Here is a 288,358-nt window from a genome sequence, read left to right as displayed (position 1 = left end):
AGCACCACAAAATATATTGCCTTGAATAACCACCATTCTTTTGCTCACTATCCTCATGTTAGGCGTCTGCACTGGATGAAAGAGCAAAGCTCTGGTCCCAGCCAGCTCATTTACACATATGTGAATGGCAAAGGGGTTTGGCTTGCTGTGGATTTCTAGGCTCAGCTGAAACATTTCACTTCAGCTCTTGTGGTTCCCCATCACACAGCAAAGTACATGCAGCTTGTTTTGCACATTGGCCAGTGTGGTCCCAAGAGAAAACATAAAAGTGGAAAAGATGCCCTGGCGCCCAGACTAGGGACTAGCACAATATTGCCTCTGTAATATTTTTATCAGTAATTTATTTATTGGCTAAAGGAAGGCCAAGTTAAAGCCAACTGGTAGAGAAATAAACTTTACTTTCTGATATAAACAACAGCTAAGTTACTTTGCAAAGGGTAGTGGAAAACTAGGAGTAGAAAACTGAAACCTGAAACCTGTATATATTAATATAATACAATGGCTAACCTACATGTGAGGGTCATTAAGATTAATTGTTACTCATAGTAAGTAAAGCAAGCAGATAGCCCTCAGAATGGGAAAAAAATATTTTCAGGTTATACCTCCGATAAAGGTTTAATAACCAAAATCCACAGAGAACTCAAATGCATTAGCAGGAAAGAACAAGTGATCCCATCTCAGGGTGAGCAAGGGACTTGAAGAGAAACTTCAAAAAACTTCTAAAGAAGACAGATGCAGGATCTACAAACACATGAAAAAAAGCTCGTCATCCTTAATCATCAGAGAAATGCAAATCAAAACTACTTTGAGATATCACCTAACCCCAGTAAGAGTAGCCCACATAACAAAATCCCAAAACCAGAGATGTTGGCGTGGATGCGGAGGAAAGGGCACACTTCTACACTGCTGGTGGGAATGCACACTAATACGGTCCTCTGGAAGGATATTTGGAGAATACTTAGGGACCTAAAAATAGACCTGCCATTCCATCCTATAATTCCTTTACTAGGTTTATACCCAGAAGACCAAAAATCACAATATAACAAAGACATCTGTACCATAATGTTAATCGCAGCCCAATTCACAATTGCTAAGTCATGGAAGAAGCCCAAGTGCCCATCCACCCACGAATGGACTAGCAAATTGTGGTACATGTATACCATGGAATATTATAGAAATATTATAGCCTTAAAGAAAGATGGAGACTTTACCTCTTTCATGTTTACATGGATGGAGATGGAACATATTCTTCTTAGCAAAGTATCTCAGGAATGGAAGAAAAATTATCCAATATACTCAGCTCTATTATGAAGCTAAATTATAGCTTTCACATGAAGGCTATAACCCAACTATAGCACAAGAATATGGAGAAAGGGCCAAGGAAGGGGAAGGGAGGGGGGAGGTTAGGGTGGAGGGAGGGTAATGGTTGGGGCCACACCTATAGTGCATCTTAGAATGGGTGTAGGTGAAACTTAACGACAGGCAGAATACAAATGTCTACGTACAATAACTAAGAAAATGCCATGAAGGCTACGTTGAACAGTTTGATGAGAATATTTCAGATTGTATATGAAGCCAGCACATTGTACCTCTTGATTGATTGCACTAATGTACAAGCTATGATTAATAAAAAAAAAAAGATTAATTGTTACTCCATTGATATCCTAAGTAGTGGACTGATTTTTCAATCACAGGTTTCCCCTATCCTAATCTACATTTTTTTCTATGTAGAACATAATTCTAATCGTAGTCCTGATCTTTTCCCTTCTTCTGTGGTAGAAAACTTATGTGTCTGTATGTATGTGTATATAAATAGATAGATTCAGAAATTCAAAAAGGTTTAATGGCTCAAATAATTTAAAACTTTATTTTCTGTTGGTTTCCTTCATTCAGTTAGTATTCATGTGAATTACATTATGAGAAAATATGAAATGTCAAACTGTATTAAAACACTCCATTATATAACATATAGCATGTGATTTTGTAATTTTGTATTTTATAGCATACCAAGAAACAAAGCTAAAAAAAAAAAACCTTATAATTTTTCACACACACAAAAAAACACAAAAGCTAAAAAAAAAAAAAAAAAAAACGTATAATTTGTCACACACACACAAAACAATATGAGAAAAGAGTCTAAAGACCGTTTGGGGGAGATTGACTGAATATAAGGGCACGTTACTTAATTTTTAATGGAAGCAGGAAAAGCATGTGTTTCAGTAATACACTTACCTGAATCTTTCCCAGGAACAAAAAATAACCTCAGTACAAGGGTAACTAAAATTGTCCCCCTTATTTTTAGATTTCCTAGGCTTCCTACCTCTCTCTGGTTTTTATACATCCCAGCTGTGCTCCAGCAATTTCTTTTTGAGAACGTGATAGGATTCTCTGTGGTATTTCAATCCTATCACTTGAGTGTTTTGCTGTCAATTTTCTTCTGCTTCTTTTACCTGGCTTTGTTTCTGTTTTTGCTTTGCTTTTCATTTCTGAGATACTATGTAGAATTTTTTTTTTATTTTGCCTTTTTTTTTTGCTATTAAAATTAGCTCATTCCAAAAAGGTGCACACAAATCTTTACATCAAAATAAACCTCTTTTTTAATGAAAAAGTCAATAATGGTATTGTAGATATTTGTGCATGGGTTGTAAAGGAGTTAAACTTATACAACACATACTTTGAGAACTCTCAGGACTAGTGAGAATGGACAACAGTACTCATTTTTATGAGGTATGGACAGGGCAGTGATAAAGTTCGCAATGTTTGAAAAAGGAGTTAGGAAATATCAGTTCAAATTTTTGAAACAAAATAAATACCTCTACAGACCTTGCAAGCTAAGTCTTAATTTGTTCATTGTTCAGTTGGTATTTCCTTTGGAATGACCATGACTTCCCTATAGGTCAATTCACAATAAGGCCTTGGCAGGAACTTGAGGAATATGGTCTGGTTTTCTGGGGAAGGAGCTGGAAATAGCCAAGCTGTGTAGTAAGAATTCAGCTATACAGGTTTAAATATGAGGTGTCCAGCATCAGGGAGAAAATTTGAAGCAGGAAATAAAATAAAAATTTACTGCATGTCAAGAGCAGTAGCCACTTTTACAATGTTACATTTGACCCTAAAACAGTAAAATCAGTAGCTCTAATGGAAAGGCTTGTATCAGATCAGCACTCTTAAAAGGAAGTCCAGAAAAGGTTGATAAAATGGAAAATACAGCAACTAGTACTTGAAAGTCAAGACCCTAGAGAGAACGGAAATATATGAGGTTAGTCTGATATCCTTTGCCCTCATATAGCCTTGATAAATTTGCTTCTTCATAAGTAGTAAATAGCTTAAATAGTGAGGAGAAAGCACTGGTTTGGAAACTTTGGAAGTCTCAGAGGCAGGAAGATATGTGAGAGTTTGAGGGCTACCAAAGCAGTGAGACCTCAAAAGATCCTGGATCCCCAGAACAGCTGGGAAATGAGCCTTGCATTCTTCTTCACTAATTTTATCTTGATGGATTTTCTAGCTCTAGAATATAGCCAGAGCATAAGAAGTCAAGAAGAAATATTAGATAAGATACTGAGAATCAGAGGAGTGATTTTTGTGATCTCATAATGCTAAAGAGACAATGGTATTCGAGGTTCATTACCGACTAGAGGCTCTAATAAGTACATTGGTTGGAATTATCGTAATTCCTTTTTAATAAAGGTTATATGCTCCAGTTATGTCCAGTTCATTGGAAGAAGAAAACAAAGCGTCTCTGGGGAAAAAATTGTAAAAGTCTTGGAATGCTAAAATATATAACCAAATGGCCTAAAACCAGTAAAGACAAATTGTGGAAACAAGGTTGTAGGTACTCTAAACACTGGAAATGTAAGGTATATCTTTTAAAATATATATACAAAATATGTATAATCAAGTCACAATAGTCAATAATAAGTTAGGATATGCTTTCAAATATCTAAAAGATTGGAATTGGAATGTTCCTAATGCAAAGAAATGGTCAATGCCCTGGGTGGTGGATACTCAATGACCCTAATCTGATTATTACACATTGTATGCCTGTATCAAAATAACTCATGTAGCCTATAAATAAATACAACTATTATGTACCCATCATAACTTAAAATAAAAAGCAAAAATAATGTACAATTAACATTATCAAACATGACAAGATAGATAATCGTACTAGAGAAGATAAATTTATTTCCTGAATAATAAGGTGGAATCAGTAGAGCTAAAAAATAACTCAAATTAAAAACACAATAGATTGAATTAGCATCATTTTAGATACATTGCAAAAAATTAACTAGATAATAGGCCTGTATAAAATATCCAGACTGGAGCACAGAAAGAGATCTAATAAAATTATAGTTTGTATCCCAGGAGAAGCAGACAAGTTCAGAAACAATATTTGAAGAGGTAGTTGTAGAAAAACTTATGAAAGACATTGAAATATTCATACCTGCTTCAAGATTTCAAAACAAAGCCAAGCAAAACCAAACCTCCCCAGACCCTAATTGAAATAAACACAAAGACATTTACATGTAAACATGCTATAGTAAAGATCACACACACACACACAAAGAACCAAACACTAACAAAAATTTGAAAACTACCAAAAGACTGAGGACATTTTGCCTAAAAAGGAACAAGAAGAATAGAGGCCTCACAGCAAATTTCTCTAGAAAACAATGAAATTAAAAAGTAGGTAGCATCATAGTTGAAGATCAGAATGGAAAGAACTGCCAACATAAAACGCAGTACCCAACACCTTAGTTCATGTTTCTATAACTAAATTCCATGGACTGCATGATTTATAATTTTAATTTTTTGATTTATGATTCTAGAAGCTTGGAAATCTAACAGCAAGTGCTGACATCTGGCAGAAAGACTTCTTACTTCTTCATAACATGGCAGAGGTATCACGTGGGTGAGTGAGAACAAGACAGGCTAAACTCATGATTTTACAAAGAAATCCTCTCAGGAAAATGGCACTAATCCATTTATACAGGGTGGGAAATGCCTTTATGATCCAAATGCCTCCCATAAGCACCACGTCCCAATGCTTTGGCATTGGAGATCAAGTTCCCAAAACATAAATTTGGAGGGGTTTATTTAAACCATAGCATTTAGAAAAAACAAATTCTTCATAATTAGAGGTACACTTCTTTTTTAGATACATAAAAGCTGAGAGAATTTTCTACCAACAGAAGAACAATTTAAAAAAAAATTCTAAATAGAAGTTTTCTGGGTAATTTTCTTTTTTTTCTAAGGGGAACTTTAAAAATACAGAAAGGAAATATGAACAGAAAAAAAGAAAAATAAACATGAGTAAAACTACTTTATTTATGACTCTATCAAGTGAGAATATACCTTAGTTTCAAAAATAATTAGAATTAAAAGTATGTCAACAATGATACAAAAGCATTAAGGAAATAAATGACCCAAAGTTTTCCCTTTGTCTATGAAGCAATAAAGGTTCCAAATAAGAGTAGTTTGTAACAGGAGGAGGATGGGTGCTGCTGCTTCAAAGTCATTCACTAAAATATTAAAAATTAACCATGTATATATAAAGGGAATTTTTAAAAATAAAATGGATAATTCCAAAGAAGGCAATAAAAACCAAAAGTAAGAAAAAAATGTTGAGAAGCAGAAAGAAAACAATAAGATGGTTTATTTAAACTTATCTATAGCCATGAATATATTCAAAGTAAATGACGTGAATATTCCACATAAGGTCAAGATTGTCACACTAAAAATTAAGATCCATCTTTATGTTGCTTAGGTCATGATTTAGTAACTAAATACATACAAAATGAAAGGAGTAAGTCAAGAAAGACTCCCAGGTATCTACCCTGTTTCCCCGAAAATAAGACAGTGTCTTATTTTAAGGTGTGCTCCTAAAGATGCGCTAGGTCTTATTTTCAGGGGACGTCTTATCTTTCCTGTAAGTAGGTCTTATTTTCGGAGGATGTTTTATTTTCGGGAAAACAGGGTAACTTATGACTAGAGAACATTGGTTACTGGGATTAGGCAGTAAAACTAATTCCAGTCTTCAAACTAATGTACAGTGTTTATAAAAAAAAAAAATCTTCACTGGTTAGGAAATTATTGAAAAGCTTAGTGCTTGATATCTTACCTTTATCACTGAGTTGTGCAAACTGAAGTTAACAACATATATGAAATAACTTATGGATGCTACTTCACCCCCATATGCAAGGCATTATTAATAGGAAATAATTGGACAAGGAGAGTGGAATGGGGATCTGTTTCATTTGGATCAAACACCTTCTAGTAAGTGGAAATATAAAGACCAAGTTTCCTACCCAAAAGGAGAGAACTGAAAATTGGTTTAGGATTTTGATTCCAGTTCCACATAAGAACGTGTTATGAACTTGAGATAGCTATAGCCGGTCGATTTGGGGGTGAGGGAATATTAAGAATGTTCATATGAGCCCTAATAGGTATTGATTTATGGGTAGCAAAATCAATTTGAGACACCAGTGGCCAGTGGGACAGGGCATGCTCAGGAATAACTTACATGCCACCTGAGGCTGATCCTACAGGCAGAACATCTGATGTTTCTTCAGGACATTAGAGCTGAGAAGGATGACAAACAAGGTCACACAAATCAATTATGGTCCCAGTGAAGGGAGAGTAGATAGAACACACAGAGAATAAAATAGTCTGGAAATTTGGTAATGATCACTAACATGCCAGGAAAAGCTACAAGCTTCGAAACTGAGGCTAGAGGCTCTTCAGGGAAATTACAATGTCAAATTCAAATTTAAGAGCAGTAAAACAGCCTTTACCAATGAAGATAAGGTGCAGAAAATACATAGGAATTTTGTCACAAAAGTTTTGGGGGTTGATTTTATAAGCTGCATAGAAGTATCACGATTCAAAGTACCATTGTGTTTATAGAGAAGGCAATTTGTCGTCTCTCGGGATGGGAAGATGGGAAATGTGAAAACAAAGTGCAATAATAAAAAACATCAGTACTTAAAGGGAGGGGAGGGAGGGGGGAGGTGGGCAGAGGGAGGGTGATTGGTGGGATTACACCTGTGGTACATCTTACAAGGGTATATGTGAAACTTAGTAAATGTAGAATGTAAATGTCTTAACACAATAACTAATAAAATGCCAGGAAGGCTATGTTAACCAGTGTGATGAAAATGTGTGAAATTGTCTATAAAACCAGTGTATGGTGCTCCATGATCTCATTAATGTACACAGCTATGATTTAATAAAAAAAAAAACATTGGTACTGGGGAGATGTCCATTTTCCAAGTACAACCTCCTTGGATGTTCAAATTTTTTAAAAGCGTGTGCATTCTAATTCAATAAATTTTTAAAGCTTACTCTATGTTGGCAGCCAGGACAGCATGATAAAGAGGAAACAGCGTCTGTCCTGAAAGAGCTCAGAATTCTGTTGTGAACAATTAGAACTCAATGAGAGGAGTCAGTGAGAATAAAATGAATAAAATCTCCCAGCACCCAGAGGAGAGGTGCCTCACTCTGGGATGGGGATATTGAAACGGACTCCTCTAGGATGTCAAGAAGTAAAGCCATACAGGGATGAGGAATAGCTCACTAGGTGAAAGAGAAAAGAAATGGTGTTCTGAGTTTATGTAATGTTATGTAAAGACTGTGAGGGGTAGAGAAGAGCAGCATGTTCAGAAAAGAGCAAGGAATTTGGTGTTTAGGAGACAGAGCTTGGGGGCCTATTATAAGGAAGCTTTTATGTCTTGATAAGGAGTTCCAGCTCTGCACTAAAGAACAGGAGGTGCAGTTAGTGGGACATGACAGCAAAATGACCAGTGTTTCCTGGTAAGAAGCTGAGATGATGTGAGGTGTGATCTGAGGGTGGGAAACACAGTAGTTAGTAGATAAGGGTTAGAAAAGTCCGGCTTAGAGAGGGTAGGTATCTAAACTCAGGCAAAAACAGGAACGTGGAGAGAACTTAAGCCAGAAGGTTATTATTACTGCTACTGAATTATATTATCAGTACAGATACATGACTTATAAATGCATGCTTAGCCCACAAATCTATAATAATGGATTCAGTAACTTGAAGGGGAAGATCAGATTTCGAACCAGAACTTGAACATGATTTGATTAAGGAGGCCAAACTTTTTTGGTCTGGGATCTTGTTTAGAAATTTTGCCGACCTCTTTTTTCCTCTTTTTTGTTATTCTCACTTTTACACTCTCTCTCTCTCTCTCTCTCTCTCTCTCTATATATATATATATATATATATATATTTGTCTTTTGTCTGTAGTGCTTTTAAAGAATGAAATCTTACAGATTAAAGCAAAAATTGATGGAGTTATTTCATACAATAGTTGAATAATTCAGAACTAAAAGATAGAGGCTTACAGAGCCAGAGCAGCAGGAGTTTATAAATGAAAATTCATGGTAGACAAGCTGACTTCCTTCCTTTGATAAATTCTCAGAATTAATGGATAGAAGGGAAGATGTGATATATTTAGGCATTAGCAAAACATCTGATACTGTGTGTGATGATATTTTACTTGCAAATCTGTTTCAAATGAGTTTAGATGACAAGAAAATCAGTCAGATTAGAATTGAGGAAAAGGCAAATAAATAAAAAGTAACAAATGCTAAGTCTGGTCTTCCTTAACATTTTATTAAAAATCTGGAATAGGGGAGTAAAGGCCATATTAGTGACACTAATGCCAAGTGACACTAGATTTACAGCATTACAAAGTATGCAGATTGCAAACTGCATTGAAAGGGAAAATTGACCCAAATATAATAAAGATTTAAACATAAGCAGAAAACAATTAGACACAATTTTTATTTCAGTTGTCAGTCACAAAATATTTAAGGTAGGGAAAATAGTGAGGACAGTAAATGAAGTATCAGAAAAGATGAGTTCTAGTCCCAATTCACATAACGCCTAGGTAGATGACCTTTGCATAACTCATCTGTAACACCTGTTTTCAGAAGTTTAATGTTAAAAGGTTGTAAAGGTAACTGTCTATACTGTTTTACATCCCTAAAAGTATTTGTTCAATTTCTTTGGCCTTTACTGCTTCCATGAAAGTCATTTAGGCTATTCCTATACTGAAGATACTGCTTTATAAAAATCTTCTAAGGCTGGGCGGAGCCTGGGGCTCAGTGGGTAGGGTGCTGGCCCAATATACCGAGGGTGGTGGGTTTGAACTCAGCCCTGGCCAAACTGCAACAACAACAACAAAAAAAAATAGCTGGGTGTTGTAGTCCCAGGTACTTGGGAGGCTGAGGCAAGAGAATTGCCTAAGCCCAGGAGTTAGAGGTTGCTGTGAGCTGTGATGCTATAGCAGTCTATGGAGGGCACTACAGTTAGACTCTGTCGAAAGAAAAGAAAAGAAAAGAAAGAAAGGAGGGAGGGAGGGAGGGAGGGAGGGAGGGAGGGAGGGAGGGAGGGAGGGAGGGAGGGAGGGAGGGAGGGAGGGAAGGAAGGAAGGAAGGAAGGAAGGAAGGAAGGAAGGAAGGAAGGAAGGAAGGAAGGAAGGAAGGAAGGAAGGAAGGAAGGAAGGAAGGAAGAAAGAAAGAAAGAAAGAAAGAAAGAAAGAAAGAAAGAAAGAAAGAAAGAAAGAAAGAAAGAAAGAGAAAGAAAGAAAGAAAAGAAAGAAAGAGAAAGAAAGCTTCTAAGACTTCTTCATCTTCGTCCAACTAGGTTCATAATGTTTAAGATGATTAGCTTGTCTCTGCGGAGTGATGTATTGTCATACTCATTAACACAACAGTTATTACCCCAAATCAGGAAGTGACTCACTGACAGGCCTCCATCAGTTTATCACTCATTGATTTCATCATGACAAACACCAGTAGGTAGAATCCGAAATGAACATAGTTTACTCTTCCAAAAGGGGAGAGAGTGGCTTCTAGTTATACTGGGGAGAGGATGACAATTGAGAAGTCGTTCATAAGATGGCACTCTATAGTTCAGGGAGCTGTTAATCATGTAAGAATAAAATTTATGAAACACTACTTTGAATGAGCTTTTTTTTTTTTTTTTGTAGAGACAGAGTCTCACCCCATGGCCCTCGGTAGAGTGCCGTGGCGTCACACAGCTCACAGCAACCTCCAACTCCCGGGCCCAGGCGATTCTCCTGCCTCAGCCTCCCAAGCAGGAGCTTTTGTTTTTTTTAATTCACTTGTCGAAGGTTGTTCAATGAATCAGTATATGAACAGTAGGCCCCTAGCAATACTAGTGGTAAGATGCTGAGAGTGATGTTTTTCACTTATTTTCCAACTTGTTTCAGTATATCATAAATAACAATCCAAATAATATGTTTCTTAAACTATTGAAAAAGTTCTTAACCTTTGTTCTTCTGTTATCTTATTGTAAAATTAGTGTAAATAATTCTGAACTGCTGTAGATTTCAAAGCTTCTTAAGGGCTATTAATGTATTTTGAAGATGGGGCATCTTTACGGTATATTTGAAGAGTGTGTAACTAATTTTGTTTTGAAGATATCTCTTTTCCATGGTCTTTGCTTTGATCCTTTTTGTTTGTCTTTTGACCACAAATATCTTAGAATTGTAATCTGCAAGTGACAGTTTTTATTGGACTAGTATAGAGAGATGGTATAAAAATGAAACATTGAAACTCCGGGGGCTGGGTGCACTGGCTCACGCTTGTACTCCTAGCACTCGGAAGGCCGAAGAAGGTGGATTGCCTAAGCTTACAGGTTTGAGACTAGCCTGAGCAAGAGCGAGACTCTGTCTCTAAAAATAGCCAGGAGTTGTGGTGGGCACCTGTAGTCCCAGCTGCTCAGGAGGCTGAGGTAAGGGAATCACTTTAGCCTAACAGTAAGAGGTTGCTATGAGTTCTGATGCCATGGCACTCTACCAATGATGACAAAGTAAGACTATATCTCAAAAATAAAAAAAATAAATAAAAATAAAAAATAAAATAACTCCTTCTGGTAAAAAATCTTCTACTGTAATTTCTCTATGATTTTTTAGAATTTTTTTAACACTATTAAATTTTACTTGTATTAGGATGATTACTGCTAACATGACATTGGTATTTATAAATGTATCTCTTCGAAGCCTTCAGCTTCAAGATTTTCCTTTTGGTTTTGGAAGCCTACGAACATTACCAGGTTGACCCCCCAATTCTTGGACCTACTATTCCATTTCCCATCAGTGGCACTTGAGAATCTCAGATCAGAACAATTCATAATGCTGAGGGATTAAACTGCAATGCAATTTAGCTTTTTCTGGCAATAGCTATTAAAGACCTCCTAGGATAATTTGATAATCTTTAGAAACCAGCTAACCAGAGCAAGAACTCAGCAAACAAATCACAACAGAAGGGTTGGAAGATGGAAAATGGCATATATTCTCACTTTTAAAAGCCTGAGCTAGAGCAAGTCCCCATCTGTTAAAAAAAAGAAAAAGGAACAAAGAAACTGCTGGCCATTGTGGTGGGCAACTGTATTCCCAGCTACTTGGGAGGCTGAGGCAAGAGAATTGCCTGAGCCCAAGAGTTTGAGGATGCTGTGAGCTATGATGCCAGAACACTCTACTGAGGGTGACAAAAAGAGACTCTGTCTCAAGATAAATAAATAAATAATAAATACATAAATAAATAGATAACTGTCATCAAATGAAGGAAGGAGTATATGCTCTTTTTTATTTTTAATATTAAATAATAGCTGTGTACATTAATGTAATCATGGGGCATGATACACTGGTTTTATAAATAGTTTGACACAGTTTCATCACACTGGTTAACATAGCCTTCCTGGCAATTTCTTAGTTATTGTATTAAGACGATCATATTCTACATTTACTAAGTTTCACATGTACCCTTGTAAGATGCACTGTGGGTGTGATCCCACCAATCACCCTCCCTCTGCTCATCCTCCCCCCTCCCTCCCCTCCCTGTCCCCCTTCCCCCTATTCTTAGGTTATAACTGGGTTATAGCTTTCATATGAAAGCCATAAATTAGTTTCATAGTAGGGCTGAGTACATTGGATGCTTTTTCTTTCATTCTTGAGATACTTTACTAAGAAGAATATGTTCCAGCTCCATCCATGTAAACATGAAAGAGATAAAGTCTCCATCTTTCTTTAAGGCTGCATAGTATTCCATGGTGTACAAATACCACAATTTATTAATCCATTCGTGGATCGATGAGCACTTGGGCTTTTTCCATGACTTAGCAATTATGAATTGGGCTGCAATAAACATTCTGGTACAAATAGCTTTGTTATAATGTGATTTTTGGTCTTCTGAGTATATACCTAGTAGAGGAATTACAGGATTGAATGGCAGATCTATTTTTAGATCTCTAAGTGTTCTCCAAACATCTTTCCAAAAGGAATGTATTAATTTGCATTCCCACCAGGAGTGTAGAATTGTTCCCTTTTCTCCACATCCATGCCAGCATCTCTGGTCTTGGGATTTTGTGATATGGGCTAATCTTACTGGAGTTAGATGGTATCTCAAGGTAGTTTTGATTTGCGTGTCTCTGATGATTAAAGATGATGAGCATTTTTTCGTATGTCTGTAGGCTGTGTGCCTGTCTTCTTCAGAGAAGTTTTATTTTCAAGTCCCTTGCCCAGCCTGTGATGGAATCACTTGTTCTTTTCTTGCTTATACGTTTGAGTTCTCTGTGGACTCTGGTTATTAATCCTTTGTCGGAGACATAACCTGCAAATATCTTCTCCCATTCTGATGGCTGTCTGCTCGCTTTACTTACTGTGTTCTTGGCAGTGCAGAAGCTTTTTAGTTTGATCAGGTCCCAGTAGTGTATTTTTGAAGCTGCTTCAATTGCCCAGGGGGTCCTCCTCACAAAATACTCACCCAGAATGATTTCTCCAAGGGTTTTCCCTGTACTCTCCTCTAGTATTTTTATAGTTTAATGTCTTAAGTTTAAATCTTTAATCCAGTGAGAGTCTTAGTTAATGGTGAAAGATGTGGGTCCAGTTTCAGTCTTCTGTAGGTTGCCAGCCAGTTCACCCAGCACCATTTGTTAAATAGGGAATCTTTCCCCACTGGATGTTTTTAATTGGCTTGTCAAAGATCAAATAATGGTAAGTAGCTGGGTTCATCTCTTGGTTCTCTATTTTGTTCCAGATATCTACTTCTCTGTTTTTGTGCCAGTACCATGCTGTTTTGATCACTATCGATTTATAGTATAGACTGAGGTCTGGTAGCATGATTTCTCCTCCTTTGTTTTTATTTATGAGTAAGGTTTTGGCTATTTGAGGTTTTCTCTGATTCCATATAAAATGAAGTATTATTTTTTTCAAGATCTTTAAAGTATGACAGTGGCTCTTTAATAGGAATTGCATTACAATTGTATATTGCTTTGGGTAGTATGGATATTTTAACAATGTTGATTCTTCCCATCCATGAGCATGGTATGTTTTTCCATTTGTTAACATTTTCAGCTATTTCTTTTCTTAGAGTTTCATAGTTCTCTTTACAGAGATCTTTCATGTCCTTTATTAGATAAACTCCCAAATATTTCATCTTCTTTGGCACTACTGTTCATGGAATAGAGTCTTTAACTGTTTTTTTCAGCTTGAATATTGTTGATATATATAAAGACTACCAATTTATGAATGTTGATTTTGTAACATGTGATGCTGCTGTATTCCTTGATCACTTCTAAGAGTCTTTTAGTAGAATCCCTGGTGTTTTCCAGATATGCAATCATATCATCTGTGAAGAGTGAAAGTTTGATCTTTTCTGACCCTATATGGATACCCTTGATTACCTTTTCTTCCCTAATTGAAATGGCTAAAACTTCCATTACAATGTTAAAGAGCAGTGGAGACAATGGGCAGCCTTGTCTGGTTCCTGATCTAAGTGGAAATGATTTCAATTTAACTCCATTCAATACAATATTGGCTGTGGGTTTGCTGTAGATGGCCTCTATCAGTTTAAGAAATGTCCCTTCTATACAAATTTTCTTAAGTGTTCTGATCATGAAGGGATGCTGGATATTATCAAAAGCTTTTTCTGCATCAATTGTGATAATCATATGGTCTTTTTTTTTTAATTTGTTTATGTGTTGAATTATGCTTATATATTTATGGATATTGAACTAGCCTTGAGACCCTGGGATAAAACCAACTTGGTCATGATGTATAATTTGTTTGATGTGTTGCTGGAGTCTGTTTGTTAGGATCTTGTTGAATATTTTTGAATCTATATTCATTAGTGATATTGATCTATAATTTTCTTTTCTTGTTGGGTATTTTCCTGGTTTGGGGATCAGGGTGATTTTTGCTTTATAGAACATGTTGGGTAGTCTTCCTTCCTTTTCTACATTTTGGAACAGGTTGAATAATATAGGTACTAATTCCTCTTTAAAGGTTTGGTAGAATTCTGACGTGAAACCATCTGGTCCCGGGCTTTTCTTTTTAGGGAGATTTGTATGGTTGATGCTATTTCAGACTTGATATGATATGGGCCTGTTCAACATTTCCACTTGATTCTGGCTAAGTCTTGGAAAGTGACGTGCTTCCAAGTATTGGTCAATTTCCTTCAGATTTTCATAGCTCTGAGAATAAAGTTTCTTGTAATATTCATTAAGGATTTTTTGAATTTCTGAGAAGTCTGTTGTTATTTCATCTTTGTCATTTCTGATTGATGAGATTAGAGATTTTACTCTTTTTTTCCTGGTTAGGTTAGCCAAAGGTTTATCTATTTTATTGACCTTTTCAAAAAACCAACTTTTTGATTTATTGATCTGTTGTATAATTCTTTTGTTTTCAATTTCATTTAATTCTCCTCTAATTTTGGTTATTTCTTTTCTTCTACTGGGTTTGGGGTTGGAATGTTCTTCCTTTTCCAGTTGCTTGAGATGTCCCATTAAGTTGTTAACTTCCTCCCTTTCCATTCCCTTGAGGAAGGCTTGCAGTGCTATAAATTTCCCTCTTAGGACTGCCTTTGCGGTATTCCAGAGGTTTTGATAATTCGTATCTTCATTGTCATTTTGTTCCCAAAATGTGGCAATTTCCTTCTTGATCTCATCTCTGACCCAGCTATCATTCAGCATAAGGTTATTTAACTTCCATGTTTTTGTATGAGTATGCATGTTCCTGTTGTTAATGAGTTCAACTTTTATTCCATGGTGGTCCAAGAGGATGCAAAGTATAATTTCTATTGCTTTAAATTTAGTGAGGTTAGACTTGTGACTTAAGATGTGATCGATTTTGGAGTATGTTCCATGGGCTGATGAGAAATATGTGTAATCAATTTTGTTGGGATGAAATGTCCTGTAGATGTCTGCTAAATCCAAATGTTAGATGGCTAGGTTTAAATCTAAAATTTCTTTGCTCAGCGTCTCATTGGAGGATCTATCCAACACTGCAAAAGGAGTGTTGAAATCTCTATTATGGAGCTGGAGGAAATCAAGTTGCTCATGTTTGTTAGAGTTTCTCTTATAATTTGAGGCACATTATGGTTTGGTGAATAAATATTCCTAATTGAAATCTCATCAAATTTAATATTACCCTTAACACATATGAAGTGACCATTCTTGTCCTTCCTTACTTTTGTTGGTTTAAAGACTATTGTGTCTGCAAATAGAATTGCAATGCCTGCTTTTTTCTGGCTACCATTTGCCTGAAATATGGATGACCATCTTTTCACCCTGAGTCTATATTTATCTTTTAAGGTAATATGACTCTTGTATGCAGCGAATATCAGGCCTAAGTTTTTGTATCCAGTCAGCTTACCTGTGCCTCTTTAAAGGACAGTTTAAGCCATTCACATTAATGGAGAATATTGATAAGTCTGGTAGAATTTTGGGTATCAAGTTTTTGGAAAGTGCAGTTGATATTTTTAGTCCTTTCACCATTGTGGAAGTTGGAGTTTGATCAAAAGTTTCTGAGTGAATTTACTTTTGTGGTAAAGGATTGGGCTGTTCATTGTGGAAGATAGGTCTGAGAATATCCTGAAGAGCTGGTTTGATTATGGTAAATTTTTTCAACATATGAATGTCATTAAAGTATTTAATTTCTCCATCATAAATGAAACTCAGTGTAGCTGGATACAGCATCTGGGATGAAAGTTATTTTGTTTTAGGAGATTAAAAGTCAATGACCATCCACTTCTGGCTTGAAAAGTTTCAGCATAGAGATCTGCAGTCATTCTAGTATTCTTCCCTTTGTAGGTAATTAATTTCTTACATCTGGCTGCTTTCAGAAATTTCTCTTTCATATAAACACTAGTGAAGTTAATTATGATATGCCTGGGGGATGTCTTATTCGGATTGAGTCATGCTGGGGTTCTGAAACTGTCTGCTATCTGAATTTCAGAATCTCTTGGCATGTCTGGAAAATTATCTTTCATAATTTCATAGAGAAGGGCCTCTGTGCCTTGCAAAGCCACATCATCACTTTCAGGGATTCCAATGAGGCAGATATTAGCCTTCTTGAAATTATTTCAGAGCTCTCTGTGAGAATGATCCATTTTTGCTCTCCATTTCTCTTCCTCTTTTAGAGTTTGGGAGCATTCAAAAGCTTTGTCTTCGATGTCAGAAATCCTTTCTTCTGCTTGCTCCACTCTGTTACTGAGGGATTCTACTGTATTTTTCAGATCTTTGAGGGCTGCAAATTCTTGCTTCAGTGCATCAAAATCTTTGGTGGTTTTGTCTTTAAATTCATTAAAGTCTTGAGACAACTTTTGAATTTCTCCTCAAATTTCTAATTCTGACTTTTGAATTGCTCTTCGAATTTCTACTTACAATTTTTCCTCCATTCTATTAATCTTGTTTGCAATCCAAATTCTGAATTCAATTTCTGACATCTCAGCCATCTGTTTATGAATAGGATCTTCAGTTACATTTGCCATATCTTTTTTTGGGGGGGTTGATCTATTCTGGTTATTCATGTTACCAGAGTTTTTCCACTGATTCCTCCCCATGATTATTTTACACCATTTGACTTTTCCCCTGGAGATTTGTTGAGGACCTACACAGTGTCTGAGAAACTGAACACCTATTTGGTGTGGTGGGGTAAGTGGTTCTGTCTTGTGTTCAGCTGGTCTCTGTGTGACCCTAGTGAAACAGTTACTGTGGGTTGAAGTCTCAGCTGTGGAGAAATACAATTGGGAGCAATTAAGTCACCCACCCCCCACAGGCAACAATTGGAAAAGGAAAATCAAATCTTCCTATAACCACACACCCAGGGCACCACTTGAATAGTCCTCAGGCAATTGGCTCAGTTCAAAAGGTTCAAATCAATTGCCTCAGTCAGCACCTGTTTAGGTGTGAGAGTTTCAAACCACACACCCAGGGCACCACTTGCATAATCCTTAGGCGATTGACTCAATTCAAATGGTCTAAATCAATTGTCTCAGTCAGCACCTGTTCAGGTGTGTGTGTCTCTGGGAATTGGATCGCTGGGGTCTGGTGACAACTCAAATATGACTTGCTCTGGTGCTCCGTGAAGTCAGGAGGGCCCACCCAGCAAATAGAATAGTCTGGGAAGTTTGATGCCTCCTTCCCCACCTTGCACCTCTGTCACACCCAGTCACTGATAGCCCTGCAGGGCTGTGACTTAGTTACCTCTCGTGAGCAGATACTCCAGGGGTTTGCACCTGCCTGAATCACAAGGAAATCTGTATCTGTTTATCCAGGCCACTGATCTCTGCCTCTATTCAGCAGGGTTGGTGAGGCCTGACAACCTGGGGCACATGATGGAGGCTGGCGTGGGGGGGTGTTCATTCAGTTTCAGCCCCACCCCAGATTGATGTTACTGACAGAACAGAACAACTTTGTGGGTATTTGTTTCTGCCCCTGCTAAATTCCTCTGCAGAAGAGAAGCTGTTTTGCGTTTCCAGAACCTGTGCCTCAGGCCCTTATTTTACTCCTGCAGGTTTGTATTCATAGCACAGTCAGCTCTAGCCTCCTGCCTTCCTTTGTCTATAGGCTGATGGTCCCCTGAGGGCTGAGTGCATCTTAGGCTCAGTAAAGTGGTCCTCTGGGTCAGTCCCACCCTGGGAATTTCCTGCCCTGCACATGCATTTTCTAGTCTCTGTGCTCCACTCAGGCCGCTACCGGCACTTGCAACCCTTTACTCATGGAGCCTGTGTTTCAGTTCCAGATCTGTTCCGCAGTGGTTGCCATCTGAGAAGATGCCCGTCTTCCTCTGGTTGCCCAGGGAGACAGGGGTTATGGCTTCAGAATATCCGGGGGTGGGCCCTATAGTTGCCCAAAACAGCTGCTGCTCTGCACTTCAGGGCACTGTCGCTCTGGTGTGGTTCCCTCTCTGCTGACTGTCTTCTCCCTACTCCCATGCTGCAGAATCTGCACTGAGCAGCTGCAGTCCAGGCCCTGTCCACACCCCTCAAGAAATCACCAAAGAATCTGGACTTCTGGGGGACAGGCCTCCAGACCTCAGAGTGAGAGTGGAGGGGAGTGCTGGGAGCTCAGAATTGCAGGTCGAAACACCAAACTCATTGAGACCAAATTAGCAAATAAACAGATAAAAAGGCCACTAGAGACACAAGCCCACAGATGCACAAACAATCAGAAACACATAGACATACAGACAACAACAACAACAAAACAACTACAATAAAAATAATGATAATCATAAAATAATTGAGAAAAAAGAAAAAAGGGTAAAAAACATACAAACAAAATGAACAAACAAACAAAAAACCCTCTAGAAATCTGATGTTAGCACTCTCAGAAACGATAGGAAGGGAAGAAGAGGAAGAGAGAAGGGAAAAAAATGTTAATAGAAAAAATAAAAATAAAAAATATATTAAAAAATAATAAAAATTAAGGATAGTTACTTCAAGAAATGATGAGAATAAAAATAGGCACCAACCACAAAAATATTATTCTTATATATATGTAGAAATATACATCTATATGTTTAAGGTAGGGATCAACTTTTGTAGGAATATATTTATAATGCAATATACTTTCTGGACACCAAGTGACGCTGTGAGTGGTTCCCAGGCTTATACCTGATTCACAGTTTATACTGTTACCACGGTAACCACCCTACCTGGCTGATTGCCATTTTGGAGTTTCTGTAAAAGTTTTTTTACCTAATTGTTGTGCAACCTCAGCTGCTCTGTTCCAGACAACACTCCTATCTGACCTCCCAACTCAGTGCAGGAGTCCACACTTCGCAAATCTTTCCACTCTGCTCCCACTTTCTCCTGCAATCTGGCAACTGCAATCATCTGTGGGGGAGGGTGCTGGCTGCCGCCAGGTCTCTCTGCCGTGGCTGCTGCGGCACACAGAAACCTTATACTCAGTTTTTGTGGCTCAGAGTCTCACTTTTGAATCTGGAATTTTGAGTCCAGCCACCCGCCAGTTTGCAGCGCAGCCTGAACTGCCAGCCCGCACCAATATTCCCCACCAGGAATGGTCCCGTCTATTTAATCACTCCTGTTGTTCTGGGGGAAGGTTTTTCAGACAATTCAAAATGTCTGTTTCGCGGGCGGGATCCCTTCCTTTCAATTTTCCATCGGGTTGCTTAGTTCCTTGTGATTCTAAGTGGCTCCCCTTTTAGGTGCCAAACTCTGCTCAGGAATAAATTTTCAACAGTTGGGTTTTGCCAGGAATTGCAAGCTGCTGTCCTCCGTGAGGGAGGGGCCTGTCAGCCAGCTCAGCCAAGCCAGATAAATCTCTACAACAGAGTCCGTAGTTTTAAATTACACCTCATATACAGCAATCTGCCAATTCACTGCACATCTCCAGATGTCTGTCCACACCAATAATCCACGTGGGGAAAAGGTCCAGACCCTCCTTCCTCTCACCTGATGACTTGGGAGAGGTGGGCTACACGTCTGTCCTGTCTGCCATCATGCTCCGCCTTTCATCAGTATATGCTCTTGAAACACATCATTAGTACTCTTTCTGTTCAGTCTTATCTTTCTCAGTAACACGTTTTTCCACTGCCCACCACATCTATCTATCTCTTATTCTCCACTTTATTCAGAAATACTCAATGCACCCAAACTGCTGACAGGATGTATACTCAGTTTCTGGGTTAATGTTGAAACATGACAGGAAGAGTGATAGTCACAAAACAATGAGTGTAGTTGGCAGTTAATCATACCCAACACCATCTGCTTTCTTTGATACAAATGGTTGATGTTTTCTCCTTTTTAAATGAAGTTTTATTTAAGTGTTTCAGGTCAGCCTTACCATAATTGGTATCCCTAAACCATCAATGTGCTTGAGACGTTCTCTAAGACTTGTCATTTCTCCACCCCCATTGAAAATTTGTTTGGTTTACCATACTTCTATAATTATTTTTAGCTTAGTATCTAACCTCCCAATGTCCATTTATCTTCTGGAATGATAAGTTTTTGACTCTGTGCACATGTGGATTTGTTTCTCCTTTAGGTTTGTCCCTGGGTACATGTTCTGTTTTTATAGGAAAGAGATTTCTCAAACTATAGTTCCATCTCAGTCCCATAGACTAAGTGGTCAGGCTTACCCCTAGAATAATTTAAAGAAATCACACCCAACATAAAATTATCTTTTGTCTAGTTGTATTTTTCTTTCACGGTAATTATTTTGTTCTTATTTTTCTAATGATACATGAAAAGAAATTATGGGTAGGCTTTCAGTAGCTAGAGGAATAAGATTTTTCTTTCTAGACATTTGCATAGTATATTCTCCTGAATATTTCTGTTGATAATATTTTAATATACATTTTATTTTTCATTTATCCAAGTCTATATTTATTATATGCCAGTATGTTATTATATATAATCAACTGTGAAATGTGTTGATTATAGCCAGAAAGGAGGAAAAAGAGAAATATCCATTAATTGACATTAGCTTTGGTATCTGCCAGAGGTATCACCTGGGGTAGGTGCCCTTCCACTGCCCACCACCTTCAGAAAAGAGCTCTCATAACTATATTTAGATACAGCTCTGATTCTAATCAGCAGATTCTGTAATAGGCCTTTAAGTTAAAAAAAAAAAAGTGAGAGAGTTAAAAAAAATGCTGATGAAGGCCATAAAAATAAATGAGGCTTCTTGCTTCTTGACATCTTTAGCACTTTCTGTGGCTTCCCGAGTGAGCAGCAGTGGCAGACAATAGCTAAAAGATTATGTGTAAGATAATGAGAAAAATAAATGCATGCTCAGATGCAGTCAACAGGAACTGCTGTTAACATTCATTATCCAAGGTCTTGAGTGCTCCCAATATGATGTTATTAATTTGGAGAATGAGATAAGAGGTGTGAAAGAAAGCTGATGTTTGCTTATAACCTTCTTGACCATCACTTTGAATATTAACCAAGGAGGTCAAATGTATTTTTACTTTGATACTGTATTTTTTAACGTGTTAGTAGGCAGCATTATATCGGCATGTAAGCTTATAACCATTGGAAAAACAAGAATGAAAAAATGCATGGACATACACTTATGTCCAACTTAAGCCAGAAATTTTGGCCAATGTCCAACTTGTAATTTATTTATGTCTTACAGATTCTAGCAACATACTGTGTTTTACTGGTTCTTAACTATGAAAAGATACACAGTATTCTTTTTTTGAGAACTTTAGAAAAATGTTTAGATTGTGCTGGTTGTCACATGAATGGGCTAAAACATGAAAAACATCTGAATCAAGACCAAAAACAGTTTTTACAAAAGTTTCCCTGGATTTTGATGTAGAATAAGTTTCCAAAATCTATCCTTTCCAGTCTCCATGATATCCTACAGTCCCTTCAAAATGAGACCATGTTTGTTTTATTAAAGCTTCTTTCTCATGTAACACTAAATAATTCAAATTTCTGAAACCTCTAGTAGTCCCATTTTGCATTTCTGAATTGCTTAGACTACATTCCACATCCCAGATATGGAATAATGAAATCCTATCATAGGAGAGTTAAAACTATTTATCACCGTAAAACAGAATGATAAGGATAGTCTATTGATTACAATTTTTTTTTTTTTCAAAGTGTGGTCTGCGGATAGATCCTTCTAACCTTTTCAGAGGATCCATGAGCTCCAAACTATTGTCACAATAATGAGATAGTGTTTGCCTTTCACTTCATTCTCTCGTGAGTATACAGTGGAAGTTTTCCAGGGACATGGTATGTGGTAGAAGGAGATGACATGCAGAAGGAGATAGGAGAACTCAGCTGTCTTCTTTTGAAGCCAGATGTTAAAGAAATTTGTAGAAAGGCAATCCAGTGCCACTCATCATAGTAAATTAATGTTGAAATATTACATTATTTTTATGAAATATGCTGTTTATGTAAACACTTTTTGAGAATACTACTGCTATTTTAAATGATTTAAAAATAATTATTTTGTGAATCTATCCCTTTTAAATTATATTATGGTAAATATAAATGTAACAATATCAGTAGAAGATCTTAGATATTTTCAATAATTTTAAATTTATTAAAGTATACCGAGATCCAAAGTTGTGAGAATAATTTGTTTAAATACAGACAACCACCACAAAGGCCATCATACAGTTGTGGTCTTTCAGCATTGGGGAAATACAGCTTTTCAAGCAGATTCTGGTGTAAACATTAAAAAAAGAAGAATGTTTTGTAATTCAAGATAAATTCCAGGACTCTTTATTCTATTTCTGATAAAAAATACCTCTAGGTATCATTATGAAAATGATGAAATACTTGGGCATGAATGTAAAGATATGAGACATGGGATGTATGTAAATATTACTATAAAATAATGTATATAAAAGTCAATAGATTTATTTATGTCAACAATAGTGGTATTTACTTAAAGAATATTTAAATATAATGTACCATATGGAAAATTCCATAAAATTCTTGGCAGTGAATGAAAATAAAATGAATAGGAGATATATAAAGAAAACAATAAACTATAGAAGAACATACAACAACGAAATTTGATTAAGTGGATATACAAGGTTATGTTCCTCAACAGGAATATTTGATATCATACAATGTGTTAATTTTTTTTATAATTTGTTGTGATTTAAGAGCCCCCACAGGACTCTGAGGGAACTAAACAAAATTATTTTAACTTTGTGTGGAAAAAAATTACTTGAGTAGCACTAAAACCAATGAAAAGTAAAGTGACAAGTTGGGGTAACAATATAATTTTAAGAAAACAGAATCCTCATCTTCAGGTCCTTTGTCTCAGGGCATTTGATATAGATGGTCTCTTACTTCTTGTGAAAGCAGTTTCTTCACTTCTCTTCTGGGAAACAGTGTCCACTTGGTCTCTTTCTAGTGTTGGCCATTTCGGTCTCTTTGGCTTGCTGCTCCTCTTCTCTTCCTTGAAATGTTAGAATGTTCCAGAACCCTGTCCCTAGACTCCTTTTGTTTCTTTTTACCCTCATCATCTGTGATCTCATCTCATCTTATGTATTTATATACCATCTACTCAGCGACAACTCCCAAATGTGCATTTCCAGTTTGAATTTTTTTCTTCAACTCAAGACTCACATACACAACTTCTCGGTTGACTTTTCCACCTGGATCTTTAGTGCACATCTCACTTCAACTTTAACATGCCCCACACCAGACCCTGCCACTCCTTCAAAAATCTCTTTCTATGGAATCAGCAAGTAGCACCCCTTCCTCCCAGATGCTTGGATTACAAAACTTGATACCACTATTGACTATTGTCTTTTTTAAAAAAATTATATATCTGGGCAGCACCTGTGGCTCAAAGGAGTAGAGTGCTGGCCCTCTATGCTGGAGGTGGCAGGTTCAAACCCAGCCCTGGCCAAAAACTGAAAAAAATAAAAAAAAAAAAAAGTTCACCTGGACTAGAAACATGTGACAAAACCAAAGACAGTGTTGGTCCCAGAATTAGAATGGCTTTGAATTCTAAGCTCAGCTGTACCACCTGGCAGATGCCGGGGACTACATAATTACACATGTATACACAACACACACACATACGCACATACATACACACTCCAAGCACTCGTTATCAGCTAAATAACTCACTGGATTAGGTATTATTTCCCCTATTTTACAGATGTACAAGATGGGACTTAGAAATATTAAGCAACTTGTTCTAGGTTCCCCATCAAGCAAGTAGGTAGTATAGCTGTATCAAAATCCAAATAGTGTTGACTCCCAACACTTATTTGTTTTTAAAGTATTCATATTAGGTTATTAAGTATGAAATGTCCAATTTCCTTAGCTACTGAGTTTGACAGTTGATAACTCTGACATTTTTCTCCTTGTTTTATTTTTATCATAACAGGGCATCCTCATTCTTTCAAATGTATGTTGTAGATTATGATTATCTTTCAAATCTTTTCTTTTTTAAAAAGCAATTTTTGTGAAACCATGGATAAATCAAACATTTGTGTTACTTTCAAATATGAATTCTATTGTGCATCCAATGCAGTGCAGACAGCTCAGAATATCAAAAAAAGCGTTTGGAAAGGATATGACTAATGAACACACAGTACATTGATAGTTTGAAACTTGTTATTTTAATCTTAAAAATGAGCCACATGGGTGGCCTGAGACCAGGGTAGATAATGATGAGCTGAAAGCTGTAGTGGAAGTGAATCCACCTCAATCTTTGTGTGAATTATCAGCAAGATTTGATGTTACTCTTCCAACAATATTGGATGAGGCTGGCCTTTCCATGTCATGACATAAGTTGAACCATTTCTACACTGTATTCTTATGTGTGAGGAAAAAAATGGATTCTTTTTGACAATCACAAGCATTAAGAACATTTTCAAATAATAGGACTCAAACTACTAGTTCAGGAAAAAAAATTGAGCCACAGATCTCAGGACCTTTATTCATTTGAATACATTTGAATTTATAATCTTTGGATCAGATGGTCTTTAAAAAGCCTTTCAGTACTAGCCCATCCCTATATTTTATGACAAAGTCACACACATTTCACAGAACTGGGAATTTTATCTGAGAAGAGAGTGAATCTGGGAAAAGCTCTAAGGCTAGGATTTGTGCCTCATTATCTGAGTTTGTCTTCAAATTTTGCATTGCATGAGAGAAACAGCTCTTACTCTCCTATATCCTTTATTATTAGTCATCCAATTAAAAAATCCAAAGATATACCTGGTACTTTTCTAAATCCCCCTCAAATTGTCCAAACTATTATATTTACTGGAAGATTTCCCTAAGTCCTCACACCAAACTGCTTGGTTCATTATGTCCAACAGAGGATATAATTTGTTCTTTTGGTTTTAATAGCAATCTACAAATTCCCATTTGAAGCATAGTTTTCCAAAGGGCCCATCCGAAAACTTCTCATTCTTTGAAATGGTTGGAAAGGCTTTTTGAATGCCCACATTAGCAGCTGTGGTTTTGGTTTGGGTTTTTCAGGAAACAGAAGAGCTTCACTTTCTGGTGGAGGAAATCGTTCCTGGTAGACTTCAGGATAGGATTTCTGAAACTAAAAGAAAGGTAATAAAGGTTTCTGATCATCAAAAAAAAAAAAAACAAAAAAAAAAACAGACATTACACAGAATTTCTACATTTTTGCCAGATAGAGAAAAATAAAAAAGATTATTTCCTTAGTCTGAGCCCTTTATTTTGCAAGTAGCTTCCCCTGATGAAGAAAAATAGAATTAACTCCCACATATATTATGGACTATCTGGGTACATATAAGTCTCTGGGTGGACCTAATTATTCACAATACTGTTCATGTGGAGCAATGCTAGAGTCAGGTCCACTTTTGCTATTGAATTTGTTTAGATTTAGTACTTGTGAATGGCTGAGTTCAGGTCCTGTGAAGTTCTACGAAGGAAAAAATACTAAAGCCCAAGAAGTCTCAGTCTTTCTCCCTCCTTCCCTCTCCCTTTCCTCCCCTCCTTCCCTCTTTATTTCTCTCTCTCTTTTTCCATAAAAGTCAAGAGGCTTTTGCTTAGTATTTAATTTTCAATCAAGTATTAATTAATTCCACTAATTAATATGACCTGGGATTTTATAAGGATGTTTCTAGAATTCTGTTCATCTCCAGAGAATAACTGTTAAGCAAACAACACAGATATGAATAAAACTAAAGAAAAAAAATTCAAATCAAAATACATGCCTCCTAGCATCTATAGAGACCCCAGGCAAATTAGTACTCAGTTCCCTGCAGCAGTAGTGCATTCTTTGATTTAATTTCCCTCTTTTTTTAATGTCCAAATATTAAGGGAGGACAAATGTTTTTGTTATATGAATAGCGATTCAATGCTTAAGTCAGGCTATTAGTGTGTATTCATTGTACCTGACAGGTAGTTCTTTACCCCTCCTCCACCCTCCTTCTTGTTTTCCAATGACCTCTATTCTTTCTGTGCTCATGTGTGCCCACCAATTTGTTCCCAGTTATTGAAGAGAACATTCAGTGTTTGTCTTTCTGTTCCTAAGGTACTTTGCTTAGAATAATGGTCTCCAGTTGCATCCAAATCACTGCAAAGAGATCATTCCTTTTTGTGGCTTAATAGTACTCCATGGTAAACATACCACATTTTGTTAATTCTCCACTCATGAATTAGGGGCACTTAGGTTCCATATCTTTGTAATTGTGAATTGTGCTGCAACGAGAATTTAAATGCAACTGTCTTTTTGATAAAATGTCATATTTTCCTTTGAGTAGACCTACCCAGTGGTGGGATTGCTGGGGAAAGAAGTCTGTATTTCTTTCTTTGAGGAATCCCGTACTGTTTTCTATAGTAGTTTTACTAATTTGCAACATCAACACCATGTAAGCGTTCCTTTCTCTCTGCACCCGTAAGAGAGGTTTTTAATAATGACTGTTCTGACAGGGGTGAGGTGATATCTCATTGTGGTTATAATTTGCATTTCCGTCATGATTAGTGACATTCAGCATTTTTTTCATGTGTTTTTTGGCCATTTGTCTATCTTCTTTTGAAAAACTGTTCATGTCTTTTGCCCACTTTTTAAAAGTTCCTCAGTAGTAATGGGGTACAAATTTGGGGTTACACAGCTTACCTTTGTCATGTTTGAGCCATGGCTGTAGGTGTGCACAACACGTGGTTCATGGTACCCATTAACAAGGTTGTTGACTCTTCTTTTCTGTCCTACCTCTCATTTGATTTTTGCTAAGCTTTACTCCCCTCATATGTGTTTGTGCTTATCAGTAAGTTTCAATTGAATAACAAATACATGTGGTGTTTTCTGTTCTTGAGATACTTCACTTAGGACGATGGTCTCCAGTTTTATCTAAATTGTTCCAAAAAGCATTAATTCATAATTTTTATGGCTGAGTAGTAAGTACTCCATCATGTACATACACCACATTTCATTAATCACTCATGAATTGATGGGTACTTGGATTGAGTCCATATATTTACATTTGTGACCTGTGCTGAGATAAACATTCTCATGAAGGTGTGCTTTGGTACAAAGATTTCCTTTTCTTGGGTAGATACCAGTAGTGAGATTGCTGGATAGAATAGTACAGGGGTGTTCAACCTGCAGCCACCAGCCCGCATGTGGCACAAAGTGGCTATGAATGAACCCAACACAAAATTATAAACTTACTCCAAACACTCTGAGATTTTTTTGTGATTGCTTCTGGTGGAACTTGATCGTGTGGTTCTCAAGTGTGAACTTTGTAGAGAAACACATCCTGTCAGTGTCACATAAAATTAACATAAGTACATATGTATGTGCACACATATGGCTTGGGTTTTATGACCATGCACAGCTTCCAGTGTGTTATCTAAGTACGGACAGTTGAATGGACTTAATCAAATATTACTTGTATTCATGGTAACTTGGCGAGGCAGCAATTATCAATAACATTTCAACCTACCATTGCAGTGTTATGCATTTAATGTTATTTAGAAGTCAGGTAAGCATTCTTATTTGATTATTAAGAGTACTTACTTACACACCTCTGTGGTGCCTCACACGTTGACCACCATGCTTTACAATCTGCCCCTGCCGCCCACACCCTGCATTAGCAGCCAAGATGTGGAAACACCCAAACCTTGCTTTCTGTTTTTCTGTCAATTAATTTTCATAATAAAAGCAAATATCATCCATTCTCTATTATTATTATTTTTAACTCAGCGTGACTTTTACAATTTATCAACAGTAAACAGAACCCCCAAAAGAAAAATGATGAAGGAAGGTTGCTTGATGAAATGTAGACAAATGACTACTTTTTTGTGACCTGTGCTGAAATAAACATTTTTTTGTCAAGGCAAATTGTAAGGCACTCTGCCTAATTTGTAGAAAGTTTGTGCAAGTTTTCAAAGACTATAATTTGAAAAGGCATTGTGGGGAGACATATAATGGAAGTGGACACTCCAGAAGACTCAAGTGGGAATGGCCCCAGGCCTCAGCCCCCTGATGCTCAGCATGTTTATTGTGGTGAGGGGGGGTCAGAATGTTCACTAGCATAGATAGAAAACTAGTTTGGGGACATCTGAATAAAATTTAGCACCGAAGGGGAAAAAGGACAGCAGAGTTAGAAGGGGACTAAAAATTATCTTTGATATGAATATTCTACACTTATTAAATTTGAGTGTACCCTTGTAAAAGGCACCATAGGTGTGGTTCAACCTATTACTCTCCCTCTACGCATTCTTCCCCTCCTCCCCTTTCCTCCCCTCCATTTTGGGCTGTAGTTGGGTTATAGCTTTCACAGGAAAGTGTGGGTGCTTATATATTGGTTTCATAGTACAGCTGAGTACATTAGATACTTTTTCTTCCATTCTCGAGATACTTTTCTAAAAAGAATATGTTCCATCCATGTAAACATAAAAGAGGTAAAGTCTCCATCTTTCTTAAGGCTGCATAATAGTCCATGGTGTACATATACCACAACTTATTAATCCATTTGTGGGTCAATGGGCACTTGGGCTGCTTCCATGACTTAGCAATTATGAATTTGGCTGCAATAAACATTCTGGTACAAATATCTTTGTTATAAAGTGATTTTTTTTGTCTTCTGGATATATACCTAGTAGAGGAATTGCAGGATTGAATGGAAGGCTATGTTAACCAGTTTGATGTAAGTATTTCAAATTGTATATATAACCAGCACATTATACCTCATGAATGCATTAATGTACACATCTATTATTTAATAAAAATAAATAAATACATAAAATATCCACTATTAAAAAAACTAAAAAAAAGTTGTCTTTGAGCAGAGTCAATCTAGCCTGGGAAGGTTGTAACCAGTCCTCTCCCATTTCCTAAGGCAACTTAGTTTGTTATCTACTTAGTTCTGCTCTTCAAAATTGTTCTATGATGGTATGAGTCTATGTTTCCACTCTGATGACATTTTTCTAAATCAAAAGACCACGGGCATGATTGAGTCATAAGACCATGAACTCTTTACTTCTTCATGCTGTAAACACATGCCAGAAAATCTTAATAAAATCTCCTGAGATTACAAATTGGGGCGGCACCTATCTGCCACATTACAGGCTGATACAGTGTCATTCTCTACAGGTCTCAGCAATTTTCTTTTTTTTTTTTTTTTTTTGTAGAGACAGTCTCGCTTTATGGCCCTCTGTAGAGGGCCATGGCCTCACACAGCTCACAGCAACCTCCAACTCCTGGGCTTAAGTGATTCTCTTGTCTCAGCCTCCCAAGTAGCTACAGGCGCCCGCCAGAACACCCGGCTATTTTTTGGTTGCAGTATGGCCGGGGCAGGTCCGAACCCACCACCCTTGGTATATGGGGCTGGCGTCCTACCGACTGAGCCACAGGTGCCGCCCCTCAGCAAATTTTTTTCATGGAAACTCTGCATGTGGATTTCTTGCACTGTTTCTCCCCCTCCACTCTGCCAGGCAGTTGGGAAAGTCCCCTCCACCTTGGGTAAATCTGAATTGGCTGTGCTGTATCTCCCTGCTGTACCACATTAAGGCATTTATACAGCAGCATGCTACCAAATTCTATGAGTACAAAGGACAAAATAACTGGAAAAAAGTCTGACTTCTCAACAAAAATCTTTTTTTAAAGGTGCAACTCGGATTCATTGTAAAAGCTAGGTGTGGGGCAGCGCCTGTGGCTCAGTAGGTGGGGCGCTGGCCCCATATACCGAGGCTGGCGGGTTCAAACCCGGCCCGGCCAAACTGCAACCAGGGAATGGCCGGGCATTGTGGCGGGCGCCTGGAGTCCCAGCCACTCGGGAGGCTGAGGCAAGAGAATCGCTTAAGCCCAGGAGTTGGAGGTTGCTGTGAGCTGTGTGAGGCCACGGCACTCTACCGAGGGCCATAAAGTGAGACTCTGTCTCTACAAAAAAAAAAAAAAGCTAGGTGTGTGTTAGCATATTTAAATAGTAAAGAATTTACAACCATTTACTAATAATGAGTTAGGGGTGTACAGGAAACATTGCAGATATATTTTTTCCTGAAATAAAGGGGGATATTTCTAAAATCAGTTTGTCTCACCAGACTATTATATCCAGGTGAATCAAAGAAATTGGAAAATCTATAGAAAGAAGTTGAAAAACAACTTTACATTTTATGCTTTGGCAATGGATGATAGTACTGATTCTACAAATATGGCTCGACTTGCCATTTTTATTAGAGGTATTGATGATGAATATAATGTCACTGATAAAATGGCTTCTTTAGTGCCATTAATAAATGAAACTAAATCAAAAAAATTATAGTAAGCAGATATAAATATGTTAAGATGATTTTCTTTTTCTGTTGTCAACAAATCTAGTATAGTTATTGATTGTGCCCAAGGATGGAAAGTGAAAAAGAAGGACTTGTAAATTAATAGAAGACAATCCAATTACCACCCCAAACTCATGTAGTACATCAAGAAAATGTATGTGCAAAAGCTCTAAAAATGGATAACATCATGTCAGTCATCATCAATGCTGTCAGTTTCACAAAGGGCCAAGGGATTGAATCATTGCCAATGCCAGGAATCTTTAAAAGTATTTATCCTAATGCCATTTACTTTTTGAAAGTAAATGGCTAAATTGAGACTAAACGTTGAAAAGAAGTTATGATTTGCAACATGTTATCAAGTCGTATTATGGTATCAAAAACTAAATTGTGCCAGAACCTCATGACAATAACTGGCTTACAGATTTAGCATTTTAATGGATTTAACTGCTCTTTTAAACATGCATCTTCAAGGTGAAAACTCACTTACCAATACAATGTTTCAAACCTTAGCAGTGTTTGAAGTGAAACTGAAATTATAGCACAATCATGTAAAGGCAAACGATTTTATGAATTTCGACATGTTGGTTTAACACAGTCCTGTGAACAGTGACAAATATGCAGCCTTGCTTTTTGATTTGATGCAAAAAATTTAAAACATTTCAAAATTGCTGGGAAAATAATATTTTGGCATAACTTTGACTTCATTTTCAGTTGACATAAATATGTTAGCTTTTTAAATGGAATGTATAGAGCTGCCATCTGACATTTGACTTAAGAAATATTTGCTCATGTATCTTTACTAGACTTTTATAGGTCCTTTTTCCCCAGAGACAAATATGCCTTGCTTCACAATTACACCATTTTTATATAATTGTTTTTTGGCATCACCAACATACATTTGTGAGGAACTATTTTCCAGAATGAAGCACATTAAGAGTAATATTAGAACTAAAATACCTGATGAGCACCTTCAGAACTCACTCAGAATTGCAACTAATCTTTTCATACCCAATATTTATCCATTAGTTTCTCTAATACAATGTCAAATAGCCCACCAGTTTTATGTTGCCCAATTATCTTTTATTTTTATAATAAGAAAATCAAAAAAGGTATTTTATTACTTAGATATTTACATTTTATGTATTAGTGATAGCAAACTTAGGGCCTGCTTGATAGTTTTAAAGGAGTCTCTGAACAGGCCGCTGCATAATGAGGATTGTTACACCAAGATTTTTTTTGCTTATCTGTGGCATTAGATACCATGAAAATTATGCACAGACCTTTATTTTGCTTATCAGTTTTTGTTAGTGTTTCTTTTTTTCTTTATAACTTTTATTTTATTACAAACATTCATTATAAAACATTTAGAAGATACAGGTCAGTGAAAACCAAATAATTATCTTATAATTCACTATCCAGGGACAACCGCTGTTGGCAATAATATCATTTGAGCCTTTTTGATGCATATTTTATTTTTTTTTTTTTTGCAGTTTTTGGCCAGGGCTGGGTTTGAACCCACCACCTCTGGCATATGGGGCTGGTGCCCTACTCCTTTGAGCCACAGGTGCCACCCTTGATGCATAATTTTTGTTAGTGTTTCTTAATGAGTGGCCTGACACAATTCTACTTCCAGTGTGGCCCAGAAAAATCAAAAGCTTGGACACCCCTGGAATAGTAGGTGTACTTTATTAATACTTTATTCTGAATCTCCATGCTTTTTTCCATAAAAGTACTAATTCATAGTCCTGCCAACGAAGTATAAGTATTCTTTTATCTCTTTATCCATGTTAGCATCTATTGCTTTTGGACTTTGTAATAAGACATTCTAACTTGTGTTTTTAATTTGCATTTCTCTGATGATTAGTAACACTAAGCATTTTTTTCATGTTCATTTGCTATTTGTTTATCTTCTATTGAAAAGTTTTTGTTCATAGCTTTTGCCTACTCTGTGTGTGTGTGTGTGTGTGTGTGTGTGAGAGAGAGAGAGAGAGAGAGAGAGAGAGAGAGACTGACTCACTCTGTTGGCCCAGGCTAGAGTGCTAATACATCCTAGCTCACAGTAACTTCAGACTCCTGAATTCAAGCAAACCTCATGCCTCAGCCTTCTGAGTAGCTGGAACTACAGGTATCCATCAGAATGCCTGGCTGATTTTTTTTTTTTTTTTTTTTTCAGTAGTGATGAAGTCTCACTCTTTCTCAGGGTGGTCTTGAACTCTTGAGTACAAGGGATCATCCTATGTTGGCTTCCCAGAGTGCTAGGTTACAGGTGTGAGACACTGCACATGGCCCTTTTGGCCCACTTTTTAATAGGGCTTTTTTTTTTTTTCTTGCTTATTTTCCTGAAGTACTTGCAGATTCTGGTTATTAGTCCTTTATCCTGTGTATAATTTACAGATATTCTCTCCTTTTTCTCCTTGTACTGGTGTTGCATTTGGCTTGCTCTTCCTATTCCAGTTCCTTGAGATGTGACAGTAAGGTTTTTTTTATGTGTGATCTGTCTTTTTTTATGGAAGCGTTTCAGAGAATGACTGTTCGAAGTTTCTTTCAATAGCCCATAGATTTTGATAGCTTGTGTTCCAGCTGTCATTCAGGTCAAGGAATCCTTTGATTTCCACTTCAATTTTATCCTTGGCCCAAGGATTATTGAGCAGCAGGTTGTTTACTTTCTGTGACTTTTTGGAGATTTGAGTGTTTCTCTTAGAATTGATTTCTCATTTTATTTAACTATTGTCTGAGGAGATACATGTATGGTAGTATATTGATATGTTTTATTTTTTTAGGACATATTTTTGGCCTAGGATATTAGCGATCTTGGAGAATGTTTCATGTACTAATGAGAAGAATGTATATGCTGTGGTTTGGAGGCAGAATTTTCTATGAATGTTTGTTAGGTCCATCATTTTCCTTTTTCTTCTTTCACACGGTCACTCCTTTTGGGGTCACTTCCTAAAATAAATACCCACACACGAGGTATAGTCTTAAGGAAGATCTACATTTGGAAACACCAAGACTAAGAGATGAATTTAGATCTATCAGTTTCTAAAGCGTTTTCTCTTGACCATTGGCGTGGAATGTCCTGCCGGGAGAAGGAAGACGCTAAGCTCACCTCAGAGCTGTTCTCTACTCCCACATAGTGCAAAAGTCATAACTGTTTGAAAGCAGAGACCCACTTTACCCTTTGGGTAACTTGCAGAGACTTTCAATCTTGGATTTAGTCTTCTGTCCTAAATTCCAGCTTTTTTTATGCCTTGAGAGTATTAAATAGTACACTTCAAAATGACTGCGCTGTGCTCTTGGATACATCTCCTTGTATTCATCTTTTGGTTTAGTGAAACAGATCCACTAAAAGAACAAGGCAAATATACCACATTACAATGCAAATTCTGTTGTCCCTCTGCATATGTGGCTATGTGGGGGATTTGTTCCAGAACTCCATTCTACAGAAATATACCAATATCTGCACATGCTCAAGTCTTGCAGTTGCACCTGCTGAACCTGCAAATACAAAAATGTCAGCTCTCTGTAAACAGGGGCTGCTCATCCCACAAATACAGTATTTTTCAATTCATGTTTGGTCGAAAAACTCTGAGTATAAGTAGACCCACCAGTTCAAACTCATGTTTAAGAGTCAACTGTATATTATCAGGGAAGCCAAAGAAATTTTATTTGAGGTATTTCATTAGGTTAAGTTTTATTTTCAATGTCAATTGTATTTGAGTTTCTCATGGTTATTGCCATGAGAACATACTCATGTAATGACTGGCAGCAAAGAATGAGCCAGTGATGTATAATATTAAATGTGCTATATGAAGTTGCTGACATCTCTGGAGATTCCTGGGGGACTAACCCAAATCTGCAAGGGCAGGGGAAATGGATCACTGCATGCAAGAATAGGTCCATTTTCAATAGTCTCATATATCAAGATTATTTAAAAGATTTATTGTGAGAGAAAAAGGGTTATACTGCTTAAAACATTAGAAAACTTTGAAATAGTTGAAAACTCAACAATCTTTAGAATCAAGTAGTGCTACTGTGTGAACTTTCTTGGGGAAATTGCTTACCTTCCTTGAATATCAGTTCCCTTGCTCATAAAATGGGAACATATAATAGTAACTGCATTTCTGGGATGTTGCAAAGACAACATTAAGTCAATCAAGTATATATATTAAGTGAAACCAAGCACTGTACTAAGTGCTGAATAAAACACTACATGCATTGCCAGGACACATGTTTTTGGCTCAATGAACAGTAGTTATTATGATTATTGTTGACATAATCTATTCTTTTGTTTATAAGACTCAAAACTTTTAACAACAAACATAATTTACAAAAGCATATCCCCCTTTTCTTTTGTTCATTACTTATTCAGTTTACAGATTCATTATTGTTTTTTCTACACATTCTATTTATGCATATATATTTAGAAGCTCTTAGTAGCCAGGCAATGTAAGGAGTCTTGGAAATTTAAGAGTGAACAAGATACTTATTATGTTCATAAGCCTCACAGAGTGTTCAGCTTAATAGGGGTAATATAATCATGTAAAAATTAAATTATAACTCAATGTGATAAAGAGAAAATACAGTGTACCGAGAAAGGGGTGTTTAACATGGAGAGTCAGAGTTGGTTACTGGAAGACTGAGGGCTGAGGGTAAGTAGTGTGAAGGAAATGATTTTCCGGTAGATCACAGGCAAAGGTTTAAGGTGAGGGACAGAGAAGTCTATATAGAGGAGATGCTGGAAGAAACAAAGGGTTATAAAGGATCAAAAATCAGTTCAGAAATTGTGAGTATGTTAGGAAAGTATTAGGAAAGTACTGAAGATTTTCTGAGCAGTGAGGTGAAATGTAAAGTTTGTGTTTTGCAAATATTATAAGTTGTGGTATAGAGAGAGAACCAGAAATAAGACAGAAGGGCTATAGGAAGCAAGTTTACGTATCCAGTTATGACAAGACACCAGGAAACTGGTATGTGATGGAAAAAATGGAAGGATTCAAAATACACTATAGTTGAGAAAAATAGAAGAAATAGTAAGATGAGGCAACTTAGAGGAGACTGATTATCAAAACTGGACAATAAATCAAAAACTTTAATCCTATTATTCCTTAGCTTAAATTTTTAATGGTCATTCCTTAAACACACACACACAGACACACACACACACACACACACAAATGCTTTGTTTCCACCCATTGTATGTCCCCAAACTTCACATACGGCTCTGTGGTCCACATCATATTCCCTTATAATGTTCTCAAAAATTCCTGATTTTGGTGACGCTTTTGTTTATATTGTATGACTTAGTTCTTTTTTTTTAAATTTATTCTGCCATTATTTCCAAACTCCTCTTGTGCCTATCAAAATTTCTCCTACTTTTCAAGAAACACAGTAGATGTTACTTCTTAAGAGAAATATTATTTTCATCTGTTCACATTCTTCTTAGAGCAAGGTATATGCTTTTCATTACATATTTAATTTATTTCCAAAACTTCTGAAACTATACAAAATCTATCTGGATAGGTGTTTGGTTTTAGAAACTAGGTGAATAATATAGAAGCACCTTAATTCTTTGCTGGTGATCAACAACAACAAAAAAAAAAGTATCAGATGATGAACCTAAAAGGAAAGATAATCATGAATCCATCCAAAGAAAAATTTTGAAGGAGGAAAAAGAGATGTGATTTAGATTTAAATGTCAATAAAAACTCAAAGTAAAAATGAAAACTAACACACAGAAAATGCAACATTTTAATTTCATGTGCAGTTTTATAGCTCACTATGTTCTGTGCTACAGATATTAAAATTAAGCCTGTTTTAATATTTTTACTTTCAGTTAAGAACATTTTTTAAAACACTATTTTTATACTAACTCATCTTCTAAGCTTCTGTTTTTATAATTTATTATTCTGTGAGATCAAACAATTAAGTTCATGAACTCTTCCCAGTAAAGGTGCTGCTTATCTCACTGCCGATCATCACTGTGGTTACCAGATGTCCCAGGGGAGTACTCAGAAGGTGTCCATAGTGGTGATATTCAGCAATGAAGTATGTAGCACTTTTTCTAGGATGAGTTTGTGAATTCATTGTCCAACCTCATATACATAGGCCTTATTCACTTGAAAATTGCTTTCAAAAATGAAATGCTTTGGTGTACAAAAGCAGTATTGTAAATTGGACTTCTGATAAGACTTTTTCCCTTTTGATACAAAACTGAAAATAAATGCTGTATATATTTGGATTTTATCTGTAATAATTGTTAGGTATAGAATTGAGTAATTATAACCACTGTATATAGGATTATATAACAGATTGTGACATGTTCCCCGATAAATCCATTTTTCTCTCCTGAATACACACCCCTATTCTGATGAGAACTTAGAGGAAGTATTATGTTTGTGCATACAGCAAATTAAATAACTTTATTGCAATATTTAGACATCCTATCATTAATTAAAGTTAATTTAGCACACTTGAAAACGTGTATTTACTATGTTCAATTTAAGATTGATTCTATTTTACTCACTATTTATGTGATGACCTACTGATCTAAGACTACTCCCAAGTTCACTAGTAGCTGGGGGAAGGGGTACAGAATTAAGTATAGAGCTTCTGTGTTCAGAATGATGGATTATTACTCAGCAAAAGTTAAGTAAGTTGACTTGTTCATGGCCAGATTTTAGGCCTTTACTTCACCTTATGTTTGTATGTCAAAGCTATACATACTTCAGAAATTTTATTACTAATCTAAAAGTAGTATCGATACAAATGTTTAACTGCTGATAATTTTAGATCAAAGGTGTTGTTTAAATTTACAAGCAATGGCATTTTAAAATAGGAGTTAACATTTTGGTGTTTTGAGATTCATGATGATAGTGACCAACATTTATCTTCATTTACTTCTTAAAGAGATAGTTTCTGAGTATTGCTATATCCCAGTTCCAGCTGCAATATTTGCAGCCCAAACTCAGTAGAGAAGGTAAGTCCTTGCCCTCAAGTTGCCTACAGTCTTCTAAAAAGAAAATGTTCAATGAGCCAAGAACTTCACATACTAACAAGAATTCAGATAGTGAAGAGTATCTAAAAGATTAAAATTGTACACAGCTATGATTTAATAAAATAATAAAAATAAATAAAAATAAATAAAATTGTATGTATGATCCAAAGGTACTGAATTGGTAAAGGTGCAGTTGGAGAGAAAAAAATCAAAATTAATGATGAGAAAGTCCTCTCTGAAGAGAAGGAATTTGAGCTGGGACCTAAATGAGTCTCTCTTTTTGTGTTGATACCATGCTGTTTGATTATTATAGCTTTGTAGTATAGCTTAAAGTCTGGTAAAGTGAGGTCTCCCACATTCCTGTTGTTATGTAAAATTGCATCCTTTCTGGTTCCATAGGAAGTATAGAACTATTTTTTCTAGATCTGTAAAAAATGGCATTGGTATTTTAATAGGAATTGCATGAAATCTGTGAATCACTTTGGGTAGTATATCCATTTTAACAAACTACAGTGAATCTAGTTTTTTTTTTTTTTGTGTGTGTGTGTGTGTGTGTGTGTGTTTTTTTGGCCAGGGCTGGGTTTGAACCCGCCACCTCCGGCATATGGGACCAGCACCCTACTCCTTGAGCCACAGGCGCCGCCCAGTGAATCTAGTTTTTTGACAATTAGGATGGAACTGAAAATCATTCTTCTAAATGAAACATCGCAAGAATGAAGAAACAAACATGTACTCAATATAAAATTGGAACTAATTGATCAACAGTTAAGTTCACATATGGAAATATATCTCAATGAAAACAAAGCTGGAGGAAGGGAAGTGGAAGGGATGGGTAAATTCACACCTAATGGGTACAGCGCATTACAGTGTTCCTAGGTGAAAGGAACACTTATAATGTTGACTCACTCTGTACAAAAACACAGTATGTAATCAAAATGTGTACCTGTAATATTCTGAAATTTAAAAAAAAAAATTAAAAGAAGAAATGTTCAAACTTGGGCTTTACATTGGGCCTACTGAAATCAGAGTCTGCATTCTGATTCAAGGGTAGCAAGGATAAAATCATAGACTTGACCACACAGACAGTACTAAGTCAGGAAAGCCTTTGAAGGAATAAAGTCAGCCAGCCTTGCAGAAGATGACCGTAATTCACATTTAGTAAGAGCCTATTGCTACGTGAGTACTGATCTAATTATATATATGTATGTTTTAATACATTTTATCCTGGCCATATTCTCATAAGACTTTGATATTATTACCACATTTTTGATAGTATATATAAAAAAGCTGAGACCATAGAAGTTAAGTAACTTTCTTGAGGTCTCACAGTAGGCAGATAAGAGATCTGGATTGAAAACTAAGTAGATTTCAAAGCTCAAGTTTTTAATCATGATCTTGTGCTGCCTCTTTTAGAATAACCTGTTTGACCTTCACTGACTGGCACTGTTCCTCGCCCTTTATACACATTCAATAATTGAAAATGAATGAAGCCCTGAAGTCAGACAAATCCTTGCATAGTCTTCACAGACACAAATATATCACCCTTCTCCCTTCCAGCTGGTCAGGAGACTCAACCAGGCCTATGTTTTTGCCATTCCTCACAACCCACCCTTCACCCCCACAGTTGGCAAACTACATTTATTTCTGCAAAATACTGAAAAAAAATCCAGCTGTCTATGAAATATTTGAGATATGTTTAATAAATACTGAGATAGACATTATCTCCATTTCACAGACAACAAGGTCATGTTCAGAAAGGTTATGTAAAATCAAACAGGATTAAATGAGTTATGTTTTATTTTTGATTCTTTTAATTTTAGAAGTAGAATTTTTTCAATTACCTAATGCTGGTCTCAAATACCTTTTTTTTTTACTGTTATTTGATATAATCAGTCTTGAAATCCTTATTGCTGTGAGATGAATTGTTCTTTTCTTAATTTGCTTTGTTTTGAATATTTCTTCACCTCAATCCACTGCTCTGATGGTTTCAAACTTTAAGCATTCAGAAACACTTGAAGCCTTGTTGAAACACTGATTACTGAATGCCATCTCAAGGGTTTCTGAGTTAGCAGGTCTGGTTGTAGGGCCTAATTAATTCATTTCAACAAGTTTCAGGAGAGGCTAATGCTGTTGACTTGGGGACCACACTTTGAGAACCATTGCAGGAAATAATCTTTAATCTTTAATAGTTCTTTGTATGTTCTTATATATTTCTGATCCCCACTCTGTCTGAAGTTTATTCCAATGTAGTGTCCATGGTCAGAAGCACTAGACTGAGGTGTATCTGGATTCAGTTTTGTACTTAGGCATAACGTGGTCAGATAGGGCTACAGGAGGTGACATGGTGTACATAACGCATGGAGCCTGGGTCTAAAGAGGTCCTGTTGTTTTAATTGTTTCTACTTGAGGAAATAAACAGACTTAGCATTCACATTATATATAACTAAATTACTGTGATTTTTACAATTCCATCCAATTTCTAACTTTGACATTTCCTTCATCTGAAATGTTTTAGGGTCAAATTGTCATTTGTGTATAGTTTAAGAAAAGAAAAAAAAAACAGCAAAAGGCCAGATATTGCTTAGTTCTTTGACTGCTAATAAGCATGACTTCTTCCTCAGAGTGTATGGAGGTGACACACAGCATTGCCTATCTAGGCATCTGGCTATTAACACAAGGAACTCAGGCCTTCTCCAAGGCATGGAGAACAGGACACAACCTTCCTGCCATCAGCTGCTCCCTCAACTTGTCCTGTGCTTCAGTGGGGCAAGTGTGTGTGCAGGCAGGGCTAGGCATTGTGCACTGCCTTATAAAATATTAATAACTTGCTCAGTTATAGGTGCAAAGGAAATGTTTAGTTAATTTCCCCAGAGTGTTTACTAGTTGTATAAAATAAAAGAGCCTTTCTGGGAAAAGTAACCCTTAACATATTAATTAAATCACTAAAACAATAGGTTGCAACTATTCCTTCTGTGGTGAAAGAGAAAGTCATTTCATGAACCTAAACCAACAGGCTACTTCTTCTCTTGTCTGATAGTAATAGTAACATTTAATATTATTGAATAAAGGAAAATCCTGTGCTTCTGGAGATCTTAATAAGTGATGCTTATGTTTTATTTTATGTCCTCTTTGTATGCATCCATAGAGCGGATGTTATGTCAATTTTTCAAAGAGATAATTGTTAATTGAGGCTCAAAATGTTTCATAGCTTAATCAGGTGTCATAAATAATAAATATTTTGAGCTCAAATATTTCTTATTTCAAATAACTTTATCTTAACCATGATCCATTACTGAGAAATCTAGCTCAGCTACTTCTCAGGAAATAGTCCACAAAATGAAGATTCATGGGGTGCAGGTGGTAAGAAATTGGATATATACAGAATATATTATCCTCAGTGCATAGAAATTCATAGGCCCTTAGGGTATACAAAAGTATTTTTCCTTATCCTCAGAATTCCTTTGACAGGTATTATGTCCAAATATCTATATCTTTGAATATTTTTTTTAATAATTACCCCCAAACTCAGTAGCTTAAAATAATAACAACAGCCCTTCATTTTCTCTCATGAGTAGGGTTAACTGAACTGGGGTGGAAATTCTGCTCAATGTGGTGCTGGCATGAGCTACAGTCATTTGGAAGGCTCCAATGGCAGGAACCTCCAAGGTGGCTCACTCATGTGGCTGGCAATCAGTACTGTCAGGTGAGACAGATAACCAGAGCTCCTCCATTCTCCTTCAGGTGACTTCCCTAGACTGCCTGTGCTTTTTATAGCATGGAAGCTGGATTGAAAGAGAGAGAGAAAAATTAAAGTTGCAGATTTCTTAAAAGTCCATTTAAAGTACACTGTTAGAAGTTACAAAGAGTCACTTTTGCCTCATTCTATCAGTCATCAGTCATAACAAGTTACAGGTCAGCCCCAGTAAAACAGAAGGAATATCAGCAAATTTGGGTCAACTTCAGCCTACCACAGTTTGCCATCTGGTCATATGATATTCACATAAAAAATACTAATCTCTTTGGAAACCGACAAAAGTCTTCTCTCACTACAGCATTCAAGTACAAGTTATCAAAGTCCAAACCATGTACAGGTGTGGAAGAAGGTTCTTAGGTTTGGCTTCACAGGTGTCTTTATTCAAATTAAGACATTTGTGGACTAGAAAGACAAGTTATCTGTCCCCTACAAATAAAAATCAATCAGGAAATTGTGATAGCATTACCCTGAGAAAGATTCTCATTCAAACTGAGGGGGATGGGGGGGCGGGGGGAAGGTGGGAAACAAGTACCACAAATCCTGCTGTTCTGAGGGCTGGGAATGTATGTTTGGTAGAAGCTCGATTTGCCCACCAGAGTGGTTGTGTGGGGCTCCCTGCTCTGCCCTTGGTTCATCCTTCCCTTTCTATAAAAACGTTCCATATTTGCAGCTGCCCATAGACATTGTAGGCTTGGAGTTATCTTTTCTTTGTGAACTTCTGGGCTACATAATACACAAAAATTAACTCAAAATGGATTGAAGTCTTAAATATAAAAGTGGAAACTATAAAACTACTAGAAGAAAATGTAGGAGAAAATTTTCTTGGCATTAGCCATAAAAATGATTTAATGGATACGACTTCATTTCATACCTGAAATCCATTACTAGAAGATCAAAAATAATTTTATCACAAAGGACATTTGCATCAAAATGTTTATTGCAGCCTAATTCATAATTACCAAGTTGTGAAAACAACCTAAACACCCATCAACCCATGAATGGATCAACAAATTGTGGCATATGTATACCATGGAATACTATTCAGCCACAAAAAGGATGGAGACTTTACATCTTTTATGTTTACCTGGATGGAGTTGAAACACATTTTTCCTAGTAAAGTATCTCAAAAGTGAAAAAAGTATCCAATATACTCAATATTATTATGAAACCAATATATAAACACTTACTCAAATGGATGATAAAACACAGAGTCTGTATCGGGTGAGCAGTGAAGAAAGAGAGGGGAGGGGGAGGGTGATTGGTGAGAGGAGGGAGGGAATTCGGTGTGATCTCACCTAGTGTGCGTAATGCAAGGGTATATTTCAAAAAACTAAGAGTAAATTTTAAATGTCGTACCACAAAAAAATAAGTGAGGCGATGGTTATATTAATCGGTGCTTGATTTAAATGCTTGATTTAAGCATTTCACATTGTATATCAAAGCATCACATTATACCCTATAAATGTATACGGTAATGATTTTAATTAAAAATTAATAGAAAATATTTTCAAAAAATCAAAGGCAAGAAAAATAAAAATAGACAAATGGGATTATATAAAACTAGAAGGCTGAATTTCTGATTATTGAGTCATAAACAGGACACTTTTAATTGAATAATGCATGGTTTATAAAAAGTAGTATAAGTTCTTTATAATAAAGTTCAGTACCAGATTCACACACAAAATATATTTATATATTAAGTCCCCCTCAGTTTTGTTTGGTAGGTAGGAGGAGAAAGAAGTTGAAAATATGTATATAATAAGAATGTGGGCTTAGGAATTAATTAATTCAAAGATCAAATTTTAAATACATAATTTATTAGCCATGTCATATGAGCAAAGTAATATTTTTGATCCTCTAATTCCTCATTTTTAAAATAGAATAATGACACTTTATAGATGGAGTGTTGTCAATTTTCAGTAAAAAAATAAGAATAGCCTACTATAGTATGTATCATAAATTTTGATTATTACTGCTACAGTAACCACTTATTGAGCGCTTATGGCACACTGCTTACAGCATTATAGATGTAATGTATTTTATTTTATTTAACATTTGTAACAACCCTACAAAGAAACTATTATATTAATAAATTAACATTCTGTTAAATTAGACTTACAAATGCAGTAACCTGGAACGTAAGTAGTGACAGAGTGGGAAGGCAGCCCGAAGATGTGATTTTGGAGACAGTACTTCATTCTTTAATTTATATTGTCATCCAGAAGACCGCCAGGATGGCTAAATAATGTAGAGATTTATTGACAATCTCAGTTTGCAAACTGGGGAGAGACAATCTCTGTCATGAACAGAAGCTGCTTTTTCTTCTAGGAGGGAAAGAAGAGGTTGAGTTTTATGCCTCATAGGGTCTATATTTTGGTCTCATACACGTCAGCAGGGTTGGAGGGCAATCTATGCATATTTCTGAGGGACTCAAGCACACAAGCAGTCAATAAACAGACATTTCATGTTCACTTTGGGGTGAGGTTTTAGCATTAATATGAGGTGGAATTCTGCTCTTTAAGGCAAAAGATGAACTCTAGGACACAAAGGCAGTTTTTGTGCAGTCTCTGTAGACTGAAACTAGCTTGAGGTCTATAGTTGCTTATCAGGAAAGAATGTGAGGCCTTCCTCTGTTCAATCAGAGTTATAGTGTTCTGGGCCATAAATCATCCACAGGGTCTGACAATTTGCCTGATAACTCCTATTGTTAGGATGTTTAACAAGAATGTGTTTTTCTCAGAGGTGTAGGGCGTCATCTCACCAAGCCCTGAGTCCTCAGCCCATAGGGAACTTTTTTCTAAGGTTTGCTTAACTTTAGAGTCTTCCTTAGTTGATAAAGAGGTGTCTCTTCTAGTCTCTCAGATAGTAATATTTTTTTTACTATGGGATTTAAAATCACTAGATTCCTTCCTCTTTTGTTCTAAAGTAAGTGGAGCCTTTCCCACGGCCATCTCTACTTTCTCTTTAGGAAAATATAATCGCACAATAAGGATCCTTCAGTTTAAACAGATAGAAGCTCTGGTATCAACTATATACTGATTTTCTACAATGTTATAACTACACGATTCACGCAAGAGAGATATTGGGGAATTGGGAGAGAAAGTGAGGCCTTTGCAAGTGGCAGAACAGGGTATGTACTCTGGTATGGGCACCTGTGTAATGACTGGCTGTGGTCGCCTTATGTATAAAATTTATATACTTATATCACAGAGTTGTAGAATTACAATTAAATATAAGGCTTAGCATTTACATGTTATCCATAAATTAATACTTTGGAGACATGCCTACTTCTAGGACAGTTTTTAAGCATAAAGAGTTACTATTCCAACTTTAGGAAAGTGTGTCACAGAATCTGTGAGTCAAGTAGACAATACTTGACTCAATAAATCACAGTGTGCTGCTGCATATATGATTTTTGAAGGATAGAAAGATAGTGAAGTGATTTGGTTCAAGTCCAAGTTTCATTACATACAAGTTATAAAACTTTGGGTGAAATGATTAACTACTTGTGCCTTAGTTTCTGTGTGTATGAAGTTGGGTAGTGTTGTTTATTATGACTTTTACCGTGATCATGAAATGCCGTGATGTAAACCACTTAGCACTACCTTCTATGTAAGAAGGATATAATGGTAATTTCGTTCTTATTATCATTAAAATTTCTGTGCATAACAGTATTTTAATTCAGTTTCTAATACTATGTCTCTAACTTAATGGACATAGCCAACTCATTAACTTTTCTAAACTCACTGAAAAATGGTATTTAAGGCTGGTAACACTTGCCTGGGAGATGGTGGGTGCTATCTTCTTTTTGAGTCACACTTTTTGGTTTTCCCCAAGAAGGCTGTGTTTCAGGTGTTTAAAAATGAAGTAGCAAAATGAACTGAGCAGTGTGAGAAGACATACTAGAATAAGCAAGATATGAACTAGGTTTCCAAGGTTAGACAGATCTACGGCAAATGAAGACGGGCAAAATTCACAGTTAGAATAAGTGTCAAGGAAAAAAAACTGGAAGGAACAGAGCATAGTATTTGTTTAGGCAGAAGGCTGTGGTATTGGCCTGCAAGCACTTAAGGCTACTAGACAGAGACAGGCGGCAGAGTGAGGGCTCACGAGGACAGGCTGGTGAAGGAGTGGGAAGAAGGACTGATGTGCTGAGTCCTCAGGATAATCCAAGAGTGGGGTGGAGAATAAGGTCAAAAAAGAAAGCTGTGTAAAAATTAAGAATTTCAGGAGTATACAGTCAGAGAAAAACAACTAAATTGTGTATTGTTTTGTTTTTTTGTTAATGAAACAAATAGTTTAAATTTTTAATTTTATCATTATTCTTGACATTTCATCAGTAGAATCTAAAAAATATTAGATGTCATAGCAATACAAGTATGCTAGACAATATTAACACATAATGTTCACAGTATGCCTTTAATCTGTATTGTTTCAAAATTTTAGGAGCTAAGTGTTATTGGAGCATTGCATTGGGCCAGAAGATAAGACCTGCGTTTACTTCCCAGTGTTGCCAGTTTCTAGGAGTATGGCTTTAGATGAATCACTGAAGTTTTTAGAGGCTTAGGTTCCTCATTTATCTTTTATTTAGGAGTTTTCCAAAAAATATATCTCTTAAGTTCACTGCCCTAGATGTTCAAAGAATATTTACTGACCTGAAAATTGGCAATAATGTTGCCTAATTGATTAATGAGTTACTGAATGTGGAGCTGAACTGTTAGCAGATATGAAAGTGCTTTGAAAAATAGCAGTTGCTGTATAAATATAAGTCTCAATTATTATAAATTATCAAAAATTTACTGGCTATGGCTCCATACTATAGGTGGAAAGGAGTGAAGTTGTTAATAAAGCAGAAACAGGAGTGGATACCTTCCTCGTGGAGGATAAGCCAGAATTTATGTTGTGTAACTCTGTGGTTAATTGATTGCGGTTGGATTAAGTGAGTAATTAAGTTTAGTAGCAGTCTGTCTGCCAATACAGTTTTTCTATTCCTGTCACATTAAATCACTTAAAATGAACTCAGATGCAGGGAGAACATAAACTATTGTTGGACCTACAGGTACAGGAATAAAAAATACATTAAGGTTGTTGGGAATAGCTGAGCGATGTAATGCTGAAATATGGCCAAAAAGGGAAAGTTTGGAACATAGTACTTAAAGCCAAGGTGTCCATTTCAAAACTAATGATCTTTCTTTACTCACTGTGTAAAAGGAGCCTGGTCACAATTTCCCACATGCAAAACACAAAACAGCTACCAATCACTCTGCCCTCCCCTTGGAGTGTGTGTCAATCTTTATAGTTATAATTATTTTAGAACAATTTTATTCTGATTTTCTTTTTTTTTAATTAAATCATAGCTGTGTACGTTAATGCAATCTTGGGGTACAATGTGCTCGTTTTATATACAATTTGAAATATTTTCATAAAACTGGTTAACATAGCCTTCACAGTATTTTCTTAGTTATTGTGTTAACACGTTTATATTCTACATTTAGTAAATTTCACATGTTCCCTTGTAAGATGCACCATAGGTGTGGTCCCACCAATTACCTTCCCTCCACCCATCCTTTCCCCTCCTTTCCCCTCCCTCTCCCCTATCCCCATATTCTTGGGCTATAATTGGGTTATAGCTTTCATATGAAACCCATAAATTACTTTCATAGTAGGGCAGAGTACATTGGATACTTTTTCTTCCATTCTTGAGATACTTTACTAAGAAGAATATGTTCCAGCTCCATCCATGTAGACATGAAAGAGGTAAAGTTTCCATCTTTCGTTAAGGCTGAATAATATTCCATGGTATACATATATCACAATTTATTTATTTATTTATTTATTTTATTTATTTTTTTTTTATTGTTGGGGATTCATTGAGGGTACAATAAGCCAGGTTACACTGATTGCAATTGTTAGGTAAAGTCCCTCTTGCAATCATGTCTTGCCCCCATAAAGTGTGACACACACCAAGGCCCCACCCACCTCCCTCCTTCCCTCTGTTTCCCCTCCATAACCATAATTGTCATTAATTGTCCTCATATCAAAATTGAGTACATAGGATTCATGCTTCTCCATTCTTCTGATGCTTTACTAAGAATAATGTCTTCCACGACCATCCAGGTTAATACAAAGGATGTAAAGTCTCCATTTTTTTTAATGGCTGAATAGTATTCCATGGTATACATATACCACAGCTTGTTAATCCATTCCTGGGTTGGTGGGCATTTAGGCTGTTTCCACATTTTGGCGATTGTAAATTGAGCTGCAATAAACAGTCTAGTACAAGTGTCCTTATGATAAAAGGATTTCTTTCCTTCTGGGTAGATGCCCAGTAATGGGATTGCAGGATCAAATGGGAGGTCTAGCTTGAGTGCTTTGAGGTTTCTCCATACTTCCTTCCAGAAAGGTTGTACTAGTTTGCAGTCCCACCAGCAGTGTAAAAGTGTTCCCTTCTCTCCACATCCACGCCAGCATCTGTAGTTTTGAGATTGTGTGATGTGGGCCATTCTCACTGGGGTTAGATGATATCTCAGGGTTGTTTTGATTTGCATTTCTCTAATATATAGAGATGATGAACACTTTTTCATGTGTTTGTTAGCCATTCGGCTGTCGTCTTTAGAGAAAGTTCCATTCATGTCTCTTGCCCATTGATATATGGGATTGTTGGCTTTTTTCATGTGGATTAATTTGAGTTCTCTATAGATCCTAGTTATCAAGCTTTTGTCTGATTGAAAATATGCAAATATCCTTTCCCATTGTGTAGGTTGTCTCTTTGCTTTGGTTATTGTCTCCTTAGCTGTACAGAAGCTTTTCAGTTTAATGAAGTCCCATTTGTTTATTTTTGTTGTTGTTGCAATTGCCATGTCAGTCTTCTTCATGAAGTCTTTCCCCAGGCCAATATCTTCCAGTGTTTTTCCTCTGCTTTCTTGGAGGATTTTTATTGTTTCATGCCTTAAATTAAGTCCTTTATCCATCTTGAATCAATTTTTGTGAGTGAGGAAAGGTGTGGGTCCAGTTTCAGTCTTTTACACGTAGACATCCAGTTCTCCCAACACCATTTATTGAATAGGGAGTCTTTCCCCCAAGGTATGTTCTTGTTTGGTTTATCAAAGATTAGGTGGTTGTAAAATGTTAGTTTCATTTCTTGGTGTTCAATTCGATTCCAAGTGTCTATGTCTCTGTTTTTGTGCCAGTACCATGCTGTCTTGAGCACTATGGCTTTGTAGTACAGACCAAAATCTGGTAGGCTGATGCCCCCAGCTTTATTTTTGTTAAAGAGAACTGCCTTAGCTATACGGGTTTTTTTCCAGTTCCATACAAAACGCAGAATCATTTTTTCCAAATCTTGAAAGTACGCTGTTGGTATTTTGATAGGAATGGCATTGAATAGGTAGATTGCTTTGGGAAGTATAGACATTTTAACAATGTTGATTCTTCCCATCCATGAGCATGGTATGTTCTTTCATTTGTTAATATCCTCTGCTATTTCCTTTCTGAGGATTTCATAGTTTTCTTTATAGAGGTCCTTCACCTCCTTCGTTAGGTATATTCCTAGGTATTTCATTTTCTTTGAAACTATGGCGAAGGGACTTGTGTCCTTAATTAGCTTCTCATCTTGACTGTTATTGGTGTATACAAAGGCTACTGACTTGTGGACATTGATTTTATATCCTGAAACATTACTGTATTTTTTGATGACTTCTAGGAGTCTTGTGGTTGAGTCTTTGGGGTTCTCTAAGTATAAGATCATGTCGTCAGCAAAGAGAGAGAGTTTGACCTCCTCTGCTCCCATTTGGATTCCCTTTATTTCCTTGTCTTGCCTAATTGTATTGGCTAGAACTTCCAGAACTATGTTGAATAGTAAAGGTGACAGAGGACAACCTTTTCTGGTTCCAGTTCTAAGAGGAAAAGCTTTGAGTTTTACTCCATTCAGTAAAATATTGGCTGTGGGTTTGTCATAGATAGCTTCAATCAGTTTTAGAAATGTGCCAATTATGCCTATACTCTTCAGTGTTCTAATTAGAAAAGGATGCTGGATTTTCTCAAATGCTTTTTCTGCATCTATTAAGAGGATCATGTGATCTTTATTTTTGCCTCTGTTAATATGGTGGATAACGTTTATAGACTTGCGTATGTTAAACCAGCCTTGCATCCCTGGGATGAAGCCTACTTGATCATGATGAATGACTTTTTTGATGATAAGCTGTAATCTATTGGCTAGGATTTTGTTGAGAATTTTTGCGTCTATATTCATGAGTGAGATTGGTCTGAAATTCTCCTTTTTGTTTGGGTCTTTTCCTGGTTTTGCTATCAGGGTGATGTTTGCTTCATAGAATGTGTTGGGGAAGATACCTTCTTCCTCAATTTTTTGGAATAATTTCTGCAGTACAGGAATAAGCTCTTCCTTGAAGAGCTTGTTAGAATTCTGGAGTGAAGCCATCTAGACCAGGGCATTTTTTGGTTGGAAGATTTTTTATTGTTTCTTTGATCTCAGTGCTTGAAATTGGTCTGTTCAGGAGCTCTATTTCTTCCTGGCTGAGTCTAGGGAGAGGGTGTGACTCCAAATATTGATCCATTTCTTTCACATTGTCAAATTTCTGGGCATAGAGTTTCTGGTAGTATTCAGAAATGATTTCTTGTATCTCTGTGGGATCAGTTGTTATTTCCCCTTTATCATTTCTGATTGAGGTTACTAGAGATTTTATTTTTCTATTCCTCGTTAGTCTGGCCAATGGTTTATCTATTTTATTTATTTTTTCAAAAAACCAACTCCTTGTTTCATTAATTTTGTGAATGATTCTTTTGTTTTCAATTTCATTGATCTCTGATTTGATTTTGGATATTTCTTTTCTTCTACTGAGTTTAGGCTTAGATTGTTCTTCTTTTTCCAATTCCATAAGATGGCTTGTGAGATTGTTGATGCGCTCTCTTTCTGTTTTTCGAATGTAGGCATATAAAGCGATGAATTTTCCTCTCAAAACTGCTTTTGCAGTATCCCACAGGTTTTGGTAGCTTGTGTCTTCATTGTTGTTATGCTAAAGGAAGTTAATGATTTCCTGTTTTATTTCTTCCTGCACCCATCTGTTATTCAACAGAAGATTATTTAATTTCCATGCCTTTGGGTGGGGTCGAGCATTTTTGTTAGAGTTGAGTTCCACCTTTAGTGCCTTATGGTCTGAGAAGATACATGGTAAAATTTCAATTCTTTTGATTCTGTTGATATTTGTTTTGTGTCCCAGGATATGGTCAATTTTGGAGAATGTTCCATGGGGTGATGAGAAGAATGTATATTCTTTATCTTTGGGATGGAGTGTTCTATATGCGTCTAACAAGCAGAGTTGTTCTAGGGTCTCATTTAAATCTCTTATATCCTTGTTTAATTTCTGTTTAGAGGATCTGTCCAGCTCTGTAAGAGGAGTGTTAAGGTCCCCTGTTATGATGGTATTATCAGATATCATATTGCTCAGACTGAGTAAGGTCTGTTTCAAGAATCTGGGAGCATTTAAATTGGGTGCATAAATATTTAGAATTGAAATGTCTTCTTGTTGTATTTTTCCCTTGACCAATATAAAGTGACCATCTTTGTCCTTTTTGACTTTAGTTGCTTTAAATCCACATGTATCTTAAAATAAGATTGCAACTCCTCTTTTCTTCTGAATTCCATTTGCCTGAAAAATTGTCTTCCAACCCTTGACTTGGAGCTTTAATTTGTCTTTTGAAGCCAGGTGTGTTTCTTGCAGACAGCAAATGGATGGCTTGTGTTTTTTAATCCAGTCAACCAATCTATGTCTCTTCAGTGGGGAATTCAAGCCATTAACATTTATTGAGATAATTGATAAGTGTGGTAGTATTCTATTCATCTTATTTTGTGAGAGTCCATTGCTTAGTTTTATCTTTTGCATCGGTGTGGAGGTTAGGTTCTGTCCTTTAATTTCTGAGTTCTTACTTTGCTGCTGATCCATTGTGGTGGTCAGTGTGCAGAACAGGTTGAAGTATTTCCTGTAGAGCTGGTCTTGTTGTGGCGAATTTCCTCAATGTTTGTATATCCGTAAATGATTTGATTTCTCTGTCAATTTTGAAGCTTAGCTTAGCAGGGTACAGAATTCTGGGCTGGAAATTGTTCTGTTTAAGTAGATTAAAGGTAGATGACCGTTGTCTTCTTGATTGGAAAGTTTCATTAGAGAAGTCTGTGGTCACTCTGATGGATTTGCCCCTGTAGGTCAACTGGCGCTTACTCCTGGCAGCTTGCAGAATCTTTTCTTTTGTCTTGACTTTGGACAGGTTCATCACAATGTGTCTTGGAGAAGCTCGGTTAGAGTCGAGGCGACCTGGGGTCCGATAGCCCTCTGAAAGCAGTGTGTCAGAATCTTTGGTGATATTTGGGAAATTTTCTTTTATAATATTCTCTAGTATGGCTTCCATTCCTCTGGGACATTCTTCTTCCCCTTCTGGAATTCCTATAACTCATATGTTGGAACGCTTCATAAAGTCCCATAATTCTGACAGTGAACGTTCTGCTTTCTCTCTCTTCTTTTCTGCCTCTTTTACTATCTGAGTTATCTCAAAAACTTTGTCTTCTACCTCTGAAATTCTTTCTTCTGCATGGTCTAACCTGTTGCTGATACTTTCCATTGCATCTTTAAGTTCCCTGATTGACTGTTTCAGTTCCTTCAGCTCTGCTATATCCTTTTTATATTCTTCATATCGTTCATCTCTTATTTCATTCTGTTTTTGAATTTCCTTTTGGTTATTTTCCACTTTATTAGCAGTTTCCTTCATTGTTTCCATCATTTCTTTCATTGTTTTCATCATGTGTATTCTAAATTCCCTTTCTGTCATTCCTCACATTTCTTTATAGGTGGAATCCTCTGCAGTAGCTACCTCATGGTCCCTTGGCGGGGTTGTTCTGGACTGGTTCTTCATGTTGCCTGGAGTTTTCTGCTGATTCTTCCTCATGAGTGATTTTTTTTATCTGTTTCCTTGCCCTAATTTTCCTTTCACTTCCTCTTGCTCTTTAAGTTCTCCTGCCTGTGGAAGTTGCGGGCAGGTTTAGACGGATTGAACACACGCGACCACTTGCCGGTTTTCCACTGTTTTAGTCCTCCTCTTGGGGTCCAGAAGTCTCTCGCTGACTCCCTGTATCCTCTCAGGGGTGATGATAGGCAGATCCCAACAGCCAGAGATGCCTGGAGTCCTATATCCCCATACTCACGGTGCCCAGATGCAAGGAAGCTGTTACTCGGCTGCCATCTTGCTCCGCCTCTCATATCACAATTTATTAATCCATTCATGGATCGATGGGCACTTGGGCTTTTTCCATGACTTAGCAATTATGAATTGGGCTGCAATAAACATTCTGGTACAAATATCTTTGTTATAATGTGATTTTTGGTCTTATGAATATATACCTAGTTTTTCTGATTTTCATCAGATCTGCATGTTTGGTAAGAATGATTATGTTACTGTGAAAAGAATCTCAGGTATAGAAAGAGATATACTTTAAGTTTAAATTCTCCCTGCATTATTAACTAGATGAGTTCTCTTTCTGAGCCCACATTTTCTCCTCTGTACAACTATAACATCTTAAAATATCTAGGTATGAAATCACCTGGAAGTGTCTAAATTTTTATAATGGGTCATTAAAATATTTTTCTGCCATCTTTTTCCTTCTTCAAGGCATGGTTCATATCTTATTTGCTAAATTGTATATATTAATATATGCTCCATATATTTGGCTCTTTTCATTAAATGTTGTCACTTTAGTGAGTCAGGCTTAGTGGCATATACCTGTACTCTTAGCCATAGAGAGGCTGAGGAAGGAGGATTGCTTGAGCCTAGGAGTACGATGTTGCAGTGAGTTATGATCCCACTCACCACTGCATTCTAGCGTAGGAAGACAGAATGAGAATCTGTCTCAAAAAACAAACCAACAAATAAAACCTATATCCAGTGGCCTAGGATGCTTACTTTAGAAGACACATAGTAATATTGGGTCAATAATTATAAAATTAGCATGGCTATTTTAAAATTATTTATTAGCATTACTCATTGTTCTTGAAAAATGATAACTAAATTTATCACGTAATACAATTTAAATAGAAAGATATTTAGCCAGTTTTATAATGAAATAAGTGCTAGGTAAAATAATGAGACACATTTACTTCTATTGACAACTTGGCCAATATTAACCCATTTGAGAAAAGGCAATCGTAACAAGGCCGTGGCAAAATAAGCACTTGGGTTCATTGTTGGCAGGATCGTAACTTGGTTCAACACACTCAGACCACTGGGATAAATTGTGACAATCTGATTGGAAGAAGGGCCAGAGATCATGCATGGAGGTCATGTCTGCCTGGACAGATGTGTTACTTTTGCTTAGATTCTATGTTTATTGGAAGACGTGGTGACACTAGTGAAAAAGAATTTGTCTAATTCTTTTGAATAATATATTATTTAAATAATATATTTTTTATATAAACTGATATTCTAGGTTTACCTGGAGTAACTCTGGAGATAGGGTGGATAGGAATTTTGGATTTTGAATGGACTATTAGCAATCTAGTTATGCTTAAAAACTGTCACTGATTTGGAGGACAATTTCTCACTTTCTACCAATATTTTAAAATATGCATACCTTTCAACCCAGCCACTTCACTTTGTGTATTCTGTCTTAAAGATACACATACAATAATGCCCTCCTATAAATGCACATAACAGACACAGGTAGTAATAATTGTAACAATAAAAAATCAGGCTTAGTGCCTGTAGCACAGTGGTTAGGGCACTGGCCACATACACCAAGACTGGCAGATTTGAACCTGGCCCAGGCCAGCTTAAACAACAATGATAACTGCAACAAAAAAACAACCAGGCATTGTGGCGGGCACCTGTAGTCCCAGCTACTCTGGAAGCTGAGGCAAGAGAATCGCTTAAGCCCAAGAGTTGGGGGTTGCTGTGAGCTGTGACGCCACAGCACTTTACCAAGGGTGGCATAGTGAGACTCCGACTCAAAAAAAAAAAAAAATCAGAAACTGTCTAAATGCTCAATCATTGAATCTGATTAAACAATATAATAACTGTGGAATGCTCTGAATTAGTATAAGTGGACCTATACTACGCACACAGTGGCAGTAACTCCATGATAACATGAATGTAAATAAGCACCCACACACAACAAAAACAAAATATGACCAGCACGGATTATACAATACCAGCTATTTTAAAATATCATAAGTGCCTACATATGCATTTATTTGTATGTTTAGTTAAATATTGTCTGCTGGGTGCTATGGATGATAAAAGGACAGGAATAGAAGATACTTGTGAAGGACACTAAACTCTCTTAATCTAAAATGAAAACAGCAGACCCAAGAATGCAAGCTGGAGGAGAGATTTTATCTTTACTGCATAGATTTTGAAATTTATTTTTGTATCATGTACATTTTAAAATATTATTTAAAAATATGACTTAAAAACATTTAATTTAGAGAACAAAAAAATTAAGAAAATGAAAGCAGGATTCAACAAATACAAATGTTTTTGTTTCAAGCGTGGATACTCATCCTGCCATTGATCAATTTAACAGAAACACGTATTAAAATTATGCTAGGCATCAGTTTCTGTATCAGGCTTAATTCCATATTTAAAAATTAAAAAGATGCATCTGTTTATAACCCACCAGTTTTCAAAGTGGCCTATGAAGACAGATTGAAAGCCAGTAAAACACACAAAACAAATTTGGGGTTGAATGAAACTAAAATTATTTAGTTCAAGAATTATTTAATCCTCTTTTTTGAATCATCAAGCTAGGCTATATGCACATTTTAGATTCAGTATTATCACTCTGTATGAGCAGTGGAAGAATCATAAGAGCCCAGTGGTTTATAAATAATAAAAATACAGATGGAGAATATAGCTATCTAATTACTTCTGAAATCTGGTTGCCCCTAAAAGAGGAGCAACATGCTTATAGAAGTTCTCATATTCCCATTTCAATATGAAGATTTGCTTTTAGTCAAAAATATTTATTTCACCAGGAAATGCCCATAGTTGCTTAGTTATAGCTTGGTTCTCTTCCAGCAATTATTTTTCCAGGGCAGCTGTTGTTTTCATGTAAACTGACTATAAGTAGGACACATGGTACTCTGGTGTTTAAATGCAGATAATTAAGGAAGATTAGTTTTTTTACTGTAAATCTTTATTTATAAGTTAATATGTACTTATAATTAGCTTATAAATAATCATTTTTAAAGACTTAAAGAACTAAATTAAGAAGGAAAAACATAAGGAATCAAGGATAATATATTTTCAGGGCCAATACATGATACATTTATTGATATATGATTTCTTGCTCTAAGAGTGTTTATGTGTGTTGCTTTAACATTTTATTTCCATATGTAGTTTTAAAAAAAACATAATACCGTCTGTTGAGGAATTTAGAATCACATCCCACAGGGTTGATTAGATGTGCCGCTTCTGATTTATTGTGGCATCCTGAGTAAGTCTGAAAAATTAAATAACCTTTTCAAGGTTACACTTTGAAGTGTGTAAATATGAGAGTTCCTTAGAGTTAATATTAGTTCAAAAAATAGATTAAAAATAGTTCAAAAACTTTCCAAATGCAAAAATAATATGGGATGGCCAGTATGTAAGAGTCAGCTCTGCATCATGTAAATATTTTTAAAAGTACTATTGTGCCCAGGTCGTGGGGTACCCCTCATAAATCACCTGAAGACCACGTCTGATGCAAAAACAAGAGGTAGTTTATTCACAAGCTCAGGCTTGGGCTTCTCCTTTCCTGATGCAGCAGGAGAGCAGAGAAGCCCCGACCACAGAGGGAAGAGCAGTTTTCAGGATACAGAAAGGAAAAAGGGAGGGGGGATAAGAGGCTTAGGGAACTGGGCAATGTTTGATCTGAGCTGAGTAGCCTGGGGAAGGATTTACTACTACTGGGGCAAAAGGGTGAGTGCCATATCACTCAGGGCAGACATACTGGAGCAGGGGGTGGGGGAGGAAGCAGGTTGCCTATCACCTTTGGTATGCAGCTGCAAATTAAAGGCTGTGGGGGCAAAATGGGGTCAGTGAAGGCTGTGAGACAAAATGGAGTTAGTTTTAACAAAATGGAGTTAGCTTGGTCCTTTCATTCCCCCCTTTTCTAGTGCATAGAAGATCTAATCATGGGTCTTCATCAGGTTTTACAGGCCCTAGCTCTATGTCATCGCCAGTGAATCCAGAGCTGAGGGGAGTATGCTGTGCCCGTAAAACCATTATTTGAACCACGTTGATCCTGGTTCGGATGAGGGCTAGCAACTTGTTAATTATTCAGGGATGGAAAGTCAACAGTAATAATAGGATTACAAGTCGGCCTGCTATAGTTGAAATTAAGGTTGTGAGCCAGGGGGATTTGCTGAACACAGATTCATACCAGCTCTGGGACTGTTCCCGTTCGAGTTTCCTTTTACACAGACTTTTGCTTACTAATTCCATTGACTGCTTAACTACTCCCGAGTGATCAGAGTAAAAACAACATTCTTCTTTTAAGGCTGCACACAATCCACCTTGCTGAAGGAACAGTAAGTCCAGCCCCCACCTGTTTTGGAGCACTACTTCAGAGAGGGAAGTTAGAGATTCTTGAAGGTGGGAGATGGAATTTTCAATTCTTTGTATATCTTAGTCTATTGCAGCACGCAAGGCACCATAGTTTTTATCTTGGAGAACTAAGGATGAGATTTCTGTATCTGCCCCTGCTATGCTAAGTCCCATGAGCATGGCTAGAGTTATTGCAGTGACCGGTTCTCTTTTAATTCTATTAATTGTTCTCATAAGCAGCTCACATGCTCGGTACAGATCTTCTTCCGAGTGATAGAGCAGCTTGGGGATGAGCTGTACTAATACACAAAAATCTAGGGTTAGGTTAAGAACTGTCCCATTTAAGCACAGGGTGACTCCTGTAGAGCAAGCCCACCAGGAATTGTTGGCAAGAATCACATACCTTGTTTCATCCCAGGAGAAAGTTTGATTGCATAAATGCTGGTATGGGGGGTGGGGGTGGTGTTTGACCTCTACAGGTTCCTTGTCCTAGAATGGACTATAAGGTGACCCACGGCCCAGACTGCTGCCAGCGGCAGTCACTAGCTTGGGAGCTGAATTTAGGTTTACTTATTAGGGCAATTCCCTCATAATAGGGGGGTTTAGCTTCTACACACAACCAACAAGACTTAGTAGGGTCTGGTCTGGAAGTGTTTAAAACCTGATATATAGTAGCAACCAATTTCCAAAGTGGATCAGGATCCAAGGTAGGCACAAATGTGTGGTTTAGAATCAAACCTTGAGTGCTGAGTGCTTGGCCTGGGGAGCTAGGGGAGTCGGGGACTTAGGTGTGGCTACAGGGAGAGGTTTAAGCAACATGTTGGGGCCTACCACAGTGGGCCTGTCATTAACTTGGGTGTATATGACTGAGTTGGAAAACAGCACCTGGATCTGTTTGAGCGGAGTCATACAATTGTATACCCCACAATTTGCCACGTTTCCATTCCACTGACTGTTTTCCTCTTTCAGTGAAGTTAATGCTAAGCTTATCACATCTGGGGTTTTCTTCTGGGTTACAGGTCTCTGACTTCTTGGGAGGACATTTATGTTTTCGCTTTACTTCAATCAAGTCTCCTTTTCTAGTGGGGGCCCCACCATATTTGCCCAGTGGAGAAACAGTCCCATGACTTACAGAAATGGTAATATGCTCCTCCACACTTATCAGGAAGGTGCCCAGGGCAGATACAAATCCACTTGGTCATTCTAGGGCTACACCAAAGTTTGGTGATGCCTAGTAAATCATGGAGATCTACCATGAGCTCCGGGAACCAAGTACCTTTAGGGTGAATTCCAGAGGTTTGGTAGAGCACGGTTCCTATGACAATAAGGCAGAGCAAGTCAGTAAGTAATACACATACGGTAATCTCAGGGGTCCTGGCATTTCTCCAGCTTGAGTTTCAGTGGATTGTCAGTGTCCTGGCAGAGTTTCCACTGGGGAGTGGAATCCTCTTTGGTGGCGAACGGGTCGGCTAGGCAAGCATGCATGTAATGTATCCAGGAGGTGATGCCATCAACCTTGAGTGCTGTGGGGGTGATAAGGACCACGGTGTACGGGCCCTTCCACCAGGGCTCCAGTGCCTCTTTCTGGTGACATTTCACATACACCCAGTCTCCAGGTCGGAAAGCATGTGGTTCAGGGACAGGTCCTGAGTGGTAGAGGGCTATGAGTCTCTCCCAATCAGCTCATTGTGCCTTTTGGTAAAAATGCAAAGTTACTGCATAATCTTTCCAAGTTTTAAGGTCAGGATCATCTGAGGTAAGGGCCTTGCAGTATACCTTAGGGATTATAGGGGGTTGCCTTCCAAAGAGAATTTCGTAGGGAGTTTTCCCTGTCAAGTAGGGTGAGTTTCGCACCTGGTACAGGGCAAAGGGGAGGAGAGACACCCAGTCACCACCAGTCTCTATGATTAATTTGGTCAGGGTCTCTTTTAGAGTGCAGTTCATCCGCTCTACCTGCCCTGAACTTTGGGGCCGATAAGCACAATGCAATTTCCAATTAGTCCCCAAGCTTCTGCCAAACTCTGCACTATCTGAGAAGCAAAGGCTGGGCCATCATCTGACCTTATCTGATTAGGGATTCTAATCCTAGGAATCTTCTATTATCTTCTAATATCTTCTTTACTACTACCTGTGCAGTCTCATTTTTGGTAGGAAATGCTCTACCCATCCTGAGAAAGTGTCTACGAAAAGAAGAAGATATTTATATTCATATTTACCTGGCTTAACTTCAGTAAAGACCACTTCCCAGTATGCACCTGGCTCTGTTCCATGCTCCCTGGACCCTGGATTGTGGGGGCTAAATACACTGGTAGTCATAATACATACTTTGCATGAAGCTATAACTTCATCAATTTTGGCATTCTAGTTTTGTATCTTGATTTTGGCATGGTGCAGCAAGTCTTTCATTTTGCGAGACCCCAGGTGGGTGGAGGAGTGGATTCTATTGAGGATTTTCTGTCCCAGTTTTGCTGGCACAAGCACTTTGTCATCACAGGTGACATACCATCCGTTGTACTTTTCAGGGGAGTGGGCCTGTGGGATCTGCTTTATCCATTGTAAGTCCTCTGGGGTATACTCTGGAAATAGTGGGAGTGTTGGGGGCCCAGTGTCTGGCAACATGGTAGTAGGAAGCTCTTGGGTAATTGAAGTGGCTATAGTTTTGGCAACCTGGTCAGCCTGCCGGTTGCCTCTGGCCACAGGGGAATCGCCCCGCTGATGGCCAGGGCAGTGGATGATAGCTAGCTTCTGGGGAAGCCATAAGGCTTTTAGGAGATTAAGTATTTCTTCTTTAGTTTTAATAGTCTTTCCTTCTGCTGTGAGGAGCCCTCTCTCCTGATAGATTGCCCCATGTATGTGGGCAGTGGTAAAAGCATATTGGCTATGAGTAAAGATGTTAAGTCTCAGGCCTTTTACCAAGGTCATAGCTTGTGTTAGGGCTATAAGTTCAGCCTTTTGAGCTGACATTCCAGCTGGGAGGGGCTCTGCTCAAACAGTCTCAGTCTCAGACACCACTGCTGCCCCTGTATACCTGCATCCATCCTGTATGAAGCTGCTCCCATCTGTGTACCAAGTGGCTTCTGCATCAGGGAGAGGCTGGTCCACGAGGTCCTGGCATATGCTGTGGACCTGGGCCAGGATGTCAACACAGTCATGCAGGGGGGCATCTAGGTCCAGGTCTGGCAGTAGGGTCGCTGGATTGAGAGAAGTCTTTGGCAGAAATCGGATTTGTGGAGGATTTGGTAAAAGGCCCTGGTAGTGAGTGAGCCAGGCATTGCTAAGCCATCGATCTGGTGACTGTTTGAGGACTCCCTCAATGGCATGAGGGTTTGTGATCAACAGCTCCTGACCTAAAGTCAATTTATCTGCATCCTTAACCAGCAACGCAGTGGCTGCAATGATGCGTAGGCATGGGGGCCAGCCTGCTGCTACAGGGTCTAGTTTCTTTGACAGGTAGGCGACCAGCTGGGTCCAGGGACCAAGCCACTGAGCAAGCACTCCTTTTGCTATGCCTTTGTGCTCATCTACATACAGATGAAAGGGCTTGGTAATATCTGGGAGTCCTAGGGCCAGGGTCGAGAACAAGGCTCGTTTCAGGGCCTAGAAGGCTCTTTCTTGTTCTGCGCTCCACTGGAAAGGCAGGCTGTCCATGGTGGCCTCATAGAGGGGCTTTGCTATCTCTGTGAACCCCGGAATCCACAGATGGCAGAACCCAGCTGACACAAGGAACTACTGCACTCCACGCTGTGTGGTTGGGGGGTGGGGGTGGATTTTCAGAACTGTTTCTTTTCTTGCCTGGGACAGCCACCACTGCCCATCTTTAAGGATGTGCCCCAGATAACTCACAGTTTCTTGACAAATCTGAGCCTTCTTGGCAGAGGCCCAGTACCCCAGAGCTTCTAATGCAGTCAGCAAGTCCTGGGTGCCTTGGTGGCATTCTGCTTCTGCTTCTGCTGGGATCAGAATGTCATCTACATACTGTAAAAGAGTCAGGTGAGGGTGTTGCTGCCGGTATTCACTCAGGTCTCCATGTAAAGCTTCATTGAAGATGGTGGGGGGGGTTCTTGAACCCTTGTGGCAGCTGGGTCCAGGTAAGTTGACCATGGATCTCTTGATCTTCATAGTTCCACTCAAAGGTAAACATTGCCTGGCTCTGGGGGGCTAGAGGGAGGCTGAAGAAGGCGTCTTTTAAATCAAGAACAGTGTACCATACTCGATCAGGGGTGAGAGCACTTAATAGTGTATAAGGGTTTGGGACGGTGGGGTGGATGTCTAGTACCCGCTTGTTGACCTCTTTTAGGTCCTGGACTGGTCTACAGTCATTAGTCAGTGGCTTTTTTACAGGCAATAGGGGAGTGTTCCATGCAGATTGACAGGTAACTAGTATCCCGCTCTTAAAAAATCTCCGGATGTGAGGTGTGATACCCTGCCGGGCTTCTTGAGACATGGGATACTGCCGTACTCGTACAGGTTCAGCCATTGACTTGAGCTCTACAATGACCGGTGGTCAGTGGGCAGCTAGCCCCACTCCTCCCGTCTCAGCCCAGGCAAGCAGGTAGGTTTTCAGCCATACAGTGGTATCTGTTGGCTGATTGCTCTTAGGCTGCTGCTGGTGCAGTCTGTACTCATCTTCAAGTTGTAAGGTGAGTATTTGTATGGGACTCCCATACTGATCTGTGACAAGGGGTACTTCATCTTTGAAGATGATATGAGTACCTACTTTAGTAAGGAGGTCTCGTGCAAGGAGGGGGCGGTAGTCTGGGATAACCATGAACGTGTGGAATACCCAGCCCATGCCTAAGTCCACAGTTCTTCGGGTAGTCCATGAATATTGTTTGATGCCTGTGGCTCCTGGACCCATGATTTCCGGGTATCCATAGGGCCATGGTCCTGGGTCAGGACCAGTGTTGGGCCCTGGTATCCACTAGGAAATTTGTTGGGGTCCCCTCCACACTGAGAGTTACCTGGGGCTTGGGGAGGGGTGACAAGCCCTGACCTCCCTATCCTTTGAGCCTGCTTAGCTCCAAGACTGGCACTGAGTGGGGGCATGAAGGCTGAGGGTCTGTTTCTTGGGGCACTCATGGGCCCAGTGTCCATGTTCCTTACAATAGGTGCACTGGTCCTTCTGGAGGCGGAGTCTTTCCCCGCCTGGGAAGCCCTCCAGTCGGTGCAGTCGCTTTTCTTTTTCGTCCAGAGTCACGGCTGTGGAGACTAGGAGGATCCTGGCCAATTCCTGGGTCTGTCTTCTAGCCACTTTAGTTTGCTTTTCCTCAGGGGTCTACTGGTTGTTATAGACTTTTTCAGCAACTTCTAAGAGGTCCTGTAAGGACTTCTCGCCCAGTCTATCTATTCTCTGCAACTTACATTTAATGTCTGGAGCTGACTGGTTAACGAAGAACATGACAACTGCTGTTCTATTCTCTACAGCTTCAGGATCTAGGGGAGTGTGCATGCAGAATGCCTCCATGAATCTTTCTAAGAAAGCCGCGGGGAGTTCTGTCTTTTCCTGCTGCATATTACCTACCTTGGCCAAATTAGTCGGTTTTCTAGCCGCTTTACGGAGACCCCTCATTAGAGTCTGGTGGTAGGCTTGGAATCTCACCTGACCTGTTCCCGTTTAAAATTCCACTCAGGATGCGTGAGGGGGAAGGTTGCATCCATGAGAGCCTGATTGGTAGTGGGCTTCCCATCGGGACCCTCAGTGGCCTTCCTGACCTCAGCCACTATGCAGTTCTGCTCCTCGGTGGTGAAAGGACCTGTAAGAGCTGCTGACAATCATCCTAAGTGGGCTGATGAGTAAAAAGAATTGATTCTAAGAGGTCAATTAAAGCAGTAGGTTTTTCAGAGAATTTAGGATTCTGCATCTTCCAGTTATAAAGATCACTTGTGGCAAAGGGCCAAGCGTGAAATTCTTGGTTCAGGGGGTTTGCTCTATGGGGGGGGGGGGGCGGGAGGGGCATCCCAGTATGCGAAGGGGCAGCACTGTGGAGTCTACCGCCAGATTGTGCAGGGCTATACGGCAGATGGTGGGCTCTGGAGATCACTCCCTGGACCTGGGGCTGGAGTGGCCTCATTGCCTGGTGGACTCGGAGGGACAGGTGCCCCCCAAGGTGAGGGTTGATAAGGAGGGGGAAAAGCACTTCTGGATCTGTTCCTCCTTGGAGGACTGGAGAAGGGTCAGCGGGTGCAGGAGACTTTTCCTTTTTCTCCTTCAAGGCTAGGAGCTTGTCCACTTTTTGTCTGGTGGGGAAAGAAAAGATTTTAATCATGATGGCGGGTCCACCATGAGGTCCTGCCAAGCAGTTATATACGGGATTTGATCCAGGTGCCTGGTCCCAGATTGGTAGACTATATCTTGGACCTGAAAGATAATGGGGAGATGAAAAGTGCCAGGGGGTGGCCATCCGGCGTGTAATGCCGGCCATTCATTTCTGCAAAGAGTCACAAGTTTATTTCTAGACACGTTGAAACCGAACTCTTGGGCTTTGTCTTTGAAATCCTGGAAATGAGCCAAAGTTAGGGAAAGGGGTGTCGTCTGCATCTGTTCCATATCGCCCTCTAAATATAACAAGACCCACACAAAACAAATAGCACACAAGATACTTCTAGAAAGCAAGAGCCTGCCCTTGTGGGTTTCCAGGCAAAACTGAAAATGAGACAATGATGTAATTTCACCCGGCAGTCGTGACCCGCCTTGTCTCTCAACAAGAGGAATCCCCTGGTCTTCTTGACCAGGGACTGGAGGTTCCACGTCCCAGTCTCGCATCCACGGGGCGTTTCCTCTCTTACTCTGTCAGAGGTTCCACATCCCGACTATCAGAGGTTCTGTGTTCCGACTGTAGACCTAACAAATGAAACCAACACAGAATAGGACAAGACAAATAGACAATGCCAGAACACACACACTCACCTCTGGAGTAGGTTCAATGTTGTGACCCGGTCAAGGGGTACCTCTCATAAATCACCCAAAGACCAAGTCCGATGCAAAAGCAAGACGTAGTTTATTCCCAAGCTCGGGCTTGGGCTTCTCCGTTCCTGATGCAGCGGGAGAGCAGAGAAGCCCCGACTGCAGAGGGAAGAGCAGTTTTAAAGATACAGAAAGGAAAAAGGGAGGGGGGATAGGGGCTTAGGGAACTGGACAATGTTTGATCTGGGCTGAGTAGCCTGGGGAAGTATTTACTACTACTGGGGCCAAGGGTGACTGTCGTTATCACTCAGGGCAGACATACTGGAGCCAGGGGTTGGGGAGGGGAAGCAGGTTGCCTATCACCTTTGGTATGCAGCTGCAAATTGAAGGCGGGGCAAAGTGGGGTCAGTGAAGGCTGAGACAAAATGGAGTTAGTTTTAACAAAATGTAGTTAGCTTGGTCCTTTCAGTACAATAATCACATGCCAGAAAATGGTGTAGATATTTTCCTGTGCAGAGTAAGGATGAGAGTGAAATAGTTAGCCTAGAGTAAACCTGAATACTTTCCACATGGAGTGGACCGTGATCTAACTTACACACATATGATTTCTTGTGAGACAAGATATAGAGCAATATTCTGATAATACATTTAGTATCAGAATGGCTGGGGCACAAACCTAGGTTCTGATTCAGTGGATCTGAGACCAGTTTCAAGAACTGGCATTTCTGGCACAGCACCTGTATCAAAGTGGTTATGGTGCCAGCCACATGCACGGAGGCAGGCATATTTGAGCCCAGCTGGGCCAGCTAAACAATGACAACTGCAACAAGAAAATAGCTGGGTGTTGTGGTTGGTGTGTGTAGTCCCAGCTACATGGGAGGCCGAGGTAAGAGAATCACTTAAGACCAAGAGGTTTAGGTTGCTGTGACTGTGACGCCATGGCACTCTACCCAGGGTGACATAGTGAGACTCTGTCTCAAAAAATAATAATAATAAAATAAAATAAAAAGGAATTGGCATTTCTAACCAGTCCCCAGGTGGTACAGATGTTCTGGGTTCAAACCACTGTACTCAGATATGACATGGGAATTTTAGAGCAAAGGGCACAGAATGACTTAAATGTAATTATGTAAATTAATTTTCTTCATTATGTCTATCTTGTTTTCATTTTTAAATATTAATCATTGTAAATAAAAGCAAATATTTGAATACCTTTACTTAGGGCATGTGTGTTCCACTCCATTCCATTTCAACACGCACACTGGTGTCTTACTCCTAAGAAGTGCTCATTTGCCTTACTTGCCTTTTCTACTAGGCTTTAGTTTCCCATTCTAACCAAGATCTCCATTAGTAATTATATCTGTACCTATTGTTTGAATTGCCATGCATAATTTAATAACCTCCAAGTCATCCTTTCTGTTCCATAGATCTTTCATTCAATACAAAGAAATTAAGGGACGTCTACGTGCCAGACATTGTGCTATATATCAGGGGCCTCTTAATTACTGATACTCCAGGAAAATATTATGATTGTGCAAACTTATCACAGCTTGTGCTCCCTTAGCCTTGATCAGTATTCAGGATGACGGTCTGTAGTTATCTGTCCTTTGTTGCAAGCTCATCTCTATATTTCTCTCTAGTTCCCATGTCCTGTTCTAAATTCTTTCTCTTCCCATAGCTAACTGACCTCCTATCTCTCTATTATAATGTGTGCTAACCACCACAATATCCTACATAGTCAAATTTTCCACAGAATACTCTTCATACCTCACAATAAACATTTTCCTTCACCTGTGAATCCAATTAAACTGACAACACTTTGAAATGGAATTTCCATATGTTTTTATATCTTAAATACCACAACATTCAGAGTGAGTGCAAGTGTACTTCATACAACCTACTGCTATTCCAAATAACCACACCTTCACTGGTCTAGAGAAAATCTGGCTTCATTGAGATTGGCTATACCTCTATCTATCACATCCTTCTTAGTTCCTGAGAACACCCATTATTTACTGATGAGGTTAAGACCTTGACATCATTTCTCAATTCATGCTATTATTTGTGTCTTCATTCTCCTTGTGTATGACCTTTTGAATATTGTGACATGACATTTACCACCCTAATTTTTTAATTACGTTTTTTTATTTTTCCATACTCCTCCCTCCCCCTCACTCCCTTTCCCCATATTCTTAGGTTACAGTTGGGTTATAATTACTTTCCTAGTTGGGCTGAGTACATTGGATATTTTGTCTTCCATTCTTGAGATACTTTGCTAAGAAAAATAGGTTCCAGCTCCATTCATGTAAACATAAAAAAAGGTAAAGTCTCTATCTTTCTTTAAGGCTGCAAAATATTCCATGGTATACATATACCACAATTTGTTAATCCATTTGTGGGTCGATGGGCACTTGGGCTTTTTTCATGACTTAGCAATTATGAATTGGGCTGCAATAAACATTCTGGTACAAATATCTTTGCTATAATATGATTTTTGGTCTTCTGGATATATACATAGTAGAGGAAATGTGGGATCAAATGGCAGGTCTATTTTTTGATCTCTAAGTGTTCTCCGAACATCTTTCCAAAAGGAATGTATTAGTTTGCATTCCCACCAGCAGTGTAGAAGTGTTCCCTTTTCTCCACATCCACGCCAACATCTCTGGTCTTGGGATTTTGTGATATGGACTAATCTTACTGGAGTTAGATGATATCTCAAAGTAGTTTTGATTTGCATTTCTCTGATGATTAAGGATGATGAGCATTTTTTCATATGTTAGTAGGCCGTGCACCTGTCTTCTTCAGAGAAGTTTCTCTTCAAGTTCCTTGCCCAGCCCGAAATGGGATCACTTGCTCTTTTCTTGCTAATATGTTTGAGTCCTCCATGGATTCTGGTTATTAAACCTTTGTTGGAGACATAACCTGCAAATATCTTCTCCCATTTTGATGGCTGTCTGCTAGCTTTCCTTACTGTGTTCTTGGCTGTGCAGAAGCTTTTCAGTTTGATCTTGTCCCAGTAGTGTATTTTTGATGCCACTTCAATTGCTTGGGGGGTCCCCCTCATAAAATATTCGCCCAGGCCGATTTCTTCAAGAGTTTTCCCTGCACATTTTTCTAGTATTTTTATAGTTTCATGTCTTAAGTTTAAATCTTTAACCCAGTGAGAGTCTATCTTAGTTAATGGTGAAAGGTGTGGGTCCAGTTTCAGTCTTCTACAGGTCACCAGCCAGTTCACCCAGCACCATTTGTTAAATAGGGAATCATTTCCCCACTGAGTATTTTTAATTGGCTTGTCAAAGATCAAATAATGGTAAGTAGCTGGATTCATCTCTTGGTTATCTATTCTGTTTCATACATCTATCTCTCTGTTTTTGTGCCAGTACCATGTTGTTTTGATCACTATCGACCTATAGTATATTCTGAGGTCTGGTAGCATGATTCCTCTTGCTTTGTTTTTATGTCTGACTAATGTTTTGGATATTCAAGGTTTTTCTGATTTCATATAAAACTAAGTATTATTTTTTTGAGATCTTTAAAGTATGACAGTGGAGCTTTAATAGGGATTTCATTAAAATTGTATATTGCTTTGGGTAGTATGTACATTTTAACAATGTTGATTCTTCCCAGCCATGAGCATGGTATGTTTTTCCATTTGTTAACATTTTCAGCTATTTATTTTCTTAGAGTTTCATAGTTCTCTTTATAGAGATCTTTCCCATCCTTTGTTAGATAAATTCCCAAATATTTCTCCTTCTTTGGCACTGTGAACAGAATAGAGTCCTTGACTATTTTTTCAGCTTGACTATTGTTGGTATATATAGAGGCTACTGATTTATGAATGTTGATTTTGTAACCTGAGACGCTGCTGTATTCCTCGATCACTTCTAAGAATTTTGTAGTAGAATCCCTGGTGCTTTCTGGATATAAAATCATTATCATCTGTGAAGAGTGGAAATTTGATCTCTTCTGACCCTATATGGATACCCTTGATCACCTTTTCTTCCCTAATTGCCGTGGCTAAAACTTCCTTTACAAGGTTAAAGAGCAATGGAGATAATGGGCAACCTTGCCTGGTTCCTGATCTGAGTGAAAATGATTTCAATTTAACTCTATTCAATACAATATTGGCTGTGGGTTTGCTGAAGATGGCCTCTATCAGTTTAAGAAATGTCCCTTTTATATCAATTTTCTTAAGTGTTCTGATCATGAAGAGATCCTTGATGTTATCAAAAGGTTTTTCTGCATCAATTGAGAGAATCATATGGTCTTTGTTTTTTAATTTTTTTATGTGCTGAATTAAATTTGTAGATTTATGTATATTGAACCAGCTTTGAGACCCTGGGATAAAACCCACTTGGTCATAATGTATAATTTTATGATGTTTTGCTGGATTCGGATTGTTAGGATCTTGTTGAATATATTTGCATCCATATTCATTAGTGATATTTGTCTATTATTTTCTTTTCTTATTGGGTCTTTTCCTGGTTTGGGGATCAGGGTGATATTTGATTCATAGAATGTGTTGGGTGGTATTCCTTCTTTTTTTTTATTTTGAAAAATGTTGAGTAGTAAAGGTACTCCTTCCTCTTTAAATGTTTGGTAGAATTCTGATGTGAAGCCATCCAGTCCCAGGCTTTTCTTCATAGGGAGATTTTATATGGTTGATGCTATTTCACAACTTGATAGAGGCCTGTTTTACATTTCCACTTCTTTCTGGCTAATTCTTGGAAGGTGGTGTGTTTCCAAGTACTGGTCAATTTCCTTCAGATTTTCATATTTCTGACAAAATTTCTTGTAATATTCATTAAGGATTTTTTCAATTTCTGAGGAGTCTGTTGTTATTTTGTCTTTGTCATTTCTGCTTGATGAAATGAGAGATTTTACTCTTTTTTTCCTGGTTAGGCTATCCAAAGTTTTATCTATTGTATTGACCTTTTCATAAAACCAACTTTTGGATATATTGATCTGTTGTATATTCCTTTTGTTTTCAATTTCATGTATTCTTCTCTAATTTTGGTTATTTATTTTCTTCTACTGGGTTTGGGGTTGGAATGTTCTTCCTTTTCCAGTTGCTTAAGATGTCTTATGTTGTTAACTTCATTCTCTTGAGGAAAGCTTGCAGTGCTATAAATTTCCTTCTTAAGGCTGCCTATGTGGTATCCCAGAGGTTCTGATAATTTGTGTCTTCATTGTCTTTTTGTTCCAAAAATTTGGTAATTTCCTTCTTAATCTTGTCTATGACGGAGCTATCATTCAGCATAAGGTTATTTAACTTCCATGTTTTTGTATGAGTATGCAGATTTCTGTTGTTACTGAGTACAAATTTTATTCCATGGTTTTCTGAGAAGATGCAAGGAATAATTTCTATTCTTTTAAATTTAGTGAGGTTAGATTTGTGACCTATGATGTGATTGATTTTGGAGTAAGTTCCCTGGGCTGATGAGAAGAATGTATATTCCTTTTTTGGTGGATGAAATATTCTGTAGATGTCTGTTAAATCCAAATGTTGGATGGTTAGGTTTAAATCCAAAATTTCTTTGCTCAGTTTCTTATTGAAGTATCTATCCAATACTTCCAAAGGAGTGTTAAAACCTCTGACTATTATGGAGCTGGAGGAAATCAAGTTGCTCATGTCTGTTAGAGTTTCTCTTATAAATTGAGGCACATTCTGGTTGGGTGAATAAATATTAATAATTGAAATCTCATCATATTGAGTATTACCCTTAACAAATATGAAGTGACCATTCTTATCCTGCCTCATTTTGTTGTTTTAAAGCCTATTGTATCTACAAATGGAATTGCAACACCTGCTTTTTTCTGATTTCCATTTGTCTGAAATATGGACAACCACCCCTTCAGACTGAGTTTATATTTATCTTTTAAGGCAAGATGAGATTCTTGTATTCAGCAGATATCTGGCCTGAGTTTTTGTATCCAGTCAGCCAACCTGTGCCTCTTAGAGGACAGTTTAAGCCATTCACATTAATGGAGAATATTGGTAAGCCTGGTAAAATTATGGATGTGGAATTTTTCGAAAGTCCAGAGGACATTTTTCATCCTTTTGCCACTGTGGGAGTTGGAGTTTGATCAAAAGTTTCTGCGTGAGTTTACTTTTGTGATAGAGGATTGTGCTGGTCATTATGGAAGATAGGTCTGAGAATATCCTGAAGAGCTGGTTTAGTTATGGCAAATTTCTTCAACATGTGAATGTCATTAAAGTATTTAATTTCTCCATCATAAATGAAACTCACTTTAGCTGGATACAGGATCCTGTGTTTAAAGTTATTTTGTTTTAGGAGATTAAAAGTCGATGACCACCCTCATCTGGCTTGAAAGGTTTCAGCAGAGAGATCTGTAGTCATTCTAATTCTTCCCTTTGTAGGTTATGGTTTTCTTATGTCTGGCTGCTTTCATAATTTTCTCCTTCACATTAACTTTAGTGAAATTAATTATGCGCCTGGGGGATGTCTTATTCAGATTGATTCATGCTGGAGTTCTGAAACTGTGTGCTATCTGAATTTCAGAATATCTTGGCATATCTAGAAAATTATCTGTCATAATTTTATGAAGAACAGCTTCTGTGCCTTGCGAAGCTTCTTCATTGCTTTCAGGGATTCCTAGGAAGCAGATATTAGCCTTCATCAAATTATCCCAGAGCTCTCTGAGAGGATGATCCATTTTTGCTCTCCATTTCTGTTCCTTTTTGAGAATTGGGAACAATCAAAAGCTTTGTCTACAATGTCCGAAATCCTTTCTTCTGCTTCCTCCACTCTGTTACTGAGGGATTCTACTGTATTTTTCAGATTTTTGAGGGCTGCAAATTCTTGCCTCAATGTGTCAAAATCTTTGGTGATTTTGTCTTTAAATTTGTTGAATTCTTGACACAACTTTTGAATTGCTCCTCGAATTTCTAATTCCAACTTCTTTCCCTCCATTCTATTAATCTTGTTTGAAATTCAAATTCTGAATTTGATTTCAGACATCTCAGCCACCTGTTTATGAATGGGATCTTCAGTTATGTCTGCCGTATCTTTTCTTGGGGGGAGTTTATCTACTCTCGTTATTCATGTTACCGGAGTTTTTCTGCTGATTCTGCCCCATGATTGTTTTACACCATTTGACTAGAAGAGTGGATATAGAAAAGTTGGGTTTGGGGCTCCAAGAGTAGTGATTAACCAGCCCTTGGCCTAAAATCTGGGACTGGTGTCTATACCTTTTTCCTTGGAGCTTTGCCAAGGACCTGTACAGTGCTATGGCCTGAGAAACTGAGGACCTGCTTGGTGTGGTGGGGCTAAGTGGCTCTGTCTTGTTTTCAGCTATCTCTGTCCAATCCTAGTGAATCAGTTACTCTGGGTTGAAGTCTCAGCTATTAAGTCATCCTGCCCCTCACAGGCAACAATTGGAAAAGGAAAATCAAACCTTCCTGAACCACACACCCAAGGTACCACTTGGACAGGCCTCAGGCAATTGGCCCAGTTCAAGAGATCCAAATAAATTGTCTCAGTCAGCACCTGTCTCAAATTGGAGAGTTTAAAAGGTCTGTGGCAACTAGATCGCAGGGGTCTGCTGACAACTCAAATATGACTTGCTCCAGTGCTCCGTGATGTCAGGAGGACCCACCCAGCAAACAGATTAGTTTGGAATGGTTGATTCCTCCTTCCCCACCTCGCACCTCTGTCACACCCAGTCACTGATAATCCCACATGGCTGTGACCCAGTTGCCTCCAGTGAGCAGATACTCCAGGGGTTTGCACCTGCCTGAATCACAGAAGAATATATGTCTCCTCAGCCAGGCTGCTGCTCTGTGCCACTATCTGGCAGGAGGAAGTGAGGCTTAATGGAGGCTGGGGCTGTTCACTCAGTTCCAGCCCCACCTTTGTTTGATGTTACTGACAGAACAGAACAACTTTGAGGAATTAGTTTCTGTCCCAGCTAAATTCCCCTGCAGAAGAGAAGTTTTGAGTTCACAGAATCTGCGCCTCAGGCCCTGTTTGTGCTGCTGCCTGGTCTCAGCTGTAGTTTGTATTTGTTGCATGGTTAGCTGTCAGTTCCAGCCTCTTCCTGCCCTCCTTTGTCTTGGCTAATGATTCCCTGAGGGCCAGTACATCCTAGACTCAGTATACGGGCCTCTGTGTCATCTCCACCCTTGGAATCTGCAAGCTGTGCACATGCATATTCTAGTCCCCATGCTCCACTCAGGCCAGTACTGCCTCAGGCAAACCCTTTACTCATGAGGCCTGTGTTTCCATCCAAGATATGTTCCACCAGTGGCTGCCACCAGAGAAGATGCCCAGCCTCCTTTGGTTGCCCAGAGAGACAGGGGCTGTGATCTGGGATATCCAGGGGTTCACCCTATTGTTGCCAAAAATGGATGCTGGTCTGTGCCTCAGGGCACCCCTGCTCCTGTATGGTTCCCTCTCAGCCAACCATCCTATCCTCACTCCCATGCTGCAGAATCAGGGCTGACCAGCAATAGTCCACACCCTCTCCACACCTCTCAAGAAAATATTCAAGAATCTGGACTCCAGGGGGACAGGCTTCCAGACCTCAGAGTGAGAGTGGAGGGGAGGGTTTGGAGTTCAAAATTGCAGGTAGAGAATATGTACAGTTTTATACAGTTTTATGCCTGGCAGGAGAGCGCCATGGCACCCTAGTAGGGGAAGTAAGTCCAGTTTTTAGAGGGATATAATGAGAGAACTTTTGAACTCTGCTCATTTGTTTATGGAGTACTCTGAGTCATTCTCATGGGGGAGTGGTGTCCTGTCCGCTTGGCGTTGCCGCTCCCGTCGCAGCTCACTTCAGCAGGGTTGATGTGCATTCTTGAACCTTCTGTCTTGGTGCAACTCTAATCCACCAGGTTACTTGCTAAATTTCTGTACTTTAACTCTCCTGGGTGGGAGCCCTCATGGAAAGCTGACTTTAGTCAGCCATCTTGACTCCGGCCCCCCATCCTAAGTTTTTTTTTTTTTAATTGACTTAGCTATAGTTGCATGAGGATATAGACCCTCCTTTGAAACTAATTTTATCACATCAGTACCTAGTAGATATTATTTAGTGGTATTTCATGATTTGCAGGAATAAATGGTACTTTAGCACAATAGTAGGATTCTAGAATAAAAGGTGTTTTTTCTTGTCGCTTATAATAGAGGAGAAGTAACAATATGTAGAAAGAGAAAAAGGACATTGGACAGAGAAAAAATTGCAGAGGAGGAAAGGTTTCACTAAAGAAACCAGTAGGATGGTCAGTGAGATATATGTAAGTCAATAAATGTTATTGACTACATAACCACAAGCAAAAACACAGACCATATGATCATCCCAGCAGTTGCAGAAAAAGAATTCAACAAAATTTAACACCTTTTTGTGATGAAAAATTTTAATACACTAGGCACAAAAATGAATATATATAAGGTTGTAAAAGCCATATATGACCACCCCACATCCAACATCATACTTAATGGGAAAAAATTGAAAGCATTCTCACTACATTCTGAAACAAGACAAGGGTGCCCACTGTCATCACTTCTATTTAACATAGTGCAGGAAGTTCTAGTCAGAGCAATCAAGCAAGAGAAGAAAATAAAATGGTATATGAATCGGGGAAACAGGTGTCAAAATATTGCTTTTTGCTGGATGATTAGCACACTTATAACACAGACTCAAGCATAACAGAATTGATGCACGTAATTGGAAACATTTGCACCTACATTTGAAATAATAAATAAAGAAGTAAATACATACATACATACATACCAAAAAGGGGAGTTTTAAAAAAAATTCAAGAGGAGGGCAGCACCTGTGGCTCAAAGTAGGGCGCTGACCCCATATGCTGGAGGTGGCAGGTTCAAACCCAGCCCTGGCCAAAAACTGCAAAAAAAAAAAAAAAAAGACCGAAGAGGGAACTCCAAACAGTAAGAGACAATGTGCCGAGTTGCTCAAGAAGGCACGGAACTGTGGCATGGGTCCTAGACACTTTACGATCAGAGTTCATTGCCCATGGGTGGGATGTTCTACTGGAACAAATAAAAGATGAAGTTAAGGAAAAAATTAAACAAAAACATAGAAGTGAAATACAAGAAGCAAGAGGAAGAAAAGCAATTGGTAAAGGTGGCCAAAAGTTAGTCTATGGAATAACTATAGTAATGATGATATTGTGAGTGATGATGAATTTGAGGATATTAAAAAGTGACACTAAAATTCTAGACAGTAATTACTTTCAAGACAGGTGGGATCTTGTAAAGAATTTCAGAGGTTTTGTACCATATGAGAATAAAGGAAAGCATTGATTACTTTTTGTGCTATGTTCTGTGAGGCCTATAGCCATGGGATTTTGTTTTCCTAGCATATACTCTAACCTACTATAATTCCTGGCTAACAAACACTGCTGTGAGCTTTCTATACAGTCGTAAGTTCCTTATAACAAGAATACATTCTGAGAAATGTGTCATTAAGCAAGTAGATTATTGTGAGAATGCCATAAGGAGTATTTGCAGGTTTTTTTTTTTTGTTGTTGTTGTTTGTTTGTTTTTTGGCCAAGCTGGGTTTGAACCCACCACCTCTGGTATATGGGGCTTTTACCTTACTCCTTTGAGCCACAGGTGCCACCCATCATAGAGAGCATTTGCACAAGCATAGATGGTGTGGCCCCTTTCAAATATAGAGTATATGATATAACTTATTTCTCTTAGGCTAAAAAGCTGTACAGTGTATTACTGTGCTGAATATTGTAGGTGACTAAAATAAAGGTCATTATTTGTGTATTTAAATATATCTAAACAAAGAAAAAATATAATAAAAATAATTTTATGGTACCACCATCACATATGCTTTCTTTGACAGAAATGTGATTATGGGTGTGTGACTATACATAAAACCTTTTTTCACTTCTTGGCCTTTTGGCTAAGATCAAGTATATATACAATCTTTTGAATTTCACTAGAACTCACTAGTTCCATTAGACAGGAACTATTATTTTTAGATGAGAAAACTAAGATGGAGACAAGTTTATTAACTTGCCCAATATCATTCTGCTACCTTGAATTGAATAGGTATTCAAACTAGACAATCTTTACAAAGTTGTGCTCTTGGGTGGTACCTGTGGCTCAAAGGAGTAGGATGCCGGACCCATATGCCAGAGGGTGGCGGGTTCAAACCCAGTCCTGGCCAAAAAAAAAATAATAATAATGATAAAGTTGTGTTCTTGACCACTGTGCTAGGGAACATATATTATTGATTCAAAAACGTAATAAATAACTAGGCAGGAAAACAAACATATACAAATAATTAATGTGTAAAGCATTATTTGATAAGTTGTAAGACGTATTTTCCATGTATTTGTTACAGATGTGCTGGCTTTAGCCAAGGCATTGTAGATAAGCAACACAACATCTGTGAGGAATAAAGACACTTATGTGAATAATTACTGTATAAGAAGTTATACAGAGTTAGAGAACAGGTTTTTCAAACACAGAACTTGAGAATCAAAGATAGATCCCTAAAAAAAGTAATACCCACTATGATTCTTTATGTATGCTAGTAAGTTATCACCAAAGATTTTGAGGAAAATATTCCAGTCAGGGCATAAACAGAATCACTAATATAACGAAGTGCATGTTGTGCCCATGAAATGAAAAAATTGATGGTGTTGCCGAAACAAAGTGAAAAGTCTGGAAGCTCAACACAGTAGATCCAAAGTCCTCAAGACACAGTTCTAAAATCCAGGAAATACAGGAATGAATTTGGAATCGGGAGATTTGAACTGTGCTCCAAATAATGAAGAAGAAATCTATAATTAGAAACTGTCTGGCTGGTCCATAAAAGTAATAGAAGCAGAGGTCACAATTGTATGAATATTTTTAGAAAACAAGGACATGGTTGTTCATGACATCACCAGGTCCTTTCATTCTTATTTATTGTTTATAAGAGCTAGGTCAGTATCAGCACAAGAATACTGAGATAAAGAAAGCAAACTGAGATAAGTGGAGAAATGGAGAGAAAGGACTAGTCTCTAGTCCTATAACTTTAGTAAATTACCTAACCAAACAGAACTTCAATTCACATATTTATTGCCACAGTGATGAAAGTAGCATACTCTGACAGTGATCATAGGAATGATAGACTTTGCATCTGAGATATCAGGCATTTCACATGGGCTAAGTAAAACAAGTAATATTGGTGGTAGCTGGTATTGTTGTTCTATGGCACATGGAAACACAGAGAGAGGCACTGTCAAATGGGGAGGGTTAACTAGTCTGAAAAAGCCTCTGTCATTATAAATATTATGTTGATAGCAGCAGCACTAACTTTGGATCCCACCAGCTGAATTGTTACGTGAGCACGGTATGTAATTTCTTGGATTTATGCTAGCATCACCAAATCATCACTAATAAAGGCTAGTTGAAGTAGAGATGCATCAGCCGGAACTCAACATATTATTCCACGACCAAAACTATGTTGGGGAAAATAAGATGCCACTATTAGCATCAACTGAAAATCTTCCCTGTGCATTCAGTGCAGTGATTTCAAAGGTCAGTCAGAGCTGAGATTATAGGATTTTGTAAAAATCAGTCTTGCCTTGAAATAGCCTTTAAGAGAAAGATCATATGGTATTCTTTGCAAGTCTAAGGGGTCGCTGAGGTGCCTTTATAAGATCTAATTTAGTTAATCACAATTTTCTTAGTCTAAACATCTCTATTTTGAAAATGGTGAGTGACACCTGCCCAGGACCCTGGAAGGCCATCCAAATAGAGTGAACATTTTACCATCACATAAATAACAGTATTGTCTTAACCATATTCTTAGTGAAATGCCCACATAGCTTAGATATTAGGTGTTCAGAAACAAAACCCAGTATGTGACTGAGACTTGGAATACTGTAGCAAGATACCGCCCCCCAAATCTCCTATATGGGGGCATCAGGGTTGCTAGCCCCTCTTTGCTTTTCTACCACTTTAAGGATTTTCATCTTATTATAAACATGGGAAAACCTCTTTCCTTTAAACAAAAAGAAAACATTATGTAATTTCTAGCTTTTTCTCTATTTGTGATTTTATTCCTTTATCATAGCAAATATTATCACTACAAGAGTTGCTTATACTTTTAAGATAACAGTTCAGTAATATCATCACAAGCAAATCTTCTCTTTTACCAAAGTTTCTGAAGGAGAATAATAAGTTCATGGTAAATTAATTGCTTTTAATTACTAAAGCTTTCAACTTCTCCTTAGTGAATATTAAATGATCCATATCTTAGTAGGAGTAGTTGGTAATATGACTCTGAGTATTTTTCTATAGAGAAAAGCATAGTAGTGCTATCTAGAAACGAATTAGAATGGTAAAAATATGTGCAAAGTATTTTTAAATGTTCTGTTCTGCACAAGTACTGAAGACATTATAACCCTTCTTTGTTAAATAAAGTCTATATTTTTAATTTATTTTTAAAATCTCTCTGAAAACCACATATGAGCATTGATGTGCCATAAGCCTTTTGTTACTAGAAATATAAACATACTTTATTAAAATCAACTCATTTATTTTTATTTCAGATTCAATTGGCCACATTTAAATATTGTCTTATTCATATAAAAGCCATGTTGGTTTGCTTTCGTATTATTCTTCTGTCATTGTTCAATAAGACTTCTCTCCTTAACTATATCAAGTTTTTATATTAAAAGAAAATGGTGTATGAAGAGGGAAAGTAACTGATTCCAAGGTCACACAATTTGATTGGCTTCAGCTCACATGTTCTGCTAAAAATCTTGTGACTTCTCTATCCTCCGTTGTAGTCTGTATCTAGTTTAGTTCAGAAACCATTTGCATTTTAATTAGAAAATGGGAGAAGTAGTTTCTGATTACCTGAGCCCTTCGACTATTATTTCTTAAAATCTCTTGAAAAAAAAAAATCAGTTGTATATGTTTCTGGTCTGAGGTTCAATTGCATTTCCTTCCTCACTTTGTTTTGGTATAGCACAACATCATTTACTGTTAAACATGGATCGAGAAATAGGTTTTAAACTCTTCCCCAAAAGACCAGAACCTGTTCATAAGTTAAAAAATAAAAAAAATAATGATTATAAAAAGACAAGGAATGCTATGAGAATGCGGCTGTTCATAATGCTATCTTTAATATCAAGCATGTAATTGCTTAATATAAAGTGTATATTTTAACTGAAAATACGTTTCAGCCTAACTCACACCCACCAACTTCTTTGAACTTTCTTTACTTTGAAGTTACCCATTTGAGGACAGCCAACTGGATATTAGAAAAATATCATTCAATTGTTTTTACATCTAAGTGCTATATTTAAAAGATCATTTTCATACTAGAGAAAGTTAATTCAGCATTTTACATTAACAGTCAACATTAGCTCTCCAACAGTGATAACTCCAGCTCAAACACTAAATGTGTGAAAAAATACTGTCTAGTTACACAGGAAAAAAAGAAGTAAGCTCAAAATTTAGTGATATATATATATATATATATCAATATAACAGCAATAGGTATCATATGAGTAGGTAAAAAAGTATAAAATAGAAAGTTAGTTTGAGTTCTATGGAAGATACAAAGAAATACTGTTCTTATTCTGTCCAAGAAAGTATTACAGAAGGGAAAATTTGAGACTGCTAGTAAAGAGATGAGCAATATTTAGACATGTAAACACAGTAAAAGGGGAGAGAGAAACATAGAGCAGTGGGGAAAGACGCCAAGACAGGGTGACAGGGGATGTCCATGGAAAGAGCAAACAGACCTTAGCATTCATGGACTGATAGCCAAACTGACCCACTTGGTACAGTGAGCAAAATTTCCTGGTGTGGATTTTTTTTTTTCCTCAAAGAAATCTGAAGCTTGTATAATGTGAAGACGCGTGAGTCTAAAGTGAAGTAGAAGTCCTCACTTCATTGATAAGTCCCTGAAAACCGTGACTTTAAGATTAATGAGAACATGAGGCAGGTTCTCCAACCATGTTGTTGTTTTGTTATAATGTTGATGGGAACAAAAAATTGATTTTGTTCTAAGTCCTTTTGCTTAAAGTCACAGTTTTCAATAACTTACCGGTGACATTAAGTGAGAGTTTATTGTGCTTAGTTCATGAATGAGCTTAGACCACAAAGCACGGAATGGTAGGGCTTAACCCACAGAAGTGCTTAGTTTAAAGGTTACAGTCGTCAACGCATTAAGCATTTAGGGTATTAATCAATAATCAGATTTTTCCCACAGAAAAATCTAAACTTTTGATTTTTCTAGTGAAGGAGGAGGAGGAAGGAAAAGAAAGAGGAGAGGAAGAAGTGAAGAATTTTTTGAAATTATCTTTTACTTTTATTGATAAATTTTAGTTGTTTATTTTCGAGACTTAAAAAAACATAATAATAAGAAGTTAATTGATGACTCCATACTGAATCTCAGAGTCAAAGTACTCTATAATAGACATACTCTTGTTTGACAATGTGAATGTTACTTTCTTTGCATTATTATTATTATTGCTTAATATTTCAATGCAACAATTCTCTGATTTCTTTTCTGAATGTATTTATGTTCATTCACTCTTTGCGAGGTTTTTGTTTCTAGTCCTTACCTTTTAACATTGTTATAATTGTTAAATTTTAAGCCTCTTCAATTTTGTGAAGGAAAAAAATGGAAACCTAATAAACACATGTATATGTAAAAATAAAAAAAAAATAAATAAATAAAAAGAAGTTGTTCTTTGAACACGCCGTGCTTCTAGAAGTGGTTTTTTGAACACACCGTGCTTCAACATGGGTCTATTAGAGCCCAGTGCAGCTGCTGCTTGAGGAGGGGCTGGTTCTGTCTAACTAGCCTCAAAGACCACCCCAGATTTCTGATGTTATTCATAGTCTATCATTTTCATTAGGCCGATATCTGCAGGCATTTGAGTTTTTACTTTCTAAACTAGACCCTCGCCCCAAGTTTATTCTAATTTTTTTATACCTTCTTTATATAGGAATTAGAAAAATGAACAAACACCTTTCTCTTTCTTTTTTTGTATGCCATGTGCCTTTCTCTTTAACTCAAGAAACAGCCTGGAAGAGAAAGATAATTATCAATTCCACAAGTGAAAATTAAAAAGTCTAAGAAATTATTTAGTTAGATCAGCAAATGTTCTATATAGAGAGTGGAAATTGAACTCAACATGGACTCAGATCTATGATGGGAAAGAGTCCAATATCTACACATAAATAAGAACTGTTACTAGAGATTTTATTTCAGTGAGTGGCTATGGCCAAGACCAAAAACCAAAAAATAAAAATAACTTTTTTACAAGTAAATAATAGAATAATAGTACCTCCATATTGGAAAGTTCTTGGGACATATATCTTGAATATCAACAGATAAGATTTGGTACACTAGGCTTTTCTGTATTTATTCATGTGGGAATATCTTGCATTTAGTAAATTTCAAATATAACATTCCTTGATTAAGTAACTTTGCTTGGTTTCTTTCTTCTTTGCCACTTTCTTTAAAGTTCTTTTTTGTTCCCTGACTTTTTTATTTATTAAATTATAACTGTGAACATTGATGCATTTATGGGGTTCAGTGTACTGATTTGATATACAATGTGAAATGGTTACATTGAACTGATTAACACATCCATCACAATTATACTCTTTTCTTAATAGTTTTGAAATGTACCATTGCATCAGGCACATTAGGTGAGATCCCCCAAAACCCTCTCTCCTCCAGCATCCCCCCTACCCTCCCATCTCTCTCCTCTTCCCTTCTACTTTCTGGACTGTAGTTGTTTTATCATTCATATGAGTGTGTAGGTGATTATACATTGATTTCATAGTAGTATTGAATACATTGGATATTTTTTTCCCCATTCTTGAGATACTTTACTAAGAAGAATATGTTCTAGCTCCATCCAGGTAAACATAAAAGATGTGAAGGCTCCATATTTTTCATGGCTGCATAGTATTCCATGGTATACATAAAAGATGTGAAGGCTCCATATTTTTCATGGCTGCATAGTATTCCATGGTATACATATACCACAATTTGTTAATCCATTTGTGGTTTATTGGGCACTTGGGCTGCTTCCATGATTTGACAATTATGATTTGGGCTGCAATAAACATTCTGGTGCAAATGTCTTTGTTGTAAAATGATTTTTGATCATCTGGGTATATACCTTATAGAGGAATTGCAGGATCAAATGGTAGGTCCACTTTTAGTTCCTACAATAGTCTTCAAACTTCTTTCCAAAAAGGCCATATTACATTGCATTCTCACCAGCAGTGTAGAAGTGTTTCCTTCTCTCTGCATCCATGCCAACCTCTGAAGTTTTTGGATTTTGTTATGTGAGCTAATCTTACTGGAGTAAGATGATATTTCAAAATGGTTTTGATTTGCATTTATCTGATAATTAAAGATGATGAGCATTGTTTCATGTGTTTGTAAAACATGTGCCTGTCTTCTTCCGAGAAGTTTCTATTTATGTATTTATTCTTGTGTTTTTATAAATATGCACTGAATACCTATAATTCTTCATGTAGTATGCCAGGTAGTAATAAAGTATTACCCCGGCTCTTGAGAAACTTCAATTCATGCTAGTGTACGGAATAGATATGAAAAAATATTTTTTTAAATTATATCATAATTAATATAAGAGGAAAAATGAAACTTTGCCATGAGTTTATGGAAAGCCAGAGGATGTTAGACTTGAACACCATCTCTTGAAGGCAGAGTATGAGTCTGGTGATTGGAACGGGAAGAGCATTCTATGCAGTTAGCAATGAGGAAAGAAATGGTGAGTCAGAGGCACAGGCCATTGGGAATTTGGAATTGCTGAATGTGGACATGTGATGGAAGCTGAATGAGAAAGAGAGAGACTCACATGTCATGTCCTCATAATGATCTAAATGGTAGAATTTTGAATTTATTCTATAAATGATATGAAACCATTAAAGAGTTTTAATATAGGAGTAGCATGTTCAGATTAGTCTTTAATATTCTATAGCTCTAAAAATAGAATAAATCTAATAAACCCAGTATCTCATGAGTGTATTTTTCAAAAATATAAAGTTTGCTTAAGAAAAATATCAATATATCATTACTAATGCCTTGATGACACCTAAAGAGATGAAGGGAACCAGTGTTATACTAATTATTACTTTTGATGAAGAAGCTAGACTTTTTAGCAGTAAAAGGTATTTATCACTTGAAGATGTGGTATGTGCTGGGAAAAAAAATGTGATTACAATCCAAAGCAATGTATTAGAAGTCATGCTTAAAATTGCACTTGAACTTTATGGACCTTCTGTATATCTATGTATAGTTGAAATATAATCAAAATCTTATGAAGTCCTTGAAAAAACCAAAGGTAGAATTAACACATGTAGAAAAAAAAAGAATACATTCACTGGGCTCTTGGCGTCCAAATGACACCTTAGAGCTTCGGTGAATGGGTGAATGACAGATTATACCACACATTGAGCTCCCTAATAGCTTCTGGCATGCATTTCTTAGAAGTAGTTGTAGAGCTCATTCTTATGTTCAGCAGTGATAGAACATCTAGAGACTCATTAAAATCTACTGTTGGAATGAATGGCTGCAAACCAAAAAAACTAACTAAGAAAAATTCTGTGTAGCTCAGAAATAAGTGGACACAAAATATTTCATGCATGGTCCATAAATATTCCTGTGAATATAAAGTAAAGATGTTCAGGAGACATTTTCTCTTGAACTTCAGTTTCTCCTTTGTTATATATTAATCTTTCCCCAATTGTATTCCTGCATTTTAGCACATCTTTACCCTAACATGTTGTAAAAATTTTATACATGACTTTCAATACAAATTTCACTTAAATTTATCTTTGCATTGTAGAGAAAAAAAATCACATTTTCATTCATGTGGAACTAAAGTAATATCATTTTTTATGAAGATAAATTCCTTTACTGCCTTGCTAAAAGTATCAATTTTTTAATGTTTAGTAATCTTTAGCATATAGTGCATGAAAAGCAACTAAAAAATAAATTTTAAGCATTTTTCTATGCCAATTAATAGACCTACCTTATTCTTTTCAACAAGAACACTGTCATTCTGATACATGAAAAATATAACATATTTTGTTGATACTTATGGTGTGACAAGTATATTTTTAAGTCTGCACTGTCTAGTAAAGTAGCCTTTAGCCACATGCAACTCTTTAGCCACATGCAAAAGTTACATTAGCTACATTTGAAGCACTCCAATAGTTATTGGGGATAGTAGCTACCCATATTATCAATCCAGATTATAAAGTATTCCACCTTCCACAGAAAGTTCTACTGGACTTCATGGAAAAAAGGATGAGATCTAACCAGCTCAATGTCACAAGTGTAATTTTCTACACAATGACGTTGATGAACCAAAGTTTGGAGGCCCCCCAAAGTTATACTGTCAAGAACAGCTTTTGGCTCTGATTTCTGCTCCATCTTTACTACAGATTGGACCTTATCTTCTTTCTAACATTTAGAATTTTCTTAAACATTTTGATTCCATTGATAAATCTCTTATTTTTCAATACTAGTATATGGAAAATATCAAAGCTACTTCAAATGAAACATATATGTTAATACATTTTCTATCAAGATAATTTTCATAAATAGATTGGTGCTGAAATTATTTATTTATTTATTTGAAACAGAGTCTCACTGTCACCCTTGGTAGAGTGCTATGATGCCACAGCTCACAGCAACATCCAACTCTTGTGCTTAACTGACTCTCTTGCCTCAGCCTCCCAAGTAGCTGGGACTACAAGCACCTGCCACAATGCCCAGCTATATTTTTGTTGTAGCTATTGTTGTTTGGCAGGCTCGGGCCAGGTTCAAACCTGCCAGCCCCGAAGTATGTGGCCGGTGCCCTAACCAGTGAGATACAGGTACCAAACCTGTTTTTTTTTTTTCCCAAAACATTTTGCATCCCCCAAATTGCAAACTTTCAACTAGCTTTTGTACTCCTATATTCAACAATTAACATGATTGATTTTTTTTCTTAAGACAGAGTCTCACTCCGCCGCCCTAAGTAGAGTGCCATGGCATCGTCATAGTTCACAGCAATCTCAGGCGGTCCTCATGCCTCAGTTTCCTGAGTAGCTGGGACTACAGGCATGCATCACCACACCCGGCTAGATTTTCTATGTTTAGTAGACATTGGGTCTCTTTCTTGCTTAGGCTGGTCTTGAACTCTTGAGCTAAAGCAATCCATTTGCCTCAGCCTCCCAGAGTGCTGTGATTATAAGAATGAGCCACTATGCCCAGCCTAACATAATTGATTCTTAATGAAAAAACTAAAGGCATGATATTCTAATACATTTTTTGGTTTTATGGAATCTAATATATTTCTTATGTATTATATAAGTATATTTATAAGTTCTTTGAAACTATGCCTTGATTGAATATATTTGGTTTATCTCTATTCCAAAGCTGAACATGAGAAGGCTACGACATTTATAAAGTTTCAAAGTACAAATTAGGGAAGGAAATGGAACCAGCTCTTGTCATATATGAAATGACAAACTGGATGGTACTAAGAGCCAGCCAATGACTTCTATTACAAAAGTGGGAAAGAGAGAAATGCCCAGGAGTCTGCTCTTTAAACCCATACAGAAGGCACAAACAGTGACCTAGTGCTTAATCCTTTCAATTGCTATTCTGTTCTTTAGGGGCTATCAACAAAATAATGAGGAGGGGGGCTGTGGCAATGTATACTTTAGAGTGGAGATTGTCCAAGGGAAGTCTCAGAAAGACCTTAAGAATCTTCCATTGGGTCAATGATGCCCTACATTTTTTTAATTACATATCTGGGTACAGTCAAATTGTCCATATACATTGTCCCTTCCTCAAAATACATGTGTAGAAATATATATATAATAATAACATAATATTTATTTTAAATGTTATTTATATATAAATATAGTAACAAACCAAATACAGAAGTAGATATGAGAATGTAGATGTCTTCATTAATGCCACACACTAAAGAAATCTACAAAAATATTCAATGCTACTTTCTTTGCTAATTTTTTTTGTTTTAGAAAATACTATTTTTCATAGAAATAAAGTATATCAATATCTAAATGGTACAATACTGTGATTTTTTTTTTTTAAGTTAAAAACATTTTTATTTTTTTATTTTCAAGACAGGGTCTTGCTCTGTTTCCCAGACAGGGGTATCATCATAGCTCACTGCAACCTCAAACTCTTGGCCTCAAGCCATCCTCTTGCCTCAGCCTCCCAAAGTGCTAGGATTACTGTGATTTTTAAATGAAGCAACGAGCTTAAGAAATCAGTTTTATTTTCTAACGTGGTAAACATTGACAGATACACATAACCCACATTTCTTAACAAAAAGCTTTCTGAGGTCTTGAATAATTTAAAGATGTAAAAGAATATTCAGAGAGAAATGTTTGAAAACCTCTGGAAGGAGAATGCCTGAACACCCCATGAAATGCCCATGAAAAGAAAATACAATAGGCAATTACTAACATTCACTAGACTGAGAAAATAATTATAAATCTATCATATATTAAATGTGATCTATATGTCAGGCATTAAATTGTATGGTTTTCAAATTTATCAAACCGTCACAAGAACCCCATGATTTAGGAGAATGGCATTGTCCCCAGTGCACACACATAAGACCAAGGGGACTGTGAAGTGAATCCTGGAAACCACTTAGGTTTTATGATGCCAGTTAGAATCAAGAACAACTATAACTTACTCTAACTCCTACTAATTTCTTGCTCTAATAGAAAAATAAAGTAATTTAAAATAATTAAAAGAGCTAAGATTAAAATAAAAGTCAAAGGAAACCGTTCCAACATTAATGGGAAACGCTGTAGGCTGAAACATTGCTCGGGCCAAGTCTGGTAGCGGTGAAGAAATTAAATATGGCTGCTTAGTCAGAGGTCTTTTTATTTGTGTTTGTCTCCTTTCCCTCTCTACCCTTTCTTCCCCCACCAGAAAACACTTGATTTGGTGTCTCCACTGGGGAATTCATGTTTATATTTCCTGCACTCTGCTAGGACAAACTAAGGTGTACAATGAAGTCCTAGCTAAATAAGAAAAGGGGCAAAATAATGAGATATCAAAACTTAGGGGGGGGGAGACAAGATGGCAGACTGAAGCCAGCTTTCAACAAAGGCTCCCGTCCAGAAGGAGAGTTAAGGGACAGGAATTTAGTAAGTATCCTGGTGGACTTGAGCCTCACCAAGAGAGAAGGCTGAAGAACGCACATCAACACCGCTGAGGCAAGTTGTGATCACAAGGACGCAAACAAAAGGTACAAAATCCACCACCAAGCGGACGGGAGTCCCCCTCCCCCATGAGACCGGCTCTAGAGCCCCACAATTGAACAAACAAGCGGGCAGAAATTAAAGCCCCTCCCACTACACTCCACGGGAGAGACCTTCTAAAAACTGGACCTACCTCCCCTACTGGGGTGCCGTGGCGTTCTCCTGCCGGACATAGGGCTGAATAAAACTTTGGGAATCCTTTGCCGGCAACCCTGAATCCCCGGCGCTCCCCTCCCGCCCACTGAGGTCTGGAGGCCTGTCCCCCAGGACTTCGGATCCTTGGGTGATTTCTCAAGGGGAGTGGACAGTCCCCGAGTTGCGACTGGTCAGCATTGACTCTGAGGCGCGCCGAGTGAGGAGAGGGCACCGGGCTGAGGGGGAGTCACGCCTCGCAGCACTTCCCTGCGGTGCAGCTCCCCGGGCATAGGGGGCCCAAGACTGAATCAGACTCTGGCCTCCCCGCTGAGAGCTGAGAACCCCTACTCTCACTCGGGGTCTGAGGGCCTATCCCCAGGAGTTCGGCTCCTTGGGTGATTTCTCGAGGGGAGTGCACAGTGCCTGAGCTGCGTCAGGTCAGCGCTGACTCTGGGACACGTGAGCGAGGAGAGGGCACTCCGCTGAGGGGAAATCAAGCCTTGGCGGCACTTCCCTGCGGTGCAGTGCAGGAGCCCTCCCCGGACCGTAGTATTGCGTGAAACTGAATGAAACTCTAGCTTCCCCCCGCCCCACTCCCAATCGGGGTCTGGGGGCCCATCCCCCAAGAGTTCTGATTCTTGGGGGATCTCTTAAGGGGTGTGGACCCAGCACAAACTGCGGCCGCTCAGTGCTGACTCTGGGGCGCGGGACAGAGGAGAAAAGGGTCGCCTGAGTGCCCACACCAGAGCAGCAGTTCCCTGGAGGTAGATCACCAGCCGTTTTTTCTTTAACGGCAGAACGCTCACTTCTGGATATTCTGAGGCCACAACCCCTGTCTCCCTGGGCAACCAGAGGAGGCCACCGGTGACAAGGCTCACAAACCCGGAAGCCTCCAGGGCGGGGCCGACCCAGAGAGGTGTTCAGACGCAATTCTCCAGCAGCAAAGACGTTTGAACTCAAAACAGCCCGTCTTCTGTAGGCGACGACAGGAACAGAGACAGAACCTCACAAAGTTGTCTGTTCTGTTCTGTTCTGTTAGCAGCATCCATCAGGGACGGGGCTAAGCCTGAGTGAACACCTCCTTCCCATCACCTGCATCAAACACTCAAAGATGTCAGGCCCCATCTCCTCCTGCTAGATAGCGGCAATCTGCGGGGGCCTGGCAGACTTCCTTGCGATTCAGGCAGGTGCAAACCCCTGGAGTGTCTGTTCACTGCAGGCAACTGGGTTAGCCATCTGCAGAGATACCGGTGACTGGGTCCGACGGAGGGGCAAAGTGGGGAAGGAGACGTCAACCTTCCCAGACTGCTCTGTTTGCGGGGTGGCTCCTCCTGACTCCACACTGCACTGGGGTGAACTGTCTCAGAGGAGTCACCAGGCCCCTGTGATCCAGTTCCCAGAGACCTCTTGAACCCTTCCACCTGAGACAAGTGCCGATTGAGACAGTTGATTCGGACCTTTTGAACTGGGCTAATAGACTGAGGACTTTTCAGGTGGTGCCCTGGGTGTGCGATTGTAGGAAGGTTTGATTCTCCTTTTCCAACTGGGGCCAGAGGTGGGCAGGCGGGGTGACTTAATTGCTGATTTTTCCACACAGCTGAGACTTCAAGCCAGAGTAGAAGTTGCAATAGGATCGAACAGAAACCAGCTGAAAACAAGACAGAACCACTTTGCTCCACCACACCAGACAGGGCCCCAGTTTCTCAGGCCACAACACTGTACGGGCCCTCGATAAAACCCCAGGGGAAAAACCAAAGGGAGTAAACCATGGGGCGGAATCAGCGGAAAAACTCTGGTAACATGAATAACCAGAATAGATCAACCCCCCCCAAGAAAAGATACGGCAGATGTGATTGAAGATCCCATTCATAAACAACTGGCTGAGATGTCAGAAGTCGAATTCAGAATTTGATTTGCAGACAAGATTAATACAATGGAATTAGGAATTCGAGGAGAAATTCAAAAACTGTCTCAAGAATTTAACGAATTTAAAGACAAAACCACCAAAGACTTAGACACACTGAAACAAGAACTTACAGCCCTCAAAGATATGAAAAATACAGTAGAATCCCTCAGTAACAGAATGGAGCAAGCAGAAGAAAGGATTTCTGACATTGAAGATAAAGTCTTCGAACGCTCCCAATCTCTCAAAGAGGAAGAGAAATGGAGAGCAAAAATGGATCACTCACTCAGAGAGCTCTCAGATAATTCGAAAAAAAATAACATAAGAGTTATAGGAATTTCGGAGACTGATGAAGTTGCAGCCAAGGGCACAGAGGCCCTTCTACATGAAATTATGAAAGAAAATTTTCCAGACATGCCTAGAGAATCTGAAATTCAGATAGCAGACAGCTTCAGAACCCCAGCACGATTCAACCCCAATAAGCCATCTCCCAGACATATCATAATTAGCTTCACTAAAGTTAACATGAAAGAGAAGATTCTCAAAGCAGCCCGGCGAAAGAAAACTATAACGTACAAAGGTAAGAATATTAGAATAACTGCAGATCTCTCTGCTGAAACTTTTCAAGCAAGAAGAGGCTGGTCATCAACTTTTAATCTCCTAAAGCAAAAAAACTTTCAACCCAGGATCTTGTATCCAGCTAAACTGAGTTTCATCTATGATGGAGAAATTAAATACTTCAATGACATTCATATGTTGAAAAAATTTGCCATAAGTAAACCAGCTCTTCAGGATGTTCTCAGACCTATCCTCCACAATGACCAACCCAATCCTATACCACAAAAGTAAAATCACCCAGAAACTTCGGATCAAACTCCAACTTCCACACTGGCGAAAGGATTAAAAATGTCCACTGGACCTTTGAAAAACTCGATACCCAAAATTCCACCAGACTTATCCTTACTCTCCATCAATGTGAATGGCTTAAACTGTCCTCTAAAGAGGCATAGGTTAGCTGACTGGATACAAAAACTTAAGCCAGATATTTGTTGCATACAAGAGTCACATCTCAACTTAAAAGACAAATACAGACTCAGGGTGAAAGGATGGTCATCCATATTTCAGGCAAATGGTAATCAGAAAAAAGCAGGTGTTGCAATTTTATTTGCAGATACAGTAGGCTTTAAACCATCAAAAGTAAGGAAGGACAAGAATGGTCACTTCATATTTGTTAAGGGTAATACTCAATATGACGAGATCTCAATTATTAATATCTATGCACCCAACCAGAATGCACCTCAATTTATAAGAGAAACTCTAACAGACATGAGTAACTTGATTTCCTCCAGCTCCATAATCGTTGGAGATTTCAACACTCCCTTGGCAGTGTTGGATCGATCCTCCAGAAAGAAGCTGAGCAAAGAAATCTTAGATTTAAACCTAACCATCCAATATTTAGATTTAGCAGACATCTACAGAACATTTCATCCCAACAAAACTGAATACACATACTTCTCATCAGCCCACGGAACTTACTCCAAAATTGATCACATTTTAGGTCACAAGTCTAACCTCAGTAAATTTAAAGGAATAGAAATTATTCCATGCATCTTCTCGGACCATCATGGAATAAAACTTGAATTGAGTAACAACAGGAATCTGCATACCCATACAAAAACATGGAAGTTAAATAACCTTATGCTGAATGATAGCTGGGTCAGAGATGAGATTAAGAAAGAAATCACCAATTTTTTGGAACAAAATGACAATGAAGACACAAGCTATCAGAACCTCTGGGACACTGCAAAGGCAGTTCTAAGAGGGAAAATTATAGCACTGCAAGCCTTCCTCAAGAGAACGGAAAGAGAGGAAGTTAATAACTTAATGGGACATCTCACGCAACTGGAAAAGGAAGAACATTCCAACCCCAAACCCAGTAGAAGAAAAGAAATAACCAAAATTAGAGCAGAATTAAATGAAATTGAAAACAAAAGAATAATACAACAGATCAATAAATCAAAAAGCTGGTTTTTTGAAAAGGTCAATAAAATAGATAAACCTCTGGCCAACCTAATCAGGAAAAAAAGAGTAAAATCTCTAATATCATCAATCAGAAACAACAAAGATGAAATAACCACAGACTCATCAGAAATCCAAAAAATCCTTAATGAATATTACAAGAAACTTTATTCTCAGAAATATGAAAATCTGAAGGAAATAGACCGATACTTGGAAGCACGCCACCTTCCAAGACTTAACCAGAATCAAGTGGAAATGTTGAACAGACCCATATCAAGTTCAGAAATAGCATCAACTATACAAAACCTCCCTAAAAAGAAAAGCCCAGGACCAGATGGTTTCACGTCAGAATTCTACCAAACCTTTAAAGAGGAATTAGTACCTATATTACTCCACCTGTTCCAAAATGTAGAAAAAGAAGGAAGACTACCCAACACGTTCTATGAAGCAAATATCACCCTGATCCCCAAACCAGGAAAAGACCCAACAAGAAAAGAAAATATAGACCAATATCACTAATGAATATAGATGCAAAAATATTCAACAAGATCCTAACAAACAGAATCCAGCAACACATCAAACAAATTATACATCATGACCAAGTTGGTTTTATCCCAGGGTCTCAAGGCTGGTTCAATATACGTAAATCTATAAATGTAATTCAGCACATAAACAAATTAAAAAACAAAGACCATATGATTCTCTCAATTGATGCAGAAAAAGCTTTTGATAATATCCAGCATCCCTTCATGATCAGAACACTCAAGAAAATTGGTCTAGAAGGGACTTTTCTTAAACTGATAGAGGCTATCTACAGCAAACCCACAGCCAATATCATATTGAATGGAGTTAAATTGGAATCATTTCCACTCAGATCAGGAACCAGACAAGGCTGCCCATTGTCTCCATTGCTTTTCAACATTGTAATGGAAGTTTTAGCCACCGCAATTAGGGAAGAAAAGGCGATCAAGGGTATCCATATAGGGTCAGAAGAGATCAAACTCTCGCTCTTCGCAGATGATATGATTGTGTATCTGGAAAACACTAGGGACTCTACTACAAAACTCCTAGAAGTGATCAAGGAATACAGCAGTGTCTCAGGTTACAAAATCAACATTCATAAATCGGTAGCCTTTATATACACCAACAACAGTCAAATTGAAAAAGCAGTTAAGGACTCTATCCCATTCACAGTAGTGCCAAAGAAGATGAAATATTTGGGAATTTACCTAACAAAAGACGTGAAAGATCTCTATAAAGAGAACTATGAAACTCTAAGAAAAGAAATAGCTGAAAATGTTAACAAATGGAAAAACATACCATGCTCATGGCTAGGAAGAATCAACATTATCAAAATGTCCATACTACCCAAAGCAATATATAATTTCAACGCACTCCCTATTAAAGCTCCACTGTCATATTTTAAAGATCTTGAAAAAACATTACTTCGTTTTATATGGAATCAGAAAAAACCTCGAATAGCCAAGACATTACTCAGAAATAAAAACAAAACAGGAGGAATCACACTACCAGACCTCAGACTTTACTACAAATCGATAGTGATCAAAACAGCATGGTATTGGCACAAAAACAGAGAAGTAGATATCTGGAATAGAATAGAGAACCAAGAGATGAATCCAGCTACTTACCGCTATTTGATTTTTGACAAGCCAATTAAAAACATTCAGTGGGGAAAAGATTCCCTATTTAGCAAATGGTGCTGGGTGAACTGGCTGGCAACCTGCAGAAGACTGAAATTGGACCCACACCTTTCACCATTAACTAAGATACTCTCATTGGATTAAAGATTTAAACTTAAGACATGAAACTATAAAAATACTAGAGGAGAATGCAGGGAAAACCCTTGAAGAAATTGGTCTGGGTGAGTATTTCATGAGGAGAACCCCCCGGGCAATTGAAGCAGCTTCAAAAATACACTACTGGGACTTGATCAAACTAAAAAGCTTCTGCACAGCTAAGAACACAGTAAGCAGAGCAAGCAGACAGCCCTCAGAATGGGAGAAGATATTTGCAGGGTATAACTCTGACAAAGGTTTAATAACCAGAATCCACAGAGAACTCAAACGCATCAGCAAGAAAAAAACAAGGGATCCCATCGCAGGCTGGGCAAGGGATTTGAAGAGAAACTTCTCTGAAGAAGACAGGCGCACGGCCTTCAGACATATGAAAAAATGCTCATCATCTTTAATCATCAGAGAAATGCAAATCAAAACTACTTTGAGATATCATCTAACTCCAATGAGACTAGCCTATATCACAAAATGTCAAGACCAGAGATGTTGGCGTGGATGCGGAGAAAAGGGAACACTTCTGCACTGCTGGTGGGAATGCAAATTAATACATTCCTTTTGGAAAGATATATGGAGAACACTCAGAGATCTAAAAATAGATCTGCCATTCAATCCTGTAATTCCTCTGCTGGGCATATACCCAGAAGACCAAAAATCACAACATAACAAAGATATTTGTACCAGAATGTTTATTGCAGCCCAATTCATAATTGCTAAGTCATGGAAAAAGCCCAAGTGCCCATCGATCCACGAATGGATTAATAAATTGTGGTATATGTATACCATGGAATACTATGCAGCCTTAAAGAAAGATGGAGACTTTACCTCTTTCATGTTTACATGGATGGAGCTGGAACATATTCTTCTTAGTAAAGTATCCCAAGAATGGAAGAAAAAATACCCAATGTACACAGCCCTACTATGAAACTTTTTGGGACTCTCACATGAAAGCTATAACCCAGCTACAACTTAACAATAGGGGGAAGTGGGAAAGGGGGGGTGGGTAGAGGGAGGGGAATCGGTGGGATCACACCTGTGGTGCATATTACAAGGGTATTTGCGAAACTTGGTAAATGTAGAATATAAATGTTTTGGCACAGTAACTGAGATAATGCCGGAAAGGCTATGTTAACCACTGTGATAAAAATGTGTCAAATGGTTTATGAAGTGAGTGTACGATGCCCCATAATCATATCATTGTATACAGTTATGATTTAATAAAAAAATTAAAAAAAAAAAAACTTAGGAAAGGGCCACTGTTCTAGAAGTAACACAATTATTATTATAATTATAATTATTATAATTATAATAACACAGTATTACTTTTACCTTAGTATTAATATGTATCCCTTAGCAGAGGATTGGTTGTGAAGACAATTTGTCTATCTTCACTGAGGTCTCTCTTTGCAGAATTGGGGACCAGAGAATTCATCTCCACTGCTAGTATTTTTGTCTTTGAGTCAAAGTAACCAAACCTTCTAGCCATGCCACATTTTGCAATCCTGTTTTTGAAAAGACCTTTATATATTATTTCAGATTTGGAAAGTGCTTTTCTAGCATGGTAGGCCTCAGCTTTCAGCAGTGCAAAGCTATTCTCCTTGGGGCAAGACTCTCTGCCCAATTACAGGAAACTGGCTTAAGAAAGGAAATGTGAGATTTTCCTTACTGTCTCAGCTATAAGAGAAAAAAAATTAGAAATGGCATGAGAAACATTTTTTACTCAAACTTCCTTCAAGGCATTGCATCTGACTTTCTGGGGACAGCTGTCACTGATGCTGAGGACTGAAGAATTTCTAAAATGGCAATCCTTCTTCAGGGTTGGCTTTCAGTTTTATTCAGCTTATAAAACTGAAAACTTAGACTCCAGCACTGTACCTTCATTTAGGGAAAGAAGAGGGAGATGTGTATGTGATTCAAAGCTATAAAGTGAGGCAATAATTTATAGTGTTGTTTCTATAAATAATAAAAGTCCGTCATACTTGACAGACTAATCCAATATTTTGATTCTGAAAATACAAGTATTACTTTTTAAAACTAGGGCTGAAAATGACTTGGTATTAATAGTCTTTTTTTTTTTTTTTTTTTTGTGGTTTTTGGCTGGGGCTGGGTTTGAACCCACCACCTCCGGCATATGGGACCAGTGCCCTACTCCTTGAGCCACAGGCACCGCCCAAGGTATTAATAGTCTTTTTTGCCTGGTGTGTAGGAGCTCAAACTCTGTTGACAGACAACCCAGGTTTCCTTTCCTCATCCATAAAATATGATTAATAATAATGATGCCTACATCATGTTATGTGCATTTTAGGGTGATAGTCAATAAAAATTAACTTGGATGATTGTGATTTCCTCCCTGCCCCTGATTCACTCAAATTTAAGTGAAAAGGGTACATTCAGAGATTTCCATGATGCATGCTCCACGAAGGTCATGGTAATTTATGCCCAGGAAGCAATGTATGTTTCAGTTTGCAGTAGCTTAGGACAGACTAAGGTGTACAATAAGGTCACAACTAAATAAGAAGAGGGGCAAAATAATGAGAGATCAAAACTTAGGAAAGGGCCACTATTCTAGAAGTAACGCAACTATCATTACCAGTATTAATGTTACCTTAGTATTAATGTGATCCAAAATGCAGGTCTCAGAAGTAGCTTCCTGGGTATGGAAGTCCAACATGCTTAATATAACATCCCATACCTCCACCAGATCATCATCCCAGAGCTCCATGAACAGATCATCATCCTAGATCTCCACGACCAGCTCATTGCCCATACCTCCATGACCAGGTTATCATCCCCGACCTCCATGACCAGGTCATCATCCCAAACCTCAATAACCAGTCAACATCCCAGACCTCCATGACCAGGTTATCATCCCACACCTCCATAACCAGATCATCATCCCAGACCCCCATAGCCAGATCATCATCCAAGACCTCCACAACTAGATCATCATCCCAGATCTACATAGCCAGATCATCATCCTACACCTCCATAACCAGATCATCATACCACACTTCCACAACCAGATCATGCCTTATCTCTATAGACACATGTCCCATCCCTTCTTCCCTCACTCGGTATGTTCTCACAATAGACACTTGAATTCCCCCCTTTTTTCTGTGACTTTTTAGTGATTATTCATTGTGTATCCTGAGCCACTACCTTTGCTCAAGCCTGCTACTCACCAGCATCTTATCTACCTTGTACTCAGTCTCAAAACCTGCTTCAGACACTCCCTTCCAGGAATTGTCTCTATGATCTATCCCTAGATTATATTTGGTGGCTCTTTTCCTCTTCCTATCGCAACCTCTTGGGCACTTGCTGTCCAGTTAATGATCACCTGCTCATTGCCTGTCTCTCAATAGACCCTGAATTCTCTAAGGGGAGGGATCCGATCTCTTCTCTTTATCTGGCCTATAGCCCTTCTGGTAATCTCCATGTTACAGATATGTGGGTCCTCACTGGCATTATCTTATGAAGCAATAGCATTTTCTAACACACTCTGATGGGGTGTATCAGCTTTTTCTAGAAGCCAGATGCAAGGCAGGAGTGAGGGCTGGAGAGGACACCCACTCCTCAAGGCAGGCAGACTGAGAAATAAAGATGCCAAATGAGGATACATCTCGCCTCAAAGTAGCTTAGGAGGAATGAAATAAAATAAATCAATTATACTGCACAGAGTACCTAGAGCCAGAGAGTGTACTGTCGTGGTTTATTTGCAATAAACAAGAACATAGGTTCTGTAGCTAAGCCTGCATTTCAGTCCTAATCCTGCCACTGAGCGTGGAACCTCTAAAAGTCTTCATCTCTGTGCTCCCCAAAGTTATTGTTTCATAAGGAAAGATTTTGTATTTGCCTTGCAGAGTTTATGTGAGATTATGCTAAAGATCATAATTGATGTTTAGTAATTCCTATTTTCCTATCATCATTGGTGGCTGATCAGCAAAAGAAAAAATGTATCTTGAGAAGACCTGTCCCCAATCTCTTATTCCCAGCTACCTACTTAGTCCAACATCAAATACCACCTTACTTTTTTTTCCTATATTGAAAAATTGCAACTTGTTTTTATAATCGGTGTCATTTAAAGGCCTTTTTTAATTACATAATCTTGTATTCATGTGAGTGCCTGTGAGTGCATTTGCCAAGTGTTCACACATAGTATCACATTCATTTATTTTATCACAAGCGTAAAAACCTAATATTAATACTCTACTTACATTTTTATAGGTGGTTTGAACAACATTGAAAACTGAGTTTGAAAAGGTCCAGATGGTTTGGATTTTATTGAAACCTGAGTTTGAAACAGCCCAGATGCTTAAGGCAAAATTTTAGCTAAGTATTGAACCTGTTTTGGAGTGTTAGAATGCTACCCGCACAGAAACGTCCCTGGAGTTCCATAACTGCTCACCAAAGGTTTGTCTTTACCCAAGCCTTGTACTCATCTTCTCTGATAGTACACTGAATATATAAGTCAGCCTTGAGTCATGCAGTCTATAAAGATGCCTTTATCTGGCCTCCTAAGTCCTAATAGTGTACACATTATCTCAGCAATATAGCTAATGTATATTTGTTGCATCACTGCTCTGTGTAAGGCACTAGGCTCAGTTTAAAACAATTCAAAGTCTCTCTCTTCTGGCTCCTTTCAGCTTAGCCTGTGCTCTGGTCAATAGCTCTTGGTTCCAACTATCAGCACCTGCACCAGGTAACACCCTCAGCACTCCTATTATTACTACACCTAAAAGCGCCTTTGTAAGATATCCTCCTGTGCATTTTAGTTGCTCAATCTCGTAAGTTTCAGTTTCCTTATCTTAAGAGTAGATATAATATATCTAAATGAGGTGTTTTGAGCATCAAACCACGTGATCTAAATCAAGTTCTTAGTAAAAGTCCTGACGTAGGTAAAACATGATGAATGGGGCATAGATATTACTTTAAAGATGAGCAAATGAAGTCTCACAGAAATGGAAACATTTTCTCAGTGCGGCCCCAGAGAGTAGAACAGAGATGCAGGCTGAAGGTCATTTGGTCTGATGTGAGGCAGGTCCTCGCGCCCCTCTGATGTACTTTCGGGTTCAGCTGTATGATCAGGAAACTGCTCTCTCTACAGGCTGTCCAGTCTTAATCCCTTTCCCCAAATATGTTAAAGTACAAATGTGATTTTTTTTTTTCTGTCCCACAATGAGAGCTTGGTCATGAACTAAAGAAGGTATTATCTAGATTCTTCTCAAGACCCTGAAGCCTCAGATACCCAGATTTGCCCTGGGCTGATAAGAGAACCAGGTTGGAAATGCATTCAGTTCTGTTCCTGCTGTTCTCTTGGTGCTGCTTCACTCCTGGCCACAAGTCTCAGAGTCTCCACAGAAAGTTGACCCTGTGCCACCTCTGATCTCATTTGTTTGAGAATGATTTTACCCAGACTCTGGAAGCCAGATAACTTATATTTCTTCCATGAATAAACAATGGAATTTTCAGAGATTTAGAAAGGAATCTAGAGGGACTGATCCTAAAATTCTCAGTTTCCTTAAGTTTTTGAAAAAAAAAAAATACTTTGTTTAGCAAGCCTACAAAATGCTTCTTTTAGCATTCAAATAGAATTAACTCAGAGCCAACCCTGAAAACAGAAAATTTGGCTTTGAAAATGTGAGCTTGACCATAAAACCTGCTTTAATTAGAACAGGAGAAAAAAGAAAGAAAGAGAAGGAGAAAAAGCGATTTAAAGGAGAACTCAGAAAAGGGTTAGTGGCTTTTGTACAAAACTCCTTTGTGTCACTGCAGTTTCCCTAGTGTGAGAATAAATCTAAAAATAGGAGTTCTGGCTTTTATTAACTGGACAGATACCGTATGTCCTGCTGTGGTGGGATTTGTTTTGAGTATTGATTTTGAGAGCAGGCTTATGTGCCTCTGTTCCACCCCAGGGAGGTTAAATGACTTGGCGTTCTCAATTACCCACCTAATCTCAGATGTACATTGTTGGTCTTTCTTTCTTTTACACCATTAAGACTTCTATCTGAAATCTCTCTCTCTCACACACACACACACACATACACACGTCTTCCTATAAAAATAAAACCAGCCCATTATATTTTAAAACAAAATTGTCAGGTGGTGCCTGTGGCTCAAGGAGTAGGGTGCCGGTCCCATATGCCGGAAGTGGTGGGTTCAAACCCAGCTCTGGCCAAAAACCACAAAAAAAAAAAAAAAAAATTGTCTTATTCTTCTGAGTAATATGGAAAGTCACTAGCAGGAGGAAATTTGTCCTTTAAGGTGACATGTCTACTGTCCAAATAAACTATAGGAATGAAGCCTGCCCCTATGGTACCTTTTCCAGTGGACTCTCCACAGAATCCTGTGTGAGCCTGGGAGTGGACACAGACTAAAAAATTAAATTTGCAAAAACACATCCTCCTATGGTTATTCACACTGAAAGACTGTGTGGCTCACAAGACGTTGCTTATCTGTCCCTTGACATTCTTCTTTCTCTTTGAGTGCAGAAACTGTATGTTCATATTTGTGTTCTTTGCTTTGTGGATTGAATTAGTTATACTGAGAATGACAAAACAACAACCACAAAAAAAAAAAAAAAAAAAACTTTAGTCAACTCCAAATCAGATAATTACATGGACACGCTTAAGGTCTCAGCATGCCTGCATAAGGAATAAGTAACCAAAACCAGAGTCTATTTCAGCACTGCAAAAGACTATTTTTAACTTTTTCTTTGTTTGTTTGTTTTAGGAAAGAATAACTATAATGAGAATTTTAAACCATCAGCTGAACTATAAAATGCTTACCCCCCAGATGATAAGGGGCAATTCAGCATGTGGGATGGAATTGCCCATTTACCAAAGCTAGCTCAGTTATGATCTTGTTTTCTTCTTTATGGTCCCTTAGATCAAACATCAATAAGCATCTATTACCTGCCATCCACTTTGCTAGTTTTGGATGATTCAGAGATAAGTGAAGAAAATCCATTACTCTTAATGAGGGAAATACTGACCTATCATTCAAGAAATAAAATGTGATATAAGTGTGATAAAAGATATGTATAATCTGGATGCCAATGAGGATTCCAAGAGTAGATGATGCTTAAGTCTTAAAGTCGTGAATTCATACGCACAAGGAGGTGGCAAGCAATGAGGTGTGCGTACTGTATTTATATAGAAGAAAGAATATGGTGTCATCACGGGAGGTAACTGACATGGAATAAGAAGTCCTGGGGGGAAAAATCAAAGCAGAATAATGTAGTCTTTGTATACCAAGAAGAATCCAGGTATGAAAGGGTCTCTGTAGACTATCCTAAATCTGTCAGGTCATTGCCCCAACTTGCTTTTCCTGGGCTCTAAAATGGTATTCACTGAATAATTCATTTGATACTGACTACAGTCATTTTACAAAGTCAGATTTAATCAATTCAGATTTAAAATGTTGAAAGAATGTTGAGTAATAATCATTTTTCCTAGGCCTACAGATAATGGGTTCTAACACAGTATTACCTTCTAGGTCACCCTGCTATCAAGGTGACATCTCCTTTAACACTGGTACCATGTGGAACATCAGCTTTTCTGTAGACATCAAAGTCATTTCTTAAGAAATGTATTTGCATGGAAAAATTATAAGGTTTTCTGAATGCCAGGCTGTGGACAATCCAAAATAGAGGAGTATGTATTACCGTATCACAGTAATGAGCCACCTAAGTTGTTAACATCTCCACACACACATGCCTCAGCAAGGCCAATATTTTTAGTTAAGGAGTAGAAGAATAAAATGTGATCTATAAAGTTATAACAATGAGAAATGAAGAACCAAGATTTGAATTCTATTTATGTCCCTCAAAAACCCATGTTTTCTTCCAGGATAACTGTTAAAACTGCATTGCATTTGGGAGAGACACATCATCTAATTATTTATAATAATTTATGCATAAATGTGATCAAATGAAATTATTTTTAAAGTATCTAACACAGGAGGCCACAATGGACTCCTCATCTATCCGCAGATGTTTTAGTAAAACTTATACATTCATTCATTCATTGTGTAGACCTTCTTTGGAGATATGCATGAAGTGCAAGCTATATATTTGTAGTTCCAAGACAGGAAGGAGAGCTAATCTTTGAGAGGTCCCCAGATTAGTGGGGGAAATAGTAATATTAAAGAACAATACTGAATTTAACATGCTAATGATGTTGATTAAGTGCCATCTTTATAAATACATATGAACTTATTTTGGGCAGAATAAGAAATTCTGCCTGAAAGCTTAAGAAAATATTTCACTGCAGAAAGAGTGAGAGAAGGAGGCCTTGATAATATGTGGAAGTTGGCCAAGAGAAAGCTTAGACAGTTTTTCTGGCAAAATGAAACAGGAAAGATATGCAGTTATGAGTATCATAAATACTCAGCAGGTTCTGATAGAGTCACAGTCTAAGATCTTAGTTCTATACATTTGCACATAAAGGACTTGTCTTCCTTTCATAAATCTCAACAGAAACCCCCACTATCATGTAGGAATGTAATGATTGATACACCTGGGTGTGTTTCCCACTAGGCTGTGAGCTCCTTTGATGCACGAGCTCTGCTGGGTCTCACTCCTTCTAGCACCTGGTTCACCTTCTAAGCTACGTCAAATGCTCCATAAATATTCATTAACTGAATGAATCAACCAATCCGTCAATATAAAGGACTTGGTTTACAGTCCCTTGCTTACCTGGCACTTACCCCTACTGGACTAAAAACATCTTAAGAGGAGGAATCATTCTGGTACTTTTAAGGAGATTTTTCAGTAAAGTAAGATATGTGTGTGTATGTGTGTGTGTGATAAATAAAGTGGCCATAAAGTTCATGTGCAATGTAAAATAGTGTGCAATTTAACATTGCACACAAACTTTATGGCCATTATATATATATGTATATACACATGGATTAAAAGAAATTTAGAAAAATCCTAAATTAAAAAAATTAAAGTATTATCAATTACTTTGTAAGTACTTTGATTTTCTCTTAAGAAGCTACCAACTGCGGAACTGCCTCTACCCTCAACTGCTCACTTACTTCACTTAGCTAGGGGAAGGGATTTTTGCCAGATTTCTTTTCAATAGCTCTAGGAAGTGACAGTGCACATAAAAAGTTTTAACCAAACTATGTCACACAGAAGTGCTGCTCAATTCTGAAGCTTAAGAATACCAATTGTGCCCAAAACAAAATCACTTCAAAATGGAGGAAGGGTACTCAAGACAAATAATAACATCAATGTAGACAGTTAGTGATTCCAAAATTTCAGTGTTATCTAGGCCACATCATTTGCCTTCTTGCAGAACAGTCCATAAACCAGAGTTGAGGTGAGAAAGTAGAAACTCATGGCAGAGAGAGGATAAATACTTCTTCTCACACCACACATCATCTGAGTGGCAGATGTGGTGGCGACCTGCTTGTTCATGTAAAAGTCTGTCCTCTTTTCATAGCTTTCCTGCTGATAAGGTCCTAAGAGGAGGAGGGACTGTTGGTGGAGGAAAGACCAACCAACAGCACAGTGTCGTTTTGGAGTTGCCCATCATGAAGATTCACAGAGTGGTGTGGTTTTAGATGGAGAGACCTGCTTCTATATTGCTTGTGAGATACTGTCTTGAAAATACACATTAATAGGTTAGCAAAGGGTGGCACCTGTGGCTCAAGGAGTAGGGCACCAGTCCCATATGATGGAGGTGGCGGGTTCAAACCTAGCCCCGGCCAAAAACCACAAAAAAAAAAAAAAAAGGTTAGCAAAAAATATGCCTCCTTTTGAGCAACCAGGAACTACCCGGCAAGGTTTCCATCCCCATTTGCCCCACATATAGGGCACTGCTTGAATATCTATGTGTGGCAGCCATTAGAGAGATCTTTGTTAGAAATATGAATTCTCCATCTGTCTCAGCAGTATATGGTCATGTGGATTTCACCACCAGTGGCTGGCAAGCATGTTACATATCATGGACCTTTTTATCTAAGTTATGACTTCTTATAGAAGAATATCCAACTTTGTTTGGTAGAGATATCTAATATTATAAATAAGGTATTGTTTTTAATCACCTGAAGATTAAACACTACAAAATCTTTCTTTAATTTTTTTTTTTTAAATTTTATTTATTTATTTATTTATTGCGGTTTTGGCTAGGGCTGGGTTTGAACCCTCCACCTCCAGCATATGGGGCCAGCACCCTACTCCTTTGTGCCACAGGCACTGCCCTAAACCTTACAAATTCTTTTGGGAAATAAATATATATAGACTAATTCCATTGTGAATCATCTGTGAAGATTGTAATTGTAAAGTTTTTCTTTATTTTTGGACCACTCACCCTCTGCAATATGTTGTTCTTGCTATTTCAACTACAAGAAAATGCCCCAAATGTTGAAATCTCTAGTGCAGCCACTGTTGCTTGTCCTGAGCCCTACAGAATACAGGGAGTGTCTAATTTTAAAGAGACAGAGAAAACAAACAAAGAAAACTTAGTTCCTTTTTCTTGCCTTCACATTTTTCTTGCAGGCTTGACGTTGGTTTCCCTCTTCGCTGAGGCTTTGTGTAATGGTGACAAATAATTCTGGCTTCTAGGCCTGGAGATAGAAGATTTCTTTCCCATCAATCCTTATACCTGCTTTTCACTGTTACTTCAGAGTCATATCTGTTTCTCGACTTAGCTGTCAGCTCTGTGGGTCATGCCTAATTACTGTTATGTTACATGTATTTTGTTGCTAAACACATTTTCTAGTTTACTTGGATAATCTAATTTTGCCAAGCCCAAGTTACTAAATAGCCAATTACTTAGAAATAAAATAACAGTGATTCGCTTTGATTCAGGGACTCCCTAGGTATCTAAACTCTTTCATTTTCTGCCTGTCATCTCACTTCCAATATTTGCTGTTTAGGAGTAATCAGAATATCATACTCAAGAGAAGAACTACACCATGCACTCCCATCTGTGTCAATTCAAAATAGTGTTGAGCAACTCATCCGTGAAGAGTTAATTTGAAGAACCTTTGCTCCTTGGTTGAATGGAGATTTATTCAGTCCATGCAGATGGAAGATTAGGTTATTCTCTTAACATTAAATCCTACTCAGATAAATTGTGTCTGATTTGTGAAGGGCTGCAAACAATAGCCTTGAGATTTTATGTTCTCTGTGATATTTCCAGCAACGGAGATAAAATGCACTTCACAGAGTCCTCCCCAAGCAATTAGTGCCATTAACGCCTTCAGCAAGCATATGGTCACAGTGGAAAGGAAATTAGCCCCATGCCACATTTCCATTGCTGTTTGTATACTTTTCGACACACTTCATTAGCGTGCCTTTCCTTCACATCTATCTCCCCTAAAGAGGTTGTGCTGCATGTTGTCTTAATAGTCAATTATTTTAGAATCCCCCAGCGACTACCTTTCCAAGGATGAGTGCTGTTCTATACCTCAAATTTACAATTATCATGGACTGGATAGTTCTCCCTAGATGTACTCCTGGTCTCTCCTCCTTAACCAATATAAGGCAAAAGGCAAAACTATTTTATAGAAAAGATTTTAAAAGGTATTTATTATATTTTAAGAGACAAGCGAAAATGAAACTAATGAAGTGAATGTTTTTAGACCTCTCACTTTTCATTGGTCCCTCTCAAGGCTCTCTGTGTGTGTGTGTGTGTGTGTGTGTGTGTGTGTGTGTGTGTGTGTGTGTGTGTGTGTGTGTGAAATTTACAAAAGAGAGATAGTTTAATTATGATCTCTTGGGTCACCTTTGTATCTCCAATCCCAAAATCCTTCCTGTGATATTTCCCTTCTTGGCAGATGGTGTTAGAACTGCTAGGAGCAACTTTGGAATCTGGCTGAGGTAGAGTTAGGAATATATTTAATATGTATAGTGATATATATTTATAGTCATAGTGTTATCAATGACAGGGTAAAATAGTTGGGATCCATCTCATTGTCAAAAAGAAAAAGAAAACTCCTAGGAACACCAGGAATAGTCTCCTATTGTCCCCTGAACTTATCAAAAAGCCGAGAAGTTAAAGTCATATGCTCCAAGTACTCTATTCAATCCAAGAACAGAAATCTGTTCAACCCAGGAGCAGAAATATGTGAGAATTAGAGAAGAGAGAAGGTTTGAAATTACAGACTTAGAAGCTAAGCTTTGAAAAATTCTTTCAGACATTATAGACAAAAAGAAAATTCCAAATTTGACAGAAATCCTAAATATTTACCTGACAATTTAATAATGTAAGACAAAAATTAAAACTAAACTACATTATGAGTAATGCAAATGTAACTTAATAAATAACTCATCTGTTTTCTATAGAAAATTATGTTATAAAATTGTTATTATATAAAGAGTTGACCAAAACAAACAAAAAAAAAAACCCTAAAAACAATAAGGAAAAACTATCAGTTACTTACAAGATTTTGTGATATTTGTGGTCTTATTAGCCACCAAACTTAATTTTTTATTAAATTCATTTTTATAATCTAAATATTCACTTTTAAGATTTTTATGTTTATTATTTTGATTCTTTGCCTTGAAGAAGGGCAAATCTCTAAAAATTGTTTAAGATCTACAAACTTGAATCTTCCCATATTATGAAATAGTTTTTTCTTTATGTCTAATCATTTTTGTTCCTTGTTTCAAAATTTCTAAAAAGTTCCATGAGTCTTAATTACTTTAGGGTTGTTCTATGAGTCTTAATAAGTTAATTAGTTGCTCTTCAATCTGGATGGCTACATAGCTACAACCCAGATGTTTGTATTTATTTGTGTGCAAGTTCACACTATCTAGGTTATCTTCTGTTACTCCTTTTCTTTTGCTTCTGCACATAATAATTCTATTAATAATAATTCATATAGTCTGTACCCTTTCTTTATCACTGCTATGACATCATATCTATTTCTCATTTGATTAAAACTGGGGGTTTTTGAATCAACTGGGTTGATTCAAAAAGCTACTGGTAGGACCCCCATCATAAGTTTTTTGCTTAAATTTCTTATCAGTATTATTAAAGTTATTTTAGTTTTCAGATTTCCTACTTCTGATAGTCAACATTTCTTAGCCTGGCATTTGAGGCTGTATCAAAACTTAAATTTTCTAATCATCCCCAAGTCCCCAGCCATGAGCTCATAGATTTTCCAAGGGACTTGCCATTTTTTCAGTGGAGCCTGAGCTTTCCCCAGTTCATGGCGGTGTTTCACTTTCCCTTCTGCACATGACCTTTATCACCTATATGTCCAAACACAAGATAAAGTGACTCTTCTGTTACAATCCCTTTACCTACTACTCCCTTAACTTCTCAGACCACTGTATTAGAAAGTCATCTGCTATTGTGTCAACTCCCATAGCTCTTTTTCTTGTGCTTTGCTCTTAAAGCTTAGCATATACTGGGGTTTATTTTTCTTATTTGAATTTACAATTGTTTTCTATTTTTGGATTTTTGATTTGCCTATGATAGAATTTGTAATCATCATATTGCCTATTTTTGTGCCAATTGTAGACGCAATCATCTTTGGAACTGAAGCATGCCACTTATTAATCAAGTGGATATATGCTATACAACAATTTAATGTGGAAAACAGTATAGAATAATACTTGGGTTATATACCATTTGGTTTTAAATGGAAAAATACAAATTTTAGACACACATCCAGTATGTTTTCATTTAAATGACTAACTATAAGTAAAGTGATTCAGTTTACATAAAAATTTTGAACCTATGACCTCATTTGAACCTTCAAGAAGCCTATGTGTTAAATGTAATTCCAATTTACCCATGGGAAACTTAGAGATGTTTCCAAAATTAAACAAATGGTAAGAATCAGAAAGGGTCAAAATATCCATCTGCCAGTATCAAATTCAAATTTAATTCTACTTCACAATAGTTGCTGTTATACTCAGAATTCTTTCTAATTTTCATGTAAAATGATTCTTTTCTTTCTTTTTTCCTTCCTATTTTCGTTCTTTCTCTCATTTCTCTCATTTAATTGCCACAGTGACCCCACATTAAATTTATTGAAGAAACTAAGTCTTTGTCATTTTAAGTAACTTGATCAGAAAGTTACTCAACATTGCTAAGAAAAAAATTTTTTTGTGTCTGGATCTATTAACTATAAATGGCATACTGTTTTTTTATCAAATTCTTTGTCACTTCTATAATCTTAATAAAATGGAGGCTATAATGCTGTTATTCATTCTTTCAGCAAATATTTATGGTTTGCCATAAACAAGACAGTGTGATAAATGTGTGGTTTATATGGAAGTACATTAAGAGTCACAAATCTGAAAGCTTTTGGGGGGAGGAGAAATGGAAATGAGATAAAGTGAAAAGAACGTTTAGACAAGTAAAATACGGGAATAAAATGAGAAATTATTTACAGACAAAACAGAAATATAAATATAATTCAATAATAATGGGAGCAAATATATGACAGTAATTTTTAAAGCCTAGAGAGAATGAATTATTAAAAATTTATAAAATACTAAAACTAGCCCAAATAAAAATACAAGCTTTGAATAGGCCAATAACCATTAGGAACTTTGAACTTTTCATCATGTGTCTTCACAACTTCCACTTAAAAGAAAATAAAAGCCTTAGTTTCAGTAACATCAGGTAAGAGTTCTAATAACATTTTTAATAAAGATCTTATACAGTGTTTAAGAAAGTAACGATCGTGTACACTGGATTCTTGCTTCTCCATTCTTATGTTAAGGGAAGCCCATTCATGTTTTTATAAGGTCAGCATTCTTTTGGTTCCATAACAGAAAAAGTGCAGTGCCAAAAAGTATAGTCTAGTTTTATCTAAATATTATAGTACTAGATCTCTATATTAAAAATAACAGGGTTCAGCTGGGCCCAGTGGTTCACGCCTGTAATCCTAGTACTCTGGGAGGCCGAGGTGGGTAGATTGCTTGGGCTCAGAAGCTGGAGACCAGTCTGAGGTGGAAGGAGACCCTGTCTTTACTAAAAATAGAGAAATTAGCCGGCATTTTGGTGGGAGCATATAGTCCTAGCTGCTGGGGAAGCTGAGGCAAGAGGATCTCCTGAGCTCAAGAGATTGAGGTTGCTATGAGCTATGGTGATGCCACGGCACTCTATCCAGGGTGACAACGAGAAACTCTGTCTCAAAAAAAAAAAAAAAAAAACAGGTTTTATCTCAGAAATGCAAGGCTTTTTAAATATCACAATGTGATTACCCATTTTGACTAAAAAGGGAAATAACACATGAATATACTAATAGATATAGCAAGAATATTTGATCACATTTATTACTTATTTATGTTTAAAGAGCTATTACCTCTAGCAATAGAATATAGCTTGCTTACTTAATCAATATTTTACATATACCAAAAACATACACTAAATCACTAAATATCAATTTTAACCGACAATGTTTGAATCATTCTTTTAAAATGTTGAAGGAAAGAAGCCTGCTATCATTACTATCAGAAGTTGATGCCACTGCAATAAGGAAAAAAAGATATAATAAGGATAAGGGTAGAAAGTAAAAAAAGAGAAAGATTTAACCCATTAAAAGGAGAAACGGAATTTACTTGCAAACCATTAAAACTAATAAGAGGATTAAGCAAGATGTTAAATATAAAATAGCTTTCTTTCCTCACCAGATATAAAAAAATCTGAAAAATTATGGAAAAAACAAAATGCCACTCATAATGCCAACAAAACTATAAATTTACATGAGAGTTATTATAGCCAATATTGTATACTTGGATTAATAGATGAAAATAAACTAGGTGCTCTGCCTCGGGGGATTAAATGAGTATAAAAAAATTAAATGTGTAATGCTAAGTGACAGTGAGAAAAAATGAGCTAGGACAAAAAATAGTAAAAATGTATCAAGACACACATAAGAAAAAGAAGGAGATGTATAGCAAAAAGCTCTAAGTGTGATAAAAATGTTTACTAAACAAAAGCATCCAAGTGCATATCTTAAATCTGTTAGAGCCAGAATTTGTGGTATAAATAATTGAAATAGGTAGAAAGATCAGGGATGGGCTGAGGTAAGCAGAATTTAACCAAGAAACTATAAATATCGTAATTCTAATCAGGATCAGTAGATAGGTGATAATAGAGGGCTATAGAGTTTAGTGATTAACTGAATCCACTGTATCTGAGTTTCAAAGAAAAAGGAAAACAAAAATTCTTAGAAAATCTCCCTCTATGTTAATGATCATAACTCAATGAAGAGCATCACAGATGATCAAATACATATGGGGCCAGCGCCCTACTCCTTTGAGCCACAGGCTCTGCCCCCCAATACATCATCTTATTATTTAACAGAGGAGAGGATTTAACCCCAGAGAGATTCAGTCAGTTGTCAAGGTCATGCTTCATTAATGATCATTCTTCCAGTTCCCAGTTCAGTGCTCTCTTTTCTGTCCTGTGTAACATTTCTGCTTGAGGAAGTTGTGTTTTCCTATAACCTCTCTATGAATGGCCCATCCTGTGGTGTCCACTGTGAACTTACACATTTACATTTTTACCTTCATTAAATAAGATTCCCACAGCCAGAGATGAATAGCTTAGTTACCTGATTGTTTTATTGCATTGGAGAGGTTTCAGTATCATTTAAAAAAGATACCTGAGAAAGGGAATCATAAGCAAGTATTTAAAGATTATCTAATGAAGAAATAACTGTTTTAACTATGTAAAAAGAAAGAAAAATTGTGTTATATTTTTGAATTGAGTCTTATAGGGACATAGTTTTAGTCTGTGCCTGCTCTTGGCCACACGAAGACCACTTGCCTATGAATGGTTTATTTTTTAATAATCCATGTGTCCTGAGGCAAGTACTTGGAACACTAGTTTTCCTTATTACACATTACAGCTTCTATAATATTTAATTTTATTTATCAAGTTGACTGGACTACAGAGTGCCAAGATATTTGGTCAAATATTCTTTGTATTTCTTTTCTTTCTTTTTATTTTATTAAATCATAACTGTGTACATTAATGCAATCATGGGGTAACATACACTGGTTTTATAGACCATTTCACACATTTACATCACACTGGTTAACATAGCCTTCCTGGCATTTTCTTAGTTATTGTGTTAGACATTTACATTCTACATTTACTAAGTTTCACATATACCCTTGTAAGATGCACCACTGGTGTAATCCCACCAATCACCCTCCCTCTGCCCACCTACCCCCTTCCTCCCCTCCCTTTCCCCATTCCCCCTATTCTTGGGTTATAACTGGGTTATAGCTTTCATGTTAAAGCCATAAATTAGTTTCATAGTAGGGCTGAGTACATTGGGTACTTTTTCTTCCATTCTTGAGATACTTTACTAAGAAGAATATGTTCCAGCTCCATCCATGTAAACATGAAAGAGGTAAAGTCTCCATCTTTCTTTAAGGCTGCATAATATTCCATGGTGTACATATACCACAATTCATTAATCTATTCGTGGATCGATGGGCACTTGGGCTTTTTCCATGACTTAGCAATTATGAATTGGGTTGCAATAAACATTCTGGTACAAATATCTTTGTTATAATGTGATTTTTGGTCTTCTGGGTATAAACCTAGTAGGGGAAGTATAGGATTGAATGGCAGGTCTATTTTTAGATCTCTAAGTGTTCTCCATATCTCATTCCAAAAGGAATGTATTCATTTGCATTCCCACCAGCAGTGTAGAAGTGTTCCCTTTTCTCCACATCCATGCCAATATCTCTGGTCTTGGGATTTTGTGATACAGGCTAATCTTACTGAAGTTAGATGATATGTCAAAGTAGTTTTGATTTGCATTTCTCTGATGATTAAAGATGATGAGCATTTATGGGCGGCGCCTGTGGCTCAAAGGGATAGGGCACCAGTCCCATATGCTGGAGGTGGTGGGTTCAAACCCAGCCTCAGCCAAAAACCACAAAAAAATAAAAAAAAAAAGATGATGAACATTTTTTCATATGTCTGTAGGCCATGCACCTGTCTTCTTCAGAGAAGTTTCTCTTCAAGTCCCTTGCCCAGCCTGCGATGGGATCACTTGTTCTTTTCTTGCTTATATGTTTGAGTTCTCTGTGGATTCTGGTAATAACCAGAACCTTTGTTGGAGACATAACCTGCAAATATCTTCTCCCATTCTGAGGGCTATCTGCTTGCTTTACTTACTGTGTTCTTGGCTGTGCAAAAGCTTTTTAGTTTGATCAGGTCCCAGTAGTGTATTTTTGAAGCTGCTTCAATTGCCTGGGGGGGTCCTCCTCATAAAATACTTGCCCAGACTGATTTCTTCAAGGGTTTTCCCTGCACTCTCTTCTAGTATTTTTTTTAATTGATAAATTTGAATTTATTAAAATTTAAAGCATATGCTGTCTAAAGATCCTAAATTTTTTTTGTTGTTGTTGTTTGGGATTCATTGAGGGTACAATAAGCCAGGTTACACTGATTGCATTTGTTAGGTAAAGTCCCTTTTGCAATCATGTCTTGCCCCCAGAAGGTGTGGCACACACCAAGGCCCCACCCCTCTCCTTCCTTCCCTCATGTCTTAAGTTTAAATATTTAATCCAGTGAGAGTCTATCTTAGTTAATAGTGAAAAGTGTGGGTCCAGTTTCAGTCTTCTACAGGTCATCAGCCAGTTCACCCAGCACCATTTGTTAAATAGGGAATCTTTTCCCCACTGAAAGATTTAATTGGCTTGTCAAAGATCAAATATCGGTAAGTAGATGGATTCATCTCTTGGTTCTCTATTCTGTTCCAGACATCTACTTCTCTGTTTTTGTGCCAGTACCATGCTGTTTTGATCACTACCAATTTGTAGTATAGTCTGAGGTCTGGAAGTGTGATTCCTCCTGCTTTGTTTTTATTTCTGAGTAATGTCTTGGCTATTTGAGGTTTTTTCTGATTCCATATAAAACTAAGTATTATTTTTTCAAGATCTTTAAAGTATGACCATGGAGCTTTAATAGGGATTGCATTAAAATTGTATACTGCTTTGGGTAGTATGGACATTTTAACAATGTTGATTCTTCCCAGCCATGAGCATGGCATGTTTTTCCATTTGTTAATGTTTTCAGCTATTTCTTTTCTTAGAGTTTCATAGTTCTCTTTATAGAGATATTTCATGTCCTTTGTTAGATAAGCTCTCAATTATTTCATCTTCTTTGGCACTACTGTGAACAGAATAGAGTCCTTAACTGTTTTTTTTTCAGCTTGAATATTATTGGTATATATAAAGCCTACCGATTTATAAGTGTTGATTTATAAGTGTTGAGACACTGCTGTATTCCTTGATCACTTTTAAGAGTTTTGAAGTAGAATCCCTGTTTTTTTCCAGGTATACAATCATATCATCTGCGAAGAACGAAAGTTTGATCTCTTCTGACCCTATATGGATACCCTTGATTGCCTTTTCTTCCCTAATTGTGATAGCTAAAACTTCCATTACAATATTAAAGAGCAGTGGAGACAATGGGCAGCCTTGTCTGGTTCCTGTTCTGAGTGGAAATGATTTCAATTTAACTCCATTCAATACAATATTGGCTGTGGGTTTGCTGTAGATGGCCTTTATCAGTTTAAGGAATGTCCCTTCTATACCAATTTTCTTAAGTGTTCTGATCATGAAGGGATGCTGGATATTATCAAAAGCTTTTTCTGCATCAATTGAGAGAATCATATGTTGTTTGTTTTTTAATTTGTTTATGTGCTGAATTATACTTATAGATTTACGGATATTGAACCAGCCTTGAGACCCTGGATAAAACCGACTTAGTCATGATGCATAACTTGTTTGATGTGTTGCTGGATTCTTTTTGTTGGGATCTTGTTGAATATTTCTGCATCTATACTCATTAGTGATATTGGTCTATAATTTTCTTTTCTTGCTGGGTCTTTTCCTGGTTTGGGGATCAGGGTGATGTTTGCTTCATAGAACGTGTTGGGTAGTCTTCTTTCTTTTTCTACATTTTGGAACAGGTTGAGTAATATAGGTACTAATTTCTCTTTAAAGGTTTGGCAGAACTCTGACGTGAAGCCATCTGTTCCCGGGCTTTTCTTTTTAGGAGGTTTTCCATGCTTTATGCTATTTCGGAACTTGATATGGGCCTGTTCAACATTTCCACTTGATTCTAGCTAAGTCTTGGAAGGTGACATGCTTCCAAATATTGGTCAATTTCTTTCAGATGTTCATAGTTCTGAGAATAGTTTCTTGTAATATTCATTAAGGACTTTTTGAATTTCTGAGGAGTCTGTTGTTATTTCATCTTTGTCATTTCTGATTGATGAGATTAGAGATTTTACTCTTTTTTTTTTTTCCTGGTTAAGTTAGCCAAAGGTTTATCTATTTTATTAAAATTTTCAAAACCAACTTTTTGATTTATTGATCTGTTGTATAATTATTTTGTTTTCAATTTCATTAATTCTGCTCTAATTTTGGTTATTTCTTTTCTTCTACTGGGTTTGGGGTTGGAATGTTCTTCCTTTTCCAGTTGCTTGAGATGTCCCATTAAGTTGTTAACTTCTTCTCTTTCCGTTCTCTTGAGGAAGGCTTGCAATGCTATAAATTTCCCTCTTAGGACTGCCTTTGCCGTATCCCAGAGGTTCTGATAATTGTTTCTTAATTGTCATTTTGTTCCAAAAACTTGGCAATTTCCTTCTTAATCTTATCTCTGACCCAGCCATCATTCAGCATAAGGTTATTTAACTTCCATGTTTTTGTATGATATGCAGATTGCTGTTGTTACTGAGCTCAACTTTTATTCCATGGGGATCCGAGAAGATGCAAAGAATAATTTCTATTCCTTTAAATTTACTGAGGTTAGACCTGTGACCTAAGATGTGATTAATTTTGGAGTATGTTTCGTGGGCTTATGAGAATTATGTGTATTCAGTTTTGTTGGGATGTAATGTTCTGTAGATGTCTGCTAGATCCAAATGTTGGATGGTTAGGTTTAAATCTAAAAGTTCTTTGCTCAGCTTCTTATTGGAGGATCGATCCAACACTGCCAAAGGAGTGTTGAAATCTCTGACTATTATGGAGCTGGAGGAAATCAAATTGCTCATGTCTGTTACAGTTTCTCTTATAAACTGAGGTGCATTCTGGTTGGGTGCATAGATATTACTAATTGAAATCTCATCATATTGAGTATTACCCTTAACAAATATGAAGTGACCATTCTTATCCTTCCTTACTTTTGTTGGTTTAAAGCCTATTGTATCTGCAAATAGAATTGCAACACCTGCTTTTTTCTGATTACTATTTGCCTCAAATACGGATGACTATCCTTTCACCCTGAGTCTATATTTGTCTTTTAAGGTAAGATGTGACTCTTGTGTGCAGTAAATATTTGGCCTGAGTTTTTGTATCCAGTCAGCTAACCTGTGCCTCTTTAGAGGAGGCACATTAATGGAGAATATTGATAAGTCTGGTAAAATTTTGTGTATTGAGTTTTTCGAAAGTCCAGTGGACATTTTAATCCTTTCACTACTGTGGAAATTGGAGTTTCATCAAAAGTTTCTGCATGAGTTTACTTTTGTGGTAAAGCATTGGGCTGGTCATTATGGAGGATAGGTCTGAGTATATCCTGAAGAGCTGGTTTTGTTATGGCAAATTTTTCAACATATGAATGTCATTAAAGTGTTTAATTTCTCCACAATAAATGAAATTCAGTTTAGCTGGATACAGGATCCCGGGTTGAAAGTTATTTTGCTTTAAGAGTTTAAAAGTCAATGACAACCCTCTTCTGCTTTGAAAAGTTTCAGCAGATAGATCTGCAGTCATTCTAATATTCTTCTCTTTGTACGTGTTGGATTTCTTATGTCTGGCTGCTTTCAGAATTTTCTCCTTCATATTAACTTTAGTGAAGTTAATTATAATATGCCTGGGGTATATCTTACTGGGATTGAGTCATGCTGGGACTCTGAAACTGTTTGCTCTCTGAATTTCAGAATCTCTTGGCATGTCTGGAAAATTCTCTTTCATAATTTCATGGAGAAGGTCCTCTGTGCCTTGCAAGGCCACTTATTCACTTTCAAAGATTCCATAGAGGCAGATATTAGCCTTCTTCAAATTATCCCAGAGCTCTCTGAGATAATGATCCATTTTTACTCTTCATATCTCTTCCTCTTTGAGAGTTTGGGAGCATTTGAAGGCTTTGTCTTCAATGTCAGAAATCCTTTCTTCTGCTTGCTCCACTCTGTTACCGAGGGATTCTACTGTATTTTTCAGATCTTTGAGGGCTGCAAATTCTTGCTTCAGTGCATCAAAATCTTCGTGGTTTTGTCTTTAAATTCGTTAAATTCTTGAAACAACTTTTGAATTTCTCCTTGAATTTCTAATTCTGACTTTTGAATTGCTGCTTCAATTTCTAATTCCAAAATTTCCTCCATTTTATTCATCTTGTTTGCAATCCGAATTCTGAATTCGATTTCTGACATCTCGGCCAGCTATTTATGAATGGGATCTTCAGTTATATCTGCCATATCTTTCCTTGGGGGGGTTGATCTATTCTGGTTATTCATGTTACCAGAGTTTTTCCACTGATTCTGCCCCATGATTGTTTTACACTCTTTGATTTTTATTCTGGAGCTTTGTTGAGGACCTGTACTGTGCTATGGCCTGAGAAACTGGGGCCCTGTTTGGTGTGGTGGGGCTAAGTGGTTCTGTCTTGTTTTCAGCTGGTTTTTGTTTAACCCTAGTGAAACAGTTCCTCTGGGTTGAAGTCTCAGCTGTGGTGAAATACCAGCAATTAAGTCACCCCACCCCCCACAGTCAACATTTGGAAAAGGAAAATCAAACCTTCCTATAACCACACACCCAGGACACCACCTGAATAGTCCTTGGGCGACTGGGTCAGTTCAAAAGGTCCAAATCAATTGTCTCAGTCAGCACCTGGCTCAGGTGGGAGAGCTTAAAAGGTCTCTGGCAACTCGATCACAGGGGTCTGATGACTACCCTGATATGGCTTGCTCCAACGCTGCGTGGATTCAGGAGGAGCCACACAGCAAATAGATCAGTCTGGGAAAGTTGATGCCTTGCTTCCACACCTTGCCCCTCTGTCACTGATAGCCCTGCATTTGGCTCACCCAGTTGCCTATAGTGAACAGATACTCCAGGGGTTTGTACCTGTCTGAATCACAAGAAAATCTATTTTTGCTCAGCCAGGCCACTGTGCTCTGCCTCTATATAGCAGTGGGAGGTGAGGCCTGACAACCTTGGGTGCTTGATGGAGGTTGGGGGGTGTTCACTCAGTTCCAGCTCCGCCCCTGATTGATGTTACTGACAGAACAGAACAACTTTGCAGGAATTTGTTTATGTCCCTGCTAAATTCCCCTGCAGAAGAGAAGCTGTTTTCAGTTCCTATAGCCTGCATCTCAGGCCCTGTCTTTTTTCCTGCAGGTTTGTATTTGGTTACCTGTCAGTTCTAGCCTGCTGTCTTCCTTTGTCTGTAGGCGATGATCCCCTGAGTGATCCCCTGAGGGCCCAGTGTGTCTTAGGCTCAGTAAAGTGGTCCTCTGTGTCATCCCCACCCTGGGAACTTCCTGGGTCTGCGAGTGCGTTTCTAGTCCTGGTGCTCCACCCAGGTCCATACAGCTTCAGGCAAACCCTTTACTCACAGGGCCTGCGTTTCCATCCCAGATCTGTTCTGTGGTGGTTGCCACCTGAGTAGATGCCTGGCCTCCTCTGGTTGTCCAGGGAGATGGGAGGTGTGGCTTCAGAATATCCAGGAGTGAGCCCTATTGTTGCTAAAAGACGGCTTCTGCTCTGTGCCTCAGGGCACTGCTGCTCTGGTGTGGTTCCCTCTCAGATGACTGTCCTCTCCTCACTCCCATGCCCCAGAGTTAGCACTGACCATCTGCAGTTTAGGCACTGTCCACACCCCTTGAGAAATCACCCAAGAATCTGGACTCCTGGGGGAGAGGCCTCCAGACCTCAGAGTGAGAGTGGAGGGGAGTGCTGGGAGCACAGAGTTGCAGGTAGAGAATATATACAGTTTTGTACAGTTTTATTCCTGGCAGGAGAACACTGTGGCACCCTAGTAGGGGAGATAGGTCTAGTTTTTAGAGGGTCTCTCCCATGGAGTGTAGTGGGAGGACCTTTGAACTCTGCTCATTTGTTTGTGGGGCACTCCGAGCTGTTCTCATGGGGGAGGGGACTCCTGTCCACTTGGTGATGGATTTTATAGCTTTTGTTTGTATCCTTGGGGTCGCAGCTTGCCTCAGCGTGGTTGATGTGCGTTCTTCAACCTTTTCTCTTGGTGCAGCTCAAATCCACCAGGTTTTTTGCTAAATTTCTGTCCTTTAACTCCCCTTCTAGACGGGAGCCTCTATGGAAAGCTGGCTTCAGTCAGCCATCTTGTCTCCACCCCTATTCTGGTATTTCTGAGGGTGTTTTTGGATAAGTTTGACATTAAATCGATAGACTAAGTAAAGCACATTACCCTCCTTCAATCTGATTGGGTTTATCTAATCTGAGGAAAATCTGAATGGAAGAAAATGTCGACCCTTCCCCAAATGAAAAGGAATTCCTCCTATCTGATTGACTTTGAGCTGAAACATCATTTCTTTCTGGCTTCAGATTCTAATTGAAAATTCAGCCTTTCCTTGGTCTTGAGCTGGTCTACATTTGTTCTGGAACTCTAGAAATATATGGTCCCCCATGTTTTCATTTTGCTGACTATAGATCTTAGTACTTGTCAGGCTCCCTATGGTGTGAGACAATTCCTTATATATGAAATATTATATATGATAATATATGTGTATATAAATTATGCATATGTTCTATTGGTTCTCTTTTTCTTTAGAACCCTAATACAGATTTGTAGCCACTATGCCCTACCTTCTTTAAAGAAAGCAAAGCAGAACAAATTACTAATTATTTACTGATTTACTAGAAGTCATTACTATTAATTTTAATGACAGTTACTATTTATTCAGCACTCAGGCTGTGTCAAGAATTTTTTATATAAATGGCATCTTATCAAAATAACCATTGGTCAAAAGAGAAAACCGAACCTTGGAGCAGTTTAGTAACTTGCCTATCATAAGATGAGTAGTTAGTGATAAAGTCAGAAATTTTAATATAATACATGTTCAAATAGCTTCCAGAGATTTATTGTAGGTAGACATAAAAACCCATGTGTGACCATTTCTTACACAACACTGGAGAAGGAGTCTCTGTATTGGAAGAATCAGTTTAAAATGGAACTGAATTCATTTAGGAGGGATCTAAGTGCAATTCTGTTCTGCCAAGATTGCAAAGTAATATAAATTGGTGTATACAGAGTTGCTGATCTGTATAAAATGATGCCCTCATGTTTTTATCATCAGCAGAATAATGTAAGACATTTAAAAAGCAATCCTAATGATTAAAAAGGGCCAAGCAACCCTTTTTGTGTCCCAAGGAATGACATTTATCTAAGATAATACAAAGGAACATAAACTTAAGGTCAAAACTGAAGTATTCAAGCCAGAAGGATGTACTACCTAAAAAAAAAAAGAAAGAGCTGATTTCATAGCAAACAGAGTTCTACCAAGCCTGTGTCTTTCAACTTCCTTCATTGGTGTTGGGAAAGGCATCTGAAGAAATTTGCTGCAGTAAGGAATCATTCGCAGTGTTTGAACGGCACAAAGTGTAGTTCCAGGTAATAAAGACTGCATATGTTAGTTCAGTCACTTTTAACATTTTAAGCTTTGAGAAAATGTCTTAAATTCTCTTCACCTTGTTTTTCTCAACAGTAAAATTGGAATAATAAATAATGCTTCTTGATTTCATGTAACTATGCATCGCAAATGAATCAATGCATGTAAAGTTTTACAATTGTGTTTAAAACTTGTCCTCTCCAATTAACAATAAATAGTAATAATGTCTATGATGTGATGTGCTAAAGGAAAACAGGAAGAAAAGAAAATATTGAACAGAAAAACTTTTTAAAAATCTTGTGTGATACTGACACTAGCAATTATTTTTTGAAATATAGCAGGGGCTGGTGATGGAATAATTGCGAACTACATTGTGTGGTATGTAAGTTATAATGATATAGCAGGCTATCTCAGCTGAATTATAGAAGAAAATTCCTTTAAGTTGTGTGTGGATTTAGACACTGAACTCTTGGCTGATCACCCTTTTAAGAGCCAAAGAACCTTTTAGAAATGTCCAAATCTACCATATTTTAGGGGATACTTGAATGGGTTCTAAGTGGCTAATGAGAAAGTGCTTGAAGCATGTCTGAAAGAACAGTTCAGGTATGTACTGCTGTGTCTAACAGACTCTGGAATTTGCAGAAGGAGATTCATGGCTGTAGGATCACTAAAGTTAATCATCTCAAAAAGTTCATGCTAAATTGCATTGCCCGAGTACTAGGATCCAAGGGTGAGAGGTAAAAAGTGAGACTCTAAGCTGGGGCTGTGCCACATACCTGCAAGTAGTGAGGATGAGGTGAGAGGATCACTTCAGCTCTGGAGTTGGACACCTACTCAGGCAATTTACGGCCACCTTGTAACAGAAAAAAAAAAAATAACAAAGTAAGACTGGATAAATTTTTCAGCGTGACTGAAGTCCTCCCAGTGAGGAATGACTTCATGCTCCAGAAATGAGAGACTGCACATTCAAACAAAAACCACCAAGGGTTTTGGTGGGTTGTGGAATAGGGTATAGATGTGACACTGCCCACCTCTGGGGGACAGTTCAGGATATTGTAAGACTATTTCCCTAGTGGTAAATCCCTAGTGATAGAATAACCATATGCACCAGTGTGCCCAGGGCCATCTCAGCTTTTACATGGATTATTGGAATCTTATCTGGTAAAATCCTCACTTCATTTTTTTAAAGGTATCCAAGTTCTGATAGTATGTTGTAGAATGACTATACCAAAGGAAAATGATCTTACCAAAGACACTAACTGATAGTGTTCAGGGAACATTCAAAATACAAAGACGTTTAGTGCTTGGGAATTTCAGAAATAGTTGAGTGAAGGGACCTACTGAAAATACAGGGTTTTGTGATGGTCAGATAGTATGATTTGGTGTATGACATTCACAAACTTACATAAATTGATTAATAAACACCTAAGTGAAACCTATGAACTTAGTTACAAATGCTGTAAATATTCAGAGAGACAGAAACTCAACGTGGGACCTCATCTTCAAAGAAGGCTTTATACCAAGTGGTCATTAATTGCTTGGGTAGACTCAAGAGAAGAAGAGAAGGAGGGAGTGGTTAAAGAGTGGAACTCTGGATGTACATTAGGAGGTGATCCTTAATCCTGAATCTCTAAAAACTCACCTCTTCCTCTGACCCACTCTTGGTACCTTTGAACATATGGAAAGCCAAGAATTGCTGTCCCACAGTAGAATATGCCTCTCTCATCTCTACTGCATCCTGTTAAGATGAGAAGAAGAGTCTTTCATTGAAGTCACTTTTTGGTACACTGAATGTAATATTCTATCACTAAGTAATTGTATTCTAAGACTTAGATCTCTAGGGTTCTGACCAGACAGAAACACTTGTTGTTAAGATTTTGTCATTTTTAAAGCATTATAGAAAGTTAATACATAAGGCTGAATAAATGAACACATTGAGATTATTTTTAATAACTATAATGTCTAATCAGTATAAAAGAGCAGATTATCATAGGATGATCAGAATTCCTGACTATCAGTGCTGTATTTTTATTTATTAATAAATGAAAAAAAATCCTTACAGGTGGCGCCTGTGGCTCAAGGAGTAGGGCTCCGGTCCCATATGCCGGAGGTGGCAGGTTCAAACCTAGCCCCGGCCAAAAAACAAAAAAAATAAATAAAAAAAAAAAAAGAAAAAAAATCCTTACTTAATAGTTTCTCTGGATAATACAATATTTCATATTTTCTAGTTCATGATAGTGACATAAGAATGAGGATTAAGAAAAGATATTATTAATTAAATGGAATCAGATAGAACTTATTTTTTATCCTAGCTTCACTCTCCATTCTCTGTGTTGTTTTTGACAGTCATCCTAAATATTTCTGCACTCTGATCTTTTAGTATGTTATTTCCGAGAAAATCACTTGTGAGGAATAAATCACATATCATATTTATAACAACTAGCACTTTGTTAGCATATGGCAATCATTCAATAACTGGGTTAGAATACATTTGCATTAAACTAATGAATAGGAGCTCAGATGAATAATTCTTAGTCTTGCACCTTGTTTTTCTACATCCTTTCAACATAGGAGAAACATAATGTTCTATCCTTTTTTAATTCAGCTGTCAGAGCATGAACTATCACCATGGCTCCTTGGCTAGACTAAAGAGTTACTGGGATCTCATGGTCAAACTATTGGAACTGGAGATTTCTATACCAGGTGCAATGTTTACCCCTAGCACTTGGATAAATGTTAAGGTAAAATCTTATATTTACAAAAACAGAAGAGAGACGAAAGGAGCAATATGGCAAACTAGAAGGAGCCTGCGTGTCACTTTCAAGGAGAGAATCAAAAGTTGCAAGAAGATGCAAAACTATGGATAGGTCTTCCTGGAAAGAGCATTGTAAATAATCTGAAAAGCTATGAGGGATATTCAGAGTAAAGGAGAAGGTAATGGGATAATCCACATGGCAAGAACAGGATGTACCTGGGAGGGGCATCCATGTGTGGGTAAGGACAGGAGAAGAGAGTCTTGGGGCTCTGAGCTTCCACCCTGACCTGTGAGGGAACCCCCATCACCACTGCCAACCTCCAGGCTGGTCGGGGAGCTGCTTGGAGTCTGTGCAGTGTCAGTGCACTAAAGAGCAGGCACAACAGGGAGCTGGTGGGTCCCTTTCTGGTATCCCTGCAGCAGACACCATTCTGAGCTCTCAAATCCAGAGCAATATGTTTACACAGGGCTTGGCTTTGCTGAAGCTACCTCCACATTACCCTGGGCAGCTGGAAAAGAAACAGGGAGAATGGATGCTCTCACATGCACCATCATTGGAAGCCAAGCATCCCTCACCCAGAGGGGATTTGAGCAGAGCAAGTGCCACAAACATCACCTAAGAAGCCCTGAAGTGACTGCCTCCCATGAAGCCTGGGCAAGGGGAGAGCCCTGGCTGTCCAGTGGCCTGACATTATAGCTTCGCCACCATGACGTCCAGCTTCCACCCAGACCCACTGCTCTAAGCTCATGGTGCCTATACTGCTGCCTAGTGCTACAGTCCCAGCTCCAAGGCTCCCCCACTGCTTCAGGTACCAGGGCTATACCCCTGAGGCGGTACTGCCACTGACAGGCTCTGTGGCCCTGGTTCCAAGGGTCCTCTGATGCCGGTGGGCCCCAACCCTCTCCCCCAAGGCTCCAGTCCCACTTCCTACCCACAGACTCAGTTCTAAGGCTCCCCTGCTCCTGTCTGACCCACAGCCCCTACCTCAAGGCTTCCACCAGATGCCTAAAAGGAAGTACCTTCATAGTCCAATGCTTTGCCAGTAACGCAGTAGCTTCACATTGCCATTCCTGGTTGGACCTAGTTGGAGTGAACTCCCACAGTCTGGACACCTATGAACACCACTGCCTAGAAGACTTTCCAGATGCCACTGTCCCCCACTTCTGTGGAGAAGGACTTCCCATCCCCCAACCTGAGCTTCCAACAGGTGCCTGGGGAATAACCCCAACTCAGCAAGAGTGCTGGAGTTATCCTCAGCCATCAAACAAAAAATTAAATATTGTCATTTGCATGAACTTGGAGGGCACTGGAGATCATTACCTAATCTAAATATCTCAGGAATAGGAAAACAAACACTTAATACTTGGGGGCTAAATGATGAGCACAAAGACATGTAAATATCACTGGAATGCAAGAATGGGGATGGTAGGAGGAGGTGAGTGTTAAAAACCTACTGGGTACAATGAACACTATTCTGGTGAGAGAAATACTAAAACCCCCGACTTATATTTTACAAGGCATCACAATATCAACAAAATTTGGACCTTTTTATATTTCAAAAAAATCAAAAGAACTAGACAATTTTAGACAATGTAATAGCTTTTAGCAGAACTATGCATTAATTTCTTTAATACCATAAATATGGGCACAGGAGAAAAACATATAGCCTCTTGATATAGACAATAAGAAATAACATTTCAATGCCAAGTATTTATCCTTTAAAAGGTAGTCAGTATGAGGGATTAAATAAAAGTGAGGTGGGGTCTCCAGATGCAATGTTAATACCCTGGGCATAATGTGAAGCAGGCCTATTTGCTGTCAGTATCGAGCAGCATTTTCAAATAAACTTTATGCTCAGTGATACAGCAATTGACAATTCACAAAGTTTGCTCCACTCTCTCATCTTCTGCTCTTTGATTGGAAAATTCACAGTAACAGGAGTTTTTTATTAGATGAGGAAACTGACCCCATAGTCATAAGTTATGGTTACTCTTTGCACAATTCTTATAACCATGAAATCCTACATGGCAAAGGAAAATAATATCAATCTCATTGTTTTGAGAATATCTTTAAATTGGGCACATATGTGCCAGATGTATGATATGCATACTTTTCATTACTTTCCATAGAAATGATACATTTCAAGCATCAAAGACAGGATTAGCGGAGTAGCCATTTGAATGAGTTACTATCCTGGATTTTTTTTTTTTGTTTTCAGATAAATGTTCTAATGCTTCCTTTTATCTCTGTATTAAGATAACTTGCATGTTACCATGGAATCTTTGGTATTACATATTTCTGTGTAAGTTGGATCTTTTCTACAAGAAGGTCTTCAAAATGTCCTTTGCCTCAGTGACCACACTGTCTTTTAAAGGGGCTTTTCATTGAACTGAAATGGCTCTAGGGTATAGCTAGAGAGTATTGGATTTGGAAAAAACTCCAGCCCCTAATATCAAATAACTTGTGCTTTAGGCAGCATGCTCCAACTCTACAATATTAAGCTTCTGCCTCTGGATTCTCACCTTTGTGTCAACAAGTATATAATTAGAATATTTTCTTCAGTCTAGTGAAGTGTGGAGAGAACAACTCAGAAGTGCTTTAACCAGGAGTTCTGAGGTAAAGGTTGGATGAGAAATGACAAAATAGACAACGGGATTAGAGTACCATGCAGACACCTGCAACTGTTGTAACTTTTATACATATTTAGTTTTTTCACAGTTTTAGGGAATATTAAGATTTTCTTTGATCTACTGGAAGTCAGGCGATGTTGTTACAATGTTTACATGCTCTTTGATAATTCTGTGTAGTTGGGAATTTGGAATGTCAATTTACTAATCATGGATTCAAACTGTCAGTCTCAAATAAGAATAACAATATGCAGGCGGCCCCTGTGGCTCAAGGAGTAGGGCACCGGTCCCATATGCCCATATGGCAGGTTCCCATATGTCCCATATGGCAGGTTCAAACCCAGCCCCAGACAAAAAACCACAAAAAAAAAAAAAAAAAGAATAACAATATGCAAAACCAACAATTTCATATTTTATTTAAGGATTCTAAAGCTATGCCTATCATATAGCATATCTTAAGTAAGTTTCTGTATGAATAAATGAATTATGGGTCAATGTATGAATAATTTAATTAATGTGTGAAGAGATGAACAAGCTGTTTGGGCAGGTTGTGAAGATTATAAAAGGAAACGTTAACTTAAAAGTATCAAAATATTAACATTAAAAGTGTATATACCCTGGTAAAGGTTTTATTTTATTATAGCGGCGTCTGTGGCTCAGTGAGTAGGGCGCCGGCCCCATATGCCGAGGGTGGCGGGTTCAAACCCAGCCCTGGCCAAACTGCAACAAAAAAATAGCCGGGCGTTGTGGCGGGCGCCTGTAGTCCCAGCTGCTCGGGAGGCTGAGGCAAGAGAATCGCGTAAGCCCAGGAGTTAGAGGTTGCTGTGAGCCGTGTGACGTCATGGCACTCTACCCGAGGGCGGTACAGTGAGACTCTGTCTCTACAAAAAAAAAAAAAGTGTATACCCTAAATAGGGAAGTACTATACTCGGCAAGACATTTCAAAACTTGAATGGCTCTAAATCATCAGAAAGGATGCACTGTCTTAAGATGTATGCCACCTCCGTGTGATATAAAAAGACAGCGTTCTCGGCTCAGTGCCCGTAGCTCAGTGGTTAGGCATCAGCCACAGACACCAGGACTGGTGCATTCAAACCTGGCCTGGGACTACTAAACAACAATGACAACTACAAGAAAAAAAATAGCCGGGTGTTTGGCGGGCACCTGTAGTCCCAGCTACTTGGGAGGCTGAGGCAAGAGAATCTCTTAAGACCAAGAGTTTGAGGTTGCTGTGACTTGTGATGCCACAGCACTTTACTGAAGGCAACAAATAAATAAACAAACGTCTCAAAATAAATAAACAAAAATTAAACAAAGACATAGCGTTGTCCCTAATGCATGGACACAATATAGCCTCTCTATCTTTCTAATTTCCAGCCAATATTCAAGACCTTCCAGATCATCTCAGTCCTCATGGCTCTATGTTTTCTTTGAGATCACATTATGAATTTCTGGCCAACACCATTTTGTGTTGAAATGTCCTTTATTTCATGATGTGAGTACTTCTTTGGAAAACCCCTAAAATTGCATTATTCATTTAGCTTCTAAAAAGAGTTGAGTGTATACTTTTAGGAGACTTGACTGGTAATGTTTGGGGCATATCTATTATTGCTCTGCTTTTCGGATGTAGGTTAGGAAGGCTGAGAGTAAAGACTGAGCTGGAAACACAGAAGGAAGACATGCCTTGGGGAAAGAGATACACAGTTGAATCTCAGCCACCTGCTACCTATACTTGGAAAAAGTATTTCTCTTATATTTTCTATTCACATTTCTAAATAAGCAAGGGCATAATGCATACTCATGGAGTTCTGAATAACCAAGAAGGTGTGCATAGAACTTAGCACCTGCCAGAAATGTATGTGTTCCCTTTTCGTATTCATATGTTTGATTACTTTTGTTTCTTTAAACCTCATTCATTTGTCCACAATAAAAAATATTTGTTAAGCTCATACTATATAGTTGGCAGTATTCTAGGTACTGTTTAAGATTCAGTGAAGAACTAGAAAAAAAGTCTGTTGAGGGACCTGAAAGTTAAGTAGGAGGTAATAAATATGTAAATATCTTAGTATAGTATAAAGCCTAAAAAATAAATGGTAAGCGTAAATACAAATTATACAACCATTTAGAAGACATTTTTCCCAATATATATCTGAACTATTTATATTATCCATAGCCTTTTAACTAGCAATCATAAAGAAATAATTCATAACACATATAAAACCTAACAACAAAAATGCTAATCATAGCAGAGCACAGGAAATTTGATAAAAACATTAATCAAAGGCTGGGTGCAGTGCCTCACACCTGTAATCCCAGTACTCTATGAAGCTGAGGAGGATGGACAGCCTGAGCTCGCAAGTTCAAGACCAGTCTGAGCCAGAGCAAGACCTCATCTCTAAAAATAGCCAGTTAGTATGGTGGGCACCTATAGTCCCAGCTACTCAGGAGACTGAGGCAAGAGAATTGCTTGAGCCCAAGTGTTTGAGGTTGCTCTGAGCTGTGATGCCATAGAACCCTAACAAGGGTGACAAAGTGAGACTATCTCAAAACAAAAACAAAAACAAAAAACATTAATCGCTATACATTAGAGACTTATTTAAATATTCTATGATGCATTCCTAGAAATGAATACTATACAGTACTTTAAAAGTATGCTATTATAGGATTATGTCATGACATATATAATATTGAAACTTTTTTATAATATTATACTATTATATATCAAAACACAAACATTTGTGTATATATGTATATATAAAATATATAGATACATGTACACATATTCTATATACATGCACATATATACCTATATAAAATATATATATACATTTCCACACTTCACCAACAATAAGAAAAATTAATGAGAGTAGACACAGTACAACATACTATTTCTATGTGTTGAGAATATAATTTTCCCCATTTTATTTTTTTCTTGTCTGCATTTTCAAAGTTTTATTAAAAGGATTAATTTTTTATTAAAATAAGGGGGAAAATATTAAAGTATACCCTTTACAGTAAAACCTATCCCAGGTCCTGGAACATAATTGTTCTACTAACATGCATATTTTTCCTTCAGCATGTCATTTGGATTCCTTGGGAGAAAAGCTAACAGGACACGTCTGTCTATTGACATGAACTTTGCTTTAGGGATAATCTAAAAACAAGGGAAAGTGATGGGCTATTTAGTAAATTTTCAGGCAATTGGCTTCTTCTAGTTTTATCAGGTGTCATAATACCCAATACTCAGTGGTCCTGGGTAATGTCAGCTATAATTATAGTGCTTCTGGACCATGGGAGGTTTTCTTTTGAGTCCTTCAATGGGCAGGATTGGAGGAACTTATAAATTCTGAGTGTTTTATCACTGGTTAACCAGTGTATTGTGCCCCATGATCGCATTAATGTACACAGCTATGATTTAAAAATAATAAAAAATAAAAAACAATAATAAAATAAATAAATTCTGAGTGTTCTTATGGGTCCATATAGTGGCACTCCCAAATTGGATGACATGAGAAGGGATTGAGATTAATTATTATGAAAATGATACAGAAACCCTATTCTCTCCCAATGAAGAATAAATACATTTACTATATTATAATAGAGAAAGTAGGAAATATCTGTATCCTATTATTAGGTTGAAGTCTTTGGTCTTCTGTGGGCTATGGCAGCCTATGTTCCTATGACTGTTGGTCAGAAAATCATTCTGCGTAATAATAATACAAAATGCTTGGAAAGATCAGGGACATCATTTTGGTAGTGAAATGAGATTTTAAAAATTCATTGCATGGGGATAACTGGTCTCCTAGCATATAACCTTCATATCTTCATAGTTTATACTACCATGGTGAATGCTCTCCACATAGATAATTTGTTTGCATCAACAAAGAACCCACAATTCTTGTCTGAACTCCTTCTCTTACAAAGAGGAGCTTTTCTAAGATACACATAAGTTGTATCTCCATGTTCAGAGTGATGTATAAAAGCAAGCAGACAACTCAAGGAAAACTTTTAGTTTGAAAGAATTTGAAGTAGAATTTAGAGACAAGGATGAAAGGACACATGTAAGAACAAGAAAATCAGAGTAAGAGTAACAAGTGTAAGAGATGTGAGTGTTACTGCATTTGCCTTATGTGGTGAGAGTTATGATGCTTACCAAGACATCTCAATCTTACAATATGTACCTGATGAAAGGCAGGGAGATGACACTGATTATGTTAAGATATTTTATTTTGAATATTTGATCTAGGAAATATAAAGGACGTATACATTTATTTGAGATCTATTTATGTATTAGGCATTGAGCAACAGAATATCAAGGTAAATCCTTCCAGAAGGGCTTGCATCTACAGGGCAAAGGCAGGGTATTATGTGTATAACACTTTGTCTAAAACTTTCAAATAATTGGGAGTTCCTACTATGCACTAAGTAGTCAGTCAGGTCTCCATATTGCCATGAATTTTGGGGGAAATATGTTCAAATATGAAGGTGCAATATGGGATGAGCTAGTAGAAAAAGGAACTGATTTTGTTACAATGAAATGTGTGATAAACAGTGTCAGTAGTCTACAGCTGATGTATGAGGTCATGTAGACGCACTGAGTATATTTGAGTCATAATAACTAATAGAACGATGAAACAAAGCACAAAGATCAGGATGATATTTTATTCGTTTTTTTTTTTTTTTTTTAATTTGGCCGGGGCTGGGTTTGAACCCGCCACCTCCGGCATATGGGACCGGCGCCCGTACCCGCTGAGCCACAGGCGCCGCCCCAGGATGATATTTTAAAGCTGATAATAAATTTGAGGATGAGCCAATATTACTTTTTTTCCCCATGTAGATGGTATTATTTATTTAATTTAATTTCAAATTAATGTGAGGGTACAAATTTTTAGGTTACATTGTTTTCACTTCCAATGTAAAGTTCAAGTTATAGTTGAGCCCTTCACCCAGAGGACGTGCTGAACACCCTCACATTGTGCACATTAGGTGAGATCCTGCCAGTCACTCTCCCCTCATCCCTTCCCTCTCCCTTGCTAGACTATATTTGTGTTTAATCATTTATGTGGGCATGGGATTTTTTTATTATTATTAAATCATAGCTGTGTACATTAATGCAATCATGGAGCACCATGTACTGGTTTTATATACAATTTGAAATATTTTCATCAAACTGGTTAACATAGCCTTCATGGCATTTTCTTAGTTATTGTGTTAAGACATTTATATTCTACATTTAGTAAGTTTCACATGTACCCTTGTAAGATGCACGTAGGTGTGGTCCCACCAATTACCCTCCCTCCACCCATCCACCCTCCTCCCCTCCCCTCAATTCCTCTTTCCCCATATTCTTAGGCTTTAATTGGGTTATACCTTTCATATGAAAGCTATAAATTGATTTCATAGTAGGGCTGAGTACATTGGATACTTTTTCTTCCATTCTTGAGATACTTTGCTGAGAAGAATACGTTCCAGCTCCATCCATGTCAATATTACTTTCTACAGCAAAAAGTGATCTTCTAAATGGTGCCAGCAGTGGACAATCTAAGATAAGAACCTGAAGGGTGAAGAGACAAGCCCTCAGTCTGCCCTCCATAATGTATAGTATAGATTTATGTAACAGAGTATTTAATGATTCACTAATTATAGTATGTCTAGATTTGTTAATTAATAAGTAGCATTCACTTTGGATTAAACCATTGTTCTATGTGCTTAGGATAAATTAGAATAAGAAAAATTAAAAATAGAGGGAAAATTTATGCCATTATGTATTTTTGAGGAAATAGTATTATATAATGATATATTCTAAATAAAAATAAATCAGTCAAAGAGCATAGAATGTGTGGAGGAGGAGGCAGGTGCCTTGTCCCTAATAGTTTTGGATGGGATGTCCTTTGAAAGTCTGACTGAAAATTTGGTGTTTGAGTAAAGATCTGAGGAGATGATGAAGTCACACAAATATCTGGGAGTAACCACATTTTAGTTATAGAGAACCAGAAGAACAAATTTTTCAAACAGGAGTTGTTCCATTCATTGTATTTGAGTACCACCAAGGAGGGCAATAGGAAATATAGTCTAACAATTAAAAGAGACGGACAGATAATATAATGTTAGGGATCAGGCTGTGACTCTGATGTCATTGGAGACTTTTGAGGAGAAACTTGACATGCTCTGACAGAAGACCACTGAACAAACTGTTGAAGGCAAGAACAGGGCAAGTTGGAGGCAGAAGGGCCAGTAGGAGGCGCTTCAATGATTGATGTAAGGAGGGCTTGGACTGGTTTTCTGTCTCGCCAACAGTGAGAGTTCTTTTCTCTCAATATCCATGCCAACATCAATTGCTTTGGGACTTTATGATGTGGGCCATTCTAACTGGGGTTAGGTGATAATCTCAACATAGTTTTAATTTTCATTTCTCTTATGAATAGAGATGTTAAACACTTTTTCATGTATTTGTCTGTCTTTGTTAGAAAAGTTTTTGTTCTTGTCTTTGGCCCACATTTTTTTTTATTGTTGGGGATTCATTGAGTGTACAAGATGTGTCACACACTGAGACCCTCACCTCCCTCCGTCGTTCCCTCTCTCTGCTCTTCCTTTCCCCCATCCCCTCCCTCCTTCTCTCTCTCTTTGCTCTCCCCTTCCCCCACTGTGTCATTAATTATCATTAATTGTCCTCATATCAAATTTGAATACACAGGACTCATGCCTCTCCATTCTTGTGATGCTTTACTAAGAATAATGTGTTCTACTTCCATCCAGGTTAATACAAATGCTGTAAAGTCTCCATTTTTTAAAATGGCTAAATAGTATTCCATAGTGTACATACACCACAGCTTGTTAATCCATTCCTGGGTTGGTGGGCATTTAGGCTTTTTCCACATTTTGGCGATTGTAAATTGAGCTGCGATAAACAGTCTAGTATAAGTGTCCTTATGATGAAAGGTTTTTTCCTTCTGGATAGATGCACAGTAATGGGATTGCAGGATCAAACAGGAGGTCTAGGTTGAGTTCTTTGAGGTTTCTCCATACTTCCTTCCAAAAAGGTTGTATTAGTTTACAGTCCCATCAGCAGTGTAAAAGTGTTCCTTTCTTTCCACATCCATGCCAGAATCTGCAGTTTTGATATTTTGTGATGTAGGCCATTCTCACTGGGGTTAGATGAAATCTCAAGGTGGTTTTGATTTGCATTTCTCTAATAGATAGGGATGATGAGCATTTTTCCATATGTTTGCTAGCCATTCATCTGTCTTCTTGAGGGAAGTTTCTGTTCATCTCTCTTCCCCATTGATATATGGGATTGTTGGCTTTTTTCGTGTGGATAAATGTGAGTTCTCTATAGATCCTAGTTATTAAGCTTTTGTCTGATTCAAAATATGCAAATATCCTATCCCATAGTGTTGGTTGTTGTCTCCTTAGCTGTACAGAAGCTTTTCAGTTTAATTAAGTCCCATTTGTTTATTTTTATTGTTATTACAATTGCCATGGCAGTCTTTTTCATAAAGTCTTTCCCCAAGCCAACATCTTCCTGTGTTTTTCCCATGATTTCTTTGAGGATTTTTATCATTTCATGCCTTAAATTTAAGTCCTTTTTTTGCCCACTTTTTAATGTGATTGGTTGGTTGTTTATTGCTGATTTGTTTGAATTCTTTGTAGATTCTGGTTATCTGCCTTTTATCAGATGTATAACAAGCAAATATTTTCTCGCATCCTGTGGGTTGTCTATTTGCTTTCTATTTTTTTTTTTCAATTGTTGGGGATTCAATGAAAGTACAAAGAACCAAGTTGCGTTGATTGCATTTGTTAGATAAAGTCCCTCTTATAGTTGTATCCTGCCCCCCAAAAATGTGTCACATATTGTGACCCTGCAACCTCCTCCTTCTTTCCCTCTATCTGCTCTCCCCTTCCTCCACCCCCTCACCACTAGGTCATTAATTGTCCTCATATCAGAATTGAGTACACAGGATTCTTGCTTCTCCATTCTTGTGATGCTTTACTGAGAATAATGTGTTCCACTTCCATTCAGGTTAATACAAAAGATGTAAAGTCTCCATCTTTTTTTAATGGCTGAATAGTATTCCACGGTATACATATACCACAGCTTGTTAATCCACTCCTGAGTTGGTGGACATTGAGGCTGTTTCGACATTTTGGCAATTATATATTGTGTTGTGATAAACAGTCTGGTGTAAGTGTCCTTATGGTAAAAGGATTAAAGGATTTTTTTTTTCTTCTGGGTAGATGCCCAGTAATGAGATTACAGGATCAAATGGGAGGCCAAATTTGAGTTCTTTGAGAGTTCTCCATCCTTCCATCAAAAAGGTTACACCCTGTTTCCCTGAAAATAAGACATCATCCGAAAATAAGACCTACTTACAGGAAAGATAAGACGTCCCCTGAAAAGAAGACCTAGCGCATCTTTGGGAACACACCTTAAAATAAGACACTGTCTTATTTTGGGGAAAACAGGGTATTAGTTTGCAGTCCCACCAGCAATATAAAAGTGTTCCCTTCTCTCCACATCCATGCCAGCATCTGCAGTTATGAGATTTTGTGATGTGGGCCATTCTTGCTGGTGTTAGATGATATCTCAGCATGGTTTGGATTTTCATTTCTTTAATAATTAGGGACAATGAACATTTTAAAAATATTTGTTAGCCATTCTTCTGTATTCTTAAGAGAATGTTCTATTCATCTCTCTTGCCCTGTGATATAAAGGATTGTTAGCTCTTTTTATTGGGTGTTTGGCTGTTCAGAAGTGTTTTAATTGGATCAGGTGTTATTTTTTTTATTTTTTTATTGCTGTGATTTCTTCAGTGGTCTTCTTCATGAATTCTTTGCCTAGGCCAATATCTGTAAGAAGTTTTTCAACATTCTTTTCTAGAATTCTAGTTTTTTGCCTTAAGTTTAGGTCTTTTATCCATCATGAGTTAATTTCTGTGAGTGGTGAGAGGTGTGGATTTACATGTGGCTATCCAGTTTTCCCAGCACCATTTATTGAGCAGGGATTTCCCTGTCTGTTTTGTCCAAAATTAGATGGGAATATGAGGATGATTTTATCTCTGGTTCTTTGTTCTTATACATAGTTGTATGTCTCTGCTTTTCCACCAGGATCACACTGCTTTGGTTACTTTAGCCTTAAGTTTTTTTATGTTTTTTTGCAGTTTTTGGCTGGGGCTGGGTTTGAACCTGCCACCTCTGGGGCCAGCACCCTCTATGGGGCCAGCACCTTACTCCTTTGAGCCACAGGCGCCACCCTTGATTACTTTAGCCTTGTAGTATAACTTTAAGTCTGATTCTGCTTTGCTATTATGCAAGGTTGCTTTGGCAATTCAGGGACTTTGCTGATTTCATATGAAGTGTAGAACTCATTTTTCTAGATCTGCAAAAAGTGGTATTGGTATTTTAATGGACTCACATTAGAAAGTGGTTCATTAAGAGGAGCTGAATTACTTAAACCTACTATAGCAAAATAGAACATCACTTGGAAGGGGTCTAAAGGGGAACTTTGCAAAGGATATTATAGAGTTTTTGAGTCTCGCCTTGAACTTTTTTTTTTTTTTTTTTGTAGAGACAGAGTTTCACTTTATTGCCCTCGGTAGAGTGCCGTGGCCTCAGACAGCTCACAGCAACCTCCAACTCCTGGGCTTAAGCAATTCTTCTGCCTCAGCCTCCCGAGCAGCTGGGACTACAGGCGCCCGCCACAACGCCCGGCTATTTTTTGATTGCAGTTTAGCCGGGGCCGGGTTTGAACCCGCCACCCTCGGTATATGGGGCCAGCGCCCTACTCACTAAGGGATCTTTTAAAAGGGCTTCTGGATGAAAATGGGAAAAGTTAATATAATAATTAGAACTGACAGACACAAAGTTGTGTAATTAATGGAGTTTTTAGAATTTAATTTAGAATTAATTTAGTTTTTAGAATTCCTAAGAATCCTTAGTTTGAAGCTACAGTTTAAAAAGTCTTTTGGTGTTTAAAGGATTGGTGTTATGTCTCGAATAAGGACACAGAGATCCAAGAACAAGCACTCTGGGGTTCTGGCACTGAGGAAGATTATAACAGTACCTGAAAAGTCTTTTCCATTGAAGCTTCAGAATAATTTTCTCTGAGATATCTTCCAAAAGATGAAGTCTCTGGGTTTAAAATAATGAAGAAATTCTATGAAAGGAATCTTCTAAAGACAAACTGCTTGTACCGGTTGATAAGAAGACTGAGTGCATCACAGGAGTCTTTTGTAAGAGTTACTTATATCACCATGTAAGAAGGCAGTGTCTAGGAATACTGAAAATACTCCCAGATGGTTAGAATTCTTAGTTCACACAGAGAGAGGAGGCACAATTGCAAAAGAGAGAGGAGACACTGTTGCAAAAGAGTTGCCATTATTGTCATTAAGGCTGAAGGCAACACTTTGGGCCAAGGAAGTTCAAAGTTTTCTGACAGCTTGAGTAATTTAAACTGCCAGGATTTTATTGTTGTTGTTTTGTATTTCTTTGGAGATGAAATTCACATAACATAAAATTAACTATTTTAAAGTTTAAAATTTAATGGCACTTAATACGTCTATAATGTACAAAGATCACCTCTATCAAGTTCAAAATACGTTCATCACTGCCAAAAGAAACCTTGCTCTGATTAAGCAGTTGCCTCTCATTTCTCCCATTCCCAGTTCCTGGAACCCACTAATCTGCTTTTGTCTCTATGGCTTTGCCCGTTCTGTATATTTCATATAAATGGAATCATACAAAGTATGACTGTACTTTACTTGCTTCTTTCATTTTTTATTAAAGAAAGCAGGTTCATCCACATTGTTTCATTCCTTTTAAAAAGTCAATACTATTCTATTATAATAAATACCACATTTTATTATCCAGATAGCCACTGATTGGTATTTGGGTTGTTTACACCTTTTGGCTATGTTTTTTTTTTTTCTTGAGACATAGTCTCACTCTGTTATCTTTAGTAGAGTGCCATGATGACACAGCTCACAGGAACTTTAAACTCTTGGGCTCAAGAGATCTCTTGCCTCAGCCTCCTGAGTAGCAGGGACTACAGATTCCTGCCACAATGCCTGCCTAGTTTTTCTATTTTGTAAAGATGCATCTCTCTCTTGCTTCGTCTGGTCTCCAACTCCTGAGCGCAAGGAATCCACTCACCTCAACCTCCCAGAATATTAGGATCACAGACATGAGCCACCACACCTGGTTCCTTTTGGCTATGTAAATAGAGCAGTTAAACACACTTATGTACAAATATGAATACCTATTTTAAATTATTTGTGGTATATACAAATATATATATATGTATACCTAGTTATTTTAAGTTTCAGAATTTTATCCTGTTACCTCACCTTCATATTGAATGTAATATGGGTAGCAGAGTTTCAAATAAGAGGAAGTACTTTATCAATAGTTAAAAAGATAGTGTGCCCAGGTTAAAAAAAAAATGTCAGGTAATTCTTTTTCGATTAAAGCTGGATTTAATTTCTTATGGATTTCCAACAAGAAAAATCTTTGCTCTACCCCAAGAATAGACATAAAATAACTGGAACAAATCCATAATCTATTTCCACAGTCACTATATAAAATCCACTTGGAGAGAATAAAAGGAGTATCCAGATTTTGGCTCCAGTTCTGGTTTCCCCTTTAAAGTTTTGTCAATATTGAGCTATAGTAGGACATATGCTAATCACCTTCCTGGCTACATCTTTTTTTTTTTTTTTTTGTAAAGACAGAGTCTCACTTTATGGCCCTTGGTAGAGTGCGGTGGCCTCACACAGCTCACAGCAACCTCCAACTCCTGGGCTTAAGCGATTCTCTTGCCTCAGCCTCCCGAGTAGCTGGGACTACAGGCGCCCGCCACAACGCCCGGCTATTTTTTGGTTGCAGTTTGGCCGGGGCCGGGTTTGAACCCATCACCCTCGGTATATGGGGCCGGCGCCCTACCGACTGAGCCATAGGCGCCGCCCAAGAAAGGAGCTACATGTATATGCAACATTTCTTTTTCTTTTTTTTTTTTTTGTAGAGACAGAGTCTCACTGTACCGCCCTCGGGTAGAGTGCTGTGGCGTCACACGGCTCACAGCAACCTCTAACTCTTGGGCTTACGTGATTCTCTTGCCTCAGCCTCCTGAGCAGCTGGGACTACAGGCGCCCGCCACAATGCCCGGCTATTTTGTTGTTGTTGTTGTTGTTGTTGCAGTTTGGCCGGGGCTGGGTTTGAACCCGCCACCTTTGGCATATGGGGCTGGCGCCCTACTCACTGAGCCACAGGCGCCACCTGGCTACATCTTTAATGTTTCTCTATGAATTGGTTTAAGATCACATCTAGGTAAAGATGTGATATGAACAATATGTCAATTTATTTCACCATTTTACTATATATGTATCTCATACTATCAAGTTGTATACCTTAAATGTACACACATAGAATTCATTTTTTAAAAAGATCATATGTAATCAACCTCTATTATGATAGTAAGACAGATAGCTCTGAATACTCTATTATATTAACTAGTATTATCAGAATGGAAAATACTGTTGTCCTTTCTTTTAGTATAACACAATTAATTAACAAAGATTCTGTTATCATTTCTGGGAGAAAGATATATTACAAACAGTAAGAACATTGCAAATCTCCATGACCTTTTGATTTATATCCTAAATTGTACTCTGATTGTCCTGATTGACAAGTATTATAGAACCTTAAGGAAAAATTAATTTGAAAAGAAATATGTCACCATACTTTATCCTTGAATTTTTTTTCTTTTAACATAAGAAGTATATAAGTATTAAATCATATTTATATGAATATGTTTGTGTATAATTAACATAGTATGATTAGACTCTTATTTTGATTTATCAGATATTTCTTTAAGTTGGAAAATAAAATAGCTCTCACCATAGTTTTTAGTTAATTAAAATTTAGACAATGCCAAATATGGTCATTTATGTTACAAGGTAAAAACAAGCCTTTATTTTAGAAAAGATGATTTAGGCATAAATATTACCTTAAATAATTTGTTCTTCTGCATTTAGGGCTTGAGTCAGGAGTTTGTCAAAGCAGACAAAGTGTAAACATATCATTAAAATTTAAAGGCAAGATATAGTTATAAGTGATAGTTTGAAATATACACAGAACTGATAAATAATTAGAAATACAACTTTTTCAAAATAAATAATTATTTGTGAGATTAATGAGAATTATGTTAAAAGAAATACAACACTACAGGCCAGGTGTGGTGGTTCATGCCTGTAATCCTAGCACTCTGGGAGGCCGAGGCAGGTAGATTGCTTGAGCTCACAAGTTCGAGACCAGCCTGAGCAAAAGTGAGACCCTGTCCCAATTAAAAATGAAAAACTGAGGCAAGAGGATTACTTGAGCCAAGAGTTTGAGGTTACTGTGAGCTGTAATGTCATGGCAGTCTACCCAGGGTGACAGCTTGAGACTCTGTCTCAAAAAAACAAAAAAAAGAAAGAAAGAAAAAATATAACACAACACAACGTTGTTGTGTTATACTTTTGCTATCTAATCAAAGAATGATTTAGTCAATATAAAGAAAAAAGTCTTAATTTTACTCCTTTTTTTAATCTTTTTGTTATTTTTATATATACATGTGTTTATTAAGTTTCCATTTTTTTGTCTTCACAAAATTAAAAAGGCTTAAATTTTAATAACAATAATGTTTAAAATAAGTACTAGAAACAAAAACCTTATAAAGAATGAACGAACATAGATACATTCAGAAAAGGAATCAGACAGTTGCTACATTGAAATATTAAGCAATAATAATAATGCAAAGAAAGTAACATTCACGTTGTCAAATAAGAGTATGTCTATTATAGAATGCTTGGACTCTGAAGTTCAGTATAAGGTCATCAGTTAACTTCTTATTGTCTTTTTTTTAAGTCTAAAAAATAGACAACTAATATTTATAAATAAAAGTAACAGAGAATTTTGAAAAACAGATCATGCCAAATCTTATAGACAACAGAAAAAGAAGAAATGTTTCAAAATCATTCTACTTGATCTGGATACACCTGATATTAAAATTGAAGAAAATATATTATTATAAAGGGGAAATTACAAATATATGTCACTTAGAAATGAGGATGCAATATCTAAACAACATATTAACAAGATGAATTAAAAATTAATGTTTAAATAATATACTTTGGTCAAAATTAAATTCAATTTATGTGAGAATTAGTCACTATTCGATTCACAGGGATCAATCCTTCAGTCATTTCTGACTGAGGTTACTAGAGATTTCAATTTTTTATTTCTAGTTATTCTAGCCAAAGTTTTATCTATTTTATTTATTTTTTCAAAAACCAACTCCTTGTTTCATTGATTTTCTGAATGATTCTTTTCTTTTCAGTTTCATTAATCTTTGATTTAATTTTGGATATTTCTTTTCTTCTGCTGGGTTTAGGCTTAGATTGTTCTTCTTTTTCCAATTCCATCAGATGGCTTGTAAGTTTGTTGATGTGCTCGCTTTCTGTTTTTCGAATGTAGCTTCTAAAGAGATAAATTTCCCTCTCAGGACTGCTTTTGCTGTATCCCATAGGTTTTGGTAACTTGTGTCTTCATTGTTGTTACATTCAAGGAAGTTAATGATTTCCTTTTTTATTTCTTCCAGCACCCAACTATCCTTCAGCATAAGGTTGTTTAACTTCCACATGCCTTTTTGTGAGGTTGAGCATTTTTGTTGGAGTTGAGTTCCACTTTTAGTGCCTTGTGGTCTGAGAAGATGCAAAGTAGAGTTTCAATTATTTTGATTCTGTTGAGGTTTGTTTTGTGTCCTGAGATATGATCAATTTTGGAGAAAGTTCCATGGGATGATGAGAAGAATGTATATTCTTTATCTTTGGGATGGAGTGTTCTATATATGTCTATCGAGCACAGTTCTGCTAGGGTCTCCTTTAAATCTCCAACATCTTTGTTTAATTTCTGTTTAGAGGATCTGTCTAGCTCTGAGAGAGGGGTGTTGAAGTCCCCTTACGGTGTTATAGGATATCATATTGCTCAAACTAAGTAAGATCTGTTTCAAGAATCTGGGCACATTTAAATTGGGTGCATAAATATTTAGAATTGAAATGTCTGCTTGTTTTATATTTCCCTTGACCAATATGAAGTGACCATCATTGTCTTTTTTGACTTTAGTTGCTTTAAATCCACATGTATCTGAAAACAAGATTGAAACCCCTCTTTTCTTCTGAATTCTGTTTGCCTGAAAAATTGACTTCCAACCTTTAACTCTGATTTTTATTTATTTTTTTTGTAGAGATGGAGTGTCACTTTATGGCCCTCGGTAGAGTGCCGTGGCCTCACACAGCTCACAGCAACCTCCAACTCCTGGACTTAAGCGATTCTCTTGCCTCAGCCTCCCAAGTAGCTGGGACTACAGGCGCCCGCCACAACGCCTGGCTATTTTTTGGTTGCAGTTCAGCCGGGGCCGGGTTTGAACCCGCCACCCTCGGTATATGGGGCCGGCGCCTTACCAACTGAGGCACAGGCGCCGCCCTAACTCTGATTTTTAATTTGTCTTTTTACATGAGGTGTGTTTCCTACAGACAGCAAATAGATGGCTTGTGTTTTTTAATCCCATAGGCCAATTTATACCTCTTCAGTGGGTAATTCAAGTCATTGACATTTATTGAGATAATTGATAAGTGTGGTAGCGTTCTATTCAACTTATTTTGTGAAAGTCTATTGCTTAGTTTTGTCTTTTGCATCACCATGGAAACTAAGTTCTGTCCTTTAATTTCTGGGTGTTTACTTTGTTGAAGGTCCACTGTGATGGTCAGCATGTAGAACAGGTTAAAATATTTCCTGTAAAACTGGTCTTGTGGCAAATTTCCTCAGTGTTTGCATATCAATAAAAGATTTGATTTCTCTGTCAATTTTGAAGCCTAGCTTTGCAGGATATAGAATTCTGGGCTGGAAGTTGTTCTGTTTAAGTAGATTAAAGACAGATGACCATTGTCTTCTGGCTTGAAAAGTTTCATTAGAGAAGTCTGCGGTCACCTTGATGGATTTTCTCCTGTAGGTCAATTGGTGCTTACTCCTGGCAGCTTGCAAAATCTTTACTTTTGTCTTGATTTTAGATAGATTCATCACAATGTGCCTTGGAGAAGCTCTATTTGAATTGAGGTGAGCAGGAGACTGATAAAATTTTACTCCTTTTTAATATCATTCTTGCAACATTTTAAACAGCATTAATGTATACTTAAATACATATATTCAAATTGCTATGAACTGGATTATAATACTATCAAATTAGCATATTGAAATCCTAATTCCCAACATGCATGTATTTGGAGAAAGGAAGTAATTAATGTTAAACAAGGTCATATGGGTGAGGCTCTAATCCAATAGGATTAGTGTCCTTATAAGAATAGGACACAAGAGAACTCTCTCACTCTCATTTATCTTTTTCTCTAAAATGGGAATGTCTATGGACATAATTGTATTCTCCAAAATCCATATGTGGAAAAACTCCCAATGTATTGATATTTGAAGGTTTTTAGGAGATAATTAGGAACAAATGAGGTCATGAAGGTGGAATTAGCCTTGTGAGAAGAAACATCAGAGAACATTTTCAGTCTCTCTTTCTACCATGGGAGAACAGAGTGAGAAGTTGGATATAACAAGCCAGGAAGAGAGTCCTCAAAAGGAATCAATCCTGCTGGAAACTTGATCCGAGACTTTCTAGACTCCAAGTCTGTAAGAAAATAAATTTCTGCTGCTTAAATCACTGTGTCTTTGGTATTATGTTATGGCAACCTAAAAAGACACACACACACACACACACACACACACACAATCTTGTGCCACATAACAATGTATTTTTGTCAACAGCAAACCATATATAAAATGGTGATTCCATAAGATCATATAATATGTACTTTACTATAGTGTTTTTTGTTTAGATATATTTATGTATATAACTACCTACCAATGTGTTACAATTGTCTGCAGTATTCAGTATAGGAACATTACTTTACAGATTTATAACCTAGGAGTTACGTGCCGGCCTCCATAGAGCCTAAGAGTGTGGTGGGCTGTGCTATATAGGTTTGCATACTTGCACTCAGTGATACTCACAGAAACTATAAAACTATCTAAGAATACATTTCTTAGAACCTATCTCTGTCATAAGTTTAAAAAGATTCTCTAATTAATGAGTTTAACTTTAGAATTAGGACATAATTAATTTTATCAATCTACCAAATAAAACAATACATGTATTATGTTGAATTTATAATTTTAGTAGACCATAACAATTCTGATAAACAAAAGGACATGTCATATTCACAATCATAATGATTTATATCAGTTACCATCCTTAAATCATGAAAAACTAAACTCAAGTCATGTACTAATCAAAGTACCATGCTAACCCAATTTTTGTATTTTGGTTTCTAAACTAAATTAAATCATTCCAATTGTTCAATTAAATTATCATCAAAAAATTATCATCAAAGAATTAACACAACCATTTTTTAATGTAATTTATAAGCTCTATTCATAAACCTGATTTTAAAAGATTCTTAAATTAATATCCAAAACTTTAAGTCGCTAACTTTTTTTTATCCAGTGGTAAGGAATAGAGGTCATTATTGAAAACTATAGTCAAACATTTTCTTCTATGTTACCATTTTTTGGCAAAAAGTTATCACTCTAAAAGGTTAATTATCTTCCTTCTTTAGGGACAGGAGATGACTTAAATGTAAAAAAGCACATCTTATCTCACATATCCAAAGGACAGAAAGAGTTTCTATAGCTCATTTTAATTAATAACCCAGGCTATTGAATATTCCACCAAGGCCTACAATTAAAAAGATGGTACTTATTAATTCCTGACATATGGAAAAGAAAGAAGGTGGACTCAAAAATTAAAAAAGCGATCTTTTGTTTTGGCAGACAGGATGGTGTATCTTCTTACAAGATTTTTTTTTTTAAATTTTTGTTCTAAACTGTTTCTCAAATGGGTAATCTTATTCATATTAAAATTTCCCAAGACTTAGCAGTACCATTCCAAATTTACCTTAATGAAATGATGCCAGTTATAGAAATAGGCATAGATTGAAACTCAGAAGAAGCAGGTATGTTTGTTCTAAAGGGGTTATTTTCAGAGCAAGGCTAAGACCAGTTGTCACCAACTGCTGGGCAGATGAACCACAGCTCCAGTCACATGAGAGTATATAAAGCAGTTCTTGAAGAACCTCACAATGAAAAGTCTTTATATTGTTCTGGACAGATAGCTCTAGACAGTTTGTTCAATGAGGGTGATGTCCTGAAAAGACCATCTGAAATCACAAATATTCAATGCCAGCTTGTGAGGTGGATTTATAGGACCTTCCTCTGGCTGTGACCTTACCTTACAATTTCACAATGGAAAGCAAATAAAAGACAGAGAGGAAAGCAAGTGTCATTAGCAAAAAGGCAAGTTGTCACCAAGAATAGGAGTTTTCAGATTTGTTGATAATTCAATGATTGTCAAAGAAGTTTCCTCATTCCTAGGGAACAAATCAGTCATAAAAGTTTTCATCATTTATTTCCTTAATTCTATTTTTCTGTAAAGTAGTATGCACTTTTAGTCTATCAGTAGTCTATGAAGAAGGGGCAGGGGATAGGAAACAAAGAAAGAATAACAAATAAATGTCAGAGACAGGATGTAGATCCATGCATTATCTCCTAAATGTTGTATGCATTTTTCTTATCTATTTGTAAAATATAAAAGGATGGCATTTTCAGGAAAGTGAAAATTTTACAGCATAGTGCTCCCCCACCAAAGGAAAATGAGTCGATAGTATGAAAGATCTACATCTAAAATATTTGTTAAGTCAGACTTGCTAAATTATTGTTACATTACTGATTGGAAGGCATTTATTAAATATGTAGTTCTTAGATTATCTTTATATGTAAAATATCTAAAAGCATTGTAAAAATATTTTTAAAATTCACTTCAATAAGCTTTATGAATACATTTTAAAAAGTATGATCACGACGTCCTCTGCCATGTTTCGTTAATAATGTAAATGACACTAATGTTGCCAAACAAGGAGCTACTTACATATAAATGCATCATAGGTACTTTTTATTGTGTACACACTATGTACTTGACACTGAGATATTTATAAACATAAACCCTGTCATACTCCTGTGCAATAGATATTACTGTCATCATTATATACCCAAAGAAACAGAAAGGGGAGAATAAAGTTACTTTGTGGGGACCATGAAACCAGAAGGGGACAGATTGGGGACCAAAAATCCAAGTCTTTTTTGGCCCAGAACCTTGTGTCCTTTTCACTACAAAATTCCTATCAGAAGATTGAAATTGATTCCTGGTGTATTCTATCTCCTGTTTTCTTTTTTAGTAAGGTAGAAAACTTGTAGGCAACAAGTACATGAATATAAACAAACATGTGAATTAAACAATTAAAAAAAAAGAAAGAAAGAAAACTTATAGGCTTTCTCCATCTCCCCTTGTTATTTCAGAATATTACAAGTGTACAAATGTTTATATTGCATAGATTGGTTTTGTACTGCTTTAGACAAAATTGTAAGCCTATCTATGAACCACACAGTGTGCATTGTACCCACCAGGTCTGATTTCACCCTTCCTCTTCTTCCACCTCCCAGCTACCCAATTACCATTGAGTTTTCTTTCTGTATGTGCATGAGTGTGGTTCAGTTAGTTCCAAATTAACAGTGAGTACATATGGTGTTTGATTTTCCATTCTTGCAATACTTCACTAAGAAGAATGGTCTCCAGTTCAATCCACATCATCAATATAAAACTACTTACTGCATTTTTAATAGCTAAATAGGACTCCATGGTATACGCATATACCATATGTTATTAATCCACTTATAAATTCATGAGCACTTGGGCATCTTTGCAATTATAAATTGTGCTGTAGTTAACATTCAAGTACATGTATCTTTTTGGTAAAGTGACTTTTTTTACCTTTAGGTAAATACCTTCTAGTGGGATTGCTGGATCAAATGGTAGGTCTACTTTTAGCTCTTTGAGGAATCTCCACACCGTTTTCCACAGAGTTTTACTAGTTTGCAGTCCCACTAAGAATGTACAAATGTTCCTTTCTGTCCACATGCAAAGAGCATCTTTGTTTTGGGACTTTTTGGTAAAGGCCATTTTCACTGGGGTTAGGTGATATCTCAGTGCAGTTTTGATTTGCATTTCCATGATGATTAGTGACATTGAACATTTTTTTCATATATTTCTAGTATACTTTTGAAAAACTTTTCTTCATATCTTTTGCCCACTTTTTATGGGATTATTTAATTTTTTCTAGATGATTTGCTTCAATTCTTTGTAGATTCTGATTTTTAACCCTTTATCAGATGTGTAGCATACAGTATTTTTCTCCCCTTCCACAGAATGTCTGTTCATTTTGTTGATTGTTTCCTAGGCTGTGCAAAAGCTCTTTAATTAAATCAAGGCCCATTTCTTTCTTTCTTTTTTTTTTTTTTATTGCTGTGATTGCCACTGGGGTCCTATTAATAAATTATTTGCCTAGGATGGTATCAATATATTTTTTTTTCCAAAACTAGAGATTTTTTTTTTCCAGAACAAGATTTTTTTCTAGAATTAGAATTCTAATGGTTTCATGTCTTAGATTTAAATAAGTTATCCATCTTGAATTAATTTTAGTGAGTTATAAGAAACATCATTCCTGTTTCAATCTTTGGTATATAGATATCCTGCTTTCCCAGCACCATGTATTAAACATATTCTTTTCCCTGATGTATATTATTGTATGCTTTGTCAAAGGTCAGATGGAAGATGTGGATGGTTTTAAATCTGGTTTCTCTGTTCTGTTCCATTGGTTTATGTCTCTGTTCTTGTGATAGTACCAAGTTGTTTTAGTTACTATAGGCTTGTATTATACCTTAAAGCCTGGTAAAGTGATGCCTCCAGATTTATTCTTTTTGCTTAAGTTTGCTTTGGCTATTCAGAGTCTTTACAGGTTCCAAACAAAGCATAGAAATATTTTTTCTAGATCTGTAAAAAAATATTTTGGTATTCTGATGGGGATTACATTGAATCTGTGAATCAATCACTTTGGAGCATGGTCATTTTAATAATATTTGTTCTGCAAAACCATGACCATGATATGTTTTTTCATTTGTTTATATCATATGCAATTTCTGGTCTCAATGTTCTCTTCATAGAAACCTAACCTTCTTGGTTAAATATAGTTGTAGGTACTTTCTCTGCTGCTACGGTGAGGGGTATTGAGTCTTTGATTTGATTGGATTCTCAGCTTAACTGTTATTAGTGTTATAAGTTACCTGATATTTTCACCTTATGACATTCACCTTATCCCTTGTATTAACTTTGACTGCACTTTGTGGTGATTGCCTCTTTGTCATGATTCTCCCAGGAATGTGTTAAGCTTCTTGTACCTGGATATCTAGATTTCAAGCAAGACCATGGAAGTTTTCTTTCATTATTTCCTAAAATTAGTTTTCCAACCTTTTTGTGTTTTCTTCTTCATCATCAGGGATTCACATGATTCTTATAGTTGCCTCTTTACATAATCCCATATTCCTTGTAGACTTGGTTCACTCCACTATTTCTCTCTTTACCTTTGACTGACTTGTTTAATTCCAAGGTGTTGTCTTCAAACTCTCAGATTCTTTCTCCTCCCTGCTCTACCTTATTCTTAAACCTTTCTATTCTGTTTTGTATTTCTTTGAATGGATGTTTCATTTCCAGAAGTTGTTTGAATTTTTAAATAATTCAATTTCCTTAGTGAATTTTTTATTTATTTCCTGTATTGTTCTTGTGATTCTTTGTGTTGGTTTTACACATTTTCTCTTTTATTCCTGTGAGCTCCCTTACAATCCAACCTAGAATTATTTAACTGTCATTTGATATTTTCATTTTAGTTGGCATGCGCTGGTAAAGTGTCATTTTCTTTGAGGGTGACCTTTCACTCTGATTCATTATACTTCTGAAGTTCTTTTGCTGATGTCTGCTCACCTGGCCTCTTGACTGAGTCCTGGCAGTACTGGGCCTGGTTTGTGGGCCTATCCCTGAGTCTCCAGAGACAAGTCTCTGATCATTCCAGAGAGAAGAGCACAGGTCTTGAGTTTCCTCTGGGGTGTTCTAGCAGGTTTGATGACCCTCTAGGTTGCTTCTGTTCTGCTGTCTTTGCCTCTTCCCAACAACATGGATTGTGCTGGATACACCAGTTTAATTTCTGATATGAGGGGTGATACTTGTGAGTAAACATCAGCAACAACCTGAATGCTTTAACATCAAGGCTCTGAAGCACTATAGAGTTTTCTCCCTGTCATTGGTTGATGTTCGTATATTGAGATATTCTTTTGTGCAGAGATTCTGGTCCTCCAGGTGGAGTACTTAAATGCTCCAAGCTTTAGGAGACATCCTGAAGCTCCCAGGAGTTTGCTTGTTCTCCACCACCGCTGAGGTGGAAGGAGGAGCAAGACAGTTTGCTGCTAGGTTGAAGGATCCTGAAAGGCTTTGCAAAGCTTCTGCTGAGCTCAGAAAATGCTTTCCTGACCACCAGCGGAGCTACGAGTATGAGGGTCAGGATGAGTTTCAAAACCAGGAATGCTCACAGTGGACGGGCCTTTATATTGAGTGATTTAGCCCCAAGCTGGAATCTTTCCAGCTTTATCTAGCAGCACAGTTATCTGCAAGGAGAGGTGGGCACTCCCCAAATTTGCTACTCTTTGGCTTCCCACAGCACCTTCCCAGCAGATCAGGCCACCTGTGCTCCCTGACCTCTGGAGTCTAGCTTTCAAGTCATACCTTCCTCTGTGTGTCTGAACTCCTAGCATTTATCTCTGCAAAACACTAGTGCATAGGGAATTGCAAAATTGTGTACCTCTTTTCCACTGCCAGTCCTTGGAAGAAGAGGAAGGGGCCCCCTCTATCTGTGGGCACTTCTGTTTATAGCACATACCTGCCAGAGAGAAATGGTCACTTGGGAACTTCTTCAGACAAACTGTTCCCCTTCTTGGTCATCTATTACTGTCCTCAGGAAGTTTATCCAACTCTTGAGATCTTCTCATTTATTACAAGAGCTAAGCCTTTCCCTCTTTGAGTCAAAAAGGCCAGGGTTCCATTTTAAATCCCACTGTAGAGCCTATATTTTTCAAAATTTCATTACTGAAAACTTAGGAATAAAAATAGAAACAGAAGCAAAAATTATACAGCAATAATCTATCACCAAGTATTGAATTGTATTTCCTACCGTATCTCGTTGCTTCCAAGGCCCATGAGATCCTCACATTCTAGATGAACTCCAGGGAGAGGAGACAGACTCCATTTCTGAGTCCCTCACTTTCAAGCATGAGATTATCTCCCAGGACTAGAAATATGTTGATACTGATCAGCACTGGTTATACCCTCAAATGTTCTGATCCATCATTTTGTTTCTTTCGTTGTTCTGTGTAGGAGAGAGAGAGAGAGACACGTAGATTCAAATTTTAGTCTACTTGGGCTCTCCCCTCTATTCTTTATAGTTATAAAGACTAACACTTGTTCAAAAAATGGGTTCTAGGTACAACCTTACCCTATAGGTTAGACAGAACTTTTTGTATGCATAGTATTGGCTTCATTATGACAGCTGATCCATGCAACCAGAGTTTAATATAATAAACAAAAACACAGATCAGTTACTTTTGGGAAATTATTAGTTTATAATTTATCTCATTATCTTCCTAGTAACAAACTCATCCATTTCATTGTTTTTATTCATTACTTATACACTTACCCATATACTGAAAGGTCATTCTCTTTAAGTTTTTATGTGGGATGTTCAGAATAGAGCAAGGATAAAAACAAAATTCCTGCTCACAAGAAGCTTGCAGTTTACTGGAAAATTAGACTGATAATATTTATAACGCTATAGTGAAAATGCATAAAAGATGAATGAGAGAAAAAGAGCCTGTTGATTAACAACACAATTAGCACATATTTCTGGAAAAAGAGAGCTTGTGAACTGAGGACCTCTAACACACAAATTGAGGTGAATATTCCAGAGCAAGAAAACAGCAGTTGTGGAGAGAGAGGAATGTGAAACCCACTGGCCTATTCACGGAATTGGACAAGTTTTCAATACCTAGTGAAAATCCCAAAAGACTTGCAGATGGTGGACTAGGCAGGGGCAGGACACAAAGCCATTTAAAGGAATTTGTATTTTATCTTAAAGGTAACTGGGAACATAAACAAATGAAGTTTTCAGTGTTCTCTGCCCAGTATCTGTTAAAACATACGACGGATGGGCATTTAGAAGGTTCAACTCATGTGTTTAAAGTCCTAGACTTGTGTATACAACAACAATCTATTAAGGATAAATGGTATAATGGAATCTCTCATACATTCATGAACCAGACTCACAAATGTAGTATTTCCTAATAGAAAAGCATTTATTGCACTGGCATCAGACCATCAATCATAATGTATTCTTTAGTTAAATTCTGATATTCCTGAACATGTGATTTACAGGTCAATTCTCACATATGCTTAGTGTAGAATAACTGGGGATTTACTGAAATATGCATTGCCTATTTCTGTAGTGCACTAAAAGTCTTACACAGGATGACTAGACATCTGTCATAATTCAAATGCATTTCAACCCTGGCCCACTCTCACATAAATAAATAGCACACTAAGTGGCAGACTTAGCTTTTCTCTTCTGTTCCACCTAGCAGCTAGGCTTTGGGCTTCTTTCTATACAGGATGGACATAGAGTTCATGTGCAATTGACTGTGTCAGACTATTTTAAATTGCACACGAACTTTATGTCCACCCTGTATATGGCCAAACCTTGTATAACATGAAGTACTTTTGGATCAAAGTAAAATAAAGCAGAGAGAAGAAGAAATTCAATGTGCAAACACCAAGGTCCCTGAAGAACCCACAGGTTTAAAACAGGCTAGTGGTCTCAAATAACATGTATTAATATTTTAGAAGGAGAAGACCTGCATGCTAGCAATATTTTCTATGTTTCCTGAATCCTCTCACCTTAGTCTTGACTTTGCTGTATGAGATAGAAGTAAAAACTGCCAAATTATTCTTACTTGCAATGTATTTGGAGATGAAAATCACACTTTCCCACAAATTATAAAAGAGGATAATATTTGAGAAAAAAAGTAAAAATAGGTAGAAAGAAAATAGTACAATGTTGTATTAGTTTTCTAGGAGGCCATAATAAAGTATCCTAGACTACAGTTGGCTTTTAACAGGGGTCCTCAAACATTTTAAACAGTTCACTGTCCCTCAGACCATTGGAGGGCTGGACTACAGTTTAAAAAAAAAAAAACAAAAACATGAACAAATTCCTATGCACACTGTACATATTTTATTTTGAAATAAAAAAAAAAAACAGGAACAAATACAATCACACCGCTGCATGTGGTCCGCAGGCCATAGTTTGAGGACCCCTGGAACTGTAATTTATTGTCTGGAGGTTAGAAGTCTAAGATCCAGGCACCCTCAGGGCTGGTTGCTTTGGATACTTGGAATAGTCTGTCGCATGCTTCTCGCCAATTTTCTGGTGGTTTTTCACAATGCCTGGCATTCTTTGGCTAGTAAAAACATCATCCCTGAATTTGGCTTTATTAGCACATGCAGTTTTTCCTCAGGTGTGTATCTATGTTCAAATGCAGACCCGTCATATTAGATTGGGACCTACCACAATAACCTCATTTTTATTTATTTATTTTTTAATTACTTACCTCTGTAAAGACACAATCTAAAAACAAAGTCACTTTTTGAAATTCTGAGGGTTAGGACTTCAACTTTAGGGAAACATAATTCAGTGGATAACAAATTCATTTAGAGAATACTCTGTATTAACTGAACAGATCTAGCTGCTAGCCAACAGAGTGTTTTTTGGCTTGGAGACAGATCGTAGAGTACGGTCATACATATGTCATATAATCCAAAGAATTAATGTTACTGATTGGTGTCAAACTAGAGAGTAATTTGTTGTGACTTAAACTAACTTTGTCCATAATGTTTATTATAGGGGTGGGGAACCTACAGCCTTTTGACTGAATCCAAATTTTACAAAAAAATCCTTTTGTTTTTATTAATAACTTTAGTTCATATTTTACATTTTTATTTTATTTTTAAAATGCCAAATAGTAAAATAAGTCTTAACAAAATAATCTTCCCAGATTGAACGGCACAATAGAACATTAGTAAGCTAAATTGATGACTGCTATTTTCATGATTTAATTTTAGCTTCTCTTGCCTGACTGGTACCACTACTGCATGAGGCTGATTGGTGAGAGTTTATATGAGTTGAGGATGCCAGTCTGTTATTAGGTTTTGACAATGGTGCCCGGTGTTTCTGTTTGAGGGGAATTTGTGAATAGTTGCACAGCTTAGTGTATTTTTAAATTCTGTCTGCTTAACAGCCCATCATGTCAAAAAATACCAAGAGAATGCTGAGAGAAGAAAACAGATTTTCTAATGAGGATTGGGAATTGTGATATTACCTTGTTTCTCTCAAGGATAAGACAATTTGCTTCCTTTGTGATACTGCAAAATTAAAGAAATTCAAAGCTCATAAGCATTATAACACTCATAAGGACCACAATTTAGAAGGAGAGACAAAAGGGTCTATTGCAGAAATTAAAAGATGAAAAGCAAAAACTAGATCATTCTTTTAAGCAGTAAAAAGATCTATCAATAATGCCACAGAATCAACTTATAAAATAGCTTATATACTCATACTCAGGGAAAAAGAGAATGCATTATTGAAGTCGTAGGATGCTTTAGACCCAAATAATGTTTCAAGGTACAAACAATTACATCTTTCAAGGACAATCATAATTATCAGGAACACCGATTAGCTTTCAGCTTAACAAAACAATTTATGCACTAGATCAAAGGATAATACCCATTAGTCAATTGCTTCAGATGAATCAATTGACACTACTGACTCAGTGCTACAATTCATTCAGGTCACAACAGAAAATTTTCTTTTCTATGATGAGTTTACTCACATTAGGCACTCTTATGAATAGAACATGGGAACTATATATCTTCATCAACTTTCAAGATAAATTTTGTGAATTTGGACTGAATTTGGTAAATTTAGTGAGTGTATATACAGATGGTGTGCCTTTCAGGACAGGAAAACATGAAGGATTTTATTGCACCGTTAAAAAAATTTTAACAGATCAAGACGGTCTTATTTATTTTCATGTTACCTTGCATCAGCAAAATCTCTGTGCTAAAGCTACTATTTTAAGTGACACCTTGCAACAAATTATAGATATTGTTCACTCTATTCATGCAACTGAAACATGGCATGGTCAATTTCCTAACATGCTAATGTTGAACAATATGTGGATTTGCCATATCATTCTAAAGTGTGGTGGCTGTCACAGGACATCCATAAAGTTAACCAAAACTTTATAAGAATGAATAGTTAAATTTTATGAAGAACAGAATCATCAGTGTGAATTATTAAAAGAAGATTTCTATGGTAATGCATCATTTCTGTGTGATATCATGTAAATCAAAATGACTTGGATATTTCTTTGCAAGGGAAAACCAAGTCTATATATGCTATGTAGCAAAAGTCCAAGAATTTTGAAAAAGAAAAAGCTATCTTTTTCAAAAAAACACTTTTTTCCAAAAAAAATTCAGATGAACATTTTCCCAGTTAGCAATTGTTGCTGATGAGCAAGACTGTGCATGAAAATAATTTGAAAAATATGCAGCTATTATAAACCTATTAATTGGGGAGTACAATGAAAAGTTCATTGATTTTGAGAATCATGACATCACACTCAAATTAACATTTCAGCTTCACCTAGCTGATATCACCAAGCATCTAAAGAACTATAGATGAAACTGATTGAGCTCTCAGTACATGATATTATAAAATCATTGTTTGATTCTATGAAAGATTTAATTGAAATATGGACCACAGTAGAAAATCCATGTTGCCTTCAGCAACATGTCAAAAAAAATTTATCGCTTTTCAACCACTTATTGCTCTGAATCTATGTTATTCTACCTAATCCAAACCAGGAAGCCCTTAATGTCTCAAATGACTGACACCCATCTAGAGGATCAGTGGGAACCGTGAACCTCCATGCTGCAAGCAAACATTCAAATGCTTTCCAACAAGAAGCAGACACAGCAAAGTCATCAAGGTTAACTTTAGAATTAACAAGTACTTTTTATTTTTTGAAATTATCAAATACATAGTGTTTAGATTTTTATAAAATAATATACATTTTAAGTATATTTAAATGAATTTGAATTCAGCCTTAATTGATTATAGCTTAATTAACATGGCCTTCTGACATAAAAAGTTTCCCTTCCCCTGATTTGCTAAATGCCCACTAGGAGTTCAGTAACAGTATTAAATCTTACATAAGCTAATACCTATGATAGTTCCATGAAGTAGGCAATTTATCTCTGGTTTATAGATGAAGTAGTAGACATAACTGAAGTTTTAGTAATTACCAAAGCAATTAAGCTAGTAAGAGTTAGTCAGGAATGAAACTCACCACCATCCATTTTACATTGACACCAAATGTTCTCTTTTACCTTTTCTTCTTTCAGTCTATTTCTTTAAAGAGCTGCTCCAAATCTTAGGGCTTTGAGGTTTAATAAGTTAAAGGGAAGGGAAAAGACAAATGAGAGGCCAATGTATTTGAGGCACTGATAGACCTTGGTACAATAAATAGATGTTTCATGGAAACAGAATTGGGTAAAAGGAACTTACAGCTGGCACATGATATGTCTGCGACTCCTCAGTGGATGTGTATTACCTGGAAAACTGATCAGTGCAGGGAGAGGATATGCAAGAGATTCTCACGTAATTAGAATAAATGACAGAGAAGCATTTCTTCCAAGTCTCTGACTGTGTAAAAATGTATTCCCAAAGCAGCAGCATCAATTTGGTTGGATATTTTTGCAACACACTAAAACAGTGGGTGAGACACAGTGGCCAAGAACAAAAAAGATTTCATTTTAACACTAGCCTGTCTTGGTACTGGATCCTGTTTCTATTCACAATAATAGAAGTATTAAAAATAATAATATTAATTCTACCCATAGTAGTTCTTGATTCTGGAAGCTCTCCCAGTATTCCCTTCCCCAGACTCTTTTCTTTCAGCTCTGCTCACATTATCCAGAGCAGGAAACAGGCTCTGCCAAAAGGTAATCTGGTAATATAACTCTAATATTGCAAACTTTCAGCGGTTGACACATGCATAGCTAAAAATCCTGCCATTATTCCCAAATCTTGAGTAGGAAAAAGAACATCCTTTTCAGGGGTCCTCAAACTGTGGCCCGCAGGCCACATGAGGAGATGTGATTGTATTTGTTCCCGTTTTGTTTTTTTTACTTCAAAATAAGATATGTGCAGTGTGCGTAGGAATTTGTTCATAGTTGTTTTTTTTTAAACTATAGTCCGGCCCTCCAACCATCTGAGGGACAGTGAACTGGCCTCCTGTTTAAAAAGTTTGAGGACCCCTGGAGTTGCCTCCTTTACCATGGAAATGAAGGAGTTGGTCTCTCCCCTTCAGGTTCTGCATCCGAGGTAGTTTCTATTCAATGTCTTCCCAAACAGTCCTTCTAAACAAATCCTTCACCTGACCCTTGGGGGTGAGCAGGAGAAGCCATCTTCCTGGGAACCAGAAGCAAATTTCATTTGTATGTTGAACTATTCAAATGACTGTGACTAAACTCTCTTTTCCACTCCGTGGTTAGTGATAGGTAGGAAAAACAGAGGATAATGTCAAAATGTGTTCTCTCACTGCCTATTCCATTTTTGTATTGGTTTTGTGTGAGGAGAAAGTCAGGGTAGTTTGTTATAGTCTCCATGAACTCAATGAAGTTCTTTCTTTTGAATCTTCCTATGTCCTTTGGACTACTGCCCTTTCCAGATACAACCCTTGACCCACAACTCTCATATTAATGCCACCTCTTCTTTACATGTGCTAATTATATTATTATTCCAAGAAATACATTCTAATAGTTATATAATAAGCATGCAATGACCTGCCATCCCATAATTGTCCATATATACAAAGCCCGTAAGAGATATTTTCCAAAACATATCACAATCTGATTTTCAAAACAGCATTTTAGCAAAAGTTTAACCCTAATTTTCATGGTGAGAACTCTCCTCTCTTTCCTAACCCTGTCAACCTTCATTCAGACTAGCATCCAGATTAATAGTTATTTAACTGTTGAACAATTATGACAGGTGATTAATTAATCTCAAGGAGCAGCCACTGGTGCTGTTATTAATCGGCCCATCACCAGGCAGAAGGAGAGGGAAAGCAATCTGTATTTGTTACAAAGTGGGCCAGGCAGGCATTACTCAGGCAATAAGGAAAGGTCATTGTAGAGCTGAAAGCAGGATGTGCAGGTTTTGTGAGATTGATGAGAGAGAATTATTTTCTGTATATATTATGAGAAAAAAATGTCTGTGCAATACAGTGTGTTGAAAGAAACTTAATGCATAAAGAATGGGTTCTTGCAGTAGTTAAATCTTACATCCTGAGTATAAACTGGTATTTCTGAATTGCAACATAAGTAAGGTGAGGTTGTTGGCTCATCAACTCTGAAAATATCTTAATGACCAGAATTGTTGCATTTAAAAATTAAATAATGAACTTAGTTCTGCTTAGCGATCCATGTCAGAAAAGTGCAAGACGTCTTTGATTTCTCTTTTACCCACATTCTATTCCAGCTTCCCTCAACCAGTCCCTTTAACAACATTGAAATCCATCCTTATCCGTGGTTCTTACCAATATAATTATAGATCTCATCAGCTCTTCTGTGGACTGCTGAAATTATCTTACCTTGACTAGTTCTTTGTCTGCTCTATTAAAGTATCAGTGTATTGATCTGTATTTTTCCCTAAAATTAAAAGTGGACAGTAGAATTTTTCTGATTAAACCCCTAAACTGGATCCTGTCGAAAGTCCTTGGAATGGCTTGTCATGATTAAGAACATTGTCTGAGATCAGACTATTTGGTGTGAATCCTGGTTCTATTTCTCACTGACTGATCTCAGGCAAGTCCTAACCTTCAGTTTACTTATCTAAAAAACTATCTAAAAACTCTATCGCATAAGTGGATTTAAATTGATTAAATCAGTACATATAATGTGCTTAGAACTGTGTCTGGAATATAGTAGGTCCTTGATAGATGATAGTTGTTATTCTTTCCAGCCTTGTAGCTAGCAACATTTTTCTTTTTTTTTTTTTTTTTTGTAGAGACAGAGTCTCACTTCATGGCCCTCGGTAGAGTGCCGTGGCCTCACACAGCTCACAGCAACCTCCAACTCCTGGGCTTAGGCGATTCTCCTGCCTCAGCCTCCCGAGTAGCTGGGACTACAGGCGCCCGCCACCATGCCCGGCTAGTTTTTGGCTGCAGTTTGGCCGGGGCCGGGTTTGAACCCGTCACCCTCGGTATATGGGGCCGGCGCCTTACCGACTGAGCCACAGGCGCCGCCCGCTAGCACCATTTTTCTAATACACTAAATGAATTCTCACCATCACACCTCTAATCTCCGGAAAGAACTTTCATGGGTACTTCCATTCGTCTCACCCATTTCTGTCATGAACAGATTATAATCTTTAATTTTCAGCATTAGAAATTTAGTCACTGTCTCTAAGACACCTTTCCTGACCCTTCCCTGCTCCTCTGGAAATAAACCTTCCCACCACTCTGCTTCCCTCTGATGCCCTGGTGTTGGCTTTCTGTCAATCTCCTGGAATTCTTGATTGCATTTAACATCCCCGATACTAGAAATCAGATTCTCTGTGGTAAGGAATGAGCTTTTCCCCTCCATCTATATTGCCCAGCACAATGTCTCACTGCAGCAGGAATTTAATCAATATTTTTGAATAAATGAATGAATGAATGAATATTGCAGGACAGATTGGCCTGGCAAGTGGAGATAATGGCCTTGTCTGGTAAAATATCCAGCGAAATCATCAAACCTTGACAAACTGAAGATAAAACAAAGAGCTGATACACTGACTGCTCTACAGACTTAAATGGGTATGAACTGTTGGGGCATTGCTGTAATTGGACCTTGGAGAGAGTAGTCTGGATTGGAATAATTAGCGACTTGAGGCAAACCCTTTGAATCATACTATTAAAATTACCATCGCGTGGGGAAAGTGATAAAAAAAAAAATAGATGAGGTTTCCTCTTAGCAAATTGTCAGACAATGCTGCTGATTGCCAGATGGCCTCTTTACGGGACTCTTCTGCAACACCAGGGGATTATCAGTGATCTGTCCCAGACGTCCTAAGGTTTCCATTTAACCTAACAGAAGCACACAGCTTGCTCTGTGGATATATGTCATTAAAAAAAAAAAAAATCAGTCTCATCCTCTTCTCTCCCACTTCTCAGAAGCCCCTCCCCAGTCTCTAGTAACACCTGTGCAGAGAAAATAAAGAGCGTGCATTCCTTATTTTCCATGTTAATCATAATTTATACAGCAAGCACTTGGGTGTCAGGAGTACCAGCTTATGACTTCAGGTGGGTAATAAACAGCAGGGACAGATGAACTTTGTATAAAAAAAGGGATGCTATTTTCACACAGTTCAATTTACCCCTCCTGTGTGGATGGGCTTAACTATACCAGAATCAATTTTGCAAAGCACCTGAGGAGGTATTTAAACTTAATTGTACTCTGTGTTATTACTGGAGTAGTTAATCAGGTGCAAACTAGGACAAAGGCCTTTAGGTTTGCTTCCACCTGGGAATACTCCGTCCTTAAGTGCTCCAAAGTGGAACCCTATTTTTGCCTTTACAAAATATTGAAAATTAGTATAAAAGGTATGCTTTTCTTGCTAATAGTGATGGTCCCACAGAAATAGACAAAAGAGTAGATCAATTTTTTTCCTATGTTAACACTCTTTTAGAGAGGACATTGTATAAGCCACTGAACCAAAAAAGAAAGAAAGGAAGAATGAACAGGAAAAAAAAAGGAGACAGAAATCTGAAATAAAATAAGAACTTGTTCATCAAGATACTAGGATATCATGACTTATCTTTCTTGCCCAAGCACTGCTCAAAATATCGGGGGGCAGGGGGAATGTTGGTTTTTCTGTGTGCAGATACAATTTGAGCTTATTTCACTAGATTTAATGTTGGGTTAATAAAAGCTTCTCTTAGCCTCAGTTATCCTTCTACAAAATGAATATCATTAAGCACATGCCATGAGGACTGTCACAGCCCCCAATGAGGTCATGTGAAAATTATTGTACTCTAATTCTCCTCAGTTTTATTCTCATCTTCCGGTTAGATTTGGCATTGCTGATCTGGACTTGGTTGCATTAGTCAGACCACTAATAGAATCCCACTTTGTCATGGATTATTCATAGTGACACCTTGAAAGCTGGTCTTTTATTGTAACCACCACTAGAGTAATATACATTGTACACAGTAAGTAATTTCTCATTCCTTATCCCCTTCAGGCACTTAAGTCCAGTGACACTTGGAAATTTTTCTTCCATCATAGTTTCATATTATGAGAAAATAGCAAATACTCCCATCACCTCCACCAGTAGTGACAATCAGACCATTTGAGATGACTTCCCCCACTTCCACAGCTACAAGGGGCCCCTGCTAAATATTGCTGTAAAACTATACAATTAGCTACTAATAACCACTTTGTGTCAGGTACCTTCACATATGTAATTTAACCCTGATGACAAACATGTGGCTTAGACATTATTTAAACTATTTTACTTGTAAAGAAACATACATTCAAATAAGGAAATGACAGTTTACAGCCACAAAACAAGTATATGGTGATTGTAGAATTTATATGCAGGACTTACTAACTCTAAGAAGCATTAGCTTTTCATAACATTGTTTGAAGAAAAAGCCTAAAATAATCATTAAGCCATGAGGTAATGGGAAGGTAAGAATTATAGACAAAGAAAAAAAAAAAAACACAGAGAAAAAGCTAAATAACTATGTTGTGAAATAAGCTATTGGCTGTATTTGACTTGAGATAGAGCCCACTCTGAGTGTCTATTTGGTCTTTAATAGGTTCTGTGAAATGGGTATTGATACTTTTATTTTACTGCAGGGTAAACAGAGGCCCAGAGCATTAGGAACCTTCCCAGGCACTCCTCCAGCAAACAGTGGAGTAGGGTCTGAACTCAAAGCTGTCTGATGGTGGAGGCCACGTGCTTATTTACTAGGATAAGCTGCATTGGTTAGGGAAAATGAGTGCCTCAAATAGCTTCCAGTTTTTGTGATTTAAGTTAAGGTGCTTCATAACTTACCTGAATGAAAGGTAAGACAAATGTAAACTGATAGATTAATCTTTGACCCCATTTGAAATGGTGGGACACTTGGTAAGATTCATGTTGTGGAATCAGGAAATCCTGGAGTTTAGCAGATGAACTCACTGGGGGTTTCAATGATAGGGGGAAAACCTGCTTGGCAAGTTTTCTGATACTTGGCATTGAAATAATATAAACAGGCGGGAAGTAAATAACCCTACCTTCATCTTAAATTTCTAACCTCAAATATTCAGAGCTCCTTTAGTGCTGTGAAATCTCCCTGCTTCTCCTATGCTTTCACTACAGCCAGGTTCCCATGGTCTATAATGATCAACAGCTAAGATTTCTAAGTACCAATTAACAGACTGTGAAAAGATAAGAAGAACTTGAGTTCTTAACCCTTTTAATGATCTTTTTCAATCTGGAGAAGTCCATGGCCCTTTCTCAGAAGAATGTCTTTAAATTTCTTCAAACGTGTAAAGTAAAATGCAAAGTAAAAATCAATTACATTCTAATATATTTCTTCAAATAATATGGAAAGTTAATAGAGTAATATGTGTTCTCCCTTTTTAATTCATTAAATAAGAAGATATGGCAGTGGGTCCATACCATAGTTTTAAAAGGGTAGTTATTGTAATATTTCAACGTATCTGCCATACCTCTAATGTGATATTAAAGTACCTGCAATTATTTAACAAAGTCATGGGTACTGTGAAGATGGTTTATTATTTATATTGTCTATATAAATAATTGAAGGATATGATAGATTTTAATTGATTTTAGTGAAAATACAGATGGAAATATTTTTCCCATGCAAGTTTACAAATACTCTGAATTCTACTCATAAATCCTCTCAGAGGTCTAAAATTCCCTGAAGTCTTTGCTGTTTGCTTAAAAGGCATTTCACATACATTACCTTTAATCTTTATAACATTTTATGAGATAAGATTAAGTAACCTTTCTTTTACAGATAAATTGTTGAATCTCAGAGAAGTAAAGTGACTTACTTATGGGTAGTTACAAGAATGATGAAGGCAGCATTGCAACCAAACATCCACTTATCCCGCTGAGCTCACCCCTGCTCTAATAGTAACTCCTTGCCTTACATTATACAATGTAGTGTGAATGCTTCTATATCTAAAATCCTTAAGCAATAACATGAGGAATATCCAAGATTCCACTTAGATGGCAGTCTGGGAAGTCTCTTGAGGACCTTATGTTTGGATGTACATCAAAGAAGAGACTTGAGTTAAAGAAGCCTTCATGAAGAGAAGGAGGGAATCCTCTGGAGAAGATTGGGATAGAGGATGTAATTGCTGCTTTATAGTCACAGAAGCGATAAAGTGAGCTTGCAAGGAGACTAATGAATATAGCTCCGTACCATTACCATATAATCTAGGAAAATCTTTCTGAGATAGGACACTACCATCAACAAATTAAATATATTCTGAAAGAAAATTAATAAGGATTTATTTTCTTATTACTGAAAATCAGTTTTAAAAATTGTGGCAGTCCCAGAAGATGTTATATGCAAATCCCCTGGAAAAGCTACTGGGCCCCTGTAGAGTGGTCGGCTGGGGATGGAGATGTGGGTGGCTCTGACCACCCATATCTCAGACTTTCCTCTAGAGCCAGCTTTCAGACTTTCATGGCTCTGACCACCCACATTTCAGACTTTCCTCTAGACCCAGCTTTCAGACTTTCATGGCTCTGACCACCCACATCTCTAGACTTTCCTCTAGACCCAGTTTTTAGAATTTCATGGCTCTGACCACCCACATTTCAGACTTTCCTCCAGACCCAGCTTTCTCACTTAAATTGTATTACCTTGGACAGGTTGTTTATTCCTCCTTATTCCACTATTTTCTCACCAGAAAAATCAGGATAATAACAGTTTTCTTTTTTTTTTTTTTTTTTTTTTTTTTATTGTTGGGGATTCATTGAGGGTACAATAAGCCAGGTTACACTGATTGCAATTGTTAGGTAAAGTCCCTCTTGCAATCATGTCTTGCCCCCATAAAGTGTGACACACACCAAGGCCCCACCCACCTCCCTCCTTCCCTCTTTCTGTTTCCCCCCCATAACCATAATTGTCATTGATTGTCCTCATATCAAAATTGAGTACATAGGATTCATGCTTCTCCATTCTTGTGATGCTTTACTAAGAATAATATCTTCCACGTCCATCCAGGTTAATACGAAGGATGTAAAGTCTCCATTTTTTTTAATGGCTGAATAGTATTCCATGGTATACATATACCACAGCTTGTTAATCCATTCCTGGGTTGGTGGGCATTTAGGCTGTTTCCACATTTTGGCGACTGTAAATTGAGCTGCAATAAACAGTCTAGTACAAGTGTCCTTATGATAAAAGGATTTCTTTCCTTCTGGGTAGATGCCCAGTAATGGGATTGCAGGATCAAATGGGAGGTCTAGCTTGAGTGCTTTGAGGATTCTCCATACTTCCTTCCAGAAAGGTTGTACTAGTTTGCAGTCCCACCAGCAGTGTAAAAGTGTTCCCTTCTCTCCACATCCACGCCAGCATCTGCAGTTTTGAGATTTTGTGATGTGGGCCATTCTCACTGGGGTTAGATGATATCTCAGGGTTGTTTTGATTTGCATTTCTCTAATATATAGAGATGATGAACATTTTTTCATGTGTTTGTTAGCCATTCGGCTGTCCTCTTTAGAGAAAGTTCTATTCATGTCTCTTGCCCATTGATATAAGGGATTGTTGGCTTTTTTCATGTGGATTAATTTGAGTTCTCTATAGATCCTAGTTATCAAGCTTTTGTCTGATTGAAAATATGCAAATATCCTTTCCCATTGTGTAGGTTGTCTCTTTGCTTTGGTTATTGTCTCCTTAGCTGTACAGAAGCTTTTCAGTTTAATGAAGTCCCATTTGTTTATTTTTGTTGTTGTTGCAATTGCCATGGCAGTCTTCTTCATGAAGTCTTTCCCCAGGCCAATATCTTCCAGTGTTTTTCCTATGCTTTCTTGGAGGGTTTTTATTGTTTCATGCCTTAAGTTTAAGTCCTTTATCCATCTTGAATCAATTTTTGTGAGTGGGGAAAGGTGTGGGTCCAGTTTCAGTCTTTTACATGTAAACATCCAGTTCTCCCAACACCATTTATTGAATAGGGAGTCTTTCCCCCAGGGTATGTTCTTGTTTGGTTTATCAAAGATTAGGTGGTTGTAAGATGTTAGTTTCATTTCTTGGTTTTCCATTCGATTCCAAGTGTCTATGTCTCTGTTTTTGTGCCAGTACCATGCTGTCTTGAGCACTATGGCTTTGTAGTACAGACTAAAATCTGGTATGCTGATGCCCCCAGCTTTATTTTTATTACAGAGAACTGCCTTAGCTATACGGGGTTTTTTCCAGTTCCATACAAAACGCAGAATCATTTTTTCCAAATCTTGAAAGTATGATGTTGGTATTTTGATAGGAATGGCATTGAATATGTAGATTGCTTTGGGAAGTATGGACATTTTAACAATGTTGATTCTTCCCATCCATGAGCATGGTATGTTCTTCCATTTGTTAATATCCTCTGCTATTTCCTTTCTGAGGATTTCATAGTTTTCTTTATACAGGTCCTTCACCTCCTTCGTTAGGTATATTCCTAGGTATTTGATTTTCTTTGAGACTATGGTGAAGGGAGTTGTGTCCTTAATTAGCTTCTCATCTTGACTGTTATTGGTGTACACAAAGGCTACTGACTTGTGGACATTGATTTTATATCCTGAAACATTACTGTATTTTTTGATGACTTCTAGGAGTCTTGTGGTTGAGTCTTTGGGGTTCTCTAAGTATAAGATCATGTCGTCAGCAAAGAGGGAGAGTTTGACCTCCTCTGCTCCCATTTGGATTCCCTTTATTTCCTTGTCTTGCCTAATTGTATTGGCTAGAACTTCCAGCACTATGTTGAATAGTAAAGGTGACAGAGGACAACCTTGTCTGGTTCCAGTTCTAAGAGGAAAAGCTTTCAGTTTTACTCCATTCAGTAAAATATTGGCTGTGGGTTTGTCATAGATAGCTTCAATCAGTTTTAGAAATGTGCCACCTATGCCTATACTCTTCAGAGTTCTAATTAGAAAAGGATGCTGGATTTTATCAAATGCTTTTTCTGCATCTATTGAGAGGATCATGTGATCTTTATTTTTGCCTCTGTTAATATGGTGGATAACGTTTATAGACTTGCGTATGTTAAACCAGCCTTGCATCCCTGGGATGAAGCCTACTTGATCATGATGAATGACTTTTTTGATGATAAGCTGTAATCTATTGGCTAGGATTTTGTTGAGAATTTTTGCGTCTATGTTCATGAGTGAGATTGGTCTGAAATTCTCCTTTTTGTTTGGGTCTTTTCCTGGTTTTGGTATCAGGGTGATGTTTGCTTCATAGAATGTGTTGGGGAAGATTCCTTCTTCCTCAATTTTTTGGAATAATTTCTGCAGTACAGGAATAAGCTCTTCCTTGAAGGTTTGATAGAATTCTGGAGTGAAGCCATCTGGACCAGGGCATTTTTTGGTTGGAAGATTTTTTATTGTTTCTTTGATCTCAGTGCTTGAAATTGGTCTGTTCAGGAGCTCTATTTCTTCCTGGCTGAGTCTAGGGAGAGGGTGTGATTCCAAATATTGATCCATTTCTTTCACATTGTCAAATTTCTGGGCATAGAGTTTCTGGTAGTATTCAGAGATGATCTCTTATATCTCTGTGGGATCAGTTGTTATTTCCCCTTTATCATTTCTGATTGAGGTTACTAGAGATTTTACTTTTCTATTCCTTGTTAGTCTGGCCAATGGTTTATCTATTTTATTTATTTTTTCAAAAAACCAACTCCTTGTTTCATTAATTTTCTGAATGATTCTTTTGTTTTCAATTTCATTGATCTCTGATTTGATTTTGGATATTTCTTTTCTTCTACTGAGTTTAGGCTTAGATTTTTCTTCTTTTTCCAATTCCATAAGATCTCTTGTGAGATTGTTGATGTGCTCTCTTTCTGTTTTTCGAATGTAGGCATCTAAAGCGATGAATTTTCCTCTCAAAACTGCTTTTGCAGTATCCCACAGGTTTTGGTAGCTTGTGTCTTCATTGTTGTTATGCTCAAGGAAGTTAATGATTTCCTGTTTTATTTCTTCCTTCACCCATCTGTTATTCAACAGAAGATTGTTTAATTTCCATGCCTTTGGGTGGGGTCGAGCATTTTTGTTAGAGTTGAGTTCCACCTTTAGTGCCTTATGGTCTGAGAAGATACAAGGTAAAATTTCAATTCTTTTGATTCTGTTGATATTTGTTTTGTGTCCCAGGATATGATCAATTTTGGAGAATGTTCCATGGGGTGATGAGAAGAATGTATATTCTTTATCTTTGGGGTGGAGTGTTCTATATGCGTCTATCAAGCACAGTTGTTCTAGAGTCTCATTTAAGTCTTTTATATCCTTGTTTAATTCTGTTTAGAGGATCTGTCCAGCTCTGTAAGAGGAGTGTTAAAGTCCCCTGTTATGATGGTATTATCAGATATCATATTGCTCAGACTGAGTAAGGTCTGCTTCAAGAATCTGGGAGCATTTAAATTGGGTGCATAAATATTTAGAATTGAAATGTCTTCTTGTTGTATTTTTCCCTTGACCAATATAAAGTGACCATCTTTGTCTTTTTTGACTTTAGTTGCTTTAAATCCACATGTGTCTGAAAATAAGATTGCAACTCCTCTTTTCTTCTGAATTCCATTTGCCTGAAAAATTGTCTTCCAACCCTTGACTCGGAGCTTTAATTTGTCTTTTGAAGCCAGGTGTGTTTCTTGCAGACAGCAAATGGATGGCTTGTGTTTTTTAATCCAGTCAACCAATCTATGTCTCTTCAGTGGGGAATTCAAGCCATTAACATTTATTGAGATAATTGACAAGTGTGGTAGTATTCTATTCATCTTATTTTGTGAGAGTCCATTGCTTAGTTTTATCTTTTGCATCAGTGTGGAGGTTAGGTTCTGTCCTTTAATTTCTGAGTTCTTACTTTGCTGCTGATCCATTGTGGTGGTCAGTGTGCAGAACAGGTTGAAGTATTTCCTGTAGAGCTGGTCTTGTTGTGGCGAATTTCCTCAATGTTTGTATATCCGTAAATGATTTGATTTCTCCGTCAATTTTGAAGCTTAGCTTAGCAGGGTACAGAATTCTGGGCTGAAAATTGTTCTGTTTAAGTAGATTAAAGGTAGATGACCATTGTCTTCTTGCTTGGAAAGTTTCATTAGAAAAGTCTGCGGTCACTCTGATGGATTTGCCCCTGTAGGTCAACTGGCGCTTACTCCTGGCAGCTTGCAGAATCTTTTCTTTGGTCTTGACTTTGGACAGGTTCATCACAATGTGTCTTGGAGAAGCTCGGTTAGAGTTGAGGCGACCTGGGGTCCGATATCCCTCTGAAAGCAGTGTGTCAGAATCTTTGGTGATATTTGGGAAATTTTCTTTTATAATATTCTCTAGTATGGCTTCCATTCCTCTGGGGCATTCTTCTTCCCCTTCTGGAATTCCTATAACTCGTATGTTGGAACGCTTCATAAAGTCCCATAATTCTGACAGTGAACGTTCTGCTTTCTCTCTCTTCTTTTCTGCCTCTTTTACTATCTGAGTTATCTCAAAAACTTTGTCTTCTACCTCTGAAATTCTTTCTTCTGCATGGTCTAACCTGTTGCTGATACTTTCCATTGCATCTTTAAGTTCCCTGATTGACTGTTTCATTTCCTTCAGCTCTGCTATATCCTTTTTATATTCTTCATATCGTTCATCTCTTATTTGATTCTGTTTTTGAATTTCCTTTTGGTTATTTTCCACTTTATTAACAGTTTCCTTCATTGTTTCCATCATTTCCTTCATTGTTTTCAACATGTGTATTCTAAATTCCCTTTCTGTCATTCCTAACATTTCTGTATAGGTGGAATCCTCTGCAGTAGCTACCTCATGGTCCCTTGGCGGGGTAGTTCTGGACTGGTTCTTCATGTTGCCTGGAGTTTTCTGCTGATTCTTCCTCATGGGTGATTTCTTTTATCTGTTTCCTTGCCCTAATTTTCCTTTCAATTCCTCTTGCTCTTTAAGTTCTTGTGCCTGTGGACTAAGGGTTACAGGACCAGAAGGGTGAGAAGGTTTAAGAGCAAAAAAGCGATGAAAGAAATGAGGACCGAGTGATAAGAAAAAAAAAAATGAAAAAAAAGAAAAATAGAGAAAGGAGAGTGGTTGGGTGAAAGGAATATTGACAAAAAGAAGAGAGGCACAGAAAGAGGAAGACAGAGCAATATAGGTGTACAGTAGGGTACTTTGATACAACCTTAAAAAAAAAAAAAAACACCTTCTGGGGGTGCCAAGTGGGGTGGTTCCCTTGAGGTCAGCAGCTCTTTGCTAACCTGATCAGACACAGTACCCCACCTCCACCAAGTAGAGAGGAAAGACAAAAATGCTATAAATCAAACCAAAACAAGCAAACAGAAAACTTTACGGGATAAAATTGGCTGGAAAAACCAAATAATAGTGGTAGAAACACTAACAAAAATGAAGTTCTGATTATTGAAATAGGCAGCAATGGGAAATTATAATTAAACTAGAAAAATTGAGAAAGAAAAAGGATCTGTATGGAAAAGGTTGAACTTAAAAAACAAAACAACAATCTAGAACGTCAAAATAAACAAAAAAAACAACCAAACCAAAAAAAAAACCAAACAAACAAACAAAAAAAAACACACACGCAACCAAAAACAAAGCAGTATGTATATGGAATTGAATATTGTCTGGGCAACACGTGGTCTTCTGGGGTATGAGATGTTAATCACAGTTCTGATACGACTGGAGGCTGCTAGTTTCTCGAACCCCAGCAGGTAGACACCCTAAATCTCTCTTCAGCCCACTTAAAAGGCACTTTGAACTTGTTCACTTACTGAGCAGAAGCTTTCTCAGGGAAGTGCTTGTTGCTGGAGTCACTGCTGAAGTGGCCATCCACTTACCCTGTGTGTCAAAACTGGTCTCCCTCTGCCCCCGAGGGTTAGGGCTGCAAGGCGGCTCAGACCCCGCCCTTAGGCTACTTGGTCGCTGGGTTACCAGCTCCCACCCAATTCCAGCTCTGCGACCCTGAGGGCAGAGCTTGCCAGGGCAGATCGCTCACAATGTCTGCCTGTGACCCAGAGCCAAACTCTATTAGCTCCGTCTGGCTCAGCGGCTCAGACTGGGGCCCTAGACAAAGGCCAAAGTTCTCCGCACTCCCGCTCAGGCTCTCCCCAAGGCAGTTCAGCTGAGTGCCAAGTCCAAAGACACCAAAACAGTTCACAGGTAAGGCCTTTCTGGTTTGCAGTCTCGCTGCTACTGAACTTACAGTTGCGGGCGGGTTTAGGCGGATTGAACACACGCGACCACTTGCCGGTTTTCCACTGTTTTAGTCCTCCTCTTGGGGTCCAGAAGTCTCTCGCTGACTCCCTGTATCCTCTCAGGGGTGATGATAGGCAGATCCCACCAGCCAGAGATGCCTGGAGTCCTATATCCCCAGACTCACGGTGCCCAGATGCAAGGAAGCTGTTACTCGGCTGCCATCTTGCTCCTCCTCAGGATAATAACAGTTTTCATGATATCGATGGTGCATACATGTGTGAGAATTAAACAATTATATTAGTACATATAACTATTCTATGTCTCAGTTTGTCTATAAAATTAGGTTCATTAATAATGTACCTTGGCTCAGCACCAGTAGCACAGTGGTTACGGCACTGGCCACATGCAGTGAGGTTTGTGGGTTCAAACCCAGTCTGCCTGGGCCAACTAAACAACAATGACAACTGCAACAAAAATTAGCTTGGCATTGTGGTAGTTGTCTATAGTCCGAGCTACCTGGGGAGGCTGAGGCAAGAGAATCGCTTCAGCCCAAGAGTTTGAGGTTGCTGTGAGCTGTGATGCAACAGCACTCTACCCAGGGTGACATAGTGAGACTCTGCCTCAAAAAAAAAAAAAAAAAGTAATAATAATATTAATAATATGTACCTCGTCTGATTGTTATAAGGGCTGTGTACAGTAGTACTTCTGTAAGCTGACCACCCAGGAGATTTAACAATATACAGGGTGGTCAACATAAAGAACTAGGCTTAGTGTACTGATATGTACATGTGGTGCATGCCAGGTCTGTAAAATTAGGTAAGCTTAAGGAGATGTTCAATGTAGGGAGGTGGTTCTACAGTATGGAGGTTCTACTGTAATTATAAAGCCCATAGGACAGCATATGACTTAAAACAAGAAGAAGATATGTCTGGGTATTTTTAAGGATATACTTCAGTTGGCTGGGTGATCTTGACCTTGAACATGTTATTCTAATTATCTAAGCCTCACTTACTTGCAAAGTGGGGTTGATTTCTAGTTCATCTTGATGCCTACTTAAACACTAAGACCAGCAACTTAAACAATAAGACCAGTTATTATTTATGTCATCTTTTCTAACTATGTGCTCTTAGCTATGTCAAGAGCCTAGGTTCTCTTCTTTCTCCCAGTACCACAGATGTAAACACCACTGGTCCTTTGCCACTAGCCAGATATCTCTTTTTCTTCTGAAACCTATGTCTCCTTGTTATAGCTTATCTTCTTCTCTGGTGTCATTAGAAAACTTGCTTGGGTTTTTCATTTTCTTTGTATTTATGTCTGCTTCTTTAACATACATACTACCTCATAAGGTCTTTATGTTTTTAGGCCAGGAGCATTCCTGGACTATAGTACAAGAACATGCTGAATGAAAAGGCAGAGAGATGAATTAATGAATGAATAACGAGTAAATGAATGAATGCAATGAATAAACAAATGTTCATTTGAAATGTAAACATACGTTCATTTGAAATGTAATCTTTGTGAAGCCTTCCTCACTTTTTCCAAACAGGGTTATCATACCCTCCCCCCCATCCCCGTCTTGAATAAGTCTATAGGCGATGCAAAACATGAGGTTGGGATTAAATTTTTCACATTTGTTATGTTCACTATGCTGTGACATTCTCTGATGTGACCATCTGTTCAATCCCTAGACTGCACAAGTCTAGTCCACAGTAGACATTAAGGATGATGTTTAATAAATGTCCATGTGATTGGCATATGAGACCTTAAAATTGCCCCTGAGAAGAATATTTGTTCATTTCAGACTGGGTGCTGTCAAATGAACACCAGTCCAGTTAAGCTGCTTACTAGTTCATGTTTTGTTTTTTTTTTTTTTTTTTAGTTCATGTTTCTGAAATACAGCATACTTGTTCATACCAACTACAGGCTCTACAAATACACACATGCACACAATTCTTTTTATAGTACAAACAGTTAAGCTGAGCAATTATTAAATTGCATATAGGGAGAAATACTAACAGTGACCAATTAGCACCACAACAAAAAAATGTGTTTATACTTGAAGCTTCCAGGAAGGAATGGTCTCCTCACAGCTCAGCAGGATATATATTTGTACTTGAATGCAAATTCAATGTGATTTGGAGAAACCTAGAGTATTGTTTATTCCACTAAGTATAAAATTCTTAAGAGACCATGAAATAAAAAAGTGAGAACCTTTTAGGCATATTTGTCAAAAATGGGGAATTAGTTTAGATGATCCTCAAGGCGTATATGTCCCTGCTTGAATCCCTGTGAGTCCTCTTACTTTGTAATTGTTTATCTTCTGAGTCACCTCTTTCCTCCAGGGCTGAAGAACTGCCTATGGGAGATGTTTCATTTCCAGCTTTGGCCATGAAAAGCCTTTCCTTATGGTGAATTGAAATTTGTCTCAGTTGTTCTTATAATCACTACACACTATCATGATAGGTAACATTGCATACATACAGAGAGAGAGGGTGCCAAAAAAATTTTAAGAGAGGAAAAAAAATTGTATGACAATTGTAACACTCAGGCTGGGCATGGTGGCTCATGCCTGTAATCTTAGCACTCTGGGAAGCCAAGGTGTGTGGATTGCTTGTGCTCCAGTTCTGAAACCACCCTGAGCAACACTGAGACCTCATCTCTAGTAAAAATTAAAAACTATCCAGGCACTGTGGCTGGTGCCTTTAGTCTCAGATACTTTGGAGGCTGAGGCAGAGGATTGCTTGAACCCAGGAATTTGAAGTTGCTGTGAGCTATGATGCCCTAGCACTCTAGCCAGGGTAACAGAGTAAGACTCAGTCTTGAAAGAAAAAATATATATAAAAATATATACTGATAACAAAAGATGAATACAAGTCATGTTGAGAACCTCTTATAATTGCAGAAGTCAAATATGACTTGAGTATTCAAAATTTAATGCATCTTTTTTTATCTTTCTTAAGATGCGTGTACATTTTTTGGCACCCTTTGTGTGTATATAAGTGTACATGTATGAACTGATCCTTGTCCAGGCTAAATAGCTGTGATTCTAGCAGCTCTTTTGCTTCTAGCACAGCTTCGTCTCTCGAATATATGTCTAGATTATTTTCTTCTCACCCTTCTAGTTTTTAATCAAAGCTTGAAAAATTTCCCTAAAGTGTCCACAAACCCCATTTAAAACATTTCCACTGGAGGGGATGGGTAAATTCACAGATATTGGGTACAGTGCATACTATCTGGGTGAAGTGCACACTTATGTGTATAACTTTGATGCAGTCTGTACAAAACAATGTAACTAAACACATGTACCTCTGATATTATGAAATTAAAAAAAAACTCTACTGTACCTTGTGCTTGGCATATTCACATACAACATATGTATTTGGTACAAGACTCAGAATTACCAATGAATATGTTGTGCTTATTATTAACAATAACGACATATATAATAGTTATGCCATAATATTTATAACATAAGAGCAGTTGCTTTAATATTAATGATAATTATCATCATTACCATTTGCATACTAATCCTATAGCCAAAAATAAACACAAATAGTTGCTTTACCTCTATCCTTAATCCTATGAAAAATTAATGTTTTTTTCTTTTATGTTAGACATAACATTTTACAGCTATATATTTCCATTAGTTTGTATATTTAGTAGGCTATTTTCTGTGAATATGGGGAGATTGTAAAAAGTTTGTGCTAATTATTGGATGTAATTAGTATGATATGGAGTAGAAAAAAGCAGGGGTCATCAAGAATACTTCCAGGTTATTTGCTTAGGAATTTAAGTAGGTTGTGGGCTCATTTATAAACCTGTGAAGAATAAGATGGTTTAAGGAGGAGGCAGAAATAATGACTTAAGTTTTATATAATCATCCTAGAAGTAGCGTGTCCATGTAGAGACAGGCACTTGGAAATAGGGGTCTAGAAAATGGGAACAAGACCTTTATTCGTGACATAAATTTTGGAAAAATAAGGATAAAGATAAGCATTGAAATCATGAAAGTGAATAAAACCCTGAAAGTAATGAGTAAGAAATAAAAGGACCTTGCAATAAATTTTGAGAAAACAAGCTTTATGATGCAAGCAAAGGAAGAAGAATCTAAAAAAGTGGACAGTCGGTAATAAGGAATCTTCTCTTCAGGTAAAATAATTTTTTCTTAATGATTTCCCCATATACATATACAAAAATCAGGCACTCCAATATTTATCCATGCTATTCTCTCTAGGCCTGAAATTATCTGTTTACTCCTCTCTGTCTAATAAAATCATTCCTGCTCCTCAGGAGTCCGCTCAGGCTCTGTTAGGGTGTGACTACTTACTACAGTCCTTACTGATCCCTTGCTTCCCACTACAACTTCTCCAGACATTTACTGGCTGGATTGCAAAATTTCATAATCATATTTCCTCCTTTCACTAACTAAGTCGGAAATGTCATGTCTTTGATTTCTTTCTCTATCTTATCATAATTCAGGCACATGCTAGTTGCTAGATACGTAGAGACCTAAGGAGGGTCAGATGAAGGAGGATGGGGGAAAATGTTGGTAAAAGATATAAAAGGTATTTACTGAGTGATTCTTCATACCCAAGAAGAAAGAAAAATCAGTATAGCATCTGAATTAGCAAAAGGAATCACATAGTACCTGTGTTTGATATTTTATAATGACTGAACTGAGCAATCATAAAAGCAATTTATTTTATGTGCATCTGCTGTGATGCAATATGACAGGGTAATAATTTATTGATCTATGGATTAAAGGTGTTCAAAATGCTGTGTGATGATATCAGCTTTTTTAGCCAGTAAAATATTATGCATGAGATACAAGCCTCATTCAGTTATTTTGGTCCCAGAGATTGCTGGTTGCCTGGCAGTGAAATGCTCATTTTCTAATGAAATTCCTTGCCTATGATTATTTAGTAGGACAAGACTATGACTTAACTCTGTCAGTTCCTTTTGGTGTGGTCAAGATGCATTTCTATGATCCAGCTAAGAGAAACAAGAAAATAGCAACTTCTTGTCCCCAAATTAGAAATGTTTGCCTTAATAACTTTTAAAACACAGCATGGTGTATCTTAGAAGGGTACACGTAAAACTTACTAAATGTAGAATATAAATGTCTTAACACAATAACTAAGAAAATGCCAGGAAGGCTATGTTAACCAGTGTGATGAAAATATGTCAAATGGTCTATAAAACCAGTGTATGGTGCCCCATGATCTCATTAATGTACAAAGCTATGATTTAATAATAAACAAGTAAATAAAGATATTTTTATTGATGTAAAATCAGGATTTTGTGTTTTCCATGATATCCTGTCCACACTAATATTCAAGCAAAATGTCAGAGAAGGGGTTTCTGGCAACACTTCAGCTGTTGCCTTCACAGAGCTTTATTACCAACGAGTATTAGTTCTACAGCTGGTAGAAGCACCGGGTCCTCTCGTAATAAGGCACATTAGCTTGGGTTCAAATTTTGAGTAGAAGTCCTTTATATTCCTCTTTACTGTCATTTATTTTTTTTCTGTTTTTCTTCTTTACATTATTAAAACAGTTTCTTATCACCTAAATACCCAAGAAAACTTGTTCTTGGCTGGGTGAGCAATAATCATGGATGGGTCCCAGCTTAGTGTGTGTTTCTGTTCATTGGAGATGGGTACATATAGGAAGGGGGTGGAAAATGGACATATGAAAACTGAATGATACAGCAGAGAAAAGAGAAATAGCATTTGAACATGCTGATCTCCCACAGGGTGATTTGACAATCAAAGAGGAGAAATGACTTTCTCTTGGTTCTAGTAGACACTGAACAACCATGTGATCTTTGGGCTGATGCAATCCCAGAAGCAAGGTCTTCAGGGTAGATGGCCAGGAGGACAGGGGAATGTGAGAAGTGCATCTCATCATATGCTGTATATGTGAATGTATAATGGATAAGCTTTACAGGGTCTTTAAAAAAAATCTTAAACATGCTCCTGTGTTTTGCTGGGTGACTTTGATGCCAACAGTTTTGCAGAACACTCTATATGGACCCTAAAATGCTTCATTTAAAGAAACTCACAGATCATTAATGTACAAAAATGTGAATCATGTATGGTAGCATCTAAATCCTAGCACTTTGGGAAAGCAGGAGTGGAGCAAGATGGTAGACTAGAAATATCTCCCTACTGGTCACTCGTGACAAGGCAGAGAAGAGAAAACTCCAGCCATTTCTGGCTGGGGGAACCACCCTAGAGACATCACTCTAGGAGCACAGTGAAGCAGTGGTGGACCACAGGAGCCAGTGAGGAAGTCTGGAGATGAAGAAAACCAGCACAAAAGGCAAGTATGTGGAAACAGGTAGTGTCACTCACAGAGGACTGGGGACAGGAAGGAGCTATCTTGCAGTAAACTTCTCACCGAAGCTGGCTTAAATGAGTGAGTGGACTTGAATAGTGTCCAGTGGTTGGGTTTGAAACTGGGTGGGGTGGGTCTACCCCCAGCTTAGCTGCTACCTGGGCCACCACTGGGAAGGCTGTGTGGGAGAAATGATCCTCAGGGTCCTAATGCACGGCCAGCTCTGGCACACCTGTTGAACTCTTGCATTGAGCTGAGCTATACCCACCCCCCAAGGAATTGTTATAGGGGGCACTGTGAGACATGCCTCCTAAGGAATCTAGTGAGAGCTTTAAGACCATGTCTCAGCAGAGACTGAATACTGATGAAACAACCAGGCTGTTGGGGGATAACTAAGTCAGGAAAATAGGACTTCATCTCCTTGGCAACTAGAGAGTGGTTTCTAGCACTCATTGTTCACACACACACACACACACACAAAAAAAAAAAAGGCATGTGTTCTCCATCTCTTAACAACATAGTACCAGCTGGTATCCAGGCAATTTATTGCAATATGTACATGTGTGTTTCCTTTTTCTCTTTTTTGTTGTTATGGTGGGTTTTTTTTTTTTTTTTGGTATGGTTGCTTGTATTTTTATTTTTCCATTTTTAATGTCTTCAATAGCAAAGACTCCCTCATATTTGTTATGGGTTTTCAGCCCCTCTTATTCTCTCGTTCTTTTTATTTCTCTCCTTTTGTATTCTTTTAGTAGAGATTTTTCTACTTTTTTCATTTTTCCCACAAAATTTTGATACAACAGCTAAGATAGTCCTCTTTATCTTTATCTTATACATTATATTTTTTATTGTTTTGATTCATATTTATTTATTTTTTTCCTTTTTTCTGAGTGCTGGGGGTGGTTACAGCAGGGATCAGGCTCAAGGAGGTCATGAGCTCATGGTCTGGGCTGTTCTTTTAGCTTTAGATTTTGGAAAGACAATATTGTTCTTCTCATCAACTCATAATACATACTTCAAAATAGATCCTATCTTAGAAAACATATCGAACCTCAGCAAAATCGAAACAATTGAAATTATACCTTGTGTCTTTTCAGACCACAAGGAAATAAAGGTGAAACTCCACTCTAACAAAAACTATCATTCCCACACAAAGGCATGAAAATTAAACAATTTTATGCTAAATGACAGTTGTGTCAAGGGAGAGATAAAGGAGAAAATCATTAACTTCTTCAAACATGACAACAATGAAGCTACAAGTTACCAAAACTTGGGGGATACAGCAAAAGCAGTCCTAAGTGGGAAATTTATCATGGCAGATGCCTATACCCTAAAAACAGAAAGAGAGAATAACAACAAACTAATGAAGCATATTAAAGAAATGGAAAATGAAGAACAGTCTAATCCCAAGAAAAGAAATAATGAAAATTAAATCAGAAATAAAAGAAATTGAAAACAAAAGAACCATTCAGAAAAATAATGAAACAAAAAGTTGGTTCTTAAAAAAAAATGCAATCAATAAATCTTTGGCCAGATTAACTAGAAACAGAAAAGTAAAATCTCTAATAACCTCAATGAGAAATGAAAAAGGGGAAATAACAGCAGTTATCACGGAGATAATCTCTTGACAACTGCAAGAAACTTGATGCTCAAAAATTTGACAGGTGGAGGAAATGTACTAATACCTGGAATCACACCCTGTCCCTAGACTTAACCATGATGAAATATATCTATTGAACAAATAAAAATCAATCACTGAGATCAAAGAAAGATTAAAAAAAAAATTCCAACAAAAAAATTTCTTGGACTAGATGGCTTCACACCAGAATTCTATCAAACCTTCAAAGAAAAGCTTATACTCACACTGCAGAAATTATTCCAGAACATTGAGAAGGAAGGAATCTTCCCCCACAAGTTCTATGAAGCAAAGATCACCCTGATATAAAAAACAGGAAAAGACTCAACTGAAAAGGAGAACTACAGAGCAATTTCACTAATGAATATAGATTCAAAAATACTCAACAAAGTCTTAGCCAACAGATTACAGCTACACACTAAAAAAAAAAAAAAAAAAAAAAAAAAAAAAAACAACAACAATATATATCATAATCAAGTAGGCTTCATCCCAGGGATGCAAGGCTGGTTTAACACATGCAAATCCAGAAATGTAATACACCATATCAATAGAAGCAAAAACAAAGACCACATAATCCTCTCAATAAATGCAGAAAGAGCACTGGATAATATTTAGCATCCTTTTTAAATACGAAAACTTAAGAATATGGACATAGGTGGCACATTTCTTTTTCTTTCTTTTTTTTTTATTAAATCATAGCTGTGTACATTGATATAATCATGGGGCATCATTCACCAGCTTCACAGACCAAACTTACCAAGTTTCACATATACCCTTGTAAGATGCACCACTGGTGTAATCTCACCAATCCCCTTCCCTTTACCCACCTCCTCCCGCCCTCCCCTCCCCTTCCCACTTCCCCCTATTCTTAGGCTGCAGCTGGGTTATAGCTTTGATGTGAAAACCCTAAATTAGTTTCATAGCAGGGCTGAGCACACTGGGCACTTTTTCTTCCATTCTTGAGACACTTTACTAAGAAGAATCTGTTCCAGCTCCACCCATGCAAACATGAAAGAGGTAAAGTCTCCATCCTTCTTCAAGGCTGCACAATATTCCATGGTGTATATACACCACAGTTCATCAATGCATTCGTGGATCGATGGGCACTTGGGCTTCCTCCATGACTCAGCAACTATGAATTGGGCTGCAACAAACATTCTGGCACAAATATCTTTGTTATGATGTGATTTTTGGTCTTCTGGGTATATGTCCAGTAGAGGGATTACAGGATTGAATGGCAGATCCATTTTTAGATCTCTAAGTGTTCTCCATATCTCTTTCCAAAAGGAATGTATTAATTTGCATTCCCACCAGCAGTGCAAAAGTGTTCCCTTTTCTCCACATCCGTGGCAACATCTCTGGTCTTGGGATTTTGTGATATAGGCTAGTCTCACTGGAGTTAGATGGTATCTCAAAGTAGTTTTGATTTGCATTTCTCTGATGATTAAAGATGATGAGCATTTTTTCATATGTCTGGAGGCCACGCTCCTGTCTTCTTCAGAGAAGTTTCTCTTCAAATCCCTTGCCCAGCCTGCGATGGGATCCCTTGTTCTATTCGGAAATAGCATCAACCATACAAAACCTCCCTAAAAAGAAAAGCCTGGGACCAGATGGTTTCACCTCAGAATTCTACCAAACTTTTAAAGAGGAATTAGTTAACATAGCTTTCCTAGCATTTTCTTAGTTATTTTGCTAAGACCCTTACATTCCACATTTACTAAGATTCTTAACTAGTGTGATGAAAATGTGTTAAACAGTCTATGAACCAAGTGTATGGTGCCCCATGATCATACTAATGTACACAGCTATGATTTAATAAAAAAAATTAAAAAAACAATAAAAATAAATAAATTAAAAAAAAGAAATGAAAATAATGTAACCTAAACATTTGTACCCTCATATCAATCTGAAATAAAAAATAAATGAATAAAAAAAAATAAAGAGGAATTAGTAGCTATATTACTCAACCTGTTCCAAAGGGTAGAAAAAGAAGGAAGACTACCTAACACATTCTATGAAGCAAACATCACCCTGATCCCCAAACCAGGAAAAGACCCAACAAGAAAAGAAAATTATAGACTGATATCAATAATGAATATAGATGCAAAAATATTCAAGAAGATCCTAACAAACAGAATCCAGCAACATACCAAACAAATTATATATCATGACCAAGTCGGTTTTATCCCAGGGTCTCAAGGCTGGTTCAATATATGTAAATCTATAAGTATAATTCAGCACATAAACAAATTAAAAAACAAAGACCATATGATTCTCTCAATCGATGCAGAAAAAGTTTTTGATAATATCCAGCATCCCTTCATGATCAGAACACTTAAGAAAATCGCTATAGAAGGGACATTTCTTAAACTGATAGAGACCATCTACAGCAAACCCACAGCCAATATCATATTGAATGGAGTTAAATAGGAATCATTTCTACTCAGATCAGGAACCAGACAAGGCTGCCCATTGTCTCCATTGCTTTTTAACATTGTAATGGAAGTTTTAGCCACCGCAATTAGGGAAGAAAAGGCGATCAAGGGTATCCATATAGGGTCAGAAGAGATCAAATTTTTGCTCTTCGCAGATGATATGATTGTATATCTGGAAAACACTAGGGACTCTACTACAAAACTCTTAGAAGTGATCAAGGAATACAGCAGCGTCTCAGGTTACAAAATCAACACTCATAAATTGGTAGCCTTTATATATACATTTCTTAAACTGACTGAATCCATCTACAACAAACCCACTGCTAATATCATGTTGAATGGAGTAAAACTGAAAGCCTTTCCGCTTAGAACTGAAGCAGACAAGGATCTACTCTATCGCCAAACTGGAACCAAACAAGGATGTGCTCCACCACCGCTACTATTTAACATAGTTCTGGAAGTTCTAGCCAATGCAAACAGGAAAGAGAAGGATATAAAAGGCATCCTTTTAAATGGGGGAAGAGGAGGTCAAACTCTTGCTCTTTGCAAATAATATGAACTTACACTTAGAGAACCCCAGGGACTCAACCACAAATCTCCTGGAAGTGATCAAAAAACATAGTACATCTCAGGATATAAAATCAATGTCCACAAATCAGTAACATTTGTATATGACAGTAACAGCCAAGTTGAGAAGCTACCCAAAGACAAAATTCCCTTCACAGTAGCTTTAAATAAAATGAAATACCTAGGAATTTACATAACAAAAGAGGTGAAGAATCTCTACAAAGAGAATTTATGATACCTTAAGAAGTGAAATAGGAGAGGACATTAAAAAATTGAAGAGTATGCTATGCTCCTGTCTGGGAAGAATCAACATTGTTAAAATGTGTGTACGACACAAACCAATCTACAGGTTCAATGGAATCCCCATTAAAGTACCAATATCATACTTTGAAGAACTTGAAAAAAATAGTTCTTTGTTTCATATGGAACCATAAAAAACACTGTATAATCAAGTCAATTCATAGTAATAAAAACAAAGCCAGAGACGTCACCCTACCCAACTTCAGGCTGTATTACAAGCCCATAGTAATCAAAATAGAATGGTATTGGCACAAAAACAGAGACATAGGCATTTGGAAACAAATGGGAAAACCAAGAGATGAAACCAGTCTTTTACACTCATTTGATATTTGATAAACCACAAAAGCATACACTGGGGAAAAGAAACTCCATTGAATAGATGGTGCTGGGAGAACTGGATAACCACATGCAAAAGACTAAAACTGGACCCGCACCTCTCACCACTTACCAAAAATTGATTCAAGATGGACAAAATATTTAAATCTAAGGCATGAAAAAATAAAAAGCCTCGAAGAAAGTGTGGGAAAAAGTCCTAAGGATGTCAGCCTGGGGAAAGATTTTATAAAAAAGACTTTCATGGCAGTTGCAACAACAAAAATAAACAAATGTGACTTAATTAAACTGAAGAACTTCTGCACAGCTAAGAACACAACAATAAAATTGACAACCTCTGAATGGGAAAAGATATTTGCATGTTACAATTTTTTTCCTAGAAATAATTTCCATTTATTCACAAAGCTTTTTTAGTATTAAGCATTAATAACACTTTTACAGTTTCTCAAGAAGGAGGATAATGGGATGAAGGTGGAGTGGTATTCTTTGCTTCTGCATGTTACAAATCTTACAAAGTGTTGATAACTAGAATGTGTAGAGACTCATTAATCAACAAAAAAGAGGAAACAATCCTATCTATCACTGGGCAAGAGACATGAACAGAAACTTCTCTGAGGATGACAGATGAATGGCTAACATATGAAAAATTGCTAATCATGCCTAGTCATCAGAGAGAGGCAAATCAAAATCATCCTGAGATAGCACCTAATCACAGTGAGAACAGCCCACATCACAAAATCCTAAAGTTGCAGATGCTGGCACAGATGTGGTGAGAGGGGGACACTTGTATACTATTGGTGGAACTGGAAATTCATACAGCCTTTTTGGAAAGAAGGATAGGAATCTTCAAAGAATTCAAATTAGACCTCCCATTTGACCCTGCAATCCCACCACTAGGCATGTACCCAGAAGGAAAAAGAAACTTTTTATCATAAGTACATTTACACTAGATTTTTTATTGCTGCTCAATTTATAATCCTGAAGATATGGAAACAACTTAAATGGCCATCAAATCAGAAATGGATTAACAAACTGTGGTATATGTATGCCAAGGAATATTATTCTGCCTTAAAAAATATGGTTATGTTACATCTTTTGTATTAACCTGGATGGAGTTGAAACACATTCTTCTTAGTAAAGTATCATAAGAATGTAAAAGCAAGTATCCAATGTATTTGGTACTAATATAAAGGCAGTAGACCATATAATTAACACCCACATAGGAGAAAAATTCATTTCAATTCAAGTTGGGGGGGAAGGGGAACGAAGGCAGGGGGAAGGGGGCTTGCAATGCTCCCCCTTAATGGGCACCAGTAGGGGTATTTGGCACCTTTTGCATGTGGTACACAACTACAAGAGGGACTCTACCTAACAAATTCAAATAATGTGACCTGGCTGTTTTTACCCTCATGTTAACCTGAAATAATAAAATATAAACTTAAATGTGCATTCCTTAGGAAAGCCAACTTTGTTTACTTATTACACAGAAGATAAAACTATCAATATTGCCGGGGAACCAGAGACAATAAACAAAGCAAGATGCCACCACCTCACCTAATTGAGAATAACTCATTTTCCTTAGGCAAATATACCACTGCACCTGTAGGAGAGGTATATTTGGGGGGTGTCAGTGATGAGCCCACAACTCAGGTGTCATCTGATCTATGAATCCCTTTCTTTCCTGATTCCCAAGGCCTCTCATCCAAGGTACTTTAGCCTTCTCTGCACACATCTGGTAGCAGATTTATGAATTTTCATTTATCTGCTTATATCTATTCCCCTGATGAAACTGAAAGCACTAGAAAGCACTAATGAGTCATATTTGGTTTTGAACACATAGCATTAAATTTCTTGGAATGAATTACTAAAAGAAAGATGATCTTACCCCCGACAAAGAACCTATTTATGCATAAAAGAATGAGCTGCTATATTGTTTTGAACATTAGAGTGTTTTTTTTATTATGTTCAAATAATAAAGTCCTTAGGTGAAATAAAAGAGAATTAATAATTCTGAGTATCTGCCGTGATTTCAGACATTTTACTGGGTTCTTTTTTTTTTGTTGCTATTATTTTTCCAAAATTAATATTATTTCAGATAATTGCAAAATAATTACTGAACTGACTATATGTTGTTGTGAAACAAAAGTTTTTGAAAATTATAAGAAGATGGGCTGGGCAGCGCCTGTGGCTCAAAGGAGTAGGGTGTCAGCCCCAAATATTGGAGGTGGCGGGTTCAAACCCAGCCCTGGCCAAAAACTGGAAGAAAAAAAAAGAAAATGGGCTTCAGAGATCTCATCCACAATTTTCCAGCTGTGAAACAAACATTGGGCTAACTTTAAATTCCTGAGTCTTAGTTTTCTTTCACATGTAAAATGAAAAAACATTATTCCCATAATGGGGTTATAAGAATGAAAAAGGTTGGGGCAGTGCCTGTGGCTCAAAGGGGTAGGGCGCTGATCCCATATGCTGGAGGTGGCAGGTTCAAACCCAGCCCCAGCCAAAAACTGCAAAAAAAAAAAAAAAAAAAAAGAATGAAAAAGGTTTATAAATTACCTGGCATACAGTAAATGCTCAATAAATGGTAGATATGGGTGTATGTATTAGAAATAAGTATCTGGTTCATCTGAATCAGGTTAACTTATTATAGAAGTGTTGACATTTATGAAGTTATTCTTTTAGAAAGGTCACAGGGGTTTAATAGACAACTAACATTAAAAAATTCATTTAAGAAACCCCTATTTTCAAATTAATGAAAAATTAATGAAACTTAAATTATCACATATCAATGTAAACATTGCTTTAAATTCTACATACAATAACTAAAAAAATGCCATGAAGGCTACGTTGAACAGTTTGATGAGAATATTTCAGATTGTATATGAAACCAGCACATTGTACCCCTTGATTGCACTATGTACACAGCTATGATTTAACAATAAAAAATAAATAAATAAAATTCACAAAAATCTTTAAAAAAATAAAAAATAGGAAAACAAAATAAAAATGTATAATTCTCAATGGTGCCAAGTTTATATGAAAATTGGAATCCACAGTCTAAGAGATTGCAATGTTGCATCTCCTATGGATGATTAATTGACTAAAAAATTTACACTTTTAATGTAGATATTCTAAGTTCTACTTCAAATATTGCCATAAGTAAATAATTGATGACCTGTACAGAATTATGAATGTGGATGTTCAAAGTGACCACAAGAGAGAAAGTCATGAAACTTACCCAAATGTTTGAAAATAAGGAATTTATTCAGTGTATTATAAGACATCCATAATATGTTGCATCTGGAATAGTATACAACAAACAAAATTATATTTTAGAGGAATATTTATTGTCATGAAAATGACTGTGTTTTTACATAAACGTAGTAGTTTATAACTTCAGTTGTTTCTATAAATGAAAAAGATTGGGAAGAAGATAGTCAATATCTGTTATCACAGGGTGGTGTGGACTTGCTTTCAGCTCTTCGGGATATCACCAGCAGTTCAGAGATGCTGGCTGTACCCTGACTGCTGAGTGTTCAGTGATCTCCATGAGGAGACATCCATTGTTGGATCACTCATTCTCAAATCTGTTGTATAGCTGAATTCCATGGGGGATTTTCTTTTTTAAAAGCTACTATCGAGCATCAGTCCTAGGTCTTCAAATCCAATTCCCAGAATTCAGATGTATTTTTTTAAATAAATGTATTTTTTAAACTATACATGTTTTAATTGGGAAATTTTTGAAAAAGAAGGAAAATGAAAAAACCAACATAACTACCCCTTCCACCTTCCTCAGTCTGTTCAGTCCATGTTCCCTTATGTCTGTTACCTTTAGTTCATCTCCATTGTATTTTCTTTGTTAACGTAGCTGGAATCATATGACACATATTGCATTATGACTTATTTTTATTATTTAATATACATCCTAGAGAAAGGTGTACATTATTTTAAGTTACGACACAGCAACCAATTTTATGTGTATTATTTACCAAAGGTTAACTAGCTTGGCATCTTATGTTTTAATTTAAAGAAGAAATATGTGCACAGGGAACAAAACCTTTAAAACTATAAATAGAGAAAATGTGAAATATTCTCCACATTTAATTTTGTTGTTGTTTAAAATTTACTTTCTTTTCTTCTCTTTTTCCATTCTTCTAGCCCATAAAACATTATGACAATATAATGTTTACATTTCATTCTACAATTGTTATGTTTTATTTGCAAGGTCATCAGTGAATTCCACCATTTTTAAAATTGATAAGTTTATTTTTTAGTCAATTTGGATTTTATTCTTTTTTTCTTGGTTATGATAATATAATAATCCTTTTTGTAGTTAATAGATGGAAGACAAAAGTGTGTGCTTATTTGCCATTTTGAACCAGAAGTCCTATAAATACTTTTAACAATCAGGCAGAGAAGAAAAGTTGTCTCACTCTTACTAAATTTATGACATCAATGGTAAGTTTAAAAGTCAACCCCATTTTCCAAATGAAATACTTGATTCTTTCAAGTAAAAAGCCAATCCATTTTCCACATGAAATACTTGATTCTTTCAAGAAACAAAGAATAAAGAACACTTTAAATAGGCAAAAAACGCTTTTATTTTTTTTAATTATACTTTATAAAGCACTTTGCAATATAAATTATTTTTTATTTGCCTACAATCTTTGTTCTCCTATCCCCCTGAAATGGCTAAAATATACCCCTTTTGGAAAAAATGAAGAGTGTGCCCTTTATTGCTATAGAAACCTCTGTATTTTCCTGCACTATGCAAAAAATAATGACATTTAGCTAACACGCTGTAAATGAACTGTGGCCACCAAGCCTGACCAGCTAGTATTCATCATTTGGCTGGTGTGTGTGAATATTCAAGGCATGGCCAGGAGAGGTACAAACCTCTGCAATGGTACCATGGGCTTCTCATAATTTAAAATTAGATGGAGATAAGCAAACCTATTTCTCTGGGACCTTTATAGCTTAAGAGTGAATTATTTCTGTCCATAAAATAGAGAACCTGCTGTGTGATATTTGTAAACAGCAATTTTGTTCATAAAAACAACATAAACCTTTTATGCGCCTGATACCCATTTCCTAACTGCTTTTTGTAGAATGTGTCTTATACACAAATGGACAGTAGGAGAAAAGATATGCTCTATGCAAATAATGCTTTTTACTACATGCTGTGATTAATCAAATAGGACCATGTATCCAATAAAATTGCATCTCATGCAAATTCATGGTGCCTGTAGAACAGCTTTCTATGCTGCTGGTCTTGTTGCTCCTGCTGCTGCACGACGCCTATTAACCACTTGTGTGTTGGGTTCCTGTCAGCCTCCTGTAATAGAGATGATGAGCCCCTGGACTTGCCAACACTTTCTTTTGCATTTTAGTATCTTCTTCTACTCAATGGTGTCTTCAGGGGTCCCTCCAGAGAGGAAGAGGCCTTTCCTCCCTAGTCTAGAGTTTCAACTGCAGCTCTTTTCCATATGTTGGAACTAAAGGGAGAAAGGAAGGCTCTTTGAGTCTTGGATTTACCAACATTAGATCGCAATCAGTAAAATGAGAAGTACTGAACCAGCAAGTTAGTGGACTAACTGTGTATATCTATTTGGTTTATTCATCTGTTTCTGGAGATTGGGCTAGATGGGGCATTAACACTGAATTCTATATTGGTCTTACTGGTTAAAATATGCTTTTCTTTGTATTTTGTTTGGTGGATTCATTCAGCTTTTCATTAGACAGAAGACTTCTTCTGACAGTATACATTGGTGAAAACAGCATAGACTTTGAATCGTAACAATGCCATTTTCTAGATCTGCAAGTTGCTTAATAGATCTCAGCCCATACTCTTCAACTTTTGTTGACATCCCTATTTCTCTTTGCCTTTTAGATCTCTGCTTTGCTGTTCTCTTTTTCTAGAATTCCTTCATGATCCTTTTTGCCTCTTTACATTACTTGCTTATGCTTACTATTGTCTTAATTGTTCTGTACTGTGATATATACCATACACACACACACACACACACACATATATATATAAAACCTTATTGTCTTTGCCAGTTACAATAGACGTTTTAAAATCAGGAGATGTATCTTGATCGTTATTTTATCCTTGCTGCCTTACAAAATACCTATGACATTTTGGTTATCAGTGTAGGTTTATTAAACAAGTGTGCAGTCAACATGAATACATACCAAGACACTTAAGCTGCCAGCAATTATTAATTCATATTTCTTCTTTTTTATTTTTTTATTTTTTGAGACAGAGTTTCACTATGACACCCTTGGTAGAGTGTTGTGGCATCACAGCTCACAGCAACCTCTAACTCTTGGGCTTAAGAGATTCTCTTACCTCAACTTCCAAAGTAGCTGGGAATACAGGCACCCGCCACAACACCTGCCTTTTTTGTTGTTGTTGTAGTTGTGTCCTTGTTGTTTGGCAGGCCCAGGACAGGTTCGAACCCACCAGCCACAGTGTATGTGGCCGGCACTCTACCCACTGAGCTGTGGGCGTGGGCCTTATTTTTCTTCTATATGTAATTATACTAGGAGTCATTTCTAGGGTTGCTTGGAAATCTGACCCCAGTTATTCAAGGTCAAGGGAAGCTTCAAGATTCAAGAAATCCTTCCCTTGCCGAAAGTCATGCAGAAAATCTGGGCCATGACAGTCTAGACAAACTGAAGAAGTGCACAATGGTTTTAATCATGCAGAAAATTCTGGGCTATGACAGTCTGAAAAAGTGCACAATAGTTTTAAATTCACTGTGGATGTCACTGTTTGGGCTCCCTTACTCACACATAATTGAAAGAGTGCTGTTCTACTCTCTCCATGCTGAACACAGGGGTACCTTCTGAATTTCAGTCTTCAAAAATGCCCATGGAATCAATATGCCTCAAGTTTGTACTTCTCCTAGGGTGTTATACACCAGCCACACACAGAGAGCTCCACCAGGAACCTGTAACACTTAGTGTTCTCAGTCTGTAGGTTGCTAACATTCCCCTCACTAACTGAGTGGCAACCCTGTCTTTCTGAGATTGTATTTGTCACATCCTACAAAAGAAAGTCCTGCAGCACATGGACACAGGGATAATGGCCTTTAGAATGGTCAGTGAAAACACAAAGATGTTAATTCATATTCTACTGTTACCTTGATAAGAGAACCCTGAGAGTTGTTGGGTAAAATAAGGAAGGAAGAGAAGAAACCTTTATCTTTCTTATTCTTACAACAATGAGAACAAGAGAGGATTTAAATTTCAAAAAATTACTTGGTTATAAGTAAATGAACAAATTTGTTAACCAATGAAATTGAAAGCCACAAGTCATTTGACAGACATGTTCTTTTCTCACATTTTCAAAGCATTTAGTACAATATGCACCATACTGATTGGGCACAACGTATGTCTGACCATGTTGCAAACCCCTGCCCCACTGTGCTTGCATGCCCTGTGCCAGATGTTTGGCACATTCATCAAATTCCACTTAATCATCTCAAGATCTCTGAAGATTAAAGTTGTCCCTAGAACTCAGTTTAAATCATTTGCTACTTGATTTTTTCTTTTTCTTTTTAATTTGAAGTCAAAGTCATTAACTCAGTTATTGTGAAAACTTAGGGAAGTTTTCTAACCTCTGAGAACCTGGGTTTCTTCATCTATAAAATGAGAATAATAATAGTACCTCCCAGAATACTTAGGAGAATTAAGTTATTACTTGCTAACTATAAAAAAAAAAAAAGAATAATCCATTCCAACTTAGGAATCAGAAACTGCATGTCAGAGAGGCTGACTTTATCAAGGACACACAGCTAGCTGATGTGTGAGCTGGGACTGGAATCTAGATTTTCTGACATCTACTACCTGATTTCTTTAAGCTCCTAGGGTATCCCTTTTACTTATTGTTACTATATTAGTGACGATCTGGAGGTTATTATCCAGAAAACCAGTTGTCATAGTATAGCTGATCTTTGAAAACTTGGGCTTTGGCTTTATACAGACTTGAGTTCTCATCCAACCTTAATTACTATGGAGGGTTGTAACATTTGATACTATATGAACCTCCCTAAAATTAAAAAAAAAAAAAAAAATTTTTTTTTTGAGACAGAGTCTTACTTTGTTGCCCTCCATGATGCCATGTGAGCCATGATGTCACAGCTCACAGCAACCTCCAACTCTTGGGCTTAAGCAATTCTCTTGCCTCAGCCTCCCAAGTAGCCGGGACTACAGGCACCTGCCACAACACCTGGATTTTTTTATTGTTGTTGCAGTTGTTGTTGCTGTTGTAGCTGGCCAGAGCTGGGTTTGAACCCACCACCCTCGGTAAATGGGGCCAGTGCCCTATCCACTGAGTCACAGGTGCCACCCCGAAAATTTAATTTTTTGCCTTTGAGATGAGAATATAATATTACCTTTGTAATAATGATTGCAAAAGGCTCCATGTATAGCTCTTAGCATGCTCTCTTGAATGTAACATTAAATAAATATTAGTAATTATTGTTAATAAAAAATTACCTTTCCTACAAGATAACTCAGTTCATTTGTGTCTCACCTTGTGTGGCCCTATCCTTTTCACTTGTATAGCAGTACAACTGTACATAAGAGGAAGTTAAAAATCTATCTATGTACTCTGGGAGGCCGATGCATGTGGATTGCCTGAGCTCACGAGTTGAAGACTATCCTGAGCCAGAGTGAGACGGCATCTCTAAAAATAGCCAGGTGTTGTGGGGGCACCTGTAGTCCAAGATACTTGGGAGGCTGAGGCAAGAGAATTGCTTAAGCCCAAAAGTTTGAGGTTGCTATGAGTTGTGATATCATGGCACTCTACTGAGAATGACAGAGTGAGACTCTGTCTCAAAAAAAAAAAAATCTACCTATGTAGCTATCTATCTAGCTAGCTTGTTCAGTACACAGGTGCCAACTGCTTATTATATGACAGGCTTGGGGCTATGATAAAATGTCATCTTTGGTTCTAAAAGATTTTCTTATGGAAGCAAATAGTCAAGTCATAATAATGCATGGAGAAAATTCTCATAATTTAAGAAAGATTTATTGAGTGGTGTATCCCACAGGAAAATGTGGTTCTAGGCTGGACTGATGCCTGACTTTGAGAATACAAAGCAAGAAATGCCAAGATTGGAACCAGTAAGGAAGGGCTTCTCAGGGGTGGAAATCTTTGATGTGTATCTTGAGAAGTTAATAGACTGTAGAGGGAGTAGGAGGTGTATTTTAGATGAGGGAGAAATAAGTACACATGCAAAGACTGAAAGGCTGTGGTGATGACAAGGTGGGCACTGGCTGAGGATGAGCAGGAAGAGGTCTATGGAATCAGATCTTTGGAAGGCCTTATAACATGTCAGAAAGGTTGAGCTTTACTCCAAGCACAGTGGATAGCTCTGTAAAGACACATAGTCACTCAGGAATTTTTCTGACTTTGAAGATATAAGCTCTAATATAAGATATAAGATATAAGCTCTAAGGGTCTAAACACTACCTTTTTGTCCTTTAGCATGAAAGGATGTCCCCATGGCAGTAGATAATGTGGTTTTTGATAGAGCAGCAGAGACTCTTGCTGAAGCAGAGTCATGGATAGCTGAACAGAAATTAGTAATGTGTTCCCTGCCCTTCAGAAGCCTATGATTTGTTCTAATATTGGAAGACATATGAATTTTATGAATTCCATATCACAAAATTTAATATAATTTGAAACAAAAGAAAACTTCATGTTAAATACTACTATATACCATGAATTACAGGGTACTTTATAGTTATTTTATCACTTAATCCCCAACCATCCTTAGACTTTTACATAATTTTGTCTTAAAAAAAAAACCAGATAATTGCAAATGGACTGAAAAACTGGTAATTGCCCAGGATCACATAGGCAAGAGTAAGGGAAGCCACAGGTAAAGCCAGGCCAGTCTGGATCCAACATTCACCTGTCCTCCTGCCCTCTACCACAAAACTACTCCATACTACTCCATAACAAGGGGCATGGACCTGCAGTCCAATGCCCACAATATCTTGCCACTGGGAATTCCTCAGATTTTAGGGAGGAAAGTTGAGGAAGATTGAAGACAAAGAAAATGATGTGACAAAGAGGTAGATAGGCACATGCTTGCAAAGAGGTAGAAAATGTCTTTGCAGACCCTCCTCAGGTCCATTGCCACTACTTCAGAGATGGGTTGGCAGACCCTGCTGCACAGACTAACCAGGAAGAGATAAACATGTGATGGTTGGTTCTGAAGGGAGCAGAGTGGTACAGAACAAATAAGCTGCTCTATGTGAATCTCAACGTTGGTTGGTTCTGGGGGGCAAACAGTTGAATAAATACTTCTCATTAGCCAGAAAAAGAAAACACTCAAGAGTGTGTCCCAGCAAGGACTCAAAGTTTCTTAGATTTAAACAAGGACCAGAAAAGACATCAGCCACCTTAACGCAATACATTGTAAACAAAAGCATAAATAAAAATTAAATGATCTTCTTTCAAGTCTTCTTGAAAGTCTTCTTTCAAATTTAACTGTAGAGCTTACAGAATGAAAAATTACATAACGGGAAGTGAATATGTTTTCTTGCTTTCCAGGGACTGTTTTCCCAATTCCTGCCAAATACTGTTTCTACGATCTTCCTACAACTTCTTGGTATTCCTTTGATATTAAAAGAAATCATTTTTCATTTCTATCCAGTATTATTTTGGACTCCCACTTGACTCGGGCACTGTGTTCTATTGCTGCAAGGTAGCCTGTGTTGAGGCCCGGCCTGGCATTATAGGGTCATTTTTCTTGATTGCTGGTATCTTGGATTAAACTGATAGCAAGGAGTACTTTAGTTAGCCTTAATTAGGGCCTGCAGTACATATGTTCTGTTTCAGATGAGACAACGTGATGAAAAACACAGCAGGAAGTCATTAGAGAACAAGTAAATAAGGCATTGTTAAAATTGGGGGCTGAAGGGAAGGTGGCAAAGCTCTTGGAAAACAGATTTCCTTTGCTTTCAACTTGGAAAAACAGAGGCAAAAACTTATTCTGAAAATTGTGAAGCAAAGTTTATTCATAACATTTCTAACAGCTACTTCCCACTTTTCTATTTTTGTTTACAGGTAAAAAAAAAAGGGTTGTTACATAATTAGTGTTTTCTTGTTCAAAATGTAACAAATTATGGCATGTTCAGTTTGCAAGTTTGGATGTTTTATAAAATAATTATAGCTACCATTTATTTGGCACTTATTATGTCCTAAGCAATGTTTTAGGGTAAGATTTTACAAAATTTTCTGAAGTAGTACTCTGGATACATTGCAAGAGATCCATATTAAATATTATGCCATACTATACATCAGAAACTTGAGATTCAGAGAAATTGAACGCCTACTAAAAATCGCTGAGCTAATAGATAACAGAACTCAGTTATCAGTCTAGGTCTTCATTTGTTTTGTTTATGCACGTCTGAAGAAAACAAGTTGTGGGTGCTCAGCCTGCGGATACATTTACCATTCACGGATAGTTCATCCTTAAGATTTCTTACTTACAATTATTACTTCCCTCTAAGTCAGAGGTTCTCAACCTGTGGGTTGCGACCCCTTTTTAACAATGAAAATACATTGCGGCGTTAGGAGGGTTGAGAGCCACTGCTCTAAGTATTTATGATAGGCACAATTTGTATTTAGGAAATGTGTCACTTTTAAGCTATGAATTATAAGCAGCTGATGAAGTGACGTAAATAAAGTTAAGAGTTTTTAATGTGCTCTTATGTGAGGGCCAGTGAGCTTCCTATGCTGACACAGCCACCGTGATACAGCTAGGAGAGTCAGAGGAGAGTCAGAGGAGAAGGAGAAAGTGTGGGCTTGGAATTGAAGTTGGGATTCACGCAAAGGTCTTTGTTTCCTTTGTTGAAAAGGGATTTTCCCAGTCCCATTGGTTTACTCATAAAGTAATTAAAAATAGACATGCAGCAAATATATACAATAATGATATAAGATATAGTCTCTTTATTTTTATACAATGATGAGTAATCTGATAGCCTTTGTGGCTGTTTAACATTATGGGTTTCTGTGAATCACCTAGATTATTTATCATAATGAGAAATAATTTTGAAATAGTTTAATGGCAGTTATATTTGTATTAACTCTACAAAGTGGAGAATTTTTCTTCAGATCATAGATCTAAGACTCTTAAATGCCTGAAGATTCACCAAAGCAAATGCTACAATTCTATTTTTCTTTTAAAAATTAGGTACTGGAACCATTATTTTCGAAAAGAATAACTTTCCTCAATGATAATTAAACACAAGATTATTTAATGGAGAAATATTCCTTTTCTTTACCAAGTTTCTGAACATGTTCCTTCCACTCCCCTTCCATTCAGCCAAACTATTAACTATAACTGATAATTCAACAAGGATACTGCAAAATTGATGACCAGAATACTGCTTGATTTTTTTTGCACATTGGGAGAATTTCAGCTCACTGCTGTCTTTTAGGGCTTCCACGGAGTAATTTTATAATGGGGAGATCTAGTGCTCTAACTACATACACTTTTCAGGTAATGCCATCATATTTTGCAGAACCATGTACAGCTGGACTGATTTCATTTTATTCTTCAGACAACTGGTCATCAAGAACTTTGCAGAAGGTGATAGGAAAAGATGATGAGGGAGGAAGTAATATAACAGGAGTGCAGGCCGGGGGATTCTATGCCACTTGCTCATATAACTTACATGTTCCTTCATAATGCACTTAAGTCAAATGTTCTATTTAAAATACACATTTGATGCTGGAAAGCTATACATACTCAATTTATGGATTGGTGGGTCAGACAATACCCAATTCATAAAAAGCAATTCAGAATACATGGTAACTTAATGGGTCATTGTCAAGAATTCAGACTGTATGAAGGTATAGTATCAAAACAAAGAATGTTACTCAAAAGGGGAATAATTATCTGTGGAGGATGGTATGGCTTTCAAATTCCAAAGGTATGTGCTATTAGGATGGCCTGCCATTGTTCTATGTAACAGCCTCATTTTCTGTGAATACCAGCACCCTTGAATCTGCATATGGCACAGGCAGCAGAATAGTTTGCATGGCAATCCAACCCTGTTAATGAAACTTATCTTGTTCTGGGCCTCACTGATAATTTTTTGACATAGTTGGTAAATGAATCAAAGTGGAATGTCCAGATGAAATATTGCCTTCAAATTCCAGTTCCCTTAGGCCTCATGGCTCTTTCTGAATGGTAGAAGAATTCAGATGCAACGATTTTTTTTAACTACCGTGCTGCAAACCACTAGATTGCTAGAAATTTCACCTGCTTGGCAGGTTCCCGACTTTTTGTGAACTTTTATTTCCATTCTCTGGCATAGATGCCTTAAATTTGTGTCTATAGAAGCAACTACATTTTGCTTACTAAGTCCAATCAGCATGGCATCGTCAAAGTAATAGAAGAGCTTCATGTTCCATGGAGTGGAGAGATGGCAGGACCCCTAAAGACTAGGTTCTGAAACAGGGATGGTGAGTTGATACAGCCCTGAGATAAAACACTGAAGATACATGTCTAGCGCTTCCAGCTGGAAGTAAACTGTCCAATGAGCTTTACTAACAAACTACAGAGGATAAGAAAGTGTATGATGAGGGGATGTAAAAATCACTACATACCAGGTGAGAGAGAATACATTGATTTGCTTCAATGATAAAATGACATTTAAAAGAAAAGCTGCAATTGGAATCACCATGAGCTAAATTTTATAAGAAGCCACTGTCATTCTCCAAGATTCTTCTTCATTCTACACAAGCCAGGAAAGCGTGTGGGAAGGACTGGGAGGAATCACCACTCCTGTGTCTTTCAAGTCACTCATGGTGGCTCACTAATTTCTGTAATCCATCCAGACATGGACTGGTGCTTTGCATGTATCATTTCAGTAGATAGATACAGTGTTAGAGTCTTGTGGAGTATTCCTACCATAAAATACTTCACTCCACTGATTAGATTACCACTGTGGAAATGATCCACTTGCTGATTATATCTCCTTCCATTTAACCTTCTCTACCTGTGAAAAAACTGCAGTGTGTGTTCAGGGACTCTCTGTACTCATTGTAGACAGACCTGCCCCCAAATTCCACTGAACACCATAAGTCTATTTTGGCCGTGAGAACTGCAATTGAGGTGTGGGGCTATAAGGATTAGTGAAAGTTCAGAGCTGCTGTCTGGAAATTCTTCAGAAGTCTGATTATTTTTCCTCCTAATGCAGTCACTCGGTAAGTTTTAGCAGCTTCCTTGAGGGAAATCTGGGAGAAAGACTTGCAGTATACATTTTTGGTTACATGTTGAGTCCTTCTTCAATTGGACTTGAGTTTGGAACCTGGTTCACGTCTGCGATTTTATAGACAACCCTTGACTTTCCATTATGGTCAGGCTTAGAGATTTCCTGCTTATACAAACCAAGACACACTTTAGAAGTCTACCCATCTATTTCAGTGTGGGGACAGCAAGATTAGTCAATGCCAAATAACTCAGAGGTTGTTTACTCTGATAGTCACCTCGTCTACCCTTTGGCAATGTTACTGATTTTAACTTTAGCAATAAAGGCTGATATTTTGTTCCTGCAATAGCAAGATCCCATTTTAAATTTAGGGAGCTTGGTTCAATGGCAGTGGCTTTCTCTGTCAGTTTTAGTCTATTGAGGAGAACAATACGGAGCTGTTCAAGGATGATGAAAGCCCCCCTCACAAATGCATTTTCATAGTCATGACAATGGGAATGTTCTTTCGAGTCTTCCAGGAGATATATTTAGGCAGTGAATAAAAAGATCTTATATAATAGATTTATTCTAGCATTTCCTAAGTACCTTTCTCTGTACACTGAAAAAGGTTTTGCATTTCATATTCTCTGTAAGTCAGAAAAGCAGAACCACTAAAGTGCTTTTATGTTTAGATAGCTGACTGTATGTTTATGGATTTATATATACAGTCATGTACACAAAATCACTTAATGGTGGGGCCACATTCTAACAAACGTGTTGTTGGGTGATTTTGTCATGAGTGTGAACATCGTAAGTGTATTTACACAAACTGAGATTGAATAGCCGACTATATACTTAGGGTATATGCCATAGTCTGTTGCTCCTGAGCTATAGACCTGTACAGCATGTTACTGCATTAAATACTGCAGGCAATTATAGCACAATAGTAAGTATTTATGCATTTAAACATAAGAAGGAACATTAAAAATGTGGTTTTACAGAACATCATTGTGCTGTGTGTGACAATATCTGTGTCTGTATACCTATCTCTGCATATATTGATGGATGTATATACGTGTATATATTCACATCTGTACCCATATCTATGTATATGTATACATGCACACATGTCAATACACCTATATGTATATACACACAAAAGCCCAAGTGCCCATCAATCCATGAATGGATTAATAAATTGTGGTTTATGTACACCATGGAATATTATGCAGCCTTAAAGAAAGATGGAGACTTTACCTCTTTCATGTTTACATGGATGGAGCTAGAACATATTCTTCTTAGTAAAGTATCTCAAGAATGGAATTAAAAGTATCCAATGTACTCAGCCCTACTATGAAACTAATTTATGGCTTTCACATGAAATCTATAACCCAGTTATAACCTAAGAATATAGGGAAGGGAGAGAGGGAGGGAAGGGAGGTGGGCGGAGGGAGGGTGATTGGTGGGATTACACATGCGGTGCATCTTATAAGGGTATATGTGAAACTTAGTAAATGTAGAATGTAAATGTATTACCAAAATAACTAAGAAAATGCCAGGAAGGCTAGGTTAACCAGGGTGATGAAAATGTGTCAAACGCTCTATAAAACCAGTGTATGGTGCCCCATTATTGCATTAATGTACACAGCTATGATTTAATAATAAAAAATAAATAAATAAATTATTATAGGAATTAGAAAATGTGCCCTGTGGAATCTGGTTACATAATCTATGTAAAACTGCAGCTGTAACATTTGGTATCAGTACTTAATGTCATTAAAGCAGAGAATAACCTAGGAGAGAACATGTGCATGAAGTGTTGGAAACAAGAACAACTGGAAACTTCAACGTTGAACTGGAACATCAGGGTTTCTCATCATTTCCAAAGCTTCACTTTAATGTTGGGAGTATTCTACAAAAGAAGCTTTTTGGTTCTCCTTATCATAGAGCAAAATATGCACCTGGCCCAGAAGTCAGAGAAGGAGGAAATTTAGCAAAAAACAGGGTTTCTGTAGGCCTAGCTGTTGTCTCACGACACCAAGATAAACCCACGGGCATTTAAGTCAGAGGTACACAAGCTGCACCTCGCCCCGATGAGCTGCACTGATCTTCCAAGAGTGAAAATAAGATGCGTGATGCTTCCCCTTTTACTTCAAATTCTCATCCAAATGTGTCCAAGCGAAGCAGGAACCATTCATGGAAGGAAATTCTGAGAAATTTAGTTCTAGTTTAGCTCAGATGATACAACAAAAATCCTCCACACCATCTAATGCCAAAAATTCACTTGATAGTCTCATTTGATATAACCATTGATTCTAACACCATAGGACCAGAAAAGCTATAATTTTAAAAATATCTCGAATGGCCCTGAGGCCACCTCAGAGCTGGATACAGTGCTACAGAGAGTGAATTCCTTGAAAATTTATACAATAAAAAGTTGGCCATTCTGTGTTCACAGAACTTAGCATTTTGCCTGGAAAAATAGGTATTCTAGTAATGAGTAAGAAAATACATAAATAAATATACATGTTGACTATTTCTGAAGCTCAGAATTTTTCTATTTAGGATTTTTTTACAAGTCAGTTCATATCCTTAACAACTTCTCTATGCAAAGCACTTGGCTGTTAGGCAGCCAAAAACTTTAATTAAAAAAGAAACTCAAATCAAGTAAGTGTGCAAAATGGATTAAAAATATTCCTCATGATGTTGCAAAGCCCCAGAAGTGACAATAGAAGGTCCGTTAATTCACTGAGATATGCAGAAATTCCAAAGGTGCATTTGTCCACAGTAAGAAATTTTCACAGGTCTTGGGAGCAAGCGCAGCCTTCTGAGGTAGGACATGAGTGGGGAGTCACCTAGATCTGGTTCTGCAAGCAGGCTTTCATATTTATTGGCTATTGACCTGAAGGAGTAATTAACTTTTGAGTTCTCCTTTGTTTATTTGAGATTCAGAGAAGGGCTATTATACAAATTTATCTCCAGGGATTATTATGATGACCACAGAAAACAATGTATGAGCAAAGTCTTGTAGCAATTATGGTATCTTCTGGAAAGAGAAAATGTTGGTTACCTGTCTGCTATCATAGTAATTTGATTCTTAATAATTATACCTGATTATTTAATGGCTAATTATGTTGCAAGTACACATGATTGAAAGAGTAAACAATGGTATAAATATACTCAACTTTTGCCATTAGCATTGTCCTTGGACTTTGCTATATTTCTCAGAGAATATTATGTAATACAGGCTAGACTTTGGAGTCAGAAAAAAAAACTCATATAAATCCCAGCTTTACCAATTGCTCACTATATGACTGTGACTATATCTATCTTCTCTTTAGGCCTCTTATAGGTAATGCAGTTTAATAGTGTGGCAGACATAGGATTATTGTAAGGATTAATAATGATGCAAAGCATCTAAGAAGTTCATGAAACACAGTGTTACTATTTTAAAATTTTATACCCCTGTAATATTAATATGTGGGCAATTTTATTAGTGCTCTTAAAATTGTTAAGCCACAGATCAAGGTAGTGAATCCTCATTTGCAGAGAAATATGGGGACAATTAATGATTTCAGACAGGTTCAAGTATATTGCCTAAAAATTAATGCCTCTAAAGCTTTAAGATTGCATAAAGACCATTGCCATCTGTGTATACATGCTTTCCTAAAGAATAAGTTGGTCAACCAAATGGTACCATAAAACACATGGAGAGATGCTGACTATGGTACCAAATCAAATGCAAAGTCAGTGAACACTCAAAGGGTGCATTTATTCTAGTTAACATGTGCAGCTGTGACTGGGCCAGGGTAGGCAAATTGTGCTGTATATGGAACATGGATTCAATGAACTCCAGCTATATGCCTGACTCTGGGTTAGGTTTGGATACTTCAAAAATATACAAGACAAAGTTCCTGCACTGGAGGCTCTAGATTTAAGTATATAATTTGTAACTAGACAACTTCAAAGCTATACAAAAAGTAATAATCCAGGTACATGTAGTTTAAATGTGGTGCCATTGATAGTGTATTTACTGAATACTATGTTTTCAGTATTCAGAAAATGATACATGGGGCAATGCCTATGGCTCAAGGAGTAGGGTGCTGGCCCCATATGCCGGAGGTGGTGGTTTCAAACCTGGCCCTGGCAAAAAAAAAAAAAAAAAAAAAACTGCAACAACAACAGAAAATAATTAAAAAAAGAAAATGATATATGATGAAAATATGGTTTTCTCAAAGAGAACATGATATTGTTGGAATAATTAAATATAGACCTAAATATTTACAATTCAAAATCAAAATAGAAAAGTACAAGGAGGCAGAAAATATTTCTTATTTAGGATCAGTGAGATTCGTTTCTTTATAAAGAGGCTGAATGTTTGAGGTATATCTGGAAAGATCAGGAGAAGTTTTGGTAGGTGAAGTGTAAAGTAAGAGATTGAAGAGTGACTAGATGGTCACTAGAGAGTGACTAGATTTCTGACAATATCTAGCATGACATAGATCTCCAGTGAATGATAGCTGTAGCATGGTAGCAGAAGTCCCAATCAGAATTGGAAATGTTTCTGACTGAAAAATTGAACCTATCTCCAGGAAAACATCTGTAACGGCTTCTCTCACCCATTCCTTTTCTTTTCATCCTCCCAGCCCTAATGCAAGACCAATAGTAAGCTCTTTCCACCAGCTGTTCAGGGATTTCAAATGCCAGGGAGCCCCGTTGCTCACATATGTTTGAATCACTTCCTTTCCATTTAGCCTTCTTGGTAGAAAATTAACAAAGTCAACTCCTTCCGTTAAGGTGCCAAGTATTTGCACTTGCAATTGACTGCTGTAAAATGTGCATGGATAATGGTTAATTATTTCTTTGGCACAGTCATTATTTATGTGATTATTTGTAGTACACACATTAACAATTCATTTTCTATGATGATTGTAGAAATAACTCATGAAGGTTAATACAAACTTCTTGGGATTTTCATAGCATTTTTCTTTCCAAGTCGTGCAATTATGTACTACAAATGGGATTAGTATTTGGGGAAGAAACAGATGCCTCAGTACAACATAATCTAACTTTGTTTAACTTTGTTTAACTTTGTTGTTTATCATATTACCTTACTTACAGTTATTAAGCCCTTACATATGCATACTGCATTTCATTATACAGAGATATTTCATTTTCTTAAAGTAACAAATTGAAAGAACAATTTAAAGTTAAGGAGAAGAGCCATTAATAATTCCATTTGGCAGATATGTAATCTGGAACTCAGCAACCTTAAATAACCTGTTTAAGGCAACACTACTAGTAAATAGTTGAACTCTTCTGAAATTTTCCTTTACATGGAATACACTCTCCTCATGCCCCTCCCTGCCAACTTTAAGTGTATAGATATGCATATATATGGAATATCTATTTATCTATCTGTTCATACAAATATGAATCATAGAACACAAGAATGTACACTATCCAGTCTTCAAATAGTTTATTACTTTGTTGTTCCAGTCTTCCTTAGTTAGGTTAAAGTATCTCTCATCAAGAAATAGGTAGTTGACATGTCTTTATGTTTATTATTAATGTTTGTAAGCAGTGTTTAATCTTTTCAATTTGCTACTTTTCATATTAGAGTGAGGGGGCTAGATTACTTATATTATAACTTCATGAAAATTAAAGTGGAGGTAGAAAAATATTGTTCAAAGTAAAAGTATAAACTCTTTTTACAGTATCTTTCTTTTCCTCTTGTCATAGTTCTTCGAACTGTCCACCCACCAGCAAGAGAGTGGGCCAAAGTTTGGCCAAAGTCTTGGTTTTTCTTCCAATTGGTCATGGCTTCATTTTGAAACATCACCCCCAAGTTTTGCCTAATCAATCCTTCCTCTTTCTTTTATCAAAACTTAAGCATGAAAACAGCAACCTAGGTGTTGTTACCATTGATAGTTAACGATGCTTTGTTGCTGATAAAATCTAGGGATACATTTTTCAAATATTTATTAGGAATTCTGTAATAATCACAGTGATTAAGACTTAGAAATTTTAGTGTTTGACTAATCGGCCATCTACATACCCTTAGGTTCTTGGCTAGAAAAACTCTCTTCATAACAACAAAACCCTAAAAGCAGGTTGAGCAGTGAAGTGGTAGCAATGTTAGTGAAGTTTGCTACTACATGAGGTTTGGAAGGCTAGTTGAACTTTTTCATCCTGCTACCTTGAATCTAAAAGGCCTGAGGTATGGCATACTCAAGTTCACTTACCAATGATGAGGATGTTAGAAAAGAGTACCGAAGCACTTAATCAGCCAGACACTGTTTATACGACTTTGTGTGTATTGACTAATTTAATGTACACAAAACACTACCAGGGAGTCACAACCCAAACGGGCGTTGGCCATTACCTTAACTATTTACTGTAGAAGATACTGGTCGGTGAGTACTTGTGTGCAAGCACTGTCCAGCTGTGTTTATCACGGGGGGAGAGAAAGTGTAGGAAGCTGATTGTCCCTGGATACACAGTAAGGAAAGATGAGTACTGTCAGGTCTTGTAAGGCAACATAGCCACCTCTACTAAGAGGTGACTCATGAATATTTAAATTTCCTTATGAATAAGAATAAGCAACGTGTGGTCTCATGGTTCTCCGACAGGTGACAAGAGTCAGGAGAGCCCCACTCCAAAGGAATATAGAGGATACAAAGAAAAAAATAGATAACTTCATTAAAAGCTTATGGCTATTACCATTAAGCAATGTAATAGGTACCTCTAGGAAAAACAATATAACCATCTAAGGTTTTGAGTGTTCACTTACCAGACTGGGCCATTGTAATCAGCTAACAGAGAAGACTGTATAGAGACAAGAGCCTGTTCCTGGTAGGCCTCACAACTTTATTTCATTTTTAGCATATCACTTGGAGGTGAGATGCTTTTATTACAGATGAGGAAGACCAAGACTAGAGAAGGTTGTACACCTAGCATTAACCCCCGGCTTTCTAAGGCTTACCATCGGAGAGCATAGAATTAAATAATCTCTCTCTTCTCTTCAAGAAGGTATTAGCTGAAACTACAATGCTTATCCCTTTAAAGTCATATTCCAAAGTGGAGGTTGTTTTTGCATGTCCCTGACTCCCTCCCTCCCCATTGGTTTGGGACAATAAATGAAATGCCACTTTATGTTTAAAAAAAATGAGGCCATGGCTGAGACATAATTTATCTCAATGTAATGCACTAAATTACCTCCAAAATATGTAAAATAGCTGGTGGGTTGTAATGTAATTTATCTGGTTTTGTTAAGCTGAGGTCTAAAGTCACAAGGCAAATTCAATTTTCCAGAGTATATTTTTTCTCTCCAAATTCACCATTAATTGGTTTCCTGACATCAGAGGTCCAACAAATAATAGCTTTCAGATACATGTAGAAATATTTTTATTTATGTTAAAATATAAATCATAAGGTATAAGTCTGTATGAAGTATCTATGCTGATGTAACTTTTATTTGTTTGTCTGTGTGTGTGTAGAGAGAGATATGATGTATGGATAGCTTAGGAACAGTGATAGTTCATAAATTGCAGTAATTTTAGTTATAACAGATGTAAATAAACTCAAATTTACCTAAAATTTATTTTCTTTCTAGAGCAAAATCCTTTGTACTACACAGTAACTACAGCATCTTAGGTTTGAAATTGTTATTACACCAGTTGTTTCCATGCTATTATTCCTTATAATAACCCTGGGTTGGGGGACAGCAATTCCAACAGTTTCTGAGACGAAGTAGAACAAATAATTTATTTTTTACTCAATAGTCAGAACATCTTTGTTTTGACCCAACTACTTCTAGAAAAAACGTATGTAAAGAGTAGAGATTTATCTTCAATCTCCTCAGTAGCCTTTTTCTAAGTCATTTTTTTCTTATTAAAGGGAGGAAAACAATTTTATTTTATTACAGTTTTGCTTTTAGCAAGTTTTGAAGCTTATTCACATTAAAGTATAAAGACCAAGAAAAAAATCAGTATTAATTCTAAGATGAATTTATTCCCAAATTTAATATCACTGAAATAGGAATTTTTCTGCCAGTTAAATTGAGAGTGTTTGGGATTTATTTCTTATTACTAAAAAATAAAGGATTCCTCTTACAACTGATGACATCATAGATTTGTAGAAATATGCTAACATGTTAACATTCTGGATATAATCTAGAAAATTATAGTTCATTATTAAGAAAATATTTTGACCCAAAGGAAAAACTTTCATTTGCTATTTTTCATTTGGTCATTCATATATTTATTTCCTCAACAAATCTCACACTGAGTATATTCTAGGTCAATATCAGGAAATGTAGACACAGGCAGGAGGAGTTCTTACTGCTGGGGCTTCCTGCCTCGGATGGTAGTGGTATAAACAATTATAATAAATTGTCATGAACTATTTTCAAAGGCTGTAAGAAGAATAAAGATAAAGTTACTCTTTAAATAATCTACTAGTCTAATGCTCCTGTATTTGTTTAGAAAAACATCTGAGTCAATTGATATTGAAATCTAAGTCAAAACTGCTAATATTTTTAGAGAAAGCATTGGAAACTTCATTACGAACTAGTTGTGCTATCATTTTTTTAATGTTACTCCTATCCTCTCCTATTACTTTCATAACCAAGGTCACTTAAGATTCACTGCATGTTGCCGAACAAATCAGCAGTATATAGGAAAGATAGAAAATAATTGAAACTATAATCAAGTGTAGCATTTAGGGAATATTCTCGACTGTTTTAAGTCATTAATTAAGGAATGCTCACCATTGAATTATAGTACTAGTCAGTTTGCCAAGATGGTTCATTAAAGTCCAAATTTTATTATGTATTCCATGCTCTATGCTTTTCACACAAACTTATTATCCTGCTCAGAGAAGGTGATCTCTGAAAGCACATTAGACTAATGTTCCTGAAACACTAGCTAATGTAAGTTTTATTGGAGTGCTGTAACCAGAAAAGGTCACCTAATGATTTGTTCCAATAATGATTTACTAAATGGGAAATATAATTAATCAGTTATTGTTAAATATTTGACCTTGAAATACCTTGTCAGTTATTGAGATTTATAAATATCATGTTACCACAAATACAGAATGGAGAATCAAACAATCTTTCGTTGGCGTTTTCTTCCCACATTTTACCTGGAGTAGGTTTAATAATAATAGCTCAGATTACTGAGTGCTTACTATGTGCTAAGTACTGTCCTTCCCATTTTAATTCATCATTACATTTTATCCCCACAAAAAGTCTAGGATATTATTATTATTATGCTGATTTTTCAGATGAAGAAGTTGTGTTTTGGAGAGGCCAATTTGGCCAAAGTCATCCAGCTACTTACTGGCAAAATGCAACTGGAAGGCAGGTTCTGTGTATTCATCTTGAGTCTTCAAGGAAGGAATATTTTATGGATGGAAGTACTATGGATAGGGTTTGGACTCTCCTCTCCTCCCAACAATTTAAATAAACCGAAGTCATATTTTGGAGCAGTGACATTGTGAAAGATTAAGACCTTGAAGTCTTCTGTACTAGTTCAAATCCCAGTTCTACAATTTGCTGCCACATAGCTTGGAATCAGTTGTTTAACCTCATCAAACTCTGTTTCTCCTTTTATAAATATGGATGCCTATCAGAGTCCTGTTTAATGATGAAAAAGACCCAAGTTCTGTATAAGTCAACTTATCTGGAAGCTGACAGAGGTTTATTTTGGGTCAGAAATCTCTGCATGCATTGTTACAACATAGGAGTGACACTTTATATTTTGAAACTTCCCATTCTCTTGTCTTTTTTGCTAACCATACATAGTTTTATTAGGGCATAATTTCCAAAGTGAATTAACTTTATAACATACCAAGGGAGGTAAAACTCTATTCTGTTGATTTCCAAAAAATATTACACATAATGCCTTATCAGTAGTATTTGAACAGAATTTTATTTGCAAGCAAGCATTTGAGCATCCTGCATTACCTAAACCTGCCAATGCTAATTTAATCAGTGGCACATGGAAGATTCTTTATCCTGCCTTTATATTGGCTTCCCTCAGAAAACAGATTCAGAGCTAGAGATTTACTTGCAGCAGAAAGTTGTTTGATGGGGTAGGAGGAAGGCAAAGGGTGTTTTTTCTAATAATACGACTTTTAAGGGAGTAAGGAAAGCAGGACTGGGTGGAGGGAGAAGGTGCCAGAGATGCATTAGCAGGTCCTAGGAGGAACATGGCGTTAAGCCATCACCAGCTACTGTCCTTGGCAAGTGCAGCAAGTGGAGAGGGAACCGCAGCATCTACTGTATTTGGCTTCCTGCAGGTCTCAGACATACAAGCGTCCAACATTACTGCTGATCTTACCTTGTCCAGGGGGTCAATCATTTTTGTCTCTTGCTGCAGTTTCTTTTGTTGCCCCATTTGATTTGTTCTTTCTTGAATTTGATTCTTCTCTGGGGCATTTAATTAATTTCCATGTGCAATTTTTTTAAAAGTTTTTTCCACTTTCAATGAAAAAAATCATCTGTACTTTGTATTTTAGTTACAATATTTCTCGTCTTAGTTAGCTCTACTTTTTACTCTTTTACAATTGGAGGGTTCATAAAATACCTCAACCTCCATAAAATACCTCAACCATGGTAAGCTGTTGACAGTCTAAGACAAACACAATCTCGTTCAATGATAGAGATTTATATGAACACAAAAATCCTGATAGTCTGACTTGCATACTTGTGTTTTAAAATATATGCCTGTTATATAAAATCAATGAGCAAATATCTGTTAGGTTGACAAAATCATTAGCATATTGTCAAGAATAGAATTACTAACAAGGGACCAAGGGACATCATGTTCCTCCAAACCCAAGAAGAACATATCACCTATGTAGTGCCCTGACCAAGGATATAAAATTTGAAACTAATCATGAAAAAACCTCAAACAAACCTAAAATAAAGGAGGTTGTATTTTAAGGAAAGGAGGGGTGACTAAAATATTTTTTAAAATACCAGTGACATACAAGTAAATGAAGAGCTATGGTAACATTTCAGATTAAAAGAGGTATAGACATGAGAAATAATTCTCTTCCTAGGCCTAAATTGGAGGAGGAATAAGTGATACAAAAGGACATTATTGAGATTACTAACAATAATATAATACAAACAAGAGATTAGACAGAAATGGTACATTCACATGAAATTCACTGAAATTGAGACCTGTGCTGAAGTCATGTAGGGAAATGTCACTATTCTTCAGGAAATTCATTATACAGTATTTCAGGATAAAGGGCTATAAAGTTTGTAAAGTTATCTCCAAAAAATTAAAGAAATTACACATGCATGTAGACACAGATATAGAACAGGTGAAACACTTATTTTTTACTTTGCAATAGTATACCAAGAAATAGTGTTAGGTTAGAGAAGAGAGACATTATTAGAGGTGGAAAAAATAAAATACTGAATATGTTTTGAAAGCAGAAGAAACATGACTTGTTTAAGGAATTTTCGAGTAAGAAAATAAAAAGAATATATAAATGTTCATAAATTAAAAAGTCACTTATAGCATGAAGTTTGGTATGTTTCTCTTGCACTGCCCAAGCTTAATTTTCACTAATTCTTTAAATATCAACTTACATTTCATCCTTTTAAGTAATCTTTCTCTGATTACTTCCCACTAGAATTGAAGAACTGGTCACAAATGACCGCCTTCAAACTACCCTGTACTATAAATTCATAACTCCAATGAATAAAATTTCACATTTCATAGCTAAATGTACAGATGCTTCTCAACCTACCGTGGTATTTTGTTCTAATAACAATGGTAGAACAAATTTATTCTACCATAAATTGAAATCTACCAACCTTCATACTTTAGCCTAGCCTATCTTAATTGACACAATCATTCAGTACAATAAAGTATGTATTTACAATAAAGCGTTGGCTATCTCATTTAATTTACTGAATATAGTACACTGTCATGGTTGTTTGAGTGGTTTACCCCCAGGATTATGTTGCTGACTAGGTGCTGGTGCTGACTACCACTGCCCAGTGTCACCAAAGAGCATCACTCTCAGACTAAATATCACTAGTTCAAGAAAAGATCAAAATTCAAAGTACAATTTCTGGTGAGTACATTATCACTTTCTCACCATCACAGAGACCATTGTCCTAAGTGAAGTATCTAAAGAATGGAAACACCATATGTACTTGCTATTAAACTAGAACAGATGGGCACACGTGTGCATAGAGAAGTACAACTCTATGGGAATCAAACGGGGAGAAGGGGATGAGTGAAAACCTACCTAGTGGGTTCAGTGAACACCATCTCGGGGATGGCACACGTATAGCCCTTATTCAAGTATTACAAAGGCGATCCATGCAACCAAAATGTTTGTAACCCTGTCATACTTCGAAATAAACAACAACAAAAAAACATTCCTAAATCAAACCATTGATAAATCAGGCACCATCTGTATAAATCTTTCTCTCTCTCTCTCTCTCTCACACACACACGTGTGTGTGTGTTCCATTCTACTTCTATGTGTTTTCTACAATAATTAACCATATAAGCTAAAGAAGCTCATTTCAAATGTCCTAATAAGAATCTATTTCTAGTTTTTGATCAATTGCCCAATGGTCAGGATTAATAATTTTATATAAATAGATTATCTTTTAAGTATTTGTAATGTTGTTTTTATAAAGTTACATGTATTTAAAATTCAAAGTTATTGTAATATTAAGCTCACTTTATTTATTTTCATTTTCCCTTTTGTATTATAATCCCCACTATTATAAAATGCATCCTCGTCTGGAACATTTCTATTTGATTTTGACTGAAGTGTTTAAATATGTATTGTTATTTTCCTTCCTGAGAATTTTCTTCAAATTTTCAGTATTGTTTCACATAATCTTACTCATTTCTCCTGTAATTCTAAGATTGAAACATTTTATGTTGTTCTTTTGTCTTCTATTGTGCTTTGCCACACTTCTATTTGTCTTCTGCATTCTCAGGAGACTTCCAGGTTCATATTTGCTTTCTGGACACAGGTTAAAAAAAAATTATTTTGAGACCAACTCTCACTTTGTTGCCCAGTGAACGGTGCCCTGGCGTCAGCCTAACTCACAGCCATCTCAGACTCCCAGTTCAAACGGTCCTCCTGCCTCCTCAGTAGCTGGGACTCAGGCACCAACCACAGCACCTGGCTAATTTTTTTTTTTAATTAAATCATAGTTATGTACGTTAATGCAATCATGGAGTTCAATGTTCTGGTTTTATATACTGTTTGAATATTTTCATCAAACTGGTTAACATAGCTTTCACCACATTTTCTTAGTTATTGTGTTAAGACATTTGTACTCTACACTTAGTAAATTTAACATGTACCCTTGTAAAATGCACCGTAGTTGTGGGCCCACCAATTACCCTCCCTCTACACATCCTCCCCTCCCCCTCCCCTCCTTCTCCTCTTTCCCCTTCTTCTTGGGCTTAATTTTTCTGTTTTTACTAGAGATGGGCTGGTCTCGAGCTCTTGAGCTCAAGGGATCCTCTTGCTTTGGATTCCCAGAGTGCTAGGATTACAGGCATAAGCCACCATGCCCATACACGACTTTATATTTCACGTACTCTTTTAAAAATAAGTTTGATACTTTTAATTATTATTCTCTAAGGTGTTTTAAAACATTGTCTCTTTGGGGGAAATTTTAAAAATATTTGGTTTGCTGATCATGTCTCAAAGAGGCAATACCACTTTGCCTTTTATTAACAATGCATGTTTTGTTAAAATTTATTTGGTTTTCATGAAACACATATCCTTTTAATATTGGAATCTATTACAAATCGTTGATTTTTTTAATCCCCAAATAAAACCCATGATAGAGATATACAGATTTGAAGTTTCCCAACAGTCAAGGTCTGGGGATTGCTCTTAAATAGTTTACCCAAGCATTTTAATTCTTACAGAATCCTTTCTCAGGTTAATATCTGAGAAAATTAGATATGTACATTGAAATTCTTCTGGCATGGCTCTTCTTGGCTAAGCAAGAGTCATCTGTCATTCTCTATGGCTTCCTTTTCTGTCACAGAAGACTACCACCACCACAACAATTAAAGTATTTTTTTAATTTTAATAAAATCTGAGTCTTTATGGGATACTATTATAAGCTACCTTCCTTCTTTTCTGCAAGAGGAGTTAATTTCTCTTATAAGGCTAGGCACTGATTGTCTACCATGCTCTGTCAAATTACCAGCTGCTCCATTTTGGCAATCATTGTCAGTTTTTCCTCCATTTGTCTTTGAGAGTCATCAAAATAAAATAGAACTTAGTAGAAAGTTCAAAGATGTGTCAAAGAGTGCTAGTTAGATGACATATTAAATTGTATGTGAAACTATTGCTTTTATATATATTGGCCTGACTCCTACAGGCTTGGGATCTCCCAATTCTGAGGAACAAAATTGCTCCTAAGAAAAATAAGGTGAATTAAAACACTTGGTGCGAAGAACACTGAACCAGAGAACTACATTCCCATGGTAATACTCACAGGTTCTTTTACAAGTCATCTTTTATTTTTATAGTTCAACGTTCTCATTTGTTTCACAAGTGTCTTAGGCTCACTTGCTAAGTTGAATTCACATTCTACTTGCCTGAGCCTATGGGTTGTTACTCCCTTTTTTTCTTTTCTATTTGCACTGAAGAAAGTTCAGAAAAAATTGTATGTTCCTTTTAAGTTTTAGCTCTTTTACAAAGGCAGGTTATAGACAGAACTCACAAAATGTTGATAGCTGATACCTGTGTAAGTAGAGAATTGAAATTGACCTATATTTCTGGTAGAATCTTATAAATATTTTAGTAAGTTATGATCATAACAAGTACAAATATGTTGAAAACAGCCATAGGAAATCTACATTTATTTAAACCTACATTTTATCAGATGATTTAATTGATTTAGATGAATTAATCTTAAGATAAAAATAGTTACATGTATGCTTTCCTTTTAACCGTGCGTATAGCTGAAAGCAGACTCTTCCATGACTGATACTTACTAGCACAGAATTCTTATATTTCCATTGTAGATTTGGATTTGAAAAGCCCACATTTATTGATTCACTTAATCAAATATTCAATTCATACTTTATTCCTGTGCAGTATTTGCCACCAAAAATACAGAGATGAAAAGACCCAATTTCTGCTCTTAAGGATCTCAAAGGCCAAAAGGGAGAAATAGAGGTTGAATAAAGTATCTATGATACAGTGTGGTGAGTTCAATGTAAGCAAATGAGGGGCTGGGGGGAAATCTGCTGAAGGGTAAATTTGATGATGTTACTTGAATCTGAAAGTAGAGGGAGGAATTATGAAGATAAAGCAAGTTGGTCTGGATCAATGGTCATTCTAATAAAGGTAGTAAGTGTGATACAATGTGCCACATTCTGACATCCACGGTAATTGATGGGAGACCACAAGGAGAATGGAGAGACAAGCCAAGAGTTTGTACACAATTTTAAGGACATGTGGAAATAAAGAATAGTTGATTGCTTTTGATTGGAAAAGATACTGTTCAGGTTTATAGGGAAACTACATCTGGTCATTCAGAACGCCTCTATTTTCTCAAACATACTGAATGTTTTGCCTAGCGTCTCAGCCAGAGATTTCTTGATTACTTTGACAGGAGTCTTACCAGAAAATGTGTAGTCAGATGTAGCACCAATGTGCTTGTGTAGGTACATCAATATAATGTCCGAGTTTCCCTAAAAGGATCACATTCTGGCTTCAAGAAGGTTTTGTATGAAGAGGAAACACACAGACTCTTAAAAACAGTTGCAGACCAATGGTTTGTTTTCTCGTGTTTCATCACCCTGCTTAAACAAACATACAAAACATTTTCGGTAGGGTCACGGACCCCAACTGGCATGTGACTGTTTTAATCATTCTGCTGTATCATGCACTCCTTAAAGAAAGGAATTGCACTTGAATCATTTTTCTTTTTAATTCTCAAAACTACCACACTGCCTTGAACATAGCAATTGGCAAATATTTGAATATATGAATAAGAAAATGTAAAATATAGGCAGCTAGTTCCAGCATCTTGTTTTCATTCCTATATTCTGTTTCATCCTCACTGGAAAGCTCTGTCCCTTCTGTTAGAACAGCATTTGTTTTTGTCACATGGTTTATCAATGTTGCTAATGAACTGCTAATTAACTGCCAATTCGTGTTCAATTTAGAAGGAAAAGGCCGAGTAGGGCTGTTCAAAGAAACATGCCTCAATGATCCCACCTATTTGTTTTATATGGCCATGATCCTGTACTACAGAAATGTTACACATAACATTATCACAGACTCGCTGAGTATAGCTGTGAGTAGATTATAACTTCATTAAATATTACTAATTAGTTTCATATCAGAAGTATTCTCTTTCTTAAACTCGGAGTTCTAGTAGAGGAGGCCTTAGGTTAGCAAAACATCACTTAATGGAGAGAAACATCTACACATTCCAACACAGACATTGGCCCATCAGTGTTGGGTTTCAATCTTAATTGTGCTACTTACTAATGATGTGAAATTGGTCCACCTGCTTTATGTTTCCGATCTCATCTATGAGATGGATATTTCTGCTTCTAGGGGGTTTTGTTGATTATGAAATAAAGAAAATATAGGCAAAACATTAGCAGAGTCTTTGCATATGCACGTTTCTCAAAAGCATTTTTTTCCTCTTTCTCCATAATGATGAAACATATTGTATTTTCCTAAATTAGGAACTTAATTCCATGATTATTTAAATACCACAAGCATGACTTATATTTTCTTATGGTGGTTTCCTTAAATAAAGGTCCTCTGCCTGCATATTCCAAGATTTTTTTTTCAGGATTTTATGGTCCTAATTGATCTAATTTCTTTCATGAAGTTCTGCATAACTAAATGTATACACTTTTTGCATTCAAAGCATGTATCACATAATTAGCTCTTTAATATATACTCCTTGTAATCCAGTGAATTATTTATTACAGCCTTAAGTAAAGTTTAAATTCTTGGGGCAAGAGACCAATTCAATTAAAACCTCTCTTTTCCCCAGATTACTTGGTAGCTTTAAATTGATTAAAGGTAAGTTATTATTTAGGACACTCATTGGGCTTACAAAAGACTGTAGAGCAGAACAGAGTTTGCAAAGCTTAGACAATTCTCATCTGTCACTTTGTGCTACCAAGCCCCCTTTCAATTAGACTGGTACATTTGCCTCTTTTGACCAAGGAACTATGGACTAAAATGTTTTGCTTTCAACTTGAGGCATTAATTGGCCACGTGCCATTTCTCCATCTTGCCCTTCCCCTACCTTGGTAATTGAAGAGGCTACAAATCCTAGATGTGGTAGCTACAAGGTGGTGTAGAAACTTGGTTTATTTACCTTAGTGTCAATCACATGGAGAAGATTTTCCATTTGGATTCTCCCAGTCCTTGCTAATCCTCAATGACCAGGTACTGGAAAATGACCAAGAGATTTATTGTATTAAGCCACTGAGGTTCAGGATCTAATTTATTACTGAATCATAAACTAGTCTATTCAAACTAATAGCTTCCTAAAACATATCTGCCTTTAGAAAATGATTATTCTTCCACTGTTTCTGATGAATATATTGGGGTAAAGAAGTACTAAGCTAGTATAAATTTAACTGCAAATATTTGGCAAGCAAATATAGTCATGCATTGCTTAATGAGGTGGTCACTTTCTGACGAATGCATCAGTAGGCAATTTTATACATTTTTTCAAACATCAGAGTGCACTTCAGCACACCTGGATGATACAGACCACCAATCACCTGGGTTATGGGGTGTGGCCTATTGCTTCCAGGCTATAAGCCTTCACAGCATGTTACTGCACTGAATGCTGTAGGCAACGGCAACATGATGGGAAGTATTTGTGTGTCTCAATCTATCTAAGCATAGAAAAGGAACAGTAAAAATATAATATTATAATCTTATGGGTCTACTTCACATATCTAGTCTGTGTCTGTAGGAAACGTCTTTATGCAAAGGCATCATTGTATATGAACAAAAGAGGAGACCTAAGTCCAAAAATGATGTCTATCCTATTATTAGATAAAAAGTATGATTTTTTGTATCTTTTTTATTATGTTTTATTTCATATTAATTACAGATTAAGATTGTACCTTGTATTAAGGTACAAACAATCAGCTTATATTGTTTGCATATGTTAGGTAAAGTCCAAGTTGCAGTTTAGACCTTCACCCAGGTGTGCCATAATCTTGACATTGTGCCCATTTGGAGAGAGTTTACCATTCTCCTTCCCTCCTCTCTTCTCTTCCCTGCCTCCTACCCACTTCCCCCACTTGCCTTTTTTTTTTTTTTTTTTTGCGTATTTTCACCAGAGCTGGGTTTGAACCCGCCACCTCTGGCATATGGAGCCGGCACCCTATTCCTTTGAGCCACAGGAGCCATCCCTCACTTGCCTTTAATTGTGTTTTTCTCTCATATGGGCATGTCATTGTTTATCTACTAGTTTCCTATTAGTATGGAGTACATTGAATATCTGCGTTTCCATTCTTGTGATGCTTTGCTAAAAAGAATGTTCTTCAGCTCCATCCCAGTAAATACAAAAGGTATAAAGTTTCCTTTTTATGGTTGAATAGTATTCTTTGGTATAGATGTATCACAGTTTGTTAATCCATTCATGGGTGGATGGGCACTTGGGTTGGTTCCATATTTTGGTGATTGTGAATTGATCTGCAATAAACATTCTAATGAAAATTCCCTAGGGTAACATGATTTTTTTTACTTTGAGGTAGATACCTAGTAATGGGATTGTGGGATCAAATGGAAGGTCTACATTTAGCTCTTTGAGAGTTCTCCATACTTCTTTCCACAGAGGCAATATTAGTTTGCAAACTCACCAACAGTGTAAAAGGGTTCTCTTCTCTTCACATCTCTGCCGGTATCTGCAGCTTTGAGATTTTGTTATATGGGCTCTTCTCACCGGGGTTAGATGATATCTCAGGGTGATTTTGATTCGCATTTTCTGATATTTAGGCATGATGAACATTTTTTTTATATTCAGAAGAATTATAGAATTTACTGTAGTATTTACCATAAATTTTGCTCATCATAATAATCGTTTGGAATATTTTAAAAATATTATGTATCTGTGTCACATCGCAGACCTAAATAATTAGAATTTCTAGAAAGACATAAATAATATAGCTCTCTAAAAAGCATTTTAGGCTAATCTCTTAGCACAGAAAGTTTAAAAACCATCCCTTTACTGTGGGATGGAGGGTAAAAGTTGGAGTTTGACAAATGAATTGCTAACACAAAAGAACTTTATGCAAACAGTTTATAAAGATATTATAATTTTGCTAATTGTATAAAAGATCAGTTAGATACTGTCAGTCAATATGCACTTAATATCTTGTGTGAAATATACTATGACAGATTGCAAGCATATGATTCATGTTTTAAAATTTAAAATGCACTTTCACATATATTCCTTCATTTCATACTATTTTCCTATGGTTAAATAATATTGTTTTTGTCAGTCTGTAGATAATAAAATCAAGGCACTGGTACATTGTTTGCACTTCACGTTCACCAGCTGAAAAGTTTTCCTAATAAAAAGTGATGTTTTTAAGGCTTTGAGGTGAAGAAAAAGGAGAAATGTTGGGAAAATGTTATCCACATGGCAAAATATCATTACTTATAATGTTGGAAATATTCTCAGCTAGTTAATTCTACTCATTCCCTAAATTTGACCATCATCTGTCTCAATTCAGACTAGGAATTCTTCAAATGGTGTTGGAGAGTTGGTAATATTTCTTGATAGAATGTGTAGAGTGTTAAAAAGGAAAAATAAAAAAAAAATATTTGCTATAGAGACAAACTGTCCCAGTTCCATTCCTGGCTCTATCCCTCAGCCTAGCAGCTGGGTAACTTTGGGATTGTGATTTAACATCTTCTGTGTCTCAGTTTTATTGTGTAATAAAACTGACAATATTCAAACCCATATAATTAGGTCATGTGAGGATTAATTGGGCAATAAATGTAACGCACTAAAAAGAACAGTGGGAGGTAGGAAATACTCAATACTTTCTTTATTTCATGGTTGGAGACATGAGCAGGGTCTGGCAATCTCTTTCCTGACAGGGAAACGAGACCCAATTATGATGTTTTCTGCGTTCTAGTTTCTTCCTCATGCCTTGTTCATGACAGTTCTAGTTAAAATCTGTAGAACCATAAAAGATTCACAGCCATTCTCAAAATTTAGGGTGCATTGGAACTACCTGGGGACATTGCTAAGCCACAGATTGCTGTGTTTCATGGCTAGAGTTTCTGGCTCTGTTAGTCTGGGTGCTGTTGAGGCTGCTGGTTTGGGACCCCCCTCTGGAACAGAACAGACAATCAAACAGGTCAAAGGGTCTTGAAGAGAAATGTTATGATTATGGACTTTCTATTGAGGAGTTAGAAAATGACAGAAAGCAAAGCAGCAAGTGGACGTTACCACTACGTCAATATTTTCTTAAATGGTGTATATAATTTTGACTTTGGCATGCAGATTCTCAACAATATTTTCGAAGCTTCTGTTATATTTTGCCTTCTCCAAATGTCATTCTTTTTATTTGTCGTCATTCTAGGACCTTGTGTCACTATCAGTGTGATTTAGTGTTTCTCTGACCTTAAAATAATGATTCTTAGTAAGAATGAAAATCTCCTGGGTAGTCACTGAATGCAGATTCCAAGGGCTTGCTGGCAAATCTTACTCAATAGGTTTGGCAAAGAGCCCAGAATTTTACCTTTTCTAGCACAACTCGTCTTAATTTGGTGCAGATGATTTGTGAATCATGTAGGAAATCATGTAGGAAACTCCAATTGTTTTTTGCTCAAATTCTACCTGTTATTGAAGCAAAACTGACTATTGCATTTTTTTTTTCATTTTTAAAATGTAATTTTTATTGTTAGGTGACCTTTCAGTCCAATTTGTTACATTTCATTAAAGTCTGCTTGGTCTAATTCTTATTCTGATTTCAGCACTTGGTATAAGATATTTATAGAAAAGTGACTCGAAAGCAATTTAACCATAAGTTCACCCAAATTAATTTAGGGAGAGTTTAGTAAACAGCTTTGCTTTCTTTACTTAAGTGATCAATTTCAACAGCCGCTTTTCCTTCCAGATGGAGTTAATTAAGATTAAAATTATTGCCAATAGCAAAGATGTTTTTGATAACTTGCAGCCCTCCAGCTGTATCCAGATGCCTATACTTCTGAATGTTAAAAACAACACTGATAACATCTATGAGAATTAAATGCACTGTTGAATTATGTCAAGATATGCACTTAAGTACAATCTCGGAAGACCAAAAACTTATACGTATGATGCGGATGTAAGGCGCCAGGCATTTTTACATAAGAGTTCTTGTAAAATCCTTTAAAGTTATCTCAAATGGGTGTTATTCTACCACACATTTAATATACAAAGAAACTGCCGATTAAAAACGTTTTATAAGCTTTGAGATGTTTTGTAATTAGTAAGTGATAGAGCCAGCATGTAAAACTCTATTTAGTCAAAGTACACACTTTTTCCACTACACTGGACTTGGTTTAGAATGAAAATTAGAAAATTTAAAAAGAAATTCCTAGTAAGGTTGAATGAAATATTTGGTTCGACGTAGTTTGTACTGAGGTGAATATCATGTTTCAAATATTACAAATGATATACATCACATAAAATATAGAGGAAAGCCCCAGTGTGGTCTAGTGACCCTTAAATGTTTCATAATTGTAGTTCATCCAGGGCTTTGGAAACTACTTATGCATCAGACCTTGGCTGGGATAGAGGTTGAGAAGAGATCAAAGGAAGAAAAGACAAAATGACCATTATAATGGAGTTTAAGTACAATCATGTGGTAAAGAGAAGAGACCAGAAATTCCAAAAAGAGAGTTTCTGGGACAAAGTGGTATTTTAGGTCTAAACCATTTCTCCTCATACATCTCATTATATCTTTCCATAATCCTCATTTAATGGGCTGCTGTGGTCCCTGATCCCTGGGCCATGGACCAGTACTAGTCTGTGGCCTGTTGGGAGCTGGGCCATGCAGCAGCAGGTGATTGGTGGGTGAAGGAATGAAGCTTGGTCTGTATTCACAGCCTCTCCCCATCATTGTCATCACCACCTGAGCTCCACCTTCTGTCAGACTGGCAGCAGTGATTGATTCTCACAGGCGCACAGAGCCTGCTGTATACCAGACTCATCAAAACCAACCCCCTCACTCCAACCCCCAGTTTTTGGAAAAATTGTCTTCCAGTCCCTGGTGCCAAAAAGGTTGGAGCCTGTTGATGATATGCTTTTCTGACTTAGAAATGTTCTTTTTAAAAGGTTTCTTTATAATTAAGTCTGAAGCTACTATTCATCTTTTTTCCTCTTGCTGAATTCCACAAAAACAATGTAACTTTATTTAATGTTACAAGATAAGAAATATATATATATATATAAATCAAAGACTTGGAATGCTCAGTATTTACCAATGTTTGTGAATGATGAGTACAGTTAAGAACACTGTCCATCATTATCTGCTGGAAGATCCTAGGCTTTCCTTAGAGAAAGTGGTAGCTTCTTTCTGAGATGAACTGCTTGGTGATTGGAACTCATGGAGAATATAAAGTGTTATTCTTAAAGAAATATTAGCTTCACAGACCTTTTACCAAGTTTCACATATACCCTTGTAAGATGCACTGCTGGTGTAATCCCAAATGATGCCCCATGATCCTATCAATGTACACAGCTATGATTTAATAAAAAATAAATAAATAAATAAATAAAAATAAACCTCAAAAAGAAGAAATATTAGCTATACATGATAGGTAATATATACCCATGTATATGTTCATACACACACAAATACGCACACATTTCCATAGTCAAGTCTCACTACTTGAGGTAGTATGTTTTATGAAGTTATCAGGAACACTGCATTAGCAAAAACTGAACAATTGTTTTTATGGAAAATGTGGGGTTATGTTTCTGCAAGCCCCAGATCCCAACACTCTTGTCCACTGATCAGTATATAATTTTTTTATGTTCGAGGATACCTTATTTTAAGATATACTGTTGGTTCGTTGACATTGAACTCAGAGTATTCAGAACTGTAACTAGTGTGTGAAATATCCAACATGTACATGTTCTCCTGAGGCACATCACAGACTCCTGGTGCTTCAGAGCCCTGTAAAGCATGTCAGTGCTACACGTGGGAGCTACTTTAAATAGTGAAATCACCAAAACAAAACAAACAAAACAAATCCACGCATACTGAGAAAAATATGATAGTAAGTAGACCATGAAAAAAACACTGGTTTCCACTATGAGAACTGAACCCAGGAGGCAAGGCATTGCCTTGTTTCACCTTAGTGGGAATATTCTTATTGGGCAAATCACATTTTTGCCACTTTTTACACACCCAAACATTACCTGGAAAGTGCCACAAGTATTGGTTTGGGGGCTACAAATAAATTTTAGCCAGTATCCAAATTCATAATTCACAAATAACGAGGATAGACTATTTAAAGTTATTTTAAATATAGCTATAGTATCAGTGACAGCGATGAAACCCCCAGCTATAGAATATTTCATTTGGAAAGAATTAGGTTGAAGCAGATAGTTTCCCCATTATCTGTGAAATGATTAAGAGAGTTCTTTAGTAATAATCAAGGATATCCCTCAGACTCACTGAGTCTGGCTTTCTGTACCATTTGACGCCTTGTAGCACTTACCTTGACTCTCCAAGGCACTTTGCAAAATGGCTGTCAAGAAGGCTCAAGGTAAAAGTTGCTATTTTGTGTTGAAGAATTTGACCTGTGCTTTAACTTCCAATCTTCTTTCAGAATTAAAACTTACAAAGCAAATGGAGGTTATTCAACCAGCAGACGGAATTTTTTTTTATGGGGAATGGGGTTGTTTTCTTTCGCTCAAAGTCATAAAGGAATGGATTTGGATATGTTTAATTCTTCCTACATCACTGAGATGTTGATATGCAACAAAACGTCCCTAAACACAGTGGTGAAAACGGCTGCTTGTGCTTACCTGTGTCTTCAGGTGGGCTGAGGCTCCCCTGGGCTTGGTGGAGCAGCTCTGCTTCCCTCACGATGTGTTATAGGGACTGCTTTGCTGTGGGCCTAGGGTGGGCTGAGCTGGCTCTGCCCTCTGCTCTGTGACCTTCATTTTCCTCCAACCACTGGGAACACTTGGGTTAGGGTCGAGATGCAAATGGAAGTGCAGAAATACAGCCTTTTAAGCACCTGACTCAGATTGTCACGCTGTCACTTCTATCTTATTCCTTGGATCAGAGTAAGTCACAGAGATCAGCCAAAGTTAAGGAGTGGGAAATGTATTCTTCCCCTTTAAAAGGAACAACTGAAAAGAGTAGGAGGAAGAACTGGAGCCATCAGTTCAATCTTCCACACTGGCTATATGCTTGGCAGTGAGATAATACACCTCTGTGTCTTAACAGGTGTGATACCTTCTAAACTGTTCCCTACCCACCTCTAACCCTCTCTGGCATTTATGTTTATTTCCCCAATTATACAAATGATAACACCAAAAATTACAGGGTCAAAAAAATTGCTTAGAAAAAGTCAGTAAGCAAAAGACTGAACAAGCAACTTTTATGTGAAGTATCATGAGACTCCCGACTCGTGCTCTTCACCACAGCACTATTTTGCCTCTTCCTAGTAGACAGTAGGGCCAAAAATGAAACTCAGGTTTGCTTTTCCTCCTCCTACCTTATTTGGCTCTGGCCTCATTTCCCCTGCTCCAGACACACCTGCCAACTTTCTAGTCCTCCGAAAAGGCAGGCAGCCTCCGTCTACAACTATGGCCCGGCCTTTGTGCTAGAGTTCATCCTCTGGATCATTCTTCCTAGAAATAGTACCTTGCTACATTAGTTTGCTATTCCAAATGTTTGTTCAAGTGTTGACAAGCCTTCCTGAAACACACCTGATCTGAAATTGCAAACTACCTCCCCGCTGCTCTGGTTAATTCTCACCCCGCATCTCCCATTTCCCTTACTCTTCCTTTTCCTTCTTTCCTACCTAACACTTGTGATCATATAATGTATTGTGTAATCAGACAATTTATTAAGATTGTTGGTTAGGACAGATTTCTGAGTCTGTGTTATTCACTGTTTCCTAAATAAGAGGTGTATTGAAAATGTAATTACTCAAATATTTGTTGAGCCAATGAATGACTTGTACCCTGAAGCAAGTTTTCAATAATGTAAAATGTATAAACCTTGGTAAAAGACCAGGGTGCTTTAGTGATGGATCAAGACCTGAAAATCACATCCTGACTTTCAGCATGTGAATGTTTAAGAACCACACTGGAGGGTGCTGGGGGCCAGGACTTGACCCTGTCTTCCAGTTAAGAAGCAGTGTTGCTGAAGGGGATTTGTCCCCCAGTGAGCATCAGGGTCCAGCTCCAAGCCTGAGCTCCCTGTCTGAGTACAGAAGTTCTGTGGACAGTGGCAGTAGCGTTGAACTTGAGATTTGGAAGTTTTTGGTGAAAAAGGCCTCGGAGTTTGTGAGCAATCCAGAAATTCAAGTGTAGGGCCCCATCACTCAGCACGGTGGGCCCAGGCAGGCCAGAGATGCTATTAGGAGGGAGCTGGCCCCAGAGCCTTGCTTGTGCTCTTGTCGCCCAAGGACTGAGTGGTGGAGAGAGAGTGGAGCTGGAGCATGGAGAGCACTTACAGCTTCTTCAGCCAGAGTAGGAAAAGCCCTGCTGCTCAACCAGGCCAGATGCCACCTGGTGCCACCCAGGCCTCTGAATGGGACTGTCTCTGACAAGGGGTCTCCAGTGAGTACGAGAAGTTTATGATCACGATGACCAAAGCCCACCAGGGGTCTGATCTTCTGCCCCTAAAGTGCTTTTGCAGGAGGTGCTGGGATGTTTCGTGTGAGTTATAGGAGCTGCAGCTTCCTGACTCTCAGCTTGGACTGAATGCTCGGCCCCAGGCTAACTTTGCCCACCAGCAAAGGCTGCCCAGCCCATGCACAGGAAACTCAGAGGAAGAGACTCAGTGTGGAGAGGGAGACCCAAAAGCCTGGCCAGGTGTCCATGCTGCCTGCTTTTGATGTGCTTCTCCCCGCTGCCATCCACCCAGCTCTTGCACTTCAAAAAGACTGCTAGGAGGGCAGGCAGGTCAGCCTCCTCAGTTCCCACCTGGGGCTATCTCTGCAAGGCTGGTCCTTGTGGGCCTCAGGGTGGCCTGGGCTCAGCCCAGCCCTGTGTTTGGAAGCCCAAAGAATGGGCTCTTGAAGAATGTTATGGGATCTGCCAGCCTAGGAAGGCATCAGCAGGGCTTAGTTTTCAGGACTAGAGAACTCTGCTCCCAGAAGAACATTTTAGACCTCAGGTATTGGCACAGGGTCAGCGACAGGGATTACTAGCACTAGGAGGTTTGGGCTGATGCCAGTGACTTTAGTGATACCTCCCTGCAGGATGGTGGCAGCTGCCCAGTGCTGGAGGGTAAAGCCCTCAAGTAGTGAGTATGCCTCCTGGTACTGTTATCTTTGTGGAAAGTGGCATATATTTGTGTGTTTCTATGCCCGTGTTCAGGTGGTACTTGTAAGTATTGGGAGAGAAAACAGGAGTCTATTATACTCAGTCCTGTACATGTGATTTATTAAACAGATGTGTTCTGTCAAATAGGACTTTTGTAGCTTTTTGTAAATTATTCAAAGGGATATAAAAAATATTTTTGGAAAATATTGTCATTCATTCTTGTAGGCCATTTCTAACTGCAGTTTTCTGTAGTCTGCTTACAAATCTTAGATTAGCATAATTTCATTCTTACCATCACTTACCAGTTTGAAGACAATCTAGTACGTTTTTAGTACATTGCTGGTGAAAATGTCCAGTAGTATCTGTAGTTCAAACCTTAGGAAGGCCGCAGCCACCCTCCTTGAGAATCACCAAGTGCTCAAAAGTGTTGGTTGGGAGACAGCAATGTTTGTACACAGCCCCACCACCCACCAGCCAACCCCTGTACCTAGAGACCTGAGCACTCATAGGATTCAACTGTACTGTTTCTAAACACACAGAATCCAATTGCATTTCTTGGATCTATTTATAGCTCCTCTTAAAATGAAAAATTATCATTTGAAATGAGCCATCCTTCTTCCACCTTCTTCCTGCAGTCAATTATTTTCTTTATTTCAAGCATGTGACACAATTCTCTTATTGCTATCAGTCACCTTGGCTGGGGGAAGAATGGGGCCAAATTGGCTATCAGGCAGATATCAAGTGGCAGAAACAGGTTGTGTTCCCCTGCTGCTGCTGCTCTTTGATGGGAATTATAGGTAGGGATGAGAGATAGCTGGGAGTTATATAAACAAGGACAGCAAAATTCATTTTTTAAATGTCTGTTAAAGATGCTTCCTTAATACCTCCTTGAGGTAGAGTCATTCTTTGAGTATAAAGATAGAGCAGTTTCGAGGACAAGCCAGCCATTTACAAAGGGACACACAATGCTTGGAGTGTAAGTGGGTGTGTGAGAACATGGGCATGTGGGAAGCTGCTTGCTCATTAAATACTGAACTGGAGGGGGGAGACAAGATGACGGACTGAAGCCAGCTTTCAACAAAGGCTCCCATCCAGAAGGAGAGTTAAGGGACAGGAATTTAGTAAGTATCCTGGTGGACTTGAGCCTCACCAAGAGAGAAGGCTGAAGAACGCACATCAACACCGCTGAGGCAAGTTGTGATCACAAGGATGCAAACAAAAGGTACAAAATCCACCACCAAGCGGACGGGAGTCCCCCTCCCCCATGAGACCGGCTCTAGAGCACCACAATTGAACAAGCGGGCAGAAATTAAAGGCCCTCCCACTACACTCCATGGGAGAGACCTTCTAAAAACTGGACCTACCTCCCCTACTGGGGTGCCGTGGTGTTCTCCTGCCGGACATAGGGCTGAATAAAACTTTGGGAATCCTTTGCCGGCAACCCTGAATCCCCGGCGCTCCCCTCCAGCCCACTGAGGTCTGGAGGCCTGTCCCCCAGGAGTTCGGATCCTTGGGTGATTTCTCAAGGGGAGTGGACAGTCCCCGAGTTGCGACTGGTCAGCATTGACTCTGAGGCGCGCAAGTGAGGAGAGGGCACCGGGCTGAGGGGGAGTCACGCCTCGTGGCACTTCCCTGCGGTGCAGTGCACCAACCCTCCCCGGGCATACGGGGCCCAAGACTGAATCAGACTCTGGCCTCCCCGCTGAGAGCTGAGAACCCCTACTCTCACTCGGGGTCTGAGGGCCTATCCCCAGGAGTTCGGCTCCTTGGGTGATTTCTCGAGGGGAGTGCACAGTGCCTGAGCTGCGTCAGGTCAGCGCTGACTCTGGGATACGTGAGCGAGGAGAGGGCACTCTGCTGAGGGGAAATCAAGCCTTGGCGGCACTTCCCTGCGGTGAAGTGCAGGAGCCCTCCCCGGACCGTAGTATTGCATAACACTGAATGAAACTCTAGCTTCCCCCCCCCACTCCCAATCGGGATCTGGGGGCCCATCCCCCAAGAGTTCTGATTCTTGGGGGATCTCTTGAAGGGTGTGGACCCAGCACAAACTGCGGCCGCTCAGTGCTGACTCTGGGGCGCGAGACAGAAGAGAAAAGGGTCGCCTGAGTGCCCACACCAGAGCAGCAGTTCCCTGGAGGTAGATCAACAGCCGTTTTTTCTTTAACGGCAGAACGCTCACTTCTGGATATTCTGAGGCCACACCCCCTGTCTCCCTGGGCAACCAGAGGAGGCCACCGGTGACACGGCTCACAAACCCGGGAAGCTTCCAGGGCGGGGCCGACCCAGAGAGGTGTTCAGACGCAATTCTCCAGCAGCAAAGACGTTTGAACTCAAAACAGCCCGTCTTCTGTAGGCGATGACAGGAACAGAGACAGAACCTCACAAAGTTGTCTGTTCTGTTCTGTTCTGTTAGCAGCATCCATCAGGGACGGGGGTAAGCCTGAGTGAACACCTCCTTCCCATCACCTGCATCAAACACTCAAAGATGTCAGGCCCCATCTCCTCCTCCTAGATAGCGGCAGTCTGCGGGGGCCTGGCAGACTTCCTTGCGATTCAGGCAGGTGCAAACCCCTGGGAGTGTCTGTTCACTGCAGGCAACTGGGTTAGCCATCTGCAGAGATACCAGTGACTGGGTCCGACGGAGGGGCAAAGTGGGGAAGGAGACGTCAACCTTCCCAGACTGCTCTGTTTGCTGGGTGGCTCCTCCTGACTCCACGCTGCACTGGGGTGAGCTGTGTCAGAGGAGTCACCAGGCCCCTGTGATCCAGTTCCCAGAGACCTCTTGAACCCTTCCACCCGAGACAAGTGCCGATTGAGACAGTTGATTCGGACCTTTTGAACTGGGCTAACAGACTGAGGACTTTTCAGGCGGTGCCCTGGGTGTGCGATTGTAGGAAGGTTTGATTCTCCTTTTCCAACTGGGGCCAGAGGTGGGCAGGCGGGGTGACTTAATTGCTGATTTTTCCACACAGCTGAGACTTCAAGCCAGAGTAGAAGTTGCAATAGGATCGAAAAGAAACCAGCTGAAAACAAGACAGAACCACTCTGCTCCACCACACCAGACAGGTCTCCAGTTTCTCAGGCCACAACACTGTACGGGCCCTCGATAAAACTCCAGGGGAAAAACCAAAGGGAGTAAACCATGGGGCGGAATCAGTGGAAAAACTCTGGTAACATGAATAACCAGAATAGATCAACCCCCCCAAGAAAAGATACGGCAGATGTGATTGAAGATCCCATTCATAAACAACTGGCTGAGATGTCAGAAGTCGAATTCAGAATTTGATTTGCAGACAAGATTAATAAAATGGAATTAGCAATTCGAGGAGAAATTCAAAAATTGTCTCAAGAATTTAAAGACAAAACCACCAAAGACTTAGACACACTGAAACAAGAACTTACAGCCCTCAAAGATATGAAAAATACAGTAGAATCCCTCAGTAACAGAATGGAGCAAGCAGAAGAAAGGATTTCTGACATTGAACATAAAGTCTTTGAACGCTCCCAATCTCTCAAAGAGGAAGAGAAATGGAGAGCAAAAACTGATCACTCACTCAGAGAACTCTCAGATAATTCGAAAAAAAAACAACATAAGGGTTATAGGAATTTCGGAGAACGATGAAGTGGCTGCCAAGGGCACAGAGGCCCTTCTACATGAAATTATGAAAGAAAAATTTCCAGACATGCCTAGAGAATCTGAAATTCAGATAGCAGACAGCTTCAGAACCCCAGCACGATTCAACCCCAATAAGCCATATCCCAGACATATCATAATTAGCTTCACTAAAGTTAACATGAAAGAGAAGATTCTCAAAGCAGCCCGGCGAAAGAAAACTATAACGTACAAAGGTAAGAATATTAGAATAACTGCAGATCTCTCTGCTGAAACTTTTCAAGCAAGAAGAGGCTGGTCATCAACTTTTAATCTCCTAAAGCAAAAAAACTTTCAACCCAGGATCTTGTATCCAGCTAAACTGAGTTTCATCTATGATGGAGAAATTAAATACTTCAACGACATCCATATGTTGAAAAAATTTGCCATAAGTAAACCAGCTCTTCAGGATGTTCTCAGACCTATCCTCCACAATGACCAACCCAATCCTATACCACAAAAGTAAACTCACTCAGAAACTTTGGATCAAACTCCAACTTCCACACTGGCGAAAGGATTAAAAATGTCCACTGGACCTTTGAAAAACTCGATACCCAAAATTCCACCAGATTTATCAATACTCTCCATCAATGTGAATGGCTTAAACTGTCCTCTAAAGAGGCATAGGTTAGCTGACTGGATACAAAAACTCAAGCCAGATATTTGTTGCATACAAGAGTCACATCTCAACTTAAAAGACAAATACAGACTCAGGGTGAAAGGATGCTCATCCATATTTCAGGCAAATGGTAATCAGAAAAAAGCAGGTGTTGCAATTTTATTTGCAGATACAGTAGGCTTTAAACCATCAAAAGTAAGGAAGGACAAGAATGGTCACTTCATATTTGTTAAGGGTAATACTCAATATGACGAGATCTCAATTGTTAATATCTATGCACCCAACCAGAATGCACCTCAATTTATAAGAGAAACTCTAACAGACATGAGTAACTTGATTTCCTCCAGCTCCATAATCGTTGGAGATTTCAACACTCCCTTGGCAGTGTTGGATCGATCCTCCAGAAAGAAGCTGAAATCTTAGATTTAAACCTAACCATCCAATATTTAGATTTAGCAGACATCTACAGAACATTTCATCCCAACAAAACTGAATACACATACTTCTCATCAGCCCATGGAACTTACTCCAAAATTGATCACATTTTAGGTCACAAGTCTAACCTCAGTAAATTTAAAGGAATAGAAATTATTCCATGCATCTTCTCGGACCATCATGGAATAAAACTTGAATTGAGTAACAACAGGAATCTGCATACCCATACAAAAACATAGAAGTTAAATAACCTTATGCTGAATGATAGCTGGGTCAGAGATGAGATTAAGAAAGAAATCACCAATTTTTTGGAACAAAACGACAATGAAGACACAAACTATCAGAACCTCTGGGACACTGCAAAGGCAGTTCTAAGAGGGAAATTTATAGCACTGCAAGCCTTCCTCAAGAGAACGGAAAGAGAGGAAGTTAACAACTTAATGGGACATCTCACGCAACTGGAAATGGAAGAATATTCCAACCCCAAACCCAGTAGAAGAAAAGAAATAACCAAAATTAGAGCAGAATTAAATGAAATTGAAAACAAAAGAATAATACAACAGATCAATAAATCAAAAAGCTGGTTTTTCGAAAAGGTCAATAAAATAGATAAACCTCTGGCCAACCTAATCAGGAAAAAAAGAGTAAAATCTCTAATATCATCAATCAGAAACAACAAAGACGAAATAACCACAGACTCATCAGAAATCCAAAAAATCCTTAATGAATATTACAAGAAACTTTATTCTCAGAAATATGAAAATGTGAAGGAAATAGACCGATACTTGGAAGCATGCCACCTTCCAAGACTTAACCAGAATCAAGTGGAAATGTTGAACAGACCCATATCAAGTTCAGAAATAGCATCAACTATACAAAACCTCCCTAAAAAGAAAAGCCCGGGACCAGATGGTTTCACGTCAGAATTCTACCAAACCTTTAAAGAGGAATTAGTACCTATATTACTCAACCTGTTCCAAAATGTAGAAAAAGAAGGAAGACTACCCAACACGTTCTATGAAGCAAACATCACCCTGATCCCCAAACCAGGAAAAGACCCAACAAGAAAAGAAAATTATAGACCAATATCACTAATGAATATAGATGCAAAAATATTCAACAAGATCCTAACAAACAGAATCCAGCAACACATCAAACAAATTATACATCATGACCAAGTTGGTTTTATCCCAGGGTCTCAAGGCTGGTTCAATATATGTAAATCTATAAATGTAATTCAGCACATAAACAAATTAAAAAACAAAGACCATATGATTCTCTCAATTGATGCAGAAAAAGCTTTTGATAATATCCAGCATCCCTTCATGATCAGAACACTCAAGAAAATTGGTCTAGAAGGGACTTTTCTTAAACTGATAGAGGCTATCTACAGCAAACCCACAGCCAATATCATATTGAATGGAGTTAAATTGGAATCATTTCCACTCAGATCAGGAACCAGACAAGGCTGCCCATTGTCTCCATTGCTTTTCAACATTGTAACGGAAGTTTTAGCCACCGCAATTAGGGAAGAAAAGGCGATCAAGGGTATCCATATAGGGTCAGAAGAGATCAAACTCTCGCTCTTCGCAGATGATATGATTGTGTATCTGGAAAACACTAGGGACTCTACTACAAAACTCCTAGAAGTGATCAAGGAATACAGCAGCGTCTCAGGTTACAAAATCAACATTCATAAATCGGTAGCCTTTATATACACCAACAACAGTCAAATTGAAAAAGCAGTTAAGGACTCTATCCCATTCACAGTAGTGCCAAAGAAGATGAAATATCTGGGAATTTACCTAACAAAAGACGTGAAAGATCTCTATAAAGAGAACTATGAAACTCTAAGAAAAGAAATAGCTGAAAATGTTAACAAATGGAAAAACATACCATGCTCATGGCTAGGAAGAATCAACATTATCAAAATGTCCATACTACCCAAAGCAATATATAATTTCAACGCACTCCCTATTAAAGCTCCACTGTCATATTTTAAAGATCTTGAAAAAACATTACTTCGTTTTATATGGAATCAGAAAAAACCTCGAATAGCCAAGACATTACTCAGAAATAAAAACAAAACAGGAGGAATCACACTACCAGACCTCAGACTTTACTACAAATCGATAGTGATCAAAACAGCATGGTATTGGCACAAAAATAGAGAAGTAGATATCTGGAACAGAATAGAGAACCAAGAGATGAATCCAGCTACTTACCGCTATTTGATTTTTGACAAGCCAATTAAAAACATTCAGTGGGGAAAAGATTCCCTATTTAACAAATGGTGCTGGGTGAACTGGCTGGCAACCTGCAGAAGACTGAAATTGGACCCACACCTTTCACCATTAACTAAGATAGACTCTCATTGGATTAAAGATTTAAACTTAAGACATGAAACTATAAAAATACTAGAGGAGAATGCAGGGAAAACCCTTGAAGAAATTGGTCTGGGTGAGTATTTCATGAGGAGAACCCCCCAGGCAATTGAAGCAGCTTCAAAAATACACTACTGGGATTTGATCAAACTAAAAAGCTTCTGCACAGCTAAGAACACAGTAAGCAGAGCAAGCAGATAGCCCTCAGAATGGGAGAAGATATTTGCAGGGTATATCTCTGACAAAGGTTTAATAACCAGAATCCATAGAGAACTCAAACGCATCAGCAAGAAAAAAACAAGGGATCCCATCGCAGGCTGGGCAAGGGATTTGAAGAGAAACTTCTCTGAAGATGACAGGCGCACGGCCTTCAGACATATGAAAAAATGCTCATCATCTTTAATCATGAGAGAAATGCAAATCAAAACTACTTTGAGATATCATCTAACTCCAATGAGACTAGCCTATATCACAAAATCTCAAGACCAGAGATGTTGGCGTGGATGCGGAGAAAAGGGAACACTTCTGCACTGCTGGTGGGAATGCAAATTAATACATTCCTTTTGGAAAGATATATGGAGAACACTCAGAGATCTAAAAATAGATCTGCCATTCAATCCTGTAATCCCTCTGCTGGGCATATACCCAGAAGACCAAAAATCACAACATAACAAAGATATTTGTACCAGAATGTTTATTGCAGCCCAATTCATAATAGCTAAGTCATGGAAAAAGCCCAAGTGCCCATCGATCCACGAATGGATTAATAAATTGTGGTATATGTATACCATGGAATACTATGCAGCCTTAAAGAAAGATGGAGACTTTACCTCTTTCATGTTTACATGGATGGAGCTGGAACATATTCTTCTTAGTAAAGTATCCCAAGAATGGAAGAAAAAATACCCAATGTACACAGCCCTACTATGAAACTAATTTGGGACTCTGACATGAAAGCTATAACCCAGCTACAACTTAACAATAGGGGGAAGTGGGAAAGAGGGGGTGGGTGGGTAGAGGGAGGGGAATCGGTGGGATCACACCTGTGGTGCATATTACAGGGGTATTTGCGAAACTTGGTAAATGTAGAATGTAAATGTTTTGGCACAGTAACTGAGATAACGCCGGAAAGGCTATGTTAACCACTGTGATAAAAATGTGTCAAATGGTTTATGAAGTGAGTGTATGATGCCCCATAATCATATCATTGTATACAGTTATGATTTAATAAAAAATAAATAAATACTGAACTGCACAGTGTAGTCTACCATAGTGAGTTACCTTCAGAAATTCAAAATTAATAACTATAAGAAATTCAAAATGAATAACTATACCTATGAAAGAATGGCAAGAATTCTTGTTGCTAACCTCTTCTGTCATATACAAGTACAGTTGTTTCTCTTCTGCATAATCCCCTTTTCTCATTTTTGACTCAACCCCACATTGCTAAAATGAGTAAAACTCTTTCTCTGAATAGCTAAGCTTGTTGTCAGCTCAGTCGGTCCCTTGTCTCCACTAACATTACATATTGGTCACTAATGATCATGCAATGAAAGTGTTGGGGGAGCTCCTTTTGCTGCCTTCCAATCTAACATCAGACCCTACTCTGGACAATACTTTCTAGACTCATTTTTTGAACAGAAAGTTCTTTAATACAGACATTTGGGTGATTTAAAAATTATTGGAATAATTCCATTTTGGTGCTTTAAAAATTATGTGAATAATTCTTCACATATTGATTGCTGCATAGTCGAAGGTACAAGACTCAATATTTTCCTTTTAGACTTATTTTTTCAACTATTAATAATTTCCCAAAGATTATAAAACTGGTATGATATATGTCTCTGGACAATTCCATTCTGTTCTCTTTCATTTTGTATTTAAACTTTATGATCTATAAACAAAAGCTAAGTTTCACAAATCATGCTATCATTTAGCATAAAGTTATTTTTAAAAGCACACATAAAACTCAATATTTGTCTTCATTACTTTAAAAATAGTCATATATATATATATTTTTTGTGTTGGGGATTCATTGAGGGTAGAATAAGCCAGGTTACACTGATTGCATTTGTTAGGTAAAGTCCCTCTTGCAATCATGTCTTGCCCCCAGAAGGTGTGGCACACACCAAGGCCCCAACCCCCTTCCCTCCTTCCCTCTCTCTTATTTTCCTTTCCCTTCCATGACCTTAATTGTCGTTAATTGTCCTCATATCAAAATTGAGTACATAGGATTCATGCTTCTTAATTCTTATGCTTTACTAAGAATAATGTCTTCCACTTCTATCCAGGTTAATACGAAGGATGTAAAGTCTCCATTTTTTAAATAGCTGAATAGTAGTCCATGGTGTTCGTAAACCATAGCTTGTTAATCCATTCCTGGGTTGGTGGGCATTTAGGCTGTTTCCACATTTTAGCGATTATAAATTGAGCTGCAATAAACAGTCTAGTACAAGTGTCCTTATGATGAAAGGACTTTTTTCCTTCTGGGTAGATGCCCAGTAATGGGATTGCAGGATCAAATGGGAGGTCGATTGGTCATGTAGCATAGAAGAAAAAATAGTGGGCATTAGGGGGGTGGAAAAAGTGAGTGTGAGTCAAGAACTTAATTTCACTGCAAGCAACATGACATCCCTGCCCATAAGAAACTTATAATCTAATAAAGAAAATGACGATAAAACGTCATATTTTTATTGATGTATTGTTATTGGCTATTCCATTTATATATATACATCTCATATTAATATGTACTTTATATTTTTAAATATTCACCAATAATTACTCTTAGTCCCATATATCCAATAATTACTCTTAATCTCATATATCCTCATGCTGGGGCTGAGAACTCCACTGATATTTATAGGGTGATTTTATAACTCTGGGCTATTTGGAAGCTAAGGACCCTGGTTATTCAGTTCCTATGGTTCTCTATATTTTAGAATCTACCATGTGTTAAGATTGGTACATTAAAAAGAAATTATTCTTGGGGATTTATTGAGGGTACAAGAAACCAGGTTACACTGATTGCATTTATTAGGTAAAGAAGTCCCTCTTATAATTGTGTCTTGGCCCCCAAAAGGGGTGTCACACACCAAGACCCCCCTCCCCCTCCCTCCTTTCCTCTCTCTGCTCTTCCCTTCCCCCATACCCCTCCCTCCATCTTTCTCTCTCTGCTGTCCCCTTCCCTCACCCTCCACCATGTACTAGGTCATTAATTGTCCTCTTATAAAGATTGAGTACATAGGATTCATGCTTCTCCGTTCTTGTGACGCTTTACCAACAATAATGTATTCTACTTCCATCCAGGTTAATACAAAGGATATAGAATCTCCATCTTTTTTTAATGGCTGAATAGTAATCATGGTATACATATACCACAGCTTGTTAATCCATTCCTGGGTTAGTGGGCATTTAGACTGTTTCCACATTTTGGCGATTGTAAATAGAGCTGTGATAAACAGTCTAGTGCAAGAGTCCTTATTGTAAAAGTTTTTTTTTTTTTTTTCCTTCTGGGTAGAAGCCCAGTAATGGGATTACAGAGTCAAATGGGAGGTCTAGCTTGAGTTCTTTGAGGGTACTCCATACGTCCTTCCAAAAAGTTTGTATCAGTTTGAGTCCCACTAGCAGTGTAAAAGTGTTCCTTTCTCTCCACCTCCATGCCGGCATCTGCAGTTTTGAGATTCTGTGATGTGGGCCGTTCATACTAGGGTTAGATGATCTCTCAGGGTGGTTTTGATTTGCATTTTTCTAATAATTAGGGATGATGAGCATTTTTTCAGATGTTTGTTACCCATTTGTCTGTATTCTTTAGAGAAGGTTCTATTCATGTCTCTTGACCATTGATACATGGGATTGTTCAAGTTAATCCACATGAAAAAAGATTGATACTTTTGATTTGGAAATCTCAGTGTGTTTTCCCAGGAGTCAGCAAACTGGCGTGAAGCCAAATCCTGGCTTACTGTTTTCATCAATAAAGTGTAATTGGAACACAGAGTTATTTACATAGTATATTAGAGATGAGTAGTTGGGAAAGAGACCACATTCCTGTAAATTCTAAATTTTTTTTTATTATTAAATCATAACTGTATACATTGATATGATCATGGGGCATCATACACTCGCTTCATAGACCATTTGACACATTTTCATCACAATGGTTAACATAGCCTTCCTGGCATTATCTCAGTTACTGTGCCAAAACATTTACATTCTACATTTACCAAGTTTCTCAAATACCCCTGTAAGATGCACCACAGGTGTGATCCCACCAATCCCCCTCCCTCTACCCGCCACCCTGCTCCCTCCCCTCCCTTTCCCCGTTACCCCTATTGTTAGGTTGTAACTGGGTTATAGCTTTCATGTGAGAGCCCCAAATTAGTTTCATAGTAGGGCTGAGTACATTGGGTACTTTTTCTTCCATTCTTGAGATACTTTACTAAGAAGAATATGTTCCAGCTTCATCCATGTAAACATGAAAGAGGTAAAGTCTCCATCTTTCTTTAAGGCTGCATAGTATTCCATGGTGTACATATTTACCGTAGGAGACACCTGTGAGAAATACCTTGGTGATAAGGGATTGGGGCAGGGACATAACATCATTTAACATAATTGATCTCTCGTTAAAGAGCAAGAGAGCACGTAAGGGCATGTGACGAGAACACCGACATTATTGCATAGCAGTCTCTAGACCTGTGGTGGATTATTTCTATAAATAACCTCAGGGAAACTGCGAAAGATATACGAGAACTAAGACATACAGACTGCTGCTGAGATGCTCACTCCTACTAATATTGACTGTGACTTCCACGGTGCTTCGGCACCAGTGACCCGCATGAGACCAAGCCCAAGCAAGCTGGCGCAGTGGTCCGCATCCAGACAGTTTCGTGGGCCAGGGCCAGAGACCTAGTGTCTCAGCTCCAACAAGGCCCCAGGTTCGGGCTGGAGACCCAGCGTCCCCGGGCTTGGACAATTTGCTGTCTGCCTCGTTAGAGAAGTTTGTCAAACCCCATGTTATGACAAAGGGCTACAATGAATTTGTATCATATGTGGTTAGACAACTAAGTGAGCATAGACTTTAGTTAGAACTATTTTTTATCCTCAATGCCTTTTAACCCTACTTGATGCTTTTAAACAGTTTACTTCTCTTCCATAAATATTTAAGCTGTGTTTGCACAGACTTGCCTACCTTGGAGAATCTTGGTCATTAGTGTAGCTGAAATGCGTTTTGTGGTAAATACTTATATTTAAATCATAGTTGTATTAAGGTAGCTTTAACAATATCATTTCTAAGTTTACTATTAAATGTTTAATTTTTATATTTTTACTTTTACTTTTTAATTCTTTTTTTTAAAATTCTTTCAGTGTCAGTTTTGAACGGAGTTGGGTGTTAAGATGTAAACTGGTACGTGACACCATGTTTCTTTAACGTAATACATTTCTTAAAATGGGTTTGTGGTTATTCTGACACCTTGGTTCTCAAAGACTGAAGTAGAGGTCTTATGAGCTTTTAAAATGGTCATTGAAAACCTAGTAAAATTAGGATGAATAAAAGAGAAAAAGAAAGATATGAAATCAATGAATAAAAAATAAGGAGATACAAAGCAAGAGACTAATTGTCTACAAACAGCAGTATTGTTATGTGACTACATTATCTTCAAAAGTGGAAAGTTCGGGTCGCTTAGTCTAAGTTAATATTCACGCTGTTTTTAAAATATGGAAGACACGTTAGAGCATCTTTCTTGAAAATATTTGATATGTTTGTTACAGTAAATGGATGCTAATCAGCATTCATATCAAACCGTTATGTGTGAAAGTGCAGGATGGTGCTGTAAAGCAGCAGTTCCCAACATTTGAGGGACAGATAGATTTCACAGGAGACAGTTTTTCCAGGGGCCCAGGGTGAGGGTGGTTTTAGGATAATTCAAGCACATTATATCTACACCCAAGATTATCAGACATTAGATCCCTCCCATGGGCACTATACAATAGGGTTCATGCTCCTATGAGAATCTAATACCACAACTTATCTGACAGAAGGTGGAGCTCAGGCAGTGATGGGAGTGATGGGGAGAAGTTGTAAACACAGATGAAGCTTCACTTTTTGCCCCATGCCCTGCTCCTGCTATGTAGCCTTGTTTATCAGGCCACCAACATGCACTGGTCCACCGTCCAAGGGTTGGTAACTGCAACTGTAACTGACTTCTTGAAATTTAATCTGGAAAGGACTAGACATGAACTGGTCATATTGATGCAAATTAAGCAGTTATTGAATCTTTAACATTTAATGAATTCCAAGTAGCAACCTTTTGTTTTGAGTTCCTTAACTCCCACATCTTGGGATAACTGGTTTTATTATCAGTATTTTTATATTTCATTTAATATCATATTAAGGAATGCATATGAAACATGTAAATAAAGAGAACAAGATAAGGGCTTATTTATGGGACTGCACTGCAAACATAAGAAACATAGTAACATGATTCGTGTAATTCGTGGCCGTGAATCAAGAGTACATTTACTTTTTATAGGGTAGCAGCTATTTCTCAAACAGTTATAACATGATGAATTCAAGTGTCAAGAATTCTTGCATCAAAGGCTTGCTCCTGGGCCTAAAAATATTTCCTCCTGTAATGTTAGCACTTTTAACTTGTTTAGATTTTGATATATGTATACAAATATATCCTAATAAGCAAGACAATAATTTGTCTAAAGTAATTTCTTAAAATTTCCTAGCCACACAACTCTTATTAAAATGTGTTCCTCTTAATAATGCTGTTTGTCATTAAAATGTCCAAAAGGGTGAATGAATTTACTAAAATAGTCAACACTGTTTCAGGTTTACATTTGTTGTTAAAAATCATGGCGGAAGGCATAATTTGGATGTTGATACTAGGTAATAGTTACAAATGAGCAGAAGTTTATTTGTAAGTGACATTTTGGAAGCACATACTCTTTTATGACAATATGATGGCTGCAAGTATAATTTATTGCTGAGCTCTGGACAAATGGAAAGCATTCAGAATATAAAATAGCTTAATAAATGTTGGTTTAATAAATTAATATATATTTTTGAGGTAAGATTGTTCATAAAATGAGTGAGAGTAGTAATTGTAGTATTAAATTATAACATGTATAAAGCACCATTCCTGGTCTTGGAAAAGGAACAATACTACATATGTTTAAGAGCAAGGATGGTGGGTGTAGAATTTCTAATTGAAAATCCTGGCTCACACAAGGTATATGACCTTGTGCGCCCCCAGGACATATTTTCATGATCTCAAAGTCCTAAGCAAGGGAATCCTTATAATGTGTTTGGAGAATTTCCACCAAACAGAAAGCATTCTATAGTTACTGCAAATGGTTATTGTGCTCTTATTATAGCTGTGTGAAGTTATACATCTCCTTCTTGATTAAGGAGTTTAATTCTAGTAGGAGACACAGACATAAACAAAACTAACTCTAATATAAATTATGTTAAGCTTCAGAAACTTGAAATAGATAGAATACTAACTAGTAAGTACTTAATAAGAGTGAATTCAGAATTTTTTTATGAATGAAATTGGTCTTTAACTGGGTCCTGAATAATTTCACATTATTGTGAAGTTTTTCATGCACATTTCAACGTGAGAAAATAGCAATGACAGTGTTCTGGGAAAGATGAAGTACCTAGACCGAAGGAGGCATGAAGAATCAACAAAATGGTATTAAGGTCTAAATGTTTTAAAATCAATTTATTTATTAAATAATTATCCCATTAAAAAATCATTTTTTGGCATTTCCTGCTGACATTTATTCTTCATCCTGGCATTCAAGGTCATTCATTGTCAAGGGCCCACTTACCTCTCCAAAAACTTTACCTTTCTTTTTTCTCTTCCTCCATGTGGATATATAATTTTCATTTATTTATCTATTTTTAATTCAAAATATCAAGGGAGTGCAAATGCTTTAGGTTACATGAATCACTTTTGTAATGCTTGAGTCAGGGTTATAAGTGTGCCCGTTCCCTAAATAGTGTCCACTGTAGCTGCTAGGTAGGTTTTTGTCCCTCCCTTTCCCTCTCCCATATGATTTCTACTGACTTTTACTTCTCTGCACATGTGTGCTCATCACTTAATACCAATTTAATAGGGAGTATACATGTTTTTTGTTTCTTCATTCTTGTGATACTACACTTAAACAATGGCCCCTGGTTCTATCCAAATTGTTGCAAAAGGCATTAATCATTCTTTTTTTATGGCTGAGTAGTTCTGCATGGTATATGCATAACATTTTGTTAATCCACGTATGAATTGATGGGCTGTTGGGTTGATTCCACAGCTTCACAATTGTGAATTGTGCTGCAATAAACATTTGAATGTAGGTTTTTTGGTTTTTTTTTTGAGATGGAGTCTCACTTTGTTAAGTGTAGGTATCTTTAAACACAATGACTTCTTTTCTTTTGGGTAGATACCCAATAGTGGGATTGCTGGATCGGAAGGTAGGTCTACTTTTAATTCTTTGAGAATCTTCATACTGTTTTCCATAGAGGTTCCATTAATTTGCAGTCCCACCAATAGTGTACAAGCATTTCTTTTTTTCTCCATCCAAACTCATGCAAGTCAGCAGGAAAAAAAAATTAAAAATTGGTCAAAAGACATAAAAAGAAGCTTTTCAAAAGAAAGTAGACAAATGTCTAATAGATATATGAAAAAATGCTCAACATCATTTACCATAAGGGAAATGTAAATTAAAACCACAATGAGGTATCACCTTACCCCTGTTAGAATGGCTTTTATTAAAAGGTTCAATTTTATCTTTCAATATTTTTCACCTACTAATTCCAGTTTCATCGTATGTCTCATCCTTTTTTCCCCCTTTACTTTCCTGAAAAGCACTGTGGATTTGTACATCCTCTACCATGAAAACATTTACACCTCATTCTGTACTAAGCGAAATTCTATGCTTCTGTAAAATTTCTGTTCAAAAGTTATTTTCTTTGTCAAACTTTCTCTTAATGAATCATTTCAAATTTGGCAGGTAGAAACCACCAATTCAAGTTTGGCAGATGGACACCAGACATACACACATATACATGACTCCCCCCCCACACACATACACCAAAAGTAGATATGGTAAATTTTTAATTTATTTCATCATGAATACAGAATGTTATTAGAAATGAGTTTAGACACCCAGAACTGGAATAGATGTTTTTTACCTCAGTGTGGATTCCTACAGTCCTCCAAATCCCTTAGAGTGAGGGCTAGCATGCAGCTGCCAGTGAAATTCCATATACAGTAGATTCTTGCTGATTTGTGAAGCTTAATTTCTTATTAGGTCATGATCCTTACATAATTGCTATCTATGAGGAATTATACATACAATATGTACTTACTTTTAACTGAAACATTGCTATCACCCACTTTGAACTAATCTTAGTGCTAGGAAGGGGGCTTTTATAACTGGGGAAAGCACTAATATAGTATGGAGTAGTACTTACTTATGTTAAAAGCTGCAGCACCTTCAAAAGCTAATTTTCTCAAATGACTTTACAAGGTATTAGGCCTTTTATCTTCTGGCTCCCATAGCACTTTCTTTTTAGTACATGTTACAGACTGGGAACAACTAGGTAAGATATAGCCTTGACTTTATGGAGGTCATGGCAGTAGATAGCACAGATCCATAGCCAGAGAATTTGAATGATAATTTGTGTCACTATAGAGGCAATTACTGAGTGTTGTGGAAACATGGAAATAGTACATATACATAGAACGGGAATAGAGGTATCATGGAGAATGTGATGCCTAAAATATTGATATGAGTTAACTGGGAAAAGAGACTAGAGAGAAAATTCTAATGATATGTAATACCATTTAAAAGGGTCCTTAAGGGCGGCGCCTGTGGCTCAGTCGGTAAGGCGCCAGCCCCATATACCGAGGGTGGTGGGTTCAAACCCAGCCCCGGCCAAACTGCAACCAAAAAATAGCCGGGCGTTGTGGCGGGCGCCTGTAGTCCCAGCTGCTCGGGAGGCTGAGGCAAGAGAATCGCTTAAGCCCAGGAGTTGGAGGTTGCTGTGAGCTGTGTGAGGCCATGGCACTCTACCAAGGGCCATAGAGTGAGACACTGTCTCTACAAAAAAAAAAATAAATAAAAGGGTCCTTAAGTAAGAGTATAATACCTCCAAAATATAATTCAGCACTTTAGCCTCTGTTCTTGGTCTATGAAGTCTGCAATGTTACCTACCATATTTGTGATTTATTGTCTCATTTATTATAGGTCTTAGTTTGGAAATTTGTTTTATAAGATAACTTACCTTACTGTGGTCATATCACTCCCTGAGTATTACATATAAATAATAAAAGTCTCAATTCACTGAAAAGATTTTGTGTGCGTGCGCACACATGTGTGCATGTGTGCACACGCACCTGTGTATTAGGGCCATAGAGACATAAAGCATCATTAAGTTGTCATTGAAGGTGCCCATTCTTAAGGATAATTTGGCTATGCAGTTACATTGTTTATGTACTTTCACAATCTACACTTTTCTGAAAACTTTTGTTTAAGGAATGACACTTTTTTTCGGTGATATTTGAATGATTATCTTATTGACTTAAGCATATAGATTTATATGAAACATTTTTTTGGGTAGTCGATAAATGCTCATTGACTGACTTTCACAAACATTTAAGATAAGGATAATGTATACAGTCAAGTCATTTTGCCAATAGGAAACTAACTGGGTGCCAAGATTTGTATACTATAAATCATAAGGACATGAATGTCTTGTAGTTCCGGGGAGAAAACATACATATGCACTTTTCCAAGAAACAGATTCACTCTTCTGTAGCTTATGGCTAAGAAAAAGGTTTCAGTCAGAATACAACAAGCCATCTTGAGACTGATAATCAAGTAAATTCACATTAAGTTTTCTATACATTATGGCATCATTGAGTATGCCGTAAAGCAGTTCCTACTATCACAAACATGGGACATAAATAAGAATGTGCACTTTGGGATCAAACAGAACTCAATGAAACGGAATCTCAGCCTTCATTGTAACCAGTTGTGTGGCATATATTTTAATTTCTGTAAGAACTGGCTTATTTAGTAGGCCAGATAATGCCCCCTACCCAACATGATTCCATCCTAATTCCTGGAACCCATGAATATGTTGCCTTACATGTCAAAAGCAAAAATACATATATGATTAAGTTAAGGGTATTGAGGTGGACTGATTACCTTGGTTATCTTGGTGGGCCCAGTGTAATTGACACATCCTTCTACATGGGAGGCAGGTTGCCAAAGTCAGATAAATCACAGAAGCAATGTCAGCATGATATAGACAATGAGTCCAAGGAATGCAAGCAGCCTCTAGAAACTGGAAGGAAAAAATACAGATTTATCATTTAAAAATAGGCATAATAAAAGTCTTCTCTCATAGGATTAATTGTGAGGATTAAATAAAATGGTAAATATAAAAAGCATTCAGCAACATAGATGAGCAAGATTAGAAGACTGTAGAGCCTGTGCATCTCCAGTTCATGAAACCTTTCCTTGTTCTACACTTTAACAATACATTTTACCTTTTAAATTTATTTATTTGTTTTTGTGGACAGTAATATGACTTATCATGGGAAGGATAGTATAGCTATCAGATTATATATATTCAGACAAGAAAGGAAAGAAGGTAGCATTTATTGAAAACCCACTGTAAATCAATATATTATGCTATTCAGTTTCTGATATTACCTTAACAAGCTTTAAAGAGGTGGCATTTTTTCCATGGTTACATAGGTACTAGGATTAGGTATTCAGATTCACCTAAAAATATGAATATTTCAGGGTTATGAGTGAAAATAAGTTAACTCACAGTAACTGAAAACCACAAGGTATCACCAGCACTTGGCTGAACACAAGTGTACAAACAGCAGCACCAGGAGTTGGTCTTATTCTCATCTTATCCTTGGGCTCTGCTCTCCCTTGTACCTTCTTCCTTTATAACTTGGCTCTAACCACATGAACAAACCACCCTTTGAAGCTTATATCCTACCAGCCTGGTGTCTCTGTGGGAAGAAAATACCTCGTTGCTATAGTCATTCCCAAAGTCCTGTTCATTGACCTAACCTGGGTCATGGACCAGTCTACTGGGGAGTGGGTGAATCATCTGCTGGTTAGATTGGGTCCAAGCCTGAGCTGGAGCATCAAAAAGGTATAGATAGGTTGTGGGGATTTGTAAATAATCAATGATTTTATTTATTTTATAAGTGAAAATTGTGGTAAGATAGAGGATGCATCAAAAGGGAAAATATCAAACCTTGAGGGGAGATTCTGGAATAGTAAGAAATAGAAGATGAAAACTGTAATTAATCATCAGGGAACCTGGAGATAAAGCCCACGTCCTCCCTTATTTGTGGTTGAAAAAGGACAAAAGAGGAGAAGGTACTTGTTCAATTTTATACACCTATTTCAGACATATAATCCTTGTTGCCTATATTATAAATCTGTCTCCTTTCCATTGTTGTAACAAAAGCCTGCTTAATATATTGACTTGGCTTTTCTGCAGCTGCATCAGGTTTTCACTCTAAAATGACTAAGAGTCATGAAACCAGATTTAGTTCCCCAAGGTCTGATTTACCATGAATATCCTTTTTTCTCTGGGTAAAACTCTTTCTCCTAGACAAATGCTCATAATCACCTTTGGTCAAGAGTTTTCCTCACTTAGAATCCATGGAACCACTTTGAGATTTTTTTTTCCCCAAGATTTCATATTGCTCTTAAGGTTTGGGGTTAAGTCAAGGTCTACACAATTAATACCTACTATGCCAGCTTCTGGAGACATTATAGTAAGTAATACAGTACAAGGACTTAAAGATTCTGAAGCTCAGTGAAGTATGCAGACAAGTAAATAAAGTGAAAATAAACCCTAGTGCATGCTATGTTAGGGGCTTGATGGACTCCACGGGAAGGACAACAATCTACCCTTGCAGGAGGGGAGAGTGTGGAGCTGGTCAGGAAAGATGTGTTGCGCTAGTTGGCACTTCAGCCAGTCCATAATCCTAAAGAACACCAAGGAATTAATTGGAAGGCCATGACAGGAGAAGTACATACAATGGAGGCAAAATATAAGCAACATTCAACAGGCGTATGTGAAAAAGGAACATAAAAATAGTGTGATGTTTCTGGAGTGTAGAATGAGATTTGGGGGTTTTTGAATAGATTGAGTAGAGAATGAGGTGGTGGGGGAGAAGAGATTAATAGAGGTTAGGAAGGAAGGATCTGGTAAGCCAGGGTAAGAAGTTTGAACTTTATTGAGGACATGCACAGTTATTATAGGTATTTAAGCAAGAGAAGAACATAAGCAGACTTCTGATTTTTGGCTAGCTCTCTGACTATGACACTGAATTGGAGAAGGGTGAGCCTAAGGCAAGAAGAACAAATAGGAGGCTATTTACCCTATTGACATATGGACAGGCATCAAGAGTTGCTAAGGTATTAATATTAAAAATATTTATATATTTGCTTTCAAAATATGAAATCAGGAATTACAAATGAATAATATTAAAAGTATATAGTTTGCATACTTTATCAGACTGAATTTAAATAACATGGATAAAGGTATTACGTGTGTGTGTGCAGATATTTATATTCCAAATACGCACCAGAATATATATGATTGAACAATTAAGCTGACAACTCATCCTAGAAAAAGTGCTACGTTCTTCATTGCTGAACATCACTACAGTTGCCTTCAAAGTACTCTTCTTGGGAAGATACACACCAGTGCCAGCGCCTAGTCCACCCTTCAAAACACTTTGTCTAGGGTGAGTTTGCGAACTTAATTGTCCTACCTTGTACAATGACAGGTTTAACGGCCATTGCAGAAAAAGAGTTCCACAATTGCTATGAAAGGTGGACTAGGCATGGTTTCAGTGCATAGCTTCCCAAGGGGAATACTCAGAAGGTGACTGTGGTGATATGCATCAATGAGGTAGATAGCACATTTTCCTAGGATGAGCTTGTGAACTTAACTGTCAGATCTCAATTGCGAGGGTCAGGTGATAATTTACATTTTTAATGTTCCTGATCTTAGATATTTCTATCAGTGGGAAAACAATAGCACATCTAATTTCATTGCCACTTCTAAGTATTATCGAAGCATACCTGATAGAACGATTGACTTATTCTACATCAAAGGAATAGGGACATCTCAACAGAAGTAGCAATTGAGCTAGATTTTGAAATATTTTGTCTGTCAGATAATGAACAAAAACAGATACGAGAGCCAAAACATGAATTGAAACATGAAATCATGAAAATTAATTTTGTATCTAATGAGCAACAAATGAACAAGTATAATAATGACGTTGTGGAGAGCACAGGAATGAGAGGCTGGTGTAAAAGAGATTAGGAGTACTTAACGTAAAAGGCTAAGGAGTTACAATATTTTCCCTTAAACAATAGGAAGATGTTAATGTTTTAGCAAGTAGTTACTTGATCAAATCTATATACTTGAGAATAAATAACATTGGGAGTGAAGAAAATACATAATGTGTAAAAGGAGCAGCTGAATAAGAGCTGAGGGCTGCTGGTCACTAGATCTAAGGCAGTGGTTCCTAATGGTTCAAGTTAGAAGACCATTTAAGTTAACTTTTTTTCCTATTTCACACTCGGTGGTTGCTGTATTTATGGAAACTACAGAAAATTTTACATGCACTCATTTCTCTAGAAACCTTGCACAATAGACTTTTTTTTTTTTTTTTTTGTAGAGACAGAGTCTCACTGTACCTCCCTCGGTAGAGTGCCGTGGCCTCACACAGCTCACAGCAACCTCTAACTCTTGGGCTTATGCGATTCTCTTGCCTCAGCCTCCTGAGTAGCTGGGACTACAGGCGTCTGCCACAACGCCCGGCTATTTTTTTGTTGCAGTTTGGCCGGGGCTGGGTTTGAACCTGCCACCCTCGGCATATGGGGCCGGCGCCCTACTCACTGAGTCACAGGCGCCGCCCGCACAATAGACTTTTAAGCTCCTCAATGATCCAATGATCCTTGACTATGCACCAATTGAGTCAAAGACAGGGGCTTGAATTAGGACAGTGACATGAAAATGTAGACTGAGTATAACTCAGATGATAGACTAGAAAGAACCTATTGTCCCATTAGATATGGAGAGAAATGAGAGGAAAATGGAGAGCAGAAGACCACTGACAGAGAAGAGAAAGAGCTGTGTCAGACATGGCTGGGACATGGCTTGGGACGGTGTTGTAGCTGCTCTGAAAAGGAACATGGTCAGAAAAATATTTTCAAAGTGGATCTGATAATTTTTTGTTGGATGTGAGCCATAAATGATTCTAGCATTTGGGGACTTAACAACTTAGTTGGTAAATGAAGAACTGTATATTGTGTTGGAGATCACTGGAGTGTAGAAAGAGCTTATTTGAAATAGGAGTCCAGAATTGATTATCACAATTACTTTCAATTTGTTTTTCTTTGTTTATTGTTAGTTTCATTGTCTGTTTTTCCACCATTATTCTTATGCAAGCCTCAGAAGAACAGGATGTATTCATTGCTCTCCTTGTAATGATTGACACAAAGCATAACTCCTCGTTAAATAACTGTGCAATGAGTAGATTAACCACAACCTCACTGCTGTCACCATTTTTGTATGTCTGGTGCTGTTAACAGTGAAGGGTGTAGAAGCAGACTGGGTGCGAGTCTCAGCTTCAGTACTTACTGGCTGTTTGACACTAAGGTACCTTTATAATTTTTTTAAAAAGCAACTAGTCCCATAAAAGGTCTGATGAAACGATAAATTAATACATGAAAAGCAATTGGAGTAACACTGGTCAGCAGTTAAGTGTTCAGGAAATGTTGCTTATTAAAATTACTTTTTGAAGCAAATCTACAGGTAAAATCCATTTGAAAACCATTGCTGTACCTATGTGGAGTGATTTTATTTTTTATTACCCCTCATTAAAATCTACTTTGCACTTGAATTTTACGTACATTAATTATCATTTTAGTAGATACATACTGAGATTTAATAGCAAAAATACATAATTAAACTGTGGCAGCTGCAGTATGACTTTTTTTATTGTGAATGTGCCCATGTGTGCAGATGAGTAGTGGGGAGGAGGTGTTGAGGATTGAGAAGATAGGACCCAGATGGAGGCAATCATTGGTTGGTTTTCAATACTGTGATCTACAGGTATTATAGATCGATTTTATGTCATTTTAATACTGTCTCCTGTAGGATTTTTCTCTTTTGTTCACAGCAATTCAACTGTTTTCTGAAACTTTTAGTCTGTGAGAAATGTACTACAGGTCCCAATATCTGTAAATGGAATATTAATCTTCAGCCGTCCATCCCACGCTACGTACACCACACCATCCATCTTCATAAGTACCAGGAGAGGCTTGAGAGGAGTGTTTGCCCCTCTGAGAAATTATATGACACACCTGCTATTCCTTAGAAAATGAAACTCTGGAGATAAATGTTTGATGTGCTTTCATCTTCCTTACAGTTCTCACTCCCCTAAATATGCATTGGCAAAGAAATCTCTCAAGCAGAAAGGTGAATCAACTTACAAAGCCACTGACTGCGAGTGCAATTATTCTTCGTTGGCCTGTGAGTCATTTATTATGGATGGGAGATACATCAGACTCACCTCATAACCAGACACCATGCTATTAATGCGAAGGGCTTTGAAGTTGCTTTTTGTGTATCAGCCAACCATTTCTATGACCAATGTGAAATTTTGTGGTTCTGAGCAACTTTAATTCCCCATGCAAATATTAAAGTAATTCTGGTAACCTAGGATAAGTTCCCAGAACATTTTAGTTTAGAAAAATAATATTTCAAAATCATTTTAATTGACTGAAAAATAATAACAATAGCTTTTAATATCTGACATGGATAATCCCTGTCATTTAAACATGATAATGTCGGTTTTAAAGGTGAGGTAAGTAGTGCCCTAGAGTTGTTAAATAATTTGCTCAAAGTCATAGAGCCAATTTTAGATCTTGATTTTGGACCTGGGTGCATCTTTCTGCAATTTAGGCTTTTTCTATTATGTTACAATTATGGGGCACATGAGAGATTGCTACTATCAAAGAAGCTATATGGTTTCTGAAAATTATCACTAGTCTGTCAGTTGAAATGCTTAATTAAAATGGCAGTGTAGCTTGAGGAACATATTTAGGTGAGCCTCCTCCAAATTCAAACTCCGCCTGTATTTTGCATGCTATCTGTTCCATCCTGGGTGCTTAATAAATATTAATTATGATAATACATCATGGAGTTTATTAAGATTAATACATTTCTGGCAAGTGTTTATATTTCTTAAGAAAATACTGTATCAATATGAGATTTTATAATACTTTATTATAATGTGATATAAACTATGAAAAAATAGACAGTAGATATTTCCAATTGTTTTGGTTATGACAGAGGGCAGAGTAATATGTCTTTAAATTGGTGGTTCATTCATTTAGCCAGCATTTACTGAATGCTTTCTACATACCAAGTGTCAATTTAAGCATTTTACATATGCTAACATTTAGTAATTTTTTGTAGCTCTGTGAGTTAGAGATTATTATAGTCTTTATTTTCCATTTAAGGAAATTGAGGCACTAAGGTGTTAAATAAATACCCAAACAGGCATAAGCCTCCAGTCATTCTGACTCTGGATTGCATAGTCCAACACCTAGACTGTATATGCTATACAGGGTGTCTATAAATTTTGTTTACAATCTAAAATAAACGTTATGGACACCCCAAATGTAAGTATGAGTTATGCCTTATATACTACATTTATTTGAATATACATTTAAAAAGGAAACAATTTATTTATTTATTTATGTTTTCTTTCCTTTCTCTTCCTTCCTTCCTTCCTTCCTTCTTTCCTTTCTTCTCCTCTCCTCTCCTCTCCTTTTTCTCCCTCTCTACTCCCTCCCCTTCATCCTCTCCCTCTCCCCCTCTCTCTCCCTTTCTCTCCCTCTTTCTTTATTCTTTTACCTAACATTAATTGAGCACTCTGTGCACCCAAAGCACTGTACCAGAGCCCTAGTGGGACATAGATCTCTCTCTACCTGAAAGGTTCACACAATCAAATGACATACACCTGTAAGTACTGTGGGGCTGAGTGAAGTGATTACTGTAATGAAATCAAAAGAAAAGAGCCATGAGAATACGAGGAAGGTCAGGATTCCTTTTCATTAAGTAATATATATATATATAGGAAAGCTTTACAAGGAAGGTGTTTTAAAGCCTTGGTAAAAGGAAAATGGATGGAATGGCTGATGAAACTGAGGGGGCATCAAGAATACAGTATGTAGAAATGAAAAGGTATAATATATTTGGAAAGTACTGAATAATTTGGGAGGGAAATAATTCCCTTTGGTCTCAAAGTTTCTGCCCTATATGGCTGGGTTCTTGACCAAAGGCACTTGGTTAAAATCATTAGGGAACTTACGCGAGTTTGTAGCCTCACCCTAGCTTTACATTGTAGAGATTCTGTTTCCACTGGTAAAGGTTGTGGTTTGGATGCGTGTTTTATTGTGCCCTGAATTGAAAGCCATAGCAATTCCTAGACTGTCAGATTAGAGTGCAGTGCTTCCTCTCACCACTGGAGAATCCTTTGTGTGTTCCCCAGGATTTTTTCCATTTCAGCTTTTATAATTCAGCTTTGAACCTATGCAGTAGGAAAAATCCCTTAGGAGCGGGTGGAAAGAAGTACGTCAAGTCAAGCATAAAGCGATTCTATCACAAACGTTGTGGGTCTTAAATTCTTACACCTCTAAAAGATATATGTGCTTCCGACAGTTCAATTGTATATCTTTAAATGATGTTCTTTATCACACAAAGCAGAAGGAAAACAATCTCACAGAAAGTATGAATGTAAATAAAGCTTAATATAGTACTTTTATCTCTCTCTCTCTATGTATATATACATATACACACACATATATACACACACACATATAAGGAAGCATTAAAAAGCAGGTAGAGGTTTCCCGGCCCAGGGTCCTAACCTTATGTTTCAAACTTAAATGGGTAAATTACCCTTCTCTGGCTAGGAAACTTCTCTTAGCTCTTACGTGGTTTTCAACGATCTGAAGCCTTCACCCTTGCAAGAGGAGCATCTGTTCTTCCTTGGCAAATCATCTTTCCAGGGTTGAGGTCTCTTAAAGCCTTCATGATGAATTACACACACACACACACAAACATATGTAAATAAAGTGATAATTCACACCCTTCTTGTACTTCCCTCTTCTTATACTCTAATTCTTGGGGTAAAACTAATAGATGGTGGATATTCTATTACAACTTCTAAGCAGGAGTGTCCAACTTTTTTTTTATTTGTTTGTTTTCTTTGTCACACAGTGGAAGAACAGTTGTCTTGAGTCACACATTAAATACACTAATACTAAGGAAAGCTGATTAGCAATCAATCCATGCACACTTTTCATGATATCCAACACCATTTCAAAAAATGTCCCCACAAAAACATCTGGCCCATAGGCCGAAGGTTGGACACTCCTGGGAAGGTGTCAGTCGCAGTCTTTTCTAGATCCAGATCTCAGGGTAAACCTGGTGTCATCAATGAAGATTTTTCTCCCCCACAAAAGACAGCAGGGATACTTCTGTTTGCTAGCTCTCTGAACAGAAATCTCCAAATATGTCAAAGAAGTATATTTTGTAGAAAAGTATTTTTATTTCCTTCAATAGCATATATTAAATAATTACATTGGCTGTATACATTAAATTATTACATTTACTAGGTTGTATAAGCATATGTAAAGTATATATGTATAACACGCACATTTATAATGTTACGTATATTGAACAACTACAAGTACAATGTTTGGTATAAGTGTTGAGGATACAATGAATAATAAAACAGGCACATTTCTTCTGTTCCCTTACATTCTAGGAAATGAAATATTTAATAGATATTAATCAAATTGTCAAAGAAATATGAGATTACAACTTCAATAAGTGTGGAAAAAGAGGCATATGCTGATATATTAGGGGGAATTTAATATGGACAAGAAGGTCAAATTAGGTTTCTATAAAGAATTAACCTTTAAACATATCTATGAAAAATAAGTAGGGGTTTTATAGGTAAATAGCAGTGAAAAATGTACTGCAGGAAGGGAGACAGCATGTGTTAAGGTTGTGAGCCTTGGAAAGGCATGGTTTATTTAGTGTTTAAAGAAGGCAGAATCTGTGCGGGTTGAGGCTGAAGGTATAAGATTGAAAAAGACCATGCATAATTCACAATTTTATCTTTTCCTAAGAGCAATAGGAAGCCACTTCCTTATAAACAGGAAGATGACTTAACAATTTGTTTAGAAAAAATTCCTCTAGCTGCAATGTGGAGGAGGTTGTAGGAAGGATACCAGTAAATTTAAGGAAATCATTTAAACCATTTGGTAGCCCTCTTGAGAGATGATGGGATCCAGAGTGCTAGAGTTACAATAAACAAAGATATTTCAGAGGTTTGGGATCTGTATGGGAAGTACAATTAAAAGAAATTGGTCATGGTCTGGTTTTAAGAGTGTTGGAAAAAGAAGACTTAAGGATATTTTCTAGGTTTTTTGATAATGTAACTAAATAAAAATTACCCTTTTACTGAGAATGGAAATTTTGGAAGAGTAAATGCTCCATTATTCAATTACTGATCAAATAATTGATGGGAAATACACAACACGTAAATATAAAAATGTGCTTCAGAATCTTAAAATATTTACTGGGACATTAGGAAATCTGAAAGTCATTATTGAGATCACATATCACTTTCTTCATTGATAAACTCAGGATGTTCAAACCTATAGCTAGATTTCTTTGATAATGTAGCATAGCTACTCAATGAAATATTTGTTGACTGTATTAATGATAACTAAAAATAGGCAAATAATCTGTAGTGTTTGTTGATTAACAGCCTTTAAAATTTTTTTTTGCCTAATTCAACATATTTATAGTTTAGTTTAATATCATATATCTAAACAAATCATTTTGGAACTGAGAAAGAACCATTAGCAAAGTTAGATTTCACTTTAATCCCAGCATAAGGCATTATTATGGTTTTTATGTTTGGCTGTAGCTTCATTTTCTCCCACGTCACACAAACACACTTAGCATTAGAATCCAAGAAAGAATCAATTCATTCTTAAGGGTAGCCAAACATGTATCCATAAAGAGTTTTTCAAAATGTGTATAATGAAGATGTAAGCGTGTACTCATTCTAGTTGTGTAATTCAGACCACCAGATGTCACTACAGATTAAGCAATGGTGAAAGGCTTCCCGCAGTGTCTAGTCTACTGAAGCTTCTGACAAGCAAATACAAGAGGATGTTAATTAAAAAAATAATAATAATTGGGCATTTGTTTTTTCTACATTTCCTCTAATGCATCTGGAAGAATGGAAAAATAGAGAATGCCTGTCTAATTTTGCATAACTTTTTCCTTCTATCAAAAAGGATAAAAAAGAGTAGATGTTATAGTCCAACAGAGCGTGGTTTTGTTTCAGCAATTTGTTTGATTGTGAGCAACATTTTTCAAGCTCCATTTTTCTCTGAGTTCATAAAAGAAGAACATCCTAGCTCACTTATATTAATGAGCCTTTACACAGCCACCTTCCTTATAAGGGGTATAGCACAGGCTGAATGTGCTTCCATTACAAGGGCCACGTGTAATGGGTAGTTAATCATGGAGAAAATTCATTAGCCGAATGTCACCAGAGACCTATGTCGTGTGGCAAATGAACAGGGGACAACCAGTTTGAGTTTTAATTTCTGCATTGAGCTCCTGTTGTAAAATTCCTTTCCTCTGTATGAAATTGAGCTGAGAATTAACGGCATGACAAATGGCTGGTGGAACCTGGTGAGAGGGCTTGATTACAAGAGAGTTTTTTTTTTTTTTTTTTTTTTTGTAGAAGTTTCCACAAGTTTTGCAGTGGTAGAAGTTATATTCTAACATTCCCTGAGTGTTACTGTTTATGCCATGAAGTAGTAAGGAAACTAAGTCATGTATAATCGTGGAGCAAAGTGATACTTTAGATCTGTATTAAAAAGGAGCAGAATTATTATGGTTCAGCTCAAATTTACTGAAAGGATATTGGATATCTCACACATTCATTATTTTTATTTATTTATTTATTTTTTGTAGAGACAGAGTTTCATTTTATGGCCCTAAGTAGAGTGCCATGGCATCACACAACTCACAGCAACCTCCAACTCCTGGGCTTAAGCGATTCTCTTGCCTCAGCCTCCTGAGTAGCTGGGACTACAGGTGCCCGCCACAACAACTGTCTATTTTTTTGTTGCAGTTCAGCCAGGGCTGGGTTTCAACCCGCCACCCTCCGTATATGGGGCTGGTGCCTTACCGACTGAGCCACAGGCGCCGCCCTACATTCATTATATATTTATTCGACAAATAGTTCTTGAGACCCTTCCCTATCCCACATACATACTTTTCTAGGTGCTAAGGATGCAGCAGTGAACAGGTACCTGCTCTCATGAAGTGTATCTTCAATCTGCTAAAGGTGAGTGTAGAGGATATAGAGACGAGAGAAAAAAAATTGCTATTCCTTATAGCAATAAGGATTCTATTCATATTCTATAAAAAATATATATTCTAGTAGGATATTGAATAGCTCAAAAGTGATTGGGGGGACATCTTTACATAGAGTACACAGGGAAGACCTTTATGAGGAAATGGCATTTGAATTGAGAAACCAACCTTGATACTTTTCAAGCATCCAAGAGAGCAACATAAAAGCTTCAACATTATAAGCTTCACTTCCTGTCGTGAGAAAGTGGTTGAATCACTATTACTAATGTGAAAATTCTCAGTAAGAAATATTGGGCTAGTTACTTATGTTTGGTGCAATCAACCCTGCCTTAAAAAAACAGGAATGAAATAGGCAAAGGACTTCTAAATAGAGCCACATAGCTGGAGTGGAGGTATGAGTTTCCATAAGAATGGAGGAGCTAGAAGACAGAAGAAACAGTGGAAGTCCAGGGCTGGGTGTGGTGGCTCATGCCTGTAATCCTAGCACTCTGGAGGCCGAGGCAGATGGATTGCTTGAGCTCAGGAGTTCAAGACCAGCCTGAGCAAGCACATGACCCCATCGGTAAAAATAGAGAGGTATTGTGGCAAGAGCCAATAGTCTCAGCTAGATGGGAGGCTGAGGCAAGAGGATCACTTGAGCCCCTAAGTTTGATGTTGCTGTGAGCTATGGAACTCTACCTAAGGTGACAAAGTAAGACTCTACCCTCCTCACCAAAAAAGAAATAGTCGGAGTCTACTTATTATAAGATTTAATGTGAATTTTACTAAATTCAAGTATAACTAGCATATACATGCCTCACTGGTGATAGGGTGAACCTGTGCAAATCTGTATGAAAGCAATTTGGAAAGTCATTTCAAGTAGCAAAGAAATTCCCACACCTTTGACCCATCAGTGTATCCGATAATACATATTATGAATATTTTTAAGAAAATGTATATTCATGAAGTTGCTCATTAAAGTGTCATTTTAATAGTGAAAAATAAGAAACCTCCCGAGCACTCAGCAATATTTGAGAAGTTATAAAAGAAGTATGGTACATTTGCATGATGAAATTATGAGCACTCAACACAGTCATAATTAAGAGGTTATGAAACAAAAAGAAAAGTAAAACATTATGTTAAAATAAAAGCACAGTTTAACATTACATCTGTGGTTTTATTGTTATATGTTAAAAATATGCATTCCGTTAGGTAAAAGAACAGAATGAAACATGGATTAAAAAAAGCTAGTTTATTTGATATATTTCATAAACATCCTTGAAGACCTACAGTGTTTTGCCAGGTTTAAGGTACAAATTTGAATATGTTTTCCTTCTTCATAATAAGGACCTCCCTGATCTTCCTGTCAAGCTCAAGTTGTCAGTAAGAACATGTGAAATAGAAGGAAGTACTTTTTTGTTGTAGAAAGCTCACAGGTATTTGGGGGAGGAGGGGTGAAGTTAGAGAGCCATCATTCCTTGAATATCTATTGTGTATTCCTCTCCTTATGGAGAATTTTATCTATATATTTTTTTCAAGGCTTCACACACAAAAAAAATAAATTGCATTTTATGATGCTTGATTTTATATATGTATAAACTACAGTTCCAAATAGTTAAATAGTTTGATCAAGTCCCAGTAGTGTATTTTTGAAGCTGCTTCAATTGCCCGGGGGGTTCTCCTCATGAAATACTCACCCAGACCAATTTCTTCAAGGGTTTTCCCTGCATTCTCCTCTAGTATTTTTATAGTTTCATGTCTTAAGTTTAAATCTTTAATCCAATGAGAGTCTATCTTAGTTAATGGTGAAAGGTGTGGGTCCAATTTCAGTCTTCTGCAAGTTGCCAGCCAGTTCACCCAGCACCATTTGTTAAATAGGGTATCTTTTCCCCACTGAATGTTTTTAATTGGCTTGTCAAAAATCAAATAGCGGTAAGTAGCTGGATTCATCTCTTGGTTCTCTATTCTGTTCCAGATATCTACTTCTCTGTTTTTGTGCCAATACCATGCTGTTTTGATCACTATCGATTTGTAGTAAAGTCTGAGGTCTGGTAGTGTAATTCCTCCTGTTTTGTTTTTATTTCTGAGTAATGTCTTGGCTATTCGAGGTTTTTTCTGATTCCATATAAAACGAAGTAATGTTTTTTCAAGATCTTTAAAATATGACAGTGGAGCTTTAATAGGGAGTGCGTTGAAATTATATATTGCTTTGGGTAGTATGGACATTTTGATAATGTTGATTCTTCCTATCCATGAGCATGGTATGTTTTTCCATTTGTTAACATTTTCGCTATTTCTTTTCTTAGAGTTTCATAGTTCTCTTTATAGAGATCTTTCACGTCTTTTGTTAGGTAAATTCCCAAATATTTCATCTTCTTTGGCACTACTGTGAATGGGATAGAGTCCTTAACTGCTTTTTCAATTTGACTGTTGTTGGTGTATATAAAGGCTACCGATTTATGAATGTTGATTTTGTAACCTGAGACGCTGCTGTATTCCTTGATCACTTCTAAAAAGCTTCTGCACAGCTAAGAACACAGTAAGCAGAGCAAGCAGACAGCCCTCAGAATGGGAGAAGATATTTGCAGGGTATAACTCTGACAAAGGTTTAATAACCAGAATCCACAGAGAACTCAAACGCATCAGCAAGAAAAAAACAAGGGATCCCATCGCAGGCTGGGCAAGGGATTTGAAGAGAAACTTCTCTGAAGAAGACAGGCGCAAGGCCTTCAGACATATGAAAAAATGCTCATCATCTTTAATCATCAGAGAAATGCAAATCAAAACTACTTTGAGATATCATCTAACTCCAATGAGACTAGCCTATATCACAAAATCTCAAGACCAGAGATGCTGGCGTGGATGCGGAGAAAAGGGAACACTTCTGCACTGCTGGTGGGAATGCAAATTAATACATTCCTTTTGGAAAGATATATGGAGAACACTCAGAGATCTAAAAATAGATCTGCCGTTCAATCCTGTAATTCCTCTGCTGGGCATATACCCAGAAGACCAAAAATCACAACATAACAAAGATATTTGTACCAGAATGTTTATTGCAGCCCAATTCATAATAGCTAAGTCATGGAAAAAGCCCAAGTGTCCATCGATCCACGAATGGATTAATAAATTGTGGTATATGTATACCATGGAATACTATGCAGCCTTAAAGAAAGATGGAGACTTTACCTCTTTCATGTTTACATGGATGGAGTTGGAACATATTCTTCTTAGTAAAGTATCCCAAGAATGGAAGAAAAAATACCCAATGTACACAGCCCTACTATGAAACTAATTTGGGACTCTCACATGAAAGCTATAACCCAGCTACAACTTAACAATAGGGGGAAGTAGGAAAGGGGGGGGTGGGTAGAGGGAGGGGAATCGGTGGGCTCACACCTGTGGTGCATATTATGGGGGTATTTGCGAAACTTGGTAAATGTAGAATGTAAATGTTTTGGCACAGTAACTGAGATAACGCCGGAAAGGCTATGTTAACCACTGTGATAAAAATGTGTCAAATGGTTTATGAAGTGAGTGTATGATGCCCCATAATCATATCATTGTATACAGTTATGATTTAATAAAAAAAATAAAATAAATAAAATAAAATAAAATAAAATAAAATAGTTAAATAATTTGATTATGTTCTCTGTTGGAATAAATTGTAAATCCATAATTTAAATGTTTGAGTTTTTAAATACAAATGCTCTTTCTCCTTGGAAATATTGATTCAGAATGGAGCAGGCAAAATTAGGGAAATGGGGAGGATTTCCACAGAAAGTGTGGACAGCAGAGATGACTTTTGGGTTTATATGTGCAATGAAAGCTTTACAGGGGTCCTGTTCCAGGTATTGGAAACCGCGTACACACAGTACTGTGACCTGAAGTTACACCACATGTCATGTGCACTGCATATTTAAAGTGACTGGACATGAGTCCTCACGTGAGAGAAGAAGCAGGAAAAGGGGCCAGGAAATTTGGTTGAGGTCAAAGCAGGGCAAAATGTGAATGATCTACAGAAGCTCAACTCAATGTAAGACTTAAATGATGGGAAGCAGGTAATGGGGGCATCCTTTCTCCTTTTATCTAGCCACACCTTGTCAAACTTCAGAGACTAGACAGACGCCAAAATGAGAAAGTATCTGTGACACCTGTAGTTCTACCTCACATTGTCGTAATTGCTGCTGACAGAATCACAGAAATTAATGTCAGAGCAGTTTGGAATCAGTAGTTTGTGTATCTCTCAGTGTAGTATCTCTCTGGGCTCAATCTTGCCTTTAGGATGAATGAGATTTGCTTAACCATGTTGCTGTTTGTTATTATCATTGTGGTTTTCCTGTCCTTGTTAGATCTCTACCATCAAAGAAAATAGGATCTTTGCTTAGAATTTATTCACCTATTTTGAAAAACAAAATATTCTCTCATTTTGAATATTTTAAACTCAAGCCTATGAGTATTTGAATTTCTAAAGGACTCTAATTTTGGCCATGCAAAATTATATATGCATTATATGCATTATAAATTAAAAATATAAATACATATATAAGAATCATTAGACTTGATATACATATTGTATAGTGGTAATGGATCTATATATATATATATATTCATAGATAAGTATGGTTTTAACAAGAAAATGTAGATTGTGTTTAAAAATAACCTAGAATTCCAGATCTATAAAATTACACAACCCCAGAATCTAGATCTATACATCTTCATTCCAGATTCAATAGTAATTAAAATTAACATGTAGCCCAAAATAGATTGATCAATTTCTAGCTAATATTTCTACTTGCATTTTTTCATTTATTAAAAGAGGTATTTGCAATTCTGTAGCTATCATTGTTTGACTTCTAGTGTAGGATAAGCTGCATTCTCAACATGAAGTAGGTAACATGCAAGAAGAAATCCAAAACAAGCAAACAAAAATATGTTGCAACATGAACAGAACTGTGCTTTACAGCAACATCTTCGTAGGTTATCCATGTGTGTTATAACTTTCCATGAAAGACATATGTTGAGATCTATTTTGATAACAAATAAGTGTTACCAGACTCAATATAACACCACAATTGAAAATCGAAATAAAATAAAATAAAGGCTTTTTCCCAAAACAAATTTAAAAATAAAAATAAATAGGCTTTGAGACTGATAATGGCTGAATCATATTTGTTGAGAAACTTATAGATAACAAAAACCAGGATACACTGGTTCCTATCCTCACTAAAATAACAAAATATAAAAATTCTTAATGTTTCACAAGATAGAAGATCCATGGTTATATAAATAAGAGGTACATAAATAGATATAACAGATACCACCACCAGCATTTGTTAAAAGAATTTTTTAGTGTACATTAAAGGAAAATGAACTTAATTAAGAAATTTTAATTTTCATTATTCCATTATAGAATGTGCATATCTACATAAATAAGGCAAGAAGATAAGTAGAGAATAAAAGTTTTTCTTTCTTTTTTTTTTTTTTTTTTACTAAATTGACAAATTTACTGAATCTTTTTAGTGTTATGCTTATTTTAGTTAAGAAAATTAAGTTTCTGTAACTTGGTATGTTCTTCTTTTATACTCAGAAATTTCTCCTGCATCAGGACCTTAGCAGGGAGAACAAACTGATTTTATAGAGTAAAAGACATGGACTAAAGAAATTAGGTTCAATAGGTAGGTTAGCAATGTATTTTTATAGAAAATATTGGATATTTGTACTTTCCATTTTGTATCTTTAAGAGATAATTATATTCACTGGACTATAGTGCCTTGAAGCATTCTTTATAGTCATTCAGATCTCAGTTCAAATTAAGTATCTTCCGTTGATGAACTGTGTATTCTCAGGTACACTAATAGCTCTTTTTTTTTTTTTCTCCACTTTTTTTTTTTTTTATTGTTGGGGATTCATTGAGGGTACAATAAGCCAGTTACACTGATTGCAATTGTTAGGTAAAGTCCCTCTTGCAATCATGTCTTGCCCCCATAAAGTGTGACACACACTAAGGCCCCAACCCCCTCCCTCCATCCCTCTTTCTGCTTCCCCCCCCATAACCTTAAGTGTCATTAATTGTCCTCATATCAAGATTGAGTACATAGGATTCATGCTTCTCCATTCTTGTGATGCTTTACTAAGAATAATGTCTTCCACTTCCATCCAGGTTAATACGAAGGATGTAAAGTCTCCATTTTTTTTAATGGCTAAATAGTATTCCATGGTATACATATACCACAGCTTGTTAATCCATTCTCTAAAGATGACAGATGAATGGCTAACAAACACATGAAAAAATGTTCTTCATCTCTATATATTAGAGAAATGCAAATCAAAACAACCCTGAGATATCATCTAACCCCAGTGAGAATGGCCCACATCACAAAATCTCAAAACTGCAGATGCTGGCGTGGATGTGGAGAGAAGGGAACACTTTTACACTGCTGGTGGGACTGCAAACTAGTACAACCTTTCTGGAAGGAAGTATGGAGAAACCTCAAAGCACTCAACCTAGACCTCCCATTTGATCCTGCAATCCCATTACTGGGCATCTACCCAGAAGGAAAAAAATCCTTTTATCATAAGGACACTTGTACTAGACTGTTTATTGCAGCTCAATTTACAATCGCCAAAATGTGGAAACAGCCTAAATGCCCACCAACCCAGGAATGGATTAACACTAATAGCTCTTAACCTCAACGTGCTTATCTACAAAATGTAGATACTAGTAGCACTATGTGTGTTCCAAAACTCAACAGATTTCTATACCCATTTCAGTTTCTGTTATTAAAGGGCAAAAATAAAGTGCAAATATTATGCCTTCAAAATGTTAGCAGATGAAATCTAGAATCTAAAAGCTTAATTATTTTGGAAATATCAGTTAGTGTTACAGTGCTATTGGAGCTAGGAAATTCATCCTCTTCCTTTCAGTTTCTCTAAACTTCATGAAATTCTACAGAATATGTGATAATAACATAGAAAAACGTTTCTAAAATTAAGCTACATTTGTTTAATCTACCCATATTGGTCAGGATAGGATAGGTTCTGCTGTTATAACAAACTTAAATTTCAATAATTTAAACATAAAGAGATGTATTTCTTGCTCATGTAAAATTTAATGTGGATTGGGTAGCTCTCCATAGAGGCTTTGTGAACAGTTGGTTGTTCAGAGTTTCTCGGTCCTTCAACATTGTGATACTATATGTGGCTATTATGGGGGAAATGGAATGGAAAAAGACTTAAAAGTATATTATAATAATCTGCACATCTTTCATTGGCAAAATCTCCATCATATGCTTATAAAATAAATTTAAAAGTAGTTAAGCAATGTAGAATGTCTGTTTAATCCAGAAAAATAAATAATGTAGTGAATATATAGCATAATCTCTGCCATAGTGTACATAGAATTATCAATTTTTCTGTAAAGCACTTCTCTACCAACTATTTGAATTTATTATTTTATTCCCTCTGCTAAGAATAGCATAAAACTTTTTATATTAAAGTAAATATTTATATAAATATGTACTGTTTTTATCTGTATGATGACATACATGGTATAGGCCTCCAAAAATAGCAAATATTTAATTAAGTTTTTTAATGCCATGAATCACACAAGGATTTTGACACATGAAGTGGCTTTAGATACTTGATAGGCCATCATATGGAGAAAATGAGTTATTCTTTATGATATCAAGTGGCAGAAGTATGGACTATGAATAGATGTTGGAGGAAGGCAAATTTCTCTTCAATTTACAGAAAGACCTCCTATGAGAATACGGTTAATTTGTCCTTAGTGACTTGTCAGTCTCTAGATATAGTTTAGTCATGCCTAACAGTAGGATATGTTGGAAAGAGATACTCTTTGGAGTTAAGCTTTCCTGGAATCATATCACAGTTCTGCCAGCTTCTAACAGCTAGCTAATGGTTGTGTAATCTTGGTAAGATAATTAAATTCACTGATTTTTCAATTTGTCATATATTGAATGGACATTTATCTGTCAGATTTCTTACTTGGAAGCAATGGAAATCAACCCTGGTTTATTTAAGTAATCAGTTATGGAAGATTTATATAATTTATTTAATTAACAGAAACGTTAGAAAAAAAACAGAGTAGGTAAAAACCAGGTTGAATAGGCACTAGAACCACAGCCAGAACTACTCAATGGGAGCAATCTGGTGCAGACTATGCTGGACACACCCAGCTATAGTTTGTGCTGCTGCTATTAACATAGTTTCCACTTAAAAAAAAATTATGTTCTTGTATACTTCATTGTGTCATTCTGGCAGGATTGAAGCTCCTAGGCCACAGCTTCTGATTGTTGAGTCTCAGCTACATGCCCTTGTCAGTGCTGTCAGAGTGCAGAGAAAACTAAGTATCTGGGCTTATCTCTATAGATGGAGGCACGATTGACTCTCCTGGAGCTTCCTATAGCAGATAGATTTCCTATATAGAAGAATCTAGTTATTGGACACCCAAAAGCCAGCTATAGCATACAATAATTGCCACATCTTAGGCTTAACATAAGGATTATTCAAGATGTTTTCAAAATGGTATAATACTTCGTAAGTGCTGTCTTTCCCCAGTTCTGAAAGTCATGCCTAAAAATCATCAATTCTCATTCCAGGCCAGTTTGTTAGGTTCCACCCAAACTAATTCCCTTAAGAGATTCTAATACTCCTGGGTTTTAATACACACACATCCCCATGCCAGGGGCCCTCTGATACCTAACCCTGAGGGAACACTGCTCCTTTTTTTGGTGGTGAAATACTAAGAATGCTCAAACCCCACAAAGTTGGTAAAATCTAGCTAACCCCACTGCATTTGCTATGCCTGAGCCACATGCTACCATTCTAGCTGCCGTTTCCTTGTCCAGGGGTGAACCTGGTTTTGTGTGTGGCCCTGCATGGTAGCCTTCTCTGATTTTCTGATGCCAGTCATAAACAGTTCTGCCTTTCATCTCTACAAGTCTTTGGTTGTGTCCTGCCATCCATAGAACTATAATTATAACTGATATCATGTAATTATGAAACAAATGGCCAGTAGAAACAAATGACAGTAGTATCCCCAGAACATATCAACTCAAGACATTATAATAGATAAATAGCTACTGGTAATACTTTAGAGATCATTGTTGCACTAGATAAGTTTTAATTTGTTTGTTTGTTTGTTTTTGGTTTTCTTTTTTTTTTTTGGCCGGGGCTGGGTTTGAACCCACCACCTCCGGCATATGGGACCAGTGCCCTACTCCTTGAGCCACAGGCGCCGCCCCTGTTTGTTTTTGTTTTTGAGACAGAGTCTCACAGTGTTGCTCACGGTACAGTGCTGTGGCATCACAGCTCACAGCAACTTCAAACTCTTGTGCTTAAGCGATTCTCTTTCTTCATCCTCCTAAGTAGCTGGGACTGCAGGCACCAGCCACAATGCCTGGCTATTTTTTGTTGCAGTTGTCATTGTTGTTTGGCGAACCCAGGCTGGATTTGAACCCTCCAGCCTCAGTGTATGTGTTCAGCACCCTAGCCGTTGAACTATAGGTGCCAAGCCAAGCTTTAATTTTTTTTTAATTCAACTCTATGATTCTCTAAGAAGCTAGAAAAGACTTCTATCTACTATTGTTTTATTTTTGTAGCAACTTTACACTATAGTGGCTATTCTGACATAGAAATCTGTTAAGACTTTAAAACACCAGAAACCTGGACTATAGCTCAGTACTACTATATAAATAACTCTTGAAATCAGACTTGAGCATACACATTTTTCAAAATCCCGGAGGGTGACTTTGATATATAGTTAGGGTTGACAACCACTGGCCTACAAGATAAACCTCAAATGCCATTGCATTGTGTGCCATTATTTTTGGTCTGAGCCAATCCATCTTCCTTACCTCCTCTCCCTATCCTCCATACCTGTTTTCTTCTCCTTTGTAGCAGTATTGTAAGACTTGCCATTTTTCAGACTTCAGTTTTTATCTCCTTTTTTTTTTAGATGTTTCACATGCTTTTTACTATATCATTTATTTATTTATCTATTCAGAAGGGTCTTACGTGTTATGTCACTTCTTTTAAAACATGGCATAAAACTTGGCCCAGCAGTATTCTTCCCTGTTTCTCTTCAGAAGGTCAACCCATGAGATATTTAGATTTTTGAATGTAACATCATTCATATTTGAATCATTTTTCTCTTTTTCTAGTGTTGCTCATATAGAATTCTTATCTCATATAGTATAATTCTACAAAAAATTCATAACCTATTGCTAACATCTAAATTCATCCATTTTATAACTAATCAAGTATTTTTTATCCATTAATTTTAAAGGTATGAACATATCATATCTTTATTAATAGTAAGGTATTATTCTGAGTGCAGAAAAAAATAGTTAGACATATCTTTGCCTTTTGAATAAGGTGGAGTATTACATACCAGATATATCTTCCAGTGAGACTTGATGCTTTCCTCTTGAAATCATGAATAAGAGAAAGAGGTTTGTTCTCAACATTTCTATTTATTGATGTACTTAGAGATTTTAGTCAGTGCAATATGACAAGAAAAATAAATAAAAGACATCTAGTTGGAAGAAGTAAAATCGTATTTATTTATAGGTAGCATTATTGCCTGTAAAAAAAACCAACGGAATCTAAAAATAATAATAATAACTTTAATAGATAGATTTAAAATTTTCAGAATACATGATCCATATACCAAAAGTAAATTATGTTTCTTTATATTAGCAATGAACAATCAAAATTTAAATTTAAAGGATAATAGTACATAAAATAGCATCAAAAATATAAAAACTTGAGAAATCTGACAAAAGATTTGAAAGACCATTGAAAACTATGGTATACTACTGAGAGAAATTAGAGGGAGCTACCCACTCAGAATACTAGATGTTTTCATTTGTTTTCTCACTGATATGAAGAATAAATTTTTTAATGCTAATTCCCCCCATATGGTTCTATAGACTTAATGCACTCCTAATTAAACTTCATTTGAATTTTTGGTAGAAACCAAAAACTTAATATGGAAATTCAAAGAGCCTGTGATAACCCAGTCAAATCGAAAAAGAGCAAAGTCTGACAACTAATACTACTGGATTTCAAGACTCTTTTAAAAGTGGCAGTAATGGGCAGTGCCTGTGGCTCAGTGAGTAGGGCGCTGGCCCCACATACCAAGGGTGGTGGGTTGCAAACTGCAACAAAAAATAGTGGAGCATTGCAGCGGGTGCCTGTAGTCCCAGCTACTCGGGAGGCTGAGGCAAGAGAATCTCCTAAGCCCAGGAGTTGAAAGTTAGTGTAAGCTGTGATGCCACAGCACTCTACCAAGGGTGATAAAGTGAGACTCTGTCTCTAAAAAGGGGGGGGAGGGTAATTAAGACAGCTCGCATTGGCACTAAGATAGAGAAATAGATCAATGGATCATAATAGATTTATATATGAACAACATATATGTGATTTACAACTGATCTTTTTACATCGAATTTCCATTTTCAGAAAAAAAATAAAAGCAAAAACATTTCATTTTACACCTCATACCACAGGCATAAATAACTAACATTATAAGAAGGATAGACCTAAATTTGAAACATGAAACTATTACACTTAAGGAATAAAATGCAGAAGAATTCTTTGTGACCTTGTCTGACTCCATGAACAAACTCAAATGACATTACCCCACATATGTTATTCCTGTAGCTTTCTTATGCTTTGGATTCCCAGATCCAGGAGGGTTGGACTAACAGACCATCATAATCTTTCTGTGTAGCTCATGCTTTTACCTTTTGAGTTATTTCCAAAAAGGGCATACTCTTTGTAGAGTAAGAACACCAAGACTCACCATCCATCACTGACCTGTGACTTGTGGATCAGATCTCTTGTACATGTTACTTTCAACACAATCTGAGTGCCCCACAAACAAACGAGCAGAGTTCAAAGGTCCTCCCACTTCACTCCACGGTAGAGACCCTCTAAAAACTGGTCCTATGTCCCCTACTAGGGTGCCACAGCATTTTCTTGCCAGGAGTAAAACTGTATAAAACTGTAGATACTCTGCAATTCTGAGCTCCCAGCACTCCCCTCAACTCTCATTCTGAGATCTGGAGGCCTGTCCCTCAGGAGTCCAGATGCTTCGGTGATTTATCGAGGGGTGAGGAAAGGGCCTATACTGCAGCATTTCAGTGCTGATTCTGCAGCACGGGAGTGAGGCGAAGATGGTTGGCTGGGAGGGAACCACACCGGAATGTCGGTACCCCAAGGTACAGAGCAGCAGCCATTTTTAGGCAACAATAGGGCTCACTCCCAGATATTCTGAAGCCACACCCCCTGTCTCCCTGGGCAACCAGAGGAGGCTGGGCATCTTCTCAGGTGGCAACCACCTCGGAACAGATCTGGGATGGAAATGCAGGCCCCATGAGTAAAGGGTTTGCCTGTGGCGGTACTGGCCTGGGTGGAGCGCAGGGACTAGAACACGCAGGTACAGAGCCGGGAAATTCCCAGGGCAGGGCTGACCCAGAGGACCGCTTTACTGAGCCTAAGATGCACCCAGCCCTCATGGGATCATCAGCCTATAGACAAAGGAAGGCAGGAGGCTAGAAGTGACAGCTAACTGAATACAAACCTGCAGGAGCAAAGACAGGGCCTGAGGCGCAGGCTCTGTGAACTCAAAACACCTTCTCTTCTGCTAGAGAATTTAGCAGGGACAGAAACAAATTCCCACAAAGTTGTTCTGTTCTGTTCTGTCAGTAACATCAATCAGGGGCAGGGCTGAAACTGAGTGAACACCCCCAAGCCTCCATCAAGCACCCGAGGTTGTCAGGCCTCACCTCCCCCTGATACATAGAGGCAGAGCACAGTGGCCTGGCCGAGCAGATATAGATTTCCTTGTGATTCAGGCAGGTGCAAAACCCTTGAGTATCTGTTCACTAGAGGTAACTGGGTCACAGCCCTGTGGGGCTATCAGTGAATGGGTGTGACAGAGGTGCAAGGTGGGGAAGGAGGCATCAAACTTCCCAGAATACTCTATTTGCTGGGTGGGTCCTCTTGACTTCATGGAGCACCAGAGCAAGTCATATCTGAGTTGTCACCAGACCCCTGCAATCCAGTTGCCAGAGACCTTTTAAACTCTCACACCTGAGATAGGTGCTGACAGAAAAATTTGATTTGGACCTTTTGAACTGAGCCAATTGCCCGAGGACTATTCAAGTGGTGCCCTGGGTATGTGGTTGAAGGAGGGTTGATTTTCCTTTTTCAATTGTTGCCTGTGGGGGTCAGGGTGACTTAATTGCTGGTATTTCTCTGCAGCTGAGAATTCAACTCAGAGTAACTATTTCACTAGGGTCAGACAGAGACCAGCTGAAAACAAGACAGAACCACTTAGCCCCACCACACCAAACAAGTCCCCAGTTTATCAGGTCAAAGAACTGTATGGGTCCTCGACAAAGCTCTAGGGGAAAAATCAAATGGTGTAAAATAATCATGGGGCAGAATCAGCGGAAAACTCTGGAAACATGAATAACCAGAATAGGTCAACCCCCACAAGGAAAGATATGGCAGATGTAACAGAAGATCCCATTCATAAACTGTTAGCCGAGATTTCAGAAATTGAATTCAGAATTTGGATTGAAAACAAGATTATTAGAAAGGAGGAAAATTTGGAATTAGAAATTCAAGGAGAAATTCAAAAGTTGTCTCAAGAATTTAAAGAATATAAAGACAAAACCATCAAAGATTTTGATGCACTGAAGCAGGAATTTGCAGCCCTCAATGATCTGAAAAATACAGAAGAATCTCTCAGTAACAGACTGAAGCAAGCACAGGAAAGGATTTCTGACATTGAAGACAAAGCCTTTCAATGATCCCAAACTCTCAAAGAGGAAGAGAAACGGAGAGCAAAAATGGATCATTCTCTCAAAGAGCTCTGGGATAATTTGAGAAAGGCTAATATCCTACTCGTTGGAATCCCTGAAGTGATGAAGTGGCCTCACAAGGCACAGAGGCCCTTCCCATGAAATTATGAAAGAGAATTTTCCAGACATGCCAAGAGATTCTGAAATTCAGATAGCAGACAGTTTCAGACCCCACCACTACTCAACCCGAATAAGACATCCCCCAGGCATATCATAATTAACTTCACTAAAGTTAATATGAATGAAAAAATTATGAAAGCAGCTAGACATAAAAAATTCATTACCTACAAAGGGAAGTATATTAGAATGACTGCAGATCTCTCTGCTGAAACTTTTCAAGCCAGAAGAGGGTTGTCATCAACTTTTAATCTCCTAAAGCAAAATAACTTTCAACCCCAGATCCTGTATCCAGCTAAACTGAATTTCATTTATGATGGAGAAATTAAACATTTTAATGACATTCGTATGTTGAAGAAATTTGCCATAACCAAATCAGCTCTTCAGGATATTCTCAGACCTATCCTCCATAATAACCAGCCCAATCCTCTACCACAAAAGTAAACTCACTCATAAACTTTTGATCAAACTCCAACTTCCACAGTGGCAAAAGTAGTAAAAATGTCAACTGGACTTTCCAAAAACTTGATACCCAAAATTATACCAGACTTATCAATATTCTCCATTAATGTGAACGGCTTAAACTGTCCTTTAAAGAGGCATATTTTAGCTGACTGGATACAAAAACTTAGGCCTGATATTTGCTGCATACAAGAGTCATCTTACCTTAAGAGATAAATATAGACTCAGGGTGAAAAGATGGTCATCCATATTTCAGGCAAATGGTAATCAGAAAAAATCAGGTGTTGCAATTCTATTTGTAGACACAATAGGCTTTAAACCAACAAAAGTAAGAAAGGATGAGAATGGTCACTTCATATTTGTTAAGGGTAATACTCAATATGATGAGATCTCAATTATTATTGTCAATGCGGCCAATCAGAATGCACCTCAATTTATAAGAGAAACTCTAACAGACATGAGCAACTTGATTTCCTCCAGCTCCATATTAGTCAGAGATTTCAACACTCCTTTGGCAGTGTTAGATAGATCCTCCAATAAGAAGCTGAACAAAGAATTTTTAGATTTAGGGCGGCGCCTGTGGCTCAGTCGGTAAGGCGCCGGCCCCATATACCGAGGGTGGCGGGTTCAAACCCGGCCCCGGCCAAACTGCAACCAAAAAATAGCCGGGCGTTGTGGCGGGTGCCTGTAGTCCCAGCTACTCAGGAGGCTGAGGCAAGAGAATCGCTTAAGCCCAGGAGTTGGAGGTTGCTGTGAGCTGTGTGAGGCCATGGCACTCTACCGAGGGCCATAAAGTGAGACTCTGTCTCTACAAAAAAAAAAAAAAAAAAAAAAAAAAAAAAGAATTTTTAGATTTAACCTAACCATCCAACAGTTGGATTTAGCAGACATATACAGAACATTTCATCCCAACAAAACTGAATACACATGCTTCTCATCAGCCCATGGAACATACTTGGTCACATCTTAGGTCACAAGTCTAACCTCAATAAATTTAAAGGAATAGAAATTATTCCTTTCATCTTCTCGGACCAAAATGAAATAAAAGTTGAACTCAGTAACAACAGTAATCTGCATACTCATACAAAAACATGGAAGTTAAATAACCTTATGCTGAATGATAGCTGGGTCAGAGATGAGATTAAGAAGGAAATTGCCAAATATTTGGAACAAAATGACAATGAAGACACAAATTATCAAAACCTCTGGGATACCGCAAAGGCAGTCCTATGAGGGAAATTTATAGCACTGCAAGCCTTCCTCAAGAGAACAGAAAGAGAGGAAGTTAACAACTTAATGGGATATCTCAAGCAACTGAAAAAGGAAGAAAATTCCAACCTCAAACCCAGTAGAATAAAATAAATAACCAAAATAAGAGCAGAATTAAATGAAATTGAAAACAAAAGAATTATACAACAGATCAACACATCAAAAAGTTGTTTTTTTGAAAAGGTCAATAAAATAGATAAACCTTTGGCTAACCTAATCAGGAAAAAAAGAGTAAAGTCTCTAATCTCATCAATCAGAAATGACAAAGACAAAATAGCAACAGTCTCCTCAGAAATTCAAAAAATCCAAAAAAAAAAAAAATTCAAAAAATCCTTAATGAATATTACAAGAAACTTTATTCTCAGAAATATGAAAAGCTGAAGGAAATTGACCAATACTTGGAAGCATGTCACCTTCCAAGACTTAGTGACAATCAAGTGGAAATGTTGAACAAGCCCATATCAAGTTCTGAAATAGCATCAACCAGACAAAATCTCCCTAAAAAGAAAAGCCTGGGACCAGATGGTTTCACGTCAAAATTTTACCAAACCTTTAAAGAGGAGCTAGTACGTATATTACTCAACTTGTTTCAAAATGTAGAAAAAGAAGGAAAACTATTTAAAACGTTCTATAAAGCAAAAATCACCCTGATCCCCAACCAGGAAAAGACCCAACAAGAAAAGAAAAGTATAGACCAATATCACTAATGAATATAGATGCAAAAATATTTAACAAGATCCTAACAAACAGAATCCAGCAAAACATCAAACGAATTATACATCATGACCAAGTTGGTTTTATCCCAGGGTCTCAAGACTTGTTCAATATTCATAAATCTATAAGTATAATTCAGCACATAAACAAATTAAAAAACAAAGACCATATGATTATTGCAATTGATGCAGAAAAAGCTTTTGATATTCTACATCATCCCTTCATGATCATAACACTTAAGAAAATTGGTATAGAAGGGAAATTTTTTTAAACCGATAGAGGCCATCTACAGCAAACCCACAGCCAATATTGTATTGAATGGAGTTAAATTAAAATCATTTTCCATTCAGATCAGGAACCAGACAAGGCTGCCCATTGCCTCCACTGCTCTTCAACATTGTAATGGAAGTTTTAGCCAATGCGATTAGGGAAGAAAAGGTGATCAAGTGTATCCATATAGGGTCAAAAGAGATCAAACTTTCACTCTTCGCAGATGATATGATTTTATATCTGGAAAATACCAGGGATTCTACCACAAAACTCTTAAAAGTGATCAAGGAATACAGTAGCATCTCAGGTTACAAAATCAACATTCATAAACTGGTAGCCTTTATATATACCAACAATAGTCAAGCTGAAAAAACAGTTAAGGACTCTATCCCATTCACAGTAGTGCCAAAGAAGATGAAATATTTCGGAGTTTACCTAACAAAGGACGTGAAAGATCTCTATAAAGAGAACTATGAAACTCTAAGAAAAGAAATAGCTGAAAATGTTAAAAAAAATGGAAAACCATGTGAAGCTCATGGCTGGGAAGAATCAACATTGTTAAAATGTCCATACTACCCAAAGCAATATACAATTTTAAAGCAATCCCTATTAAAGCTCCACTGTCATACATTAAAGATCTTAAAAAAATAATACTTCATTTTATATGGAATCAGAGAAAACCTTAAAAAGCCAAGACATTACTCAGACATAAAAACAAAGCAGGAGAAATCACGCTACCAGACCTCAGTCTATACTATAAATCAATTGTGATCTAAACAGCATGGTACTGGCACAAAAACAGAGAAGTAGATGTCTGGAACAGAATAGAGAACCAAGAGATGAATCTGGCTACTTACAGTTATTTGATCTTTGACAAGCCATTAAAAACATTCAGTGGGGAAAAGATTCCCTATTTAACAAATAGTGCTGGGTGAACTGGCTGGCAACCTGTAGAAGACTGAAACTGGACCCACACCTTTCACCATTAACTAAGACAGACTCTCACTGGATTAAAGATTTAAACTTAAGACATGAAACTATAAAAATACTAGAAGATAGTGCAGGGAAAACCCTTGAATAAATTGGTCTGGGTGAGCATTTTATGAGGAGGACCCCCCGGGCAATTGAAGCAGCTTCAAAAATATACTACTGGGACCTGATGAAACTAAAAAGCTTCTGCACAGCCAAGAACCCAGTAAGTAAAGCAATCAGGCAGCCCTGAGAATGGGAGAAGATATTTGCATGTTTTGTCTCCGACAAAGGTTTAATATCCAGAATCCACAGAGAACTCAAATGTATAAGCAAGAATAGAACAAGGGATCCCATCGCAGGCTGGGCAAGGGATTTGAAGAGAAACTTCTCTGAAGAAGACAGGCGCACAGCCTACAGACATATGAAAAAATGCTCATCATCTTTAATCATCAGAGAAATGCAAATCAAAACTACTTTGAGATACCATCTAACCCCAGTAAGATTAGCCCAGATCACAAAATCCCAAGACTAGAGATGTTGGCGTGGATGTGGAGAAAAGGGAACACTTCTACACTGCTGGGGGAATGCAAATGAATATATTCCTTTTGGAAAGATGTTTGGAGAACACTTAGAGATCTAAAAATAGATCTGCCATTCAATCCTATAATTCCTCTACTAGGTATAGACCCGGAAGACCAAAAATCACATTATAACAAAGATATTTGTACCAGAATGTTTATTGCAGCCTATTCACAATTGCTAAGTCATGGAAAAAGCCCAAGTGTCCATCGATCCATAAATGGATTAATAAATTGTGTTATATGTACACCATGGAATATTATGTGGCCTTAAAGAAAGATGGAGACTTTACCTCTTTCATGTTTACATGGATGGAGCTGGAACATATTCTTCTTAGTATAGTATCTCAAGAATGGAAGAAAAAGTATCCAATGTACTCAGCCCTACTATGAAACTAATTTATGGTTTTCACTTGAAAGCTATAATTCAGTTATAACCTGAGAATATGGGGAAGGGGGAGAGGGAGGGGGACGGAGGGAGAGTGATTGGTGGGGTTACACCTGTGGTGCATCTTACCAAGGGTACATGTGAAACTTAGTAAATGTAGAATGTAAATGTCTTTACACAATAACTAAGAAAATACCAGGAAGGCTATGTTAACCAGTGTGATGAAAATGTGTCAAACGTTTTGTACACGTTAATGTACACAGCTATGATTTAATAACAAAAAAAAATTAAAAATTAAAAAAAAGTTTTGCCAATTTGTGTTCTCTGGATAAAGTATCTTCTTTAAGAAGATAAATGTCTTTGATGCCTTTGAATGCTTGGTGAGCTCAAGCTTTATGCAAATTGGCTTTATAATATCTTTAAATATACATTCCTATGATGTTTTGTTCTTGCCATTTGTACTAATGAGTATTGGGACATCATTAAACATAAACAACTTACTGAACTCTTTTGCCCCCCTTTTATAAAACAAAATTCCAGGACAGACTTAAAAAAAATTTAGAAAATGCAAAATTCATGACAAAAATCATATCGGCAGTGGACAGGAGATGAGGCTAGAGGGGGTAGTTTTACAAATTGACATGAGGAAACAATGTAATCTTTATTATCTTGGCTATGGTGTTTTGTGTATATATATGTGTCAAAAGTTATCAAATTCTATACTTTAAATTCTACATTTATATTTTATGTTAATTACAAATCACTAAACTTGTTAAAAAATTTTTTTAAAAATAAAGGGAAGGAAGGAAGGAAACTGTAATTGTGAGCAAGTCAGTCAATGGCCATAGAAGATCTAGAAAAAATGATATTCTTGGTTCACGGGTGGCCCAGAGAATTATCACTTAGTTCAGCGAGAGGCTTAAAGGATGGGCAAAGATCAGGAAAGGCTTTGTTGACCCGAATCTTAAAGGACAGGATGCAGGTGAATTTATGACGTAAGTGTTCCAAGAAGAGTCTTCAAGTGTAAAGGGGACAAGAAATGTGAGAGTGTGGTCTGTCTGCAAGCTGCAACTTACGACTGTCCTCAGTCACTAAATACTGTTTTGATCCCCAGTACAATTTTCCTGTTTTCTATTAATACTACATTGATTTTAAGACTACACACTTTTCATTGTTTTGCTTTTTTTTCCCCCCTAATCCCAGAGAGGCCCTTCCTTTCCATAAATGCTATCCAATTCTAACAATTTTAAAGTCATCTCAGTGAAAATTTCTCTGATTCCTGCAGCTTGAAATATTTCTGCCTCCTGTGACCCATAATGCTTTATTTGGAAGCATTGTGATGCCAGTTGCATGTCAGAGAGAGCTACTGACACTTTCCTATACGTTATTCATTTGATCCTGACAATATTGCTGGGAGACGGGCGGTATCACCTCTACTATAGGGATGAAAAGTTGCAGGATCTGAGAGCTTATGAATTTCCCAAATTCACACAGCTGGTGAAAGGCAGAATGAGAGATTGGGATCCGGGGCTTTTGCCTGCAATTCCTACTTTAATTTTATTGTGACACTGTTCCTACACCTTAGTTTTATGCCTGCCTGGTCTTTGCTAGCAATATTGGTTTACAATATTTTATACCCACATTTGTGGCGCCTTTCCAAAAAGATCACACATTTCATTAGAGAAAGCAACATCTATTATCATTTTATGTGAGGGACGTGCATATGAAGTGATAAATAGATATTTGAGAAAGAAAATAAAGCTGGAGACAAGAGAAAAAGAATGAAAGGAAGGTGAATGAAGGACCAAAAGAACAGAGGCAGATGGGGGAGGGAGATAGCAAGTATCTACTATACTACAGCAGGTATAGTAGTAAGAAATGTTTAGCATGAGGAGGAGGGCAAGGCGTGCCACTTCTCTCTTGATGCTAGATTTTCAGACTCTAACAAGCTAGCTTTCAAGTTAAAATTGCCTTTGAAATGTTAATTATGTGAATTAAAAGTAATTAGTTTATTTTTGGCTTTAAATTTGTTTACCTTGGATCTTTTTTTCTTGTGGTTATTTTAAATTACAGTGTTCCTAATACAAGAAAAAGTTGGTGTCTATGTGACTATATAGAGCTTTCTTTTTTTTTTCTTTTTTTTTTTTTGGCTAGGGACAGGTTTGAACCCACCACCTCCGGCATATGGGACCGGCGCCCTACTCCTTGAGCCACAGGCGCCGCCCTATAAAGCTTTCTAAATGAATATATTTGTATAGTGACTTGACTTCTCTTGGTAACTTGGAGATGAATTAAACCACGCGGGGCTGTCTATCTCCCACCTCATGAAGAGCTCCATCAGCTGTGGGCAGTACAGATGACTAATTACGGTGTGCTTATCACAGACCACGTAGTCTGCTAGGCACTTTAGGTATATTGTGCATTTGAGCCTCATAATTAGCCCATGAGGGAAGTGGTATTATTCATTTTAGGACAGAGACAACTGGGGGGGATCTGGAAAAATAAACAGGTGATATTGATTACCAACCTAGATTTTCAATGTCTGCCTGACTTTAAGAATTGCTCTTCTCTATACTGAAAAATTATAATAGGCCTGTCTTATCCATGGGGCATATGTTATAAGACCTGTAGTGAATGCCTAAAGCCTCAAAAAATACTAAACCATATATACATATATATATATCATGTTACTATGATTTTTTCCTGTACACACATACCTATGATAAAATAATATATAAATTAGGCACAGTAAGAAAATAATAACTAATAATAAAAAGAGCAATATAACGCTGTGCCAACATTACTACAATTGACCTCGTCACTATAATTAAGCGAAATCAGGGTTACTTGATCATAAGCACTGTGATATGATAACACTTGACCTAATGACTGAAATGGCTACGGAGTGATTGACTTGGGGGGTACCATGCATAAGGTGGATATGCAGAGGAAGGGAAGATTCCAATCCCCAGCAGAATGGATATCAGGACTGCATGATATTTCATCACACTCCTCTGAACAGAATACAAATGAAAAATTACATTTTCTTTTATTTTTGTGATTTATCTATTAATATTTTCAGAGCTTGGTTGACTTCAGGCCACTGAAAGCATGGGAAGTGCAAACCATGAATAAAGTGATACTAGTGCATTCTGCTGCTTAAACAAATATTGAAAACAATTTTCCTTTAATTTCTAAAAATATTTCACAGCATAGAGGTAATATTGGCTTTGGGAGAGGGTTTTGTTTGTTCACAATTAAAGAGAGGCTAGAATAGATCTCTAAAAGCTCATATATTATTTTCCCCCTGGAGTATTTGTGGGATAAAAAATATGTTATTTGCATCTTCATATTGTACTCTGAACACAAAAAGATGTTTTGGTTGAAATAGCATGACACTGTCAACCTTAAAATAGGCATTTAAAAGCCTTTTCATTTCATAAAATTTTCAGAATAGCATGTGGATTTATGGTTATATGTGTACTAGTCTACAACAATTAAAATCTGTATAAATAACTTCCTTCATGTTTAGCATTTTAACCACATGTTGGTAGTGTGATGTGTTCAGCATATTTCCCTGAATGCAGCATAAGTCAATCATAAATTCAATAAAATGTATGTAATTCCGTTATACTTAATATAGAAGCAGTATTAAAATTATTTCTTTGTGAATATATCTAATACACAGTAATAAATAAGTTTAAAAATTTAAGTTATGTGTATATTATATGCTAATTAACTCAATTCCAATGTAGAGTTTCATTACTCAGCAAAAACAGAAATAAAGTCCACTAAAACCTTGTATTTATTTTGAACAATGCAAATGTGAATTTTTCTCTTCATGTTTCATACATTATATTACTTTTAATGACAATTTTAGAAATAATACAATAAATTTTACTTTAAAATTTTATGGAAACTTTAATAATATAAAATTCTAAATTCTAATTCCAAATATAACCCTGAAATTTGAGGAAATAACTATTAGTTGTCTAAAACTATCCACGTATTTATCAATGCAATTATTATTTGTAATTCAATAAATGTTTATGAATACCTCACATATATTTGACATTGCTACAGTGGATGGGAAATATAATAGGGAAAAGACAGGCAAAACCTGCACTCAATAAGCAACAATTTAAATCAAGAGAGTTGATACCCATGGAAATACCTGCAAACAAACACAAAACCACAAGTACCAGGACCATAAATCTCATGTGGAGTAACAGTATGAAGTTCAAGGTAATGTGGGTAGATTAAAATTTAGGTTGGCATGGTCTTTCAAAAGGATATCTGTCTTAATGTTTCCAAAAATTAGAAAGAAATATGTTAAATAGGGAATCTTTTCCCAACTGAATGTTTTTAATTGGCTTGTCAAAGATCAAATAATGGTAAGTAGTTGTATTCATCTCTTGGTTCCCTATTAAAGCCCAAGTGCCCATCGATCAACAAATGGATTAATAAATTGTGGTATATGTACACCATGGAATATTATGCAGCCTTAAAGAAAGATGGAGACTTTACCTCTTTCATGTTTACATGGATGCAGCTGGAATATACTCTTCTTAGTAAAGTATCTCAAGAATGGAAGAAAAAGTATCCAATGTACTCAGCCCTACTATGAAACTGATTTATGGCTTTCACATGAAAGCTATAACCCAGTTATAACCTAAGAATATGGGGAAGTGGGAGAGGGAGTGGAGAGAGGGGGGAGGATTGGCGGAGGAAGGGTGATTGGTGGGATTACACCTGAGGTGCATCTTAGAAGGGTACATGTGAAACTTAGTAAATGTAGAATATAAATGTCTTAACACAATAACTAAGAAAATGCCAGGAAGGCTATGTTAACCAGTGTGATGAAAATGTGCCAAACAGTCTATAAAACCAGTGTATGCATTAATGTACACAGCTATGATTTCACAATAAAAAAAAATGTTAACATAAAAATGATCATTGAGTTAGTCTTTAATGTCATTACAAATAAAAGGGGGGAAATTCTAAAATTGAACGGTTGATTTATTAACTCTATTAATTGAAAAGAAAAGTAAATAACATTAGATCTTTTATTAATCAGAATAGTACAAATAATTTTTCTGATGTGAAATAAAGAAGGCACCAAGCAAATTAATGTAGAAAGTTTCCTTTTGTTTAGGAAAGTGACATAACAACAAAATTAGGCACAAAAAAGGCACATATAAATAATTACTCAAAACCTCACCACTATTTAATTTTTGTGTATTACCATCACCAATGGTAATTGATCTATCTGTATAAGCTAATAAGCTTATACATTTTGCAGCTTAAAAGTAACAATCAAATAAATAAATCGATACAGAACCTTTTTGTAAAACATGTCAAAATGATTTCCATAACTTAATATAGTCTTTGTAATTTTAATTTTTGTGTAAGTAAAATATTGAACCAGCTAATATACAATAGTTAGAAAACTATTCTCTCATTGTAGGTCACCCAATCTAGCTATTTTTTCTTTCTAATATATGGACGATACTTAATAAATATTTCTATTTATGACTTTTTATCTGTCTTAAAATACTTTCTATGGAAGTGTTTTATGGAATTGTTTCTATGGAAGTGTTTTCTATGGAAAAATCCCAGGAAGATATTTACATGGTCTACAGGTCCACCATAAATACAAGTAGTTCTGGGAAAACCCCAATTTCCAAAGGGATTTGATTCCTTTTGTTCTCACCTGTTAAAAGGCTGTTCCCATCAACTGCAGCTGCTAGGTGTTGGTGATTGATTTGCATCAGATGGTCCACTAGAATTCTGACTTATGCAGTATTAAGTGAAAACATTACTTTCTAAATGTGATTGGCCCAGTGGAATAGCAGGAAGTACCCTGTTTCCCCAAAAATAAGACAGTGTCTTATTTTAAGGTGTGCTCCCAAAGATGCGCTAGGTCTTATTTTCAGGGGATGTCTTATCTTTCCTGTAAGTAGGTCTTATTTTCGGAGGATGTCTTATTTCCGGGGAAACAGGGTAAATAGAATTTGGAGTCTCAAAGAGTTAGTTAGGAGTTCAACTGTAGCAACGTTTTGATAAAATTAGTTAATATAAGTGAACTTCATTTACTTCATTTTGCAACATGGAGATGATCATCCATACTGTCAGGGTTGTTGTTAAGATTTCATGTGTTAGTGAAAGCTTAGTAGTGGTGGCAGTGACAGATAGACTTTTTAGTATGTTTATATTTGTAATTTACAATGATGTTTAAGTAAGATTATGTAAATAACCACATTTTATTTTCCTTTGAAGTTAATGAATATTAACATATAACCTAATATTGTTTCCAACCTCGAATAATTCATCGAATTATGTGAGTTAAAGACTTTAATTACTCAGTTTAAATGAATAATATATTTCTCCTCTGAGAAAGATGACCAATAATAATAACCAACCTTGGACAAAATGTCTACATGTGTACAGGAGTCCAGACATTCTAGTTTAGGGTTATAGGGAAAGTGTATAGGATCTGGAGTTAGACAGGCCTTTTTTAAAAGTGGTTAGTTGTTATATGATTACAAGTTACAAAGCTTTGGAAAGGTATCTTTCCTCTTGCAGTCTTAGTATCCTTATCCACAAAATGAGAATGACAATGTGTGGAATTTGTAGGCTAAAGTACTTAGCACAATAGCAAGCATTCAATAATTGATAAAAATTATCTTATCATTGACAATACTAATAACAGAAAACAAGTACTTCCTGCTCAGAGTTGTTGCCTTCTTAGGTGGTCAGAGGTTATTCTGATTTCAGTGTGTGCCTCTCCCTCATTCTGCCTATGGTTTGCTCACCTCTAATAACATTCCACCTACGGAAGAATTAATAAGCTTATAGGTCCTTCTGAGATTCACATTCCTTTGATGTAGAGTTGTACCCGCTTCCCTGTTAATTACCTCTATCAAGACTTCTGACTGCTGTCTACCAACCCTGACAACCTCCCTGAGACCCTGCTTCTGTGCATTTTGTAGTAGACAGAAAGGAAGCAACTTGCCTGAAGAGAGACCTCCGTAACTGCTGTTGATTTATTCTGATTTTATCATGTTGAAATGTGAGTTATCCCAGAGAAATTGAGATAAGCCACTGTGAACTTTATTTGATCCTTCAGAAAACCATGGTGTTTAGAGAAGAAAGCCACCATAGAGATTCAAACCCATCTGGCAGGCACAGAGAAAATGAAAGTGATTTGTAAATGCTAAAACATCCATTTGGAGGGGAAGTATCAAGGGATTCAACAAAGGTCATTGGGGGACCATCTCTGTTTATCTTCATGAACATTTCAGAGAAGGACTTAAATTGGGTATTAATCATGTACCCTGAACAAACTACATTGGAATGGACAATAAATAGGAGATGAGGTAGGGAGGAGGGCCATGGAGAATGTCACTGGGGAGAAGAAAAGACATATTAAGCTTAATTTAACTGAAAGCTCGGAGATGTTGCAAATCATCACTCAGAAACACAAGGTCTGAAACATAATTTTCCCCACTTTTTTCTGTTCCTTAGTAACTTTATCTTCATTTCTTTTAAGTGATTTTCATCAAGGTATTGTCCAGGTTAAGTCAGAGGCTCCTAGTGATGAATCACTTCACTTGGTGTCTCTGTTTTATGATCGTACCCTTCCCTGGTTGGGTCTGGCATATAAAGAGGTAGTAATAGGCAGGCAATACATTCTCCGTGCAAATATATTTTCTTATGCTGTACCCTCCAAATGACTTTTCTTTTCTCTATATTGATCCAGTTCACAAAATCCATCAAAAGTAAATTTCTTCAAAAAAAAACAAGTCTCAAGGATCTCACTAATGTTGGAGATTAAAATGAATGCATATCTTTCAGAATGTTAATTATTAAAATATATCTATTCATGCTAATCCCGAGTTGGTGGGGGAAGGGAGGTGCAGAAGGAGACTGTGATTAAAAATTTGCATATGCCTCTGAGATCAGGTCTTCTCTCTCTGTTGCATAGAATCTTCCTTTAGATCACTTATGTTCATATTGCCCTCTTTTTCTGAGTCATTTTTTCCTCCTTAGATTATTTTTACTTTCCTCTATCTGATAAATTCTCTGCCTCTCCCCAACAGGTAATAAACTTCTTAGAATTGATTAAAGTATCTCTTTATATAAATATCAACCACTATACTAACAAATCCCCAAGTGGTTAGTTCTCAAACTACAATATGTTATATAAATCACCAAATTTGGTTATCCTCGTTTCTCTGACTGTTAGGAAAAAAAGGTAAGAGTTCTGACTTGTATATCAGGAAACTGTTTTCCAAGAAGCTGTGATGTGTACAATTCCATTCAGAAACATGGCTTTCTCCTGGTTGCTCCTGTACTACTACTTGTGTCCTATCCTCTTTCTCAGGTGGTGACCTTGAGAGGACAGTAAGTTCTACTCTCTCTGACTTCCTAATTCTCCTATTCCTACATGAAAAAAATTAAATGTCCTCTTAGGTAGCATTTAGATGTGAAGTATTTTAAAAGTATTTTGCTCACTCTTATGCTGCTGATGGGATTGCAAACTAATACAGCCTCTGTGGATAGAAGTATAATAATCCTCAAAGAACTCAAATTAGACCTCCCATTTGATCTTGCAATCCCATTACAAGGTATCTATCCAGAAGAAAAAAAAATCATTTTACCATAGGACATTCATATTAGAATGTTCATTGCAGTACAATTCACAATCACTAAGATGTGGAATCAACCCAAGTGCCCATCAACCCATGAATGGATTAAGGAACTGTGGTATATGTATACCATGAAGTACTTACTATTCAGCCATAAAAAAGATGGAGACTGTACATTTTTTATGTTTACCTGAATGGGGTTGAAGAACATTCTTCTTAGTAAAGTATCACAAAGATGGAAAAGCAATATCCAGTATATTCAATACTAGTATGAGATTAACAGAAAAACAATGACACACTCATGGACAAAAACAAAACAAAACAAAGTTTAATTCAAGTTGGGAAAAGAGAGGGGAATGAAGGGGGAGGGTGAAACGAAGGGGGTTGTTAGGTTCTTATCTAATAGGCAGAATGGAAGGGTACATAGCCCACCCCCTGAGTGAAGGGCTGAAAATTTAAAAGAATAAAAAAGTCTGTTGCTATTAATAAAAAGTATCAGATTTTGCAATAATTTATGTTAAAATCTATTCTTCATTCAATAAAATACAATATGTGTGCTAGTGTACTATGAATCAGGTACTGTTTTAGACACTGCAGATAAGAGCTGTGAGCAGGGCTTTTATGTCATAGATCCCAGCATTATGGTGGATACTACAGTGAATACTAACTAAACAATGAATAAATATATAAAAACAATAATCAGATCATGATCGATGGATACCATGGAGAGAATTAAAATAAGGTGGCATGCTAATAGAATGATAAGGTGAGTAATTTAGAGGAGCTGTTTACTTAATAACTAAAATCTAAATGACAGAATGTATCCAGATATGACAAGGTCAGGGGAAGAACACTGAAGAAAGGAACTCTCTACCCAGAGCTCCTACTCCTTCCTCTTTATGGATGCCCTGCCTATGGATCCCTCTCTCTACCTATTTCACTAAACTTATGGACATAGCCTATGCAACTGATTAGCCCCCCCCTTTTTTTTATGGTTTTTGGCTGGGGCTGGGTTTGAACCCACCACCTCTGGCATATGGGACCGGCGCCCTTCCCCTTTGGGCCACAGGTACCATCCAGCCCTACCCCTTTTGTTTTTTGCGCTTCTTGGCCGGGGTTGGGCTTGAACCCACCACCTCCAGCATATGGGGCCGGTGCCCTACCCCTTTGAGCCACAGGTGCCACCTCCTACCCCTTTTTTTTTACTGAGCTGAAGAATCAAGGTTCATGTGAGTTGCAGTATAACTGAAAATTTTCAACAACAAATATTTATCAACCCTTTAATAATAACAGCAACCAATTAATGAGAAATTTCTATATACAAGGATCATGCTTAGTGCTGGAGATACAAAGACATGTAAAACAGAGTTTCCTGTCTTGAAAAATTCCCTATCCTGGGAGTGAAAACATGGCAGAGAAGATGCCAAGCAAATATTTATACACATATTTTAAGAAAGGAAGAAACTGTGCTAAATTTGTCAAGTCACGTTTGAATTTTGCAATTGTAAGAGGTGCTCAACATGACTTACCTGTATTCATCTTTTATTGGTATGTATTATTACAATTTTAATACAGATTTTTTTCTTTCTTAAGATAGGTATACATTTATTTGGCAGCCTCTGTATATTCCATGTGATAACTGTACAAGTGAAAGTATGTACTCAATACATGTTTTCTTAGAAGATAAGGAACTCTATCTTGTGTGTCTTTTATCCAGCACCAAGCATGAACCTTGTTATATAGTAATTTCTTTGTATAAACATGCATATAAAGAAGTGATTTCTACTGGACAGTGCTCCAGGTATCTGAATGAACTGGGCTTTGGTTGGGCATGGCAGAGGGATGAAGGTGATGAAAGAGAGATTCCAGGGGAAGGGGAGTTTCTCAATTTACAAACTTTGCCTCAGCCTCCCACTTAATGATTAGTTAGGGTCAATCCTCCAGATTAAAAGCTACAGTGTGCTTTTCTACATAGCATAGACATACAAGCTATGCAAGACCCTTCCTTTGTCATCAGTCAGAAACTTTATCACAGTCCCTAGACCAGGGGTTCTCAACCTTCCCAGCGCCACGGCCCTTTCGTACAGTTCCACAGGTTGGGAACCACTACCCTAGACGTTTCAGGGCACCCCACAGGCATTATTGCAGAACTGCTTTACATTGGCAGAGACTTGCTGGATGAACTACAGTTACTTAAACATTTATGTTCCCTTCCTTAATAAAACCACATTTGCTTCCAGTTTACTTGCACCTCAACTCTGCTATTTTAAGATGCCACCCATTGGAATATAGAACACTTACCTCCAAGGAAACAGGAGGAAAAAACAATATCTGTCTCTCCCCTTTTATAGACTCATGTAGTCAGTAATGTATGACTGAACTTTGCTTTGATCAAAATAAAAAATAAAAATAAAGCAACTTGCAAACGGCAGCATGTCCTAAAACTTCTGTGAAAGTTTGAGGCATTCACTTGAAATGTCAGAAACACCAAATACTTACCTGCATGTTTAAGAACTCAGAAGGCTCATATTTACTCAGGGAAATTACCTGGAAACTCAGTAAAGTTCAACATTTTAGTGGAAAGCTACCAAGGCTGAGAGCCTCATTATGTGACAACTTATCCAAAATAATGATATTTGGTCAAAAAGACCTTATTTAAAGATATTCACCTGCTATTCTTTGTGGTGGAATTCATCATATTTAAGTATGATAGAAAAACTGTGTTTAGCTTGATATTCAGACCACTGTTATGCAAAAAAGTAATCCTATTTTTGCATTCATTTTTAAACAGCTAATTTATGTTTTAAGTATTTTTTTGTACATACTAATTTATCTTTAAGTTGAGTGCAAATTTTGTACCTCCAGGACACTCACTAAAAACTTAAGACGTAGTTTCTGTTCTTAGGGTGCTAACTATGAAGAAAAGAGAAATATATAAAATCAAATAATATAGATGCTGTTTAAAATGAAAAACGTAAGAGCCTCTGTAGTTAAAACACAATCATTTAGCAATTACTGTTTCTACCACATTAACTATGGGATCATTGATATTAAAGGCAGGTCTAGATGGTTCACTTGCCTCAGACAGGTATTCAATGTTGCAAATTTTCTAGCAAAAACAAAGCCAATCTTTGTGGAGATACATAATTGGAAACAAAGAGTCCATGAGCTATTAACAGTTTATGTTGTTTAAATGCATCTCTGCATTAAGAATTAACAGAAAATAAATGTGGGTAATTAAAATGACAGATGTTACCTAGTGGCATTGTTTCTATGTCTTTGAACAACTTGTTTAAAATAGTGTGGAACACCTTTATTTTTGTTCTTCTCTGACCTTGTGCCTCTGAAGGAATCTAATGGATTTTAATAAAACATTGGGTGATAAAATTACTGAATTCATGGAATCAGCTGTTGTGCCTTTCCTCCTTCATAGGGCATATTAACCTGTAAGTGTATATTCTTCCCATTTGTTATAGAGATACTAAATGAATCAATATTGCATCAATAATTCAAGGGAAAATTTAGCTGCATTATTATATATTATTGCATTAATGCTTTTAGCTACTTTGTTCAAAAGCATATCTGTTGCAATGCAATAATGCAATAGGGTTGGTCTTTATACAAAGAGTTATAATTGTTAGTATTTTAAAATCATCATAAAAATAACAAATTCAGAGACAAAAAGAGCACCATGCAGAGAATTTTCTGACCACGCAGTGGATTTAAAAAAGAAATGAGTGCTTTCCCCCCATCACTTGCTATGTTATCTGAATAGCTTTCTGTTGGAAATACTTTGATTTCTCTTCGTCAGGCTGTATTTAATTCTGAGCCTTGGCCAACAAACCTGTAATCTCACCACTACAGAGCATACCTAAAATCACTACTGTAACAATAATTAGAAATATAGATTTGACGTTCTTGGCGATTATAAATTGAGCTCGATAAACAATCTAGTGCTTATGATAAAGCACTTAACATAAGCATAATAAAGTACTTATGACATATACTATATCCTTATGATAAAATGATTTTTGTTCTTCTGGGTAGATGCCTAGTAGTGGGATTGGGAGGTCAAATGGGAGGTCTAATTTGAGTTCTTTCAGGATTCTCCATACTTATTTTCAAAGAGGTTATATTTCCAAGAGACTGGTTGCAGTCCACCAGTATAAGTGTGTCCCTTTTCTCCAATTCTGCAGCCTTGGGACTTTGTGGTGTGGGCTAATCTTACTGGGGTTAGGTAATATCTCAAGGTGCTTTTAGTTTGCATCTCTGATGATTAGGGTCCATGAGCATTTTTTCATATGTTGGTTAGCCTTTCATCTATCTTCCTTAGAGAAGGTTCTATTCATGTCTCTTGCCCAGTGATCTGTGAGATTGTTACCTTTTTTGTTGTTAAATGCTCATCAACTCAGGAATGGAGTAACAAATTGTGGTACATGTACATCATGGAATACTATTCAACCATAAAAAACAATGGTAACTTCACATCTTTATGGTAATATCCTGGATGGAGTTGAAATACTTTCTTCTAAGTATCACAAGAATGGAAAAATAATTATCCAATGTACTCAATACTGATATGAAGCTAGTAGATGATCTGATGCATGCCCACATAGGAGAAAAACTCATTACAATTCAAGTTGGAAGGAGGGATACTCTCACTGAATGGGCATGAGGTGGAGGTGTTTAGAACAACCTTTGCATGTGGGATATAACCTGATTGCTTGTACCTTCACATTAAGCTAAAATAAATTTACTTTAAAGAAAAAGAAAAAGTGAAAAAAAAAAGAGAAAAAGGCAATATTGATTTGTTTTCAAAGCATTTCTGGCATCTTTTGTCTCCTTGATATTTTAAGATAATCCTGTGCTTGTGGTGGGGGTTCATTCCATTTTAGAGATGAAGAATGTGAGGCCCTCAGAGACACTGTTCTTCTGTCCCCAAATTATAAACCAGCAAATAGGAAAATCAGAGTTGAAGGTCTGCTTCCTGTCTTTGGAATCTTCTGTTTGTATTGTGTGGGAGTTGGTTCTCTGCGTTCAAGCTGGCTCCATTTATAGGAGACATTTTGGCTTCTGGCTTTATAAGACTATTTGATACAAGCACTGTGGGGATATTTCCATTTTATAAAGGGAATGCAACTGAGTTCATAGCGTTTTCCCCTACATTATTTCAGTGTTGTTTTTTATCATTTTCTGAAAAAGCCTAGTTAGTTACTCTTTTTCTTGTCCGTAAAATTATAGCCCCGTTTAAGATAGAATATCTTGCTCAAAAGCTCTTTGCTAGACTGGAATGTCTATTAAATGAGGGTGGATATGAGTATTAAAATTATGGAGCTTGATAATGATTTCTTTTTCATTACCCTTTACCTTTTAATTCTAGGATCTTGTATTAATTTCTTTTGCTTATTTAGCTAAAGGAATCATTCAAAATGTCAAAGTAGTAATTCAATGTGTGACACATACCAAAGGCATAGCGTTTGATTCAATCTGACAAGTGGTGTGCCTCAAATGATTTGTTTGTTCTAATGGATTTTGGAAACATTCATAAATATTCAAGAAGCCTTTCTTGGAAGTTAAGACATTAATATCATATTTTTATCTAACTTTGGATTTGCAATAATACTAATATTCACTCTAGAAGGTAACACTGGATATATCACATATGAGACAGGCTTAGAAGGATGTAAAAGGTTACCAAAATAAAATTTATGTTAGACCGTAAGGTGCATAGTTCTTGTTTTTTTCTCTTAATTTTTTATTAAATCATAAGTGCACATATTAATGCATTTATGGGGTACAATGTGCTGATTTTATATACAATTTGGAGTGCTTACATTAAACTGGTTAACATAGCCTTCACCGGACTTACTTAATTATTGTGTTAAGATGTCAAATCTATTCAGAGTAGAGTATAAATGTTCTTTCTTGTTTTGATGCACAATAAATCCTTAAATCATTGAAAGTATGGTGGATGTGCAGTATGTCTGAGACAGACATACTGAACAAAACAGGCTGATCCTTGGCCTAAAGGACTTAGGGTCTAGTAGTGAAAGATTGAACCAGCACTTTGTCAGGTCAGTCACTATTCAAATAAAAACCTCATGCATAGCCTATAATTTTAACACTCTGGGAGGTGAAGGCAGGTGAATTGCTTGAACTCAGGAGTTCAAGACCAACCTGAGCAACAGTAAAACCCCATCTCTACTAAACATAGAAAAATTGGTTGGGCATTGTGGAGGATGCCTATTGTACCCCAGCTACTGGGAAGGCTGAGGCTAGAGGACCACTTGAACTGAGGAGTTTGAGGTTGCTGTGAGTTATGACACGTGGCACTCTAGCCTGGGGAAACAGAATGACACTGCCTCAAAAAAAAAACCTCATGTATAAAATATAGTTACTTTATTACTTACTGTATCTGAGACCTTAAAGTATTTGATAATCAAAACGAGTTTATCCATATCCCTACCAGCAAGGAAGGGCTATACCAATGTCTACTTCTCTAGGAGTTCTCTGACTTATCTCTCTAATCTTTGCCATAAACCTAAGTCATGTAAGAAATAACTCATTTACTTATCCTATTATTTCATTTTAATATTAGATTTTAAATGGGCACTAATTTTCCAAAGTACATATTGATTTTCTTACTTGCTGAAAACAAATGGTGAGGAATTTTGTTTCTATTTTCTGAAACAAAATAATTACTGTGGTATACATTTAACATAGCTAACATAAATCTTTAAGGTTCAGAGTAGGAGTGTGACTGACTTTTTACCTATAGCATATAGTTAATGAGGTTAGTTACATGGAAATACATTTGAAATTATAAACTTTCACAATCATGTTCAAGTCTTGATCACCTTCATCTTCCTGCTACAACAGAATACCTAGTAGATGCTCATTAGATATTGGATAAGTACATTTTGAATAAGGTAATTATGGTACAAAGAAAAAGAATGAAGTAATTTTAAATGTTTTTGTCTCCTGATTTTGGTAATAATGTTTAAAAATATTAATTCGTTGGTGAAAATCTGTTCTGTTTGTGTATGTAAAGATTTTTCTTGTATACCATATAACTTAATTTCTATCACTTTGTTTTCTTGTCATCAGTACTGGAATATGCTGCCTCAATCTCTCCTTAAGACTGAGGCATTTATTGATACATTATCTTGTCTTCATAACTATGGGCTGCCAAGGGTATTGGCTGCTAAATTCTTGCACCTAAGTCCTTCTCCAGGAATTGCTCTCAACTAAAGTGAGTTGTCTCAACTAAGGTTTCTCCTCCCTGAGGAAGCCCACATCCTCTGACTAGTTGATATAAGAAATGAAAAGGTCCACTATATTGCCTTAATTCAGCATAGCTCTAAAGCTATTTCATCTCAGTGTGCCCTATGGGATAAGCTGAGGCCTCTGTGGCAACCACATTGCAATTCAACTTTTCCCTTTGCCCAACATCCTTCTGCAACTTCTGTGAAGGTATTATTCTCCCAAACACTCTCCAATCAACCTCCTGCACACACATATCTTCTTAATAATATGTTTCCTGGGAAATGAACCTTAGAATGATTGGTACAAGAAATAGTTCTAAGAATCAGACTTTAAAATGGGGTTCTGAAATTGGTCACCCTCCAGTTGACTGAAGTGATACATGGAGTATATATCGCCATTGGCATTGTTAAAACTTTTTAGTATAGGCTCGGTGCCTGTTTCCTCAGTGATTAGGGCACTGGCCACATGAATTGGGGCTGGGATTTGAAACTGTCCTGGGCCTGCTAAGCAACAATGACAACAACAACAGAGACAACAAAAATTGCCAGGCATTGTGGCAGGCGCCTGTAGTCCCAGCTACTTGAGAGGCTGAGGCAAGAGAATCACTTAAGCCTGAGAGCTTGAGGTTGCCGTGAGCTGTGACGCCATAGCACTCTACCGAGGGCAACATAGTGAGACTCTGTCTCAAAAGAAAAAAACTTCTAAGTGATGAACTAGGATGGGATATCATGGGAGTAAATTCTCTGGTAGACTAGCACAGGCACTTGGTAGATGTGAGGGAGGAATAATTATAAGGTCTATGTAGTTCAACATCTTTTGCTGGGTGCTATTGATAAACTGGAAAAGATAATGAAAGACTAGAGATTTTAATCACCAAATACAGGCCAACTGTGAGAGCCAGAGAGCCTCCTTGACAGCATGTGAAAAGTGTCACATATCCTGCACCTCGCGGTGCAGAGACAATTGAGGATCAAGTCCGGGAGACGTGATCATACATGATAGGGAGCTACAGAAGTGACTAATTTCTCAAACTATGAAAGTCCACTTTGCCAAGGTCAGCACCTTGAGTAGGAAGAAGTGAAATTCTGAAAAATGGAATGAGAACATCTAGGTTGATACACTTGTAAACTTTGAATTTCCACATTCCATTGAAACTTCTGTGCCTGCAAGAGTGGCTTGACCTTCTCTGTCAAAAGCTAATGCTCTCTCCTTGCTTCAAGATCGTGGTAGAGATCTTTACCTTGTGGGACAAGAAACATCCACATTAGGACCTACTCCTTTCCCCCACCCCCTCACTAACAAACCAATAACTGAGATCAAATCACAATATAATCTGACTAGAGCCATGCTGTATCCTTAGGAAGAAAGTGATTATATTCCTAAGGAGCCAGAAGGTCTAGACAATATCTGCCGGCAGGTGCCAGCGGAATGAATACATTTCTGAGGATGCCATATCCAGGGAAGTGCTCAATGTTAATTTAGCTAATGAAAAGCTCATCTATCAATATTTATAGATATAGGGCCACTTTTCCATGATATAAGATTTAACACTTTGATAGGGTGCCTGGGAGATAGTCATAGGTCAGAAGCTAGGAAAGCTCTCGGAGACTTAGAGAAAAGCTATGTAAGGTTGGAAGGGCAAGAGAAGATGATGTTAAAAATAAAAATGATCAAATGCCTTAGAGCCATGGGCACACTAAAGTGAACGGAGTACATAACACCAGAAGGTAGCCAAGGAAGGCCTTTTGCCAAAGAAATGAGGAGTGGCTTAGGAAAAGGGGGACAAGAATTACTAAGAAACTCTTTGGGGCGGCACCTGTGGCTCAAAAGTGTAGGGCGCTGGTTCCATATGCTGGAGGTGGCTGGTTCCATATACTGAAGGTGACAGGTTCAAATCCAGCCCCCGCCAAAAACTGTAAAAAAAAAAAAAAAAAAGAGAGAGAGAGAAGAAAAAAGAAAGGGAAGAAACTCTTTGGAGGGTTTTTTTTTTGTTGTTGTTGTTGTTGTTCAGTTTCTAGCCGGGTCTGGGTTTGAACCCATGACCTCCAGCATATGGGGCTGGCGCCCTACTCCTTTGAGCCACAGCACTGCCCCCTTCTTTGGAAGTTTTTTTCTGTAATCCAAAGCTAATAGTGGAAAATTCCACCGAAGATCTGGGCTTGCTGTTACTATGGGGATAATAGGGTCCTCAAATAATGGAGACAGGTGAGGCTTCTTGGTAGTCAGTAACAAGTGGGTGCATTGATATCAGGTTACACCTATGCCTGCAACCTGGAAAGGCAGTTGTCTTTTATGACTAGCTCACACAAAAGGAAAATGTTGAAGCTTCTTCAGAAATAGGGCTTCTCAGTTGTGAGCACAAAGCAGAAATGGAGTGCTGCTTTGCACTACAGCTTCAGTCAAGAGTGGCGCTGTCATCTGGTAATGAAAGTTCCTATAAGAACAGCTGCTGGGGGTGTACTTGGTCACTCACTTTCTTTGAAAAGACCAGCTGTCCAAGATAAGAATATGTATTGAATCTTGAGCAGTATGAGATGCAGGATGAAGGATTAGAAGATTAAAAAAACAGAGTTCTCACCCATAAAAAATATACCAGTAAGAATACTGGAAAAAGTATATCCAGATGCTGTGACCTTACTATATAAAAAAGCTAACACAAATTTAAAAACAGAATTAAGAAACTAGTAGTAGATTGTAGTTGACACTGTGCCTCACCACCCAGCTCTCCCTTCAAGGCAAAGACATTCACCGCTTAATTTCCCTGTTTGTTGGTAGGTGATGACTGGCTGTCTAGATATTTCTCTGCTGAGAGGAGCTGCTTCTCCAAATTCATCCCCCTTCTCAGGGAGTAGCCTGCATGCAATGGCTGATCTGTATGGGGTACATGAAGCTCTGCCTCCTTTCTTTGTTTCAAGTTCTATTTGAGGAGCCAAGTCAGTTCCCAAGCTCCCCTGTAGTATCAGCTGAAGCCTCTGTTGCAACAGTTTCCCTGTTTAACTTCTCCCTCTATTCAGTCCTGCTCTCTTCCACCCCCTCACAAATATTATTTTCATGAATACTGTCCAATATTCCTCAAGCACAGAAACTCAGAGTCTCAGAGTCTTTTTCTTGGGGAACTTGACCTAAGACTGGCAGTGAAGACCAAGCTATTGAAAGATTATTTCAAGTCCAGTTTTATTTATAGAAAGTATACTTTAGCACAGTGGAAAAAATAACAAGTCTTAAAGTCAGGTAGACATGGCAACTGACATTTCTGTTATACTTAGCTAAACCAAGACAAAGGATTTTGCAGCACAGACCACTGTAACCCAAGGGGGCTGTGCATGTCTTGCCTCCCACAACCATCTCCTCTGCTGGGTGACTAGCCTTGCCCAGTTCTCATTATCATAAACTCTGATGCTTCTGGCTTAGCCCATTAGATATATCATGACATTATTACTCAATAAATAAAATGCAATACAAATTCATTTTCTCTTGGAGAGTGGGACGTTGTCATTTTTAGTAGAGTGGATTTTGAGAAGAAGTGGCAATAATGAGTTGATTCACAAAATTTAGCTTGAGGCATTTGCTTGCTATTGAGTAACACAAAGGAAAAGGAAATGATCATTGGATGGGGAAAAATTAAATTAGGAATAGTTCATGTATAGGAGCTGTGTTTTATGTTGTCTCACCCAAAGCCTGTGCTTGGCTAGTTGTTTTGTGGTTGACTATAAATATAATACGATAATGAATGTTTTAGTGGTTCCAAGGATTGTTAATGTTCATGTTTTTATGTTTTATTTTTTATTAGATTAACATGAGAGTATAAACAATAAGGTTATAGTGCTTGCATTTATTAAGTAGAGTCCCTGTTGTAGTTGTGTCCCACCCCCAGGAGGTGTGCCATGTACCCTTACATTGTGCCCTTCAAGTGGGAGTACGACAAATACCCTTCTTCCTCTGCTCCCTCCCCTTCCCTCTTTCTTCTTCCCCCATCTTGAATTGAATACTGTCTATTGGCTTTATAGTAGTATTGAGTACATTCGATACTTTTATATTCTTGTAATACTTTACTAAGGAGAATGTGTTGCAATTACATCTAGGTTAATACAAAAGATGTAAGCTCACCATCTTTTTTATGGTTGAATAGTATTCCATGAGATACATATACCACAGTTTATTTATCCATTTATGGGTTGATGGGCAGTTAGGTTGTTTCCATATTTTGGCAATTGTAAATTGAGCTGTGATAAACAATCCAGTGCCAGGCATCCTTAAACTTTTTAAACAGGGGGCCAATTCACTGTCCCTCAGACCGTTGGAGGGCCAGACTATAGTTTAAAAAAAAAAAAAAAAAACTATGAACAAATTCCTATGCACACTGCACGTATCTTATTTTGAAGTAAAAAAAAACAAAACAGGAACAAATACAATCACACCACCTCATGTGGCCCACAGGCCGCAGTTTGAGGACTCCTGATTTAGTGCATATGTCCTTATGATAAAATGATTTTTTTTCTTCTGGATAGATGCCTACTAATAGGATTGTGGGGTAAAATGGAAGGTCTAATTTGTATTCTTTAAGGAGTTTTCATACTTCTTTCCAAAGAGGCCTTATTAGATTGCAGTCCCACCAACAGTATAAAAGGGTCCCACTCTCTCCACATCCATGCCATAATCTGTGACTTTAGGACTTTGTGAAGTGGGCTGTTCTCACTGTGGTTAGATGATATCTCAGGGTGGTTTTGATTTACATTTTTCTGATGACTAGGGATGATGAGATTTTTTTCATGTATTTATTAGACATTTGCCTGTCTTCCTCAGAAAAGGTTCTTGTTCATGTCTCTTGCCCAGTGATAGTTGGGATTGTTTGCTCTTTTTTGTTGATTTATTTGAGTTCTCTATAGATCTTAGTTATCAACACTTTTTCAGCTTCATACCATGCAAATGACTTTTCCCATTCTGATGGTTGTCTGTGTGCTTTATTTGTCAGGTCCTTAGTTGTGTGTGCAGAAGCTTTTCAGTTTAATTAAGTCCCATATGTTTATTTTTTTTGTTGTTGCCAACAAACTGAAGTTTGCCACTGAAGTCTTCTTCATAAACTCTTTCCCCAGGCTTATATCTTTAAGAAATTTTCCCACATTTTCTTCTAGGATTTTTATCATTTCAATTCCATTTTTTTACATAAAAGCTAAATTTGCTTTCTTTGCTATTAAAATGGAGTGTAAAATAGATGTAAGCTAAAGGTGTGATTATAAGGAAAGACTTTATGTGCCCTTACTTCTATAACTGCTACTTATACCAGTTGGGGATTTCTATTAGAAGTAAATTATGATCAATTTCAGAGCAGCCTGACACACATGCTATTATTCTATGAGTTGTGACATCATGTACTCAATCTGGAAATTCCAGAATGGTTCTGAATTTAAAGAGGTTATTGTGTTCATATATGATATATGTCTGGTCTTGTGCCTTGGCTTTGCCATAGAAAATATGATACTCACACAATCAGAAACCAAAAGACATCTCATAAATTCTAGTTTCCTTTCCTAATTGAGTTCAAAACAAATGACTTGTAATACCTAATATCATATAGTGAATTAATGAGTTTAACTAGAAATTAAGTTTTAAAAAAATCATTATAGAACATATGAATCTTAGTAGGAGATTATGAAATAAGAACACTGTATAGTCCCAGCTACAAAGTACTCTTGTTAAGTCTTCATACCACAATAAAAAAAAAAAAAAGTTGGTAATAAGACCAAACATATCTAAGAACAAAAAGTCAAAGAAATTCAAAGGTTCATAGAGTTTAGAAGACAGAATTTGATGGGAGCTGGAGTATAAATTACAGGGGTCCTCAAACTTTTTAAACAGAGGGCCAGTTCACTCAGACCATTGGAGGGCCGGACTATAGTTTAAAAAAAAAATTATGAACAAATTCCTATGCACACTGCACATATCTTATTTTGAAGTAAAAAAAAAACAAAACGGGAACAAATACAATCACACCGCTCGCTGTCTGTGGCCTGCGGGCCGTAGTTTGAGGACCCCTGCGACTAGTTCTCAAACTTTATCGTACATTTTAATCACGATTTTATTCAAATTGCAGATTCTAATTCCACAGGTCTGGGATAAGGCCAGAGATTCTGCATTTTTAACAAACTTCAAGATTATGCTGATGCTGCTGGTTTGTGGACACACTTTGAGTAGATGAGACTAAAAAAAAAGTTAGATGACTTAGTCTTATGAGTAATGGATATTTGTCTAATACTTCT

This window comes from Nycticebus coucang, chromosome 14, assembly GCF_027406575.1.
Source record: "Nycticebus coucang isolate mNycCou1 chromosome 14, mNycCou1.pri, whole genome shotgun sequence".
NCBI lineage: Eukaryota > Metazoa > Chordata > Mammalia > Primates > Lorisidae > Nycticebus > Nycticebus coucang.
This window is presented reverse-complemented; position numbering follows the sequence as displayed.